This window comes from Stegodyphus dumicola, chromosome 6 (assembly GCF_044657685.1).
Source record: "Stegodyphus dumicola isolate Sdum_Otavi_A_Nest chromosome 6, ASM4465768v1".
Taxonomy (NCBI): Eukaryota; Metazoa; Arthropoda; class Arachnida; order Araneae; family Eresidae; genus Stegodyphus; species Stegodyphus dumicola.
In genome coordinates this window covers 147614439-147851572 of record NC_140773.1, presented here as the reverse complement: position 1 = coordinate 147851572, position 237134 = coordinate 147614439, and the positions used below count along the sequence as shown (strand labels likewise).

At 32.5% G+C, this 237134-nt stretch overlaps 1 protein-coding gene across 4 annotated transcripts; it reads right to left on the bottom strand.

Annotated features, from left to right (window-relative positions):
- Positions 1-21666: 21666 nt before the first annotated feature.
- On the bottom strand, positions 21667-221421 carry LOC118198860 (cell adhesion molecule Dscam1-like). Of its 4 annotated transcripts, none has more exons than XM_085818988.1 (15): positions 221104-221421; positions 219804-220085; positions 207119-207238; positions 200095-200268; positions 86213-86360; positions 74849-74997; positions 70010-70141; positions 69763-69927; positions 68888-68958; positions 66800-67037; positions 63532-63663; positions 52300-52491; positions 42967-43143; positions 36393-36649; positions 21667-35325 (listed from the first exon to the last, which is right to left on the bottom strand). In XM_085818988.1, the coding sequence occupies exons 1-15, from the start codon at positions 221255-221257 to the stop codon at positions 35245-35247; spliced, it is 2472 nt and encodes an 823-aa protein (XP_085675114.1). In that variant the 5' UTR covers positions 221258-221421; the 3' UTR covers positions 21667-35244. The 4 variants fall into 4 exon arrangements, with proteins under 4 accessions (XP_085675114.1, XP_085675115.1, XP_085675116.1 ...); XM_085818989.1 differs by having other exon boundaries at positions 52300-52488; XM_085818990.1 differs by lacking the exons at positions 200095-200268; positions 207119-207238; positions 219804-220085; positions 221104-221421 and adding exons at positions 107326-107490; positions 114210-114329; positions 170139-170417; positions 195044-195443.
- Positions 221422-237134: the final 15713 nt, after the last annotated feature.

Genomic DNA, 237134 nt, shown 5'->3' with positions numbered 1-237134 from the left:
TGGATTCTTATATTATTTTCCTTGGTGTTCGTAAGTTAGCAGTATAAAAAGTAAACAGAATGAGAAAAGTGTAATTTTATACTTAAAAAAAAAAAACTGATATTGCTAGTACATTTATTCAAACATTGCAAAATAGATTTCTAGAATGTAAAATCATCTGAACTAGCAAATGTTTACATAGGAAAAATTTTATATTCGATTTTTATTACTAATTTGAAATATTTATTTAAGACTAGTGATTTTTATAAAGATTTTTAATGATCTGTTTAGAACAGTACTTTTGTAGAAATTTTTCGAGGTTTGTAGGTTTTTCAAGAGTTCAGGTTTTAATTTAAGCGTTATATTTTGTGAATGAAAAATTTCGAGAGAGGTCATTAAAATTCGAGAATAATTTTTGATAAGAAAGGGTATTTAATATTCCAGTTTTTCTCGCATTATCTTGTTACCAAAAGTAAAACAACTTACATTTTCAGCATGTAGATGGCAGCACAGTATTTTTTAATTCCAGTCTGGAAATACTGACGGCAGCATAAAGAAATTAGGTTAATGGGAAGTAGTTTAATAAAAAATAATGAGGGCAATCTTGCATGCAATGTTTAGGTTATATTTTGCATACTATATTTTACAAACTACTACACTAGATTTCCCTACCCCCCTCTGTAATGTATCATAATCATTACGGGAATTATCATAGGTTTAAAAAAAATATTAGAATTTGCAGTCACAGGTTCCCAAAGAAACATGCTTTTAATTAATTAATCGTAATTACAAGAATACTACTTTTATTTTGAAATGACTTTATTGATATTGTAAATAACTTATGTTAAAAAAATGCTTGTGAAGTTAGATATCGAAACAAGTGTTCCAAATTCTGATCGGCTGAGAAAGAAGAGGCAATGTATATTTTGCTTTCAAATTACTTCAAAACATCTTTCAAAATATAACTTACCACTATGGATGCACACTTTTAAAATAATTCTACTTTAATTAAACTTAGGAGATAATATAATCAATTAATTAATACTGTTTAGGATATAAATTATTATATATATATATATATATATATATATATATAATATAGAAGACAATGTTTGTTCATTAAATTGAATGATGATGAATATGTATGCATATTTAAAAAATATTTTACAATGGTAAAGTACTGCCGACTTTAGCAATAAGTGATTTCCTCCTTTTAGCAAAACCTAAATTTCGCCTCAGTGCGTGTGTTGTTGGTCCCTCTATCAGAACATCTGCGCACATGGAGGGGATTTAAATGGCCCGGTTTGCTCCCTGCCCAGCCGGCAAGTAGAACATCTGCTCTTGTGATCAACTCGTTTTCTTCTAAACAAGCATAGAACAGCTGTCTAAGTAACTTCACCTGTCTACGGATAATGCATATCTGGCTGCTTACTTTGATACTTTGATACAGAAGTATTTATACAGGGGGTCTACTGCATTTGCAGTACTTCCCTGTAAACCTGATGTAAATCCACGATGGGCATGGTGATGAGAAACCTGAATAAATCCCATGGAGGGAGCTGTGAGTGAGAGGAAAATAAAAAGTAATATCAGTCAAGTGTGTCGCCACGCCTGTGAATTTGTTTTCTCCTGCGCCTCCTTTTGACACCATATAAATAAACTCGGGTAATAATATTTTTCTTGCCTTGATTTTTTTTCTGCTGCTTAGGTCAATATAACTGATAATTTTTTAGCTCCGAAATAAATTCAAAATAAATGAGTGTTACGTTCTAAGTTTCCTTTTCTTAAAAAACCATTTAATCAGTAATAATAATCAGTAATAAATATCTATAATAAGTTTATATGAACAAATGTATGCGTAAATTTCAATAAAGGATAAAAGCAATAAAATTTAATTGTTATTAGGATACCTTTTTATGTAGTTTGATACAGGTCATTTCAAAATGAGTGAACGATTAAATATTTCTTAAACTATACACCAGAATTCCGTGGCTCTAGTTAAGAAGTAAAATTAAATAAGATAACACTATAGAACCTTTTAGGTTATAAAATCTTCCACGGTATCTTTTAATAAAAATGCACAATACGTACTTTTCACTAGAAATATACCAAAATTACCATTTAATAACATGAGAAGTACATGATACCGTTCGTTAAATATATATGAAACTTAAAATTTTATATGGGACTCGTGGGGAAAAATATGAATGGCAGAAATGCTTTTCATAGCTGAATTTGTTTTAAAAGTAATTAAATTTCAATTCGAAAACTTCAGATGGCGTTCTAACTCTGAAAAAAGTTTTACCATTAAAGTTTCAAAATGTTTTTAAAGAAATTTTAAAACTAAAAAATTATAAGGTTTACAAAATCTGATCTTGGCATGCAGACTTCATTTTAACGCCTGAAAGAATTTTATGGTAATCAGTTGCGATAAATTTAATGGTTTAAGAATTAGTCCAGCAGAAAATAAAGACATGAAACATAAAATCTTATTTAAAAGGAGCCGCTCAGAATATCCGAGATACCTGGTAGAAGATTAATGCTATTATTTCACAGTAAATTTACGATTTTCGGAGCCTTATGCATTTATTTAATAAATAAATAAATAAATAAATAAATAAAAAAAGACGTAATTACTTAAGATAGAGCTGCGCACATAATTTTCATTGGATTGTTTGCGCATGAGACTTGAAAAAAATTCCTGTGTTCGTTCGTTCTTTCGTCAATAAAAAATAAGCTTAATAACATAATAATACATAACTTAATACATAACATTATTAAAATTTCTAGAAATTTGCACAAAAAATGTTTAAATGAATGATAAATTCTAAGTTTTTTGGAATTGATTAGAAAAGTCTAATGTGATGGATTGATTATATTGTGATAATTTATTAGTGTGAATACTACCGTAGTTCAACAATAAGATTCACTCTGATCTTAAGACTAAAAAGAACGCTGCTAGAAAATTAAAATTTTAATTATTATTAAGGGAAGTTTTTGAGATTGGCAGTTATTTAAAATAAATATAGAATGAATTTCATTTAAGCCTTACTACAAGCACTGTGGGAAATAAATATTGATTTATAGTAAACCACAATACTATAGAAAATTTTAATTCAAATTTAGTTGAACTTCGCGAAATCGTGAAAACATTAGTAAGTGTGATGGAATAATTTGAATTCTCGGTTTAAATGAATACATTTTTAGTTATTCTAAAGTAAGGATATTAAAGAAAAGGAGAGGAATGGTAGAGATATTTGGAAACAGCAGATGTAGCTATTATGGCAACCCTTGTTTAGTAACATTTTTCTAAAAGGAAGGCACGTGCCAGATGCTAAGGCGACACTTGTTCTCGTCTAACAGGTATATAAGAAGAAAATCTTCGTCTGCTAGCTGTCGAAATACTGAATGTTTTTGACATTATCTCCTTTTTTGTTTTAGTATTTTGCTGATGATCTGCTTTCATAATTAAGAGCAAAGCTGGTTTTGACCCTTGAGGAAGTCATGATGAATACAGAAGCAAAAAAAAAAAAAAAAAAAAAAAGGATGGGAGGAATTTAATGGCAATAATATATAGATTCCTGTTATACTTACGTTTAACTTACTGATTTAGGTACTGACTGCTGGTTGTAAAATAAAATAAAGGTTTGCATATGAGTACTTCTGAAATATCAATGTTCTGAGTAATGTTAAAAATAGGAATTCGAATTTTTTGGTTAAATAAAGTACATGCAGATAAATATTACGTGACTTTGATTTAACGTGCTGTAGGGAATTCAAAATTATTTTTACACAGTTTTTTTCATTTAAACATGTCTCACATAACATTATTTAAAAAATCTCATTTTGAATTTGATGCTGAAGAGTATTTATTTAAATACAGCAAAATGGCATCATTTACTGTCAAAATTTTCGAAGTTAATTTTCATTTTGTTCAGATTTTGTACACTTGAATTTTATTAAGAGCGTACCTATATAACAAGATTTTTATATTCAGTCTAAATGAAAGTCGTATATTAAGCTATTAACTTAATCGCATTTAGAAAATAACATTTTAAGTTGCTGATGAATTTGGAAATCTAGAAAAGTGGTTCGTTAGGACGATGACATATAAATGAAATATTGCTGCCATATATACTTACCTTTCAAGAGAAAATTGAGTTTTAGTTCGTATCAGATTGTTTGCTTATTATTATTAAAATAAAGCCTCATAATTAGACTGTGCGTAAAAAGTTACTTCTATCAGAACCGGTTTTCCATTAGGCGATTGTTGGGCGCAATAAAATACGGAAGTTGCTTGTCTTACTTATAAAAGAATAGAATATCGAACTTTCAATTCGAGCAGAATATTGTTTAATATTAGAACTCGCGTATTCCCCCACCCCCTCTTTTTTTAAAATTCATTTTGTTATTCGAAAATCGAGAGAAGGGGAAATTATGCGAATAATTTATTTTCAAAGAACGCAGTAAACATACGAGTAAGAACATAACAAATGAGAAGCGGTTATGGACAAACTGCAAATAACTATCACAATATTATTTTTTAAAAAGAAATCTATATTCCAACAAGATTACATAACAATATTAACATTACAATATCTAATAAGATATCTTCCTTTCTACTTCCCTTGAATTTCGGTCGTTCTTATTGTGGTTTTTGATACTGATTAGGCCTCAGGTCATCAATAAATGATTAGAGAAAATAAATTTGCAGCCGACTCAGCGAAATCATAGATTGAGTGTCAGATTGTGTTTGCTTTGATGTGATTGGTCGGTTCTTGTATTAGGCTGTCATAAAATTCAACAGTTGGGAGGGAGAAGTTTGCCGAAAACTACGAGGGCGAAATCATTTTAAAATTTAGGGGGGCTCGTTCTCTCAACGCATGGAGAAAAGTAAAAATGACGCGAATATTTTCAAAATTTTCAGAGCCAGGCGCTAAGCTAGGGGAAAAGTACGCGAGGAAATATGGTAAGCTACGGGAAAAAAAAAAAAAAAAAAAAAAAAAAAAAAATATGATTTTTAGTTAGAAATAATATAATTAATTAAATGCGCTTTTAATTCTATGAAATAGATGAAATATTAAGTAAGTTACAAATTTAAACTATTGGAAATTGCATTTATTGTTTCCAAATTGCTCAGGTTGTTAAGCAAACACAAACATATCTGAGTTAAAAGAACAGGCTGAATAACAATTATTAGAGGTGTTAAGGAAACAAGAATTATCGTAATATTCATAAATTTGCAGAACTAGTTTCAAAGGTTTGAATATAGAACAACTTCAACTGCAGACGTGTCATTTTTTACGTATGAAGAAAAAGGTTCTATATTTAAATATCTATTTTCTATTTTTAAACTATTCTATTTTTAAACACACGTATATTATATATATATATGTTGTTTTGCTGAAGAAGGTTCTATATTTTAACCTTCGTAACTAGTCCTGCGAAAATTGATCTCAACCTGCATAAGAAGCAAGCTCAACAAAAATTTCTAACAACAGAATCTAAAACAATAGCTTGCTTTAAGTACAACAAAAAACTAAGTAATTACAATACCAACCACCATGAAGAAGATTTTTCTGCAGTACTTGATATTGCAGTGAAGAGAAATTTCTATAATATGTCGATGAACAACATAAACATATAATTACAGGAAATATAGGTACAGAACAGGACCAAGAATTAAAGCAGCTCATAAAAAACGGTACAAAATTTAAACCAGCAAAATACATTTCTAAATTCAGTTGTTTCGAAAGTATTTCAGCAGATATTGATAACTTCATATTGAAAGTTCTCTTCTAAGCTTACCAGCTCGTCTTTTTAAGGAATGGAAAAAGGAAATACTGAATGAATGAATATGAAAAAGAATGTAAATAAAGTTCAAAGATTTAAAAGAATTAAAAATTGGAAAGATTTATTTCAGAAAATTACGTTGTTGAAATAACAGTTTACTATTACCAAAATTGATAACCAATGTTTTATTATTTCAAAGTTCTATGATTTTCTTATTGAAAAGAAAGTCTATAATTCTGGAACCATTTGTATTTCAAAAAAAGAAAAAAGTTGACTATCAACAAAATTAATACTAATCACCAAAGGGGGAAAATTTCTCTTTTTACTGCAAACAATAGATTATTTGCCAGTTTATATTCAATTCCAAAATTTCATAAAAATCCTATCAAATTTAGATTTATTGCAAATATTACTACAAACTTCATTGGTAATATATTTATTAATCTGCTTAAATCAATATGTAATATAATTTTTGGAAAAGCTAATGCTGAAAAGCACTACTGTTGAATTATTAACAACTTGCAAATAATTGAAAAAAATTAAAAATATAAAGGTTTACAGTGTCAACTACTATGAAAATCTCAATACATCTCTTCCACGTAAATAAAACTATGAAAGTCTCCTAGAACTTTCAGTTTTTTTCCTAAAATGCTTATTATACTAGATTTATAAAAATGAAAGATTATCTCGATTTCTTGCTTTTTCATAACTTTATCAAACATGCAAACATTCTTTTCCTGCAAACTAATGGTATTCCAATGGGAAGTTCTTACTCGACGCACTTATGTAACCTCTATTTATTTTCTAAAGAGTACAAGTTTCTTAAAAACCTTTCAGAAGATGATTTGAGTACAAGTTTCTTAAAAACCTTTCAGAACATGATTTTCATAAATTTGCTCATACATTCAGGTATACAGATGATACAATATCATTTAACAATAATAATCTTATTGAAATTAGAAACATATGCCCCAATTGCTCAAACCTAAACAAGACCAGTAAGAATCAATTAATTATAGATTACTTGGATTTAAGCATTTGTAATCTAAAAGAAGTAAAACTTTTTGATAAAAGAAGATAATTAAATTTTTCTTTCTTATAAATTGGAATACCAACATCTTTGAAAATACAATTTTTAATTAAATCGCCCGATTTAAAAAAAAAAGTATGCACCGAAATGAACAACAACAGAAAGAAATTTTCTTACTAAAAGTTTTCTAGAATATGAAATTCCAATTAACTTCATTCACAGTCAACTTAAAAACAAGAGTGGTCTACAGTATAATTTTTTTTTAAGGTGATGATTTTTTTTTATCTGAAAGCTCAGATAAGAGAAGAACAAAGAAGGTTGAATTAAAAGAGTTTATAGTGCAATTTGTTAATATGTATTTACTGTACAATTTTTCTTGACTATACTTTTATTAACTGATGGCCTACTCTATTCTAAGTCATCAGGATGAGCCCATGGCTTGAAAGTTTTATTCTTTTCTAACTGTCATGACGTGATGACCACGCATGCGCAGTTTAGCCGAACGGCCTGCAACGCCTCTCTCTCATGAGACTTACTAGAGAAGAGTAGTTAGTAGGTAGTAGCGAAGTAACGAAGGAAATGTGTTGTATGTCAGCTTAGATGCAAGATACGAAGTGATACTTGTGTGTTCATCGTTTGTACTTATTATTTTTATTTGTGTGTTAATAAAGTTTTGTGCCGTTAAAATCGCTGTTTTATGCAACGCACACAATACAATACGTCTACGGTAGGAAGTAAATACATATCCAGCAGCTACACGCCCAAGAAAAAGAAGGATATGACAGTGGTGTCAGAACAGGAGGATATGTTATTCTGCAAAGTTCACGGATAAATGCGTAAGTGAGTCTTCAGAAAGGTAAGAAATTTGTTCAATTTATTTTGTGGTAAAGTGGAATTCAAGGTTACAAAAATAGTTGAAGAGCTAACGAAATCTAAGAAATAACGGAAAATTATTCGTTCAGCCATTACTAAAGTAACAAATGCTATTGAATCATTAATTGCAGCCGGTAACCTTGAAGACCTTGAAGAATCACTGGAAAGTTTAAAAGTAAAAGCTATTTCTTTGAGAGCGTTAGACGAAAAAATTAAAACTTTGACTGATGTTAATGACATTGAAACCGAAATCGAAAGTGCCTTGGAATACGAAGAAAAAATTTCGAAATGGAGCTTTAGAGGCACAAAATTATTGAAAGAAAAAAGAAATAGCAATAATTCGCTAGTTTCTAATGGTTCTTCTAATGATAGTAACAATTTATCTATTTCTGGTGTCGATAAAATTTCTGATGATAATGTTAAATTGCCGAAGATTATGATTGATAAATTTTATGGGAATGCTGAAATGTGGCAGACATTTTACAATTCTTTTGATACGGCAATAAATCAAAACGTAAAACTATCTAAAGTAGATAAGTTTAATTACTTGCTTAGCCTGTTAGGCGGTGCAGCTTTAAAAACAATAGAAGGCTTTTCTTTATCTCCAGAAAACTTCGACGAAGCTTTTAAAATTCTCAAAGAGAGGCATGGTCGAAAAGATCTCCTTATTAATTCTTACATGCATAAACTTTTAAATTTACGGCCTGTCCGAAGTTCTAATGACATTAATTCTTTGAGGGAATTATATGATACCTGCAACGTACAAGTAAGGTCACTAAATTCGATAGGGGTCAAGACCGAATCGTATGGAAAGTTACTATACCCTTTGTTAATGAAATGCATACCTCAGGATATAACGCTTGATTTTGCTCGTCAAAACGCAGATGAGGAAACTTTTAATGTCGACAACCTCATGAAATTTCTAAAACTGGAAATTGAAAGTCGCGAACGAACTTCATTAAATTTATTTTATTCTAAGAGTCACGCTAATTCTCTTGGAAGGCACTCACAACCAAATGAAAAGCGAAACAACTTCCACACTCGGAATTCATTCAACGCCAACAAATTTGGCGCCAGCTATTTCCCTAATGTAAGCAAAATTGCAGTTGTTCGAACTTTCCCTTGCTTATTTTGCGAAAGCGAAAATCATGCTTCGGAAAAATGCGTTATGTCTCCGGACGAAAGGAAAAAGAGTTTAAGGGCTTCTAATCGGTGCTTTCTTTGTTTCGAAAGGAATTGTAGAATAAAAAATTGCCCTTCTCATTCAAAATGTTCAAAATGTAATTCTAAGTATCATAATATATTGTTGCATGAAGATAAGGAAAGGGTTGCTAAAGTAGAAATTAAGAATAATTCTAACGCCGTAACTGCGAAGATTTCTTCTAAATATTTTACTGCGAATCAAGAGGTTAAAGAATTAATAGATGACTTGCCAACCGTTAAACTTATATGTGATGGTAAATTAATTAGTGCAGTAGCAGATACAGGCACGCAATTAACCGTTGTTAAGACCGACATTGTACCAGAAAAATACCGTACGCCACATGGAAGTGTTATCCTCACGTCAGCTTTCGGACAAGCTTTAAAAGCTCCTCTCATTAACCTACCTTTAGTAATATATTCTGAAAATGATAAATTTATGTCACCTATTTTTATAACATGTGCAATGGTGGATAAGTTATGTAATGATTTACTCTTGTCGTTAAGTGCTTTTAATGAGTTAAGGGGAGATGATAAAAGAAAGTTTAATTTTGAATGTAAAAATGTAAACATTGCTACTGATAGTTTCGGTGAAATGCCTTTTCATGAAACTGAAAATTTTGACGAAATACTTAACCATGATAGGGAAAACCTAATTAATGAAAAATGTAATGAAACTGTTAAGAAGATAATAGAATGTTGTGCGCTTGTATATGAAGATACAGGTAAGGATGATTCCAAAGGTAGCACGGGACACGATCAATGTGTTTCGGATTCAGAAATGTTTCAAGTGCAACAAATGAATGACCCATCATTAAAAACATGCTGGCAAAATGTTAAGAACGGAAGTAATAACTTTATTGTTATTGACAACTTTTTGTATCATAAAGGTAAAGTTCTAGGAGAAAGAGTTTACCAGTTAGTCGTTCCTAAAGAAAGAAGAAAACAAATTTTGGACTTAGCTCATTCTAGCTTATGGGGAAGCCACCTGCGAACCAAGAAGACAGCCGAACGTTTGAGATATTCGTTCTATTGGCCGGAAATCAAGAAAGATGTAAATGAATACTGCAGTGCTTGTACTTCTTGTCAACTTCAAGCGAAAAAGCGTCTCTTTGATGAAGTTCCGATTACGCCAGTAACACGTCCTAAAGAACCATTCCAGGTAATTAATGTGGATATCCTAGGACCTGTAGAGCCAAGCTGTAGAGGTTACAAATATGTTCTGTGTGCTGTTGATCAATGTACAAGGTGGCCCGAAGCGGTGCCATTGAAGAATTTGAATGTCAAAGCAACATGCGATGCATTGTTGCAAATCTTTTCACGCACAGGAATTCCTCAAATTGTTGCTTCAGATCAAGGAACTAATTTTACTGCTTCGTTGACCCAAGAGTTTTTGAAAAGGATCGGATCGTCCCCAAGGTTCTCGACTCCTTATCATCCAAGTTCAAATGGCCTGGTAGAAAGATTTAATGCTGTTTTAAAGGGAATGATACATCATACCGTTAGAGAACATTCGAAAGATTGGGAGAAACATCTACCGTATTTACTTTGGGCTTACCGTGAAGTTCCTAATGCTACGACTGGTGTTAGTCCGTTCCAAATGCTTTATGGAAGACGTCCTAATGGCCCGTTGTCTATTTTGAAATCGTCATGGACTAATGAAACTCCTGTTCCTCATGGACAGTTAAGTTCAGTTACCGATTATCTGAATGATTTGAAGACGAAATTAGAAAAAGCTGCTGAATACGCAGGACTTACAGATGTTGGAAAGCAACAAGCTTATGCATTCTACCGTAACCGAAAGACTCGTCATAAAGAATTCAAGGAAGGTGAGAGGGTTATAGTTTTAATCCCTGATAGCCAAAACAAAGTTTATGCCAGATGGACGGGACCTGCTACGATCATCAAAAAGCATACTGATTATAGTTACATAGTACAAATGCCTGACAATTCATCGAAGCACGTTCACGCAAACAAGATACGAGAGTTCAATACCGCTGTGAATAATGTCGGTGTGATATATGATACAGATATTGATTTCGGCGAAGTTGAAAATGTTCCAAGAATTGTTCCACGGAAAGCAAAAGAACACTATTCTAATGAGGAATGTGATTTTACACACCTTGAACCGCATAAGAAGAAAGAACTTATGGAAATTTTAAGAAGGCATAAGAACCTAAGAACTGGTATTCCGAAAATCGCCAATGTGGGAGAACACAGCATCAAACTGAAACCTGGAAGTATGCCAAGGAAGCAGAAACGGTATCGAATACCTGAAGTTCTAAGAAATGAAGCTGATCGTCAAATAGATAAGCTTTTACAGCTAAAGCTAATCGTTGAATCAGAAAGTGAATATGTGCATCCAGTAATTTATGCGTTAACAAAATGGAACAGTAACATTATGTGTAGACTAAAAGACTATGCTGAATTTATTGATGACGTGACTTAAAATGACATGATTATATTTCCCAGTGAGTGAAGCATGACTGACGTTATGAACTATGAACTATAAGACATTTTGACTGTTTGGTTTGATTTTTTTTTAGCTAAAATGCTAATTTTTTTTTTCTAACGTTAGGTAATGTGTTTAAAGATTTAGCTAGGGTTTGCTAAAGTATTATGTTTAATGTTACTGATTGATTTGTATTGTCTCGTTTATATGATAACTGCTTATATGATTATGCTTATGTGAAGGATTTAAGTTTGAAAAGTTAATTGAATGTTACATCTGTTGGCGCATTTTACGCCAACAAATCTCGCCAAATTATCGCCTCCTACGATTGAGGCAACAGACTTGAAGAAGAAATCTAACCGGTCTGACGTGAGCAATTACTTGTAACCGAAGCTCACAATTAAATTGTATTTTGCTTCACTGTAAATATTTGTATATGATGTTTTTCTAAATAAAATAATTAAAAACGAAGCAGTGAAGCTGGTCCGTCGATAAAAAATAACCTTTAAGAAAAATAAGTGTATTCATCTGGCTCCGTCGACCCTGGAGCCTACTTCAGCGGTATGGATATATTAATGAAAAGCAAAGCATCCCTAAAGGGGAAAATAACTAGATTCGAAACTTTTGTGCAAACTGCAAATAGTGATGTGGACTTAGTTGAACTTAAAGTTAAACTAAAAAACATTCAAGTTCTTCAAAAAAAAGTTGATGAACTACGAAGTGCGTGCTACGCACAAAGTGAAATGAAAGATGATGATCTGACCAAAATTGATGACGACTTAAACCAATGTGATGATCGTCTGGAAAAATTGGAGGTAAGAATTGAAATTCTCATTAATTCTTACAATAAGTTAAATTCTGCAAAAGCAGTAAATGTTACTGAAAGTAATGTAGATGAAAATTTTCAAATCAAAACTAAAATCCCAGCGTTAGTTTTGCCTGAATTTTCAGGAAAATATGAAGAATTTAGTTCATTTAAAACTCAATTTGATGATTTAATTACAAATAATGTTCAGCTGAGTCATTCACAGAAATTGTATTATCTAAGATCTTGTCTTACTAATGATGCTAAGCATTTAAGTAGTAACTTTGATAATTTTGAATCTTTGTACAATGCTTTAGAATCTCGCTATGATAATGAACGTCTGATTGTTGACATTCATGTGCAGAATATTTTAAATTTTCAAAAGATTCAATCCGAAAATGCGAAAGATATCAGAAGTATGATTGATTGTATACAAAAGAATTTACGCGCTTTGAAAGTATTAAAATATGAACAGAACAAGTTATGTGATGTTTTTCTAATAAATATTCTTCTTCAAAAACTAGATAAAGAATCTAGAAAAAATTTTGAATTATCTCACAAATCGAAAGTAGTTCCAACATTTGACGAGTTTATTAGATTTTTGGAACAGCGTGAATCAGTTTTGTTATCTATAAATAGAAATATTACACCCGGAAGTAGGGTTAATATAAATAAGAATTCCACTCCTTCCCATAAATCGAAGGTTCTTTTGACAAATGAAAATAAAAATAAAAACTGTGTAGTGTGTAGGAGCTTTCATCCTATTTTCCTTTGCGATACATTCTTAAAGTTAAGTGTTCATGAAAGATTAAAATTAATTCGTTCACATAAACTCTGCGAATTATGTCTAAAGCAAAATCATAAGAAAAGTCAGTGCCTCTCGAAATTTAAATGCACTTGCGGAAAAAAACACAATAAATTAATATGCATGGATAATGAGGGTCATTCGAAGACTCCTTGTCGCTCGGTGACGCCACTTAGACAAAACAAAATTGAGCTCGATGCCGCCGCTGGAAAAGGTGACTCAGAATTGAAAGCGTTGAGTGTTTTAAGTAACAAGAATAAACAAAAAAGAAAAAGTGTACTTTTTTCTACTGCAGAGATTTATGTCCGGGACGCTAATAATCGAAGAATAAAAATCCGTGCGATTTTAGACAGCGCATCTAATATATGTGTTCTTACAGATAAAATAAGTGAATGCTTAGGAATAAAAAGGAAGAAAATTAAAATGCCTGTTACAGGTCTTAATGGATCAATTCAAAATATTAAATGGAAAGTGAATACATTTATTTCAAATGAAGAATGTACCTTTAATGAACCAGTTGAATTCTTGATTGTAAATAAGATAACAGGACTAACTCCGTGTACTACGTTAGATATTTCGAAAGTAGAAATTCCACAATTTTTAAATTTAGCTGATAAATCATTTTATGAAGCTTCAGAGGTACATGCCCTTATAAGTGCTGATTTATTTTTTAAGGTTTTGAAAAATAATACGTATAAAATAAATGATGATTTATTGTTTAAAGAGTCTGAATTCGGATGGATCGCATGCGGGAAGCTTAACGAAATACAACCTTCTTATCAGGGACATTGTTTTCTTGTGCAAAATGACTCTCTTCAAAATACTTTAAAACTTTTCTTTGATTTAGAGGGACTTGGTATTCGTGATGATCCAGTTTTGCATGAAAAGGATCAGGCAATGGAAATTTTTAATGACACCGTTGAATTTAAAAATGGACGTTATGTAGTACAACTACCTTTTAGGAAACATTATGAAGAATTATCTGATAATTATTCCTTGGCGCGGCAGCGTTTTCAGAATTTGTGGAGAAGATTTGGTCATGATCCTGAGTTACATCAACAATACCGTGAAATTATTTGTGATTATTTAAAAGAAGGCATAATCAGCATCGTAAATCCTGATACAAAAGAAAATGCTTTAAATAAGCCTCTATATTATTTGCCTCATCAGGCTGTGCGGAAAGAAAGTAGTTTAACGTCGAAAACTAGGATCGTCTTTGATGCGGGTAGTCATCAAAATAATGAACTTTCTTTAAATGACTGCTTGTGGTCAGGGGTTAACTTAAATCCAAATCTTTTGGATTTACTGATTAATTTCAGATTGAACAAAATTGCATTTTGTTCAGATATTAAACAAGCTTTTCTGCAGATATGCCTCTCTGATGAACATAAGGATGCAGTTCGTTTTCTTTGGAGTAGTGATGATCCAAGTGTTGATAAAAGGCCCAATTTACAGATTTACCGTTTCAATCGAGTAAATTTTGGGGTCAGTTCGAGCCCATTCCTGTTAGCAGCTACTATTAGACATCATATTAAAAAATACAAGGAAGATTTTCCCGAAACAGTTGAAATTTTAGACCAGTGTTTTTATGTAGATGATCTCATTTCTGGAAGTGAGGATTTTGAAGAAGCACTTGAAGTATCTAAAAATGCCAAGAAAATTATGGAAGAGGCTGGAATGGTCCTCAGGAAGTGGATTAGCAATAATGCTGAATTAATGGAGCAATGGAAAAATGAAGAATTCGATACCTATCCTGCAGACGCTACTCTCAGCTTGGGCGCACACCAAACTAAAATCTTGGGACTTTCTTGGAAGACGCACGAAGATTATTTAACTATGGATACTAAAAATATTTTGGAATTTCTTTCTATGGACAAAAATACGAAACGCTTCTTACTTCAAGCAATAGGGAAGATATTTGATCCTTTAGGATTAATTTCGCCTTTCACCATTCGAGTTAAATGCCTCATCCAAGATCTCTGGAATGAAAAAATTCAGTGGGATGAACCTTTACCAAAAGAAATTGAAAAGGAATGGAAGAAGTGGTGTGCTGAACTTCATCACTTAGAAAATTTGAAAATACCTAGGTTGGTTAATCATTCTGCATCAAAGGAAGATATTGTTGAAATACACAGTTTTTGCGACGCAAGTAAAAAGGCATATGGCGCTGCCATATATTTGAAGGTGAAGACACTCAGTGGAATATCGGTGAAACTCCTAACTTCAAAAAGTCGTGTGGCTCCATTAAACGGTGTAACCTTACCAAGATTAGAACTATTGGGTGCTTTAGTTGCAGCTCGTCTTAGTTCTAAGGTAAAGAGAATCGTGAATCTGAAAAGATCTTCTGTTGAATACCATTGGACAGATTCCAAGATTGCACTTTTTTGGATAAAGGGTGCAAAACCCGATGGAAGCAATTTGTGGCAAACCGAGTGAACGAAATCACCAGCTTGACAGATCCCAACTCTTGGCATCACTGTGCAGGTAAAGAAAATCCTGCCGATCTTCTCTCACGTGGAATGAAGGCTGATTCCTTGGTGACAGATTCTAGATGGTGGACAGGTCCAGAATTCTTGATGCAGTCTGACAGTTTCAAGAACTTGCAACCATTTATTCCTGAGATTGAAACCATCGAACAAGTCGAAAAAGAAACTTTGTGGCGAGAAAGGAAAATTCCTTTTGAAGATGAGACTTGTAAAGAGACAGCCCTGCTAAATGACAGCTCTCAACATTTTATTGTGGACGACCTCTTAGAACTTTCAAACAATTATTATAAAATTAACCATGTTTTGTCTTATATTTTCAGGTTTATTTTCAATTGCAGGAATAAGGTAAAAAACACAGGACCACTGTCAGTGGAGGAGGTAAGAGAAGCCGAAGAAGTGTTGATTAAGCATGAACAACGAGTTCTCCTTGAAGGAAAGAAACTGCCAAGTAATATTTCGAATTTATTTCCGTTTTTTGATGACAAAGGAATAGTACGTGTAGGAGGAAGGCTGAAGAATGCTTCAGTGCCATATTCTCAAAGACAACCTCCTATTTTACCTAAGGGTTCAAGATTAAGTAAAATTTATTTTGAAAGTTTACACAGAAAATTATTTCATGTTGGACCACAAGGTCTGCTAAATGCAGTGCGCTTGAAGTTTTGGCCTTTAGGTGGCCGCAGTCTCGCACGCAAAACAGTACATCAATGTGTAACGTGCTTTAAATGTAAGCCCACTCTTTCTTCACAAATTATGGGTAATTTGCCTAGTGAAAGAGTTAATGTTTCAGCTCCATTTTCTATTACAGGTATTGATTTATGTGGCCCTTATTTAGTGAAATTTAAAAATCAACGTAAAGGTATTCTGAATAAATTGTATATTTGTATTTTTATATGTTTCGCAACAAAAGCCATCCATCTTGAGACATTAACAGATTTGACTTCTGATGCTTTAATTGCAACACTTAAACGTTTTACAAGTAGACGTGGCAAATGTTTCAAAATTTATACTGACAATGCTACTAACTTTGTTGGAGCGAATTCAAAATTGAAAAAATTTTATAAGTTCATTAATTTCCCAGACAAAGAATTAGCTAATCATTTTTCGCAAGAAAATATAGATTGGAATTTTATTCCACCCAAATCGCCTCACTTCGGTGGACTTTGGGAAGCTGGGATAAAATCGGTGAAGTACCATCTTAAACGTACGATTGGCAATTTTCATTTCACTTACGAAGAATTCGAAACGATTGTCATTCAGATAGAAGGAATATTAAATTCGCGACCGCTTACTCCTCTTTCTAGTGATTCAGAAAGTTTCGAAGTTCTGACGCCAGGTCATTTCTTGATAGGGCGACCTATAACAGCAATTTCTGAGCCGTTTTTAACGGATTTAAAGGAAAACCGCTTAAGTCGTTGGCAAAAAACTACAAAAACTATACAACTTATTTGGAAAAGATGGAAGTCTGATTACTTGAATACTTTACAATCTAGATCAAAATGGATGGTTGAAAAAAATGATCTGATGATCGGCCAAATGGTTTTGATTAAAGAAGATTTTCTGCCAATTAACAATTGGCTTTTAGGGCGAATAACATCATTGTACCACGGTTCTGATGGAAAAGTCCGTGTTGTAAAGGTTCGTACCAAAACAGGGGACTTTAAAAGGACAATTAATAAAATAGCTGTATTGCCTATTGAAGTTTAGCAAGTTGTGAATTATGTTACTCAGTTGTTAGTAATTATATTGAAAATTATTTTTCTCAATAATTTTGTATTCATGTTTTGTTCACTTATTTTATATTTTTCTATACATATTTTATTGTTTACATGAATAACTGAAACTTTAATACTGGTATTTCATAATTAAATGTTAAGTTCTTGCATGTGAACATAGCAAGGCCGGGCGGGATGTTGGCGCATTTTACGCCAACAAATCTCGCCAAATTATCGCCTCCTACGATTGAGGCAACAGACTTGAAGAAGAAATCTAACCGGTCTGACGTGAGCAATTACTTGTAACCGAAGCTCACAATTAAATTGTATTTTGCTTCACTGTAAATATTTGTATATGATGTTTTTCTAAATAAAATAATTAAAAACGAAGCAGTGAAGCTGGTCCGTCGATAAAAAATAACCTTTAAGAAAAATAAGTTTATTCAACATCTTTTTAAATGAATAGGATTACTGAATTTATGTTGAAGTAATTTTAATTTAAAATGGTAAGAATTGGTTAATTAAGTTCGAAAATTTCATGAATGTTATTTTATTTTGTTTCAAGAAATGTTTATATATGTGGATTTGACAGGTCATTGAAAGACGCAATCAAATCTTTTTGAGGGGAGGTGTCATGACGTGATGACCACGCATGCGCAGTTTAGCCGAACGGCCTGCAACGCCTCTCTCTCATGAGACTTACTAGAGAAGAGTAGTTAGTAGGTAGTAGCGAAGTAACGAAGGAAATATGTTGTATGTCAGCTTAGATGCAAGATACGAAGTGATACTTGTGTGTTCATCGTTTGTACTTATTATTTTTATTTGTGTGTTAATAAAGTTTTGTGCCGTTAAAATGGCTGTTTTATGCAACGCACACAATACGATACGTCTACGGTGGGAAGTAAATACATATCCAGAAGCTACACGCCCAAGAAAAGAAGATTATGACACTAACATTTGCCCTTTATTTCCTTTTCTTTCTTGCATTACTTTAATGCTTTCCAATATTTTTTTTTTTTTTTTACTTTTTCTAAATCTTACTATAAATTTACCTTTTGGAAGATTTAAAATTTTCCGTTGTCAGTAGTGCCAAACATGTAACCCTAGGTGTCACTTTTCCCATTTGAATCAGCTTCCTTTGTTCTTCAATCAGGTAAGTTCAAAACTTTTTGCTATCAGTTAAGTGTATAAATATTACTTAAATTCCATATCTTTTGTAAATTATTTCGTTTTCATTTTAATATTAGAAATTGTATATATTACTTTTTACTTTATTAGACAAACTGAATTTATTTCATCCAAATTTGTTTTTTTACAGATTACTGAAAGAAAAGCCGCTGTGTAGAAGAGGCATTCGAAATTTTCGGATGAACTACAATGATTAAATAATTTAAAATGGTTCATCAACCAATTTTGGGTTAACAGAAACACAATCGTTTTCCTAGGACTTCTGATCGACCTCCTCTTGAAAACATTGAATCAGATTTTGATTGTATTACTCTTCCTCTGCTTTTTTATGTATTGCTATTGTTTCCGGGGATACTTGTGGTTAAAACAGACTGAATTTATAGAGTCTTTCTATAGTTGGAAGATTAGGGATTGTACTGGTTTTATATTTCATTTCTTTCCTGTCTTAGTTGTTTTGATACTAGATTGATTACTTTTTGTCGCTAACTAATTAATATTTCAACAGCATATTGCGCGGAAATGATTTGAGATATTTATGTTGTAAAAAGTTTCTGTAATACTATATATATATATGTAAAATATAAAAATTACGGTGGCTTTGCTCTGCGCGAAGAGGCAACCTTTAATTAACTTTCCGCAATTTCGGGATCTTCCCCCTAGACCAGTACTTTCGAGAACATTCTGGCATGTTACGTAACCGCTGCTATAAATGAAGTGTTCGCGCCATTTTCCATGAGACTGCTCCCTGCCATCGCTGCAATAAGACCTTGTGCGGCTCTATCGCTTCTTCTTTCCTTTGTTAGAATAGTTATGACGTCAAAAGCTTAACCTTATTTTAATTTAAATCATTATTGGATATGTAGTTTTTGGAGAATTTGAAAGAATAATGTCCTTTAATTTTTAAGTGAATAAAGCTATGGGGTATTAAAATTTAAATTCTTTTGTGTTTTCAATTCGGATGCCTTCCCATTCCTCAACGACCACACCCGGACTCTGATGTGACCAGATAGCTAAACTTCATCATTTCCAATGCCGATCTACTGCAAATATTACACACACACACACATATATATATATATACTAGAAAGCCCGGCTGTCGTACGAAATGATCGCTGTTCTAGATATTATAAATTGTAATTAAAATGATTTGTGCAAAGTTGTCTGCTAATTTAAACTGAATTACACAGGGCAGGCAGCGAAGACGCCCCTTTGCTTACTGCCCCACGGGGTTTCCCCCTTCTACTTGCTTAATTACTTAAAGTAGAGTACAATGAAGAAAACTACTGGCGGTACATTTCTTAAGAGCCTACCGCTAACTCAATCAATAAAGGTGATTTAAATAATGAAATGTTAATTCACATGTCAAAGATCTCTTTGTACAGAACATTTCTTGTGTAGATCTTTCCATCATTTTTAAGCTCGCCTTGCAGAGGACCATCCAATATTTTTAATTTTACGTCCGTTCTTTCACGAACTCTTGAACAGGTAACGTAAAGTTGACCGTGTCCAAATGCAGGCTGAGGTAAAAAAATGCCAACACGCTTAAGCGTTTAGCCCTGAGACTTATCGATGGTCATAGCAAAGGCAAGTATTACAGGAAATTGTCTGCGTCTCATTTGAAACGACAACCCTGTGCCGTGGCAACTTCACCCATTGGTTAATACAGTTACGCAAGCAACCAATAAACTATCGGCAACAAACAGATACTTAAGCCGCATATATATACATATATGGGGTGAAGTAACATCATCTCCTCCGAAACGGCTGGCTCCGGGGCTTAGCGAAACACACCGTTGGATTCCGGAAGTGCGTGGCACGCCATTTTGACCATTCGTGTCTTCTTGGGACTTTAATTAACCGAGATTTTAATTAAAAACTAATTTTCCCTTACGTTTTCCACTTTCTTTCTTGGGTTTTCCCTATTAGAGGGATTTGGCTACGTGCCAAATTATTTTTTCTCGAATATCTACGGAACGGCGCCGAGTTGAAATCCGAGACACTTATCCTCGGATTCCCAGAAATTCTCCGAATCCATCGATACCGTTCTCATCTTACTACGACTTTAATCGGTTGAGATATTAATTAAAAACTGCGGAAACGTTAATTTCTGCGCTCATTTTTCGGAGGGCGACAATAAACTATCGGCGACACACACTTTAACCACTTATATAATATAAAGATATATGAAGTACTTAATAGAAGACAGACAAATTAATACATTCTTGTAATTCATTCTTCAATTCTTGACTAATTTAATCAACACCATGGATTTATTCAATTTTTTAAAAATATTTTATCGTTTCCTTTTAAAGAATTATAGAGAGTTGTTCTGCGTAATTATTTTTCAGTCTTTTAACCAATTTGCAAAATTAATTAATTAATATTTTTAATGTGTGTTTTATTTTCTTAAGCTGCTTAGTATATTTTAGATTTTGTGCATTTTTAGTAGACAAGATTTACATGCAAGGTATAATTATAAAAATTGTTTTAAATTATATGTATCAAAATGCTTAATTGCTAAGTATTATATTGTTATAGTTCATATGTAAAGTATGTAGTTTTTATTTGTTACAGTATTATTTGTTATTAGTATTGTGTATTCTAATTTTAGAATAATATTGTTTTTCTAAATAAATGATTAAATTAAACTGTTATTAAATTACTTTGCTCGAACTTAATTTACAGGAAACACTAAAATTGTTTCGGTAATTTGGAAGTATATAAATTTAAATTTTTATTAAAAATATTGTTGCTTACAAAATTTAAGAAAAATGCACACATATATGTGCATATTATTGTTTTACAAAAGAGTAACTAGCAAATTTTCTTATCTCTAAATATTTGAAATTTTATTAATATTTCATTTAAATATCTTTTACTTTCGTATTAATTTAAAGGGAATTTTAAAATGATTTAATAATGAATAAACGTTACGCAGGTAGAAAGGAGCGTCGAAATTTTTTCAGAAGCAATTGAGTATAAAAAAACGTAAAACTCTACGAGAATAACAAATCTGTACTTTAAGTATGTAACATTACGGTAATATTGCTCTCTGTATAATATATTGGAAGCATCTACTTCAATGTGTCAAATGAGTATTGTTTGTCTGTTTACCATGGTTTGCGATTATTATTAGCTTTGTGAATAGCTTATGAATCTTTTCAGAAGCATCGGAATCACATCGCTGAAGACGTTTGTAATGTCAAAACCACAGAACTTTTAAATGTAGGAATATAATTTAGCATTTTAAATTTTAAAATGCTTTAGAAAATAAATAACAAAACACATTGAATGGAATAACTTTATTAATACTGTTGGACTTCTTCTTTAATAATATAATACATTCTTTTTTTTTTTTTTTTTTTTTTTTTTTTACACTATCATTCACACAAAATTTTATTTTATTTTATTTTTTTACAAGAAAAACTTCGAAGGTTTCCTGAAAACAGTTTTTTCTACAAAGGTCATAGAAATCGACATTCAGTATGCAATCCGAAGACTGGGCGAGTATCCATGAATACCGTTTTTGGTTTATATCATTTACAAAAGACAGAATGTGCTTATAGACGGAAAATTTGAGCAAGGAAATACAGGTTCAGTTCAGAAAGCACCTACATACAGAACGCATAGCGTTGATTTAAAAACGCATATATCCCGTAGCATCATTAGAAGAAAGAAGAAAACTTCAAGGCATTTAGTGTTCTTAAATGTAAGTAAAGCACAATTACGGAATGCAAAATTTATGAATTTTAATGAATTGTAATTTGAAGCTCTGTGAACGGTCCTTCTTGCATTAAATCTTATCTTAATTTTCGCGAAAAAAAGGGAGTTTTAGATGGAAAGAGGAGCAAGTCTACATAATTTTCTCGGTAAAATCTTATAAGAAGAGACAAGAAGATTTGTTTAATGTAGGGAAGTGTTTAAAGTGAAATACAGTTAACTTTTATATTAAGTTACAAGTTACTTATCTAAAGTAAAATTGTAAGTCGCGTTTAAACTGTTTTTTTTTGGGGGGGAAGGGGCAGGGGGGAATAAACTAATACTAACTGCAGTACCTTTTCTGAAAATTTAATAAAGGATGTTTTTCAATTGTTTTGAAAAACAGACTTGAATTATTTGAAATTTGAACTATATTCTTAAAAATGTAGTACTTTAGTGAAATGTGCCTACTTTGCAAACCGTATTACCGCAACTTTAATTAGCAAATAATATATTTCATAGAATTTACTTTCAGTTAGTTTCTCCATTAAGAACTTTATTTCTTTGAGAAATATATATCCAAAATAAAAGTCTTGAAAATATTTAAAAAAAGGTGGATGGAGTGAAGAGGAAAAGAAAGTGACTAGAAATGCATTTTTGGTGGATTTTATTTTATTCGATTTTTTAGGTATCATGTTTAATGTGAATTATTTCAGTATCAACTATTTAAATCCTTACAAGAAATTGTTTCAGATAAGCCTTGATACGGTTTAATGATAATTACATATTTTAGAAACAGTTCAAAATGTTTATAAATCTTTTTGTTAAAATTAAGAAACGTGACAAAAATTCTTGCTTGGATTTTTATGATAAATATAAATATTAATACTTTCAGCTTCATTTTTTATGCTATATAAGTATATTTTTTACATCGTAAAACATTTATGTATTTATTCATCTGATTTATATTGAAGTTAATGAAAAAGGACCGCTCACACAAAGAAGCTGTAATAGAGGATACCTTTTTGTCTTACTTTAGATGACAAACTGGTAGTTTTAAAACTTTAAATTAGTATTTTATTCACTTATATTTTGAAGTGAATGCGTATAAAATAAAATATATTGCTTTAGACTGAAACGAATTTCCAAACATATGGCTCAATAATTTTTTGGACCAGTGTCGTAATCGCAGTATTAACGTGGTGAATAAAAGAATTTATTAATTTTTCTCGTAAACATTAGTTTTTTATAATGTATTACAAAATATTTTGCTCCAGAAATAACATAATTTTTACGTATTTAATTCTCAAATTCTCAAAGAAAAATATACAAAGTTCTCAAAGAAAAAATTACCAACAGTTGACTGCAAAATGACCAGTTTAAAAACAAGCTTGAAAATGTTAATCATAATATACTAAATTTGAATTTTGAATAATTTCTCAAAAACGTTATAGTGGCAAGATGATTAATCTAGCCACAATTACAAATGTCGCAGGAAGAAAAATACTTCACAGAATTAAATGCAGATTTACTGGAGTAATTTTATATAAAACACTAATCTATTTATAAATTGCACAACGTTTTTTGGAAACAGCTCGGTCGTTTTATATTAGAATCCGATTTTAAAAGAAATTAAAAAATTAAAATAAATATAATTTAGTAGCTAATGTTGTTAATAATAACTATTTAAAGACCACTCTATAAAATTAACGAAAGCAGAATATTCTAAAGATGACCCTCATTGTATTTTCTCTATAATTCTTCGAAAATCTATTCAACAGAAAATGATCTGTTTCTATTAAATATTAACAAAGCATATAAATTGTTACTTTATGTTGGATCTAGAAGTTAAAAAGACTTTCACCTAATTTCCGTTAAAAGTATGACAAAACACTCAACATTTAGGAAAAATTAAACTGGAAACAAACTTAAATGTATATAAGGTTCTGAAAAATGTATATAAGCGAATTCTTAATATTTTAAAACAAACTATAAAACGTATAAACAGTATAAATTATAAAAATTATATTTCACATTTATGATTGATTTACTTTAATGAAATTATATTGCTTCAACTTCCTTAAATTCTTGTATTGCTGATTATGACACTGATCACTGTAAGGCAATATCATTAGTGATGTAATTTCACTTCACGATGTTATGCATTCAAAATATCGAGAGCCAATCATAAAAGGACAAGTTAGCAGTCGTTTCATAATGACCAAATGTTGTCTTTTAATGTCTAGAGTTGTAAAATTCACAAGAATGCTGCAAACTCAATACGTTATTTTAGTTTAATAATTTGCAGATCGCTGTCATAACTGCTTTTTTCGCTTTATTCTTTTCATTAAAATGAAAAGCATAGTCCTTTTAATATTCTGCTTTCGATATTTGAATAGAAGATAACTTGTAATTTATAGGCACCAGTGTTTTTATTTTATACAGCACCAAGAGCTTATCCCACAATTAATTTGAATAAAAAAATTAAGAACACATTTCACATTACGCTTAACTATATACTTATTAACAAAAAGAGTAAAAAAGTTTGAAAACAGCTGTGGGATTTTTGAATGCAATGCAAATAAAAACAAAGCATAATAAAATATTCCCAATTTATTTTATTTATACAATCCTGGGGGAAGTTATTGAACATAAAAAGGTAAAACATATCATACTAGTCACTTGTTTTACATTATTTTTTCCATATTTAGCCTAAATTTTCCAAAGGATATCGCCCTCCAGCGCCGCCATACAAACTGCCTAAGAGCATTCTAATCGTCTGATACAATTAAGTGTAGAAGCACTTTTTTTAAAAAAGAATAAATAATTCCTTTGCCAAATTATGAATGTTCACTATTAAGCTAAACGAGATAGTTAAGTAACCGTGTTCGTTTCATAAGTGCCTTTCATTTATTATAATTAATAAGGCATTTAAAGTGATTAACTTTTCAGAGAACTATGTAGTGCAGTAATAAGCACATTTCTTTTTACAAAGATAGTAACTACTTCGCATTCAGTATTTCTGCAAAATGAAAATTTGAATGGATCTAAAATAATATTTATTGCCAATTCAGAATAATCAAAGAAATTGCAGCTATTAGTATTGCATTATAACTGTTAATAATCTATGTATAAAAGGCAGGCATACGAAAATTATTGTTTATCATACATTTTTTAACGATTATAAAAATTATTTTATTTTAGAGCTGCTATGCAAGTTCTTGAAATAGTTGCTACAGAATATCTTTTCAAAAGCAATTTTAAGTCAATCATTCTAATTATTTTATCTGCGTGAGTAAACGAATTTATTTATTTTTGATCTAAAATCTAGGAGAATTATAAATTAATTTTGATATCGGAAGATTAATTTTGTTTCTCTATTTCACTTCATATATTAACCATTTAATAATGAATTTCTTAAAAAAAAGAAACTAAGGCTTCGAGTAATCTTTTTCTAAAGGAAATAAATATTCTCATTTTAGAAATTCATTAGTACTTTTAGAAACATTTTAGAAACTTACATGATACCTGTAGTATGTATTATACTTTAATATCGTGCATGCTATCAATTTTAAAGCAGTAATACCTTTGATATTGAAATAATTAATATTAATTTACGTTTTAATGAAAATTTAAAATGCAATTTAAAAGCTTTTTCTTTAAAAAAGATTGCTTTAGTTACATTGAAACCAAATGAGAAATTATCAGTTGTATTTGTATGGGATGGTAATGGAAGAGCATCTTCTAAATTCTATGTATTTTTTAATATTTATAACACCGAACTTTGGGATTCTAATTATTTTTTAAACTTTAAATAGCAAATAGAATCAGATTTAGAAATAGAACAAACAGAATTTACATATCAGTAGAATTATCTGTAAATTTTAATGTATTTTATGAGGCACAAAGTTTCGAAACGTTTACAGTAGGCACATGTTAATATTAACTTATGAATTTTAAATGCTATCTTTTATAATTAATCACTGCTAGCTCGGCATTATAAAATAATTTCAATAATTATACTCTTACTTTACTCCCCCCTTTTTTTTTGCTAGCTTAACATTAGAAAATAATTTCAATAATTATAGTCCTTCTTTCCTTTTTTGGCTAGCTCAACATTAGAAAATAATTTCAATAATTATACTCCTTGTTTCCTTTTTTTAACAGACTGAGATCCGATAACTGCGCATTAGTTTTCGATACAGTTCTTTCCTTCATTTTATCATTTCTGATGAAAATAAATAAAATACTGATTTATATAAATTATTATTTCCATTGATATTGAATCACTCCCTTGCATAGCAACTGCTTATTAACATTTTCGACGAATTAGTTATAGTATGCGCGTATGAATGCATTATTAAAAATAGGTAGCATAAGGAGTTAAGTAAGTACTGCCATTACAAACTGCCAACTTCATTACTTACGTATAATATTACATATTCCGGTAATATTTTCCTCACGATATGATTTAATGCGTATAATATTAATATCCCCGTAATTGACGCATGAATTATTGTAGCACAGTAATATGTAATATAATTTGTGTTTATTCTATTGAGTCTACGGAGATAGCGTCTAATGAGAAAAGAATGAAATAAGAAACTAGCGCAAGACCAGTTCCTTCAGTTCATCTGAAAAGCTAAGAAATTTAGCTGCACGTTTATTTGGACGCAAATTTTACTTTGGTTTATCTGTCCTGCAAGCTAAATGTGTTCTAGAAAGATTCAACAGACAGAAGCTACCCTATAAATAAAATACAAATGGGAAAAGTCTATCTTGTGGATGAGCTGCATTGGGTAAATTAAATGCGTTCAAAATATGAAATAAAATAATCAATTACTCTGCAAATCATTTAATAAGAAAAAAATTAATATATTTTGAATTCTTTAAAAATACATACCGCATATGAGTAAGAGTTCCAAGGAAGCAAAGCATTTTGAATGCAACTGCGAATATAGATAATCAATTTCTAGAAGGTATAGTAGAGAATTTCCTTTCCTGTTCATCATTATTGAACTTCGGAAACACATTAAGAAACGGTCTGTAATATACGTATGAATAGAAACATACTGTAAAAACATTTATTTAAACTTTTTCTCTTAAAATTTGCCCTCATTTAAAACTTGCGTGATTCTTAAGACTCGTTAAATTTTGCTTATGCTGAAATCTTTCTAAACGTATATTAGAACTATATTTTAGGTATGCATCAATACCTCAAAATGTATTTAATTACAAACGTATAATTTTATTTGTTAAGCATATATGCAAACTAATGTTCAATTTACAATGAACACATTAATTCGTGTTATCTATTACATCTTATCAAGAGGACATACACATTCTATACAAAACAGCATCTTCTAAAGTAATATCATTTTGTAGAATTTATAACTGATTGTGCTGCAATCGATGGCTTCTAAGATTACTTTGCATGAGTGTTCTTTTTTTATTCCGTTTATTTTTATTTTGATGCTCTTGTATGCGGCCGTTTGATCTTTTACAGTCACTAATTTTTGTTATTGTTTGTCAAGTTTTTTTTAATTTACAAAAGTTTTTATTTACGATGAATTTTCTACAGATATTTCAAATTTACTCTCTTTTGATATAACATCCTAATGTAGCTTTCAGTTTGCTACGACAAACTTCTACTCTAGTTTCCACTTTCCTTCCTATTGAACTTATCATTCCAAAGTGATATATATATATATATATAACAACATAACATTCAAAAGTGGAACATATTATTCAAAAGTGGTATATAATGCTAACAGTACTTGCTTTTGACAGCTTTCTAATTCTAGCTTTTTTTCTAGTTTCTAGTCTAATTCTATAGTAAAAAATATTTGTTTTCGACAAAATATAGCAGTTCAGAAAAATTACCTAATTAAACACGAGAAGGTTTTTTTTATAAATTACAATTATTTCAATTTACAGTTTACAGTTATTTAAATCTTGGCTGCCAAAAATCCCCCCCGAAAAAAAAGAATAGACGAATAGACATTTCTATTTATTAATGTTAGCAACAGTAGTTCAATTTAAAAAAAGGAGACATTTTCAGATCACCTGTAATTCTTTTTGTATCGACGTTTGTTTTCGTGTTCGACACCGAAAAATTATGAGAAATAAAAGTATTTTCTACAAAAAATAGGTTTCAAGTACTTTTTTGATGATTTTCTACCTTTCAAGCTCGTGCCGGATTTTTGTCCCTTTGGAAGAAAAAAGGGTAAGTGGACATTTTTTTTCTAAATTTAGAATTTTGAACTGAAATCTCTGGTATAGATTCCCAAAATTGGCTGGGTATCAGTATTTTCCTTCTCAGTTACGTTTTTAGTTTTAGTTACTTAGTCTTCGCCTCTTTACTTGAAAGTTTACTGGTATAATTTTTTCTTTTGCTATTGATTCTTTTTTATACATCTAAGGTTATTTACATATGCATTAGATTTTTTGATTTCCTATTCATTTCTATACAGTCAATATCAGTTCTTTGACTACTACCTCTTTAGCAGATCTGTAGCTGTAACGTTGATTTCTTATATAAAATTCTAATCTGTAACGTTGATTTCTTATATAAAATCTTATTTTGAATTTAATTATTAATTCTCTCCTTTGCTAGCAATTTCCTATTATGTTGAATCTTTGACAAATATTTAAACTTTATTTTATTTACCATTTTCTCTTTGTAATTTCTCAAAACTCCAAACTTGCTACATTATTCCTTTAGACATTACATTATTTGTTGTGCATTATTTTACTTTCTGTTCTGTTTAACAGTTTCTTTCATTGTATATAAAGATAAATTTTCTTAAACACTTTTTTTAGTTTAGGTTTTATTTATTTCGAAATTAATATTCCAGAGATATTTACATTCCGATTTACTTCACTAAGTCTTTAATTTTATTCTCATAAAATGAGTTACGCATTTGTGATATTAAATTTTGAGAGATAATTAATGCTAATTTATTGGTACCATGTTCCGAAATTGAATTTTTTTTTAATACATGGTACCATTTTAACAGAAATTGTATTTTATTAACACATGGTGTCATTTTCAGGTCTATTATTTTCAAAAGTTCTTCTTTGTCAATTGATAAATCAAGTTCGTAACGTTCGGTTCCGAATAAAACATGAAGAAGCCGATTAAATTGAGCTTTTAAAGTTGCTTTTACCTTAATCCCTAGTTCTGTATTTTATCATTTCTAATATGGAAATATTTTTTAAATGCGAACAATAATGATATGACGCAATTTAAAAGAAGTTCATTCGCAGTTGCATCCGCAAGAAACGAAAAATAACTGAAACACATTTGTTACAAACATTTAACATCTTTAGAATGTAGAAAATCTTAAATTTATGTCTGAAGAAGCTCCAAGAAGGAAAAAGCTCTAAGAAACAACATCTTTTAGCGTTTCTTTAGAAACGCGACTCTGGGTGGGAAATTAAGTTCCTTAATTATAAATGAATAAAGGAATAATTTGTTGGTTGGGAAGGTTGTCACAAGAGTGAAAGTAGAACATATAAGGAACTTCAATCCACATAAGTAATCCTCAGCACTTTTATATGATGATGTTAATTTCAGAGCTGCCAACCTTCCAGATAAAGATCAGAAATTATTACAGAAACAACGCATTGTTACCTACGATAAGCTTTGTAACACTCTGTTAGGAAATGGAACTATTAAGTTCCCAAAAAACTTAGCTAAAAGAAAAATAAATTAATTTCTTATTTCGAAATAGCCTGTAAGCACGTTTGATTGTTTTCATTAAACGATTATGCTAACACTGTAAGAACTAACTCTTTAAAGAGCGAATAGCAACAAAATAGGTATCATCATCGAAGTTAAGTCTACAAAATATGCATCATCATTGAAATTTAGTCAACATTTAAGAACTTAGAATATGTCATGTATTACTATTTTTGAAGTTCCTATTTTTTGTGTTTAAGAAAATATAAATTACACGTGTATATAATTATAAAATCTTGCTACGCGTAACAGAAATAATGAAAAAAATATTTACTCGAGGACCTTTCAAAAGCTTTATTATACAATGCACTTTCTTTATTCGCATCTTTTATATAAAATGTTCACTCTAACGATTTCTAAATTTCTGATCTAGAAATCGATGCCGAAGCTAATCTCTACTTAAAATAGTAATTGCAATTGCAATGTTTAAGTGTCGACTTTTAACGTTTTGCTAATGTTTATAAAAAAGAAAAAGTATGTATTTAAAAAGTGTGGTGTATGAAATATTAGCAAAAACATTACAAAAAATATGAATGTTGAACATGCTAGTACAAAAACATTTAAACTTTAAAGTTATACTTCAAACTATAAAAACTGCGTGGTTATCATATATCCGAAGTGCATAGAAATAATTCCAGACTTTGCTTAATATTATAATTATAAATTTAAGATCATGATTAAATGTTCAGTAAACAAGTTTTAATTTAAGATACCAAAATTCCTAATTGCTTAAACAACTTTTGGCTTAGAAGACACACTTGAAAACCTAAAATGGCAAGTCAGATTGCGAAAAAGTTAATCACATAATTAAAAAAGGGGGAAGGTTATTGCTTTAAAAAAGATTTGAAAAAGATGCTAAGGTTCCGAAGAGGAAAATGGAATACTTTGGAAGAATATGAATACAAACGATCAATTAGGATGCAGTGAAAAAGTATATTCTGTTTATCATTTCCTTTTCTTTAGAACTTTATTTCGATTTAAGGAAATCAGTCAGTTACATATGTAATAAATAATATGTAATTATAATTCATATGTAATAAAATAAAATTATTTAATTAACAAATAAAATAGTTTCTAATAAACGTGAAGAAACAAAATGGATGAACTTATAAAGACCATATATATATATTGAAAAAAAAGAAGAAATTTTTAAAGGGAAGAAAACGTATGATTCCTTATCAGACACACTTTCAAACAAGAATAGAAATTAATACTGAAAGGTTGGCAAGTTCTGCTAAGAACTTCTGTGAACGTATTGCAACGCGAGAGTATTTCATTAAACAGTCCTAAAATTTTTAAATGCAGAAAAGCGAAAAGTTCAGAGATTTATATAGATACACGTATTGCTATATTTTGCATACTAAATTTGTGCGTGTGTCACTGCGCTTTACAAATCAGAATGAAGATATTCTAAAACTTCTCGTCTTCAAAAATAAAGAAAAAATTCTCTTGATCTAATAGCAGACTTCACTTTTAAAAGCTCTTATTCAAGATATTTTTTTTTTTTCAATCTGTGAACTACAATATTGTAGCAAAATTGTTGTCCATAAATGAAGATGAAAATCTATCACACACTCTTTTATATCCTTCGAATTCCCCTTTAATGTTAATCACCGTTATTTGAAATAGAAAGTGATTGATTTGTTTAGTGCTGAAGGCAACTATTTTTATACTAAAATTAATTAAAATTACCTAATGAATGGATTTTAAATAACTTCGAGATTCTGAAAAATTGTGTAATTAATTCTTTTCCTATTGAAATCATGCCTAATTTTTTTATTATTTAAGCAGAATTTATTAAGTATAACAGCATGTTCTAAATTTTAAAATTTAATTAATCGAAATTAAGCTAAAATTTTTTAAATATAACTGTGCATTTATTAATAGTAATTTAATATCATAATTTTAAAATAAGCTTAAATCATTTGCAGGATCTCAAAAAGAATTCATTAGAATTAATAATAAGAATAAAAGAAATTCTGTTGCAATACTGGAAAATAACTGCTTCTGAAGAAAAAAAAAAAAAAAAAAAAAAAAAAAAAAAGTTAAACTTTCCATAAATGCTAAAAGAAATAAGAAAGAAACGTACGTATAAGAAGCGCAAGATTATAGGACTGTAAGAATTGTATAATTAAAATATCATATATCTTTGGCACTAAATCGTTTCTTCTGTTCCGTTCACAGTCGAGATAATCAGGGTTTGCATAGACCCGCCTGTTTCTCAACGTTGCGAATACATTCACGTTTGCATATTTAAAATGTCATCCGATAACAACTGAAATTTTTATTTGTTTACAGTCTGATGAGCATATTTAAGCATTGATTATTATAGTATGTACAAAGTCAACACATATGTATATTGGCTGAATATACACTATAACATAACACACTCATACATTTATAGCAAACATAACTTTAAGCATTCATTGACTCATTCGGAAGTTCTCCATGACACATCCGATTTTCAAAATCGCTATTCAAAGCAACATGTGAAATGCTGCGCAAATTCTAAACATACTGCATACTTGTCAAAAAGTGTTCTAATATTTTGTGGCAACATTTTCGCCGTCAAGAGACGCTCTACATCGCACTGAAAGTAACCTGGACTTTATTTATTGCACTTTTTATTTTACCTTTTCTACTTCAATTCCCAGGCCAGCTGTGAATTGAATTGCAGTGTTATGGGCGTACCACACAAACATACACACAACACTAAGAGTTCTTTAAAGTGAGTAATTTTTGTGCAATAAACAGTTTATTTGAAATAGTTGTTCGAGAACATGAAAAATAACGCATTGTTTAAAGCCTAAAAAACAAAGCTTGTGAGCAGATACGCATAAATTTTAAGTGATGAAACTATCTTGCAATAAATGAAACTCAAGAGAGTATTTCTTTCTCTTGCTTTTAGCAGACAAAAATAAAAGTATGATGTTAATATCTGTAGTAAGCTTAATGGCGTCTGGCAATGCCAGATACATAGAAGCTAAGTTAAATAAATAGAAGCGTAACGATATTTGATCCCTAGTAAATGTTTCCTCGACATCCATCCGAGGCTATTTTATTCCTCCAAATTATTTAGCTGTGCGTGAATTCTATAGTTGCTTGACATTTTCTTGAATTTCATCAAAGTATTCCACGTGCATTTCTACGATTATCACAAAAATTCATTCGTGGAATAAGGACGCTAATTTGTATTCAGCACCTAAAAATTTGGGGCTAAGCACGGATGCCCCTAAGTTGAAATGTCTCTGACATTTTGCATTACCTCCTGAGCTTGATTTTTTAAGGTTTTAATTCAGTTTTAGGTAGACTAGTATTATTTGGCGGCAGATGTTTTTCTGATCTTCTTCCGAGCAACTACTCGCAACAGTTTCGAAACTTATAGTGACACAATGGCAGCAACCAAGTTTGCAGCGCAATCAACTGCATTACTCTGAGTAAAAGATGCAAAACAAATATTTTTTAATTTACAGATTTAGAAGCGGTAGTGTCAACAATGGGAGTACTATTTGGTTATATGAGTGAAAATGTTCGTGAAATGAAGAAGCGAATAATGAAAATTCGAAGTTAAATTTTAATAATTATTTAGAGAAGGTATTATTAAAAAGTATTCAGATATTACTCGATAAAGGGATTCTGGACACTACCTTAGTATATTAAGCAGATTAAATTTTATCCATTTAATTTTAATAAGTATTAATTAAACAGATTTTACAGAAATTGTCGTTATAAGACTTAAATATAAGAGAAATGAATTACAGATTATATCTGGGTTTAGTATCGGGTTAAATAGTTATAACAGAAAAGTATTTAATATAAGTTCTTTCCAGAAATAATGTTATGCGTTTACTTCCAAAATTTTAAAGCCTTTGTTCAACTTCTTAAACCAAAACTTTAAACAATTTGCTAAAGTTGTCCTTCATTTACTATGCATGGCAAAAATGCATTTAATTTTAAAACACGCATTTATACTCAAGAATGATATGCAACATAGAATATTATTTAGTTTTCGACTTAGAAGTCTTCCTCATAAACTAGTACTATGATTATAACATTCCAAAATAAACTAGCTTTAGTTAATATGATTTATTGTTTTCGTTAGCATCTTTATATTTAAGCTAAATGTTCTTATATAAACTCAAGTGTTAAATTCATCATTTTTAGTTATAAAATGAGAAATACATTTCTCTCATGATTTTATACGAAACGTTATTTTCTCTTTTACCCAGAGTATATGCAAGAATATATCATGCCTTCAGATTTCGTAAAAGTTTTTAGTGCTTGATTTTTAATGAGAACAGTTGCATACGTTTTCTTCATCCAAGCCATCAAGCGAGGCAAATCATTGTAACAACTTCCACCATCACAAGAAAGTTTTGAATTATGCGCTTTTCAAACTGCAAACTGGCAAAGTTAATGAATGCCCTTTGTAGACACTGGCACAAAAACGTCCTTTTGTTATGTATTGCAGGAAGTTGCCTCAGTAATATAGTTATTCACATCATCCAAAGATATGTTTAGTATGACACAGGCGAGACGACTAGATCGGTGAAGATCACAGCCTTCCCAAGAAACATGGCGAGAATGATTATGAGCAGGATGAAAATGGCGATAACGAAGTATAGAATATTGTAAACAATATTTCATTTTTATTCCATTAGTTTTATATTTTTAAGACTTATCCATTTGTTCTAATTTATTTCAATCACACTCAGCCAGTATTTCTATAATATAATTTTTTAAGGTAGAGATGTGCATATAATATATATAAATGAAAATTTGAAATGCTTAAAAGTATTCTATATGTTAAATTCAGATCCAAATGCCAGGGTTAAAGTATTCTAATTATCAATCAAGATTTTACTCCTCTGCTGTTTAAATTCTTTTCTCCGTTTTTATGCTGGTAATTGTCCAAATTTGTTCTTAAATAGATTGCAGTCAAAATCTTATGTACATTTTGTATATCTTCATTAATAGCAATATTTAATCAGCCATATATATTTATAAAATTTAAATTTTGATTGATTATAATTTATTATAGTGCTTTTAATATCATCAACAGATGATCTGAGAATTGACCACGTTCTATGAAGAAAGTAATTAAAATGAATTATAGTATAACGCATGCGCTTCTAGTAACTTCCTCCGCACTACCAGAATTTGCGGAACTGAAAGACATTTTCCAGAAGTACTTTCTGCTCAGTATGAATAGGAAATAATACAGTAACATAAAATTAGAAAAGGGTTTTTTATGGACACATAATCCTGCAGTTGACATCTTCTTTGTACTTTCAAGGGTGAGAATCATCGATGACAGCAGCAGCACAACACCTAAACTCGCGGGTGAAATCTACGTCATTTTTTATGTGTTGATTCCCCTTTCTAAAGCAAGAGCAATCGATTGAGGAACCGAATAAATTAATCGATACGAAGAGCTGCCTGTTTTTGATTCGCTGGATGTGCGTAGTCGCCACTCCTTCAGGCTGCCATGTCGTAATGGTGAACCTCGGCTGTTTCTTGTATAGTGAGACCCGCCATTCTTTTGCGATCCATGGTAGCCTAAAAAAAAAAAAGTAACTTGAGTACAAATTATAATCAAACTCACGTTTCTAACTTTTGCATTAGATTCCTGCCTCTCCACATAATATTAAAAACTAAAGTATGAGAATGCATCGAAAGTTATTAAAGACCGGCATTTAAACTTAGAGAATTAACTAATGAGCCTTTTGCATTCGAGTTTGCCAATAACTGAGACTTGGTGACAATGGGAAATTTTGCCACTGACCTTAACCGAAAATATGAGCTATCTTACTTGCTATAGCCTACACTAAAATCACCCATTTCTTAAGCAGAACAAGCATGTGGAGATGTTTTAAATAATAATCTAAGTCAATTGCATCTAATAAATGCAGATGATAGTTATGTTATTGAAAATTAATTCCTGTAATTGAAGTTTTTCCTCATGATATAGATCAGGGTTTCTCAACCTGAGGGCAATTCCCCTTAGTAGGTAGTTTCATAATTTAGGGGAACGGGAATGCGGTCAGCCTTTTATTTTCCCGTTAAATATTCAGTTTCAGTTTATGAATGTAAAGAACTACTTTTATTCGAGTTTCAGTCTTTATCAAAATTTTCTATACTTTTTTCTTATTTAATTTATATAAGACATTAAAAATAACCTAGATTTAACTAAATATATGTGTTTTCCTGAGAGTTTAAGTGGAAGGAGAGGAAGAGATGGTCTAGCAATGGCGAAAGGGGTGCATGGGGCAAGAAAAAGGTTGAGAATAACTGGTATAGATGTTGAAATCACAAAATATTTCGATGGCGTTAATTAATTTAAAATAAATTATGCGTTGTGTTGATTATTATGTGTTGATTCTTACGAAGTTATTCAACAAGTTAAACCAAGGAGGCTATTGCAACACTCTTCCTGAGTAAAAGTGAATAATCTTTTTTAAATATTAATGAATCGTGAAGGAAGATTAGAGCATTTCAACCTTTCATGGGTATCTTTCTTTATATTAGAACTTTGTCCTAGTATCTTCTCCAAACGAATGGCGTTAAAGTTCTAACAATGCCTTCTTTAATGTCATAGATTAGAGAAAATGATAGAGATAACTTACGTGATGAAGCATTCCGTTCCGACCGACAACGATAGCCCTACATTCATCAGTGGGCCTACGTCTCTCGGTGGTGATGGCGCTTCCGCAACGTATGGGCATGGTGGCGTAAGGTGCCGGGTAGCCTTCTGGAGGTGGATGTGGAGGCATGGGCACACCAGGAATCCGAAGCAGAGGCCGGTTCTTCTCCACGTCTACATAGCGCTGAGGGTGAGGCAAAGTAGAACTGCCACTATAGGAATAACGACGGTCCGGGCCGCCTATTAAAAAAAATCGAAAGATGAATAACTGCTATACATCTGAAGAAGCAACCAGTTTGTTTAAGTAATTTCAAGTAAAAAAAGGGAATGAAGTCACCAAAATATGTCACAAAAACGGACCTACAATTTCTTAAAGGGATTCATCACTGCCAAGTAAATACGCATATTGGTACGATGTTCATCCAAATTAGGTTCCCAGCCAACTGGCTGACTGCACTAGATTTTTCATGGTTTTCCCTCGTGTAAATGTACAGGAGCCAATTCAAATTCTGATTTTACTTTTTAATGCTGATCGGATGAAAAACGTCGAGAACTACCAATAAATTAATATTTAATTGTAGCAAGCTGAAATAATATTATACCTCTAAGAACAGAATCTACTACAAAAAGGTTTTTGTAGCAATTTATGTTTTGCATTCGCGTTTTAGAGATTTAATTGTATTTGCAATTCACTGCAGTCGTACTTTCAGAAAGCCACATTTCTTTAGTTATAATTTGTTTCCGAATTCTTTATATCAGCAACTTCGATTAAGGCCAGAAAAGCTGAACTGTATTGTCACTGGCTTACACAAATTATATGCAATAATTATAAATGCCTTATTTTCGTGCGATGGATTATCACTCTTTCGCCTTATTTAATGAAAATAAATAGAACTTTTTTAGAAACAGTGCGCACTTTTATTTTGCTCTATTTTCAACTATTTTAATGGTAATAATGTGCGTATAATTCACCTATATATAAAAAAATTTTTTGCTCCCAAAGTTCTTCAAAAAAACTATTAAATTTCAATACGTAAAAGCTTGAAATACGATTTAAGTCAATAAAATCATTCTTGAATTTTACACCCTTGAATTTTACACGAAGTATGATATAGTATTAAAGTATAATGGATATGTTAGAAACCGGAATTTTGCCTTGAAGGAATTATATAAAGATTTGGTTTTTATATTCACGGAGCCCTTCCATCTGCAATGTTTTCATAAAATTCTCTTCCTTATTTTGAAGATATGTATAATTGAAGGTATTCAATCTAAGATCAATAATTAAAGAAATAAAGCCTGAAGCCATTTTTTGAGCAACTAATGTATCACTTATCAATGACGTTTTATTTTTTTGTACTGATGATTCATGCTTTTAAAAAGGTCAAAAGACGCAATAAAGCATAGTTACATTCATATGTTCTTAGAATGACATAAAACGCGGGAGCTGAATTGCTAGACTTTAAAAATTATATCATTCAATTTTGTAAATAATCCAAAGAATTTCCAACAAATTTCATATAGAATATACATTATGTTCTTTTTCTAGCTGAATTTTGAACGTGCTGAACTGCATGTTGCACTGTCACTATGAATTTTACGGTATTTTTACATCAAAGAAGACATATTTACTAGGTCAAAACTTGAAAGTCATCGCTTGGATCACCCACACATTGGCCTTCAGAATTTTACTTTCTTCATTCACACAAAAATTTTTTCGAAGAAAACCGACATTGCAAAACAGAAAAACAAAACGAAACGAAAAATACACATAAAGGTTTCCGTCCTCTTTTGTTTATTGTATAGAATAAGACGTTTGAAACAATCGTAAAGTGATGAAGACGAGTATTTCTCTTGCACATGACTTTAATGACAGCACTTATGTATGTCATCCGCTGCGGTCAGGCGATCACGCGAGACCAAGGTCGCTTGACCCTAAGCCCCATAATCACAGGAAAAACGGGATTTTTATTTTTCTGGTTGAATGAGCTTTCTCACTACGCGGTTGAATAAATATGATAGAAGGAAAGTGAATGACAAAGCACAACAACGACGGGAGGTAACTAAAAAATAAAACTGGTGGTTTTATTATTACACATAAAATTAACACGATGCAACTTCTTTTAACGTTCAAGAACAGTTAAACCTGGTATAGCGAACATGGTTCATAACGAACGAATAGTTTGGTCTCGTCAAATTTCCTATGTACTTAATGTTATTTTACACAGCTATAACGAATCTTCAAAGGTATGAGAATCGTAAATAATGAATTTTACGGATATTATCTGCCAACAAATTTTTTGTATTTTTCGTATTTTTTCCATATATTTAGTGCAATATTTATTAAACTCAAAATCAGCCGTGTTTAAGATCTATCCATGCGAAGACAAAGAGAAACAATTTTACCTTATTTGTTCTTTAATTTTCACACCAATTTCTCTGTGTTCTGAAAAATGGCTATACGAGACAGGTGTAACACCCAGTTCTTGGAGAATAAGGATACACAATAAACGTATCTCAGGATATTATAATGGTGTATGTGACCATCGAATCTGAACAGGTTTTCTGTTTCTGTTCAAGCTCTTTCGGTGAGATGTCAGAGTTCTGTTGAAGCTGATGCTATGATGACAATTTTGAGATTTTCGCTATTCAGTGATTCTCCTTTTAGGGTACGAATATTTTTTACTTATCGGTTCGTTTTGTATGAGGGCAAACCTTCTCCATAAGTTCTAAATGGGGGGGGGAAGTCCATTTTTTAGGTATTTTGGAAAATTTTAAATATTCTGTTGTTGTGACTAATGTCGCTTGCCTAACATCAGAACAGGCCCAAAAAATTCATCGTAGCAAGGAGGCAAGATTGCTCTTTTCGTTGGGAAAAGCCTTGGGCACCACAGAAGTGACAATACAACTTTGCTCAGTTTCGCTCCCAGTTTTGCAGGAAAGCATCTCAGGGGATCGGCTCCAAAGATCTCCCAGTCCTCCTCCATACCATTAAACTCTCTAGAGGACTTTCGGCACGCTGTCTGCGCGGCTTTTGAGTGCCAACATGCCACACAGACACTATACATTTACACACATCCATGCCTTCTCCGGGATTCGGAGACGGGCCCTTCGGTAGGGCAGTCAGAGTCACTACTGTCCCGGTCAGGCGGCATTAAGTGTTTTATAATGGATATTGAATATTTGCTTTTGTGCGAAATGAATGCATTCTTACTGCAGACAAGATAAGATAGAGTAGTGCAAAACGTTTTAATGTTTTTACAGAAGGGTAAAACTTCATATATTCTTTGATCTAACTGTCTGAACCTTGTATTGGAGAAACTTTTAAGTGCCAAAAATTAATCCGTATGGCGAAAAGTAAATGCCAAGCATTCAGCATTGAAAATAAGATGATCATGTTCGAAAAATACAGAAATGTATATAGCCAAATACAGAAATGTATATATCGATATCTTCCAGGAATACAGCTTATGCAAATCTACAGTTTGTACCATGTGGAAAAATTCAGACTCGATAATTTCTACTATTGGAAAAAAAATCTCGATATGAGGAAAAGTTGAGAAAAGCCAATAATAAGAATGTTGAATGAGCACTGCTTAAAATGGTTCACTATTCAAAGAATGCGTAATCTGCCCATATCTGACCAAATGTTTCAAAAAACTGCCGATAAATTTGCCATGCAGTTTGGAAAGATAACCATTTTGTATTCAATTTACTGGCTGGATAAAGTTAAGAAGCCTGAAAACATTTCTTCAAGCAAAATGGAAGAATCAGACAATGTTTCAAAATTTTATTTCGAAGGAAAAAATGCTTGGAATGATGAATGTTGCTAGTACTAAAAAAAATGACATTTCCAGCGTCGATGAAAATGGTCCACTAGATTATGTCAAACCAAACGTAAAAATATGAAAATCAAAGATATTCCAGCGAAAAACTCTCAAAGGTGCGAATCTTGTAAGAATTATAAGAATTGGAACCTCCCTTCAGCCCACCTGGACACGAGTGTCCCCATAGCTCAAAAGAAGGGTGCTAATATGAAAGAACTTCTTGTGTACGCTAATACGAACCGTCGACGCTTGGTAAAGAAATCCTAGAAACCAAAAGACAAACGATGTGAAAATAATTCTTGATTCTTCTAAAATTAATTGTAAGGCGTGGATAACGTCGAAATCATTTGAAGAAAAGCTATGGAAGTGGAATGAAGAGCTTTCGTTCAAACTGTTGATTGAAAATTGTAATCACAGAGAGATGTCGAAAGCTTAGAATGAATTAAGATTGTTTTCTTGCCGCCGAATGCAACATCGATGCTGATATCTATGGGATCAACGCTCACCAGCGGCCGAGCGGTAAAGTCGCTGAACACTGGTAGTTCGGTCCGAGGTTCGAATCCCGCGAACGGGCTGGCTGCATGGGTGTCTACGTGGTTTTCCCCATGTGTAACGTGTATACGAGCCAGTTTCCCTTAGAAAGTCCTCCACGAAGGCTTCCCTCCCCTTAGGCAAATAGCCCTGGTGTGCTTTGCCATAATTAAATACACCACATACACTACACCACATCTATGGGATCAAGACGTGATCAGGAGCTTCAAGTACCCTTATAAAAAGCAGCTGATCTTAAGTATTTGGGAGAAGTACAACACGTAGATTATAACGTTTAATACAGAAAGAAATATTTTGGCGATCTGCTGCAGAATCAACCATCCGAAATTACTTTTGGTATGCTGGTATAGCATTGGGTGTTGAAGAGGAAAATAATGAAAACAAGGATGCCAGTCGGATAGACGAAATAGCGTTTCCGTATTTGAGAATATGATATGGAGCTTTTTCAATGCAGCGATGATGATATTTGATGCTTTTAAGTACGCTCTTCTGATTGGTGAAAACATTGCAACACAAATTAAAATGAGAAACATTTGCATCGAAGACTCTTAAAATAAAACTCCGTACCACAGCCGAGGCAAAACTGCGATACGTTTCATTACTTAAGTTTTTATTTACACAAATTGTACAACGGAAAGTGATGGAGTCTTTTCAATTTTGATACAAAATTGTTAACAGAAACTTACTGCAATCTGCATCACGTTATCAGAGTTGTTATTTGTTCTCGGAAGTTAAGTTAGATTCGTCAATAATTTTTGATATTCAGTCTTAGTGCCTTTATATTTTTATGGATAAAATAATAAGTCTTAATTATATATGTGCATTTTAAGATTCGAAAGAAGGATCAGAACCATGACATTTATATTAGTGTTCTATCGTACAAAAATATTAACATATGGTCACCCTAGAAAAGAACGAAGAGCGAATTTAATATTTGCGCCGGATAAGAATTGTAAGCCGTAATATGATTTTTTAAAATTAGATTTGTTATTTACTTCTGGTAAATGTGACATTTTTAATCAGCTTTATTGAGAATCTTCAGTCAGTTTTTGTATATTTTGTGAGATAATCTTTCTCATCAGATTGGAAATGACGAATCAAATTTTTGATCCTTTATACGCGGTTTGACTATGTTATAACGACAATTGTTTAATGCAAGTTTTATTCAAAAGTAGAGCATTGAAGCTTTTCGAAGTAGGAAATAGTTCAGATCCAAAAATAACGTACCAGATTTTACCAAATAATACACTAAAGAAAAATACTATGAACATATAAAGAATCAGGAATTAAGCTATAAATTAGGACCTTATAAAACAGAATAGAATATGTACGATGTAGCTTCATTTAAACAGAATCGCGAAAACAATAATAAATTCATGCTTGAAAAATGAGATCTTGTTTTGTTGATTGTGTAATAAGCTACAGTGTCAGTGGCGGAGATAGTGTTCTTCAGAAATACTGAAAAGTAGAATACAGAAAAAAAGGAAGATGTCTATCTATTGCTAGATGTACTGTAAAGTAATATTGTTTCCATGCGTTTTTATGTTTAAAAGTGCTGAGGCCTGATCAGACATTAGTGAAATAATTACACATATAGATGCATGAAGTATCCTATTGTAAACTTTGTAGAATCATTAGTTTTTTTTGAAAAATGTGCATCGCCCTCGCCGGGATTCGAACTGCAGTCTTCTCGATTACATGTCGGATGTGCTTCCAGTTACACCACGAAGACACACGGAAAGGAGGGAGAAAATACCTTATAGCTTTCACATTCGTTTCTCCTTTCCAAGTGATTCGATTACAAGTAACCGAAAAAACATCTTTGTCATTCATAGCCTACGAATTTCGCAAGGGTAATAAAGCAAAAATAGTAGCGAGAAATACTCGTCCTTTATGTATCCAAATGCCTGAAAAGCAAGATTCAAGAGCAGCACTTTCTCAGATCAAAATATATTTAAATGATCATATTTGACTAAATCAGCATAAAGCATTTTCTATCTTTAGAATTTAGCAAACTCTTCCTCTCCTCTAATAATCGAAACAGATAATGTGACAATTAGAAATAACTATTATTCGGTTCTAAAGTCGTCATGCTAAAAATAGGTAAGTATTCGTATCTCGCATTGCACTAACGAGCGCTTTCTTCAGCACATTGGAGATGTCACAGGAGACGCATACCTGGCACAGCTGCTTTGTAGCGTTTCTCCTCCCTTCTGACGTAGAAACAGGCCCCAATTAGCACCAGGAAGATGATCCCCACTGAGGAACCCAGAGGAGCGATGACTGAAAGCCTCAGATAAATAGGCGTGTCTTCTCCTTTCTCCACGATGGGATGAGACGACATGTCCGACAGCGCTGTGAATATAATAACTGTTCATATGCAAGAAAACCAAATATAATTAATACAATGTTTTTCAGATATAAACAAATATGTATAAATTAACGTTAATAAGAAAATTAGAAGCTTTTCTTAATCACAATGTGAACAGCAAGAAAATAAACACATTTAAGTATTCTGAGTGATGAAAATTTCTGAAATCTATAAATACATATATTTTACACGGAGATAAATGCAGTAAACTTTCTCAAAGACGACAAGCCACTTTTCTAGAGATGATTTTTGATCTTCTGTGGAAGTGATCGTCTTAGAGAAGTAGGTTCAATAGCAATGCTTATTTATCTTTCCAGAAATACTGGTCACTTTTAGAGGTGGTTACCTGAGCGCGATTGTCGCCCTGATAGGATTCACTGCATTTCTAGAATTGTTCGAATAGTCGGCACTAGTAAATGTTTATGGAAGGGTTAGTAACTGAGTAATTCCAATTTATGAAATGAACGAAACAAGGTTGTCAGTCTTTCACGTTAAGACAAGTTTGATGTATAGACTCTTTGTAGTAAAAATATACAAAACTTTTTATCTGCTGGTCTCCGAAGAGAAATATGCTAGCAACAGAAGTGTCTTTTATAACCATATTAGTCATAAAAAATGCTTCTCTCAATTTTTTTAGTGCAATTCTTTGGCTAACGTCGTCGCTGCTCGTTTCTCTTCATTCATCTATTATCTGAAAACGTAAGCTTCCAAAAATTGTGGGGTGCATACTGTAAACATAATGATGTGTGAATTAGATATTGCGTCTAACGAAGTGTGTTATCCAGCAACTAAAATTACTTTGAATGGACGATTACGTCTGTCTGCAAGTGCTATCTTTTCATGTAGGCAATTCATTACAGTCAAATGAGAAATAAAACTTAAAATTAACCAATCACAGCTTAGCTTTACTTATGAACCTACTTAGTACAAATACTGCTTCGCGAGCAACTACGTCACTCCTTTTCTTAACTTCTGCCCTGCCAACATCTCAGCTCTGCTTATGGTTTCCTGTCTAAAATGCTTACGTAGTACTTTTCAAGCCAGTGTACATAAAAATTATCGTATTTAACTAATGGATAAATGTCTATCAATATAATTTGATACGTGTGAAAATAAAGATTAGTGTTCCATTTTTTGTTTCGTCAAAATCCATTTTTTGTTTGTTTCGTCTGTATCCTTTCACCCTCAGCCATGATGACTATCGAAAGTTAAAGTACCGATGCTTTCTACGCGGTTAAAATATTACATACATATATATACGCATATATAATTTAAAAACTGATGTCGCGACGAAGCGGCGAAAACGATTTACGGAGAGATGGAGCTTGGTGCATTAAAGGCGACAGTTGTAGTGGCCGATTTAAGTTTTCTTTATCCTTGAGAAGTACATTCTCAATATGAAATATACATCGTAACGGACAACTTGCTCGCCCGTTCTTGATCATATTTATCTCTTTCCTGCTTCTTTATAACAATTAATTTCAATTGAGGAATGAGCAGAAAGCGGCAAGCGAGTTGACAGTACAGAAGTGAGAGAGATAATACGCCACGTCTAAGATAAAAGCTTGGGTAAGCATGAGTTAGTTTCGGTTTAGCTTCACTTTGATGGGTTAATATTTAGTTTTGGTTCCCAGATTAGAAGCCTTATATATGTATCTCATCACTAGTGTTATCTAAAAATTATATATGGGCGTTACACTTTAAAATGACACAATTTAGTGATTTATTACAAGCAGTTACGATTTTTAAGATAGAAAAGAGAACTATTTAAATAAAAAATGGAAGGGCAAGGAACTATTACAAATGTTGCGTATATCAAGTTGTTGGATGCATATTTCACAAAGATACTTTTAGGCTTTATTTTAAACTAGCCGCTACGCGGCCAGCCTTTGTCTGGCTTTTAAATGCACCGGAAAATGCCTAAAGGAAACACCAAACATTAAATTTAAAAACTGCACAGAATTTTACTCTGAAGAACAACTTAATACATATATATATATAATAAAATGAAATAAAATAAAATAAAAATTTCAATAAAATGTATTACATATAAAAAATTACAACAAAATAAGCAATATCCCTTAATACAAATATTAATTCTCCTAATAAATAAATTAATCAACTTCTCGTTGCGTTCTCTCGACAAACCTCCAGTGTATAAGAGAAACATTAAATTTGAAAACTGCACAGAATTATCGCCCTCATTTTTCCGAGTGGCAACAGTATTGATATTAGCAACAATGACACTTAGCCATTGTTGCTGATATAATGAGAGAGAATTATCGAGTTGATGCGATTTCATCAAATAACATAAAATAAAAAAAAAAAAAAAAATAATAAAAAAAAAAACATTCGAATTTTGAAAAAATCGCTTCGAGGTGCATTGGCTCTTGTCTAGATGCACAAATTCGTAGACCTGGGTCTATTAGCTTACGCACAGCACGAACAAAAGACACACACAGAGACAGACTCTTCCTTATATATATAAATATTTATGCAGAAAATCCTGTTTCAAGTTCGCAGTCTAAAAGATACAAAATTTAAAATTTTCCAGTTTATAAAAATAAACTGTTTAAATAAAAATTAGAATTTAAGCAATGTGCATGATTTAAGATGTGTATGATTTATCTACATCATCAATCAACACTTATGCCCTAAACTGTTTCAACTGGACATTCGCTTGCCAGTGAAAACAAAAGTGCAGTTAATGATATTTCTAGCATAATTTTGCAAAGATTAGAAAAAGTATTATAAATAAGCATTCAAGTAACATCTCATCACATAAGAATTCGTATTGTTGTAACATAGATAATGAGCAATGACTGCTTTTATATCATGCAGCGTATCTTGTTGGTGAACTACCGATATCACTGTTAGCAGTCTACGCCAGCTGTGCAAAGAACATAAAATAACCTCGGGTTCTTTGGACTTCAGCTTTGTTTTCAAAATTGCACCAAAGTGTCTTGTTTGTTAAATGATTGTTATTGGGCGCTGAGTCAAACTAGTGAGATCCTTGCTGATGAGATGGTATTAGCATCGAGGAGAAAGAAACAAAAGAACATCGTCTGTTCCACTTCGAGTTAATGATCCTAACAGTACGGAGCTTAATTACTTCCAAACTTGAAACATTTGTGAGGAAGTTTCTTGAGTCAGCAGATCATTTTTCTCTTTTTCATGGGCTTGCGCTAGTTGATGCAATCTACAAGACGGTTGTAGCTTTTATTTTTTTAATACTTAACCGCAACGAATATAAAAGGTCATATTCCCAGAATATGGCGATTTCATAAATAAAACTGCAAAACTATATTTTATTGGACTGAATTGACCGGTTAATTCCACTGCGCATTTTGTAATTATGACTTAAAATTCAGATCACATTATTCTTGATGAATTTTTGCTTGATTTTTCTTGAATTTCGTTTAGATTGCCGTGAATTTTTCTTTAGACGTCTTAATTCTGTCTCTGAATTTACAACTGTTTACTTTAGATTGTGTTTGAGATTATACCGTATAAGGTTTTTCCAAACTTCTTTATTTCGTGACCTGGTTGCTTTAATATTTTCCCTTTGTTACTCAGTAAAATTACTTATGACTTATTGGCAAATTAAATTTTAATATTAAAATACTTTTTCTTTATTGCGAAAACACATTCAAAAATGTAAAACAATGAAAAAGTTTTTTATAATGGGAAGTGTGATGATGTTTCTCGTTAACACTATTTACAGGTCTATAGGAAAAGGTAACAACTTTATTCATAAATCTAGTTCGACATCTAATCGATTTCTGTATTTATTTTTTTAGAAAAAACAAGTGTCGAGGAGGCTGTTTCGGATCTGTAAGTTGTTACAAAAGGTATTAGAAACTTAAGTGTCTTTTACTGTCGACGACAGGATAGCCAAAAATCTATCCATGGTATTTTGTTGAGCTCTCTCTCATAAAGGGCTATAATACTGGACGGATTATTCATAGATTAAATATCTGAATCAATAATTCCGTACCTGATTCTGTATTAATTGTGAAAGGGTTTCTTATCCATGCTTTGTTGCAATGAATTGGAGGAACATATTCTGTCACATTTGTCTGCAATCCTTTCATTTTCTTCCTCGATAGCAGTTCACATTTCACGAGTCATAGAACTAATATTGTATTCTTTTTGCACTTCAGTTAGTTTCATTAAAGCATTATAATTTCCTGCTTCGGCACAAAGGGTCCACAAACTGATCTTCTATCTTTCTTTGCACTTTAAATACAATTACGTTGTTGCCTTTTAACATTGTAATACCTTGTAACGAAAGATTTAATTTAGTAAAAAAAATAAAAAATGTCATAAAGTAGATAAAACAGCATCAACCAATGAACAATTCTCAAAACAATCTTTAAATTAATACCACATTGTCCATTTAGCCATTTAGGGGATGTTGGTTTGAAAGCATAAAAACTGTCATTTCCAAAAGTCTCTTTAAAACACTCCCTCTGGATTACGATTATACGTAGCAAACTAAAAGAAGATTTCCATGTTTCAAGACGCACCTCTTTACATAATGCACTGAATAATCTGGCATTGAAGGATGTTCTGGACGATGTTCCATAAAATTTATAAATTTTACACACTTTTGCATAGCAGTTTGCAAAAACAATGACATTTTTTTTTATGGCCAAAGCTTCTGTGGTATGCTGCAATGCAACAATACATATTCTGGTGCCATGACCTTTATTTTTGCAAACATCTCAACATGGATGCCTGCCATTAGGAGATTACCATCGCTGCTCAGTCCCATGCAGTTTTTCCAGTCAATGTCCTTTCGAATCCTGTAAGTATTGATTAAATTAAAAGTTTCTTCTGCTGTTGTTCTTGTTCAATGGTTCGCAGAATAGAAATTCTTCATTAGTTGCTCGGTCCGAGTTTCGAATCCCGTGAACGGGTTGGCTGCATGGGTGTTTTCGTGGTAACGTGTATACGAGCCAGTTCCCCTTAGAAAGTCCTCCACGAAGGCATCCCTTCCCTTAGGCAGATAGCCCTCGATGCTTTGCCATAATTAAATAACCTAACCTAACCTTCATTAGATGCATTCTCAAAATCATATCTCACGAAACACAATAAATGGCAGTGTCCGATATGTCTGAACTTTTATAGATTTTAAGAGAAAATACTGTTTCAAACGAACAACAGGTTTCTTCAATATTATCTATTTCCACGATTCTAAGCTTTATTGTATTATTGGAGAGCGACAACATATTTGTCTAATTTGGCTGTTTCTTATGAAATATACGAGATGCCAAAATTTTCATTGCAGGAATTATTACCTTTTTTTACAACTACATATCCAGTTTCGGCAATTAATTGGGATATTTCATAAGAAGCCATAACTAGATTTTCAGAATATGCCTCCTGAGAAAATTCGAAGGCATAGTATCTTTGCTAGCCATTGACTCTTTTTTCTTATTTATAAATAAATATATCGGCTTATTATAAAGTGCCTCTTCACCTATGAAGGTCTTAAGAATTCATTTGATAAGGTCATGTAAGAAATAATACACAGTGGTTTTTAATCAGCACTTTTCAAGAAAACAAATTTCCTAAAATGTAATTTTTGAAAATCTGAAACTATTTTTTTGAAAAATTCATACTGAAAAACTGCTATATATGCACAAAAGCAACCTTTCACTATCTAGTAAAAATAAAACAGCATAATAAATTATTATCGATTTGGATCTCGAGTAATTATGAATAGATAAATGAAAGTTGATGAACGTCTTTCGCCCATAGTTATATATTAAGTATATTCTTAAATATCTTTTAAGAGATAGCGGAAAGATTTCAGTGGAAACGCTGCGCCATTTTATTTCAACACATAACTGAAAGACCTCTTGAAATTTCTAGCATCGCCTCGCCGTAAGGCATATTTAAATAAATGCACATTCAGCTTTCTTGGTGTATAAAGTTATTCGTCAAAAAGATTAAAGTCAGTTAAGTCTTATGTTCTTAAAATAATAAGATATTAGTACATTATGAAGATAATGTTACTACAACAAAGCTAATGAATACGAACAAGAAATTTACGAACCCAAATGATTTTATTAATTAGAGACTGGCTATATATAATTTTTAAAAAATTTCCTGCAGCAATTTAGAATTAAACTAGTTTGCCATTATTATGAAAAAATAAATTAGCACCAAAGCTGGTAAAAAGTAAAATGGCATGACTGTGGACTGAGACAGTAAGTCAAAATATTCATTTTCAAGAATTCAGATTGCCCTTAATTCACTGTGTTACCGAAACCGGTATGTTGCTTCATATAACTTTTAATAAATAGTCTGAAAAGATTCGACCTTGATGACACGGCCTGACTGACTGAAGAACTTTAGATTATCAGATTCGGCCAGTTTCGCATAATTTTGTACTCTTCTTTAAGCTGCTTGTACTATAGTGTTCCTCAAACCTGGCGCAGAGACTGAACAACTCCCACATTTACATAAATAGACAAAATTAAGTGAATATAAAAACTGACATTGAAAGAGAGCAAACAGAACTTGAATAACATTCAGTAAAGATTATACAACTCATAAGAAATTGTAGAGACATTAGGATTAATTGGAAAAACCGGAGAGATGAAAAGTTAGCAAATGCCTTCGCCGGGAATCGAACCACGGACCTCTGGAATACCGGCCCAGCGTGCAGAACCACTACACCACGAAGTACATCGTAGTTTTAGATTTGGAAAACTGATTAAGCTAAATGCAGTAAATTTAATTCAAAAGTTGTAATAATTAGAATACTGGGACTTCATCAGGTTACATTAATTTTAGTGTTATTTTAAAAACGAGTTAAGATAGTTATCCTAAAAGATATTCGTTTGTTTGCGAGTGAACTGGGAAGGAAAAAAAATAATTAAAGCTACAAAAAATCTTTGAATTTTGAGAACTCCGAGAAAATTATACTAAATAACATAAGACGCAAAGATAAATAAATATATAATTAAATATTAACTAATGTAATTTGATACTTCAAAATAAATCCGACTTTTAAAAACACGCTAATTCCTCACTATCAAAAATGTGCGTGTAAATTTTGACTTCACACAAAATCTTATTAAGTGCAAATTGTTTATAGTGCTTTGCTGGTAATAATGTGTTAGAGGTTATTTTGTATGCTAATATAACAGATACTGTGTTCTTACAATAAAGTAATCTAGAAAAGAACAAACATTTGCTATCTGAAAATTCCATATTAGTCTAACGTTCGGAAGATAAGTACCATTAATATGTCAAAAAGTTGGAAAAGTAATTAAGAAAATTAAAACATCTAAAAACCGTAAAAATTAAAAAAATACTGCAAACTGATTTTTGTATGCATATTTCAATTTAACATCTGAAACAATTTTTCGAAGCAAATCTTTGCGCACATATAGCATTTAATAAAGAAAAGAGTTATTAAAGATGTATTTCCAGGTTTATTTCATTGAATCGCTTGCTCACGAGGCTGTCAATAAATATTTCTCTCATGTTGTATACTTTTTCTTTTGTCAGGATACAAAATCCACTTAATGAAATTTTTCTTAAACTACCATTCAGCTATCCCCTTTTTTTAATGCTTCTAAATTACTTCATCAGGTTTTGATTCCATTTTCCAGCATTTTATTAAAAAAAAAAAAAAAAAAAAAAAAAAAAAAAAAAAAAAAAAACGCGTTTATAAACGGAATCATGCAATTTAAATCTACACTGTTCAAAGGTATTCATGTTTTATGACGAAAAAGACAAAATATAAAATTTTCAAATCTTTTCTTGAGATGCAGTATAAAACAAAAGATCTACTTGCTAATGACGTAAGCATTTTTTAATCGAATGGAGCTTCAAATATTCGGACTAATGGCCACCACAGACAATTCGAACAGTTGAGAAAATTCAGATAATAATGTTGCTTTATTTACTCATTATGTTTTATTTACTTACTTATTTAAATTCAGATAATAATGTTGTTTTATTTTTTATTTTTTATTTTACTTTTATGCATGCCAAAACAATGCAATAAAGGATTATATAATGGGAAACACAATTGCTTTTCCATTAAAGTTTATAGACCACCGATTTGCCAAACATTGTAAAACAGTCTACAAGCTACATACTCAGTACGCAGTCATCTAATTTTATTTTATAACTAATTTAAAATATAATACTGCATAGTAGTTTTGCAAAATGATAATTACTGTTTAGGCAAACAAAATATTTAACTTAAAGAGATCGACAAGAGATAAAGAGATAAAAGGATACAATTTCTCTAATGTCTGCTTAATAAAAAAAGCTGTCAACTGAAAATGATCTCCAAAAGTGATGATATAAAGAAGATGCACGATGAAGTAAATTATTGGTAATATTTCACAAAATTAATTATCGTATATGCTTGGCAAAATACCGTTATAAGAGTTATCAAAAGCATTAGTAACAACTGTTTAAAGCCTTCCGTAGATTTTGAGGCCTCAGGATAGATCCTACTTTATGAGGCCAAAGGGGAAAAATATCACGCGGACTCAAGTCAGTGGAGTATAGATGCCAGTGCATGCTGTCAGGAAGACAGTGGTGTATGGAGGTCTGTGCATATAATATGAACAGTCTAAGGCTTCGACTTTCTGAATGTTAAACAGGTCTTTTCAGAAACAATCACACTCTATGAGGTCTTATTCAGTCTTGTTGGCACCAGTAATCTCTACCAATAACCAAGTTCTTGCAATAATTCCTTTCCAAGAAGACCCTCATATCAAGATGCAGTTACAGTTCCTTCGACCAAAAAATGAACCAGGAATCATTTGTCTTATAAGAGTCTTATAACGCAATCCAAACTGTGACTTTCTGAGAGTATTTTAGACACAACTTTTACCTTTATTATGTTTTCTCTATGAAGACAGTCGCTTTAGAACTTTAACCTTTAGTAGACACTTGACTAGTTATATTTTTCTAACTGTTATAGTCTTCTTTAAATAAGACTTATTGTTTATTTTAAACAGTAAATATCATCTTCTGTATCATAAAAAATAATATAACTAAAATGAATTATTAACAAGCTTACTTTACGTAGAGAAAAAAAGATCTTAGATTAAAAAAATAATATTACAATTTGGCATGTGAAAAGCTCAAATGTAACTTACCTCCTCCTTCGGTTCTGACAGTTAAAATATCACTGGGGTCACTATCTCCTGACTCGGAGGTCACTCTCATATATAGCTGGTATCTGGTTCCTTCCCGCAGGCCGCTCAAGGTGTATTCTTTCTCAGCAGATCTTGGAATTGTGATTTCGCTCCAAGGACCGTATTCGTCCTTGTAATAGAGAGTGTAATCTGCTGAAGAAAGGTATTAAACATTAAACAGTAATATTATTGCCAAGAGTAAGTTATTTAAATGGAGAAATTTAATTTACAACCGGCTAGAAACTTGATTCCATTTTTTTCACAGAGTAGGTATCCAAAATTTTAAAGGCAACAAAACACAGATATGCAAAATTTGATTAATAAAATAAGCAAGAGAACATAAATTTAACACAACTAATAAAATTATATAGCATCTCTTTTGAATTAGAAAATAGGTCAGGTTCATTAACCAAGGCACAAGACACTAAAATTGTTTGTCCTTTTGATGCCTTCGTAAAGAACGTTCTAAAGAAAATTGATTTATACAGGGTGTCTCATCAAAACCGCCCTGACTCTGCACAGCCAGATTCCTCGCTTGGAATACATAAAAAGGCCCAAAGAACTGTGTCTGTACGATTCATAGTTTTCGAGGAAAATGCAAAAGAAAAGTATGACGTCATATACAGTACAAGGAAAAGAAAAACTTCATTGAAAATATGATCATTCGTTTTTGCATACACTTCTACATACATATGTCTTACTTAGGAAGACGTTCAAAACATCCAACGTGCATGTCGAAGTACGCATGTGCATGCAGTGGAATGGCTGACTTCATACGTTGCAGCAGCGAGGTGCCATCAAAGCAGCATGAAGTCGAGAGACTAAGTCCTTTTCTGTAGTAATTAGATCTCGATAGATGAATTTCTTCAGATAAACCCACAGGAAAAAATACAAAGATGTCAGATCTGACGATCATGGTGGTTATAAAGCCGGACCCCCACGGCCAGCGGCCTGGGCATTTCATATCCGCCAATCATGTTTAGAAGCGTTGAAATGCGACGGAGCTCCTCATGCTGTAACCATACGCGATGTGACGGACATGACGTCATACTTTTCTTTCGCGTTTATCTCGAAAATTATAGGCCGTGCAGGTATAGTTCTTTGGCCACTTCTTATGGCATTCGAAGCGGAGAATCTGGCTGTGGGTGGTTTTGATAATACATCCTATATTTATGTTATACACCATGGAACCTATATTTATGTTATACACCATGGATACCTATATTTATGTTATACACCATGGATACCTATATTTATGTTATACACCATGGATACCTATATTTATGTTATACACTATGGAAACGCCCATACAACCACCCCGTTTGCCGAGATTTGAATTTGGAATCACAGAACTAGAGGACTATTTACAAAAATAAACGATTATATCGTGATCGAGGTACATAATAAATGGTATTAGAAAATTATTTATTTATTTTTCTAAAGAAATAAATAACTGCAAATATCATTAATTAGGTATAATGTTGCGTATACTTCTAATTCATAATTAGATATGCATATATTTTGATACTATATCTAATTATGATCAGATATATTACGTATAATATTTATAAATACTTAACTATTGATATCTGCGTAGTTTACTACGAACTATTGAACTCGATGATTTTGCAAAGTCATCTTTTACACTATTAAACTCTCATAATTGTAAAGTATTATATATATTTGTATTGTACATAATTATAAGTAAAAATTTACATAACTGAAAAGATAAAAAATGAGATTAAAAATTAAAATGATTTACATATATGGAATTTAAATCCTCTGTTTGTTTTATTCCTAAGCTATGTAGTTTATACCCGGGGATGGCAACAGTACGCAGTATGGTTTTACATTTCTATAATAATATAGCTTACTATAACAGAAAGCGGAGGGGGAGGAAATGCTAAGACTAAAGACACATCTAATACCAAAATATACGTTGATCGCGTGCAAAACAGAAAATTACACCAATACTACTTGTATATAGCAGTCTGTAGAAGTATATATGTATTTCTCCGGGTAAGTCAAGATCTGTGAAATATATGTATTCTGATACAAATAAAACTTCTAATAATGAACAGGGGAGAAAATGACTTTTGGTAGAACCACAAAGAAAAAGCTTTCACTTCTCTAATAGTAGAAAGCATGCGCATTCAGGATGTGAAAAGCAAAGAAAAGAAAAACTGTGAATTTAAAAATCATTGATGAGATGGTATGAAAAGGAAGCGAAAAATTAAAGGTTTTGTAACATATAAATAAACCCTTAACGTATTTTATTTTGATAGATTAGTAATCTTTTTAAAATTTTCAAATATACTTAATAAATGATATTAACAAAAACCAAGTAAATGATCTACATAAAAATAATACTTCAGGATTTGATCGAAAATTCAACATAAGCTAAATTACTTTTACAACTTCAAATTTAATACAGCACACTGCTACATAAAGCATACTTTTTGTTTATTTAGTTCAGTCTTTTTGTCTTTTATACACTCTTAAGTTAGTCCATTCTAACCGATAATAAAAATGTGCGGAGATACATTTTTAATGCTTTGTATAAAGGAAAACGATCATCAAATATTTCAATTACATTTCAACGAATAAACGCAACATGGGTTGAAGCCATGTAAAGTCATGGAGGGTACGCAGCTAATACACGTAACATTTTAAAACGTTTCACTTCCTTTGGGACTTTTACATCCATTTCCTGTTTTTTTCTATTAATTATATTATGATTGTTCTATTAGTAATTATTAGTATTTCTATTAGTAATTATTAGCACGAAACAGCTCCTATAAAATGAATAACTGCATTGTCTTACAGCAGAAAATTATGACAATAAAAAGATGTTAATATTTACAATTAAAAAAAGTTTATAAAAATCAGCTTACGTCGCGTACGGAGGCAATTCCAGAGAATGCTGTTCATAGCATTTATTTTATCTCAATTCGAAACAAATAATGCGATCATTATGTTAGAAATAACCTTAATGAAAAAATAATAATAATAAAAAAAAATTATAAAAAATTAAAATCTGAAAGCTTTCAGATTTTACATTATGCCCAAAGGGATGTTTTGTGTGTTACCTTTATTTATGAAATATCAAGTTCTTCGCACTTAAAACATAAAATTCAGTTTAATAGCAATACACAGTCTCGTGCACTGGAGATAATTTTTTTTCCCGTACAGTGTTGCCATTGCTGCTTTTAAATCGTTGAGTTTGTTAATCAAACATTCGTTAAAGTTTTACAAAAAATGCAATAGATAATAAAACAAATTCCAAATTTTGCTTCCAGATGTTCATATTCGGGTGCAAACGTACGTTATTCAAAATTTGATAACTGTAGGTACCGTTGTTTTATTACAATGCGAGAAACATACATACATTCACGTAGATTCTCCATTATTTAATTTCTTTAAATATAATACAGGGCGATAATATTTAGTGGCAACAATTTGAAAAGTGAACAGAGATTTATAGTGAACCAGCGCAAAATACCAAAACGAAATTAATAGTTCTTCTGGGCAAATTGCCCCTTTAGACTAAAAATGAATGAAATGAAAATTAATGAAAAGTAATAAATGCTGCTGTCTGAGATCTAAATAAGTAATTTCGTACAATTTAAAAAACGTACAATTTAAGAATAACGTACAATTTAAATTTTTAGAATACTTTTTCATTAAACATACTTCAGATTCTATTGCTGTAAGCTTTTCATTTTCCTTGTCACAATCGATTACTTTTATGACCTTGACGAATATTCGAACTTGCTCTTATATCACTTGCTCTATGCCTTCGAATTTTAAACCGGTTCTGTTGCATAAATAAACAATTTTCCTTGAATGTCGTAAGCTTATTCTACGTATTGTGTCTCGAAAATCTTTACAGTAATAGTTTATCAATAGTAAGGAACAGGGGCAAATAATCTAGGCAGTACAATCTAGGTTCAAAAACAAAAGTATTAAATAATTTTTACGTTGTTACAATAGCGCAAAAATAAGAATTTTGATGTTTTATTTTTCCTGTTAAAAATAATATTTTTCGAACATATTCAGAAGATAGATTATATAATCGCATATAAAATTGAATTCTTAAAAATATTAGAGTATAGAAAACTATATAAAATAGTGTTTTAAAATCCAATAGTGTTTTTAAATGCAATGTTGATTTAATATCGCTTCGAAGGAGTAAAATACTCATTTCCAATTTTATATATATTTTTTAATTTAAGGCTTCAGATAGCGCTTTCTAAAGATGATGGTCAATTTATTTTTGAATAAACATCCTTAAAAATTTACTCTTATTACAAAGATTACCTTACAACCAGTTTTTTAAAATAGTTTTTACTTTGAAAATTTGCTAAATACATATATAATGCGTTAAAATTCATAAAACTGATATAATTAATTATTTATGTAACAAAATTTCTCTATGTTATTCCACTAAATCAATAAAAATTCTTTCTTTTTAAGTTCGTCAAATTCTTACATTAGATAGATTAAGAAAATTTTAAATGTGCGCTTAAATAAAGGATCATGCGAAATGCAAAATAGTTTAATAATTTCCAGAGTATGTTTATCAGATCTACATAATTCATAATAAAATTATTTACGACACTGATTTACAAGACTATATTATTTAACGGTATTTTCAGTTATTTTTCGACTCTTATTTGTGTTTTATCTCAGAAACTTTTAAATATTTTAATATATGAATTGAGAAGCAATAACATCACATATAAAGATAAAATTAAAATTTTGTTTTTATTTATTTGAAAACATCCTATTATTTGTAAACTATTTTGATATATGTAATTAACCTTCTGTTTCTTCTTTTGTACTATACTTTGTAAAGTAATTAAGATTTTTGACGCGGTTTGCAGGAGACGTGAAAAATGTTCCAAAATTCTCACTCGAAACCTGGATCTCTCGAATGCGCGTCGAGTATGTTTCCAATTACACCAGAAATACATGCAAAAAGGAGGGAGAAAATACCTTATAACTTCTTAAAAACAATTTCACTCCGTAGGGTTTCTTAGAAACCGTCTACCGTGTAAAAAAAGGATTGGGTGAAATACGAAAAATAATTAATCGACCATATACATATTTTCAGAAGAAAACAAACATACACAATGTCACTTATATCATCAAAATAATATTTACAAAAAATCTGTGCTTAAAATGAAGTAGATTTACAACTTTGTTTTAAAATTACAAAAGTTCATTTTCAGAATTTGAATTGTTAAAAGCAATGAATTGAGGTTCTCAATGATATTGGTTGATTCTTTCTTTTTAATTATGACAGTAGAATATTTAACACTGTAATGCATACACCATATTTAAAGACGAATCACAGCATTTCTTGGCAAATTGTATAGTAATGGAAGTTTTTTAATGCATTGCTTAAAACGACATTATAATCAATGTTTGTGGAAGGGATACCAAATAGCAGTTGATTAATAGTTTTAAGAATTTTTCTTTCAAACTGTAATTTACTTTTATAAAAGTTTCGTTCCTACTTTCATTAATCGGATAAAATTAAAAAAGGCGTTTAGATTAAATACTAAATTTCTTTTTTCAGTCACAAAAAATTCCAGTTAAATTGTTTCCTCCATTTTTTTTTAAAAATTTATTCTGACTACCTGACATTTTCTTATATTTCTAAAAAAATTCGTTTCAGAAATTGTTTACAAATGAGAGCTTTCTTCTCTTCAAATATGTGTATATTAGATCAGGATAAAGATTTAAAAAATATAGCTACCAGCACTTTTTTATACTACCGCGCTTTTCGCAGGCAAAACAAACTTTATTTTTTTTTCGCCATCGATAGAACAGCTGGCACACTGGGTTAGGTGCTCTTAGGCCTGTTGGATCCCGTAGATGGAATTAAAAAAAAGCTTAGTACTGTATGCCACAGGAATTGATTATATTTACAGCTTTGTTCTGTGTCCTTCGGAAATTGACTATGTTAAGTGAGGAATACTGAAAAAAGAACCAGAAAATGGAAAGAAAGTGGATGGTGTAGACTATTGAGACTAAGGAGAAAACTTTTCACTATTAAGGTACATGTTAGGCATACAAACATAATAAGGACAGGATATAGACACAAGTACAGATATAGAGAAGAAATCTGAAATACATTGCAAATCATGTAATACATTAAATGAGTGCTGGATTAATCATAATAATAAACATTATTAAAAACAAAAAACAAAAAAATAATAAACAGATTAATATATGTACAGAGAGAGCTGCTGACGGTGCGGTGTCGAAGGAAAGAAGTCACTCCAAGCTCTTAGCAATATTAGTGCAGTCTCTAATGCGGCTTAAGGGCATATTTATTCTTAATTGTGTTATTGATCCATGCCGGCATATTTATTACAGCTGGTCTTTTTAAATGTGAATTCGCTGTGTGCAAGCAACCATACAGATAGTGATCTTGGGCACTAGTACTGCCAAAAATACTTTGGTCGTTGTCTCTTAGGCCAAATCTGAGGAGACAGGACATATATGTTCCATGGCCTGTCAGATATTGTGTAAAGTGGGAACAGCCGCTATTTAAATTTTGATTCACTTTTGGATAAAAATTGTATAGTCTTCTTTCTGTGGTGCTCGACTATCGGTAGTTTTACCATTGTTTCATTAATCAACATTTTAGAGTATTTTTCAGATGTGAGTACGGAAGCGGCACATTAATGCTACTCACATGGGGCTCGCTAGCTGCACTTTTCGCAATCACATCTGCTGCTTAGTTTCCTTTAATCCCCGTATGGGCCAAAACCCTTGAAGCTTGGGCCTCAGACTTACAGAAATCGAAATTAATAGTTTTTGTATGACTTTGACTATGGAATGTCTACTGCGGCCGTCCTGGATAGCTTGCAAGCTTAACATTCAGTCTGTGTATATTCAATTTTGTAGCTTCCATTGCTAATAGTAAGCTTTGAGTTATTGAGATGCAGCTTCTTAACCTAGGAATGCATTATGAGGTCACCGTCCATTGCACACTAGGCACTAACGGTCCCAAGCTCTCCTTTGGATCGACCAATGTAGATGTCTGTGGATTGTAATGCAACTGGAGGATTACAGTTCGCTTCTATGCTGAAGTCTGCAGGGTGGCAAAGAGAGCGGGCAATATGATTCTTGTAGTCTGAGGATATATATGTCTTATTCCAAACAGTAATGTCTTGTTTCAGTCTGATCATTCTCACCACAGCACTCTCGCTCTGTACTATCAAATGGAAGGATGGGAGACCTACCAATAGATTTAATGCAGTTGCTGGAGCGGTTCGGAATCTCCTGCAGATGCCCAGAAGAAATGGTCTTTGCGTCGAGTTCAGTGCTTGTTGCATGTTAGTCGTGACATTGACACCCCATATGGAGATGCCATGAAGTGCTATGTGCTCAGCGACGGTTGCATACCATGACTTGACCATCTGCGAGAAGACGCCCCATCTAGGATCTTCTTTCTAAGCTTGAAAATTCGCGACTGCAGCTCGTCAAAAAATTAAGACCGTATATTGTCACTATGGGGGTTATTCAATTATGGCAAAGCACACGAGGGCTATCTGCCTAAAGGGAGAGATGCCTTAGTGGAGGACTTTCTAAGGGAAACTGGCTCGTATACACGTTACACATGGGGTAAACCACGAAAACGCCCATGCAGCCAGCTCGTTCGCGGGATTCGAACCTCGAACCGAACTACCAGTGTTAAGCGTCTTTACTGCTCGGCTGCTGGTGGGGCATATTATCACTATGTGACGGTAAAGAAAATGAAATAACCATAGCAGTTACCTGTACTCTCTGTAAATTAAACACTACACTTCCCCCAAAAATAATGCTGAAATTTGGAAAATGTATTTTGATAAGCTATTCAGGCGTATCTGTACCAAAGATATAAAAATAATTCATACAAAGAAACTTTTTATTCGGAATATATGAATTATCTAAACTTCTGTATTGAGTATTCATGAATAAATCCAAATGAAAAATTTAGATTCAAAATTTTGTTTCAAATGAATGAAAATTTTTTTATGAATTGCTCTTAAATCAGAAATTCTAATTTTGAGATGCATTTTTTTCAAAGCAGTAATTTTTTGAAACAAACAAGAAAAATTGCTTCCCTATTTCTTACGCCCACCAGCGGCCGAGTGCTAAAGTCGCTAAACACTGGTAGTTCGGTCAGAGGTTCAGATTCCGCGAATGGTCTGGCTGCATGGGCGTTTTTGTGGTTTCCCCTATGTGTAACATTTACACGAGCTAGTTTCCCTTAAAGTACTCCACGAAGGCATCCCTCGCGTTAGGCACATAACCCTCAAGGATTTGCCGTAATCACATAAACCAAAACAAAATCTCAACTCTTAAATTGGGAAAAACCTTCGAATACACAGATTTAGTTTAAAATGCCAAACGCATTTGTTTAAAAGAATTCTACGATTTTAATGCTTGATATCATTATTTAATTTAGGAATACTGCAAAATATTTTGATTACACCCAGTACTCGAATGGTCTGCATAATGAAGCAAACGTCAAGGGAAAATTTGCGCTCCAAAATTTGCTCAGGTTACATCGAAATTGTATTACGTGCAATCAGAAAAGGTATATACTCACAAAAGTCTAGAATAACATATAATATTTTGAAGACATTAAATTAAGAGTGAGGAAAGGCAATAAACACATTAAGGCTTAAATGAATAAAGGAGATCACAGTTGTTGTGAGAGTAATACAAAACGAGAAGAATAATATATAACGTGACTGAAAAAAATGTTATAAAATAAAGCATATTATTTATATTTTATTATAAACTATATTTTAAATTAAGCATACAATAAAGGTATACTTACTTTGCATATATTACAGAAAATCAAAACAAATATAGCTTTAACCGCCGCAAACGCAACATTGGTTGGCATTCTGCCAAAACACTTAGAATCGTCCAGAAAGAGTGTTAATTACGTGCTGCACTACAACAAAATAATCGACGCACCAAGAATGAATCATCCGATTGCTTTGAAATTTCGTATGCATAAATGTTTTGACCAAATATGTAAATGGTTAAAATTTGGTGTCCAGTGAATGAATAGTGTGATCTCCATCGTATCGCAATTGCGCATCTAGCAGATGTATATAAGGAGCTGTTCTTGAACTGTTGTTAAAAATTTCTGTTGCATTGCGAATTAAGATACCTTTCAACGACTGAAAAAAATGGCTTCCCACAGGATTCGAGCTCATTACGAGCAATTGTCAGAGTTTGAAGGAGGTCGTCATTGGATTGAAAGAGGCAGGTCGGGCAAATCGGAGAATCGCTCGTCATATGAATCGAAGCGATGCGGCGATTAGAAGATACTGGCAAGAATGGGTGGACAATAGCAGATTTTAGCGTAATGATGGCAGCGGTTGACCTAGGGCCACAACATATCGAGAGGACAGAGTGATTGTCACATCAGCTGTCACAACGCCTAATTCATCGCGATCAAACATCAGACGGGCGACCCGCACAGGAGTGTCCAAATAAATGGGGAAAAAATAAGAAGGTAAAAAATCACTACTACATGATTTATATCCATCCTCCCTATTTCATGAATAAATCGGTTCGAATGGCGCACAGCAAAGGGAAACATTCGCTACGAAAATACACGTATATATTGATACATACACATTTGAACTCCGTTATAACATATTTCAATTGACAGTAAATCTGATTCGCTATATCCATTCGATAAGAAAAATGGACCTGCATTTTCATACAATCCTCTTTACTCATGGCAACACACATTTCAGTTAACCAATACAAAATAAATTGGCCTCAGCAAGCGGACCTACTGCAGAACAGTTTGCATTTTTCAAGACAGCAAGCGGTAATCTAGCTAAGACGAGGAGAAGAAAGCAAGTGCGTCATCCAGTTTGGAGACCCAGTTGTAAAGGATTTAAATATTCGTTTACAGTTTCGAATTTCATTTCAGAATAAGTTGCATCATCCAGCATTTTAAAAGCCAAACTAAATGACTGTTGCAAATTAAAGTTATTATTTGCCTCATATAAATTTTCAAGTTACCTATTCATATGTAACAAAAAAATTTAACCCAATTTTACAACTTAAATTTGGAATAGCCTTTTAACTCTTCACTTTAATTTGGGCATTTCGTCTTTCTGTTCTAAAAACAGTAATTGCTTAATTTAGTAAATCTCTCTGAACTGCATGGTTTCCAGATTAATCTACGTCATATCACTTTTACACATCTCTGGTGATGTTTTATGAATTGAAACTCAGCCAGCCAATAATAGTTTTAGAAATCTATTAATTAACCAATCAAATGATATCGAAATCGAAACGAATTCAGTCTGAACTAAGATTTAACTCGTCGCACTTGTTTTCTGCTCCTCGGCTTAGCTAGACTGCTGCTTGCTACCCTCCAAATTGTAAAAAGTTCTTAAACAGGCTTGCCTATTGCAGCCAATTTATTTATGTTGGCTTACTAAAATGTTTGGTCAGCTAAAATAAAAGGGAAAATTTAACCCAGCTTTGAATTCATTCTGCATCTACAACGCATCATTATGATTTTAAGTATTTCTTGTGTGCCCCTGCCCCAACATGTGCGCTATCAACGACTTTCCCTCTTATTATGGATTGACAATAATAAGAGAATTAGAAAATGTACTTTAGAGAAAGAGTGACCTTTTAACTATGATGCTTCGTTTTGACATATTTCTATATACTAAAACATCAATATGAATTATTTCAATACAAGATAATTACAAATTTAATCCCAATGGGAGTATATTGTGAAACTACACAATGATAATTTATTAGAAGTAAAAATAAGAATCTCATGCAATTAAAAGCAAAAGGACCATTTAATCAGGAAATGGATCATGAAGTAATAAGCTGAAAAAAAATTTTAATATCACATATTTTTATCATGAAAAATAAGTTAAAAATAGGGCAGCACGCAGTGTTACTTTAAAAATTAGGAAAACAAATATGTGTAGCTCTCATTCAGAGGCATAATATTAATTTCAGAAATATTTTCTATTGAACTTATATCTATTTCGATAACATTACTAAATTCATGCATTCCTTTCGCTGCTTCAAATTCAACAAAGATAGTTCAATTTCGGTTTTCGCATTTTGATGCATGAAACGTCTCAGAAAAGAGGCAATGCATCTTTTATGGAAGGAAATACGACTTACGTGCTGGAGCTGCTGTAGAAGTCTCTTTATCGTCTTCTGTCTTGGTGGCCGGTGGGATTTTATGTTTCCATTTGAGACCGATGCTAGAGCGAGACTGGAAATCAACCCACAGGAAAGGAGGAGAAGGCGGATCTGAAGCGAAACAATTGCTACACATTCTATTTTATTGAAAATATAACATTAAGCACGAAATATATTTTCAAGTACAACGAAAGACATAAAGTCAGAAATAATGCTTTAATCTAAAAGCATTACAAACTGAAGAACATTTATACTTTGGAATATCATATATAAATTAGATATAAACATTTGTAAATGCATTAATATTAGTAATATTCATGAACAGTAACAAAGTATTCTTTCACGGCAGTAATTCTTTCACGGCACTTAGACTATGAAAATACACTACTCTAGCATAAATCACATATGCACAATGACAAAGTAACTGTAGCATAAATGATGAAAGAATTAAAACATTAACATGTTGACATTATATCGGTTCAGCTGACTCATTTCGAATTTCAATGAATCAATAAAGTTTTTGTCCTTTCATAGCCAGAATTAGTTAAGTAAATTCCGAGTAATAGCTCTTTAGTAACCACTAAAACGGAAACATATCGATGAATTGTAACAATTTTGTTAAATATTCCGTTTAGATAAAGATTTTTAATAGCGATTAGCAAGCAAACCAATCAAACGCGCAGAATAGATTTTATATCAATGGAAAGCAATTCCAAATTACAAAAAAGTAAACATAGAAATAAAATGCATAGTCATTTTTATCTGCACTATGTCTTACGCGAAGAAAGGCCTGTTTTAAAATTAAAACAATGTCACATGTGGCATGAAATTAGTTTACTAATAATATAATAAAAATGTGATAATTTTGTTATTGTCCCTAGCCGCTCATAAATTTGCAGAACAGCTTTGTTCTATTTTCAGAAAGAAGTTGCCGCTGATCTGCCAAGAGCAGTTTTATGTTTTAATTTATATCTGTAACTACAAGTCATAATTTCAGAAATTATAATTATTTTTATATGATTTTATTAGTGACTTTTTGTAAATTAGTTGACAAGTAACTGGCCGATAGCTTATCAAGCATTACCATTAGTATTTTAACTAATTACTATCGAAGCCTTTCAGTAATTGACAGATTGAATCAAGTCAAAAATTGTATGCATGCTATAAATTTACTTAATAGCCGTGCCTTTATTCGTAAAAATCATTTCAAGGAAAAAAGTTGTAGAGTATTTATTTATTTTGATTACAGTTACTTTATGTTATTTAGCTTTCTTATCTTTCTTGCCTTCCATTTTGCTACCAGAATGCTAATTTCTAGTTCGCGCGTTTTCAGATGATGTAGGAAAGAGATCGTATTTAAAGGAATGTTTTAAACGGTAGAATTATAACATTTTGCGTCCTCTAAAGGCCACGTTTGCCACTCCATTCTATTGAGAATAGTTTATCTGCGGCGTTCAGTTATTCTCGCCATTAGGATTGACACACCGATAGTAGATCTGAGACAACGTGCGCGATTCCTGTCTTTGTAGCCTATTGGGCTAACTTACGATTAATTTAGTTTTAATTTAAGTTTTCTTACGTTTTTGGTTTACGCCATAAATGCCGGCTCTGTAAGCATAAGACGTTCCTTCTTTTAAACTTTTATACGAGTTAAATAAAAGAGTCCTTTATATCCTTCACAGTTTCTTTGGTAATTTTTCAAGACATAGCAATAAGTCGCTTCTCGTAGTTTATGTTACCGAAAAGAAAGTGACTCTGTAAAGTGATGAAATGTATTCTATAACCATATTTTATTTTAGTGAAAAGAAAATAGTAAAATAAAAAAGTATAATTCCAAGTGTTCTGCAATTCACCCAAAATTTTATATAGACCACGAAGAAAAGTATTCACGCTCCAAATCAGGTCAATGTTTGAGCAAAAAGCAGTGCTAAATCCATCAGTGAAAAGGATTTCCATAAATAAAATGCATCGTTTCAAAATTAAAATTAAAAACTCAGAAATTTTATTAGTTTATTAATTCAGTAGCTTGAATAATAATCATACATTTCCTTTCATGTTATTAGTTTGTTATCAGATCCGAAATTTTGATTTTCTGTATATTTTAAAAGGTTTTTAGTAAAAAAAAAAAAAATGCATCCAGGTCACAGAATTAACTTTATTACTAAAGTTATCTGCATTTGTAATCTAGATGTAAATTTTTTTTAAGCTTTCAAATTAAGTTTGATTTTTGATAGGAATCATAGCACTGGAGCAATGCATTACTATAACAATATACAGATGTTCTCGATTTACCATGGTACGACTTATGAATTTTCAAGGCTACAATGGGAAGACAGCATTACGCATTCAGTAGAAACCATGTTTCGAACTTTATGTATTAATTATTTTGTACGCTTAAAAAATATCCTCCAGTTATTTCAAGCCTAACAAAACATACTGATCATCTTGTTTACTGTAATATTCCAGAAATTAGGTTTAGGTCTCAAATATTCTTTTGGTTCAGTGAGCTTTCGGCTGTGTATGTTAACAATGAGTACCTAAATACATCCATTTTAATTTGACGTTCAGGATGGCATTTAATAAATTCTAGGAGATATTTAGCACTTTACTATCAAAATAGCTTGATGATTAAATAACTAATTAGCTAATTAATATGATAATAAATAAATGATTAGCTAATTAATGTGATTAAAATAGCTTTAATGATTTTGCGATAATTACTAATGCAAATTTTTTGTTGGCTAATGTATGCCTTCTGAAAATATTTAATCTAATATAAATTTCAATATTCGATAGGTTAAATGTATTTTCGGCTTAACAGTATTTTCAGTTTGTGATGAGATTAGTCAGGACTTACGGTGTTCACCATAAGTAAAAGGACGCCGTGTATAGTCGAGAGCTTTTTGATTACATAGCTGTATAAACAGCCGAAAATGCATTTTTGTTTCGAAGTTAAAAATAGCTTACATATAAAAAATATGTAAGCTATTTTTAACTTCGAAAGAAAAACTTTTTTGACCTTTGAAAATGTTGTTTCCGGATTAATAAATATTCTCTCATAATGAAACAATGATAAAATTTTCTTTCACGGCACGTAGACTATGAAAATAAACTACTCTAGCATAAATACGCCGTTATGGGAAGGATTTTTTATTTAATACTAACTTTACTTACCCTCTATGTTATCGTTTATATTCTAAGAAACTCAACTGTAGTAAAAATTATAATACTAATGGTGCCACGTTACCCGTGTCTGATGTCTTGGCGACGACGTCTTGAGAAGCAGGTCCACTTCCCGCACTGTTGAAAGCTTGCACAATGACTCGATATTCTGTTGCCCTTTGCAAATTCGTCAAACGGTATTCCTCTTCGCCTTGTTTGCTGAATTCTACGGTTTTGAAGGAATATGGTTCGCTACTAGATGCAATTTGATAGCCTATGTAGTAGCCTTTCAACTGACCGTTCCACTGGTCTCGCGGAGGGGTCTAGCAACACATCAAAAAATGATATGAATACTTTTCAAAAATCATCTACAATATTAAACTGATAAATTTCAGAAATATGAATAAATTTGTAACTATAATAACGTAATAAATAAGTAAAATGATTTGAAGGTATGGTAACATTTAACCCTTTGCGGCACAGTGTGTCCGGTCTGGACACTAAAAATTTCCTTCTGTACGCATAGAAAAATTGAGTGAAAGAGGATTTATAGGTTACTATAGGTTACTCTGAACCTTCTTTATTTATAGTAGATGGCAGATTAACACAAAACAGTCCATATATTTTAGGCATGTTTAGTTTTTTAAAACACTCATTTTTCAAAGAAATCTTCCAGATGTTTTTAGGGTATAAAAGGAATTGTTTGAAAAGAAATTTCTATGCTATTTTTTGGCTGTACGATAAAGCGATCCGGATAATCAGCGATTCAGATAATCGGAGTTCGGATAATTGGAGTTGTACTGTACTAGCTGTTACCCGACATACGTTGCACTGCTACTTAAAGTAAGGGAAGAGTTTGTGTTTTAATTATGTTTATTGAGGTGCTTTGGGATACACAATATTTTTTGTTTTTCCATCTGGTGCTTATACAGGCAAATCGAAAGGTTTTCGACGCATGAGCAGGCCACATAGAGCTGTTCATGTGGGAAAAGCACAGATTTTCCAAATTTAGTCCACAAACTTCTAGCGATTGTTCCAGTGCTTTGTTGTTGGTAACTGCAAATGCGAGTCGTACCAAAAACTGCAAAAGCTTAAATTCGAATGGAATATCTATCGGAATCATTGGGATACGTGGCTGTTATTCGGCATGCGTTACAGTGCTACTTAAATAAAAAGTCGTGTTTGTGTTTTAATTCTGCTTATAGAAGTACTTTTGGATACACAATATTTTATGTTTTACTACCTTCTATGACGATTTTACTTTCCTACACACGCCACATATTTCTGGTGCTTCATTTACAGATTTGAGGACTCTGCAGAATTTAATACATGCATAATTTATCCATCTTTCCAACGAGCACACTTGGTTGAAGACTGTAATCATAATAAGCATCGTAATGGAACGCACCAAGCTTTACATCAGCGTGCAGTGTTGGTCTCGATCGAGCAGTGCATACTCGAATGATTTCCTGTCTTGCTTTCCGTTACTCATTTGTTTCAGCTCGTGATGCCTTTTTCTTTCGAGCTCGAGCAATCGATTTTCGTTTTGAAGGCATAATTGATTTCACAACGAAAGTAATGCTTGTGATGACTATTATGAATTCACTTTCAAAAAGCATTTATTTTTATAACTATCTTTTTCATGAAAGTTATTAATCACATTAATTTCCATATACTGCATATATTACATTTCAAAAGAAAGAGTTTAGTGTTTTTAAAGGGATAGTGATCTATGTCTAAATACTTTGTCTATGAATCGATTTACATCGCAAAGATTGTTAAGATATCATCATGAAGAGGAATTCTTTGAGAATACAAGGAACTAACTGTTACATTAAACATGACTAAACAAATGTTTTTTTTCGGACAAAATATGCAATTATATTTTGAATGCAAGAATAATGCAGGACTTGAGTCAAAAAGTTTTAAAGTGAAATTCATAAAATATATGCTTACACTATTAGAAAATATAATTTTGCTGAAACTTGATATAAAAGTTAAGGACATCAAAAGAAACACTTTAATTCAGCGATAAGATTACTTAATTGGGTTCCGTATAAAGCAAGGATTCATATCTTCTAAAGTTTTCGGAAGAATACTTTTAATATATGTGTATTTTTAATCGCTTTTAGATAATCACAGAGTCAAACAACATTTTCCTTTTTACTCTTACCTTCCATTTGACTCGCAAAGTTCCAGCTCCACGGGCTTCGACTGTGACATCAGTTGGTGGTGCAGAAGGTTCTAATCAAATAATATCAATATAAGAACGATTAAAAATTTGCTGATGAAAATAGAAATTCATTATTAAATATTATTTTTTAATATGTATCACGAAATTATTCTAAAAATATATATTGATTGCATAAATTCTCTAAAACATGAATATTTAATTTTTGTATCTTAATTTTGAAAAATAATTGAAATTTTAAATCGTCGCTGTTAGCACAAGGATGAGATATGACAGCCCATGCTCTTTTTGACTTTTCATTATTGCTACATACTCGTATAAGTTTCATAGAAGTTTAGACATTTTTATTTCTCTTGAAAGGCAACTTAATATAAAAGTAAGAATTGCTAAGTACACGAACTTCTGCAATTGAAGCGGCTAAATATTTCAGTAAATAAAAACATTGTTCTACTTTGACTCAGGCAGCATGCTTTAGCTAAATTACTCCTTACTCTTCATTCTTTTAAAATCTCAATCAATATCATTTAAAATTTTTTAAAAATTTCTGTAAAAATCATCAATATGTTAAACATTTAATTTATATTTCCGGTAATAACACTGACGACATGAGACAATTATCACTACTGCACGATACATAACATGCATTAGTACGATCCTTATAAAGGAAAAACAATGAATTAAGCGTGCAATTTTTGTTTCTTTTCACAATTTGGAAATAATTTTATAAGATGGTAGTGTCACTTAAATATTAGATAGATTATTTTTCTCACGGTTTTAAATATGTAAACGTGATGCATTTTTGTATTATTTGATGCGCACTGATATTGAACTTGCATGTCTGAAAATTTGTCCCTTACCCGCTTCTTTTGTTAGGAACTGTTGAGATTCAGACGGATTACCCCGTCCCACATCATTTTCGGCCAGCACTCGCACTACATATGAAGTACCTGGTTGTAGATCTTTCAGCATGGTAAAAGTCTGAGAAGCGGAAACTTTTTCTTCTTCCAGTCGATGAGGGGCACCTATACAAAAAAGACGTGGAATGAAATCTAGTCGTAAATATTCTGCTTCAGTCATGAAGAAATTTGTATGTATGACTTTTACCTGCATCTCTCCAGTACTGTACGACGAAAGACGTTATTGGACTATTTCCACCGTATGGAACGTTCCATCGAACAGTGGCACTTTGACTCCAGGTCTGCTCCACGCGGACGTCGCTTGGGGGACCCGGAACCTCTGCAAGAGACGAAAGATTTTACATATTTATTCCGAAAGAAACTTTTATTGAAAAAAATGAACATGATTATTTCGATTCATGAAACATGATTATTTCGATTCAGGTGACAGACCGGCTGTTATTTTAAAGTCGCATAAATACCGAAAATACTTCAAAATGTAGTTCTTGGATTTCATTTTAGTGCCTGAAAGCTAATATAGCATGGTATAACTTAATAAAACATGGAATTTTACAGTTGCAGTGTAAAATGCAAGAGGCGATAAGAAACGAAAACTGAATTTTTTAGTATTTAGAATATTTACTCGCATATACGTATAAAGTAAACAAAACGTTTAAATTAATATTCTGTAAAATGACAAATATTTATGTAGGCCTGGTTACCATTTAAGCCTACAAGGTCCGACCTAAGACTATTTACCTATAATTCTTCATAGTCTGCTTTTTTTCTTTTTCGCTCATCAGAGTTGGAGCCCCTGAAATAATGATGTGTCTAAATCCTCCAGCATGTCTTGACAGGCCTGGCGTACACCAATGCTGAGTACACTAAATAGGAATTAAAACAATTTCGAATTTTGCGAACTTTGCAGCAGGAATTCGGGCACAATCTAGCAAGAAATCAAATGAATGTTCTTCTTCTAATTTTTCAATAAAAATCATATTTATTATTCCCGTGTAATAAAAATTTAATAATATCTTTTCTCGATGCATTTATATTGCATGCTTTTGGTGATCCTGTTTCCAGCAAATTGAGCAAGTTTTCTCAAGCATGTTAATACTAACTTCAACAAAGCCATTGACACCTTCTCTTATAAAGAAGGATTTTCGACTATAGTTGCTGAGACCTTCTCGTGTAACAGCTTTGTGTATTTAATTCTAAAGTATAAGTAATTATTTATATAAATATATTTACACAGCCATTGAAATCAGTATAGTTCAACCACTTCTCACATAACATCAGGACCAGCTTCAAGCATACGCAACATAAGCAGCCGCCTAAAGCGCCAGCTATATTGTTCTTATAAACGATAATAAACGTGTATTTCGCTTTGAATTAGTTCTAAATTACCCCTAAGTGTGCAGGAAAATGCTGAAGCTGGGGCTGGTTATTATGATCTTAAGCATGATGACTCCGACTGCCAACCTTTGCTTTCTTTGCTGGTAGAGGAATGAGTTATGATACTTTTTCTTTTTATTCTAGCTTCCATGGATTTTATGTAGTGCGGAATGGCATAAGCATTCTCTTTTGACAGGGTGTGTATTTCCTCTGTTATTAAAAGCGGGAGATATTTCTTTGCGCGACATAAACAGTAATACTTTCTCTTCTGCCTTCTTCCGTAGTGTAACTGATCAGTAAGTGCGGTTAATGACAGGACGAACAGTGGTTCAATTCCGGTAAAGTCAGAATTAGCTTTGCGCATTTACTAAAGTGGAATATCTAATGTTTTCTACAGTGGTGGCAGATATAAAACGTGATAGACAATGACTCATCATCACCTGTATTTAATCGACTGGGTCTGGGACTAGATCTAATCGATTAAATCCAGGTGTCCCTCATTTAAAAGGTGACATCTCCGTAGTCTCCCTTTCAAGTAGTAAAGAATGTAAAGGAATTATCGCATTCCCTTGTGCATGATTACATAATGTGTTAAGATAGTCTCTGTATGCTTTATTATATTCCTGCCCTTTTTAGCAATAAATTAGGAATAAATGAGTTTGGGCTCCATGATTAAATCTGTTGTAAGTGAAAATATTTGATAATTTTATAATTAAGTACAACAATAAAAAAGACCAATGCAATTCAATTGTTACCTTATGTTATTGGAGAATTTAATTCTTTTAATTGCAGGTTAGATTTTATGAAAGCTAATATGAAAAATATGAAAGGTCATAAATCCCCATTACTTGCTTGGAAAAAATGTCTTCCAAATTTCCTACTTTATTTAAATTGACGTGCAAGAAGTAATTGCTGAACATTGTTCCAGAGTTCATTGATTTAAATGGAAAATCTCTCATTCGCAGACCGTTTATTTTTAGGCGGCATTCTACCTTCTTGAAACAACATTGCATTGACATCAGCAAAAAGAATGTATCAATATAAAAAAAAATGACGAAGAAAATAATTTACAGTCTGTCTGAAGGTTCTTATTTTTATGTCCCTTTCAGCAGTCTATTATGCAAGTCGATATTCCAACAACCTTATTGCGCATGTGAGCTTTGACATGACGTCACGAGGTCATAAAGCATACGATAAGTCTTTGAATCAGAAGAGATTGAATTAAAAAAGAATGCATGGCATTTTGAAGCTGCGCCGAAAGTGAACTTGTTTAAGAAATCGATCTGTCTTTGAGTTATAATTGCAAATGATCATCAATTACCATTTGTACACATGCGGGTAGTCTGGCGTGCGCTTTGTTATTAATGAATTTACCAAGGGCGTCATTCGTAGTTCTTCCTCTGATCAAAAGATGGCGCTCATCAGAGTGAGTTTCATTCGGCGTAACTTTTCTTCTCCACGCCCATTTTATGGGTGCAAAAAATACAAAGTAAATGCTTTTTATTTTTCTTAAGATGGTTAGATGAAGAGATAAAAAATACCCATTCGATGTTAAATCCTCGGAATAGAATGAGGTCATAAAGTGATATATCTGTCACGGAAGGGAGAAAGAAATTTCTGTTTCATAGAGTGAAACTGGAAATTTATTTCTGTTTGTATTAAGAGCATCTTTAGTGGGTTATCTTACTTAAGTAATGAATAGAGTAGCAGCAGCTGTCTCCTTATTTTCGCGTATGCGATGGATTTAAATACCATTTATGGAGAAGAATACAAATTTTTGCAAAATTTCTACGAAACAAAAGAAAAATTTCAATGTTATTTAATTATAAAAATTTGTAAGGAGTATTAGGGATGAAAATGCTTTTTATTCCGATTATCAAATTTTATGGCAAAACAATGCGACGCATAAAAGGCGTCATACACCATACACAAAGTACGGAATATAATATTTTAGAATTTTGCTTTTAAATGTAACCCCGATAATTTTATAAACACTGGATTTATTTTTATAACATAAAAAATTCATACGAAATAGGTATTAAACTAGAAATAATTTGGTTTCATTCACATGTATATATGGCTTCACCTTCATTTCACAAATGATACAGAAAAAGTAACAAGCAGGCGAAGACTTGGAAAATGGCAATGTGGGAAAATGTGGCAATGTTTTGCTGCATGTCTAGTACTTTTATGCCGTTGAGTGATAAGCACTGTATTTACATAGACTCTTGGTTGTAGATGTTCTATCATACGCTAGTTTCCTGATCAGTGTAACAGGAGAGTTACAAGAGAATAAGAAATTGCTGTCATCAAAAACCCTCCATCGAAATACTTATAATCAAAAACCCTCGATCTGAACAAGCATGAATGACAGTTACCCATAGCAGTCCATTCTTAAATTTTACAGCCCTGTATAAGTAAAACATTTGCCAAGGTTCTTCATTACGCTTAATTAACATTGTCAGTCGATTATTCGAGGTGACTATAACAATAACTATTAGCCAAAAAATTCTGTCATTCATAAAAACGGCATGCGTCTTATAAACTGACGGCTAACTGTTTCTTTCTCAGAATCTTCTTACTACATTCGATATAATATGTTGTTTCCATTAAATCCATCACCGTCTGCAAAATTAATACTTTACTAAGAAATAAGACATTCGTTCTTAAAAATTATTTTTATAAACGTATCCGAATCATTGGAATTAAACCCGAATAACATATTTTATTTTCGTCATTTTATTCAAGAATAATTTTAAATAATTAGTAAATATTAATCAATAAGAAAAGGTATTTTTTAGAAGTTGAATCTCTTATTTAAATAAAAATATAAATAGCGCATTAAAAATTTGATAATACATTTTAAGTTTATGAAATTATCATTCTAATTAGAAAAGTTTCATTACTACCTTTGGCAGCATTAATGCCCGTCTACTACACTTAATCACAAATCTCAGCAGTATCGCAACTGATTTTAGTGCAGAAAATACAGAATAAAATTACTCACATTGTGCAGTTTAAAAGTCTGGCATTATAAAAAACGACATGTCTCAGAGTATTTTTTAATTCTGAAATACCCTAAAGACAATTTCTCTCATTAAATCTTACTAATTGCTTGGATACTTAATATTCAGTCTTAAAAATGTAGTTCAATGTTGTTTCAATCACAAAAATTGAAAGTCTTAATTATTTATTTTTTTATTCCTAATTTGATATGATTCAGTTTAATAACATCCTTAATTCCTAATTTAATCATATCGTTAATTCCTAATTTGATGTTCCATTTAAGTTTCTTGCGCTTAAACTTAATCATTAAATTTATATATAAAAAGTTACTTCCTGAATACATTTTATATTTTATTAGTTTTAATTGCATTTTTATTTTTTCTATTTACAAAGTCAGCAATTAAATATGTGTTTGCCTTGCAATTTTCAAAGTAGAAACGAGTTTCAGCACTTTAATCCTTACCAAAATATTTATTTGCAAATTAAGTATTAGAAGGAAAATAAAGTTTATTTTATTTATTCTCAAATAAGCAAGTGCAGTTATTTTACTCTAAAACCAAACAAGCTAGTACTTGCTTTTAAAGTAGTAAAACGGCATATAATTCATGGTTCTAAATATTTTATGAATAATAAGTAAAACATTTACCGAGTACAACTAGTTTGACAGTCCGTTCATCTTTCCCAAAAGCGTTCTTAGCGATGCAGACGTATAGCCCATTATCCTCACGGTCAGTCACTTGTACGTGCAGTTCTGAGGTAGTTCCTCGCTCTGACGTACTGTCATATACTTCATATCTGAGCATAATAATTTTTAAACTTCAAAATGAAAAGAACAAAAAGCAATATGACACTGGAAAATATTTCATCAATACACATAAAATCATTTTTACATTCTTTTTTGAAAGAAATTGAAATAAAATAACCCTGAGTTCAGTTTAGGAACAAGTATCTGCGAATGATATGTTTTGAAGAAATTTTAGAAAATGCGCCTCTACATGCGCGGGAAATCGCAAATTCTACTGTCTATAAAAACATTTCTCTCTATATGCGTTTGCAAAAACAAACAGAATGTGAATACTTTCTTAACGTTAAAAAATGATATGCAATACATAGCTAGAATATAATTAGGAAAAAATAGAAGTTTCCTGATTTCTAAGATCTTTCATAAATAATTTATATGCTTTAAAAATGGATTTGGATGGAGAAAAAATTTCAGAAATAAAAACATTTTCAGTTATATTAATATTGCGCGTTAAAAGTTTCAGTTTAGTACCAGAAATATTTCCTTAACGCGATAATAGATTAATGAAATAGTTAGTAATATCTTTTCATTTGTTGTCTTTTCAAAAAATATTAGTCGATGAAAAACTTATAATAAACTATTTAGAAAGCATTGCATTGTTAAATTTAATATTTTTAGCATTAAAAATGCTTCATAAAAACATTTGAATATTAACAATAGCTTTAAATCGGAATAAGATTGTCAGGCTTCAGCACTTTTAGTAGACTATTCTTTTAAAGTATTATCTGCTATGCAGTTTAAATAGTTATTTTATTTAATAGAAGTGAACAGTACATTTTGGTGTCATGAGAATTCAGAACCATGTTATAGATAACTGAATTTAATGAATACGCAAGGCTTCAGTTGGACTTTTCATTACGTTGACAAAAGCGTAACTGTCTTGTTTCTGCTATATGTATTGTAATATCTTGTTATTTAATAAATAAATATAATTATTGTTGAAGTGGCAACGCCATTTTTGTATTAAAACCGTTACTCAGCAACGTGAGATATTGTTTTAAAAAGATGAGATTCTGAAGATTTTACAGCTAAGAGTAGTATTAAAATTTTGCCACTTAAGAATTGTATAAAATTTGTCTATCACCGAGAACTAGAAATAAAATTTATGCTCTACTAAGAAGATTGTCTGTTTTGTAAATTACTGCAAAATACATTACAGTCTTAATAAATTGGAGGTTCCACCGAGATACTGGAAATTAGGAGTGCAATTATCAATTTCGATGGTGCTGGTCTCCTAATCCCAGAAATTTATTGAATTTTTCAGAACAAGTTTGCTAATACCAATTGCCAAGTTTGTTTATTTCAAGGAGAAATGGATGTAAGAAGTTTGCCATTTTAAAGCCAGATTGGAAGCGGATCATTCAAAGATTATCTTCTGTGCTTTTGTAACTTGAGTCCGAGCAAAAACTGTCAAAAATAGGATATTGCTGATCTCTGAAGATACGATTAACTTTTGGTTTTCTTAAAAAAGCTTTTATTGAATTTTAATACTTTGTTTCAGAATTATAGTTTATCGTGTAAGATTTTGTTTAGAATAACTGACGCTAAAAATATTCAGCTTAAATTTATAATTGGTATTTGTGGTAAAGAAGTATTTTGAAATTATTATTTATGCTTTACTTTTATTTGTATTGAATTTTTATGTTGATAAATGATATGTGTAAGCCATCCCGGCATTTATAAAAAAAAGAACTGCTAGCTGAGTTTTCGAATTTGTTGCTAAGCAGGCGCGTGAAAATAAGTAATAACGTCAAACTGACGTAGTGTGATTTGATTATACTGCTGAATTGGCAAAGATGTTTTCTTAGTTCTCGCCATCCAGGCGTGTGATAGATAGTAACGTCATCCCGACGTATTACAGATTGTATATTCTAAAAGTTGTATTGCCAAACTGGCAAAAATTGTTTTTTTTTATCGCCAACCAGGCGTGGAGATAGATAGTAAAATCGTCAAACTGACGTTGGTAAAATTCCATTGTATTGCCTAACTGGCAAAGGTGTTTATATATATAGCTAACGAGGCTTGTGAATAGTGAGTTAAAACGTCAACCCGACGTAGTATTAAATTATTTTGTGCCAACCTGGCAAAGTTGTTTAAATAATTCTCTCCAATTGGTTAGTGTGAATTTCGTATTCGAGAAATTAAATCTCGCCAGAAATTATATATTTTTAATACAAGTACGAGCTTTTAGATTGAATTTCAAAAGGAAGCCTATTAAAAGTAACTTGTGTCAACATGTCATTCTTAGCTAGGAGTAAAAAACAGGATTTAAAAGTACTAGCAGAAGAGTTAGGTTTAACCGTGAAACCTGAATTTAAGATTGGTCAATTGCATAAACTGATTACTGAAAGTCCCGATTATGATGAGGAGTTTACTCGAGAACTACTGGCTGCAATTAGAGAAGAAAGGGAACGAAAAGAAGAATGCGAAAGAGAAGAAAGAGAAAGAGAAAAGAAACGCGAAAGAGAAGAAAGAGAAAAAGAACGCGAAAGAGAAGAAAGAGAAAGAACGCGAAAGGGAAGAAAGAGAAAGAAGAGAAGAACGCGAAAGAGAAGAAAGAGAAAGAAGAGAAGAACGCGAAAGAGAAGAAAGAAAAGAAGAGCTTGAAAGAGAAGAGCGAATTAGAGCCTTTGAGCTACAGAAACTTCGACTGGAAACAATGGCTGCCACAGCACAGCCGGTAGAAACTACGCAGTTACCTGAGCAGCCTTTAAAAATCAGAATTCACGATGTCATGCCACGTTTCAACCCTAAAGAAGATGAAATAATTTTATTTCTGGTGTTATTTGAGCGTCAAGCCAAAATAATTAATATATCTGCTGCAAATCAAGTGACTCAACTTATTTCATTGCTGCCTCCCGACATTGTTCAGCTTATTGCTAGAGAACCAGAAGAGGACGCGAAACGTACGAATATGTAAAAACTTTACTGTTACAACGATTTAAATTAAGTGCGGAAAATGTTCGACAACTATTTAATAAACACCAAAAATCTACTGAAAGTACTTGGTATGATTTCTACTATGAATAAAAGAATTATTTAGAAGGATGGCTTAACGGATTAAACATTAAAACTTTTGAACAGCTAAAAGATCTCATGCTGGTTGATCAAATAAAAAAGCGTACCTCTCCTGATTTCAAAGAAAATTTTATGGATCAATGGACAACCATCATTTCACCTACTGAAATAGTTAAGAAAATTGAAGATTTTGAAGATGTGAGGAAAACAATAAAACCGAAATTTTCTGTCAATCAGACTGAGAAAATTAACAAAGGATCATTTAAACCGCGTTATGATAATTTTGTGAAAAAAATAGAGCATCCGCCTTATTTTAAGCATTCTGATAAATGGGACGATTCAAAATACCAGAAAGATCACCGACAAAGAAGTGAATTTCAAAACAAGAACCAAGAAAATTTATATGACAAAAGGTATCGACCACGTTGTTTCGAGTGTGGATCGTACGAACATTTTAAGCCTCAGTGTCTTCGCTTAAAACCAAATGAAAAGATAAATTGCGTATCTTCGAATGATGATTTGTTAGAGACATATACAATTAACGGTTTAGTTAATGGGCATGAAATGCCTATTCTTCGAGACACAGAAGCCACTGTTGATGTTATTTCTCGGAAATACATAGATAACGCAAAAATGACTGGAGAACATGTCTGGATACAATATCTTTTAAATGACCATTTAGTGTGTCTACCGTTAGCGGAATTTGAAATTAATTGCGAACTTGGTCATATAAAGACAAAGGCAGCTGTTGTTACAAATGATCCAGGCAGATATGTATTGGGTAACAAAACTGCCCAATTGTTCAAAAATAAATCAAATTTAGAAAAAATAAATGCAGTTTTGACACGATCTCAAGTAAAAAGATCTCGTGAAGAAGATCGAAATAGAGAAACCGAAATGGAGAAACTAGAAGAACTGACGTTTATTGACACTGACGAAGATATTTTACCGCAAGCTGATGAGGAAGACAAGGAAATTAAGAAAGTGATTAATGTTAATTCAAAGGAATTAATTGAATCTCAGCATCAAAGCAGAGATCTAGCGTCATTGCTTAACGAAGCTAAAATTGAAAATTCCAGCAAGACAAATGATATCAAAGTAAAAGAAAACGGATTGTTGGTGAATAGGAAAATAAATAAAAATGGAAATGAAAGGGAATTAATTGTTATTCCTGAAAAATACAGGGATCAAATAAAGTCATTATGTCATGATAGTACATCTGGACATTTAGGCGTCGTCAAAACTAAAGATAGATTAACAAGATACCTTTACTGGCCTAATTGCTATAAAGAAATAGAAGAGTATGTTAAAACTTGCGATCCATGTCAAAGAGTGGGAAAATCTAATGATAAAGCCAAAGCACCTTTGACTTTAGTACCAATTATTGCAGAAGTATTTTCAAAAATTAACTTTGACGCATGCGGTCCTTTACCAATAACACCGAATGGCAATAGATATTTAATTACCGCTATTTGTTTAGCTTCAAAATATCCGGATGCTGTACCTGTTCCTAATATTGGCACAACGTCAGTAATTGAAGCCATGTTACAAATATTTAGTAGAATGGGTTTCCCGAAAGAAATACAAACTGATCAAGGTACCTCCTTTATGAGCAATCTAGCCATAGAATTTGTAGAAAAATTTGGAATAAAAGTAACTAGAAGCTCAGTACACCATCCGCAGAGCAACCCTGTTAAAAGATTTCACCGAACAATCAAACGAATTTTAAAAGTTTTATGTATCGAAGCAGTCCCTGAGTGGGAGAAGCAAGTTCCCGCAGCTCTATTTGCTTTAAGAACAATAACGCACGAGAGTACGGGATTTACACCTGCAGAATTAGTATATGGTCGAAATCTTAGAACACCTGTAACATTATTATATGAACAATCGATGAATCCTGAAGACGAAGGAAATAATGTTGTTGAATACGTTTTTCAATTGATAAATCGGCTAAAAAGATGCAAAGAGCTGGCTACAGATAAAATGCTGGAAATGCAAACCAAAAGAAAGGTGTGGTACGATCGTAAAGATATAAAAAGAGAATTCTCTGAAGGGGATTTAGTATTAGTTGTATCAACGAATAAACCAAACAGACTAGCAGTTGAATGGAAAGGTCCTGGGAAGGTTGAGAAGAAATTATCCGAAACTAATTATGTTGTGAGTTACGAAGAAAAAAATGACTTTAACCAAGTCTACCATGTTAACATGCTAAATCCCTATCATAGACGAGCAGGATCGGTTAACCTTATGATTACAGAAGATCAGTCTGAAATTAATGATATGGAGGAAAATTTCCCAACAATTGACTCTGAACCAACATTGTTCGATTTTGAGGACATCAAAGAAAACAGCTCCTTAAGTGATAAGCTAAATGAACAACAGATTCAAGAATTGCATGCTGAAGGTTTCGAAAATCTTTTCTAATAAACCTGGAAAAACTCATTTAATAACGCATGATATTCAATTGACAGAAAACACCCCAATCCACTGTAAACCATACAGAATGTCTCCTAGACAAACGGATATATTAAAAACAGAAATCGATAAAATGCTTCAGCATAAAATAATTGAAATAGGAGATTCAGATTACACTTCTCCTATGATTTTAGTAGAAGTAGCAGGGAGGGATCCAAGACCTTGTATCGACTATAGAAAATCGAATAAATTGACTAAAACACAATTCTTCCCCTTGCCTAACATCGAACAACGAGTAGAAACGGTAGCAGGCGCAAAATATATAACTCTTTTGGATTTAACAAAGGGATACTGGCAAATACCTTTAACACTAATGCTCAAAGATTAGCCACTTTTGTTACAAGTTTTGGCACATTTAGACCTACCTCTACGGATGCCTTTCGGACTTAAAAATGCACCATTTTCATTTAGTAAAATGATGGCCGAAATCCTTCACGGTTGTGAAAACTTTGCTGTTCCATATTTAGATGACGTGGCAATCTTTTCAAACACCTGGGAAGAACATCTAAGTCACCTGAAAGCCGTTTTGTCCAAAATAAAGGACGCTGGTTTAACTATTAAACAATAAAATATAAATTTGCTCAAGATAGAGTAAAATATCTAGGAGATATTGTAGGTCGTGGTATAAGAAAGCCAAGTGAAGTGAAAGTAAAAGCTATTCTTGATTTTCCAGTGCCATCCACAAAAAGTCAAGTCAGAGCATTTTTAGGATTAGCGGGATATTATAATCATTACATTCCCATGTTATCATCTATCGCAGCACCTTTAACAGAAACTTTGAAAGGAAACTTAAAGAAAGGGAAAATAAATTGGACAGAAGAGTGCACGAAAGCATTTGAAGAGCTAAAGGAGAAACTGTCTCAAAGGCCTATACTATATGCACCTGATTTCAATAAGGAGTTTATTTTGCAAACTAATGCTTCAAACTCTGGTATGGGTGTCATTTTAGCTCAAAAAGATGAACGAGACAATGAACATCCAGTATTATACCTCAGTAAGAACTTTACAGAAACTGAAAAAAAGTACTCTACCACAGAAAAGGAATGCGCCGCCATAATATTTGCTGTAAAGAAACTTCAATGTTATTTAGACGGGCATACTAAATTCCTCATCATGACCGATCGTAATCCCTTAGTTTGGCTCAAAAATAATGTGAGTTTAAATCCACGACTTATGAGATGGGCACTAGTACTACAACCCTACAATTACACGATCGTTCATCGAAGTGGTAAAAATCATAAGAATGTAGACGCATTAAGTCGTACTCCCTGGCCTGATTAAATAATTTGTTTCTCTGTATAGATAAAAAAAATATTTTGTTCCTTCTTCTCTTCCTCAGTGTATCTTATTATGTTATATCTTGTATTTCAATTCTGTATTTTGCTGATATTGTTGTTTTGAAAAGAAAAGAAAAAAAAAAAAAAAAAAAAAAAAAAAAAACCTGAAATGTTTCAGATTTTAAATTACGTCCAAAGGAGCGTTTTTTAACATTTTGTGTGTTACCTTTCTTTATTAAATATCATGTTCCTCGCACTTAAACCATAAGATCCAGTGCAACAGCAATATCGCAAAATAGTTTTAAAACGAGCATATCTTTAGAATTTCCGATACAGAGACTCACGCGCTGGAGATAAAAATGTTTTTTCTGCACAACGTTGCCATTGCTCGCTTTGAAATCCTTGAGTTTGTTAATCAAAAATTCGTCAAAGTTTTAAAAAATAGGAAATCGATCATAAAACAAATTTCAAATTTCAAATTTGGTCTTCCACATGCTCATATTCGTTGGAGGATTACGTTATTCAAAATTCGATGACTCTATGTACCGTTGTTTTATCACAATACGAGAAATATACATACATTTATGCAGATTTTTCATTATTTAATTTCTTCAAATATAATGCAGGACTCTAACATTTTATGGCAACAGTTTGAAAAGTGAACCGACATTTATCCGTCCGACGCAAAATGCCAAAACGAAAGTAATAGTCCTTCGGGACTCAAGTCCCTTTGGACTAAAAAACCGTAAACTTTAATTTATAAAAATATAAATTAAAGTTTATCTGGAGGGGGGGAGGTTGTAATATCTTGTTATTTAGTAAATAAATATAATTATTGTTGAAGTGGCAACGCCATTTTTGTATTAAAACCGTTACTCAGCAACGTGAGATATTGTTTTAAAAGAGATGAGATTCTGAAGATTTTACAGCTAGGAGTAGTATTAAAATTTTGCCACTTAAGAATTGTATAAAATTTGTCTATCATCGAGAACTAGAAATAAAATTTATGTTCTACTAAGAAGATTGTCTGTTTTGTAAATTACTGTAAAATACATTACAGTATATTTCTCCATGCCTTCTCCTAAATAATTATATTCGCATTAGGTCTGAAACTGGATAAATCTGCATGGAAGTGCTCTTTCTGGTAATGGAAATTAGCGCCTGTAACGCTATGGTAAACAGATTGTAGAGACATTAGGTATTTTTGGAAGCAGGCAAGATGAAAAATATGCAACGCTTTCACCGGGAATCGAACCGCCGACCTCTCAATTATGCGCTGAGCATGCAGACCACTACACCACGAGGGTTCGCTAAGAAAACGGTAGAAATAACCTTATGTACTCCCCCTTTTAAAGGCCGATTGGGGTTTTTTAAGGGGACTCAATTGCCAAATCCTGGGTGAGGAGAATCATCATTCAACACCCTTTGGTTTCGGGCGCCACTATAGAGACATTAGGTATTTTTGGAAGCAGGCAAGATGAAAAATATGCAACGCCTTCGCCGAGAATCAAACCTCACCTCCGACCTCTCAATTACGCGCTGAGTGTGCAGACCACTACACCACGAAGGCTCGCTAAGAAGGCTGGAGAAATAACTTATAGGATATCTAATAAGCAAACTGACAAGCAACTACCGTAAATCGTAATTTAGTTTTTGGAAAAACAGTATATAATATTATTAGAGGAAGTTTTTGAGGTTATTTTCATAGACTTTTGCCTTCTAGGTATCTCGAGGCATAAAAATCCCAAGAAATAAAATCTGGGGAATGAGGTGGCCATAAATCTTTGTATTTTAATTGATTTCTTGCGATAAATTCTTAATTGATGCAGCGAAAATAGCACTAACACAGAAAGTTAGAAAAAATACACTCTTAGACAAAAAAAAAAAAAAAAAAAAAAAAAAAAGACGCACCAAGAAGGAGTTAATCGGTAGAAGTGATGCAAATATACAGAAAAACAAATGAATTACAGTTTGAGAAAAATTGGATGTTTTATTGAAGTGATAGAGCTTTACAAAGTGAAAAAGTCAGTAACGCGTTTGTCCACCTCTGGCCTTTATGCAAGCAGTTATTCGGCTTGGCATCGATTGATAGAGGTTGCGGATGTCCTCCTGAGGGATATCGTGCTAAATTCTGTCCGTTCTCGGCGCGTTAGATTGTCAACATCCCGAGCTGGTTGGAGGCCCTGCCCATAATGCTCCAAACGTGCTTAATAGGACAGAGATCCAGCGTCTTTGCTGGCCAAGGTAATGTTCGGGAAGCAATAGAAGCATGTGCAGTATGGGGGCGGGCATTATCTTGCTGAAATGTAAGCCCAGAATAGTATGATATGAAGAGCAACACAACGGGCCTTAGATCCGCTGTGTTGTAAGGTTGCAACGGATGACAACCAAAGGGATTCTACTATGAAATGAAATGGCACCCCAGACCATCACTCCTGGTTGTCGGCGTGTCTGCCGGAAGACAGTCAGTTTGGTATCACACCGCTGTCCGGGGCGTCTTCAGACTCGCCTTCGCTGGTCATCGGGGCTCAGTTCAAAGTGGGACTCATCACTGAAGACTATTCTACTCCATTTTGTGACATTCCAGTGCGAATGAGCCCAACACCACTGCAAACGGGCTTGACATTGTACAGAGTTTAATGGTAGTCGACGCAAGGGGCGCCGTGACCTCAGCCCCCTTTCTGTGAGCCGTCTATGAATGGTCCTTGCGGTCACTGGTTGCACTTGGTTGCACGTACAATCGATGATAATGATGCATCTAGGGCTGTGAGGGCCGCTCTGACGATTGCTCGGTCTTCACGTTCTGTCATTTCTCCAGGCCTACCGCTTCCTTCTTGACGCTGTGTGCGGGCATGGTTAACCCATTCCTGCCAACGTCGTCTAACAGTGGCATCGCTCCTGCTCAAATGTAGAGGTATTCGCCGATTAGACCAACCGGCTTCCTTGAGGCCAAGTACACGACCTCTCTCAAATTCTGACATTTGCGCATATCGTTCGCGCACCTGTATGAGAGGCATAGTTACTGTCTACCAGAGTACACGGAATGAAATTAGTGAAGAATTTATGACCTGGAATCGTAATTTCTCCTCTTAAATATCCTGCCAGTTGCGCAGATCAGATGCGCTGTAGCGACAACCGTTCATTCATTGGCAGCCAAAATGTAAAATTTTGCATTTCCATCGAAACCAGTATGCATATCAATTTGTGTCCAATTTACTTAATAACTTCTCGGTGCGTTGTGGTGCGTGCCTTTTTTTTTTTTTTTTTTTTTTTTTTTTTTTTTTGTCTAAGAGTGTATATACTGTTGAACAGGGCCGTTTTTATGGGAGACACGCTGAATATAGACTAACTTTTTAGTGTAGTCGTATCTTATTGGAGTGCTCTTCATTTATGGAAAATTCTGTCTATTTTCTATTCTGAAGTTGTTTCTTTAGTTCAAAATGTACAGAAGCCCGGATAACGGTAATTTTTCTCTTGCCTTTTCTTCCCATGAAGAGAAATTACTAGCTATCTTACGAAGTCATTTAAAGAGAAATCTTCATCAACAGAAAGTACACACACAGTGAAGTTTTAAGCACTTGGACGCATTAAAATATCAGAAAGTTTAAAATTAAAGGACTTACCTTTTTAAACATACTAATGTATGCAGTCATTACATACTGAAGATATTTCAATAATAAAGGTAAAAAAATTCGATGAGAGATAGACAACCAGAAAGTTAATACGTTATTTACTTATTATTTTTTTACAGTTGTTAAAACGTTAATATTGTCGACGATCATTATACCGACTGCTCGTTACAGCGATCCATTCCGTTACAACAGCTAATGCAAAAAGCGTCCAACCGAAGCAATTAAGTCAAATTAACTTTCAGTACGGCGACTACTCGTTATGATACTCCTTTTTGTTTTAGAACGTGAGGGTTCGTTTAGTACGCGTCTATTATACTATGTTTTTTAAACTTCGCCACTCAAATAAAAATAAATCACAATTTTCTCACAATAAGAATACAACATGATAGTAAGAATATATGTGATGTAATATTTTGTATCTTCAAGGAAATTTCGCTAAGATGTAATCTTATATATTATAAACATGTTCTGAACACTTTCCACATATGATACTAACCTAAGTTTTAATAGCATATATGGAGCAATCTCTCAATGATAAACAATTTAAGTAGAATTTCTAGCATTTTATGAATGTTTTAAAATTATTCTTCGTTTTGTTTGTTTAAACTGCTTTATGCGTTATGCTCATAATAAGATATTTTTTTCTTCTTAAAAATGATAATCATTTAAAAGAACTCGATTACATATTATAGTTTTCCCTAATTCCGATAAAAAATTCTGAATACAAATGAAATCTTACGTATTTTCATGTGTTTGAAATATAGTATTTTCTGAAAAGAATAATACCAAAACTAGTTGAACCTTACCTTGTGCTTTCCTTTTCCGATATCGGAATTTGATTTTTGGTCCACGTTAATGTGATAGGATTATCGCCAAAGGCTTCGCAGTGCAAAATTGCTGTTTCACCCCATCGAACTGTTTCCACTTTAAATTTGTTCTCGAATCGGGCTGGAACTGAAATTGAGGAAAAACAGCAAAAAGACGTAAGCGATAACACTTCTTGAATAATACTCATAACACAATTTGAAAGATAGATATACAGTGGTGGCCAAAATTGTGGACACTTTTGGAAATTTTTATGTTTTTGAACTTTGTATGCTTATAGAAAATGTTACGTTTCGCAAAATGCAAACTTGTATATATCATATTAAAGAGAATTTATTAAATTCAATACAAAACACAAAATTCAATTATTTGCAATACAGAAAAAGTTATATGTACTTTAATATAAATAAAAAACACAGTTATAAAGTGGTTTGTAATGTCTAGCTTTCCTGGCCAATCACTGTTCTTGTTTTGAGAACCAATCAAATGTTAGTAACTGCCAGTAGAAGCTAACATCATGTTTACACTTGAAACAATTCATTATTTTGCTTTGTTCTGTAGAAGGAGAACCTGTTTCTTATACACTGCAATTACAAGTAGGAAATTTTGTAAAAATTTTTAATATTTAGTCAAGAAGCAATAACATCAAATAAAAGAGTATATTGGACACCTAGAAAGAGATGTAATATTATTGTGTTACGAGAAAGTGGTCTTTCCTGTGCTGAAATTGCAAGACAGGTGGCTGGTTCAGTGATTACATCTGGAGTCCGAAAGTTTTGTTTACGATATCAGGAGACAAATTCAATAAAAAACAAAGAAGGAAAAGGCCGAAAAAGGTGCACCACATCTATTGATGACAGAAGAATAAAAAGACTATGTCTCCAAGATAGAAAAATGTCATCAGCGGCCATCAGAAATGATCTGAATGATGCTGGTGTTTCTGTCAGTTCAAGAACTATCAGGAGAAGATTAACAGATGTTGGACTGATAGGTAAATTCCACAAAAAAAGCCTTATCTTAATTTTCAGCAACGAAAAAAAGACTACAGTGGGCAAAGGAACACATCAATTGGACAGATGATCAGTGGTCACTTATATGGAGTGATGAAACTAAGATATCGTTTTTCGGTAGTGATGGGCGAAAATATGTAAGACGTAGAATAGGAGAAGAGCTACATCCTGACTGCATTCAAGCAACTGTGAATAACCCAGTTAGTGTTATGATTTGTTTATGCATGTCAGCAGATGGTATTGGTCGCCTTCATGTCATCGATGGGACACTGAATGTCAGAAAATACATTGACACTATTCTAGAACCATAACTTCTACCTTCCATCAGAGATCTCTTTCCCAACAATGCTTCTTCGTTTATTTTTCAGCAGGATTCTGCTCCTTGCCACACGGCCAAAATATCGAAAGAGTGGTTTCGTACAAAGAGCATTAAATTGTTGTCATGGCCAGGAAACAGTCCTGACCTCAATCCTCTCGAAAATTTGTGGCACCGTTTGAAATCTCTTGTCCGAATGACGCGCCCATCAAATAAAAGGGAACTAATTGAGGCTATAATTGTTTCCCGGCATCATGTAATAACGAAAGAAGAGCTTAAAACTCTTATCAGTTCAATGAAACGTCGATGTGAAGCTGTAATCAAAAATAAAGGGTACCCTACTAAGTACTGATAACTCACTGCAATCATCACTATCTAATGTATATCGATAACTATTATCGTTTAACTTTTTTTGTATTGCAAATAATTGAATTTTGTATTTTGTATTGAATTCAGTAATAAATTCACTTTAAAATGATATATACAAGTTTGCATTTTGTGAAACGTAACGTTTTCTATAAGCATACAAAGTTCAAAAACATAAAAATTTCCAAAAGTGTCCACACTGTAGTTAATTAGCATACAAGTTTTATAATAACATTCTTTTATTGTCATAAATAAAAAACAAAATTTAAGATGCATTTTAATAAATAAAGAAAACATAAATATATTTTAATTTTTCGTTTTTTTATATCATAGAACAAGGACAATAAGCGAAAAGTCTATTTCCTGTGCTCTAGAATTCATACTATATAATTATAGTGACGTATTAAAGTAAACGGATGTAAAATTTTGCGAAAAAATATACGAGACAAGAAGAAACCTTGAATAAAGACATATAACCTACAATAAAGTAGTAGGATTACAAAAAATCTGAAATATGTAATAAAATCACATACTAGGACACTTTACACTCAAGCATGACTAGAAGAAAGAATTTTAACATTTATAATTACAAAAATTTGTTGTTTTTCAGATACAAAATTATTATTATATTAAACAAATTTATCAGATACTTAGTTAAAGATATCCGTTCCAAAATATTTTTAACAATACTATATATTATCAGTTTAATGAAGTCTTAGAAATTTTCTTTGTTAACCGAATTGAGTGAAATCTGGGGTATAAAAGAAATTTAAAATTCTTTTTTGCACAATTTGAAATTTATTTATTTATCTATTTGAAGCGCTGAAAAGAAATACAACAGGTCATTAAACATAGCATTATCACATGTTATTAAACATTTGCATTGTATCATTATCATACATAGCACATCAAAGTCACAAAATTAAATATTTTGCAATAAACCTCACTGATTTGTCATTAGATAATTACATGTAATTACAATTCAGATCTATTAAACTGAAATTAAGATTGGAAACATTATAAAAGCGTTATAAATAAGAAGAAAATAGTTAATAAATACAAAAAATGAATATAAATATAATTCTTTGAAACGTTAGGAAATTTTATAACTAAACGATATTTAAATACTACGAAAATTCTTCATTGCTGATTTTGATAAATCAAAAAGTAGGTATCATTTATTTTTCGATCTCACTGTTATCATAATTATTAAGTGACAACATACAAATTCAATTTTCGTTTAGTTAACAAAAATAGCTTCTTAAATTTCATATCTTAACATTTACGATATACAATAATAAGTGAATTTAACCAAATAATGATTAATTTCAAAAATCAAGCTTCAAATCAATTGGGCAATAAAACTGCTTATGAGAAAAAAACAAAACTTTATATCATTATATCTGAAGCTGTAAATTAAAAGATTCCTTAAAAAGAAGGGTTCATATTTCAGAAAATTGGAAATATATTTTTCTGTTGATGATAATTTGTAGTTGAATTTCTTTTATTTGTTTGCTGTTAAAAACACGGCTTTCATAAAAGAGGAATAGTTTGGCTGTACAGCAAGAGAAAAAGAATTTCATTGGTTTTATGAACTATATATTAATAGTATTGCGTCTTTAGTAATAGTACTAATAGTTTTGGTCTTTAGTAATTTAATAGTACTACAAACTTTACAGTTCAGGTTCACAGTTAAGAATACTTTTCTGAAAAACAGCCAGATTCAAGGTATTAAATATTTACGAATTACTGTTCAGCAACGTTTGCTCAACAGAGTTTTCCGTGAGAAATAATGAGGAGTAGGGTAATAAATTATATATAAAGATATATAATGATTTTTATATCGGTTTTCCCTGATACATAGATATTTTTTCAAAGCCTTCATAAGGGTAGCTATGTTAAGAAATGCTATCGTGAAAGGAATTAAAATGAAGGGAGCTATATATGAGCGTTTCATTAATAAACACAGTTTTTTAATTTCCGACTATTCTAATGAAGAAAACATAATGTGTCCTGTAAGAACAAATTTACTATTTGTGGAATTATTTTCAGTTGAGTATTTTGTATCCTTAAAACAACAAGCAATCAAAACACTAATCTTCACATAATGCAGATACGAGAACTCGTATTTCAGAATAAAATTTAATTTAAGCATTTGCTAACAATTTTGGTATTTATTCTATAAAATATTTCATTCAATAAAAAAATTATACACTTGTATTTTGAAATGACACTTCAAAATATTTTACAAGACAAATATATTAACGGAGAGATTTATTATTGTTATTATTATTATAAATAAAAAATTTTATGCCACTTTTGTTGCTCCATAATTTGAAAAGTTTTAATTTCAGACAAAAAAAAAGTATTTTCGCAGGAATTTAAAATAACGTTCCAGCGAAAACACTCATTTTCTTTACTCAAACATTGACTTTAATCTGATATTTTATATTACGGTTTCAAAACGATCCTCGTCAGAAATTTGACAAGGAAGCCTTCCTTATCAGATGAATTCTAGTATTTAACGATTATTTGACGTTACATTAAGATTTCACCAGCCGTATTAAATTCAAGAGATCTCATCTCAGTATTAAGGTTTACATACTGCTTTAAATTTAATGTTATTGTGTACAATAGATATAATGCTTAACTGATGTCTAATAATATATTTGTATCAAAGAGAAATTTACAGATATGGACTTACACAAAAAATATTAATAGCTTAACGATTTTAATTTCAAACAGATAACCGGCAATTTTCTTCTAGAGCTGAAATTTTTGGGGTAACAAGAGGCGAAAGGTGTTGAGAAGCGGAGATGAATGCGACTTGATTCGCAATACAAACTTTTTAAGTAATGTTAAACAAAAGTGCTCAGTGATTTATAACGCAACTAAGTACATTCAAAATTGACACGCTTTTACTTATAACCTCGGCTAATACGTTTCGACGGGTTTATTTTCTTAAAAAAGAAGTTTTTGATAACTTAGAAATTCTTCAGCGCAGTTCTCCAGAGAAACGTTTCTGTTGTTATTATTTTGTCCATGTATTTCTTGAAAGAATAATTGTCAGAGCCTCAAAGAGATTGGATTTCTATTCCCGCTCCAATTTTGAGGGAGGACACCCTGGGGAGTTAGTCCAAGGGCTTCCACCTCTCTCCCCTACCAACAAACCACACGAGAGGACTTTCAGCTCGCCATATATTTAGATTGCCCACCTTAAGGAAAGAAGCTATACATTTACAAACACCCATGACTTCACCGTAATTCGAACCCAAGCCCTTCTATACCGCAGTACGCTCCCCAAACCAATATACAGTTTGGGAGGCTCCAAAGTTTCCATCGGATTTTGATAGCCTTCAGTCGGTTTACACAGTTCTCTTATGAAGGGTCATTTACAGAAGTACGTCTATGGTAGCGGATATAATATGGATGCTTTATCAAAGTAGCAATCATAAATAAAGAAGTGAAGGAAACATTGTATCATCGCGTTTTAAATTAAACAACGAAAGGTCTACTGAACTTTTTAAGTATCTACCATAGAAGGTTAAAAACAAAAATGTATCAAATTAATTAAGTTTGGATACGATTATATAGTAAACAGTGGAAATATATGTTGAAAGATCAAATTAGAAAACATAAAAGATCTTTCTTTCTTACTATACTACGAAATGATTACGCAAGAAATATAATAAAAATCTAATCAAGAATGTCTTGATTTTAACATCAAATAATTTATTCATTTTCTTTGCATGATGTTAAATACAAACTGTACCTTAGTTTCATTTCTATTAAAAAAGCCAAGCATTTAACCCAAAACAAAATAAAATAAAATAAAACAGATTCCTGTAGTTCACAACAGCGGCGATCTCTGCCACGTGCATAATTTTTTTTTACTTTTTACTAAAGGTTTAGTGATTTTAATAAACTAAGAAAACTTCGTCCAATTTTGCTTAAGAAAATGTTTTATTTAGTCTACAAGAAAAATAAATTTTGATCAAATTTCATAATAAATATCATGGACAAAATCATAATGATCCTTTACTTTTTTTCCTTTTGCGATATCTAACACGTGCGTTCGAATAGATAAAAGATGATGTTAGAAATGAATAAGACATTTAGCGAGAAACTACACTTCGGCCAAGCCAAATTTCAAAAATAAAACATTTTCATGATTCTTGTGTTTTATCTATATGTTAAAAGCACAATTTAAACACTCTGTTTTAAACACTAGATCTATTCTTTATTACTTGTTTTAGAAAACAATATCTTGGTGAGATCATCTATTTAGATTATATTGTAAGAGAAATATTATTATTTTTATACGAATAAAGAATTTTGTAATGAACCATGTTATTTTAAATAGGCACACTAAAAGACGACCCTGAAATTATTAAGTCTCTGGCAATTTAATATTTCCTGTCAAAAGTGCTTTTCACCAAACCACCCGAGGAAGCCTACGTTGAACGAGCATCTAAGGGGGAGTAAGAAGAACACGTGACGATGGATCGCTGCTCTCTTGAGAAGGATGTGCCGTGATTCGCGCTTCTAAGTTTCAGTGAGAATAAATTTTTTTAAAAAGTTTATGAAGAATTTAAAAAGCTTTTCAGTCTCAGTCAAAGAATTTTGTAGTAAAATGTTGGGAAGCTGTTTTTATTTAACATAAAAGCAGCAAACGTTCTAATTTTTTAGTAGAAGCAATATATTTGAGCATTCAAACACTAAAGTTATTTATTTAAAGTGAAAATCCATTTACGACAAATAATCTTTAACATTCTACGATACAAATTTATTCTTACGTATTCCTTCAAAGGATTATTATCTAAATGACAAATCATTTTGTCACACTACAGTTTCAATTGAAATAAAGACATGTATTTAATTTTATGCTTTAAAAATCTTAAAGAATGGATTAGTTTAATGGTGATATGAAGAAAAAGTCGATCCGTGTTAAAAAAAGCTCATAATTTACGTGTCACTTACGTTTAATGCTTTGAGTATTTTTTTAACTCGAAATGCTACCTACAGAAATCGTGGGTAAAGCAGTTGGAGAAATTTAATCACAGTGATATTTTTGGTTACTTAATTCTGCTTTTTTCCTGTAGTTTTAAATTGGTACTTATTTCTTAATGAGACGTCTTTTATTTTGTTAGGACAATAAATTAATTGTTGAATTAATATGAATCCACTAATAACATTATTTTCCTCCAAATATTTATTTCTTTTATTTACTGATTTGGAAGTTTTAAATAGATAAAAAAATATTTATTTTCTTCCATACTAATTAATTTTATAATTTAAATGCTACAAATTCTCTAATTTTTATGTTCAAAATCATAAAAATATTACATTTTATGATTTAATTTTAAGTTTCCATAATAAGTTGATTTTAAATTTCCATAAAAGCCATGACTAATGAAATAGTGATGCATAGCATGCAGGCATACTATGCATCACTATTTCATTAGTCATGGCTTTTATGGAAAAGAACGATTTTCATTGTCCTACTATATCTTGAAACTATACATGGTAATATATAGTGCAGGTATAAATGTAATTGTATTACTTTGTCTTCTCTTGCGAATTGGGTCATGTAAAACGTAACCCAATTCGCAAGAGATTAGGAATTCCCAATCCAAATCTCTCAAATTTACACGTAACTTCTCATATTTACGTGTAAATTTGAGAGACATTATGTTTGCTCTATTAGAAATGAGATTTCCAGTTAACTGTACTATATATTAAAAGAAGTTATACAGAAACTGTGCTGTCTTTCCTACAAATTAAATATCATGTGTTTTATAGAACGTAATAATAAATTTTCAATATTAAATCACAGATTGAAAAGCAAAAGCAAAAGTAAAGCATTTTTGAACACAAAATTTTAAAATCACTGTTGGGGGGAGTACCCGGTGTACTGAAAATTATCAAACAAGATCCTAATACACGGCATATGGAAGAGGTAAAAAATAATTACGCTTTAAAACGTTGATTGAAATAGCTTAAAAATTTCTGACGACTATGTTTAATATTCAAAGTGATTCAATTTTTAAGGATTACGTTTACGTTAACGAAATTTCAAGAACCTTCCAAAATTGCATCCGGGTGTCACGGACGCTGCAATGTGCAACATTGCATCTTTTCCGCAATAAAATGTTTCAACGCACGCGTAACAGTTCTCCCATCACGCTCTCCGTCGATATCGACAAAAGAAAGTCCGGGAGACCTGGATAATCTCATCCCTCCCCCTTCTTCCCTTCAGAAACGTCATCGATTGTAAAGTGACGTCATGATGCACGCATGGAAGGCCCAGATGTCCCGAAGTGCCGGGAGATGCCACTTACGTCCGGAAAGGGGTGGAAGCGTGAGTAGAAATATCGATCCCAGTACGTTAAGCCTCGGTTGTTACATCGGCCGATAAGGATGCACACCATTTCTCGGACACGATTCCATATAGCACACCGACGATGCCATCCTAACTACCCCGCTGCTCGACTTGTTGATGCAGGACGAAAATTGGACAAGAAGGAATACACTTTATTTATTTATTTTCCCTTTCTAGGAAACTAGGTAATACGGTGTTTTAAAATTCACATCTTTTTAATAGTGTGTTGGGAAAATAAGCTTAGATATAGTCTGGTTTTGATAAGAAACTTAAAGTTTTAAAAAAAAAAAAAGAGATGCACTAAAAGTAACGCAGCGTATATCACGCGACTAAGAATTAAGTCACAAAGCAAGAAATAAAAGTGTTTGAGTTTTTAGAGCGTTTAACAATTAAAACTTCGAGTAAGTTTTTCTTATTTCTTATTTTTTCGTTGGAGGAAGATATATAGTAACCTATACTTATTTTCTTGCAATTTTTTGCCTATTTTTGACGTTTCAAATCATTTTTATGATCAGTATAGTCTAGTTATGTTTAAAATTATAATCCAGTTTGCTGCCACAAAGCGGAAAACAATAACTACTCTGTACTTGGTTTTGAGCCTGATGGATGTGTGGCTGTATAGGCGTTTTGTGGTGTTCCCTATCTATAACATGAATACGAGTCAGTTTCCTTTAAGACACCTTCCATAAATGCATTCCTCTCCTTAGGCAGATAGCTATTTAGGCAGCTAGCTCTCGAGTGCTTCACCATAATCCATTCCGAAATCAGAATGTTCAAAATGAAGCTGGCCTCTAATAAAAAGATAAAAAAATATTTTTGTTCTAGTTTGGATTTTTTGCATATTATTAAAAAAAACAGAAAATAATCGGAATTTAAGATTTTACAAATTGAAAGCCAGAATATGGAAATGGGAAACCCAAAACGCAAATTTGAATTTGCTCTCAAATTCAAAAGCTTTTTTCTGAATATTTTAATTCGGAATTTATTATATTCTAAACATTTTAAATATATTTTTGGAATTACATTAGCTTATTTTGCAATTTCTAGAAATGTTCTCCTTCATCAGCACTCATTATACTGAAACAAAGCCATCTGAAGAAAAGGAGGAATCTCACTGCAGTTAGATATACCATACAGGAATCCTAAGTACTGTTCCTGATACGCTCTTTTCGAAAATCTCTAAACCTAGAATTGTAAATTAAATTAAAATTAATTATAAAAAAGAAAGCTGTTTTCGAGGTGATAAGACCTTTTTTTAGAAAAAGACAATTCCAGGTTGCTAGCTGGCTAACATTTAATGATTTTCTCCATTCGCCATTCGAAAAATTATGTCGTAAGCATTTAAAGCGGATATTTTTCTTTTCTCGTTCTTAAATACTAAATCCTCAATACCTCCACAATTATTCCTTTGAACAATTTAAAATGCCAAGCCAGTCACCACCTACCACTAAACAAATAAATATAAGCAATACAGGAGAAAAGATTCATTTCCTCGTAATACAAACATCCTGCGATTCTCAATCGCGACGATGCTCCGATTTGAAAAGGTAACACAGATCAGAATCGATTATTTCCCTCGCGCGTATTATTTCTAAATTATACCAAAAAAAGTTATAAAAAATGAGGGATGTGACATGGAAGAAGAATAAAATCTAGAACAAATCTGAAAAAAAGAGGAAGAAAATAAAGAAATGGGGCCTTCTTTCTTCGAAAGTGGGTTAAAATATTTTTAAACCATTAATAAAGAAGACATGATTATTTGAATAAGTTGAATAACTGCAAACAAAAGAGATAAACATCTCTTTCGTCCCAAAGGCATAGAGAATATATTACTGCTTGCAGTATATAGTTGTTGTTGAAGAGCATGAAATTTTCAGATAAACTAGCTTTTCCAATATACCTCCGGCTGTGTCACTGAAAGTTCAATCCTGATTTTGCAATATTCAAAACAAAAATATTTTTTCGAAACTATTTACCATAAAAAAACCGAAAATAATGCGACGTTCTCACTTTGAGGCAAAGAATATATATATATATTTATTAATTTTTTATTTTCGATTATCCTCTAAGAAATGAAGAGCAAACCTATTGTGTAATAGAACGTGTAAACTTTAATTCTTTAGTAGATTTAGATAAAACTATGGAAACTATGCTTATTAAAAGTTTTAAACTGTAACCGTATTCACATTAAAAAACTCAAAGCACCCATTAATACATATCAAAAGTAATTAATTATATATATAATTAATTAATATAACGTATTAATTAAAGCATATTTATGCATATGATGATGTGGTTTTTTAGGGGGGAAAAGAAACTCAAATCATGCTTGAGTCATGCGGAAAGTCTGTTGCTTAGTTGACAACTGATGTGAAAATCATAAGTGGCTTGATGGTTAAAACATCGTTATTTTTCACAGAAACAATTTTTCAGCAATATACATTTTTTTAAAACTGATTCAACACGAGGAAAGCACGGCCTACACTTTAATATTCGTAGTTTACATTTTAGACAAAGAAAAAGAAGTAGAAGCGAGAGACGTGGTTTACTCAGGCAACAGCACGCGAGAAAAAGGAATGCGTACTCACTTCGATCCAATTTATAGGCTGAAAGTTATTATGTTAATCCTCAACAGCGATTGGGCTACAGATGTCGCAGGGCAGAGCAATTGCAATGAAAGAATCACGTAACATGCGGCAGAGTTACGCAGCAAAACACATCCTTTGAAACAGAGATACATTTAATTAAAACTTATGAATTCCAAGATCTGTTGCCAATTGATTAAGTCTAATAATTTTGTTTCATATTTTACAATTTACATATCTATTTCAAGACAAGAAAGCTTGTATATCTTAGCTTATTATAAATACTCCATTTGTTTCGGAAATCATTCATCAAAAATTTCATTAAAATGAATCATGAATATAATATAATAATTATGAAGAGATTCAGTAAAAGAAAAATGATGAAAAAGGTTTGACATGCAAACGAGTGAAAGGACTTGAGAGTTTGATTACCGAAGACATCAGCTTTTTAACTTTGGTATCAGAAATTCGGTACGGAGAGACGTTAAGTTAATTGGAAAAGCCAGAGAAATGAAAAATGAGCAATCGCCTTCGCCGGGAATCGAACCACGGACCTCGGGAATACCGGCCCAGCGTGCAGAACCACTTCACCACGAAGACACGATAGGAAAGCGGGAGAAATACCTTACAATGTGATAAAGATATAATAGGATCAGTCACTTGTTTCTGGCACTTGTTTTAATAATATATAAACACCTTCGGAGCTTATAGATTATTCAAATGCTGATCTAAAGTTTTCTGAATTTAAATGAAAAGAAAACAAAAGCCTTGAGTGAAAAACACTAAATCTGGTATAAGTGTTAGGTTTTTAACAAATTTCCTTTAAAAATCACTTTAATATAACCCTTGACACAAATAATCCTTATACTATGAAAAAAATCTGCAAGCAAATATATATTTATTTGAAACGTTTTCCAGTATATCTATCTTATACTACTCTATTAAATAACATTTTCGTCGACATAAGTCTTAGTAATAACGCTCTTTTTCTAGAGAATAATTTAAATGTTAAATATCATGCTAACACCTGAGAGCTGTTTATAAAAGTATTACTATTTGCAAACTGAATCTGTTTTATTTGATAAAAGTAAACACTTCGGTTCTTTCTGATCTAACTTTAACACATTTTCAAGAAATTTAAATTCTTTCACACTAAAATTAACTCCCCCCTTATTACGTTTAACTCATTTAATGGCAAAAAATCAATTTAATTCTTCCGCTCCCTGTTATTCTACTTAACTTCAAAAGCTTTCGATGAGCACATAAATTTGATGAAAACTCCCTCATGTTATAGGGTTAGGAGAATCGATAACGTCACTACCATCAGCAGATCATTATTCAGGCAACATTATCGGAACTGCGGATATGAGCAGGTTATTTTTGTCTAATGAAGTCATGATACACCGAAATGACATCATTAGAACGGCCGCAACATTACCGAAGCGTTAATATCTCTTTGGTCTGTCTTTAAATTTAAGCGGATTATGTATCATATCAGCTGTATTGTGTTGTCCAGCTTCTAGTAAATACCATTAGCAAATGAGCAGGTTTGGAAAAAAAGAGTTACCAAAAGAAAAGCGATTTTAGGATGAGGAAGCCAACAGAAATTACATTTACAGGTTCAGTTTGCACTCGCTGGACTGCTAAGTATTTCAGCAAAAGCCACATAAAGTAAAACATGCCTTTTTAATCAACTTTGTTTCCAAATACTCTTTCTATCAGAGAGAAAAGAAATAAAGTATTCGTCAAATTTTTCCATGGTTGCTTTTATGAATTAATCCATTATACGTAATAAAGAGAACTTCTCTCTAAATTGTGGTTTTACTTTTGCTATGATTGCAGCAAAATATTACGCTGGTGTTAAAAAGTAATTGTTAGTAATCTTAGTAATTGTCTTAGTTGTGGTCTTATAATTGTTGTGAGGTAAAATAAAAGAGAAAGTTTTAAAGTTTGATATATTCTTAATGAATTAATTTTGTTCCACGCAAAATCAAGCGATACAAGCTATTATGGCAAAGCACTAAAGAAATACATACTTCAAGGATATGAGATTTTCGAAATTTTCCCTAGGAAAACTACCTTATGTTTGCATTACTAATACAGTACATGAAACACCCATACAATCACAAAATTCGGTCTAAAAAATTTGGTTCCGGGGCTAAATATTAAAGTTCTCTGTGTTATTGCCTCCTAATTAGTAGCATATGAAATAGTCATCACTAAAGCAGAGGTAGGGTTAGCTGAAATGAACTGTTTTAGAATTTCATACAGTATTAAGCGTATCACTAATTATGAGAGATCTTTCCAAATTTTTTACTGGATAATATATTTTGGCATTTGGATTAAGCGTAGTGTCTCGAATATAAAAGGATGCTATTTCCCTTCATTGCATTTTGAAAAACTGTACAAATTTTACATGCATTAAAATTATATTAAGATAATTTAATAAAAACAATAAACACATTCGTTTAGTTTTGCTTCAAGATATGGCATCTTTTATTTAATTTTCTTGGAAAAGATCTTTAATGCATCAAGATCAGAGTCGTCTTGTATTCGAATCAATGGTGTGTTAAAATATGTGGAGGAAAAACACAGTATGTTTAATTTTTAAAGAGAAAGCATTAAACAGATAATGTGTTTGTCAGAAAATTAAACCAAGTTACCATACATATAACGTCTGATGTTAAAACGGAACTTTCGTCTAGCCATAAAATAAAAAAAACCTTTTAGAAATTCATTCTTTATCTCAGCCTTTTATCAACGTAAAATAAAATTACTCAGTTGTTTTACGATTATCGTCCATTCATTCATGCGTGGAAGTTATCCTTTCCTTACTCAGAATGTTTTACGGTGAATATTCCGCTGAGATATGTGATGCTTGTCATAAAAGACAATGATGGAAGAGCAAATGCAGCGGAGATCAGAAGCTACTTTAAGTAGGTATTACTGAGATTTTTACATTTCACGGAAAATATATTTTTAAAAAACTGCCGACGAAGAGAAAGCAGGTGTTGATGCACGCGAATGGGATTATATTGATGAAACAGACTCAAAATTTTATAACTATGCTGGATTTATACGCCTTGTAACCTTGACTTTAAAATTTTGTATTTCATATGCTTGAAGATTTCGAGGCCCCAAAAGTGACCGACAAAATTATATCATATAGCGTATAAAATGAATCTTTGATGATAATATAAAATCAAATGTATTTTATTCATAACAACTTGATTATAGATGAGACTAAGGTAGGGAATAAAATATAATGACATATATACGTATGATACATTTAGCGAAATTAAAATAATACGTTTAACTGATTGTGAGGAATTTGTGCAGTTTTTATGCTTTTAACATATTCAAAAGTTAAAATATAAACAGTTAAAATATAAACAGTTAAAATAAACAATAATATTTCTTTATTTTTCATAAAATTGCAAACTTATTCTTTTGGCCCTGCAAAACTTTTATTGTATATATGAATGGAATCAAAATAGAAATACATAGCTCTCTCTACAAGCATTTCTTCGTATCTAACGTTACGTAAGATATAAATGCACGTATTTTAAACGTTGACGTCTAGTCATGTAATATTGGTATTTGATGATTTATAAATATAATATGAATACACTTTTGAAGAAGTGTCTGCTGATCTTTCTTTCCATAGGTCACAGCAATGGAAAAATATATTCACCAACGTACGCATCTGCTCTGAAGGCAGATATGCCATTACAATGTTTCTTCAATGAATTAAGCACATGCACGACAAATTTAAAAGACCTGTTTAATTTGATATTCACACATTTTTATTTAGATATTTAAACTTAAACCCATGCCACATATAATTTTATATCTAAATAAAACATTTACAGCAAGAAAAATGAATTTGCTAAAAATTGTAAAATATCTTTGATCATTCGTTTATAAAGTATAATTTTCCGGCTTTGCAAAAGTACAGGATTCCGCAACATTTATTTAAACTGAAAAGGGAATTGCAACTAATTTACAAAAGAATTTTTTTTTAATGTTCTTATGTCCGAACACTGATTAAATCATATCAAGTAACATACAAAATCTAATATATAGTAAAAGCATCCATGATACAACATATGTAAGAACAGAGGATACCTATAAGAAGCCTATTAGTCATTTTCCTCCCTTGTTCTAGCCTGCCTTTGTGGTGTAACTGGAAGCGCACTCAACACGTATTCGAGAGGCCCACGGTTCGAGTCCCGACGAAGGCATTGCACATTTTTCATGTTTCCTGACATCGAAAAATCTTAATGCCTGTACAGTGGCGCTCGAACTAAAAGATGGTGGATAATAATTCTTCACCGTCAGGATTTGGCCACTGGATCCCCTAATCCCCAGTCGCCGTATAAAAAGGGGAGTATATGAGATATTTTCTCTCTCTTTCCAGGATGCCTTTATGGTATAATTAGAAAGACACTTGACTCGTATTCGAGAAGTCGAGGGCTCGAGTCCCGGCGAGGGCAGTGCACGTTTTTCACATCTCCTGCTTAAAAAAAAAACCTAGTGACTCTACACGCCAAATTTTATTTTTCAGGATGGAGAGACAGTGGAGACAGTTGTAAAATGTTGACAAGTGGTGTTGGTGATGAATCGTTGGAGGACTGTTTGTACAATTTATTCTAGGACAAACTTCCTCGATGTCAAAGATCGAGGCCTGTTTTCTACTGAAACTATATCGAAAATGTGGATTATGAAAGCTCCTCCTAAATTTCCTCAATTTCATGCGTTTTTTCTGTTATGCATTCTTTTCAGAAATCTATAATATCATCCAAATTTGATATAAATTCATGTTCATATTCAAAATTAATATCTATTTTTGCAATAACTGTACAAATCAATTGTTGAACTTGTTTTCGGTTTCTTTAGTAATCCGTAAACTCTTTTCGTATTTTTGCGGTTTCCTTTCGAAAAAACAGAATTTATCAAGCTCATTTTCGCAATGCGAAGGAGATATTATTACAAATTATGTGCATCAGTTCCATTTGTTTACATTCTCTCATACATATGGAGCATTTGCAGTTCGCACGACATAACCTTCTTTTCACTTTCAACCTTGTAGTGCACCTTTTCAACCTTCTTATACTTCATATTAGGAAATGAGAATATTTTTATTTTATATTTTCACAACGATCTAGTTACAAATCTGTTATTCCAATGATTTTTATCTATCAAGATTATCATTGAATGGAAATAACAGTTAACATTCTCGGCAAAAGAAACTAACTAAAATTAAGTTAAAAGAAAGATTTACACATTAAATAAAAATTGTATACTTGCTTACGGAGTGAACAAAAAAGCGTTCATGTAGACGTTAATCATATAATCGCTCATGTAGAGGTGTGTACACATAAACATATACAAACACATATATATGTAATGAAGCAGACCTAGATGTAATGATGTAGGAGAGTTAATAATATGAATATTGAGGATGATGATCCGTAATGAACAGAAAATTTGCAGCTGAGGCAGATTAAAAATTCATTTTTATTTTAACTGACGTTTGAGGCCACAAATACTTAGCACATTAATCGTGCCTGTTCTAGAAAAGTTAATTTTTAATAGCCTTGCGATAATAAGAGAAGGAGGTGATAGGCCGATGACGGAACGCAAGTGCCTTGTGTTCAGGATGAAATCTCAGTTGAGAGTTCTTTGAGCTATTTTGAATTAATTATTAATTGAGAATGAGTTAGTTTCGGTTCCATTGCATTTGATTGGATAAATAATATTTCTGTAAAAAGATTATTTTCCGGTAGAGGTTTAGTTCTAATTACATCAGCAGTGTATGTTAAAATCATATGATATGATTAGACTAGAAATGGTGCATTTCAGAAAAAATTATTATTATTTTTAGGCAAGAAAGGGAAAATACCCAAATTAAAATAAGGCACTAAGGAGCTATTGTTGATTTGTATTTACAGACTTTTATTCTTACATATATCTATATGTGAACTTAATAGAGAAACCTAAAAAAATTAATCGTTTTAGAAATATTGTCTTTTGTCAAATTTTATTGAAAAAATGAGGCTTAAGCTACAAGTGTTCTCAATAAATATATATGTACCTTCATCATAAATACTGGAGTGTTTTTAGAAAAATATACGTATAATTTTTCCTTCAAATGTACATTTTAAATTTTACATTACTAACATAATTTTATTTTAATAATATATATATATATATATATATAAGTACAGAAGGGTCAGGATTATTTAATTAACGCAAATAAATATTAAACATAAAATGCTTAATTCTCTCCTGAAAATTACAAATATGACATTCAACGCCGATAAGAAACAATTCTAGCGATTCACTTCCATTGAAAATGCAATGATTGTGCTTTCTTTAACGAATGTTTCAGTAGGACTTATATAAGAACAATTTTCCAAATGGTTTGAATTAAAGGGGTTAAGGACTATTTAGGTTCACATTTGATACATTCGAATTCGCTTTCGAATCCAGAATTTTTTCAAGATTAGTTGGAAAAGAATATTCAAATGCCCCATCATTATTTAAAACCATATTTAAGTAACGCGATTTTGGAAAAACACACCTCAACAAGATACGTCAAATTGATGACAAAGAAATTTTATATTATAATAGTTATATGGTATTTCTCCCACTTAGGCGTGCTTTCGTTATGTGGTGGTCTGCACACTGGGCCGGTATTTCAGAGGTCCGTGGTTCGATTCCCGGCGAAGGCGTTGTATATTTTACATCTTTCCTGCTTCTAAAAATTCCTAATGTCTCTACAGTGGCGCCCTAACTATAAGGGTGGTGGATGATAATTCTCCTCACCCAGGATTTGGCGACTGGGTCCCCTAAAACCCCCTAAAACCTAAAACCCCTAAAACCTTTAAAAGGTATATAAGGGTATTTCACCCACCTTCTTGGCGTGCCTTCGTGGTGTGGTGGTCTGCACACTGGGCCGGTATTCCAGAGGTCCGTGGTTCGATTCCCGGCGAAATCGATTGCTCATTTTTCATCATCTGCTTCCAAAAAAAATCCTAATGTCTCTACATAGTATCAAAAGTGAATTGAATTGTTCAGATTTTGGAAAAGTACACGAGAACAATCTGCCTAAGGTAAAGGAACTCTTCACGGAGGTCTTTGTAAAGGAAAGTGTTTCACATTCAAGTTTCGTATACAGAAAATCCTTAAAATTATCCTGCAACCAACCCGTTTGCAGAAATTTTAAACTATGTTATTCTATCAATGTTCGACGATTCTACTACTCCTCTCTTGATGGGTATTAAAGGTTAATTTGGCGGACTCTTACTGCTAGTTTGAAGCCAGGAGTACGAGTCTGAATCCTTGTAATCATATATTGCAATTTTTGTAAAGCTTTGCTGCAATGTATATATTTTTTTTACCCTTCTCGCGAGTGAAATCTGAGACGCACCTCCAACACCGCTCGTGCTGATGAGATATCAAAATGACCGATGAATCTAGTCCTTGACGATGAAATACTTTCGAGAAAGAATCTGGCTATATTGGCAGAATATTACTTCAAATCAAAAGGCACTAGAAACTGTTGAAACGTCAAATAAAATAACATCACACTTTAAATATACATCTACTAAAAACCGACAACTTACTCTCAATCAGAATCTTAATTTTACAGGAAAACATTAAGACTAAATGACAGTTGAATATAAGACATATAAATAAAAACATAATAAAACAACGTTATTTTCTTTTTACGTACTATGCATTACATTTCGCAGTTTTCAAATTTTTTTAAAGTTAAGGCATAATTTATTAATTAAAATACGTAACATAATACTTGAAGTTCATTGTACATACGCACATCTATAGTTTCTTCGCTTTAAATAAATTTTCTGCTGGAATATTTTTCACTTTAATGAAGTTGGTTTTAATTTTCGTTCTCACTTCGGCATTACAACGAGAAAGATTTGTTTATATGCATGTGCGTGACAATAAGCCCAAATATTTGTTACAGAATATTCTTTACAAGAGAAAATTTCTTGATCGCAAACATAACAAAGTAAAATCTACGGAAACATTAGACCACAAACAACTGAATTGTAGCATGATTCACAACATGTAGCTTAGAGTTAAAATAACTCTCCTAATTAATCCCAATTTGTGTCTGGTCCCCTGTTTGTTTCGTTGCGGAATCTCTTCAATCAATAACCTAAGCTGTATTCCTCTCTCTTATCCTCGTCCATGGAGCAGCGGGCGAAATACGACTGGCTTTGCAGCCTATATATAGAAAATGGAGCACCATCTTCTGCCCCTCTTTTACCTCGGCCCACCCGGCCGAAAGAGACCAAATTGTATTACACTTTTGTCACTTTCTTCGCTGTCTTAGTTTTGCAGCCCCCCCAACTGAAATCCCTTTTTTCATTTTTTTACTTTTTTTTTAACCATCGGGTGGGAGGTAGGGCGATTTTGAATAGGTCACGATGCCGGATAATGTGTTCCACTTTGTAGATTCGGATATCACCGGATAGATTGTGAATCATAGCGTAAAACCAGCGCTATTCAGGACTAAATTAAAAAAGAGAGAATCACGTAGACAGAGCGATTGTGTTCGGAGATTACGGCACGCTATCTTTTCCCTTGCTCCCCAATGATAAATTGCTCTTGAATTAACTTTTCATTCTTTACCATAAAGATGTATTGTGAATTAGATATTTCATTCGTGACTATGCGCAATTGATATTGCGCTCTTGACTGGTGACTTTTCAATGCACATATTCGAAATTTTATCAGCTAAGTAAAAATGTGGCGAAACATTGCTGGAGTACGAAAATTAAGAAATATAAGAAACAAATTTCATATTATTACGAGTCGCAGAATCTAGTCGAAGGCATAAGAAGATCAGACGACAAGTAATTAAAAGGTAACTGAAAGCCTGTGTAACGTTCAACCTATACTATGTATTTAACAGCCATCGGTAGCGGCTGGCGTCCTAATCAGTGATATTTATTCTTTTATATAAATTCCTCTCTCACAAATAAAAGAATTCGTAAATTTTCATAATAATGATACATTGTTTATTTTTTATGAAATGTATTTTAATTAACGGCACTCAGAGGATATAATAAATATTTTTAATTTCGAAGTCCTCAAACATCACTAAAAATAAACTTATATATGTATTTCTATTAAGAGAACTAGAGACACTTAGAATCTTTTGAGCTTTAAGTTAGACAAACGCTAAGGCGATCCATAGAACATGAGCTAGTTGTTGCCATCCGTTTTTGTAAAATCAATACTCAAACGGTATAAATTTTTCATGGTCTATATTGTTAATTATTTAGTTCTTAAAAATTTAGAAAATAAAAAGAAATTTTAATTCAAAACTAAATTGCAGCTATGTGTAAGATATTAATATACCAATATCAGTTACGAAAGACGCATTCTAGAGAGACAACTAAATTCAGAATTTGTATAAAGTTTTTATTACGAACGCACTATTACTTGATTGCTTGACGAGCAAAGTTCATTTACATGTTCTATTTAGAACGTTAGTACACAAAATTATAATACTTCCGAGTTTTAATAAAGCAAAATATTATTCGTTAAAATTTCATTGACGATGTCATTATGTAAAGAACTAAATTCAGAGTACATAATTTGCACAAGAAATTTAGTACATAATACAGCAAATAAATAAATGTTAAATGTTATCTTAAACACAATGAAGCGTATGTTCTTCAAGAATAGAATTGTGTAAGAAACGTCTGAGTTTATATTTGATTTAAACTTAAGACCTTCTTGAGATATTTCTTCGTAATACCTATCTAAAAGTTTATATTTTTCATAATGCAGTCGTAAGTCAATTTTAAGCGTTTGCGAAAAGGCGTTATAAATACATTCAATAAAATAGGTTTAAGCAACGACACATATAAGATGTTAAAAGTATTATACCCTTATGTCAGTTAAGACGAAAAATCTTACCTGCTTAAAAAGTTACTTCGCAATTTGGGAAAGTATAAAAAATTATATGTCAAACCAAGCACCAATGCAAAACGAAGATTGATGTATACGATGATTATTCTTACAGTTCGAAATTATCAGTCTAAAAATGCCAGTTACAGCATCAAATGATACATACAAATCCAGTTAAATAAATTTCCCCTCCCCCAGCGTGCCAAAATCACAAAAATCGTAAAAAAAGAAAAAATAAGGAAAATTGAAAAGTTATTCAAAATGTAAAATTTTACACTTCTGTATCTATAAAGATTATGTGAAATTTTAGGCATAGAAAATAATAATAATTCTAAAGTATAGCAGTCCAAATATAACAAAGATAAATTGCTCGAAATATTTGAGACGAGCATAATATTCCGAGATATTTGAAAGCAAAGCATTTTCGAATCGCTGTTCGCTATTCTGTTTTATCTTCGTACGCTATTTTATTTCATCTTACCGTGGACGCTTAAGGACACTACTTTGCTCAGTCCGTTTCCGATATCATTAGATGCTTTGCATTCATATTTCCCCGCATCCTCTGGCTTCACATCACCAATGATGAGAGAACCATTGTCAGCTAATTGATATCTATCCGTTAGTTTTAGTAGATCACTTTCCTCGCCTGAAAAAAAAAACAGAAAGAGAGAGTTGAAATTAGTTCTATATTAAATCAAATACTGCCATTAATCTGAGTGTCGTTAAGAAATTATACATTCTTAAGTACAGTTTAAAAATTAAACAAAATTTAAGGTAATAACATTAAAGCGCTTTGAACGTACTAAATATAATCAATAGGACGAACCTTTATTATTTTGCTGTATTTTTTCTCTTATAAATATATTTTTTGACAATAACAAACATATTGTTTATTTTTAATCGCTTATATTACTACCAGCAACACTCAGCCACTGTATGTAATTAACACTTAAAAATATCATAATTCACAAACATCATAAAAAATGATTTCACAAATATAAATTTCAAATTCTACGAACGGAATTTGAGATTGTTTGAGAAATGACGGAACATAATAGCAAATAAATAAAAATTGTTATTTTCATCATTTCATCACCTAAAAACGAATTTTTAGCCCAAAAGAGCATTAGCCCGAATGAGCTCTTAGTCTCAAAACGGCATTTGACGCCGTATCACTTTAAATGTTTGAAACACTTTTTAAATTGTGGCCATCAACTATTATCGCCCTGTATTACTTAAGAAATTATTATTCACTTTAAGAAATTAAATAATGAAGAATCTACATGAGTTATTTATTTTTCTCTCACACGAAAAAAAAAAACGTCGGTATCTAAGGTCATCAAATTTGGAATAACGTAGTCCTCCACCCGAACATGTACACCTGAAAGACCGAATTTTGAATTTTATGTTTCATATTTTGCAAAACTTTTATGAATTTTTAACAAATTCAACGATTCGAAAGCAAGCAGTGGACACACTATACGTATTAAACATTATTATCTTCAGCTCGCGAGACTGTCTATCGGGAATTTTAAAGATATACTGTTTTAAAATATTTTGTGATTTTGGTATTCAACTAAAATTTATGTGCTATAACAGTTAACATAAAAAAGAAGAGCATGATAGTTAATTAATAATTTTAACCCACAAACCGTTAATTAAAGTCACAAAAAAAGAAAATAATAATAATAAGAAAGGTTTGCAAGACATCTTATTAAGAAAAGTGTACATTGCTATGATAAACTGAGAAAAGACTGAAAAAAAAATAGAAAAATGTATGCTAACACTTAACACTTCATCAGGAAGTCTGCGTTTTTTTTTTTTTTTTTTTTTTTTTTTTTTTTAATTTTTTAATTTTTCTGTTGAATTGTATATGGCGTAAGTGCGAAGAAAATGTTGCTTAATAATAAACCTAAAAAGACATGAAGAAATGAGTTAGCAGGAGTGAGTGCAAAAGCAGACTGGTAGATCTTTAAAAAACCCTTTTTTGGCGACCGTTAAAATCTGAACCCTTTCAGATTTTTATTAAATATTAGAACCACAAAGACAAAAGCCAATGCATCCTTCTCTTGTCTAAAAGCGGAGATACAATTACCGTGATTTTGATATCCACGAAACCAGAAAATAGCGTGGCCTTGTTCGCAATGCATCTACGTCAATATCTAAGTGCGTCCGCTATATATCACACTTCAGTCACGTCGCAGAGAGAAGAGAAAGGAGGAAAGAAAAACAGTAAAAATCTTGGCCTCGAAGAAGATGACAAAATGCTTTCAAGCACATATTTCTCTTCTTGCGGATTCTGAACACCCAATCAGAGTGCTAAAAAAACTCCCCTTTTGTTTGAGTAACGCAAGGATCAGACTCGAATCATTACACCTTGTGCCTAAAATACATTTATATAGTATATTAAGAAACAAAATAAGACCTTAAGACAACAAATTCGCTTCTTACATGTTCGCTTGCATTACCTAAGCATTAATCGATGCAATCGTATGGCTAAATTAGTTCATTATTTATGTATATTTACTTCTTTTACAATAGCTTTACCTAAAATGCAACAAAAATACTAAATTTCAGAAAATTACCAATATATCATTTTTAATAAATACTAGAGATAGAACGAATCCCAAATTCTCCAGTATTCGAATCCAAATCCCGAAAGGCCCTAAAATATTTCATATAAGAATGCGAATAAAGAGAAGAAAAAAACTCTTATTTAATACTAAAAGAACTTAATCGAAACAAAGTTTGAAACATGAGCGTAATGAAAGAAAAAAACAACATTAAAGAATAGAGTTTTTAGAAATATTCTCATGCTTTATACGAAGAAGATACAAATAAAATTTAGTGCATGTAGTAAGATTTTATTTCTTTTTTCAAATGTCACAAATGAATTCTTTTTTTTTTTTTTTTTTTTTTTTTTTTTTCATTTTCAGAATCGTTTAAACAAGCGTAATGCATGGGGATAGCGAATTTTTTCCGAGAGATATCTTTGATAAACACTAAACGTGCAGCAGTAAAAAGAATTTAAAAAAAAACTGAAAAGTTCATAGAGTACTAAAATTTAAATTTAACTTACGCGTGATGATATTAGTTATTCAGGTATCACTGAAATTGCGACAATGGCATTCTTGTTTTAATGAATGCTTCTTCTAGATCCCCCTTCCCGAGGGGAAAAAACTAATCTTTTATAAAATTTTGAGTTAAGCCGTTTAAAGGTTCTTTACACTGCGACTCGAAATATTCCTCTGACTTAAAGCACGATGTATCTAGTTCAAGAATTTCATATCTTTGCCAAGATTCAAAGGATTTGATTATCCGAATATGTAATCCCAAATAAACACAATGAGCTTTTGCAAGATACTTTCACACAAATATCTTAAAAACCTGTATTAAAGCGTCTTAGTTTCCTTTTTGAGATTTATGTATTTAAAATTAGGCCAAAAAAAAGCAATTTTAGTTTGGCGTAGATTTTGAATAAAACTTCCTAGGCGATCAGATACAAGTTTCATCGCTCAGTATTTCCGATATAAAATGTTTGTTAGAAGAAGAGAGAAGAAGAGAAACCTGTATCTGACAGCCCTGAAAATCGGTAGAGTTTTGTTCAAAATCGATGCCACATTAAGTTATCTTTTTGACGAATTCTAAATTTTACCGTATTCTCTTCCAATTTGACTTAGTATTTAATTTATGGAACATCTTATATGGAGTGGCGCATATTTACTTTAAAAATTTTAAGCAGTTAATAATAACATTTCTGCTCCCATTGTTTCATTTATTTCAAAATTAATTCAACCTTACAATTATTTTTTGCTCATATTATCATGAGCAAAGAATTTGCCCATAAAAAGAAATACAGGATTACTAACTCATTAACTGCCATGATCTCCATTTGGGGATTTGCTTTAGTAGTGAAATTTTGGTAACTTTAATTATGTTGGCAACAATGGTTACTTTTTTTACATTGTTGTTTAAACCTTTTTCAAGCTTTTGCATGAGTTGTTCAGTAGTAGTTGTATGAGTGAGCTGGAGAGTATTATTTGTGAGAAGAAGTAAAATTTTTGTGAGTTTCTAGATTTCAACATTTTCAAAACGTGGTATGTCATATTATTATGTACATCATTTCTAACTCCAGTGTATTACCGTGTTCTCTATAATGGTTTTAGAGTGTATTTGCTGTATATTTAGTGTCAATGTGAATTTTATTTTACGGTGAGGCTACTTGAACGTCGATCCTCATTTGGGCCATATGGCAAATTCCATCTATATTCCATTTATATTTCAATTTCCACTCTTTTTATCAATCTAGACACCTAGAAATAAATGTAAATTGAGGAAAAAAATTGACAGTTAATGGGTTAATTGAGTGAGTAATAAAAGTAACAGCTGTATAACTTAGATTACAATAAAATGGCTTTCGAGACTTTTCTATGTTACTTCAAATTACATGAAATTTTAATTTCAGTGATTCGGTCGGTTTAAAATTCATCTATTGCAAGTCTTTTGGAATTTATTAGAAATGACAATTTACTTATATTATGTTCTTTACTTATATTATTTGAGGTAAATTAATTTTTTTAATTTTGAACACACGTGATGTAGCTTTTAATATACGAACACTGAGAATGTACACCATATCACAAGCAATTTTCCAACTGCGTCGGATCTTCTTAAAATGAATGGCAGCCTTTATATACAAAAGCATTTACTCTACCAGTTGTTGAAGCTTTACCAGGGAAGCTGTAAGCCATTCCTGATAACATATTATTCGCAACTGCTTTGAGCATTTGTCGCTGATCCATAGTACTTTGCTCAACAGAATCATAGACTTTCATTTAGATAAAACTTTCGAAGACGCTGAAGCCACTAGAACAACATTTCTAAAACTTTTTCAAGTGGAGATTACCTTTATAAATTAGAATGTTCTGGGGAGCACCTTATTCTTGCACCTTCTACTTCGAAAACAATATTTTACCATATGCATACTTATACACTATTTCAGCATATATATCTTTTAGCATATGTATATTACAGTATATTTACATTTTTAAAATATAATTAATTAAAATTCATTAAATTTTATAGATATTAAGTTATTAGAAGAAAATTCGTATTCCTGTTTAATAATTCCAAGCTATTAAAGTTTAGATAATCTTTGTACTACTAACTAAAAATTCAAAAATTATTAGTACTCATTTTAATGAGATGCATGAGCGTGCCGATTTTTGCACAGCTGCTTTGTGTTTGGATGTATGCTAAGCTGAAGTCTGAGATAGCATATGCATTAAGTCGATTTCAATACTTTATAAGTTTGATGAAAACCTTTGCTCAGACAGGTACTTAGAAGCAAAGTGAATTACAATTTTTGAAGCATTATGGTCCAGTTCACTATATTCCGTTTTCACTGGTAATGAGCCCAGCTGCTCCAGATGTGCAGCGAAACGATGATGAGAAGAACCATAATCCTGTTGCTTGAAATCATCTTTTGTTGATAAGAATGGAGTGGAAAGTCGTAGATTGGATAACCAATCATAAATTTCACAAAATCTCAGTCTTAGAAGAAAAATATAATAGACGATTGAGATGTGTAATTTTCAAACACTGAGAGTTTCAACTATCGTGTGGAATGTTCAGTTGAATTTTATTTTTTATATTCTTTCAGAAATCTAATGCAGGCTTCGAGGACCACGTGTCCGCGGACTACAGTTTGAGACCCACTGCGCTAGATAATCTAGACCTCACATGACTGCTTCCAAGCCATTCCAGACAGGTAATTCTCGGTAAAAAAAGCATTCTTTTCCTGACATAAACTACCCCTTTCAATACATACTTAGACCACAAAAGAATGTTGGTGGTCAGTTAGATTTCGAAAGAAAGAAGCGTTTAAAAACCTTTTTAGATTCTCTGAAAACTTGATGCATCTCACACAAAGGTTACTCATACCGTCACAGAGCTTAAAAAACTCAGCGACAACTCATTTGTTACATTGAAGTTTATTATTATCATATTTTAACAATCATAATCTTTGTAACCGCTACAAACTGCATAGTTTCCAAACACTATGTTCTTGATTTGAGTGGCATGCTTGTTAGGAAGATAGAAATTAGGATTGATTATTAAGAATTAAGTAATTAGATAGACATTCTATTTAGATTAACTTTATCATATTTCTGCTTTCAAAGTATATCTAAAATTGATAGCAAGGGTCTAAACAGTGACTATAGATGGTTTCTGAAAGCGCTACGAAACTTTTAATCTCCCTGCAAAGCCTCGTAATAATAATGAAATGAATAACTTTATCCTTGTGCTTAAGAAGAGTTTAAAATCTCTTTTCCGTGTCAAATCTCCAATTAATCTTTGCCTTCAATTTTTTAGCCACCTCCCTCTTGTTACCTCCTCACAAAGAGAACGCTCTTCAGTTAAATACACTCCCGAAGAGCAGATGGAGTACCCTTCCTAAAAGATAAGATAAAAAGGTTTTCTTATCAATCTAAACTTATTCGGAAAGCCAGTCATCTTCGAAGTCTAAGAAAGGTATTTCATTTTTTAAGGGAATGAAAGAAGAACTCGGAAGTGTTAAACATTCAATAAATACTGTAATTTGAAACTGTGTCTGAAATCGTAAACTTTTTTATAACGTTTAAATTTTATGAATGCTCGCAATATACGGATATTGCAGACTGGTTACCCTGATTTTAGTTGACGTTAATTCAGTTCGTATTAATATGCATAACTTTGGAATAATGAAAGGAAATCTCCTGGAATTCTGAAAGTTTTATTACGTTATCAAAATGTCGATGCAAAATATGTTGATGAAGTATTTCCGCAGTACTGACCGACTGCTGTCTGCCTTGGTATTTCATTTGGCCTCTTATACGAATGGGTGTTACGTCATGTAAATTTTCCCTTTAAGGATATGATCTCAAAAAGCGCGTTGTTATTACTGTGAAGTCATTAACAAAGGATAAGTTGCACAGAATATATAACAGTTAAATATTATTTTTATTTTATTCTTACAGTGAAAAAAATCCACAAAATATTTTCTAAGTAAAACAATTTTGTTCCTATCGCACAGCTTGCTGGCCTTTTTGCGCTTGAAAATTTCAAACATAAAAGCATCTGAAACTGATCAGTCATAATGAATAACGTTGTACTCCTGTCTTAAACACTTGCAACTTATTATAAGTGAAAAGGAACAGCTGTAACCAAAAATCCATTACATGCTCTTTCATTAAGTTTGCTTGACATGAGACTGAAATAAGATGAGACCCAGCAACTTTAGAATATCCACGCATAATAAAGTAGCTAATGATTTCTGTTAATGTATTTTGAATACAATACTTAAGAAGAATTTGAAAGACTTACCGTTTATCTTGAACCAAGTTATCTTCGGCCTCGGATGCCCCCTGACTTCGCAATCTAAGCTAATGCGACCTTCCAGACCAACAGATGCATCCTGGGGTTCTTTGGTCCATTTTGGTGGAGCTACACAGAGAGACATACGAGTATGTTAATCCACAAATATTAGTCAGTCAACTACGTCATAAAAATTTTATTTTGTTTTTGATTTACAAGCAAAATTATTAATTTTCCTCCCAGAATTTCAGAAACTGTATAACATGATTAATCTTGCATGAATTCAGAATTTTAATGATACAATTTATTATAAAAGGAAATATATTAATTGACTAACAAAATTTATAGAATTCAAATATAAAATATGCTTCTTGAAAAAAGAGCAGTCCATCCTTTCTTCGAGAAACCAGATTAAAGTTAAAAATTCCAAAGACGTTTTAACTTGATAGACTAAAAAACTGACATCTGAATTAAAATTAGTTAAAATTATTCCTCTGTTACTTTCGCATTATAGTATACAGACCTGTAAATATAGTTATAGGAAGTATTATAATATAATATTTTTACATGTTATTTACACGTGAAAACGTTACTTAAAAAGGTTATTAGTTCATTTATTATATTATAAGCAATAATCGCATATCTCAGTGCCTACAATCGTAGTATAAATGATTTTCAGTTTACCAGCAAATGGATAGACCTTCATTACAATCTCATCGAGGACATAATCGACTTTTCACTATTCTTTTTACTAAACGATAATGCTTTCTATGGTATCTTTGGCATATTACTCCTGTAACAAAATTTCCCGTTCTCTTTTTTCCAAATTAATTTGAAAAAGGTTACACGCTAGACAGCTGGATTATTCTTAAAGTCAAGATTTAATGTAACGGTTTCGATACTGTACACTGCGGGAAAAAAATGGGACATTTCTCGTTCTACTGGGCCGATTGACGAAATTCAAATTGCGTTTTCCTGTCTCAAAAGCGCGACTTAGGATCCGATTTATATATAGCATTGTTGTAATATAGGTATTTTGACATGAAATCAAATATATATACATTTATTTATTTTTCCATATTTCGATTTTACGACTCAAACTATGTTTAAATATTAAATTTTAGTGCGAAATTTACGGAGAAATTCAAAAATGTTTCTTGGCGCAATTTTTTTTCAGTTTGCGCCAAGAATAATTCACTTGGCGAACTTCTTAATATATGGCAATCTATTTTTTTCCCATTTTACATTGTGGATGAACGGAAAAAAAGTCATTTCGTTCCTACTTTCAAATAATTTTAACAAAGTGCCTAAACCACATTTAATTATCGCTTTCAACAAATTTGCCAAATTTCAAAATGTGCCAACATATAAATTCACGTATATATTCGGACATTTTGAATGAAAAATTCTAATGTTTTGCAGATATGCTTAGAAATACATCTACTTAAGGTGATGGTAAAAGTTTCATAGATTATAATCCAAATATTTTTCGAAAAATTAATAAAAATTATTTAAAAATGCAAATTTTAAGGATAAATCATAAAAAATGGGCGAATTTTATTTGTAACGAACCTAAATTTTAAAATGTGAAAGAAGAATCAAAAACGTTTAACAAAAAAAAAAAAAAAAAAAAAGAAAGAAAGAAAGAAAGAAAGATTAATAAATATATACCAAATTCAATTAACATTGAGGAGCTACAATTTTAAGATCTATTTATTTTTAATTTTTTAATTTTTATTTATTTATTTATTTTGTAAATTACTCTTGCGACTTTTACAAAACTTGGCAGTTTGCCATAATTTGAGTCGTAGAATCGAAATATGGAAAAAAATTGGCATGTCATTTTAGAAAAAATACGATTTTATGTAAAAATACCTATATTAGAACAATGCTATATATAAATCTAATGCATATCCTAAGTCACACTTTCGAGATATTAAAAGCACAAGTTCAATTTCGTCAATCGGCCCAGTAGAACGGGAGATATAGAACTGTCACTTTTTTTTTACGCAGTATACCTTGCTGTCCTATAATGTTAAAACACGATATTTTCATATATTTTCAAATTATGAATGGTATAAAAGATCAAATATGAAACGGTAATAATTGTAGCGAATAACGGGATGCAACTCTGCTTGGATTTATCATTTCGCAGAATCAATATAGAATATTAAATATTATGGAACTCCCAAGGATTTCTATCCAAATTATTGTTGTCAAATAAATATATTAAAGAAAATTAACAAAAAGCTAATCTGGGTAGGAATGACCTCGATTCAAGTACTCGCAGTTCCACTGAGATAGACTATAAAGAATCACCTCTTTTAAAAAAAGTGAAAAATATTACAGTATTTGTATAAAGTTAGTTCTTGGCGCAAAACAAGCATTAAATAAAAATAAACACCACATGCGTTTTGATATTATCGCATTTTTTCGTGCATGTTGTTTAATGTAAGTAAGCTATAGCACATATAAGCGACAACAAAGTCATTATTTTAGACGATCCGCGATCTGAATCCTGTCAGGTTGTCAATTAATATTTCACTTTTCCTAGTAACAAAAAGGATAATGATCTCTATAATGGAGTCCGAACTAAGATGTGGTGGACTATAATTTGCCACAACTTGGATTTAATTGACTGGCTCTCACGGCTCTCTGCCTAGTCTCCTTTAAAACCTGAGGAAAATATACGAAATTAGGGCATTATCTCAGGTGTGCTCTCATAATATAAGGAATAGTACGTGTAACTAATAATTAACATTATTGTAACATTAGCAAATGCCTCATTATCAGTCATGTCATTTACGTGACTATGAAATGGCGTTCGTGTATTCATAACGTTCATTAGATGAATGATTATACGGAGTAAAAAGAGAGTTATGGTTCAGAAAAAGGAAAGGAATGTAAGATACTTTTAAAACGGAGATGGCAGAAATCCAAAATTTTTTCGATATCGAATACAAAAAGATTCTCGAATCTTTAAAAACTTCCGTATAAGAACAATAAAGGAAGGTAAAAATACTTTTCATTCATTTAAATTATTAATTAAAGCAAAGCAAATATCAGAATATTGTTTTAGGAGATTATAAAAATTCTGTTATCATTCCCTTCTTTCCATCAATTAGCTATAAAGTTGCACATATTTTGCAGAAATTTAACTTTCGGGTTGTTTATTCTCCCATCAGTAAAATTCCGAGTTCCATACTCAAGGACCCCATTCCGGATATGAATTCCTGGGGTATTTATAGTATTCCTTGCCAGTTTAATTTACATTGGTTTAATTTACATTGGCTAAACTAAGAGAGCCTTAAAATTTCGCGTCAAGGAACATGAGGCATATGTTAGAAAAAAGGAAACACAGAAGTCGTCTGTTGCTCAACATTGTTGGTCCGAAAACCACACTTTCAATTTTTCTGCTGCCAAAATTATTCAAAAGACATCTTCCATTGGAGAACTGGATTTTCTAGATGCATTTCACATTCATAAAAATCTTTCTGTTCTAGTTAACGATCCTAATTACAATCCAAATTTGCCTTCGGTTTTTAAAGAAATTATGTTTTAGTTCTGGTTTCACCAACAGATGGCGCCACTTGCTTATTCTTGTCCAGGCTTTCTTATCTTATATAATCATTATTTCCTATTTTGTTCATTTGCGGTTTTGCAGCTGAGGATGGTGGTTCGGTAAAACCATCGAAACTAGTCCTGTGAAAATTTTGTAAATATAACGCTTGTTTTTGTTGTTTGACTTCTGAATTAGTATTTATTCGGCGTGTTATTGTGTCTTAATTATCAGAATATTGGTTTACAAAAGTACATTTATATATATAATAAGAACATATAAATGCGATTTACAATAGTAAATGAAATTTGTAATAAAAATGTTATTCTTAAAGCTCACTTTCTGAAAATAATTTGATTAAAGTATTTATAAAAAAAAAATTTAAAGTTTTCAGATTTAATATTACGCCCAAAGGGGCGTTTATTTCATTTACACATGTTACAAACATGTTTCGAGAACATTTCGGCTAAAAATACTTGAAAACAGCGTATTTCCGATAGACAGTCTCGCGAGCTACAGATAAAACTGTTTTATTCCAGTTATTACAACAGATATTTATTACTACAGATAACTGTTTGTCAGTATTGCTACTTCTCTCTTTGAAATCGTTGAATTTTTTAATGAATCATTCGTTAAAGTTTTACAAAGTATGAAATAGAAACAAAAAATCTGATGTGTACACTACATGACTTTACGGATTGTACGGAATATTAAATTATACGCATTTTTTCTTGCATTTCATTTAAACTTATTGGATTGAATTAAATTTATTTCGTCATGAGCGCATAAAACACAATAGAATAAATGCACTTTTTAAAATTTACTATATTTGTTTACCATGGCGACACTTTGGCCATAGGTTCGCTTAACAGCGTTAAATCACCTCTTTTAAAAAAAGTGAAAAATATTACAGTATTTGTATAAAGTTAGTTCTTGGCGCAAAACAAGCATTAAATAAAAATAAACACCACATGCGTTTTGATATTATCGCATTTTTTCGTGCATGTTGTTTAATGTAAGTAAGCTATAGCACATATAAGCGACAACAAAGTCATTATTTTAGACGATCCGCGATCTGAATCCTGTCAGGTTGTCAATTAATATTTCACTTTTCCTAGTAACAAAAAGGATAATGATCTCTATAATGGAGTCCGAACTAAGATGTGGTGGACTATAATTTGCCACAACTTGGATTTAATTGACTGGCTCTCACGGCTCTCTGCCTAGTCTCCTTTAAAACCTGAGGAAAATATACGAAATTAGGGCATTATCTCAGGTGTGCTCTCATAATATAAGGAATAGTACGTGTAACTAATAATTAACATTATTGTAACATTAGCAAATGCCTCATTATCAGTCATGTCATTTACGTGACTATGAAATGGCGTTCGTGTATTCATAACGTTCATTAGATGAATGATTATACGGAGTAAAAAGAGAGTTATGGTTCAGAAAAAGGAAAGGAATGTAAGATACTTTTAAAACGGAGATGGCAGAAATCCAAAATTTTTTCGATATCGAATACAAAAAGATTCTCGAATCTTTAAAAACTTCCGTATAAGAACAATAAAGGAAGGTAAAAATACTTTTCATTCATTTAAATTATTAATTAAAGCAAAGCAAATATCAGAATATTGTTTTAGGAGATTATAAAAATTCTGTTATCATTCCCTTCTTTCCATCAATTAGCTATAAAGTTGCACATATTTTGCAGAAATTTAACTTTCGGGTTGTTTATTCTCCCATCAGTAAAATTCCGAGTTCCATACTCAAGGACCCCATTCCGGATATGAATTCCTGGGGTATTTATAGTATTCCTTGCCAGTTTAATTTACAATGGTTTAATTTACATTGGCTAAACTAAGAGAGCCTTAAAATTTCGCGTCAAGGAACATGAGGCATATGTTAGAAAAAAGGAAACACAGAAGTCGTCTGTTGCTCAACATTGTTGGTCCGAAAACCACACTTTCAATTTTTCTGCTGCCAAAATTATTCAAAAGACATCTTCCATTGGAGAACTGGATTTTCTAGATGCATTTCACATTCATAAAAATCTTTCTGTTCTAGTTAACGATCCTAATTACAATCCAAATTTGCCTTCGGTTTTTAAAGAAATTATGTTTTAGTTCTGGTTTCACCAACAGATGGCGCCACTTGCTTATTCTTGTCCAGGCTTTCTTATCTTATATAATCATTATTTCCTATTTTGTTCATTTGCGGTTTTGCAGCTGAGGATGGTGGTTCGGTAAAACCATCGAAACTAGTCCTGTGAAAATTTTGTAAATATAACGCTTGTTTTTGTTGTTTGACTTCTGAATTAGTATTTATTCGGCGTGTTATTGTGTCTTAATTATCAGAATATTGGTTTACAAAAGTACATTTATATATATAATAAGAACATATAAATGCGATTTACAATAGTAAATGAAATTTGTAATAAAAATGTTATTCTTAAAGCTCACTTTCTGAAAATAATTTGATTAAAGTATTTATAAAAAAAAAATTTAAAGTTTTCAGATTTAATATTACGCCCAAAGGGGCGTTTATTTCATTTACACATGTTACAAACATGTTTCGAGAACATTTCGGCTAAAAATACTTGAAAACAGCGTATTTCCGATAGACAGTCTCGCGAGCTACAGATAAAACTGTTTTATTCCAGTTATTACAACAGATATTTATTACTACAGATAACTGTTTGTCAGTATTGCTACTTCTCTCTTTGAAATCGTTGAATTTTTTAATGAATCATTCGTTAAAGTTTTACAAAGTATGAAATAGAAACAAAAAATCTGATGTGTACACTACATGACTTTACGGATTGTACGGAATATTAAATTATACGCATTTTTTCTTGCATTTCATTTAAACTTATTGGATTGAATTAAATTTATTTCGTCATGAGCGCATAAAACACAATAGAATAAATGCACTTTTTAAAATTTACTATATTTGTTTACCATGGCGACACTTTGGCCATAGGTTCGCTTAACAGCGTTAAATTTCATTCATTTTTTAACTCAGAATGCACAAAGTTTGTATCATCTTAAGAATTATCCAATCGTGGCCACATATTCTATTCAAATACTAAAATAAATCTAAAACGATATATAAAAGAAATTAAGCAAACAAAAAAAACAAAAAAAGTTTTTGCAGACAATTCAGTATTTCTCATTCAATTACTTCAGTTTTTATTTCGCGACAAGGCAAAAATACATAAAAACTCAAAATACCTGTATTGAAAGTTATGAAGTAAATCTTAAACACTTGTTTCCTCGAATAAATTCCAGAATATATTAAGCATGATTTAATTCACAATAATAAAAGAAAGCGTTATCTGTGTTTTTGAAGCTTACTTTCAAATGTAAACAAACATTGCAGATATTGCAAAAGGCTTAACGGCACTGTAAACAACTTTTTAAAATTGTAAATAATTCTAAAAGTATCGCATGCTGTTTTACTAAAGGCATAAAAACCTTAACCGGAAGATAAGAATAACATAATTTAATCATTTTCAAAGCAAAAAGTGTCCAATTTACAAACATATAAGATATACATATATACTCATATAAGATATACATATATACTCATATAATATATACATATAATTATATACTTTTGGTGCGGCCGATTACAACCAAAATACGAGGTGCACATCTACATGCTATAGCAATCCTATATACAAAATTCAATGTTCTGAGGCTACTCGTTTTTGAGTTATGCGAGATACGTACATATGTACGTACATGCGCACAGACGCGACAGAAATTCAGAATTCATTTTAAATCAGTTTTATAATTTTTGGAAAAGAGTTCTTTATTCTGTCCTTACGTACGGATGTCACGCAAAAATATTGTTAAATTGCATTCGATAGAGGTCAAAATTAATATTTTCGTTGAGATATGATGCCTGAAGTTTTTCGCGATTACAATACTTTCTTTTTACTTCGCACAAGGAAGTAAAAATAAGTAAAATCCTAAAGCTTTCAGATTTCATATTATGCTCAAAGAGGCGTTTTGTTTTTCCATTTACTGACACATACACGTTTCGAGAGCATTTGGGTTAACGCACCTTTAAGCTAAAAATATTTAAACATAGAATTATCATTAGAATTTCCGATAGACAGTCTCACATGATGGAGATAAAAATGTTTTATTCCTTCCTTACAGTGTTGCTATTCTTCGCTTTAAACTGTTGAGTTCTTTAACCAAAAATTCGTTAAAGTTTTACAAAATATGAAATATACAATAAAACAAATTCCAAATTCGGGGTTCCAGGCGCCCATGCTCGGAAGACTACTTTATTCAAAATTTGATGACTCTAGGTACCCTTGTTTTTTCACAATGCGAAAAACAAACATACATTCATGCAGATTCGTCATTATTTAGTTTCTTTAAATACAAGTATAATACAGGGCGATAATATTTGGTGGCAACAATTTGAAAAGTGATACATCGAAAAATGCCGTTTCGAGACTAGTAGCCCTTCTGAGCTAACGCCTCTTTGGACAAATAATAAAACAAATTCGAAAATCAAAATTCGGACATCCAGGTGTCTTATATTCGGGAGGAGGACTACCTTATTTAAAATTTGATGGCTCTAGATACCCTTTTTTTTCACAGTGCGAGAAACATACACACATTTACGCAGATTCTTCACTATTTAATTTCTTTAAATGTGAAATATAGGATGATACTATTTAATAGCAACAATTTGAAGAGTCATTCAGCGCTTTTAGTGTATCGATGCAAAATGCCGTTTCGCGAGCCTATTAGACTGCCTATTTAGAGTAAGGGCCCTTTGTGCTAATAAGAGTGTGTATCTTTTAAAATTTTCTAGCATCATTTTAAACCAAGGCACGAACAGAGAAAAGGGAATTTTTTCGATATTTAACACATTTAAACACGCTAAATTCTTTCCAGAAAATCAACAGTGTGGTACGCAGAGGTGAAATGAAATGGGTTAATCTAGGTCCACTGAAGTTGCAATAATAGCTCTGTCTTTATGATGAATGCTTCTATTGACAGTAATTACGGCTCATATTTTATTTATTTAAACAGTGTTAAGTTAAAAACTTGTAGCGGTTCTTAAATAAGGATTCAAAAGATTTGAATAGCGAAAAACGCGCATTTTTTGCATGTATTCACTGCATTTTTGCATGAATAAAAAATCTAATTACAGGAAAGGAAAAGGGGAAGAGCAAATGTCTACCCTTTTCAACGTACCGTATTTACTCACATCATTAGACATGGAAAAAATGCGCAATTTTATTCAAATATATATTAAATTACATATGTTTCTTCAAATAGTTTATGCAATATGCATTTTATATTAACCCACAATTGTTTCTTTGGAACTTAATCAATACGAGACTAATTTGACTGATTGAGGCAAAGATTATGCTCGATTTTCATCTAAACTTTGCCTTTTTATTTAACAGCAGAGTATTTTAATTTCAAAATTCAGCATTTTATTTAGAAAAATCTAATAAAAACCGGTTGGACATTTTTTGATAAGCAAGAATTAAGAGACGAATAATTAAAAAAAAAAAAAAAAAAAAAAAAAAAAAAAACATACATGCTAATGCTTAAAATGGATTTTATTAATTATTGTAAAAATTCTAGAAAATGCAAAGGAAAAGGGCTTTGTTGGACAAAAATCACATTCTGACATTCTTTTGCTCTGTACGAAATTCTGGTCTGATATGGGCAGCAGGAATTTTAACACCATGCAATATTGTATCTATCATTGTTATTAATATTAATTACAAATCGATAAGTAAGTTTTTAAGCAGAATTTAAATTTTAAGTGTGAAATCAGTAAGTGTTCAATGTACACAACATTTTTAGAATAGATCTAGTTATCGCCATTTGCTGTCTCAAGAACACATCCTCATTCCAGACGAGGATCATCTACGATTACTCAACCATTTGATTCTCCACAATTGTTCAGTTATGACAGCGAACCGCGAGCGAGACAGGAAGACGGACAAGACCGCCCTGGAGTTATGAGATAATTGGAAGTTCATCAGCCAGCAGCCTCGTGAACAATCACGCAGAGTTCGTTTAAAGTAACTCATTCTCCCAATCTCTACCGCTCGCCTCGCCGCCAGGAAATGAATAATTGAGAACTATTTTCTTTCTGCTCTGAACAAGCTTCGTAAGAATTCACCAACGACGGTATGGGGAGAACATCGGCAAAAGGATGACTAAATATACATTTTTCAAGAGCAGGAATCTTAACTTTGAGATAAAAAAGGACATATTATGGCAGGTATAGTCTGAACTCCTAATCAAATTACTTGAATAACAATAAATAATAGCACAGCTCCTTACATATGAAAGTAATACGATAATTTTCCGCGCTACTGAAAAATAAATTATTTTTGAGACCTTGCCTGTGTACTTTTTTACGTATTTGCATATAATCTGTTCCTATCAAATATAGCGTTCAAATTGCATAATAATGATCATCCAATATTTTTACACGCTACGAATTTAATAAAAACTATAGCTGCTACATTTTATTGCTTGTAAACAGTAAATGGTTGAAACAGTAAGCGTTGACAGACCTGAACACAGATATTTATTGATATTAATCAGTCTGGTTAAACAGTTTATAAGGTTTTTTTCTCCCTCGTTTCCGCATACCTTCGTGGTGTAATTGGAAACATACTCGACGCATATTCGGTAGGTCCAGGGTTCAAGTCTCGGAGAGGGCACGGCACATTTTTCCTCAATTAAAAAAAAATTAGAAAAGTCCTTTAAAAAGAGGGGGTATAAAAGTTATTTTTCCCTCCTTTTTGCATGTCTTCCTGCTGAAGCATACTCGACAGCTCCAGGATGGGATTCGAACATAGACCTCTCGAATACACGTCGATTCCCGGAGAAGGCATTGCAAACTTTTCACGTCTCCAGCATTTAAAAAAAAAAAAAAAAAAAAACCTAATGACTCTACAAGTGGTGCCCGAATTAAAAGGTGATGGACGATAATTCGATTGGCTCCCTATCCCCAGTCGTCCTTTAAAAGGGAGAGTGTATAAAGTATTATTTTTCCCTCCCTTTCGCATGCTTTTGTGAAGCAGTTGGAAGCATACTCGACACATATTCCAGAGGCCCAGGATTCGAGTCCCGGTGAGGACACTGCACATTTTTCGTCTCTCCAGTTTCAAAATAACCTAAGGACGCTAGAAGTTTAATATTTTTTAGCTCCACCAAATTATAAATATATTTCATATATATATATAGGGCAACTTCTTAACCTTTTTGGTTAATTTAACGAATATTAAATTAATAATTTGCAAAGAACTTGTTTGGTATAAGGCGTATGCATCCACTAACATACAAACACTCACATATATATGTATACTATACATAATTTCTGATTATGAGTCACTAAATAATACATTTTATTAAAAAAAAGGTATTTGAATTAATCATATTTGAAACGAATTAATGAAAGCATTTAGAAGTGCTGTATGCAAAACGGAAAAAGAATAATCGTAAACATTAATCTTACGATATAAAAGATTGTGAATAGAATTCTGAGCAGGTGTAAGAAAACTAGATCTCACAACTCTTACTTACTTTTTTCCGACGTTGAAAGGGAATACATAAAGTTCTAAGCTGATTTATTTAAAAAAATATTAGTAAAATTAAAATTAAATCCCAATAATTAAAAAAAACCAAAATTTTAAGCTTAAAATGTTTTGAAAACATATTGAATAAAAAATATATTGAGTATACATATAAAAAGCGTGTGTTAAGAAACTCGTTTGGAAACTCATTTTTAATTATTAATACTATAAACTCTATTGTTTACATTATTTATTTGTTATATTTAATAAAAATGGTTTAATGTTGGCATAGATCTTTAATTTTTCTTTATCTAATTAAAAAGAGTAGAAGAGAAAGAGAAATTATTAAGACGTACATTTATCACCATCAATAAAATCATCAATAAATATGAATTTGAAATATGTAGGTAAAAGTTTATCATGCACAGCTCTTGAAAAATGATGACGACATTAGTCAAATGAGCCAAGAGAAAATCTTTTTACTCCCATTAAAAAACTATTAAACAATATATGTTTCTAAAATGTGTGGCAATGTATATTATTAGAGTATTTCGCTGAATGTTTGTTCACTATAGAAAATATTTGTGTCACGCTTTCTCAAAAAGGATAAAAACTTTATAATTCTAAGCCTAAATTTTGCTTAACTTTAAAATTCACAACTAGCGGACTTCATTTTTCACATCTGTTTTATTTTATATTTTTCTTTTATAATTAGATACAAAACTACAGCTAAATCAAAATTATCATTTATCTAAAACTGAAACTGTTATAAGTGAATTCATATAATTTGAAAAAGGTTATTTCGCAATTTTATATTCTTACAATTCCTTGTCTTAAGTAAGTCAGGAAATATTTCCTTTCGTTACTTATGTTTTTTCGTAAAAACACATTTTTCCTTTACAGGACCTTCATTTGCAGGCGACATTAATATGAATCCTTTTCCTTCATAAAATAAAATTTGGTTAATAACTTACATGTTATTTTCTGTTGCAAATGAAAGAGATAATTTTGTTCTATACGACCATGATTTTCTAAGGGACAAACTTAACCTCTCAGACACGTATTTACTTTTTATGATAACAAATACGGTTCTTATCTTAACAGTTCAAAAATATTGACAAGAAAGTGCCTTCTTTGAGTGCAGCATTGTTTATATATATATATTCATGAAACATATGTCTACTTTGGTGGAGCTTAAAACTATTAAACTTTTAGAGTCATTAGTTTTTTTTTTTGTTTTTTTTTTTTTTTTTGTATGTGTGTGTGTGTGTGTGTGTGCTCATTCATACACCTTTATACCAAACAAGCTCTTTGCAAATTATTAATTTAATATTCGTTAAATTAATCAGAAGGGTTAAGAAGTTTTATCGATTCCTCTTCAGCTCTTAGATATTTAAATTTAAAATTGTATTTAGACCTTGTAGGGTAGAATATTTCTTTGATGCTGTTTTACTTCAATACACTGTCAGCACCTAACTTTAAAAGAAGTTCTGTATAGATATATTAATTTTAGAAAAATTACTACAGTATACTTAAATTAGTAAGCACCAGATTCTTTAATGAATCGAATGAGCACATGCGTGATATATATATATATATATATATATATATATAAGCGTACGCGTCTTTTTTTTTTCATTCATTCAAAACTGCATTCTTATAATTTCTAAGTTTATTGTTTGAGATTTTATAATTATGTTTTCCTTAAGTATCATTTTACGCTATGTTAAATATAAAAATACACTCATAATCGGCATTTAGACTTTACCATAACTTTTATTTGCCAGGTTACTTGACATGTTATTTGAACAGCTTATCGGGCAGAATAATTTTAAAAAAAATGATAGCACAAAACTTTAAACAGCTGCATGTCATTAAGACAGTCCGAGTAATTTAAACAGTTGTTCTAGAGTGTAAAGGAAGCGACACTTTAAACATGACAATCAAAAAAGTGTTCGCAGATCTGACAAAGTGCTATTTCCAGTTCATCAACACGACTGTCGGGCAACAAATGATTAGGACTTCATCAAACGCGACCGTTAGGACTACTTTGACACCGGAAGACGAAATTGAAAGGCCAGTTTTTCTTGATCTCTGTTCCTTTCAGCTGTCTGCACTTCCATGCTGGAGAAGATTGAAGACAGAGTCCAAAATTAGCATTCTGTAGCTATGGTACTTACTTTTTTCTGAGAATTACAAAAACGTGCTATGAGGTGAAATGTCTTATATTTAATTTCATCAGCTTATTTTCAGTGAAATCAGGTACATGTAAAACCGATATCAAGAAACTGCAAAGACAGCGAGAGTCAGTATTCTTAAATATTTAATGCGTGTTTAAGTAATTTCGTTATAGCTGCATAAGCGATTTCGGAGAAAATAGAAAAGCCATTTTTTTTTGGAATTATGGGTTAGGGATCGGTGTTACCAAACTGATCGATTTCTTCTTGACAGTACGTTATAATTTTTATTTGAAATAAAAATGCATGTTCGTTATTGCAACTTTCTAATCAAACAAAAATACCGCTGTTATTTATTTTAAGTTTATTTTTTTATGTGTTTTCAAGTTTTTGCTTCATATTTATGTTTTATTTATATATTATACTTTATTTTATGAACTAAAGAGGGTCATTTGAAATTATGAAATGGGTCACTCAAACTGTGCTCGGCCTGCCCTTAAAAAGAAGTAGATAAGTTATATGAATGAATAAACTGTCTTTCAAAATAATTTATCTCTGGAAGAATTATTTTTTAATTTGCTTTCTGTTATCACTAGGAAAAAGCAACAACATCGAAACTAAGACACGCGGTGATTCGAATATCTTAAAATATCTTTTGGTTTCGGAAACTTCTGCATGACTCGAAGCTAAATATTAGGTTACTGTCGTAAACACCATTATGTTTTCTAGAGCAGAGAATGGGATAAATCAAATCATCCTCTCACTGGCATTCGTAACACGGATGTTGAAGTTAGTATCTACCAGCGGAGGAAGGGTTAAGTCACTGAACCCTGGTAGTTCGGTCCGAAGTTCGAATTCTGGCATACGGGTTGGCTGCATGGACATTTTAGTGATTTTCCCCATGTGTAACGTTTATGCAAGTCAATTTCTCTCAGAAAGTCCACCTCGAAAGTATCCCTATCCTTAGGGAAATAATCCTTGCCTGCTTTGACGTAATCAAATAAAATAAACCAGACTCACAGATCTGAGACGAAGTTTAAAAAGGTTAAGTTAAATGGGATCAGTGCATGATAAGCAAACTAGCGAATATGCAAAAACTGCAATAAACTAATCAACAGATCTGCAGCTGCCGCTGGTTTCATGAAGAATTCTCATTACGCAAAGAGATATAATACTCGTAGGGTAATCTTGAAAGCAGTTAATCAGTCAAGTGAAATTATACGAGTACTGCAGACAAAGAAATATCATCGATATGAGGTTCAGTGTAAGTAAAAATTAACTGAAGATGATCCCCAACGGGCCATTCTAGTTCGCAATATAAGCTATAGGGCAAGTTCATGTTAACCCAAATTTCTCGTGATTAATTTCTTCGGTGACGAGGACAGTTAATTTGCAAAAGGAAAAGCTAACAAGCAAAACCATAGGTATCGGTGGTGATTTAAATTCATCAAGAGCCGATCTCATCAGTACCAAAGATGACGCTGAAATCATATTATGGAGCTTCTCCTACCACTCATTAGGACGTTTTCAATTTATTCCTTAGCAATTAGTATCATGCTGAGTCACTCGGAATGGAGGGAAAACATGCTCAAGATGCCTTTATATCAGTCTCATTTGGCACTTCCTTTTTAACAAATAATGTTCTTAAAGAGCTAATAGAAAGAATTTTGTTTAAAAAAAACTCTAGTTTACATTCATGTACTCCAGACATTGTTTCCCGTTTAAAAATTTTGAACTAAATAAATATGACCCTTAAATATGGCCAGCACAATGCTCCCTTTCCGCCTCAAAAGAGTTTTACTCATCCCATACGTCACACAATTTCTATTTATACAAATACTGACAAAATAAAAAGAGATTTCTAGACTACTGAATCACTTTGTGTAAAAGATATGAAATCCTGGAACGTACGAAATTTATTTATTACGTGCTCCGCTATTAGGCACTACACAGAAAGGGAGGAATGTCTCGTCGAGAACGTATGAAGGAAAACTGGCTCGTATATACGTGATATATGGAGAAAAGGTCTATGTGGCCACTCCATTCAAAGGGACTCAAACATCGGACCGAACTACCAGTGTTCAATGGCAACAAACCGAATGACAGGACGGGTAAGTCAAATTAAGCCGATTTTGCTCAAATTTAAGCAGTATCATGACACAAAAAACTCTTTTTCGTGATATTCTTTTTACTATACATTGGTCATATGTACTGCTAGAGAAGCAATAGCTTAGATAGCTATTTAAAATGATATAATATTTTCTCATTGAAATGTGTACGAACAAATATGATCTATGTTTAAATATGCACAATCCTTATAATTTATATAGAAACTGTTTTTCAGACACTGAGTGGATGCATTCATAAAGTGGTTTTAACGAGCAGACAAAACCCAAAGCAGCTAAAATTACTTCTTTGATTTCAATTTCGATTACAACTTGTAAACATTATGAAAGTACGTCTCATAGACTTGGGTAGCATAAACTAAAGAGACCTAAAAACTGTATGGGGAATTATTCTCAGGTCTTAGTTATGAGAAAAGTCAGAAGAAGGGTGTAAAGAACCCTATATTAACCCAATACCAGTTCACAGATCGCCTCACTTGGGCGTATATAAAAGCTAGACTTCTGGCATAACTCAAACAGGTAATGATAAACTTAAAATTAAATGCAGTAAGTTAATATGCAGGTGGCTCTGACTCGCAAAAGTCGGCGTAAACAAGTCTAATTGCTAGAAGCACTCAGTGCCACAGAAATCTAATCGCTAGTAATTCAACACAGCAACGTGGCCTTCAAGCAGGCATAACACTCTCTAAAATACACTAGATTCACAGATCTGTTCTTCAAGCAGGCATTAACATGCTCACTTTCCAAAACCTTCCCTTAATTACCTCTTCTTTCTAACGAATTTGAATAGACACGCGCTACCTTGTTAACATTCTGGCAAGAAAGCGTGGGTGATCAAAGGAATGTTGCTTTAAAATAAAAATTAACTCTTAGATAAATTAAATTAATCTCCACAAAGCATTACTACTTCAGCCTCTAAATTTATTTAAATTTCATCTCCATATTCACCAGGTTTTTGTTACATTCAGAAGATTTTGAGTGTCTTGAGTCTAGTGGGTTTTAGAAATCATACATAAATATTTTAGGCAATAAAATTATTAAATTCTATCAATAAGACTAGATTGAATGTATATGACATTTTGAATCTTTATGAGCATTTGAATAACTCACTGATGTGCTAGAAGAATTTTAAAAAAACAATGGAAATAGAAACTATTATCAATGTTCTCCAGCCGAAGGCGTGAAAACAATAAAAATTTTCGATTTCGAGTCAAGCCGTTTTTCAGAATAGGATTAACATTTAACTTTTGGAATCGATTAATGTTTTGGAGAATCAGACAGAAACTTCTCTTGTGCAACAAAATACAAAACATTGCAACATCTTCCAGAATTAAAACTTTGATTCAACTAAAAAATTTCATTTCCAAAGAAGAAAATATACTCCTGTGCAAAATTAAGAGCATTTGCAAATTATGTAAATTTTTACGAAAAGTATTGAACCAAAGGTACTAATTATGACTCCGAAAAATTATGCAAATAGTATGCAATTTAGGCGAATATGTAAGCGTACGTGGGCGTGTCTATGGAGGTGAGATTGTAAAGGGGATATAAGCGCACGAAGGTTTTTCCGTCATTTGTGTGCTCCTACTCCTTCACGATATTCACCGCGTTTCTCCCAAGAGTTGGGTAAATTTTATAAGATATCGGGTAAAATAAGTAACCACGAATGCATGGATTACAGAATAAAATGGAGTATTGTAGGCAGATTGGAGGCAGGCAAATTACAAGGGCAGGTGTCTACACAGCTCAGTGTAACTTTCAGTGTCGTCTGCAATTTGCGGAAACAGTTCCAGGATATTGGATCCATATCGAGAAGACCCAAACAAGGTCGACCAAGGCCCACAACGACGAATGGGAGTCGTCATTTGACACTTTCAGCGCGGCGACATAGGACTGTTACAGCTTCACAGCTCTCACATAAGCTGTATGTTGCCACTGGAATCCGAGTTTCACGTTCTACAGTTGTCCGAAGGCATAATGAGATAAGGCTATATGCCAGACGATCCTCTGTTTTCGCCCTGCTCACTCAGTACACAAGAGAACGCGTATATGCACTAATATTCTACCGACCAAGCCTCTCCTGATCACATTTTATCTTGTCTGGGGCTTACGAGACAGGACCTGGTTCAAGACCCCCTTTTTGTACTGGACTTCTTCAGGGTGAATGGGCTCATGAACCTGATCTAGCTCTGCTGGTCAAGGGGATGAGAAACAACAAAAAGAGAACGCGTTTAGCATGGTGCAGACAACATGCATCTTGAACCAGACTTTAGAGACGCACCATGCTTTTTATAGATGAGTCGAGATTCAGCCTGGACATTGATTCTAGGCGTACCTTTTATGGAGCGCCTGAAACACGATACCCTCCCTCCCTCATCAAAGAAAAGGATCATTACGGTAGTGGGGGTGAAATAGTTTGGGGAGGCATTATGTTGGACGGCCGCTCACACTTACACGTGCTTGACAAAGATTCCCTGACAGGTATGAGAAAGGAGGTATAGAAAGGAGATCTTAGATCTACGAGGTATAGAAAGGAGATCTTAGAGATGTTCGACTTTTCAGGGGCGCAATTTGTTCTGAATTTCTGTTAATGGGCGACAAAGCATGTCTATGTAGGTCTCAGCTGCTCGACTATTACATGGAAAGTGAGGATATTCGCCGCTTTGATTGGGCAGCCAGATAGATCTCCTAACCTTAATCCTATAGAGCATCTTTGGAGGACAATTTCGTTTCGCCACCCCCCTCCGAGAGCCATTCCCGAAAAATACCTGGCTGTAGTAGTGGAATCGACTGCCTCAGAGACTCTTTGACTCCCTTCTGTCCAGTATGCCGTCAAGCTGCGCGACCTGTTAGGTGGTGAGAGGAGACCTGTTAGACTCATTTTCAGTTCGATATCTTAGTGTGGATTTCGGACATTCAACTGTTTGATTCCAATATTTAACTGAAGTTTGATTTTATTATTACCAATTATATGCTTTTGTTAAATTGATAGGTTGTTTCTCCCACGCCGAGCATATGATCTAGTAGAAATTACAAAATCTCAAAAAGGTTCTTTAGTTTATTTAAAAATTAATTTTTGTGCATCGCTTTGGTTAATAATACATAAAAGTTAAAATGCACTGCTGGCCACCGTAAATGCAATACCTTGAAGGAAGCATGAAAATAACATGAAATTTACAACATGCATTAGCGGAGATGAGATATGCAAATTATTAGAATTTCAGCGCAGACGCACATCACGCGGGCATGTGGCGCCACTTCAATGCGCTATTTAAGGCTTGGAGTTAAAAAAAAAAAAAAAAAAAGATCAATTATGCCTTGTAGTAAACAGCGATCATCGTTTGATCAAGTATCCGAGTTCAATAGAGGAAGGATAATGGCCTACCAAGAGTGTGGATTATCTTTCAGGGAAATCGGTAGTCGTGTTGGACGGAACCAAAGAACTGTAATGCGGATATGTGACCGTTGGATGCAGGAGTGTACGACGGATCGACTTGTTCGAATGCATCCACCTCAGTGCACCACTTCACGTGATGACAGGAACATTGTGCGCATGGCAGTGACGGATCGCTCAGTCACATCACGAACCATAGCACAGCACATTCAGTCTGTAACGCATCATCTAGTGTCTGCGCGTACCATTCGACGCCGTTTACAGCAGAGTGGTCTGTCCGCAAGACGTCCATTGCTTCGTCTACCCTTGACGCAGAACCACAGACATCTCCGCCGCCAATCGTGCGATGAAAGAAGAATGTGGGCGGCAGAATGTAATGAAATTGTCTTTAATGGCGAGTCATGCTTCTGTCTGCAACACCACGATGGTTGGGTTCGAGTCTGGAGACACCGTGGAGAGAGGATGCTGAACAGCTGCGTTATGCGCCGTCACACTGGTCCTGCACCGGGAATTATGGTTATGGGGCGGTACTGGATATCACTTTCGCACTCCTCTAATACGCACTGCCAGTACTTTAAACAGGCAGCGCTACATCTCCGAGGTGTTGGAGCCAGTTGTCTTTTCTTACATTCAGGGCTTGCCCACAGCCATATTTCAACAGGATAATGCGCGACCACACGTGGAACGCATTATCAAATGGTTCTTTGTCAATCGTCAGATTGAATTGCATCCCTGGCCGGCTCGCTCTCCGGATCTTTCGCCGATAGAAAACATGTGGTCCATGGTTGCTGAATGATTGACCCAGATTACATCCCAAGCTGCCACACTAGATCAACTTTGGCAACGTGTGGAAGTTGCTTGGTGTGCTGTACCCCAAGAACACATCCAAAGTCTCTTTGAATCAGTGCCGAGGCGTGTGGCAGCGGTGATGTCCAACAATGGCGGCTACTCTGGCTACTGATTTTGGAAGGAACAACACTTTACAGAAGTCTATAAATTTAATCATTTGATACTTGGTCAGCATGTTATCTACTAAATAAATTTTGCTGTGATATCTCTTGTCTTTCTTGGTGTTGCAATTTGGGTGGCCAGCAGTGTATTTATGATGTGTAACCTAGATTTCCAAAAACTAAAATCAGAAACTTTCATCCTTGTTTCAGAAATGCTTTTCAATATATCGATTGCAAGTAGAAATGCTACAGCATGACTCGGAGTAGGATATCGTACTCAAATAATCGAAAAAGGTAATTTTTTAATCATTCAATTATCTTACTTGCCCACCGTAAACGTTTTCGTAACTTTGAAATAACACCTTTGAAATTTTCTGCCAAATTTTACATTACATATTATTTATTTATATTCTTCATATTTATTATTTATTCAGTTCAGATTCAATTTTCGTAATTTTCTGAAGCTATGCAGCCCATCAGCGGCCGTACGCTTAAGTCGCTGAATATATGTGATTCGGTCCGGAGTTCGATATCCTGATGAATGGGGCTTGGCTGCATGGACTTTTTTGTGGTTCCCCCATGTGTAACGTGAGTATAAGCCAGTTTTCCTTAGAAAATCCTTCACAAAAGAACCTTTTTCGTAGGCAGAGAGTCCTCGAATGCTTTGCGCAAAATAAATGAAACCGTAATACCAAGCTACGTTTTGAATGTATAATACAGGTGGAATACATGTATATACAGGTGAAACTTCATATAAATTCATCTTAACATTTCATACAAAATACTGAATACAAAACTCATTTTTGATTATTTTCAATCAAGTTCTTCGTAATTAAAGTCCTGGTAACTAAAATTTATAATTAAACAACGAAACTTCGTAATTGAGGCTTTGCCACTGCGCAGATACGTGTACAAACTAAAAAATCTGATGTGTGCACCACATGTCTTCCTGGTACGAAATATTAAATTATATCCATTTTTCTTTGCACTTCATTTAAACTTATTGCATTGAATTAAATCTACTTCGTCGATAGCGCATAAACTACAATAGAATAAATGCACTCTTTAAAATTCACTGTATTTGTTTGCCATAGCGATACTCTGGCCCTAGGTTCACTTAACAGCGGTACATTTCATTCATTTTTTTAACTCAGAATGAACAAAATTTATATCATCTTAAGAATTATCTAATCGTTGTCACATTTTCTATTCAAATACTATAATAAATCTATAACGATGTATAAAAGAAGTTAAGCAAAGAACAACAACAACAACAACAACAACAAAAAAAAAAAAAAAAAAAAGGAAACATTTTCTCACAGACGTTTGAGTATTCCTCATTCATTTAATTCTGTTCTCGCTTCGCGACAAGTCAAAAATACATTAAAACTCAAGATGTCTGTATTGAAAATTATGAAGTAAATCTTAAACACTTATTTCCTCAAATATATTCCAGAATGGATTAAGCATGATTTAATTCGCAATAACAAAAGATGGCGTTATCTTTGTTATTGCGAAGCTTACTTTCTCCAGAATGGCAACAAATCTACTATTCTGCTGTTTCAAATGTAAACAAGCAATGGCAGCAATGGAAAAATTATTAGGCTTGGCGGCACTTAAACAACTTTTAAATTTTTTATAATTCTAAAATTATTGCATACAAATATACTAAAGGCATAAAAGCCTTAACCGGAAGATAAGAACAACATAATTCAATCATTTATAAAGCAAAAAATGCACAATTTACAAACATATAAGAATAAAGAAACTGAGATCACTGAGGCGAGTAACAGAGTGGATATATATATATATACATATATTTATATACTTTTGGTGCGTCCGATTGCAACAAAAATACGAGATGCACATCTGCATGTTATAGCAGTCCTATACACAAAATTTGAAAGTTGTGATGCTAATCGTTTTTGAGTTATGCGAGATACATATGTACGTAAGTAGGCACAGACGCCACGAAAAATTCTCTTCAGAATTCATTTTAAATTACATTTAGAATTGTTTTGGGGGAAAAGAGTCCTGTCCTTTCGTACAGATATCACGCAAAAAATCGTTAAATTGCATTCGATAGTGGTGAAAATGGATATTTGCGTTGAAATATGATGCCTGAAACTTTTCGCGATTACAATATTTCCTTTTTATTTCGTACAAGGAAAGTAAAAAATCGTGTCGCAGGAATGTCAGCAGTATGTTGAAGTCTGTGCTATTGTTACAATCAAATAACCGTATCAGAAAGTTTAAGATACATTCCGGCTATATCTTTTTACATGATTAAGATCTACACTGTAAGGAAGAGTGTCATCCATCACCAGTAAGGCTTTGTGTTGCTACTTCGCAAAGCTTAAGATATTTATGTCTCAAATTTAATAAAAAAACTGAGCAATAGATAAGAAGTCTGTTGCAACTATGTGTTGTGTAAAATATTCTTATCTTCCATGCGGCAGTATTTTGATTAGTATTTATTAGTATTTATCTTCCACGCGGCAGTATTTGCTTCCACGCGACAGCAAAGCATAAGTTACTTAATTTTTCTTTCAAATTTATTCTGTAATTAATTAACAAACTAATCCATTTAAAAGCAATACACTTATATTCAGTTCAGTTAATACTAATTACTATCTGAACTAGTGAAACTACATTAGCTGGATTAATTAAAATCATCTATATTTATAAAGAAGAGCATCCGTTCGTTTGCTCATGTGAGTGTAATTCATAAAAATCGATAGTTTTATACGGATCTTGATGAAATTTTGTCCACCTGACATTCAAAACAAGAAGAAAGACACTGTATGCATCAGATTTCGGAAAACCATCCCATGAGGTATATATTCAGGGCGTTTATATTAGAACGTTGTGCTCTTAGGTTAACGTCGTTGTGGTTGCTTTGCATGCTAAGCAAGGAATTGATAACCTTTTTTTTAGTAAAATAAATGTTAATATTTCTACACAGTTTCAGTCTGGAAGCACGTCACCCACCTTAGGTTCACGTCGCCGTTGTTGCGATTCCGATTTTAGTTCTTACTCGAACCGTTAAATGTAGTTTCGTTGATTTTTCAGGATACAGTAAAACTTTCCAGAACACTGTAGGCACTTTGTAGCACTTTAAAGTAAACTTTAAAGCAGAATTTAAGAGCTCTCACTATCAGTTTTACCCAGATATTTCGAAAACGTGAAGCAATCTGCCAAGGCGGATGGTGATTTTCCGAAAACTCATTTCGTAAAATAACCTATAACAAATAAGTACAAGTTGTTACTCGAACAGTTACAGGGTGCCGTGTTAGTTCTACGTGTTCGATAGTTAAAAACTTTGTGCTAAAACTTTGCGAAATTCACCTTGAATTATAACAAAAGGAAAATTACTGTTTACCAGATAATTCAAAAAAAAACTATCTCCATCCAGGTACAATTAGGTTAGCATACTATAACACAATGCGGTAGGTGCAGTATGCAATCGTTTATCGATCATCAGTAGGGCGTTACAGGGATGTGGTAGTGAGAGAAAGAATGAGTATCAGATGTTGGAGAGAGCTCAAGGAGAAGCCAATAAATGTTCGCCACCTGGGAATAAGGATAAGCGCTCTCGGAGAAGCAGCTGGAAACGCCAGGGCGCTCTATCCCTTTCTGTGTTTAGGTTTTTTTGTATTGATATTAAGCCTCTGCGTGTTTAAAAAAAATTCTCTCCAACCGGGCTTTGAACAGGTACTTCAGCTAGCCCCCTTCAGCTAGCCTTTCACACTGAATAAATCTCGCCATCAAAAGATGCTTTTGCTTAGTACATCGTAATGCAGTCTTGAACTTCTCTCTAAGCATCTCGAAATGCATTACTTTGTGATGGCAGCTAACAACTTGCACTAACTTAAGATAAAGACAGCAAGTACACGATCATATTTTTCTGTTAACAATATCATTCTACATTAAGCTTTGTTAGTTGAATTCACGATAAGTCATCGTAAATTGGCAAAGTTCAACCTCAGTACCTTAGTAGATTCACAGAACAATAGTACTGTAGAATAATAGTTTTGTAGTTCATGATGATGAAACTGAATAAGGTGGATTTCAACTGCGTGACTGCATTTTCACGAGCGAATTTTTCAGCGCAGAGAAATTTTCATGAAATGATTACTGAGAAATACAGATGATTTTGGTATTCTGTAGAGGTTGTTACTTTATAGAATATGATTATCAGTATTGTTCAGCATTACATATAGTCTCAGCAGTTCAGATAATTTTGAAAGGGCATTTCCGTGAAAAGCTTCGCAGTATATTGCAGGGGGAAAAATAAAATTACGACGTACTGAAAATTCGTAATGGAACATTATAACCTAAAAATATAGGAAAAAAAACTTTTTTAGCTGCCCAAATCTATTAGCTTATTCTGCCATTTACGACCATGAAAGTATATACATTTATTACAAAAACATTTCATATTTAACATCCAATGCTAGAAACGCATATAACAGTTCTCTGTATGTAGAATCATATTTGTATTTTATATACATATGTTTGTACACAGAATATATTAGACACGCATATAAGAATTCTTTGTAAGGTAGCACTAATATTAATTGCATTCGAATTTTCGGCAACGTACAGATGGGGTGGGGAGCCCATGCCCTGCCTCGTGTAGAGCTGAAATATACAAGTTATATAAAATTTAAAATAATTCAGAAAATTCTGGTCTTAATTAAATGGATAAAAATAATAGCAGTTTTAATATTTAAGTTAATAATATCTGGTTTAAAGGATAACGTTGTAAGGATTATGTTACTTCTATTAACAGTTAAATTTAAGTTCCTTTCCTGTCAAATTCTTAATTTCAACTTACTACTTCCGGCCAGAACGTAGTTTTGGAATCACTCTGAATACTTAATGAGGGGGAGCGGTGTTTAAACCGCGAAGTCTACTGAGTTAGAGATAATCAGAGTTTCTGATTTGCGCGCGTCTGCCTTTTGGCCACTCTCTCTCATAGCTGTTATTACGCTCGGCCGTACTCAAGCCCTTGATAAGCTTCGTAGTCAAATAGAGTTAAGGGGCCAACTCGATTAGAATCCTGATAGCTTCGGCTATATCTCTTTAGTTAATCTTAGTTTTAGTTTATTTCTTAGTCTCTTAAGTTCAAGCCCAAGTGTCGGCTTTTATTGTACACTCCAAGATGGAGTTTTGTTAAATCTTATTGGAATAATAAAGGGTTAGTTACCCTTCCATCTTGATGTTTCTTTTTACATGAACTTGAGCGATTATTCACTAACTAGTTCTTAAGATTCGTCATTTTCTACAGTAACTGAGAAATACACTAGTGAGAATCTTACACCGTGAAGAAATGTAATGTTAAGATACGTACAGGTTGCCCTAGACCGTTAGCAAAATCTGAGCACTAACCCTAAACTAAAGGTGTGCTTTCGATTCCCATGTAAAGCTTAGTTGTATTGTGTATTCTTCCCCTTTTCTTGCAGGTACAATATCGATCTGCATTTGTAGTGCACCCTGGGTAATTTTCTCAGTTATGAGATGGCCAAATGACCAATGAGTTCGGTCACTCCTAACAAACACCATCAAAAAAATGTTCGACCATTAGTCTGGAGGGAGAATCCTGAAAATTTTCCTTGATTTATTGCTGCGGATTTATTTCTTTCTAGTGAATAATATATTTTACAATTCGTTATTAATAATACAATATATAATTTGTTGTTACATAAAACAATGCTTTTGTGTTACATTATTTGAAGTTTATAGTGCTTGCTGAGAAAACCTAAGAAGGTTTTCTCAGCAAGCTCTATCATTTTCTTTTGACATGCGCAGTTGTCACAATTAAATACTTATAAATTTTTCAGACAGCAAAAAAGATACAAAACTTAAGTACTTAGATTTTAGAATACAGTAGTAACTACCGCATCTGAGGTGATTTATTGAAAGACTTACCACGGACACTTGAAACCGCAGATAATAGCGAACAAATGCATAAAGCAGAATATTCGTATAACATACATTATTATGGTTACGTTTAACTAATAAATTATGCACGTACAACACTATATAAACTTCAAATAATGTAACACAAAAGCATTGTTTTATGTAACAACAAATTATATATTGTATTATTAATAACGAATTGTAAAATATATTATTCACTAGAAAGAAATTCTTTATCGCAACTATGGAAGTAAGCAGTGTGATATTTTGTATTAATTTGCAAATGAAAAACTTAAGGTGAGTGGGAAATGAAGAAATTTAGTTCTTATATTATACGGCAATAATACACTATTTTAATTTAAATGTTGTAGGAATGCTAACTTTAGGCCTATGATCTATTATATTTGATTTCAAACTTAGATTTCAGCCTTTCAGTTAAAAATTAATAAGTTTAGTTTAAAAATGTTGTTTTGGAATGAATTTAATTTTATCAAAGTTAATTTTATCAGAAAAATATTGTCTCATTATGTGAAATCTCGAAAGAATCCAACAAAATATGAGAAACTGATTATTCGACAAAATATTGTTATTTGAAAATTACTTTTTTCCTCCTTTCTTAAGGTACATAATTTCAGTTTTACCTAGAAACAAGACTGATTAGACGTGCAAGACTTATTGCTTTGAAAGGCACAATTTCCTGATTATTCATTTTACGTTATAAGATATTTTCTCCCACCTTACCGTGTGATTCCGTAGTTTGACTGGAAACACGTCCAGCTAGCAGTCGTAATTTCCGGAATTTGAATTTCGGACGGTAGAGCAATTCCGCCGACGGTAGAGCAAATTCTTCATTATTCTGGCTCTATAAGGTCAGAAGGACTCTATAATGGCGCCTGAACTAAAATATAGTCGACAGTAGTTTCCCAGCCTAGTATTTGCTATTGGAACCTGCCTCTCTGGTCACCTTTCATGTCCGGGAGAAAGCAAAGTATTTTCCCCTTCTTATCGCATGTCTTCGTGGAGTAGTTCGGAGTCCGTCCGGAGGCGAATCCGGGTGAGAAAATTTTTTATATTTCTTGATCTAAAGACCTCGTGGCTCTACAGTATTATTGGCTTAGCCAAAAAAAAGGAGGGGAGAGGAGCGGAAAAGGAAAAAAACATGAAAACTTTCAGATTTTATATTACGCCCACAAGGGCGTTTTTTTAATGTTTCGTGTTACCTTTGTGTATTAAATATCATGTCTCGCGGGCTAGAGATAATTTTTTTTTTTTTTTTTTTTTGTATAGTGTTGCCACTGCTTGTTTTGAAATCGTTGAGTTTGTTAATCAAAAATTCGTTAAAGTTTTATAACATTTGAAACAGATCCCATGTTCGGGTGGAAGACTACATTATTCAAAATTGGATGGCTCTAGGCACAATTTTCTTTTCACAGGCGAGAAACATTCATGCAGATTCTTCATTATTCAGTTTCTTTAAATATAAGATATGACGATAATATTTGGTGGCAACCGTTTGAAAAGTGAACCAACACAGAAAATGAAACGACGCAAAATGCCGTTTTGAGGCTAAATAACCCTTTAGGGCTACTTTAGATATTATTTATTTTATAAACACTTAGTGCGGATAATTTCTACAGTAAAATATATATTTATTATTCAACATTTAGCTAACAACTTTTGTTATTGTAGTTACAATTCGATACATCTTCCTTCATAAAAGAAAATGCTATTGTATACAAATGAGGAAAATATAAAACCTCTTAAAAATGTAATGCTATACAATTTTTCATTAAAGCACTTAATAGAAGAAGAAGAGCTTATTGCAAGCTAACAACGTTACTTAAAATTGATTAATATTAATTAATATTCTCCTATATTATTCTGAACTAATCATTTAGCTTTTAAAACGTGCCCTAAAAAATGATGTGAGCAGCAGCATTGAAAATGTTAACGAAGTCAAAGAAGTCTGTAAGTCAAAGGAAATAGAAGACTAGCATAGTAATGCTTTAACGTTTGTTCATTATAATATTTCACGTTTGTTTATTTGAATAAGCGAATCGCGTGACGAGTTTCTGCCAAAGAGACTGGATACCTTCGCAAAGGACCTTTAAAGAGAAAGTGGCTCGTATTCGGGTTACACATAGGACGAAAATTAAAAACAGCTATGCAACCAAACTATTCGCCAAATCGAACTAGCACTGTTGAATGGTCTTCCGGAATGCTTCATGTAAAAATATTTAGAAAAGTGAAAATGAATTTTGAAGCAAAAACTCCATAAAAGGGGAATTGAATATCCATATAGGAAAGGGTGTGAATCGGAATTCAAGATTGTTGTTACGAAGTTGGTCATTTTTATCCCCAGTGCGTGAGACTGTTGCCACTCGGAAAAATGAGTGCGAAAATTAGCGTATTTAAAATTTTTGATTAATATCTCCACTGATTAAAAGTTATTTGAAAATGAGAATGGTCTAAATGACTTCCCACGAATTTTTATCTCTCTCGAAAGTCACCTCCCCGTCGTTCCGGAGAAGTTACAAATAAACAAACAGACAGACATGGACAGATTTTAATAGTATAGATAGATATAAGTCGAGATTCTTTCAAGTAAAAAAAAAATAAGCTTGAGCAGCTCATACATGAAAACCACATAAAGAAAAGTTCATTCAAACATCAAAGGCAAACATATCTGAAATGAATCTGGAAACTTGGTTTAATGTTTTGATTCAGTATTTCCATCTGTAAAATTTCGCTTTTTCTAGTAAGTGAAGGATTTGAGTACCACAGATCAAAACAAAGAAATGTTAGCATGCTAAAATTTTCATACGCGAAACAATTCTCAATGAATTAATGCTCATATTATCAATATTCCCAAAGTGATAAAAAGTCTTGTTGTTTGACAATGAACATTAGAAGAGAGATAATATGCCTTTAATTCAAAGAAAGAAAAAAAAAGTTTTAAAGTATTTTGAATTATAACAGAAAGCCGGACAAGTTTTGGCCACAATCGGTTTTCAGATTCATAATAGAAAAGGACGTATGCCTTAAAATTGTTTAATATTTTTTTCATTTGTTAAATTATAGCGTTTCAATTCTTCGCATAAAACTTATAGGCATTTATTGCAGACTTTATATGCCAATCTATTTACTGGTTGAAATTTACCATTTTTATTCGAAGACACAGAATGGCGGGAAGGGAAAAAATATTTATTATCTGGATACATCGATTATTCTTATTACGGCTGACAGTGATGTAAAAAGAAATATCCCATCTCATTCTTATAATTTTAAAGAAATATAATGCAGCTATACGAACTACAAAACACGCGATACTATTCGATAAACAAGAGTATAAAGAAACTTCAAAGCTTATAAAAATGTTTCTTCAAATTTAAAACGTGTTATTATGTATAATTCCATTAAAAGAACGAAATCAAAATCAAGATTTCGGAGCCATAATTAAGATATATTCCTGAATCAAGAAGGAAAAGAAAAACGGCTGATAAAAGTTTTTTTGGGGAAAAAATTCAAAATAAGCGAGCAGAATCTTTGCGGTAACAACTTCGCAACGAACCGAATTTCGGATGCGGCTCTTGAAAAAATGCGACAGCGTAATCTCTTTCGCTTCGATGACATCATCGAACGGAGTCATGTGATCTCAATTTGGCAGAGTGCCAGAATCCTTCTACGGATGAAGTGGAAAGGGATCAGCGCAAAGTGTTTCAGTGTTTCAACATGTTTCCTTTTATCCTCAGTTTGGCAAGATTAGAATAGTTTTTCTTGAAAACATTAAGTCTTTTTCAATAGGAATTGTTTGCGCTTTGTCTAGCGAGTATTTGCAATTATGGAAATGCACAATGGAATATGATTCTGGGTGAATAATATGCGATTAGGCGGAATCTCTGGAATAACTATGACTAATAAAAACGCTATCTTTACTTTCGAAAATACTTAAATGTAAAATTATTTCTTTGTAGCGCCGAGTTCATGGCTATTCTCAAGAGCCTGTGGGTGCTATTTTAGTTCTTTTTATTGTAGGCATCGAAAAGGCCAGGGAAAACTGTGTCTTTAAGAATGACGTCTCATCGTAAGTGACGGAAAAGAGAAGGAATGAGTTCAACCTTGTCGAGGAAGAGGACAAATCACACGCAACTTCATATTGTTTTCAAGATATAGTATTAGAAATAAAATTGGTTAAATATTAAGGTTAATAATAATGATAATAGTAACAATAATTTTAATGCAGACATTTAATTTCCATTTTAATTACATGATATTATTTTATGCAATTATTAAGAATCTATTAAATAAATTATCAATTAAAAATAAGATTCATCTGCGTACCATATTTTAAAAGCATAAGACGTGTTATAATTTATTACGACAAAATTTATGACGAATTTATTACTACTTAAAAGATAATACATATTTCTTACAAGACATGTGTTATTAAACATTAAACTGGTTCACTTGGTTTTAACATATTCTTTACACGAAACAATCTGTGCATTAAATAATAAAATAATTTGCTTAAAAATAGTAAAAATAATTTTTTCTTAAATACCAGCTTCACGGCTGATAGGTATTTTCTTGGATGCGAAATGCGAAAATTCATTAAGAAATCCAAACTGCTTTTTTTTTTTTTTTTTTTTTTTTACTATAAAAAGAACTTATTCATAACTGTGTATAGACTCCAAATTTTATTAATCTGGCTTTGCTTTATTATAACCAGCGTGAAATCGTACAAATAAGTTAGGTAGCACATTTGGGACCATAACATGAAAATGAAAGGGTCAGTTAATAAAGATTTACTTTTCTGTCGTTTTTGTTTAAAGGGGCTTTAAAAATAACAGGAATTAAACAAAGGAAATTACACTAGTGAAAGGATTTCCACTGGCGTTTCTAGAAGTTTAGCTCTCTGTACTACTACTATATTTGGATGTCTCTCAATATACGTTTGTAAATTTCTGTAAAGTGTATCTGTAATAAAGTAATCTAAGTACCTAAAATAATGTAATAATTATGTAAATTATATAATTCTATCCTGAGCCGCAACGGCTACAATATCTTACAACGTTCTTTGATGTATCTTCTAATGCTAGATATGCGGGGACGCAAAACAATACTACCTGATCTCTTGGTAGAATGATGATGTATCCTTCTCCCATACACTGTCAACTGGTGAAACAAGTTGTCGGGAAAAAACATGGAAAAAATGTGTCGGGAAAAAATTTAATGTTGGCAGGACACAATTCGGCATATTTCATTCACTGTCTCCCATGTTTTAACCTAAGAAAAACAGCTATTTTTTACCAACATGACTTCAGTTTTGGATATTTGAATTTTATTTATTTATTTTCGTGTTTCCTCATTTTATTATAAGTTTTACAATATCAATAATTTCCTACTTAGCCAATACGCGATTTTTTCGTGTAGTGAAAGAGGATGCGATTTTATTTGCATAAAGAAAACAAATGCACCAGCTGTCATATGTTAAAAAATTATGATTGTCTTCTTCATTTTGAATGAATACTAATTCTCAGACAAGAATATTCAAGGAAGAACATTCGAAAAATTAGATTCCATAGTAAAGCTATCCACTAAATTTTCGGAATCCCACCGAATGGGCTTGCTGCATGAGAATTATCGCGGTTTTCCCCATGCGTGATGTAGATACGAGCCAGTTTCCCTTACAGATTCCTCCACGAAGGCATTCCTTTCCATAGGCGAATAGCCCTCGAGTTGCTGGCCTTAATTAAAACTAACCTAACATTATTACTAAATTTTTTCCAGACTTTTGGGTATCTAGACGCCAATTCCTAGCTTATTGCAACTCTTGCATCTTATTGATGAGTGATTCAGTTTTCTGCATTTATCATCGCTTGTCACTGATCTGATTCAACAGTAATTGACGAGAGGCAATTGAAAAAAATGGAATAAATTACAATATTTACAGTTTAGAAAACTGCCAATAATATTAATATTTTTCTCGGCAATGAAATAAAATCATGAACTTGTAAGGTATTTCTCCCGCGTTCTTAACTTACCTTCGTGGTGTAGTGGTCTGCACGCTGGGCGTGTATTCCAGAAGTCCGCGGTTCGATTCCCGACGAAGGCGGTGCTCATTTTTCCTCTTGCCTGCTTCCAAAAATACATAATCTCTCTACAGTGGCGTGGTAGATTATGATCCTCCACACCCAGGATTTGGCGATTGGGTCGACTAAAAATCCCAATTGCCTTTTAAAAGGGGGAGTACATAAGGTATTTCTCGCACCTTCTTAGCGTGCTTTCGTGGTGTAGTGGTCTGCACGCCGGTTGCGTATTCCAGAAGTCCTTGGTTCGATTCCCGGAGAAGGCATTGCTCATTTTTCATCTTGCCTGCTTCCAAAAATATTTAATATCTCTGCAAACTAATAACTCAATTCACTCTCTACTGCAAGAAACATACTATGAGATTCCACTCGCTGTGATTAAATATTTAAAGATGCAGGTCTAATATTGAGAAAGAGAAAGAGGTTTTCAATCATCTTTGCAATAATTTCAGTCAGCCCTCGTATTAAAAGGCAATAGTGTGAAAAAACGTTTGCGCAATGTTTTATTTATTTATTTATGAATTACATTTGCAGGAAAGTTATTAAACGGTCGATAGATTGCTGTTCTTAGAGAATGTTTTAAGACTTCTGTGATGCGTAATAAACTGCAAAACACTGGAGATAAATGAAAATTCTTTAAACAGCACTATTTCTTAACAGCAGAGTGTATTTTTAGAATACAGACCAATACATTCTGAACTGCATTTGAAATAATTCTGATTTGATCAAAATAGTGGGAAAATTAACATGGGACATATGAACCCCAAAACCAGTTACTCGCAATTTTTTCCAAAATCAAATTTTTTCATTTTTTTCATAATCTGAAACAGAAACATGTTTTAAAATAAAACCAATGCGATTATTTAAGCTAAAAATAGTAGACTGCAAAATAACCGATAAGGAGATGGTTTTTAAATACAAAAGAACTTTAGCTATTCGGAAATTAGTTAGTCCTCGACAATCCAGTTACCCGGATGAGTTGTTTTTCCTTCTAGGTAAGTATTAATGTCTGGTGTCTGGTAATTTATTTACACGTTTATGATTTTTTAACATAAATATAGTATAATAAGTTATTAAAGTATTATTTAAAATTAAAGTTATCTCCTCAATTTACATTTTTATTTTTTATAGTTAAAAATATTAGCTTATTTTTAATTGAATATAAAGAAATCATACATTTTATCTAACTGAAATGTTTTTAAAAAAATTTCTCTTCTTTTAATTTATTATAGAAAAAATTAAAAAAAATTAACGCTTAATTTATGTCCACGAAAATTTTAAGAAAATCAACTTAATTTTTGATTGTACACCAGTTGAGTGTTTAAAGTGCAAAAAAGGAATAATTTCATTGCTTAAATTTGTTCTAAAAAGAGTGCTTTTTGTATTTTGTTCTATGAAAATAAAAATGTTTTTTAACTGAATCCATAAGTTTTGTTGAAATAAAATACCTTACCGATATAATACGAAAAAAAAACTAAAATTCTCTAACCTATATTACAGGAAATATATATCTGGTTTACAAAGAGTCGGGGGGAAGGAAACCAATATCCGGATTTTCCGGTTATGTGGATTAGCTGTTACCCTTGTTGGTCTCGATAACTCGAGTTCAGTTCTTAGTTTCATTAACGGATTAGAACAATTAATATTTATTTGCCTTTTACTAACACAGTTAATTGAAAGTGAATAATTTGGAAAAAGTACATAACTTTTTGTAATGATATGGTTTCTTCGTTTAGATCACACTGCTGAAATTGCTGTTACTGACAATTTACCATATGTATTGCTCTCTCTATATATATATTAATAAAATAAAACTTTAAATTAGAGTGATATCAGATTTTTCATTCACAGCTAATCGATTCAACCCTTTCTTAACCAGAGGTTCAATTGATGCAAGATCGCTTAAAGGCCAAATCAGGACAAAGACTGATTTCCCCCTTACCCCTAGTTTTGGACTTGTAAGTCTCTAATATGAAATGTTGTCAAACTTACGAGCATTATTAAGGTTCTTTATAAAGTAAATCATCATTAGTATTTTCGATTGAATTCTTGAAATTAACGATAGCTTCACTGATTTTTCTGAATAAAAGAATTCATAGTTATTTTTAAACTTCCGTATGAAATGGAAAACTTCATATCTATTTTCGACACAATTTAAATAACAGCAACATTTAAAAATTTATTAATTATTTTTAATGACTTGTATCACGGCATTTTAAGTTCATAACATGAAAATTCAGCTCAATTTCATCAGAATACCCTGACTCATCCGCAACGACTCAGTAGTCCAGGTCACCGAGATTAGCAAAAATATAAATGCAGTATAACCTCTTTTAATCTAACCAAAAATATATAACATCAGCATATTTTTAGTGTGTTAAGATTTCTGAAACCAGAAATTTCTAGATATATTTAAGAAGTTACTAGATATTATGAGTAGCGTTTTCTGTTATTGTTTTGCATTCTTTTATAATAACATACTATTCTGTACACATTTACGTATTTAAAATACAGTAATACTACCAATTTTTAACCTTTTTTTTCTAAGTTTCATCTTACTATCAGAACAAATTACCTCTTTTTTAAATTGCATATGGCAAATTTAAAAAGAATTGAAAAGTAAGATAAAAAAAACGAGTTTGAAAGCTTGTTTTAAGCAAAATATCTTTTAAAATGACATCATTTCAAAAATGGCGCATATAATAATGAATTTTTTTTAATCCGATTTGCCTATCGGTTTTCCGAAAATGTCATTAGATTCTATTTAGGAGCAGAAAACATGAAAAACGAACCATGCCCTCGCGAAGATTCAAGCTCCGGCACTCCGAAATAATAGCCGGACGTGCTTCCAATTATAGAATGGAGGGTTGAGGTGAAAAAGGAGAAAATTTCTTACATTCCTCCTACTTAAAGGAGGGCCTGGTTTGCGGGATACAGGTGCTGAAGAATTATTACCCACCACACATTAATCCTGGCGTCACTTATAGAATGATTTATAATTTTTTTTTAAATAGGAAATATGAAAAAAATCAGCTATGTTTTTGTCAGACATCGCGGTTTAGCATACTTTATAAATGGTCAGATTCCTTAAGCAGAATTTAAAAAGTTCTGTTCTTATGACCGATTTCTTCTTCCAGTTAATACCAAGATTTCCTCATTGATTTATATTTTACTTTGTCTAGAGAAGTTATGTGCAAATTTCAAACATTGATAAAAAGAAATATATATGTTTTATTATCATTTATTCTGAATACTCTTAAGAAGTTTATTTCACGTTAAATTTGCAATTAATTAAATTCCTTTATTTCTCGAAACGAAGCTAATAATTCATAAAATAATCGATTGCTTTTTTAATATGAGTCCAGTCTCCAAACATTGTTATCACTCATTGCTTTTATTTTACTCTTCATTCGTAAAACATTTTAGGAATAGTTTCTTGATGTTCTTGATGCTAGGCAGTTCTTTAATTTCCGATTACGTGCCTGGCAATACTTGGCGCATTTGGCGCTCAAGTACAGTGGCATCACGTTGGAAAGATGTGGCGGCAACCCTGCGTTCTTCTCGGCCGCATCTTCTCCTCGGTTCGTGGCTACGCCTCCTTACGATGACATTTTACTACGAGCCTCTCTCTCTCTCTTTCTCGGTCCATGTGCGAGCCAGGAAATACAACGAGACGGATCATTACCGAAGAGAAAGCTCCAGAGGAGACTTTAGATGGAAATTAGTAGAGCACTTACGTTCACAGAATTTTCTGGAATACGTTCACAGAATCTGGGCTTAAAACTGAGTAGTTGAAAATTTCCAAAATGTTCACTTTCTCCAATAGAATAAACAAACCTATTAAGGAAGTCACATTTTATAGCTGAAAAATATCTCTTCAAAACAGCAAATACTTTTACAAATACCTTTCATAAATTTCAGCAAGAGTAAATAGGAAAAGAATTCGCCAAACGCAAGGAAAGAAAATATTTCCTTTTGCTCTGTTTTTCTTGCATGTATGGAAACCGAGGAGCTCTTATTCCCCTGTAACTAAAATAACTCTACGAAAAAAATTAAAATCAGTCGTTCGCGTAGAACGCAGTTATATGATTTAAATCTCCGGAAAGAAGAATTATTCACTTTTCCCTTTACTTCCTGCTATAAAATAAAAGAAGTATTCTGATCGAAAATTCGGGTGTTATTGTACAACGAAAATATCCATTTCAATGACCTTTTGCGTGACACTTATTTTCCAAAACGATTGTAAAATGGATTTAAAATGGATTCAGAAGAAATTTTTTGTGAGCTTTGTACGTAAGTATGTATGTATCTTGCATAAGTCAAAAACGAGTAGCCGCAGAACGTTGAAATTTTGTATATGGGACTGCTATAACATGTAGTTGTGGATGCGTACAACTACATGTTATTCACCTTTTTCGTTAAAATATGTATCTATATTGTCACTCTGTTACCGGCTCTATGAACTCAGATTTTTATTCTTATACATTGGTTAACTGTACATTTTTCGCTTTAAAAGAGAAAGAATTATATTGTTCTTATGTTCCGGTTAAGGTTTTTATGCCTTTAGTTAATCCGCATATAATAGTTGCAGAACTATCAACTATTTCAATGCTTAAGTGGCGCGAAACTTAACGAGGCCGGCATTTGTTTACATTTGAAACTCTTGATCGAATAGTGAATTACATCAGTTAGTGCACCAATTCAAGTGAGTTTTTGCCCAGTGGAACCAAAAGTTAACTTTCAGTTTTGTGCACTAAAATTTCGTCCTCCTGCCCGTTGACCGAGTTGCTTGTTTTGTGTAGAAAGTCTAATTTTAATTGTAAAAATTGTTTCTTTAAATGTGTTTAACTGTATCTAGTGTTTTAGGTTTTCTGTGTTTTACAAATTTTAATGAAGATGTTTTGAAGTTTTATGCATTTTTGCCTTGTTTCGAAGTGACAAGTGAATTGACTGAATGATAAATATATTTCTAATGAAACTAAAGGAAATAGGTTTAAATGAAGTGCAGCAAAAAATATGTACAATTTAACAGGCCGTACAAGAAAGTCATGTGTTTTCCACATCAAATTTTTTACTTTAGAATTTACAAGTAATATTCGAAAGTATGTCATTCAACAGAAAGTAAATTTATGTGTTAAACGAGGTGGCCAAGGATAATATTACAACAAATAGCGATATAATATATATGTTTTATTATCATTTATTCTGAATACTCTTAATATTAGATTTTTTTAATAGTGAACATGTGCAAGGCATGATGACAGGAAAGTTTAAACGCAGGGAATCCTTACAGACAGAAGTGTATAGGTCTGGATTAGATAACGATGAGTAAACCAGCTAAGAGATAAAAAGACTACTGATTGCTGATATTTCATCTTATTGATGGAACACAATATAGCTGCATAGGATTTTGTGATTTTTTTTCCGTTTCTAATGTGAATGTCAATAAAAATCCGTCGATATAAAAACACTTTTCTTAAGCAAACAACAGTTTAGTCGCCTCTTGCTAATAAGAAGTATTCCGCATAAAATAGTTATTTGAATTCAGAAATACAAATTTATTTATTTCTTCTATATTTTGAACTGTTGAAGTATTCATTAAAAGTCTTTTATGTTCATTCTGTGAGCGCACATTTTTCTTCATATGAGACGAAAGCCTGTATGACAAATTTGATGGTTTTGATTGGTCAATGGTGATAACATTTTTCTAAAGAGGTTCTATTCTATACGTAATCAAGGCAATAGGTTACGGTGATGCCGGCATAAGTACTAGCCAGTTGTCCCATAAATATTGAATATGGGCATAACACTTCGAGTTTCAAGTTTGAAAGAGAAATTGCAAAAGCTCTTGGTATTCCACAGAAAAAAACGATGTTAAAAAGGAAAGAACGATTATCTTGATATTACAGCAGTCATGTCATTCACATGCAGATGGAATAATTTTATGTTTCGTACAGTTTTTAATTTCTTTTGACAATTTTTACCAAAAAAAATCTGAATTTTTTTCTTTAATCAAATAAAAGGTGAAGCCTTTTGCTTCATCTCATTGTTTTAACATAGCCGATAATTCATAGTCATGTACATCAAATTTAACACAAAGTAAATAATGATTTAATAAAATTGATAATTTAATTAATCTAATGTAGTAAAAACACGAATTCTCTTAAAAAATAAATTGCTTGATAATTAATTAGGTTTTTCGTAAAACATTATTTTTACCGTGCTAAATTGTTTATTGAATAGCTCAGAATTATAGCTATTTGCTGCATTTCTCATGTAACCAGGCCCTGACGAGATATTGCGAGAGATATAACACTTTGTTTCGTTTTTATTTTACTTGCTTCTGCTTTTATTTTTACTCTGCCGTGCTATTGATTTACTTTGTGATTTTTATACTTTTCAGTATATTAATTTTTTGCCATTCGAGAAGGAATATGAATTTATTTATTGAATTTTTACAATTATTTTTGCATTCTTATACATTATTCTTGTAACATTTTGAATTTTTCATATATATATATATATGTTAAAACGATCAGCTGAATGATTTCAAAATTCATTTCATATTTAAGCTATTTACTGTAAAAAATATATAAAAATATTCGCTCATGTTAACAGACTATGGATTAATCACTGAATATTTCTCTGCGACTTGCATACTACAAAAAAAAAAAAAAAAAAAAAAACTACTGTCATTACATTCATACATTAGGTCAGAGATTCTCAACGTCTATATTTTTAAATATTATTACTAATACATTAATTTCAAGTCTGTGGTTAGTATTTTTTACACAGTAATTTTAAATTTAATCTTATGCCAACATACAATCTTAATGAGGCAGCATGTACTCCCCCTTTCAGCATGTGCTGATGAGCATGTACTGTCCATGCCAGCATGAGGCAGCATGTACTCTCCCTTTCAAAGTCTGTTTAAATTTCATTATCATCAATGTAAAAAAAAAGAAAAGCGATCATAGAAGCATGATGCTGAAATATTAAAAACGGCAGAAGAATTTTAAAACAATATTTAAAACACAAAATTCCGCAATGCAATCGGATTCCATGACACACCGTGATACTGTGGCATACAAGTTGGTAAACTCTGTATTACGCTAATGGAAAGATTTTGCAATCTGATATAGTATGCGTGCATAAAAACTTGAAAAAACATATGCATAAACTTGTAGAGTCATTAGGATTATCGATGCAGGAGATAAGATAAATAAGCAATGGCCTCGCCGTGATTCGAACTCCGGACGTCTCGAATACGCGTCGAGTGTGCTTCCAGTTATACCACGAAGGAATGCAGAGAGAAAAGCGAAAATACCTTATGTACTTAATGTGAAAATACCTTATCAAAGGGCGATTGGAAATGAGAATACCCAATCCTTGGGGTGACTAATTATTGTCCACCACATTTTAGTTTGGGACGCACTGTACAGTCATTAGATTATTTTGAAGAAGAAGAAGTGAAAAATTTGCAATGCCCTCGTCGGGGCTAGAGCCCTGGATTTCTCAAATACGCTTGGAGTATGCTTCCAATTACATCACAAAGGCATGCGAAAATGATGGAGGAAATACCTTATAAACTGTTTAACTGTAAATTTCATAAGCTGAAATTTTATTTTCACTCTTAGATTTAAAATAATAAGCATATTTGTTTAGGTTTATGAAATATGGCCAACAAACTAGATAAATGTTTGGAAAAGATTTGGTTAGCATCAGATGCCGATAAGAAAAAATAAACAGTAATGTGGTTTTTGTTATACTCAAAGATGAAATTTTGCATGGTGATTTCTTCTCAATAACTGGATTTCTAAATGATATGTGTGTCGTACAAGGAAAAATATGATTCTCGTATTGGTAGGTTTTTAAAAGTATGTCATTCGAGAAATCATCTTCTCTCAGGAAGCTGATTGTGAACAATTACATTTTCCTTTGCTATAAGCCGCTTGACTATAATAAGGTTATGCCAAGACGCAATATTTTACGACAAGACATTATTGCATTAAAGGAAGAAGAAAGTTTATTGTATGCCTTTCAGGTATAAACTTCTTTGTAAAATGCTTTCGGACAATAAGAAAAGATCACCAGCACAATACCCTCGATATTTATATAACCGATTTTCGCAAAGGCAAGTATTTTATTATTCATGGAGATTACTGTAGTTTCATTTGTGGATCGCCAACAAAATACCACTAGCTACTTTTTTTTTTACTTTTACACTGCTAAGGAGGACTACTGACCGGGAACAAGCCCTTGCAGTATGATGTCCGCCCTGCAGACATTTATTAAGTCTAACTTTAAAAAAAAAAAAAAAAAAAAAAAAAAAGAGTACAGAGTTACATCTAGATAGGGAATACAAAGGACTACCTTGAATATATATGCCATTCCTGATAGTATAAGTTACAAAAAAAAAAAAAAATTAATTAATTAAAAAAAAAAAAACTTAGAAGTACAAAGCTGCATTAATACAAAACTGGTAATGGTAAAACAAAAACAGTAAAATTTAAGACTAACATTGGAATTTCAAGCCTGCAGTTATACATCACACTGACTTACTATTATACACTTACTATAATTCCGCACATTACAACATATTATGCAATATTACTATAAGACTGAAAAACACACTAACATAGTAAAACTGATACTACAAATAAAACACACTATATACACTGTTCGTATCAGAAAAGTACACACTGACATAGTAAAGCTGATATTACAAATAAAACACAACATATACACTGCTCGTATCAGAAAAGTAGACAATTCTGTACATGATGCTGTACTGTAACGCTAAAACTAAAGAACACTAGACAATAACCTTTGGAAACAGTCACAGTGAAATTAGGAATATAATATATTCTAGCAGAGTTAGAATACGAGTCATTTCAAAACATTAAATCCAGCAAAATATTTCAATACATATTTACAAAGTTCTACAACCAAGAAAGTCTGATTCAATACTACTATTATACATCACACTTACTTATCATTATACGACCCTAAACTATTATACTCCACATTAATAGAAAAAATTATTCAAGATACTTAATGGAATACTGTACATACATTGAAATAAAATGGCGAATACTACAAAATAACAATCAATATACAATGTGCTTATCAGAAAGTTGGTTCTGCGGCCACGAATATTTGTTATAAACTGTTGCATTTTGCACAGTACTAGAAACTGTTACAAAACATTTGCACACAATATTTCATGGTACTAGCCGAGAGCTCTATATATGTATTTACTATTATACCGCAAACTTAATTGAAAACATAACACAACGCACTTACTACTTAACAGGTCAATACACTAAGACAATATGTAAATTGAAATACACAGAATACAATACAAAAATTAAGTAAACACAATAAAATTTAAAGATTAATAATGGATAGAAGCGACACTGAGGTACAAATAGACAGACATTGATTGTGGTAATCTGCATCTAGGAGGTAACATGTTCCAGCAAAGTTATTCATGTACTGCACTAAACATGGCTGTCATGCATGTACGTAACATAGGTACAATGGCATGCCATTAGTCTCTGAAATTGTCCTAATTTCAGTAGTTGAATATTATCGTATATAAGAAGATACCAAATTTGTAAGGTAACAATTATGAAAGTTGTTGGTATAGAATTGCCTGCTGTAGCTGCTGTTGACACCGCTGCTGTTCAACAGAATTCACGAGCACAAATGTCCATTACTCGATGAATCTGTTTAAATGCGAGCTTACTTCTCTTGAGGGTGTCTGACCACCCGGACCAGTGTGCTTCAGAGGGTTTTTTTAAATGAAATGGTATCGTGAGAGAGCATTCGAAAGCAAAGTGATCCGGATCACCTAGTGTTCCACATCTACAACTGTCTGAAGTAGCTAATCTGAAGCGGCGTAAATAGCTTGGAAATGGTCCGTGTCCAGTAAAGAAATGTGTAAGATGAGCACTACTAGTGACCAGATTCAGACCAACTTTGGGGAAGAAACGAAAGGTTCTGCGGCCTGTGGTGGAGTTGTTCCATCTCTGTTGCCAAATTTCTAACATTTTAAGTTCGGTAATCTTTTCTAAATAGGAAACTGGTGCTTTTAGGGGTGTTACAGGCATATTCAAGTCGTTAGCTGCTAGCTTAGCAAGCCTATCGGCCTCTTCGTTTCCAGCAATGCCTACATGCGCTGGAACCCAGCTCAAGTACGGTCGTTGGGACTCGGGAATCTGAAGTAGAGCATCCCTAATAATGTGGACAGAATCCGCTTTGCTGTTGAGTTCTTTAATGGCCAGTAGGCTCGATGCTGAATCACTCAGTATTCTGACTGGTCCTGTTAGATTTTGCTTAATATAATCTAATGCTGCCTTTATTGCTACAAGTTCCGCCTGATATACACTATTGTAATCTGACAGCCTCTGTGACCAAGTGTAGCAGATAGTATTGCCTCGCATGACGCAGAAGCCGCTACCTGTGCCAAGCTCCGTTTTGGAACCATCCGTATAAAGACAAATTTCGTGCCTAGCCGGAATTAAGGGCTCTATGGTGACTTTGTCATCATAATTTATGTCCGCCGGATGTCCTAGAGAACGAGGGGAATGATCTTCGTAATCAAGAGCGCGGTAATTGGTACCCCACAAGATAAAATCTTCCTTTATGCGTAGGATCCGTGCTTGTCCAGCCTCCCTCTCCACGACAAGATCCAATGGTGGTAACCCAGCGAGCACCTGCAATGAATCTGTAGAAGTGGTCCTATAAGCTTTAGTAATCATGAGGAGTTGGAGACGCTGAATAGAATTGAGTTTCCTTCTCAGGTTTCCATTGAGATGAATACCCCATGCTGAAGACCCGTACAAAATCACCCTCGCTGTTATTGTACGATACCAGATCTTCAACATGTCTGGTCTAATGCCCCAATACATGCCAGTAGTTCGTCTCATGTTATTGGTAAGAGATACTACTTTCTGGTGTATATGATGCAAATGTGGAATCCAGTTGAGGCGGTTGTCTATGATGACACCTATATATTTCAACTGGGAAACAGTCCTAACTGGATGACCTAATAATCTTATAGTTGGATTCCGCCTCAGTGGACCTTTACGCCCTATGAGTAAAATGTTAGTTTTGGACGCTGAAATTTCCAGTTTGTGATCGGCTGCCCATTGTGCAAAGACGTTCAGTGCTCGCTGTACATTCTCCTGCAGTCTGTGTCTTCCAGTGACCAAAAGCAGAAAGTCGTCGGCAAATGCCTGGACTTTGACAGTCTCATCACCATTGTAATAGTCAAATATCATGTTGGCAACCAGGTTCCATAAGACTGGGCCCAGGCATGAACCCTGGGGACAGCCACGCACCAGTCGTCGTTGAAGTTGGCCATTTGGCATTGTTATCTGTATTTGCCGATCAGACAAATAGCTGCGAATAATCCTGAGAATTTCAATCGGGCACTGAATTCGGTCTAGACATTCGATCACATCTGGCCACCAGAGTGAATCGAATGCCCCTTGGATGTCGACTGACACGACTGCTGTGTGCAGATCGTTATTTCGGTTATCCTTGATTGTGTCCAAAAGACTGGTCAGAGCATGCTCTGTTGAAGTACCCTGTTTAAAACCAAACTGAGCTTGGTGTATTATATTTCTTTTGCTTAAGAAATGATTGAGTCTGCTCAGTATTACTCGTTCAACTACTTTACTAATGGCTGGTAGCAGACTGACAGGCCTGTAGGATCTTGGATCATCGGGGCCCCTCCCGACCTTCAGAAAGAGAACTATCTCGGCTATTTTCATAGTTGTTGGGAAATGACCCAGTCTCCAACATGTGCCGCATAATTTAACCAAGAGCTTTGGGCATGCTTGATGCACAACCTTGATTAAGATGTTGTCAAGGCCGTCTGGGCCCGGTGCCTTGTTATTGACTAGGGCCTTGACTATTCTGTGCAATTCTTTTGGCGCTGGCAGCTTCGAGTCACTTTCAGTGGTAGTCCAATTACAGTTATCATAGTGTTTTCTGATGTCCGCCTGTTGTGCTGAGTCTGTATCCTGTGTGTCATTGCGAAAGATAGCTTCAAGTATGTTGCCCAAAATTTCTTCGCTAGTAGTGCCAAGTTGCGAAGCTGCTAACTGTAGTGGACGAAATACTTTCGCACAGGCTACTTTCTGTACCTTGCCATAATGCTCTATGACTCTGCTGCAATGGTTTTGCCACGCTTCCAGTTTGCTATTAATGATTAGTTTTTTGTAACTGGCGTGTTCCATTCTGTAAAGTTGCATTCTACTTTGCCTGGCGGCAGGGTCTATTTCCGCCTGCGCTCTTCTGCGTAAAGCCCTAACTCTACTCCTCTGCTCCGTAAGTTTGCCGTTCCACCAGGATAAAGAGTCAGATATTTTCAATCTCTTCCTTTTGTATGACATCCGAGCAACTGCCATTAGATCATGTATTAATTTATCGTAGATCCTGTCCAAATCGATACCAGATGTACAGTTGTCTAGTCCTTTGAGGTACTGGGGCAAAATCAGCCTGCACTGTTGCATGAACTTGGAATGTCCGCCATATTTCGTCTTTAAGCGATACTGTGTGTAATATATGCTCGGCAATTTCAGTTCAAAGAGAATCAGCCTGTGATCACTGAACGTCGGCGTATCACTGACTCTCCAATTGCTGATAAGATGTGCTAGTGGGGATGAAGCTAAAGTCAGATCAGGCCAACCCTCCGCCCTAGTGGTAAAGAAAGTGGGAGGGGACTCCTCAGAGTTGATCACAACTAGCCGACTTTCCGAGATAAAGTCTAGAACCTTCCGGCCTCTCTCATTTTCTCCCCGTGCTCCCCAAAGAGAACTCGAGGCATTAAAATCCCCTGCTATAATGTGAAACGGATATCTGGCAAGAAAATCAGGATTCAGTTCCTGCAGAAGATCATCCATAGAACCACTGGGAGGCATATAGACGCTCGTGAGGGCTAGCGAGGAAGTGTGTAGTTCTAAAAGGATTGTAACTGTATGTCCGGTTTGTCGGATTAGAACTGGTGACAATGGACCATGATAAATCAAACCTGCGAGTTTTAAAGTTGACAAGTAGATTTTAGCTGTGCTTGGCAGACCAGGTATGTATTCCCCACTAGTATAAAACTCCTGTATAAATGAGACTGTGGCCTTAAATCTTACCAATAGATCAGCAATCACCACTAGCTACTATTTAAATATCAAGATTACCATCAGCGATTTCAATTAAACCTATATCTTGCTCTCCAGTTCCTGAAAACTAAACAACAGATAAAGGTTGCCCAAAATAATAAAAAAATAATTTATTTAAGTTTTTTCCATAAGTAGACGACGTTTTAAAGAAATCAAGTTGAGGTATGCTGGCTGTGGTTGCTCTTAAACTGTCGTTTAGTAGCTTGCCCGGAATATGTTGAAAAATTCCGTTCTGTGCTGCGTTGTGACTCACCTCACTTGGCTGACAGTAACATCGAACAAGCTTACGAAATTCATCGTGGCAAGGAGTCAGGATTGCGCCTGTCGTTGACAAGAGCCTTGAGCGCCATACAAATGATAGTAAGACTTCGCTCAGTTCCGCCCTTAATTTTGATGGAGAACACCCCGGGAGGGATAAGTCCGAGGGTCTCCCACCTCTCTTTCCCTACCACTAGCCTCTCGAGAGAACTTTGGGCTCGCCGCCTATTTGGAGAGTCCCCATATCGCACGTACGCTACAAACATCCATGCTGTTATGTCTAGGAGCAAAAAAAATTTACTTTACACCGGACTGCCACTGGCTCCGACATAGAAATCTGAATACTCTACATCTAAAATTTTAAACACCATTCCAGAATTTTAAATGTTTATTTAATAGAATTCTATTCATATATTTGCAAGTTATACACTATAAACACAATAACAAAATTTGAACTTATCTGCACCAGCGTGAATAAGCCTGGCATAATATTCTGAACTCGACGCAACTTTAGGAGGAAAAATACCGCAAATTCAAATACAAGGTTTCATCCTTTCCAACGCAGCTAATTTTCTAAATATATTTTACTAATATCCGCAGCGGGACAGCGGATTCATTTCATTCACCCAAAACTCAAATGTTTTAACGTAATAGTATCGCAAAGGAAACATCGACTCAAAATCAAAATATTAAAATCCATAGAATATCATCCGCTGTTGCCATTCCAGCACTGCCAAGTTTTTCTTCCCGCAGCTGTTGCCAGACTTATCCTCGCTGTATGATGAGAGGTACAACATCCTCCCACCCTGATTTTTTCAAAATCAGACATTGGACAAAATTTTCTAACATTACGAATAAAACAAAACAGTACTACGTATTAATTTAGAAAACACATAAAAGAAACTCGGTTAACATACAATATATATGACAGATCATACTAAAATGAGATCAATAAAGAATAAAGTTCTAATTAAAGTCATTGCTAAAGAAAAGAGGATATAAGTCCAAAACGTCTATATTGTACGTTATTTCTATGAGCATGTCCTTGGTTTTAAGAGTCTACCGTATCTAGATCTGTTTTCAGTTGCCAGAGTTAGCACAGGATCACTGGTAGTTGAAACTTCTAGTGGATACAGTTTTTTGATTGGTCTTACCAAATATCCACTGCTTGTTTTTACCTGTACCACTCTGGTAGCCCCATCTCTGCTACTGAATATTTTTAAAATTTTGCCCTTTGGCCACATTACACGCTTTTATTGTCTAGTTCTATGAGGACTACGTCCCCGACCTTTAGGTTTTGACACGAAGCGCTTGCCTTCTGCACCAGTTGAGCCAGATATTCCTTGCGGAAGCGACTTCTCAGTTCTTGTCTCAACGTATTGCAGTAATTTACACGCACATTCAGTTTCTGGGAATCGATGTAATCCAGATCTGGTACCCCCACTTGTTTTATGTCTTGCAAAAACAGGGAAGGTGTCAGAGGTACGAGCTCTTCCGAATCATCATAGATGTATGTTAAAGGACGGTTGTTTAATGTGGATTCAACATCACACAGGACGGTCAATAACTCCTCGAAATTCACCGACGATCTCCCTAGAATTCGCACGAGAAGAGTCTTGGTGGAACGAACTAAGCGCTCCCACCATCCCCCCACCACCACGCAGCCGTAGGGGGGTGAATTTCCATTTTGTTGGAAAACACTCGTTTTCTGTGATTTTTCTCCAATCCAGGCATCTCAGAGCATTTTCTGCTCCGGTAAAATTGGTTCCGTTATCTGAATACATTGTCGCAGGACGGCCTCGTCTGGCAATGAACCGTCTCAGAGCCTGTAGAAACTCAGAGAGGTGACAGGCTCCAGGTGAATTTCCCGGTATACGGCGCAGGTGAACAAGACGATCCAAGCTTTACTCTTTGGTCTCAGAAGTAAAGGTCCATAAAGATCGACTCCAGTTGTTTCAAAGACTGCCGAATCTCTTATTCTGTCAAGGGGTAACTGGATCGGAGGGGTAGATAAAGCCTTAGCGGTAAATCTCCTACATACTACACATCGACTTACGCAAGATCTTATATTACGTTTCGACGGAATGATCCAGTATCGCTCTCTTAACTTAGCAGCTAATATCTGCACTCCCGCATGACAGTTCTTTTCATGATACTCTCTTATGAGGCATTCAGTTACGTAATGCTTGGACGGAAGCAACAGGGGATAAAGGAAGCAGAAATCATCATCACGTTCAATGATTTTAATTTTAACTCTGAGGACTCCGTCGTTGTCTCTCACTACCAATAATCCATGGACGGAATCTCCTTTCTCTTGAAAGTGCTTGCTTTGCTCTAAACTCCACAAAAATGTTTCGGCGTTAGTTTTTTCTTCTACTGTTAAGGTATCCGAAGAATACGAGGGCTTCTTTAGGAGTTTATTAGTAAAGCATAGAACCCAGCAGAATACTCGAACTATTTGAGAAAAACTCGAAAAACGTTTGTACCGCTCAGAATCTTCTAATTTTATACTCAAATTGACAATTACTCCCTTCTTAATTTCTGCTGCAACAGAATTTTCGTCTGGAGTAAACTCAAAGTCTAGCCATTCTTTCGGAGAGCTTTTCAGAAATTCGGGGCACTCTCACCAATTGCATTGCCGCAAATGTTCAGGCATGCAGCCACGAGATGCCACATCTGCCGGATTCAATTTCCCAGGGATATGTCTCCAACATTCCTGCTTCGAGAGTTTCCGAATCTCCTTTACTTTATTATTCACAAATACTCCCCAGTTTTCCTCTCGTTGTATCCAGCTAAGAGCCACAGTAGCGTCTGTCCAGTAATATATCGGGACATCGACTAAGCACAGGGTTTCAACAGTATACCTTGCCAAGCGTGCACCTAGAACACAGGCTAGCAACTCCAAACGCGGAATAGTTATTTTCTTTAAGGGCGATACCCGTGATTTTGCTATGACGAATTTCACGAAAACTTTGTCTTCTTCCTTACTTCGTAAGTAAATGACAGTTGCATAAGCAGCTTGACTGGCATCGCAGAGGACATGTAGAGTCCATGAATCCTTAATTCCATGACCATGCGACGAGGTAATTTAAGGCTGGAAAGACTAGGCAACCTTTCGTACCATCTCTCAAATCTTGTTTGAAGTTCATCCGGTAATGGCTTATCCCAGGTCGATTTTGTTGCCCAAGCCTCTTGAAGAATTAATTTCGCAGGTAATATGACGGGCACAAAGAAACCTAGCAGGTCAAAAACAGCATGGATTAGAGACAATAGTTTCCTTTTTGATAAGTATCTTTTAACGATTTCTCTTTGGACGGATATTGTAAGGCTGTCATCTTCTCGGTCCCACTGCAAGCCTAGAACTGCGGAGACTGGATCACTATCTTCAGCTGTTAGCTCTTGATCACCATATTGATTAAAAGTCCACATTCGAAGATCTATTTTGGCTTCTGCCATAATAGTAATTGACTGGCGCATAAAAATCTTTAGCTCTTTGTTATCATCGACTGACGTGACACAATTGTCAACATAAAATGATTTGGCAAGTTTATTTGCAAGAGCTTTGAATTCAGGTGAAACGTGGGACAAATGAAATGAAATCACAGCTGCCAATAAATAGGGGCTACTAGTTAACCCAAAAACAACCCTCTTGTGACGAAACACTTCAATTCTATTATTTACCCACCACAAAAACTTTAAGTAATTTTGATCCTCACGCTCTACCTCAATCTGTAAAGAGGCCCGCCTAATATCGGATGTTACACCAATTGCCTTTTCCCTAAACCGCATTAGAATGGCTGAGATTTCTTCTACAAGGTTTGGACCTTTTATCAAGCAATCATTTAGCGAAAGCGAACCAACGACTTTGCTCGACGCATCGAATACAGGCCTAATCTTGGTAGTGAGGATACCTAATTTTATTACTGGATGGTGTGGTAAATAATGCCCTTCGTCATTCTTTACTGATTTTGGGACAATTTCTATGACATCTTCCGCTAGCCATTCGTTAAATACTGTACTATACTCATCAAATTTATTTAATTTTCTCAATTTTCTCGTAGTAGCAAAGAGCCTCTTTTCTGCAATATGCCAGTTAGAGGGAATATCAGGAGGGAATTTTAGAGCCCTAGGTAAACTCACGCAATATCTACCATCTCCGGTTCTGCGAAGGCCCCTAAGAAACTGCTCTTTCGCTGCTTGATCTTCTGCGACCCTGGAAATGCTTTGCGCATCATCTGCAATGCCGATAGTTTCTAACTTCCACATAAAGGAAGGTTCCATGTCTTGAATAAGAAGATTAGTTACTAACATAGATGGGGTACCCTCAAAACTTTGGATAATCGTTCTTTTCGATTCACCGCACAGCGTCCATCCCAGTTTAGTATTTATGGCTGTCAAACCACCCTCAAGCTGAATTACTTCACCAGTAAGTATTTGCCCATAAATATCACTCTCTATGAGGATTTCTATTTCCAGGTGACCCTCACCGACATCTGAAATCCAAATTCTGTGTCTTTTTAATTCCTTCAATAACGATCCTTTAGGTATGCGTGGTATGCCTCCACAAATGGTATTTTGATCCAGAAAACTAAATTGGTACACCTTGTTTTTCCCAACCGGGCTTAGACCTACAGAATATATCTTGTGAATTTTTGACTCAGTCCTTGTTCCGCCAAATAACGCGTGAGTTAAAGTTTCAGAGGAAGTGCTTTTCAGATTTAAAGCTTCAGCTGTGGATGATAAAACGTAAGATCGTTGGGATCCACAATCCAAGAGGCACCTGACCACCTTATTTACAGTGCCTGCAACTATTTCAACCATTATCGTCATAAAAGTGACTTCATTCATACATAAGGGAGAGGACATCGTACTTTGTACCATTACAGACTCCTTATTGTCAGCATTGTTTTCTGATACCTCCGGGCATAAAATTATAGGGTGAGATCGCCTACACAAATAGCATTGAATAAACTGTGGACACGTCTTCGCAAAATGCCCTGGTTTAAGACAGCGGAGGCAGCATTTTAATTCTCTTAATTTGTCTAATCTTTCCTTTAAGCTCATCAATCAAGCTGTAAAACATTCTTTGCTTTCGTGAGATTTTCCGCAAAAAACACATTTTTATTCTTTGGCAGCAACTAGACTTCCTGCGCTAGCGATTGGGTTTTGGGTCTTAACTTTTACATCTTTAGAATGTTCATTGCGCGAAGTAGAAGAAATTTCGAATCCAGACCTGGCCAGTTGAACTCTCTGCTCTCCTTCGACCTCTTTACGCAAAAATTCCAGGAGACTTGTGAGACGTGACCCTTCTTTACTGAACAAAACGCTTCTCTGCCATATTCGAAGCATCTCAGCAGACAGACAAGACTCGACCATGGGATATAACCAGGAAACATTAGTATCCAGGGCTAAGCCTAAAGACTCTAGAGATCTGAGATGGGATTCGATTTTGTCAAACAGTGACACTAGTGGCAACCGATCCTTCCCTTGTGGGCGTACATTTTGGATAATTAATTTTAACAATTCCCTCACATATATCTCAGTTAAAATTTCCTTGTTTCCAAAACGCTCCTCAAACGCAGAAATGGCTTTCGGGTAATTTTCAGCCGTTAAAGGATAACTATCTATCAAGTCACTAGCCCGAGTTCCGGGTAACATTGATTAAGCTAAATAATGGAATTTGTCAACGTCATTGAGCTCCTTATCCTCATGGATCTTTTTAAATTGACCCCAAAATGTAAAGTAACTTAATAATTGTCCATCGAATTTTTTAATTTGAATTTTCGGCAACTTGTACCGTTTTTCATTAGAAGCACTTATGCTACAATCCGTGTTAGAACTCGTATTGACACTACGGTCAACCGCATTATCTATATTCTCTTTCACCCGACGATTAAGCGTGATAAACTCATCTGAATATTCTTCGCAGCCTATGACCTCTGTTTCCAGATCAACCTCAGCGGCTTTTCCCTTAATCATTGAATCTAGCATTTCTGAATCGCAAGATCTCAACTCAGCAATTATCATCTGCAACTTCAAAATTATGTCTTTCAATATATCTCTATCCGCTTGAACATCTTTACAAAGTTCGGTTTTTAGAATCTTAGCCGTCCTAGTAAAGGCACTGCGTGCCGTTGCACGCCTTTTCTTCAACATATCAACATCCATTTTTATCTTTAAATGCAGACCCAATTAAAACTCAAAATCTGTAATGTTATCATCAATCCGACAAATCCTCAAAAACGTCTTTACTCAGCAATTTCAAAAATATAACTCAATATAATAAAAATGAATAGCAATATGTAATAACATTCATAATACAGCAAAACAAAATTATTTTGAATATCACAGTAGAAGATTTAACGCATAACCTTTTCTACGTTTAGACGATTTAGCGCATAGCATTTCAATTGAAAATTGAAACTAATTCGAATACAAATACGAAATTCAACATTGCAGACAATAAAACGCATTACGTTTCCAAATAACACTTAAATTAATATTTACTTCTACAATAATATAATATAGCAAACACAATACTTTCTCAACTATATTAATATAATAATCAAAACACATTCGAATCAGGATCGCAATCCTGGCTGGCTCGCCATTTTGTTTATGTCTAGGAGCAAAAACAATTTTACTTTACACCTGACTGCCACTGGCTCCGACACAGCAATGTGAATACTCTACATCTAAAATTTTAAACAACATTCCAGAATTTTAAATGTTTATTTAATAGAATTCTATTCATATATTTGCAAGTTATACACAATAACAAAATTTGAACTTATCTGCACCAGCGTGAATAAGCCTGGCATAATATTCTGAACTCGACGCAACTTTAGGAGGAAAAATACCGCAAATTCTAACACAAGGTTTCATCCTTTCCAACGCAGCTAATTTTCTAAATATATTTTACTAATATCCGCAGCGGGACAGCGGATTCATTTCATTTATCCAAAACTCAAATGTTTTAACGCAATAGTATCGCAAAGGAAACATCGACTCAAAATCAAAATATTAAAATCCATAGAATATCATCCGCTTTTGCCATTCCAGCATTGCGAAGTTTTTCTTCCTGCAGCTGTTGCCAGACTTATCCTCGCTGTATGATGAGAGGTACAACACATGCCTTCTCTGGGATTCGAACCCGGGGCCTTCGGTACCGCAGTAGGCTCAGTGACCACTATACTGTCTGGGTGGATTAATTCCCTTCTAACACTTTGTAGAAGAACTGATTATATAGCTATAAAATTTATTACACAAATTTTAATATTTAGTAATTAAACTTTAAATTAGTAAAAAACGTAAGGTACATCATCAATTTTCATGGAATAATATGCTGACAATATGATAATTTCATTCAAATATCATTGAACGTCCATATTTTTAAGATGAAAAAATGTTTTACAGTTAGAACTCGATTGGAACTAATTTTGGAAATGAAAATTGTAGTTATATGCTTGTAGGATGAGATACAGCTACCGATCATGGGAACTTTCCAAGGGAAGACAAATCTCTTACACGATACATGTGAAGAAAACAACAAAAGTTCCATACAGCCAACCAGTTCATACATCATCGAAGAAAAGGAAGGCAAATGATCCGTATACTTCAGTTTTGCTTCTCTGTTGCTTGTCGCTAACAGTTAATAATAAAGTACTCCAATAGTCATATTCTTTCTGAAGAATTTTTTTAAAAACAAATTGTGAACTTTTCGAAATCTTTTAAATTTATAGAAGAAGCTACAATGTGCAAAGAAATGTCAACAATTTTTTTTACTCTGAAACTAAATAAAAATTAAGCAGTTGATCAAGCAGTCGGTTAATAAAAACATGTTTAGATATTAATACATATTTTTTTCATCTGTCAACACAGAGGATTTGTAAAAGTTGCACAGAAGTACTTGCCGCATCGTAAGTCTTGGCTTATATGTTATTTATGGTGAAAGAAGCTGACAAAGTTTGAAAATTTTTTTTTTTTTTTTTTTTTTTTTGTTGTTGTTGTTGTTGTTGTTGTTGACTGAGTCTTATAAAACAGATCCGATGTTACTGATTCCTCAGCTAGATTCAGAACTGCCCATTCTTAAGTAAGATCACAATGCCAAAAAGTGCAGCAGTTTGTATGAGATAATTTTACACTTTATAATTTCACTACTAATTTATGTTATATTATTTGTGATAATCTTTCCAATTGTTTTCCTTTCCAAATAAGTTTAAGAAAATACAAGCTACAAAAATAGATGAGCTGTGTGAATAATTCATATTAAAGTAGTTACAGGAAATATTATTAAATTTCCTATATATAATGAAATTCACATAAATCATATTATAATTTAACAAATATTCTCTAGTATAAAACTAATATAAATTAATATTTAATTAAGAACAATTATTATTATTATTATTATTATTATATTTTGATAGATTGTATATAGTTTATTTTAGGTTTACATACATAATTCGTGTAGGAGATATTTTCTGTAGGCAAGAGTTTCTAAATTACTTTGGTTTTCTGCTCTTAACTGACATTTAATTAATTTTAATTTGGTCATTTACTTACTACTTTCTCAAAATTCCACTAATTTATATTTCTTTTTAGTAATTCACAGCATTTGGTTTTACTTTCGGTTTTGAATTTTACTTTTACCCTAGCTTATATGGATGATGAAACACGAATTGAGTAACTGAAGAGTTAGGGTTTGAAGGCAACTTCTCCCTGATAAGTCTGGCTCCTACCTGCTCAACAATTATTCACTTATGCAATTTAAGTTTTTAGAATAATATATTTTTTCATGGTTTTAGATACGTGCACTTAATTTACATAGGCTCTTAGAATTTAAATGATATTGTAAATTAGTTCGCAGCAATAATAATTTTTATTTTTATTTTTTATTGTTGCAATTAAAATTTTCTTAATTAAATTTTATTTTATATTAGCTTTATACGAATAGAGAATATTTGTTAAATTCAAATTTCATTTCTTGCAGCAATGGCGCACGAGAATTATTTGAATTTAATTGAATTTTACTGTATTCTTGTAAATCATATTATAAGATATTTTCTCCCTCTTTTCCGCAGGTAACTGGAAGCACACTCGACGCGTATTCGAGAGGTCCACAATTCGACGTGGTTTTCATCTCTCCTGTTTCTGAAAAACTAAGGACTCTACAAGTAGCTCCGAACTAAAAGGTGGTGGACGACAATTCGTAACCACCAAGATTTGGCGATTGGGTCCCCTAACTAACAGTCGCCCTTTCAAAGTAGGAGTATATAAGGTATTCTCTCCATCCTTTCCGCATGCCTACGTGGTGAAATGGGATGCACACTCGACGCGTATTCGAGAGGTCCAGGTTCAAGTCCCGGCGGGAGCACTACAATATTTTCACGTTTCCAGCTTTAAAAACCCTAATGATTCTATAATAAAATTGTAATTTGTATTTACTTACATTTAGAGTGAAAATAATTATTTACTCGTTGTTTGTTAACCATTGAATTAGTATAAGTTGCAGAAATTCATTTGAATTTTGTCAGAAAACATTTTTACTGAAAGACTCATGTTTTCAATCCGTGCAATGCCCATTCTTTATATTTTGAGCGTTTTTATGTTTAAATACCATCTAAGGTCTAATATCTAATATCTAAGGTCTCTAATTGAGAGTTAAAAGTATTATAAGAGCGTTTTAAAAATATGCTGGCTGTAGTTGGAGCTGAAATTTCTCATCTGTAGTAGCACCTGATATTTAGTGCTTCCTGGGAAGATATAAATTTAAATATATATGTTATGTCGAATTTCTCATTTTTTTTCAAAGATGAGGGTATTTACACATGTATTAACTTTAAGATACTCTGCAATTATACAGAATTTGGGCAATGCGGATACGGATTTATTATAGATGCGGAAGCGTCACTCGCTCAATAAAAAATTCCCTAAAAAGCTATGACCTTGAAATTTAATGAGGTGAATGCTCCAAAGAATAAGACATGGAAGAAGACTGGAGACCTTTGTCCTGACACAGTGATGACTTTGAGAGATGGTTGAAAGGATAATATCTCAATCATGCAAACATCAAACTAATGAAACAATAGGATGCCAGAAGTGTAAGCTACCACACTAGTGGCGGCCGGAATCAAGAAGTGAAATCAAACTATGTACAACACAACGTTTGGACGAAGTCGATGAGACTAAGGTCATGCGATCCTATTGTTAGTCTGGCTACAAATCACCAGGCTACATTCTTAAGGATTAATATCACGGAATTCAAAGTAAATTTTCCTTTTCAACATCCAAAAACTTCTAAAAAAGTATTATATTATATTTGAATATTCTTTTATTAGAAAGTTGCGTTTTGTAACAACTTATGGTTGGAATACAAAGTTTTTTTTATGTTACTTCTATAGCAACACATAGGAAAGATTTTCCTCTAAATAGTTTAAAAACAGTTAAGGTTAGTGTTTTTAGAAATTATTTGCAATAAATATGGAAAAAATTACTATTGAAATTGAAATAAGAAGCCGTAAAATGAGAGAAATATTAAACAAAAAATTCACCGAATAGCAAACTGAGCATGTATATAATATTAAATAAATACAAATCAAAATAGCAAACATTTAAAAAATTCTTAACATTACAAAGAAAGCAGAACTAGAAAAAAAAAAAAAAAAAAAAAAAAAAATGGCAGAAACAACGCTTACCTTGAATCGCTAGCTCAGAACTGTAACTGGAACTTCCGTCAGTATTCTTGACAATACATGTATAATTCCCAGGACTATTATAATCAGCTGAGTTAATGGTAAGCACACTAAAATCATCATGGTTCTGAATTTTAGTTTGTTGAGAATTATAAATAGGTAATCCATCTTTGTGCCATTGGAAAGTTAATGGTTCTCTGCCAGTTGCTGCACAGAACACTTTTATCATTTGACCAAATGTCACGTTTTTTGAGAAAAAAAGTGGTTGAATCTTGGGAGCTCCTGAAAAAGCAGAAAATTAAAAAATAAAATACATATTAATCTTAAACACAAAACTAATTTTAAAAATACAAATTTAAACTGAAGTCATATAAATTATTGCATCCTCACTTTTATTATACACATAAACTGAATCTAAACAATTTTGCTTTTAATTTTAATCAAATTATTTAAGTTTAATTAGAAACCTAATTACGTGATTTTACCGATATACAAGTCTTAGAAAGTCCTCTATGAATGCATCCTTCCCCTTAGGCACACAGCCTTTGAGAGCTTTGCCATAATCAAATGAACCGAACGAAACCAACTAATATATAAGTTATATTTGAAATTTGATTTAATTAATGACTGATTATTTAGCTAAATGCATATATATTCACCTTATATCTCTAATTTTAATTAATACATTATATTTTATGATGATTAAAAATGCTACACAGTTTTTTTACTTTGAAAATTACTACAGTTCACTACAGGTTTTTATTTAAGAAATAAAAAAAAAAAAAAAAAAGAAAAAGAAAAAGAAAAAGAAAAATACAGATGGCAGATAAGTTTTTCCCTCAATGTATTCTTCATATTACCAGAAAAGACACGCTCTGCCTTAGTAAAACATAAATCTTTTTCTGAGATTTGAGCAATAATAATAGTTACTTGCCACTACGCTTATGTATCAAATTTAATTTTATCGAACTCATGTCTGATTTGTCACATTGGCTATGCATAAGTATGTATATTACGTTACCACGAAAATAAATACATGAAAAAACAAGCACGATTGATTAATGTAAAACATGCTAATTCATGTACCGCAGAAAATAAATACTAGAATCAGTCCCTTTTTACAATATTTCACTTTATTTAAACAGCTCGTATAATCAAGCTAAATGTCAAAAATACAGCGAAACATGTCTTGTCTGCACTATGACTGACATTAACATCAGGAATAAAAAATTTCCATAAATCTCTGCGTATTGACGTAATCTCTTTACACTTTATTCACACACAAAAAAAAAAAAAAAAAAAAAAAAAAAAAAAAAAAAAAAGAGTGTTGCAATTCCAAAAAAAAAAAAGACCCGCATGGAAAATAAACCTGTTTTGCAATCACAGTACAGATGCTTCGCAAAAAATGCAGCCGAACCTTCGCGACAAACAATGAATCAACAAAAATAAGTTGCTCTGCTGGTAGAACATTTTATAATTTGATGTCATTTTGAAGAAAATGCAATTAAAATTATGTAATGGTAAAGTGTATTTTAACTACAGCTTTATTTAAATTATAATTTATCGTTGTTTCTTTCAGTGAAACATAGAACTGTTTAACTATCCAGTTTTTTAATATAATTGTTTTTTGTTGCACTATTTCACTATCTTTCAGCTATTTATTTAAACTTTGTTATTACATTGAAGAAATATGACTATATGCTTCAGTACACTTAAAGAAAAGAGAAAACTTTACGTCATAATCTTTCATTCATTCTTGCTATGCAGCAGTTACTACAATCAGATTAGTACAGTATTACATCAGTATGTTCACAATTCTACAGCTCTTACTGTAACTGACTAATAGACGAAATTCAACTCTATTTTCTTATATTTCGAAAGCGCGGTTTAAGATAAACGTAGGCTGTCTGGAAAGTTTCCGATTTAACAAAGAAAAAAGATAATTTTTCTCCAAAATTACCTTTATTTTTAGAAATATTCTCCTTGTAAGTATATACATTTCTTCCATCGATGCCTTGATCCTTTTATAGCGCCTAAATAATATGTGGAATCTTTCTCTCTCCTCATATGACGGAAATCTTTGTTTTCCAAATGCTTCTTTTAGCTTAGGAAACAAACAAAATACACTTGGAGCCAGGTTTGGCGAACAGAACGGATGGTTAAGTAGTTCGAATAGTAATTCATGGATTTTCGCTATAGCAACTCCTGAAGTGTGAGATGGAGCACTGTCTTGGTGAAACAAATTTTTTTCCATTTACAAATGTAGTTGTTTTTTCGTAATTTCTGCCTTCAGCTTGTCAAGTAATGTTGCACAGCATGGTGTTCCCTTTTCAAGATAATCTATTGAGACAATCTCATAGCTGTCCAAGAAAACTGTTGCTATCACTTTCCTAGCAGAAGGAACATTTTTTGCCATTTTTGAACACGATTCTCCCGTTGCATCCACTGTGTTGACTGTGTTTTTGTTTCTGGGTTGTAATGATTAATCCAAGTTTCATCTACAGTGATTAATAGTTGAAAATACTTAAGTTAATTGGGACGCGTTTTGGGTCCAAAGTGAGCAAACGCAGCATCCAACATGCAGCCAGCTTGCGCATATATAAATCTTGGTTAAATGTGTGGCAAATACGTTCTGTGGAAATGCTAATTGCCTCTAACTTTGATTCGATGGTCGTCAGCACCATTTGGTGGCTTTTAGCGATGTTTTCTTCAGTGGCTGCAGTTTTGGCCGTCCTGAACGTTCATTGTCATCCAAGCTGGTACGCCCACGTTTAAATTTAGCCGCTCAAAATTCCACAGTAGTAAATGACGATGCAGAGTCCCCTACACTATGTCCAACTCCTCTTTAATATGAGTAGGCGGATTACCTTTGAAAAACAATGTTAGATTTTCACATACTAGTATTGTTCTAACATGCGCTTTTAACGAAAGTCAAGATTTCTCTGAAATGGCTTGCTAATTTTTCCCATAATTTCAATCTACACAAAGAAAAAGTTTTTTTTTTTTTTTCTTTTTTTCATTTAGTTTTCGCACTTTCTTTTTTCTCATTAGATTTTGAAACTAGACTCGTTTACTGTTTTCAGAATGGTATATTGTTCATGCAAAATAATTTAATTTTTCCAACTCTTTATTCCAAATTGAATATTTAATTTCTTTGTATATGTATTATGTGAGTTTGCAATGCTTAAGTGGATTTTGGTTTAGGACTTTAGCATTGCTTTTAATTGTATTATATATCTAATCATTCATTTACACAGAAAAGAAAAATAAATTGATTACTCAATATTTGGCATCAAATATAATATACATTACTGTTAATTATATTTGTAATAAAACGTACTTTTTATGTTCAGGAAAAAAAGAAAAGAAAGTTTATCACTTTACAAATAACGTAAAAATCTACTAATTATACTGATATAGAAAATAATTATTATGTAAATGTATTATGTAATAAAAAAATAATTATTAAGTACATAATCAATTAATATAAAAATTATTACATTTTTTGTATAATAAATAACGTAACACGTTACATGTAAAAATTCAATCATTTTTATAGTAATCTAATTCTGTTAATTACAGAAACGACTGCCTCCCCAAGCGAACAAGTAAGCACCATGTCAGTCACCGGTGGCTGATAGTAGACTTTCCGCTCGGACAGTGCCACAGACCGGTGCCTAGGGTTGTCAACTCTGTTGAATCGCAATAAAGGGCATTAGAAAATGTTAATTGCTTAGTATTAATTACAAAGAATTAATTCTTTTTTATTATTACTATATTTATTGGAATATAGCTGTAGAATCAATTATTAATGCTCATGTGAACAAACAATTGCTTAAAACACTAATTCAGAAGTCAAACAACAAAAATCAGCGTTAATTTACAAAATTTGTAAATCTGTGAAACAATCTGTGTGTAATAATCTGTGAAAATTTTGTAAATTAACGCTGATTTTTGTTGTTTGACTTCTGAATTAGTATTTATTCGGCGTGTTATTGTGTCTTAATTGCTTAAAACTTCAAAATAAATAAATAAATAAATAAAAATAAAAAATGTTTTAGTTTACTAATTTAGTAAATAACATATTGAATCATTAAACATAAAGAATGCTTTATAAAAAGACTGATTAGAATTTTTTAAAAATGTTAATTCAAACATACAGGGCATATCAGTACAGCGTGGACAAACTTTTAGGAGAGATACGAGTGCACCTAGACGATGGGAAATCACATAGGAATTGCATGGTCGGAAACGCTTTCCTGACGTGGTAGTGACGACACAAAAGTCAAGAAAGAAAGGACACAAACGGGGTGAGAAAAAATTTTTATTATTCGGAGTACAACAAAAAGAAAGAAAAACAACATAAACAGACAGCGATCTTCAAAGAAGGTGTTCGAAATTACGACCCGGACTGATGCAAGAACCGTGCGTCATGCATTATCCATTCGTGATGCAGATCTTCCATGCGCCAGACAAATGAGGCCTGCATTACGGTTCAATTTCGAATACCTTCTTTAATGACGATCGGTGTTTGTTTTTGTTCTTATTTGTAGGTTTCTACCATACTAAACGTAATAAAACATGTTTTTTCTCACTCTTTGTGTTTTCCTTTCTAGCATTTTGTGTCGTCAACACGGCGGCAGGAAAGCGTTTCCGACCATGCATTGCTATGTGATTTCCATTCCTCCTGAAAGTTTGTCACTGCTGTACTGATACACCCTGAATAGGAAAACTTTAGAAGGAAAAAAAAAACTGTTTTTAGTTTTATGGATATCTGATTGTTTATGCCATCTTATTGCTAAAAAAGTCATATACCCAATTTTAAAAACACTTTGACGAATAGTACACGTTGCTTCTTTTATGGATTAATAATTGCCGTTCACCATTTATAATTTTTTTCCCAGTTGCTGTTACACAAACGTATTCGCTTGGTCATTTTTAAAGCTAAACTTTAAATTAAAAAAATTACACTGCTTTACACCGACAGCCGAGCGGTAAATCGTTGAACAGTGGCAGCTCTGTCGGAGTTTTGACCATAGCGAAAGGGCTCGCTGAATGGATCCTTTCATGGTTTTCTAAAGGAAACTCAGTTAATTCACAAGTCAGAAAGTTTCCTTTAGAATGTCCTTCACAAAGGCATTCCCCTGTTTAGGTAAATAGTCCTTGTGCACTTTGCCATAATAAGCTAAACCAGTCCAAAACCAGAAAATATGCATCACTTTTTTTTTCGGCAGATTCTGAACAACTTTCTTTCAAATTAAAATATATAAATTTTTATGTAATGTACATATTTTTATATGTTTAGCCAAATATTTGTTTCTTTCAGTTCTCCATTTAATTGCATTGCACTAAAATTCTCTCACCGTATGTTGATGTTGCAGGAATTGAAAACAAATGCGAAACTCTTTTTAAAATATTCATATATTTATAATCAGCACTTCTTAAAATCATGTCTCATTTGCTACTTTATGTTTTGGGTCTTCTCAGAGTTTTATTTCTTTATTTTTATTGTTTCCCACAGTATATTTTCCTGTATTATGTACAACATGAGCATTATAATTAGTTTAAATAATATTTTTATTTAATGTAAGAAAGTTACTAATGTAAGGAGTGCCTTATTCCAAAACTACAGTTTGTATTTTATCTGTACTAAAAAAAATAATCCTCGTTCATTCTAGATGCAAATTGTTCATAGTATTTTTCAACCACTGGAACATTCCTTCTGCACTTTAATCTGGATCCATAAAAATGTCAATTACATAATTTACTGCGCCAAATTCCGTATTAAAATACTGAACTTATATAGGGAATATTTTCATGTCCTTTTTAATTTGAAGTATCAGTTTGAAAACGAAAATATAAAGGTGGATTATATTCTTTAGTTCATTCAACATTACTCCTAACGCCTTTTTTACCAAGCAAATTTGTAGCCATTGCTTCAGATTTTGTTTTACCAGCAGATGCTTTTGCAGCTAGTGTGGATTTTTTTAAATATTTAATTTAATTTCAAACTGCAATCAAATGAGTTACAGAAATGATTATACTTAACTGCATGGTATATTTGAGCCTTATAATCAAATTTTAAAACACTCTGTTTCTCTGTTTTTAAGAATGCATTTTACTTCAACGTATTTCACAGTAATATTAATTCGACTCAATTTAGTATTGAATACAGCATTTTTGTATAATAAAACGATATGATATGTCACAACGAAGATAAATAATTTCTTGAATTATTTATTTCTAATTTATTTTCTTTTTTCCAGTTTTTAATGACTTTTACTTAGTGTTTTCCTTATTCCTTGAAACCTTTTTTCATTATTTTAAATTCGGTCAATAAGTTATTGTTCTTATTAATTTTCCCTCAAGTTTAAAGGATCTTAATAGCTTGTTTCGCACCTAGGTCAAGCATTTCAAGTATAAACGAAATTCCTGAGGAAAATTCAAAGACGCCCATTTTGATATATTTTAAATTCATAATATAGTGAAACCTCATTCTAATCAACTTTCATTGGCTCGTTGCATCCGATTTAATAAGAAAAATACAGTTTGCCGCACGAAAGGATGTAATCAGTAATTAATCAGTACAGTACGTAATTAGATTAATATGTGATGTTTCGCCTCTCTGGAAAGAATTATAAAAGAAGATAAAAGTTTTAGGCTTATATAAAGAATAGCCATCACTTTTTTAAATCTTAAGAGAATTTTAAAGTACTGTTCAAGATCCAAGATAACTGTTTGAGATATATAATGGGATGATTTCTCACTTAAGGTCAAACATTGGAGTATTATCTGCTTATGAAAAAGGAATAGACTTAATCTACTATCTGCTTAGAAAAGTGCAGTCTATCTACTGCAGAAAAAGATTTGTGATTGACTGAGTCGAAATTATATTACATGTAAGGAAAACTTATTACGTGTAAGGAAAACTTGTAGTTTATACACTAACCGACTTTGAAAATTTCCCACCAAACAGGCGTACAAATTTCAGAATAGATGCACGTCACCGAGTTATGTGAATTATATGAAATGCGCAGCTCTCCAGTGCGCGTTGAAAAAGATATAAGGGAAGGTGCCTGCAGAATGTTCAGTTTTCGTGCCGTTATTTCTGATAGGAAAATCAAGGAAATTTGTTCTTTCTCAGAGGACACGTGTAATAGCAGAGAATGCCAGGCCGTCGTCAACGGAGGCAATTCCAGCAGACAAACGATTTTATGAGGAGCATGGTGATCGGACTGAGAAGGGCAGTTTGGCCCATACAGCAAATTTCAGCTGAAACACACCTGGACGCGACCACAGTGCAGCTACTGTGGCGACGATGATTGTAACATTGAAATGTGGTAAATCCTAGAGATTTAAATGCATCCAGAGGGATGTCAGCAAACGTGGATCGACGCATCCGCTAACAAGCGGTGGCCGCACCCGCAAGCCTATTCTACCTCCACTCTGCAGCATGTTAAAGACCCCTGGATATTCGCATATCGACCAGAATCATTTGCCGTCAATTGGTGGCTGGTGGCCAGCACTCGTGGCGTCTGTTAAGAAGACTGCCATTGACCCCCACATCATAGATGCCAATGTCTGCAATGGTGCCGGGCTCGAGCGATGTGGAAGACTGAATGGCACAGAGTCGTATTCTCAGACGAGTCACGCTTTTATTTCTCCAATGATAGTTGCAGCGTACGTGTGTGGCGTTGATGTGGACAGGTCCAATCCGGCAGTTGGGGAACGCTCCCCGCGCGGCAGCCCGGCATCATGGTTTGGGGCGCAATTGCGTATGATTCCAGGTCACCTCTAGTTTGTATTCAGAGCAAAACGATACATGGACGATGCGTTGCGGCCGGTGACACTCTCCTACCAGCGGAGAGTTCCCAATACTCTTTATCAGCAAGATACCGCCCGACCACACACTGCTCATATCAGACAACGTGCTCTGCAAGGTGCCCAGATGCTTCCCTGTTCACTGTTCTCTCCTGATCTGTCACAAATCGAGCACATTTGGGATGTGAATGGACACCATTGCCGCGTTCAGAAGACGAACTGTGGCAAATGGTTGACAGGGAATGGGAACCCATTCCTCAGGACACCATCCGTAGTCTCACTGACTCTATACGTAGACGTGTTGCTTCTGTAATGCCGTCCAAGGTGGTCATACAACCTACGCTGTTTCTCGCTTGTATTATGCATATCATTTTGAAATAAAGATCACCTATTGTTCGTTGCTGTCTCTCTCTGTTTGCCGAGTTTCATCATTTTCTAGCCACTCCTTCTTGGTGTTGCATTTTCAGTGTCGAGTAGTGTAATTTGTTTTAACAACCAAAAATGCAATCAGGTGAGTTTCCTAAAGTATTCGTAATCATTTTCTGAAATGAGTACATAAGGTAAATTTTGTTATTATAATTACTGATAGCTTTATCTCTGCTTTCATCGATCCTTAAAAGTTCTGTTATAAATAATTATTAACTGTTACTTTTTAAGAATTTTTTAAAAATCTTTATAGTTCTTTATAAGATACTTTAACATGTGCTTGAGTAAAGTAAACGGGATAATTAGAATGATTGAATGATTTTACATTCTAATCCTTCTGAGTAATTATTGGTCATAATTATTGGTCTTAACTGAGTAATTATTGGTCATAACATAAACGTTAACAGTACAATAAGCAAAACCTTCAGAAATCGAAATCTGTCTGTATAAATAAAGAGTGTTTGTTTTTCATGTGTATCTTTCATGTTAGTCTTTCACGGCGTTCACGTGTTTGTCTTTCTTACGAATCTACAGTTTTATTCCAATCTTGATGAATGACACATTTGATTTACAAAACAAGAGGAGAGTCACTGTCTACATAAGATTTCTCAGAAACTACCGGAAGGTTTCTCACTTTTTATACACATATATTTCCCTCTGATTTAACAAAATTTCGCGAAAACGTAGTGAATGAAAAGACTGGTGTTGCCCCGATGCAATAAAATTCTTTCAAATTTAATCTAAAAACTCGGCAATATAAAAGAAGTATGTTGTCAAGCAAAGCGCAACGTATATGTTCTTCGACTTAATAAACAAACAGCGAATTTAAAGGAATGTGTTGCCACTGTCCAAATTATTTTTATCTTCCACAAAACATTATTAAGTCGTTCAGGAAAGAGTAAGGTCTTTAATTTTTCCTTCAAATTTATTCTGTTATTAATTAACAAACTAAATGATTTAAAAGCTATAAGAGCAGATTCATTTCAATTAATAATAATTAATATCTGGGCTTGTGAAGTTACATTAGCTGGATTCATTAAAATCAAGTTTATATACAAAGAAGAGTGTCCGTTTATTTGTTTATATGTAATTCATGCAAATCTACAGTTTTATTCCGATCTGATGTGATTTTGCCCACATTTAAAACAAGTGGTTAGCTAACTGTATACATAAGATTTCGAATACCATCTCACTGAAGTCGTTTACATTAGAATGTTGAGCTCATAACACCCACCTTGCGCACACGTCAACCATCTTAGGTTCACGTCGCTGTTGTTGCGTTCCAGCTATTAGCGGAAGTAATACATGCTGAGTAAGGAATTTATATAATTGCTTTTTTGTTACGAAAAAATAAATATTAATGTATCTACACAGTTTTCAATTTTAAAATCACTTTACTCGTTTTAGGTTTACCTCGCCTTTGTTGGGTGACCGGTATCGCACAAGCGTGTTCGTTTACACGCTGGAACAGTGAAGAATTTTCCTGAAAAGCTTAGAATGCTAAAAGAAGAATTAAAGTGCGCTATATATCAGTTTCTCACGAATATTATGGAAACAGTGAAGAAAGCGGAAAGTGAGGATGGAGAGTTTCCGAAAGCTCATATCCGAAAAAAGACATGACCGATAATAAAGCAAGTGCCAGCTCTTACTAAAACTGCTACGTGGAGCCGTGCTAACTACACACAGTTCTTTAGTTTTGTATTCCAGCTTGGTAAAATTTTCGACAATTCATCTTGGTCCAAAGTAAGAAGAAAATCACTGTCTGCCTAAGGTTCCAAAAAATCTACTCTCATGTCCTTGAATGAAGCCTCACCCCTCTTCAGAAAGTCCGCACAACGTCGGGTGCTTCAGCTAGTAATGTGTAAAATATATAACGCACATTTGAATTGCATGACCAACACACATAAGGTAAATACTTTTTCTAAAGACGAGGATTCTAACCGAATGATGAAGAAATCTTTATTGAACTATCAGTGTTACAAGATATTTTAATCAACTAGTTTTACTTATTCTTAAGTCTGTTATGAGATTGCTTTGCCTGTTTAGTAGGTTGGAGGGGGAAGGGTAATAATTATTGCTAAAAAAGGTATACATGCAGAAAGTATCAGTTCGAATTTTGAATAGAAGTAATGAATTTATATATCGCGTACCCAAAATTTTCAAATCAAGCGTTTATACATAAATATTATGAAATCAGAAGAAAATCCATCTTGAGATAGTAAAAATAAATCAGGTCTAAAATTGTAACGAATAACATTTCCTTAACTCCTCTAGCTGACTCAGTCATTTGTTTCGTGTTATCTTCTCTCAATAACCTCAAGGCCATTGAGACCAGACTTAAAAATTTCTTCAGTGTAACTGGCAGTTACTTTTTGATTATAAAAGAAACAAATATTTTCAGCGTATAATTACTTTAATAAGCTTTTTCTGTTCGCAGAAGTGTAATATTAAAAGAGTTAATAAACTTCTTTCGAGAAACGCTAAAATTACATTATAAATACAAGTAGTTGCTTTCTAAAAGTTCATTCGACACAAATTCTCAAACAGTGAGCGTAATCTGGAATTTGTTGACATCAAGAGGGGTATTTAGATAATAAATGATGCCGGCATAAGCGGTTATCTCCTCGGAAAATATGCAAATTAAGCTCGAGATGAAAACATCTCTTTGCACCTAAAATGTTACGTGCTCAAAAATTTTTGAAGAATATTTACATTGATTTTGGAGTAGGTTAATTTTTTTATGGTGTAAAAATATGTTTGGAAGATTCTCTTAGCAAAGGAGAATATATTAAGGAAATCGCCAAATTCCTCTCTGTATTTGCTTTACAACTTCTCGTTTATGGAGGCAATTACGAACAAGTGATACCCACCATTGGCTAAACAGAAATAGAACAACAGAACATCGGTAATTTGATCCGTCTTCAAATTTCTGCAATTAGACTAACTGCATGGCGATTTTATGCTTTTCCACTGAGTGATTTGAATGCAATCCAATTTCCTTTGGAAAGTTGTCCACGAAGTCAATCCTCCCCTTAGTAGGCAAGTAGCCTTAGTGTGCTATACCATAATCTAAACAAAAGGCAATAATAAATCACGAAAACCAAGCAGAAGGTACAATTAACCACAGATTCATTTCAGATAGTTCTGATAACGAGATGTGTATCTTCTGATGTTCACTGAAGGCAATTGCTTTCATTATCAGCGAAGGTTACCATTGTAATAAGGAATTCGGTATCTGCCAGTACTGTGAAATAAAGGTTAAAGACTAGAGATCTTTTCCCCAGCGTAATGAACCTGTGTTTCTGCTTTAAAATCAGTGAAGTACGATTAAAGCGATATCCGTCACGCAACTTTTGCACTCCCTATCTAGATCGCATGCTAGTAACACCGGTGTTAATCATGCTACATTGGCCTTAACGTTTAAAAGGATGCCATTTGATTGAAGTGTTACTTTTTTTTTTTTTTTTTTTTTTTTTTTTACGGATATTAGCTAAAGAGACCAGACTTAAAAATTAAAAGTTGCCAAGAATACTAAGAATGAATTTTAAGAATGGATAGTTGCCAAGAATATGTTAGAAATATATAACCAATAACATTTCCTTATTCATGGCAGATAGATACATGAGCAAAAGTATTGTTCGGTATCTCATTTCTAGAAACTACAATAAAAGTAGTAATGAAAATCGTTCGTGAAACGCCACGCTTTAGCAGAGGATCCAGATTTTCGTTTGCTGGACGATAACACTGGTCTACCCAGCAGACAAATGATGTAAAGAACTTTCAGAATGAAGGGTTTTTTTCGTTGCAGTAGCCAGTATATTTTCCAGACATTAATTGCATCGAAAACCTATAAGAATTACTTTAAAAGAATTGTCTTTCCCTCTAACCAATTTCGACTGCTCTTCAAGAACTGCAAACTGTACAGGAATACCAGTTACTGCTAAGGTAGTAATTTAATCCCAGCAAGACTTTTAGATGATTCCATGAGATTTCCCAAACATAAACGTTTTTTGGCGATTCTCAAAAAAAGTCACGAATTTAAAATATTTTTCGTATATGTTTTTAATTACCATCATAACTGTTGAATTATTTTTATAGAAATAATTTTAATACATAGTAATTAAATTAACTGCTAATATGCCATTATAAATGAACACAAAAAAAAATATGCTTCGAAGTACGCTTCAAAGTATTAAAGTTCAAAATTTAATAGCATAAATTTAGCTTGAATTGCTAAATAAGCTCTGTCTTGGAAGAACTAATAATTTTTTTTCCGAAAATTAAGAACTCTTATAAGTCTGAGGACTTTTTGACAGCGATGACTGATTTATTTTCAGTCACATTTCTGTTTTAAGACGATGATCAACCAATATCTGAACTTCATTTGTATAAGCGTAAAAATTACAAATTAGGGAAAGATTGCTATTCTGCTAAAAACAGAAAACGGTCGTTTATCTAAGCTACACGGGATCCTCCGACAGCACCGAAAAATAGCTCAGATGTCAAGATTTTCCACAATTTAGAAATCAATTACTAGGCGATAATATGTTAAAGTAGAATATTTGTACGTATATAATATGGCGGATCAAAACGCCCTCCTTTTAAATGGAAATTTTGATCTCAGATACTGACGAGGACAATACTGCCAGAATCTGGTTGCCTAATAAAGGTAAGTATCAGTTTTAGAAATATGAAATATAACACTTACTACGTACTAAAGTTACTTATATTTGTGTCAATACTTCATATATGTAATTATTTTTAAAGTGTTAGCATAGTTTCTCGGCCACGAAATTTTCTTGATATTGCTATTATAAATCCAGGACCACTGAAATTTCGCAAATTTTTACGATTTATTCTCTTTGACCACTCACTTCGCCTTATTTTCCTGCGATAAAATTACTGAGTTATTGCCTTTTCTGCGCTGAAGGGATGAAATTTGGATGTGAAGCTCTTATCAAAATCTGGGAAAGTTATGTATAGTGCTAAGATTTAGTATGTTTATTTTACTAGGATACCATACAAATGTTTTCTAAATGAATACGGTTACGCAATTAAAATTAAATTTCAAATCACTTCGGAGTAACTATAGAGAATGTCAAAGACATTTCTCCTTGTTTGTCGATTTGACAGTTACACAAATTCAGAGAAAAAAGAAAGAGAAAGAGAGTTCCTCTAACTTGAGAGTAATTAGTAAACACGTTAAAATCAAATAAAATACTAAGTACAAAACTAACACTTCTAACTCTATACTTAACCTCGCTACTAAATATGCAGTCGCGAAGAAATCGCGGCTGGCAAGAGCTTAAGTTGACAAGTCAAATTGCAACAACAAGGAAACTGAAATAGCGTAAAAATCAGCTTATGCTGTCAACCTCTTTCTGAAAAACTTAAAATTTAAAACCTTATTTACACCATATCTAATTTGTTTTCTAGTAGATATTGATGAAATCAGAAATTATAGTCAAGCCAAAATAATAAGATGCTTACACTAGGTAAAATAAAGCCTAATAAATGTACTAACCTTGCATTTGAAGTGTTAAAAATTTACTTATACATTAAGGCACAATAACACGCCGAATAAATACTAATTCAGAAGTCAAACAACAAAAATCAGCGTTATATTTACAAAATTTTCACAGTGAAAATTTTATTATACATGTTACCATTATTCGTAAACAAATGTAGAAATAAGCTTCTACTGCATTCACTAAAAGGACAATGGTTTGGTAAAGAAGACTAAGCTTCAATGAAATTGCAATCAACTCTTTTCTTAATTTATTTTCTTATTTTGATTATTTGAGCTAATTTAAAAAAAAGTTGCAACTCTTTATTTGTTTATTAGTAAAACTGCACAAGTTATTTTTTCCGAAGCATGGTGTCTTTAATCTTATTATATTCTTGAATTGACCACACTCCTCTCGTATCTGGAGTCGATCAAAGCTCAACGTTTAGTGAATACCGAATTTATTGCCACGTGTTAATTTTTTGGTAGACAGTGTATGAAGATATTGACATGTATGAAGATATTGAGTTGCCGAGTCATAATTAACATCGATACCTTTCAGCTTACAGAATCATACACAGTCTTAAATAATTTTAGATAGATATAAATACAACAGTGTATAATATTTTCTGAGAAATAACACTCATTGTACTTTAACCGACGTTAAACTGAGTGCAGTAAAGAATTACAGGAGATTATGTTCTTTTTTAATATTAACAAGCGAAATACACTGAAGTGACAAAAGTCATGGGATAGCAATATGCAAATATACAGATGGCAGTAGTATCGCGTAGAAAATGTATAAATGCGAAGTGCTTTGGCAAGCTTTCATTTGTGTTCAAGTTATTCATGTGAAGAGGCTTATTATTACGTGATTATGGCCGCACGACGAGAATTAAAAGACTTTGAACGCAGAATGGTAGTTGGAGCTAGACGCATGGGTCATTCCATTTCGGATAGCGTTAGGGAATTCAACATTCCGAGATCCACAGTGTCAAGAGTGTCAATCTAATTTCAGGCATAACATCCCACCATGGACAGCGCAGTGGCCGACCACCTGCACTTAACGACCGAGACCAGCGACGTCTGCGTAGAGTTTTCAATGTTCACAGACTAGCAACACTGCGTCAAATAACCGCAGATATCAATGTGGGACGTACGAGGGACGTGTCCGATAGGACAGTGCGGCGAAATTTGTCTTCCTTGGGCTATGCCAGCAGAAGACTGACCCGAGTGCCTTTACTGACAGCACGACATCGCCTGCAGCGACTCTCGTGGGCTCGTGAGCATATCGGTTGGTCCCTAAACGAATGAAAAACCGTGGCTTGGTCAGATGAGTCACGATTTCAGTTGGTAAGAGCTGATGGTAGGGTTCGAGTGTGGCGCAGACCCCAAGAAGCCATGGACCCAAGTTGTCAACAAGGCACTGTTCAAGCTGGTGGTGGTTCCATAATGGTCTGGGCTGTTTTTACATGGCATGGACTCGGTCCTCTGGTGCAACTGAACCGATCATTGACTGGAAATGGATACCTTCAGCTACTTGGAGATCACTTACAGCCATTAATGGACTTCACGTACTCAAACAACGATGGGATTTTTATGGATGACAATGCGCCATGTCACCGGGCCACAATTGTTTGCGATTGGTTAGAAGAACATTCTGGACAATTCCAGCAAATGATCTGGCCACCTAGATCGCCCGACATGAATCCCATCGAACCTTTATGGGACATCATCGAGAGGTCAGTTCGTGCCCAAAACCCTGCACCGTCAACACTTTCACAATTATGGACGCCTATAGAGGCAGCATGGCTCAATATTCCTGCAGGGGACTTCCAACGACTTGTTGAGTCCATGTCACGTCGAGTTGCTTCACTTCGCCGGGCAAAAGGAGGACCGACAAAATATTAGGAGGTATCCCATGACTTTTGTCACTTCAGTGTATTATGCTAATGTTTGTAGCAAAGAAAACGTGAAAATTTTCGTATTTAAAGATTAAAAAAATTGGCTCCTATTCTCGTTACATATGAAGGAAAACACGAAAGCAGCTCGTTCTTCTGGTTTGTAACCTAGGCCGAAACTAACAGTATTAAGCTATCTTAAGTACTCGGCCTCTGGTGTGTAAAGTATAAAAAGATTTATCCGTCGAGAGCCACTGCGGAGCTTTAACTGAATCTTTACGCGTTAATATTCTGTTATTAGTTACGGCATCAGAGTAACCCAATCAACTGTCAATTAACATAATAATTTTTAGATATACTCATGTTCTTATCAACAAGAACATATAATAAAATTAAATAAAGATATTTATTCATGCTACCATACTACACATTACAGTACTACCATACTATGGCGAAAAGACTTATAATGATTATAGCAATGGAAAGAAATAATTTCATGTAATTCAATCTCATAGTATATCCTTAATTAAAAGAGAGCTTTTTAAAATTCTTTTTAAACTTTTTGTTTTATCTACACGTTACTCTTACCAAAGTAAAAATCAATAACTAAGATTTAATTTTTTACTAGGTATTACGTCAAGGCCTATGGGCACACCTGTAACTGAAAGGATAACACAGTTGAATATTGGTAGTTTGCCCTGGATATGGTAGTGAAGAACCCGAATTTCCGAAATTTCAGTGATAACATGATTAAAGTCAATTTCCCTTAAAAAAGCATTCCTAATGCATGCCTTCCTTAAGGCAGGTAACCTTCAGGTTATACAGTCTCGTTCTTTTTGGTAGCGTAGACAAACGTGATCAATTATCCGCAGGTTTTGACAACAAAAGACAAAGTCAGAAGAAGGGTGTGAAGCACCCTTTATTCAGTCACATTTAGCTAAACAGACGGCCCCACTTGGGCTTATATAAAGCCAACACTTCCGGCTTAACTCAAGCAGGTAGTGTTGAAATTAAAATAAAATATAATTTAACTAGCCTAACAGCTAACGGCCTAAATTAACGCGCCGGAACTCTCTGACACTTAGAAACCGGCGAAAACAAGCTTAATGGCTAGAAGCACTCAAAGCCACAGAATGAAATCCCTAGCAAGTCAAAGTAACAATGTGGCTTTCAATCAAGCATAACACGCTCTAAAATCACCTTCCAAAAGCTTCGCTTTAATAGCACTTCTTTCTCTCTTAATTTGAATACAGGCGCGCTATCTGAATAACATTCTGGCAGGAAAGCGTGGGTGAAAACGAGAATGAAAGGAAAGCTGCTTAACTAAACATCATACTTATGTAATGTTAGTAAAAATAAATAAATCCTCACAAAGTGCTTGGCTATAGTCAACCGGTCCAAGTTCTACTAATTGGGTTTTAGGAAGCAAGCTGAATTGCAACTAAGATTACGATTTTAACACTTCACACCGATGAGTCGGCCATTTCTTGCGAATGCTTGAACTAGCAACTGCCAGCCCCCAGAAAAACTTTATAGGAATTAATTAATTTTTCTACCATAGGCGTTATGCATAACGCATTCCGCAGCATATGCAACTAACTATCACTTGATAAATGACAGACCGAGTATATTAATCCTTACCCACAAATGATTATTTATTATTATAACAGATGTTACACTAAAGAACAATTTATTAAAAATATGCTAAAAAACAGATACTTATGTAATGTTTTAAAAACTGGGAATTCATTATTATGCAATATAAGCTTGTATTTATGGGAAAAGAAACTATATTTAAAATTCAAACGTTTAATCATTTATTCGAATCCCATTTCAAAGTCAAGTTTAATTTTTCAGCACTTTATTTAAATTTATTTAGCAAAAAGAACGTATTAAATAATCTACTGTTCACTTTTCTTAAAAGGTTGTCTTTTAAATCATCGTAACCGATTCTCTTATAATTGTACAGGAGAGGTGAGAAAAAGAGTTGTACGTCACGAAAGTAGGACGTGGATTTCGTTCCGTTATATAGTGGCGAAAGTCTTATACACGACGATAGCTAATTCCCAATAAAATTATGTACATATCTTTTTATCATAAAATGCTTATAAGAAATTTGCGTAGTACTTAAGTGTTATTTTTTGACTTAGATTTTATTATATTAGTTGCTGTGAAATTGTGAAGAAATTTATTTTTTCCGTTTTTATGAAGAATTAATTCATTGCACATTTCGAGAGACAGATAAGTGAAATTTATTTATCGAGGTTATATTTCTTGAATACGACTTTAGAAGCCAAAACATATTAAATGCTAGAATAGCATCAATAGAAGTTTCTTTCAGATATTTCTTTTCGCGAATCTAATTTTCTTTCCATAACAAATATTCACCCTAAATTATTTTATTTACTTCCATAAAACCATAATAGCTATTTCAGTTTTTAGTTAAGTAAAATTATTGTTGTAACATAAAATTCTGGAAGGCAGCACTATAGTGACTTTTATTTATTTATTTATTTTGAAGAAACTAGAAAATATTCTTCCCCGACACATTAAACTCATTAATTCATGGCCATTAAAATTTCATGGCCATTTAAAATTTTTATATTGGTCTGAAATATATTTGTCTTTCCTCATCTTTGGAGCAAGATAAAGTCCAAGAAGCCTTTTTCCTTTTCATGTACCTTTTTCTGTCAACTTTCATCGAATCAAATTTGTTTCAGCATTGCTTAAATTTCAGACGATAGTAAATTACTTCATGCGAATATATCAACATAACAATAAATACAACATATTTGTAATCAATTCATGTTTTTAACTGATTGGCTTTTGTATTTGTATTACTTATTTACCATGATGTAATTCGTATTACCAATTTACCCCCCCCCCGAAAAAAAAAAAAAAAGAGAGAGAGAGAAGGGAAAAGAGAGGCTGGAAGATTCTACGTGTTGCCAAATGCTCATAAAATTCAGGAAACAAAACTACTTATTCAATATTATCGCATACCGCCCGAGAAACGAATATTCTTAGCACAGCTACTTCAGTTTAAATGTTATATTAAACATTCAATTAAAATATATGATAAAAGAAAATTGATTAGTGTCTAATACATCGTGCTCATTATTGAATAAAAAAAATAAGGTAAAAAATCTGGCATAGTTATGTTATATGATTTTTCGATTGGGATGTTTTGTTAACCATACATTTTACCCATTCATGTGAAAAAGTTTATTGAATCGAGTGTATAAAATGTTTGTTCGAAACGTTTTTTAACATAAGGTTTGCTATCAAAAGGGGAAATTTAAAATTTTAATTTTATATCCATACCTATTTCTTTTCCTGAATGAAAGAAATAAAAAAAAGAAAAAAAAAAAAAAAAAAAGCTCATTCAATACTGAGTTAACCTGCAAAATCCGGAAATTCTCACGATCTTAAATCCTCGTGATATTAAAAATCTTACGGCACAATTGCAGCTGTACAGTACTTTTCAAAGACCTTTCATTGATCAGCTGTTCAACTTAGAAGACCTATACAATCGTAGTGGAAGTGCTTTATTATGTTGCAAGCGTGACAACTGCTACCCTCCTGCACCCTGAGGCAACTACCACGTGCTTCGAACAGCTGTGTAGTGTTTGAAACAGGTATTTTCAGCTCCTTGGTGAATTGTGTAGTTTCCTGCAAACTTAAACAAGTTCAGAGATAAAATTCAAGTCACGACTTGTCCAGAATGTTTTGCTTTACGGAATTTTTCTTTTACGGGGTCGATGAAATTTTTTCGATTCGGTTTTATTTCTTATCACACCTTTAGTTATTTGTAAATTTATATGAGGTTTATATGCTCTACATTACTATTTGTAAATTTATATGAGGTTTAGGTGCTCTACATTACTATTTTTTAGTATTTATTTTAATAATATCGGTTAGATTGAGAAGTTAGATTGAGAGTAATGTATCTAACAACAGAGAGAAAGATACCGCTGTAATCTTTCTCTAATAACGATGAAAAAAATACGAATCCTAGTCATACATTTTTCAGTCTGATGCAATATGGAACGCACATAAGCAATTTCGATAGAAAAATAAACTAATTCTCTCTCATTATATCAGCAACAATAACACGCAGTTTTTAATGATTTTCGGCTAATCAAATGGTCGTAAAAGCTCAAGTTCCATCCAATATTTCATCTATATTGAATTTCAGTCGATTAAATGTGGCAAAAAACTGATCGTAATTGATTAGAAATTATTAACGCCAACAAACACACAAACAGGCATTCCTCTTTATATATATATATATTTTGTAAAACTTACAAATTTTCGATTAACATACTCTACTATTTGAAAGCAAGCAGTAGCAGCACTTTTCGAAATAAAGCATTATTATCTCCAACGCGCGAGATTGCCACTCGGAAAAATGAGTGCGAAAATTAGTGTTTTTAATTAATATCTCGGCTGATTAAAGTCATACAAAAATGGAAATAGTCGAAATGGCTTCCCACGAATTTTTGGAATCGGGAATAATGTATTTAATGTTTGGCAATGCTATTTTTGTTTCATTGTGAAAACTTAGAAATTTTTATTAACAAACTCTACGATTTGAAAGCGAGCACTTCTCAAAATAAAGCAGATTTCTATCTCCAGCGTGCAAGACTGTTTCCACTCAGAAAAGTGAGGGCGAAATTTAGCATTTTAAGCGTTTTTAATTAATATCTCTAATTTTAGCTTTTTTTTGGGGGGGGAAGTGGGTGTCGACCTTTTCCGGGACCCAGAAAAGAATTGTAGAAAGTTTGGTGACGATAGCTATAGTAGTGACTGAGTTTATTAGCGAACAAACAAACACACAGAATTTTTTCTTTATATATATAGATAGATAAATTAAACTCTTCTGATGAGAACAGAATTTTGAAGAAATTCAAAATTTTCAATTAATTCTTCAGTAAATCCTAAATTATTTTTAGTGCTTTTCATTTCGCAAAAATCGTAAAATATGGACGATGAATTATTTAAAAGTCATTTTTTTTTTAAGTTAAAACAAATTTGTTCGGTGTTTTGAATATAAGCTAATTTAAATTGCGAATTAGCTATTTTTAATCGATTACGATTAGAAAATAGACTGTAAACACATTTCTCCGAGATATGTACTTCCTGATCCATCAATATTTTCTCCCATCAGTCTTGACCTTTAAACTAAGTCTAGAGAACAATCGATCTTATTTTTATCTTATCCAAATAAAGTATATCGATAAAATCGTTTTGTCGAAATCCTTGAACAAGAAAAATAAATCTGACCCAGAATGGACTTGTTTCTTAACGGAATTTTCTTTCGAAATCTGTTGATGTCAAAAACCTGACTATCTGTTGATTGTTTTCCTATCTTTTACCTATAGTAATATGCAGTCACATTGGTTTCCCGAGCATTTAATTCGAAAGATTAAAAAATGTCAAAATTCCGCTAAAAGGAGGACTTGGAATATATATATATATATATATATATATATTTTTGTTTGTTTTTATTTTTCGTATATGTACTTTCTACAAAGAACAGTAATAAGCTTATAAGGTATTTCTCCCGCCTCCTTAGCATGCCTTCGTGGTGTAATGAGCACGCTCGGCGCGTATTCGAGAGACCTGTGGTTCGATTTCCGGCGAGGGCATTGCTCAGTTTTCATGTCTCCCGCTTCGAAATAGCCTACTGTCTCTACAAGCGCTTACGGGGAAATCCTGTAAGGAATTCTAAGGAATGAAACAAAAAGGAATTCTTTATTTTACAATATTTCATTAATTTATTAGAGGCTATTTTAATTAACTGATCCATTAGTTAATAGGGAAGAAAAATGACAAACTCAATACGCTAGATTTAAAACTATTGAAAATTACTTTTGAAGTAGCCTTGAGATATCCACAATGATAAGTTATTTCTTATAAATCGACTTAAAAAGTGACGTAATCAGTATAAAACCGAACTCCGACAAGCTGAGACCAAAAGAAGCAGTAAAAAAATTTCGAATAATTCAGAAATTCGAATTAATGCTGCTTTTAGCTCAAAAACTGCATCCGATTTTAAGTTGTAGATAGGGTGTACAAATATATTTAAAAAATGAAAATAAAAAATTCTGCATGTATTAATGGTAAAAATAATTTTTATACACAAGAGATGCTACAAAATAATTAAAATCAAGAAACGCAATTTTTGAGCCTATATTTTCATTAAAAAATGCCGCTTGTAGCAGCCTGGAATCATATGATTTGATGGAGAATTAAGTGGCATATACGAACTTGGAAATGCTAATGGGAGTTAATAAAATATAATTATACCAAACACAGTATTAGAAAAGATAATCTTTTAAATTTTTTAAAACTATATTTAATATTTCAAAAAGTGAACTAAAAGCGTAAAAATTCAGAGACATGAAATTTTGCTTAATTCTGGATAACTAATACCGATGGTATTTATAAAATTATGTTACGATTTCTTACAAAATGTATTTTTAGGAACAGGCAAAAATAAGGCTATATTCGGCGCCGTGGGAGTGAATACATGGAACCAGAATTATCCAAATATCTCTCCGTTAAAATTTTGCGCAAAGGAGATTTTGAAAAGGAGCGGCATGGTTTTAGGTTTACCGAAAATGAAATGTACAAATAATAATTTTGGTGTCCTTTGAGAATGTTTGATTTTTCAAAAAATCAGTATTAAGTTATGATATATTTCATTCGGAGTAATATACAGTTTGATTAATCCAAGTTAAACTGTATTTAAAACATGTCTTCGCGAACGATGGTGTAATTTATAATTAATTTAAGGGTAGGGAACCAGATAAAAATGCTACAGCTAACTGACATTATTTAACTTGCAAGTTTTTTTACCTTTTTAGAAGAATTAAGAAAAAACGGTTCATGTTCACGTAACAAATGAAAAAAAAAACATATAATCCCTCTGCAGAAAGTCTGTTCAGATGCCGGGAATGAAGCACACCGCACTCAGTCTGTAATGACCTTGGCTTAATAACTTATCTTAATATTCCTTGCTACAAATTGCAAAGAAAACTATTAAAACTGATTTTTGAGAATTATTATTTAATTATAATTTCTAACATATTATTCTTGGATGAAAATAAATATGAGAACAGATGCTGCGGGGATTTCCACCTCCGTCCATTTAATACTGTTTACTGCTTCGTATGTAATAGATTTGCTTCTATCTGGTAATCTGTAAGAAATATAGTATAGCATGCGCTTGTGAATTCCATCCATTTTCAATTCTTCAAATCCTGCAAATTCCACAACGAATATATAAAGAGTTTCTGTAACAGCATAAGATACCATTGCAACAGATGTCTGGAATTCAACTCATCATAATTCTCATCGCACTAGTTTTGAACCAGCTTTTTAAAATTATATTACTCATTATAGGAAAAACGAATGTTAGGAAAGAAATATTTAGAAGAGCGCTTATGTTAATCAACAAAAAACGAGCGATCCTGGAACTTCAAAAGCAGGTGCATGCAACGAACAACTTTGGCAGCCTGAAACAGCCTAAAACCAAAAGCTGATTGAAAGAATACCTGTTTGCAAGAATAAGGCTGGAGAATTTGTATGGATCCAAAAAAATGCAGATGCCATTGATTTACAAACGTGAAATTTTACTTTTAAAAGTGGCTTTGTTAATAGTTGCATTTAGCATATATACGAAACCTTTACATTACAATAAGTTTCAAAAATATTTCTTTGCTTCTATGATAAGAATAATAAAAAGAAACCATTGCAAAATAACTATTGGCAATTAAATTAAACCAAAACTCGGATAATAAATGATTTCATTTTATTTAAGTACACGTATGGTACGAAATATATAAAATATCTAAGAAAGTATTCTTTTTATTATTCACTTTGAATAATTAAACATATGGAGTAACATTATTTTAACGTAAATAAAATTATAATAATATAAAAATGTTTAAATATTGCTCCATCGATCAGTATTAAGGAATGCAAAATTTTAATTTTTTATATCAAATTCTAAATGTATCTGCATAAGATGGTTTTTGTTTCAAATTACTTGTGGTTCCGTATTTAAATTTATCAAATACAGATTAAATATAAGGTATAAGGCCGCGCTTCCAATAAAAGAAGTTCATATTTAAAACCATATCATTATTTTCAAGCATCCGTCGATTTAAGGAATGTATAATCAGGAAAATATCTACACACGCACACACGGATATAAAGACATTATAAAAACAACAAATCCAAAGAAAGGAAATAAACAAATTGGTTTTCCTTGTCTAAAATTTGGTATTTTTAATAGCGCATAAAAATTACTTTTTCATAAACGCATTATAAAGTAATACAGTACGTATTGTGACAATTTTAAGGAGCATAATGAAGCAAAATTATGCCACAATTGTAATTATATTCGTTTATTAAAAAAAATTACATTAAAATTTTAGGATGTAACTATTACATGCTAAATAATATGCTAACATAAATAATCTTGTAAGTAAGACAATGAACTGCAGAGACACTTTCAATATTTTGTATTCGTAATGCAAGTTTTTAGAAAAAAGAAAATGTAGGAGAAATTTTAAGAAATAAGATTAAAATTCTTCACTTATAAAGGCTCAAAAGCATGCTACAATTTAAATAAATTATTTAAGAGTAGTTATTAATAACGCTCTTTAAAATGACAGTTTAACCTGTGAACAGTAGAATTATAAAGTAAAATATTTTCCATGAAATTTTTTTCTTTCGATTGGTTATTAGTGTTAGTTACTAAAAATTAGTTACTAAAAAATGCCTATTTATATTGCAAGAAGCATTATACAGCAGATATAAAAATATTATTTATAATTTAGGAAATTTTTTAAAAAGTGATCTTTCACAATGCAATACTATTTTACCTGTGAATTACACGATTTCTATACTGTTGAACGTATTTCAGGAAAACATTCATTCACAAAAATCTGCGGCAAAATCACTCCTAAAATATATGAAATGCTTTCCTCCGTATGCTGCAGAAATTTTCTTCAAAATACCTATTAATTTATCATAGAAAGTACTAATTTACTACCTAATTTCCGTATGTGTGAACCGGCTTTCAAATAATAAGAACCTTAACTGAGTGAAATTTATTAACATTTTTAAGAACAACACATTAATAAAACAATTTAATCTAATATGAAGGATAATAGCTGTTAAAAATTAAAATCATGTATTCAACACACAAAGTAAAATGGTAGAAATATGATGATGCTTACCTTCAGCTGCAGCGATTCCATTCTTCGTCACTGTACTCCACAGAAAGCAGACGATTGGGACGAGCAACATGATACAATGTTGCCGGATAGAAATCCAGTTGTAGTAGCAACTATGTATATGAACACATCACCACACAAACAAAAGGTATGACAGACAAAAAACACTTAAAAATACTCAACTTCCAAAATCCAAGCATTCAAGGCATATCCGTGAAATTATCATCATAAAAGCCGCATATTTTTCCCGGCACTGCGGGTGAATTTTCCCCTCATGGCGTTAACTAAATAAAGATAAAAGATGAATATGAACGAATTACGTAAAATTCCAACTGTTACTGTGTGATACACTGATTACAGGGAGGAGCTGAACTTTCATGGCCGAACTCTACATGACGATTGCCGAAATTTGTAAGAAAGCAGTACGTTGAAACCCGGGTTCTGAAAATCCCTACAGCGGGTCGAGAATTTCCCTTACCGGCAGAGCGCGCGAATCTAGTTTTGAAGCATAATTTTTCCCACTTGCAATAGGGCAGTGTAAGAAATTGGTCTGTGACAATTAAAGCTCGGAAATATAGTTTTTTTCTTTCGGGAAAATAATTGATGCCAGAATATATTTTCTATTTAGCATAAGTCATGCAATGAATTTTGGGAAGGCATGAGGTAAATTACTTTATCATTTGTAACTGTAATAACATATATGTGACACGAAATCAGATGTGATACGAATAGTGTTAATGTAAAGATTTTAATTCTATATAAATCTACTTTTGAAAATAATTTTACAATGAGGTAATCTTAAAATCAAATATGCACTTAATGCCTCGTAATGTTAGTTTATTTTGATACACACAGACGAACAAATATAAGGTATATACTTACTTATATAAAATTGCATTTTATACTAAATAATAAACACAGATAACACTGATGTAATACCAGTGAATAAACAGATAAGTCTGGTTGATATCACATCCAATGGCAATAAAAGAAATCTGTTATTATTGCTAAAAATATATGCATTATGTACGGTAATTATTATTCCATAAATGAAATACATATAAAAAGGGTATAATACATATAAAGAAACATCTTTCATAATTATCCTAATATATATATAGAAATTAGCAATCAGATGCACTACCTAAACATTATGAATAACAAGTAATAATGATATTTATATAAATTATTAAGAAGAATTTTATTGTTACATAGGTTTATTTAACTAATTCATAATTTATTCCAAGTACATGAAAAAAGCAAAGACTATAAAACACTAAAAAGATAAAAAACTGCTAAGAATCATATGCACTTTTCTTGAAACACTTAATTCGTTGCAATGATAAGCAATGCACTTATAATTTGAAAGATAAGTTGAAGCGTAATGCGAAATAAAGTGTAATATGAATTAAATAAAGCGTACAGTGAGTTACAGCGTAATTTGAAATAATTAAGCATAAGATGAAAGCGTAATGAAAGATCAATTAAAGCGTAGGTGAAAAAATGCAAAAAATTGTAAGATAAGCATATAAAAACTTTAAACGGAAAATAAAAAAAGGAATAATAAACAGAAAGAACATTTGTTATATATACGTACTTAAAATGCTGAATGAAAGCTTAAATGAAACTTTTTGCTAAATTCTTAAATTTAATACATTTAAACAATGATTCACGGAATTCCTGTATTAAATAATAACAAATGTACATATTTTATTTCCATTTTATACAATACAACTAGGTAATTTTAAACTAAACGCGGTGTTCTAGTAGAATTTGTCAATATAATATTTTCTTGAGATTTTTTCAGAGAATATTTTCCCCCGAAATTCCCTTTAAGGAGAAAAATTCCCCGTTAGATGTCTCTCGAGCGGTTACATGAATGAAATTTCTTGTAGTCATGGGTTGTGGAAGATGAAGAGTAAATAATATAAGTATTATGAATGTGAGCATGAATAACGTCTTATTTTGGCAAATATGTCCTATATTTGAGGTTTAGGTAATTTTAAAGTAAATATTCAGTAATTAGCAGCCGTATTTATATAGTATGTTTCAGCATATTTTCCGCTTACCGTGTAAGAGTTAGTGAACAGCAAATCAGTATAATATTTATTCATAAAATTGTTAAAGACGAAAACAAAAACATCCATACAAGATCAATGCTCAGTTCCATTATAGAAAGGTAATGAACATTAATTATGATTTGAAAATTAATTTTAAAAGTGAATATTTTATTTTATTTATTTTGAAACTAGTTTACAAATTATAATTTGAATAAAAGTTCAAGACTGCTTATAATAAGCTAAGAATTCTAATTAAATATTCGGCATGTTATTTAATTCTTATTAAGATTGCAGCTATGTTTTATGCTAATTAGAGAATGATAGCACAAGAAAGAAAGCGTTTTAATAGACGAAATGCTGATTTTTCGATTTCGGCAGTTTTGCAAATGTTCTAATAATTTGTTTTTAAAATAAACTGAATTCTAATGTTAGTTACTAAGGAATTTATTGCTTTGAAGTTATTTAATTGTATTTTCCGAGAACTGTATAATGCTAGCGCCTACCATTATTTAGTAAAATTATATACCACGAAGAAGTTTAAGATCTCATTCATTAAATATTCGCAACATAAAAACGCAAGTTACTCCTTTTCTGTTTCGAAAACACCTAAAGCCATCATTGCCATTTTTTGAGTCATGTTACATTAGATAACCTAACGTTATTATATAAAAAATCGGCATGCACTCCGATCTTTTACGCAACCTGGAAAATTGCTAATATGAACAGTTACTGCCGTTTCGCAATGATCATACTATGTATAATACTATGTTAAAGTACGTATGATTTCAAAGATAACGATAATATGTATTGAAACGATAACAGTGCATTTCTTATAAAGCAACTATACTGTTTTAAAAATAATGTAAATTCTTTTTAATAATATTATCAACATATATATATAACAGCTAATTCTTGATTTTGCAAACTCTTACAGATAGCAAAAATAGTTTGTAAAATTAAATCATAAACTTCTGCTTTCAGAAATACCATAAAATTTATATAATCACTAGTTCGTTAACATCCAGTTTACGTTTTTAAAGATTGGAGTTTATAAGAAAATTAGAATTTCGTAAAGAAAAGAGTATGTAGTATTAGAATGAAAGACTTCTATCATGCTATATATTACATAATTTCCACATTTGCGATAGCTTAAATTAGTTAAATGTATCATTCAAAATATTTCAATATTTAAGATAATAGATAATTATACTGAAATAATTATATAAAAATTAACAATTATGTTAAAATTATTCTAAATCTAGTTTTAATAGGCAATTGCGTAATAACCAACTCGCAACAAATTAATATTTAAATAATAAGTAAGTATACTAAAACAATTATATTAATATTATTCTAATTTTAATAATCAACTAGAGGGCAAGCCTGCCAGATGAGCGGGCTGCGGCCAAAGACTGCGCTAAAGAAAAATTTATAAGTTCTACTCCAAAAGAAATTTTACGTACCTATGTTTAGAAAAGACGGATGGCAATTTTAAAATTCCGCTTCGTAAGCAGCACGCCGAACAGCAATGAAGTTCAGCGAACAGCAATGAAGTTTCTAGACTGCGAAAATTAGCGTTTTAGGAGTTTTTAATGAATATTTCGGCTTTACCGTACGATGGGTACTTCACTCGGAACTCAACTCCCCGCCGGATATGATGTTACAAACAAACAAACAGACGCATGCGCACAGATTTTAATAATATTAACTAGAGTGGCTGCAACCAAAGCAAAATTTAGAAGTTCTATTCCGTAAAAAATTTTATTCTACCTCTGTTTAGAAAAGACGGGTAGTAATTTTAAAATTCCACCTCGTACGCGCTTCGACGCAGCACGCCGAACAACAATGAAATTAGCGAAACAAGTTCACTTGCAGGGTGCAAAAATTAACGTTTTCAGAGTTTTTGATTAATATCTAGGCTGATTAAAGTAGTACGAAGTTAAGAATAGTTAAAACGGCTTCGCAAACAAACAGACAGACGCTCACAGATTTCAATAGTATTAATTGGCTAACAATCAATTATTAACAAATTAATATTTAAAATAATAGGTAATTATACTGAAATAATTATATTTAAATTATTCTAAATCTAATTTTAATAGACAATTGCCTAAAAATAAACTGGCGAGAAATTAATATAATGCCAAGCAGCGTAACTATTATCAAATTGGGATGCGATTAGTAAATTAACACAGCAATGAAATAAAATAAAAATGACAGCACTGAATTGGTTTATTTTAAGATCTGGTGAAAATGAATAAGTCATTTAAAGGAAGCCGCACTAATGTATTATGTTTAGTTATCTATTTTTTGATCTTCAAATTAGAGAGTTTAAGTTTACATATCACCCACACAAATCTGATTATTTCACTAATAATAGCAATGCTTGAGCGTCCTCATATGCTCTTAATTACTAAGCCGAATTATGTATTGTAGTTGACGGATTAAGGTTACAGTTACGGCGAAAGGAAGCACTTTGCTTGCGAAGAAAGTGTAAGTGATTATTAAACGAAAAAGTTCAGAAAAAAAAATATTCGTCTGCGACCCAGTTTAAACTGTTTACACATGGCAAAGGTCATGTAGGGCAAGGAAAGCAGATATCCCTGGAATTATTTTTCACACATATTCTTAGTCGGTTCGCAGCGCAGTGCAACAAAGTGCGATAAAAAATAGCGATGAATGAGTTAAAAAAATAAATAACACGGTTAAAAGCAAAGATGAGCCTCGACGTAAGATGGACATGTACTTCATTACTCAGCTGTAGTAATTCTTTTTTCTTTCAGGAATGAAACCAAATATTCCTCGTATGATGACACAGAAAAAGAAAAGAAAATGAATTTAAGTGTTATATTATATAACAAAAAACAATTCATTTTATAACAAACGATTTCTACTTTAAGATGCAGATATGTGCCATATCTGCAATATTTTGACAAATCAGTGAGGTTTTACAGGCCAAATAAAAAAAAAAAAAAGTACTCTGGAATGAAATACCTTTGATGCTAACCGCAACCGTTTTCTTAAGACCTTCTCCAATACCGTTGCTGACTTGGCATTGGTAAAGTCCAGAGTCGTCATTCTGCACGTTGAGGATAGTCAAGGAACCGTTGTTTTCCAGTCTTATATGTTGGCTGTTAGTGAGATGAATCCATTGGTCGGGAGCAGATTCTGTTGACAGATATAGAAAAATAAATATTTAAAACTGAATGAGTATAAATGTTGAATATTAATACAATTCTTCATTCAACCATTTTCCATTTATCTATATCGAAAGGAGTAAGCATTTCACTATATCCAGGAGACATTTAAAGGCCTAAATTTTTATGCGGAATTGTTTACAGATAACAAAAATCCTGATAGCTAATAAATTGCTCGGGAAATCCACAATTTTCACTCCTCCGCCCTTAATATGAAGGCAGCGGCAATTAACACAGAAATATATTATTGTAGAAAAATGTCTGTTTAATAAAAGCTTAGGCGAAAACTGTGATTTATTTTAAAGAAATTTCATATTTGTTTTACGACAAAGAAGAAGTCGCATTCCCCATACATTTTCTGAACAACTTTTAAATCTGGACAGGTTGTATCCATTGAATCAACTTAAAAGACCGTTTAAATAATAAAAATAATGCTTAATGTATTTTGTTTAATAACTTTTCTTTAAATTACATCGTTTATTTTCCTATCAGACTGCAAAAGAAATCCAGTTACAATAAGAACTCAGCGAGGATTTGCAGAATGTAATTTCATATATAGGCGTTATCTTAACTATTTATTTAAGTTATTTAAATAAGTAGCCTTTAAGTCACCTTCTAACCAACTTACCTCGGAACCACAAGTCAAACATTATATTATGCATGTAGAGTCATTACGACTTTTTGAAGCAGGAAACATAAAAAGTGGGCAGTGCCATGCCGGAATTCGAACTCCGGACCTCCCAACTGCTAGCCTAATTAATGCTTCCAATTACACCACGAAGGCACGTGATCAACAGACAGAAAATACCTTACATGCACAGCAAAAATTTAGGAATATATCTTCGGTTGATAAACAGCGATTATCTGAAGATTGTTGTGGTGTTAATTTCAAATAATAGTTTTAAATAATTTTGCAAAAAGAACAACACCAAGACCAAAAATAAGATAATACAAAGAAATGCCAATTGATGTTTGGAATATACTTTTAGATAAAATATTTATAGGCTTAAATTTTAAAACTTAAAGTGCAGCAAATTAATGACGTTCATGGACAGAAGTTCATCAAAGTCAGTTTCCAGTGATGCTGCTCATATTTACGTACCCAGCCGGAAATTTGAGATTAATAATAATAAATGTATATTAACCTAGATGCGGGAGCTTTCCATCCGGACCTCTAACACCAATTCGCCTTTATTTATTTAAATAACATGAAAAGATAATACAGCTGAATGTGCATGTTAGGAAACTGTTAAAGTAATTTAGAAGAATGTGTGAGATAAATGACGAAAGAAGGGGATATCTAATGTCTAATAAGGGATAAGCAGGTATGCATGCTGCATCTTTCACTATCTAGAGATACCAACACCTCCCATGCCGCTAAAAACACTCTGACGGGAACAAATTAATAATAGATTCAGTTTTAATATACATGAGTGTAGAGGTGGGACAGATTCTGCTCCATTTGCATTACATAGATTTTTACGTTTGCAGACTAATGTCCAATAGTATACGTATGACAATAAGATGTATACATACAATGTATACAGTATATAACATATATATATAGTGTTGCGAAATGTACAGGCGCGGTAAGATGGCTTCCCCGCAAAGCAGTTTTAGGGTTACCATAAAATTGCATAAAGGCAAGGTTGCCACATTTGGCGAGAAATCGCCCGTTTGGCGATATCTGGCCACAAATGCCATGGAAGGATGGAGAACCTTCTGGAACGAATTCTTACCGGTTAGCCCAGAATGTTTTCGAACACAAGCCGAAAACTATATAAACCCTGCTGGTCCGCAGTCAGTTAGAGTGTGTATGCCTCGTCGAGAGGGCGAGTGAGAGTGCCTCGTAAAGTGCGAGAGAGTTAGTATCGAGTGGGTGTCTCGTCTAGCGAGTCAATCCCTGCGGAGTCGATCCCTGTGGAGTCGATCGAGTTGAGAGCCGGTCAGCGAGTGCCGAGTGGGTCGTCGAGTGCACCGAAGAGTCTCTTAGTGTATCGCGGTTAGTGCATCGTCGAGAGAGACTTTTGAGCTCCGGGAACGACTGAACCGAAGAGTCGGGAGCCGTGATCTGTGTGTCGTCGAGTGCATCGCGAGTTGTAGCGTGGAGAGTCTCGAGAGTACGTGGAGTTCCGAGAACGACCGAGCAGAGTCGGGAGCTGTACTCTGGTGCTTTTCAGTAAAGCTATCTCCACCGTTATTGCCTGACAGTGTGGAGGCTTTGTCGCTGATTGTTCCAGCGCGTGTATAGTAGATCTTCTACAACTGTAAAACGTGATTTTGGAGCTGTCCTGACAATACTGGCTAATAAAGTATGTTTCGATACTTCACCAAGTGTCGTCGTTATTCACTCCAAATCCACACGAACCCCGTACGGACGTGAAGGAAGGAAACAACGTAACAACTGGTGTTAGGAAAAAAAAAAGTAACAATATATATGTAAATTATAAAAAATAGGATGGCTTTGCTCTATGCGAACAAGCAACCTTTAATTAACTTTCTGCAATTTCAGGATCCTCCCCCTAGACCAGTACTTTCGAGAACGTTCCAGTCTATTACGTAACCGTTTCTATAAATAGAGAATTCGCGCTATTTGGCGTCCAGAAACTCTTATCTCCCTCTGCTGCTAAGATTCTGTGCTCCGCTTCTCATCTTTTTTCCCTTTGTTAGAATAGTTATGACGTCAAAAGCCTAGATTTCATCGTATTTAGTTTAAAACACTATTTGATATGTAATTAGGAGAATTTCATCTAAAAGAAAAATTATCAACCATTTGAATTGAATAAAAATGTGCAATCAAAAGCAAAATCCTTCTGTGTCATCATTCTGCTGTATTCCACTCAGCCAAACAACGCCTGCACTCTGATGCCAAACTTCGTCACTCATGTGCCCGACTGCCAAAGTATTACATATATATATAAATCAAAATTATTAGTTAAATTAGCAATAATTCTTATTTTCCCCCTCTCTGTTCTAAAAATCGTAATAACTTTTCTGGACTGCATCCTTTCTAGATCATCCATCTTGCATGGTTTTCGTAACTTTGATGACATACCTAATTCGGAACCTGAACTCAGAATTTCGAGAACTGAAACCTCTCTAACCTAAACTAAAACCTTCTCTTGATGAGCCTCTATAATGGATAACTGCGCACTTTAGCTTCAGCTCTCCTGCACCCAAGATGCTACTTCGCTCCCTTTGCTTTGCCTTGCTGGTAACTACGCCGTTATCTAAAATGTGATACTCTACATAAAATTATGGGCTAAGTATTGCGCCCATGACCATATGTGATTGACATAGGCTTACTGTATTTTGTTTATTTCATAAGTCATTGCTTAATTCTAAGAAGCAATTCCTTACTAAAATCATTCTGAAAAATCATGATAATCAATTTGTTTTCCAAGCAAGATATTTTTTATTACATTACATAACATAGCTGCAAATATTTAATTAATATTAGCCTTTTAAAGTAATCAAATAAAAAAAAATTTTTGAATTGATTTTATTGCAAAAGCAATAAGCTGTATTTAGTTTCAAGGAAATAAAAAATATCTGCACTTTTAAGCTTTAAAGTCTCTATCGAATTAAAATACGTGAAATAAAAAATAAAATTCCTCTATTTGCATTACATATATTTGCCCAAAACCATATGAACACGTAAGTTATAATATAATAGTGGATAAACACATATGCATGTACAAGCATGTACATCGTTAATCAGACTTTTCCTACATATGGGGGATGGGCTATGCTTCCAGTTAATCCAGAAACACTGTACTATTTCACAATGTTCCACGGCAAAATTATTGATAACTGCGAACCATTATTATGTTAGCTTTATGAAAATATCAAAATCCTATTTTTATTTTGAACTTAATTCTCTTAAAGAATTATTATTTTGCATTCGTTTCTTAATTTCGATCAGTGCCTTACTTTATTTCATTTTACACTATTTTTTTCATTTATTATTTATATACAAAAATGCCCAAATGCAGACGCAAAGATAGGCGCACATTTCAGATACCCTAACTATATATCACTGTTTCGGAGTCCAGGCATAACTGGCACATAAAAAGTCTCACGTCGGTAAGAGTGTTGAAAATATAGCAGTAAGTTATATAGTTGACATTATCCAATACAAGTGATTCCAAGCTTATAGTGCAATATAATTTATCCATAATAAGCACACCTTTTTGCTATGCTGTTACAATCCAAACTTTTTAGGTTTTGAATAATGAACGACTTAGCCTTTGTCTAAGCAGCCACATAGTGACTTCTATATGACTTTGCAAGTGAAGGAGTTGACCTGATTGTCTTTCAGGTATTCATATCTAGCATTATTAAAGAAGATACTACAGATTCATCCGAATTCGACATAATTATGGATGACTTTAGATGGAATATGCATTTGAAAACAGACGGAAGCATATTGTTGTTTGCGTACAGATTCGTAACAGATTAAAAGCACACAGAATTGATGACAGCTTGATTTAATTTACCCAAAAGAAACACTTCACAGTTCTGGAACTTCCCACAAAAATACTTCTACAATTTTACAACTCTCTACAGTAACATACAGTACAATCAGTAGTTACACTTCAAACTGTTAAACACAAAGCAATGCAAACAGCATCTAAAAAGCGAAGCTAACCAGGAGATATTTCAGTACTTTCGAACTCACCCTCAACTAACAACTGACAGCAGATGCTGTCTCCGATCTTATATAGTTTTCACCTGGCCGCCGAGATATTTCCAATACTTTCTGCTTCTCGAAATTACTGGAAGGCATGTGACGGCCGAATATGGTTACACTTGCACGGAGCATCAATTACAGTTATTCATTTACAATATCCATTGCAGTTATACAGAGATCGGACCAAAATATCGCCAAATGATCATCAGCTCTAGGGATTTCTGACAATTTCTCGCCAAATTATTAATTAAAAAATTAGTCGCCAAAACCCTTGCAATCTTGGCGATATCTAGTCAGATTAGCGAAAAAGCCATTTATTTACTCAGTGTTAAATAGACTTGCCCCTGTATTCTTATTTTTCCAGAAAAGCATCGTTTCTCAAGTGTTTCATGTTACATAATACTGCAAAAAACAACAATTTCACTGTACAAAACATGCAATAATGTACAAAATTCGTAACAAAATCGTACAAATTAACAAGATGACGGAGCTGTCTATCTTCTAGTTAATATGTTATCTAGTTATCTTGGTTCCTGGAAGATTTCATTGTGTGTAGTAGTGTTATAGACAAATAGTCTTGAATTTAAATTGCCTAGATTTTTCATTTCTACTAATTATTATTTTATTGTTATTTTAATTGAAAGGGAATTTATTCAGGAAAATATTTTAAAGGGAAAATGAAAATAACTTTTTAGTTTCCCATGATATTTTAACCAAAAAATTCATTTGCGATTTTTTTATAGCTGAAAACCGTTAAATTTTCGTATTAGATATTCAATAAAAATTCATTCTTTGACATATTGTTAAATGAGTGCTTCACTTTCTGAAATAAGTTGAAATCTGCGTGCCTCTAAAACTGTTTAAAGATAAAGAAGTTTTAATGAATGTTGGTGAATTTATTCTTGAAGTTTCCAAGAAAACATTTTTAGTGTGGTAAGTCCTCATTTATTCAATGTATTCGATGCCAAAATATTTTGTTCTTTGAATGTTTTAACGCTGTACCTGATCCTGTCAAATGTAAGAAAACTCACCAGCGGGTGAGCGGTAAAGTTACTGTACGCTGGTAGTTTGGTTCTAGGCTCGGCGAACGGGCTGGCTTCATAAACTTTTTGCGCGTTATTTTCCAGGCGTATACGAGCAAGTTTCGCTTAGGAAGTCCTCCACGAAGGCATCCCTCTCGTTCGGCAGATAACCCTCCAGTGCTTTTCAGAATGCTAATCAGAATAAACTAATAAACCAATTGTAAGAAAATTTACGAAATGTACATTAAATTGGAAAAAAAAAATAAGCAAAAAATTGCTTCATAATGAAAATTTTGCATTACAACATATTTTTATATTTAAATTTCATTAAAAATAAAATCGCGGTATAAAGACTAATAGAAGTTGTTTAATTAGACAAAACCACCATTAATAATTAGTTAAAGAAAAAAAATTACTTGTGAGAGAAATATTTGAAAACAAAACTCTGTGAATGTGGCACTGTTACGTTAACCACTGTAACATCGCAACTTTCAATAAATAGCGGAACTTAAATAGCATGTTGCGAGTCATGTTACAGTAGGAATGATGCATGTTACTCAGAAATTTAGTCTCTACATTTTTCTTCCTTACTTCTGAGAGATTCGCATTAAGCCTTCATGAAATATATTCAGTTTAAAGTATTAAAAATCGTCAATTAATCCTTTATTATCAATTATAATTACATGGCATAATTCCATTCACCCAAGACTGCTCCCATCCCTTTTATTACTCTAATTCTAGTATTACGCACATAGCTCGAGCTGCAGCAGAAGCTGCAGTAGAAAGTTTTTACTTTATTACAACAACAACAAAAAAAAAAAAAAAAAAAAAAAAAAAAAAAAAAACATAATAAGAGGAAACACTTGTGCAAACAATTCACCGCTTCGAACTTAAATATTTTCATTCAATGCATTATTAGAATCACCCAACTTTTGAAAAAAATTCAGCAACATCACTTGCTCAACAATGACAGCGCAACTGAGTAAACATTACGGGACTAATATTTCCTCCTTTTGAAAAGCACCTTACTGTTAAAAGAAAACTGACAATGTGTGTAATTCGCAAACAGCTCTTTTTTTTTTTTTTTTTTCCTTTGGGATACGCACCGTTGGCTTTCCTCCAAGTGACATCAGGAGTTGGATATCCGAACGTAGCACAGGTCAGTGTGACTGCCTCTCCCACTGATGTGGAGATGTCCGTCGGTTCCCTTACCCATTTCGGTGGACCTGTAATGAAAATCAACGCACGGTTAGTCATGGTTGAAAGGCCTATCCCATTAGCCGCGAGTTACCTCGCGTTGTTACTTACTACGCATACAACTAATGAACAAACACAAATGAATCAACAGCGTTATTATTCATGAACTGGTGTTGTCCCCCCCAAAAAAATGGCAATTCTGATATATTTAATTGTTTCATTAGCTTGAAAGCATAGCGGAGTCCAGGGACACTCATGTTAGTGGAGGCATCAGGATTTTTCCCATGCAGTAGTAGTAAATTGTTCAGATCGTAATTTTTTTTTAATTTTTTTTTTTATTTCTGAGAACATTAATGGCGCTTTATCGGTATACCATGCACTAGTAATTTGATAAGAATCGAAATGATGTAAAGCTGTTAGTGGATAAGTAAAAAGAGTTTGCTCATTAATATTATTTAGCTAAAAATTATAAGTGGTCGATCCGAGGTATTTAATAGTTTCATTATGCTGAAAGGTGCAGCACTTTTGTTGTAAGCATGTAAGAGAGAACTACTGTTGCAAAAGGGGAGATTAAACAAATCATATTGGTTACTAACATCTAACAAACATAAAATAAACATTTGGCATCTACACAAATCATAGCGTGGCAAAATGCAGTACGTGTTTTATACAAGCAGATAACTCTCACATTATTCAGGAAACATATTTGGAATGCTTTACATTTTGCTACATCATTTCCTTTCCTACCAGCAAGGAAACAGAAATACATAAAGAAAAATATCTCGAAATATTTTTTAAGTAAACAAAAGATGAAAACATTTCACCGCAATTACTAACCTTTTTTCTCGTACCACTTTTAACCCATGATTTAGAAATTTTTTTTTGTTCGCATAGTTTTCTTCTTACAGAAATAACCGGTTTCAGGAATTTATGATAAGAATTCTCGTGTGCATTTCAAGGCCTTTTATTTATGTTCTAAGACAATTCCTTCTAAGACATTCACATTCATTCTCTTCCTCTGCCATGACTAACTAATGTTAGTCTATAAATACGAAGCTTCAAACTGCGTAAATTGGGCACTTACGCAAAAATTAGTCCTAAGTTGTTATAGAGTGTTAGATGTTAATAAACAATGGAATAATAACGTATTCTATATTAAAGTAGCTGAAGAAAATCTTCGGTGAACGAGAAAGAAACGGAGAGGAGAGAAAAAATAAAAACGCTGTAGAGATTTGGCCTTCATGCTGTGTTCAGGAAAACGAAAGTATAAAATGCTGTTACTAAAATTAAAAATCTAACTAAAATTGATAAATTTTGGTGAACAAAAAAGGTTACTGAAAAAATATCTTATTATTCATTTTATTTTGTTTATTTGAATAGCATGCTCTGTTTACATATTTTAGCAAATACAGCATTTTTTCTTCTGGAAAAGAGAATTTGTATTAGTTTCAGCTTCGAAATACAGTGTTTTTTATGCATCTCAAATTCACCTAATATTTAATTTTGAATAATTTTAAAATTCTGATTTTCGTACTTCTCTTCAAGACATTCCCTTATTAATTCTACCTTATTTTTTCTCTCATCCGTTATTGAAATTCTTCAGACGAAAACTACCTGTATTTTTTATTAAGATCAAATGGTCTTACGATCATTTACTGAATCTTTAAATTCTTTTCGTTTTAATTTGGCGTGCGAAAAGGAATCACTTGCAAGAAATCAATTAAATGAAGTGAGTTGTACAAAACATTTGTACGGAAAAACTTTATTATATATATATATATATATATAAAAAAAAAAAAAAATCTGAAATGTTTCAGATTTTAAATTACGTCCAAAGGGGCGTTTTTTTAACGTTACCTTTATTTATTAAATATCATGTTCTTTGCACTTAAACCATAAAATTCAGTTCAAGAGCAATATCGCAAAATAATGTTAAATTAAGCATATCTTTAGAATTTCCGATATACACAGTCTCGCGAGCTGGAGATAAAAGTATTTTTTTTCTATATAACGTTGCCATTTCTCGCTTTTAAAGCATTGAGTTTGTAAATCAAAAATTCGTTAAAGTTTTACAAAATATAAAATCTATAATAAAACAAATTCCAAATTTGGGATTTCAGATGCCCATATTCGCAGTAGGATTTCGTCATTCAAAACTCGATGGCTCTATGTACCATTGTTTTATTACAATGCGAGAAATAGACAATCATTTATGCAGATTTTTCATTATTTAATTTCTTCAAATATAATGCAGGACTCTAACATTTTGTGGCAACAGTTTGAAAAGTGAACCGACATTTATAAGTCCGACGCAAAATCGCAAAACGAAAACAATAGTCCTTCAGGGACAAAGCCCCTTTGGACTAATAAAAAACCGATAAAAAAGTTTTGTTATTATAATTTGAATTATTTTCTTAAAAGAATTAGTGACATTTTATTTTATTTTACATTGTAATCATTTGGCATCTACACAATGACTGTGACAGCCTTGAACATCATTCAGGTGACAGATCGATTTTGCTCAGTTTCGCCCTGATGTTGAAGGACAGGAGCGCTGGTATAGGTCTGACAGCCCCACCCTTTTTTCTCTACCAACAACCTCTCGACAGGACTTTCTGCTTGCCGCATATTTTAAGTGTTCCCTGCTGCACAGACTTTGTATGTTTACAAACATTCATGCCTTCTTCGGGATTTGAAAGCAGGCCCTTCGACGCGGGAGACAACATCACTAACCGCTTTCCCGTATAGGTTCAAAAATCATGATATTTAACAAATAACTGCATTTTCTCGCGTCAGATATTTTTTTCTATAATATTTTACGCATCAAGGGTAGCCCCACTAACAAATCCTTTGTAGAGCTGAAAAATATGGATGTAAGATAAACTATATTTTTTAATAATTTCCTAAATGTTTAAAACACTTAAGTATTAAAGGTTTTTTTTTAACTTATTCGCTTTAAGATATTTTTTTTTAAATGTGGCAAAATAGTTGATGTAATCCATTAACGATAACAGATAACTAATATTGTATTCTTAATAATATTGTATACCTGGGCAAAGATTTCAAAATGGGGAGTTTCAAACAATGCACTGAAATAATTTTTTGACACTAAAATTTAAATTTACTTTTTTGTAACAAGGCAATGGAAAAGCAAAATGTTAAACAAATTGGATAAACTTTTTTTTTCGAAATTATTTATGTAAGATTATTTTTTTCGCCGTTTCGGTTAAACTGGATTTCAGTTAAGCGAGTTTTTATCGTAGTTGGAAACAAACAAACACAATTCAGTTAGTGTGAAATCTTGAATGTAAGGCTTCTCATTTTTGTTGCCGAGTGCTCTCTTCTAATTAATTTACTGAAACCTTGTGATCTCCATTTCTTCTTGTTCAAACTGCAGCTACAGCTTGTGTATGCTAAAGCAAAGTAGACCATGATTGAACCTTTTTAGTACGCATATAGAATTATAATTCGCTTGTATAATAGCAATACTATAAATTACACATGTACTGAAACAGAATATGACATGAGACGAGAATTATCTTTTTAATAATTTTATACGTCTGGGTTTTTGGAAATCTGTTGTAACGAATACTTAAAAAAAAGTACGTATCTTTGAAACAAACAGCTGACGAGTTGGAAAATGAAATGCATATCTCTGAAACTTCTAACATTTTATGAAACAATCCGTAGCCAAAAAAGGAAATGAATCATAATTAGAAGAATGGAGTGTCTAACTAAAGTAAAATGTCGACAAGGAAAAAAAACCATAGAAATGAAAAACATTGATAATTAAGTTTATATAAATATCAGGGTTTTTGAAATCAAAATGCACATATAGACTCAATTTTTAGTTAAATTCAAAAATGCCTCTCTAAATTGAGATGAATAAACTTGTTAAAAAACATTCGAAAATATTAGAGTAAAACGGAAACTTCCACGACCCAGGATCGAATCCTGTTTAATGCGCTCAAATTTAAGTGGCTTTTTTATGGCTTTTGCTGATGATAACGTGAATACGAGCCGATTTTCCTTAAACAATTCTCCATGAATATAATTTTTCACTAAGCCAGATAACATTCCCATACATTTTGACTTAATTGATAAGACAAACGAAAAACAACCTGTTAAAGATATGTATATTTTATATTATTGCTCTTGGAAGAGTTTCATATTACTGCACTTCGAACAATATTTTTGCATCTTTAAAAAAGGAGTACACATGTCAGAATACTAGAAATGCATAAAGCGTTTTTGGACAGCTTAGGTTAATTTAAAATCCAGTTTTATTAAATTTTAAGCCTAAATTATTCTGCTGCCTGGAAAAGTCATGTCACATCCATGAAATCATTGAGTTTGGAGGTTAAAGGGCATTAGCGCATTACAGCACTTTTCGGCCTTCGACACGACGTTGCGTTTTGAACTAAGTGCATTTGAATGTAGAAGCTTCCATTTCTTCGATCTTTACGTGCGACAGCCACGTTATTTATCAGATTTCTTATCCTATCATCCTGTTGTTCTTCTTTCTTCAAGATCAACAGACAATTCAAGCTGTCGAAAACGACAGATACCTAAATATGTACCCGCCCAAAACTTCCAGGAATGTCAGAAGCTCTGAAGCAAGTGTGTGTGCTTCATTAGATGTCTATTCAAAAAGTGATTAGGTAATAATTTTTTTGCATTTCAAAAAGAAATGCGTTATAAACTCTTTTTGGGAACTTTTTGAACATAAGAATATTTTGTTAGTTCACTTTGCCTAACATAAAAATAACGTAATCTTTAAATTCAAACCATGTCGAACTTAAGTGTTTAGGAAACATATCGTAGCAGAGACAATGAAAGATAATAAAAGATTTATCATCGAATTTCAAAAAATATTTATATGAATTTTTTGCACCCATTTGTCAAGTTTAATATCGCTACTATTAACAATAAATGAGGAAGTGCATTTATTATTAAAACTTATGTTCCACAAAGGAACCTTTCAGGAACCTACTCACAAATACTTTTTTTAAGCGAAAAAAATTTGTAAGCAACTCATGAATCTTTTAGAAATATGTATATGCATATAAAAGAACAAAATCCATTTACGTATATCTAATTTTAATCAAAAGAAAATAAAAGTCGTTAATTAGAGGCCAAAAGGGGGCATTACAAATATTTTTATTAATTATTCTAATGGCATAATGTTACAATATTTTAACAGCTTGCCCATTCCTGATAATATTTAAAAATCTGCATAATAATTGCTAGTTAAATAAAATTCTTTGGTAACTAATTTTCAACTCCGAAAATACCGAAACCAGGATCGCAGGTGGTCTAGCTGCTTAGCTTTTATAGCATAGATTGAAGAAACGGTCATAGATTCATGGTCTGGCTGTATGTTAACACATGAGTATTAAACTTTAACTTTCTCTAGTGCGTAATTTAGTTGTTACCCTCTTTTAAATGTATTTAAATGTATGATGAAGAACACTATTTGCAGTCTTTGTTTTATTTTTTACACAAATAATAAAGTAATTCATTTTATCTGAAACATGCAAAACCAAAGATGTTTATAAATAAAATAAATTTCTACATTACATGCATGTTTTTTTTTTTTTTTTTTTTTTTTTTTTTTTTCGGATACAAAAATTTTAGATCTCAAAAGCGAGTAAATGATTTTTCATACTCAGTTTCGAGATACGAACCACAGCCAGGACACGAATTAAAGTCGTAAGTCGAGACACCATTATACTTAATTAGAAACATAGAACATTGTACACTTGGTTTACTACATAGAAAAACATCATTTAAAAAATAAAAATTACCATTCATTTAGCAGAGTATATTAACATTACTATTTCAGATTTTTTATATCTACCTTTTTCTATGAAAGATCAGTAAGATAGAAACTAAAACAAACTTAAAGATTGCAATTTAGTCAAAGTGAACTGAGCGAGTTGTATTTTTGTTTCTAACTTGTTCCGAAGACTGGTCCTCTGTAACTACTGTTATTATCGCAAAAAATTAAAGGTATACGAAATTATCCTTAAATTAACACTTATAAAGTCAGAGATGCAGATACATTACTAGCGCAAAATGCACCTTTTAGAGAGTTAGTGTTTATCAATTCTTCTTGAATAAGTACTCTTGATATTTGAAGTCTAGTAACTAAACTCAGCCCTTCATTTCAATTGGATACGCTCAGAAATGTGAACCTTTTGTTTCTATTTTCTTTTAATGCAGGAAATGCCTGAATACTTCGTTATGTTTTTTATACAAGCGAAAGGATAAGGTATCACAATATACATACATAATTTAAGCATCTATCTTACATTCAAAAATACTTCGTGCTCATTTTTACTGTTGTTGCTGACAACGTTTATATCATTCGAACTGAAACAGAAATATATGATAGCGTAAGTAACGTGAGAAGGTAAATTTAATTTTTTTCCTTGTAATACTACCTTGCGGGTATATGTTTGAAATTATTTTGAGTAAAACTATGTAAGTGTTGAAAATGATTATTTACACGCTATTTAACAAGTGCCAGAGTAAGTAGGAAAATGGCAGTGCATAAAAATCCTTATAATGCCTTTTTACGCACAGCTAGTTCTATTTGTTGCGTAACATTAACGTACAGTTTTTGTTCAGTAGATATGTACAGATTTAAGTTATCAATGAAAACCATTTTCCAACTTAATTCATTTTAATTTAAGTTTTATGTAGTGTTTTCTCTGCTTAGTAAAGTAACTAACACTCTTTCTACTGATATACAATTATAATTATTTTTCAATTTAGGTCTTCACTATTTCTTTTTTTTAACCCAAATAGGCGTTAATCCAAAAGGGCTATTAGTCTCAAAACGGTATTTTGCGTTGAATCACTCAAAGCTCTGAATCACTTTTCAAATTGTTGCTACTAAATATTATCGCCCTGTATTATATTTAAAGAAACTAAATAATGAAGAATCTACATGAATGTATGCATGTTTCTCTCATTGTGAGAAAACAATGGTACCTAGAGTCATCAAATTATGAATAATATAGTCCTCCACCCGAGCACGTGCACCTGTAAGCCCGAATTCGGGAATCTGTTTTATTGTCTAATTTATATTTTGTAAAACTTTAATGAATTTTTTATTTAAAAAAACTCGACAATTTTAAAGCAAGCAGTGGCAACACTGTAGGGAATTCTATTTCTATCTCCAACGAGCGATTTTGATCTCCAATGCTGTTTTTAAATACTTTCAGCACAATGTGGTGTTAGCCCAAACGCTCTCGAAATGTGTATGTGTCGTAAATGAAAAAAAAAATCCTCTTTGGGAGTAATGTAAAATCTGAAGGCTTTCAGATTTTATTTAATTTTTTTACGTCTTTCGCAAATCTGCCAGTTTTTTGCTTGGTATTATCAAATATTTCACATTCTTAGATATTATATCAGATCTTTATAACCCAAACGATTCTGAGATTTGATATTATATATGAGGTCAATATTCCCAGCTGCACGTGATTTCTCTAAAATTCTTCAGCATTTTTAATTTTGTCACCAGATTATGTCGCTCTTATGCATTTTAAACCGATATGCCATTTAATTAAATGTTGAAGTAGTTTACATTTTACAGTGCTTAAATTTAACCGAGGTCCTTCTTTAGTACTTCGTAATTTTTTAGGGAAATCAAAATTTAAGTTAAAGCGTGCCCGAAGACTTAAAGGCAAGATTTTTGTCACTTAACTGAACAGGAAGACTAACAGGAAATTTCGATAATCATGCAACAATTGAACATTCACATCATCTGGGAAGCTTAAAATACGCTAAAAAAAACCTTAAGCAAACAGAGAACAAATACCTAACGCTGAAATATAATCCCTGTAGGCAGTGGAATACCTATGAATCAAGAGCGCTTAAAATGAGAAAATCAAAACAGAGAAGAAAATTGTATATAACAAGAAGGATTACTATTGAAATTGCTCACATTTCCGTTGCCTTTGAAACCATGTCTTACTATCATTAATTAAATCTCCATGCACTAATTTTATTACATTTTTTAATTTTAATGATGCATTTATTTTATAACCTGTGTAATTATTTTAATTTAATTTTTAGCCCAAAAAGGCATTACCCTAAATGGGCTATTTGTCTCGAAATGGAATTTTGCGTCGTCCACTATGAACAGCTGTATCACTTTTCAAATTGTTTAAAAATTGAAATTAAATAATGAAGAATCTGCATGAATGTATGCATGTTCTTTGCACTATGAAAAACGATGGTACCTAGAGCCATCAAATTTTGAATAACGTAGTTCTCCATCCGAATAAGGGCACCTGTAGCCCGAATTTTGAATTTCAAAAATTTTTATTACATATTTCATATTTTGTAAAACATATTTTGTAAAAATTTAATTAAAAAACTCAACAACTTCAAAGCCAGCAGTGGCAACACTGAACGGAATAAAACATTTCTATCTCCTGTGTGTGAGACTGTCTGTCGGAAATTCTAAAGATGCGCTGTTTATAATTATTTCGTGATTTTGATGTTAAAATAAATTTTATGTGGCGTAAGCGCCTTAAACGTGACATTTAATAAAGTTAATGCAGAAAAGTTAATAATAAAAAGATTAAAAAAATTGTTAGCCATCTTGCTCAGAAAATTGAATATTGATATGATTAACTGAGATAAGACAATCAAAAATAGAAAAATGTATGCCAACATTTAGCACCACATCGGGAATTCTAAACATATGCTGCTATGTTGCTTTTAAAAATTTTGTAATTTTACTGTTGAGTTTATACGGCGTAAGCACTAAGTAAACGATGGTCAATAATGAAGCTAAAAAGAGGAAAAATGTTTAGCAGGAGTGAATGCAATAGCAGGATGCGAGATCTTCGACAGCGTAGAAGCCTTAACAAATCCTTTTGGGTGGTCATTAAAATCTGAAACGCTTCAGATTTTTTTCCCAAGATTTCAGTTTTTTCTTCCAAACTATTATTCGTTTTAGTTAATTTTTAATAATCTTACTTAATATTTTATTTACAGTTTTTGACAGCTTTTGACAAGCTCCGGACTTTGAACTTTACAAATAGCGCCTTTCAAGTACATTTTGAAAAGTTTTGATAACGCCTGGCGTTTGCCTTCTAGCGTCTCAAGCTGGAAATATTTACAAAAAAAAATATTTAAACTAATTATTTTTAGTTTTGCCTAAAAACAAATTTACTTTGATTACTAAATGAGAGATACTAATTATTTCAATGAAGTAATAATGTATTATTATTTTTTATTTATAGCAACTATATGTTTTTAATGACTTCCCATTTCATTAATTTTTTTGACAGGGCAATTTCAAAAAATTAAAACAATTAAATCATAAAATCAAAATGATTATCCATTAAATGTTTAGTAACTCTCTAAACATTAGAGTTTGGGATCCACAGTAGAACGAATTTATTACAGGAGTATGTGTTAGCTCGGTTATGATGTCCCCAATGGGAATAGGCCATAATTGTTATGAAGAATATTATTTCCTTATAATAGACATATTCCCCCTATAAATAGTAAATCAATGTAAAATATAAATAATTAGTAAATTACTGACTGAAAATGAATTTGTCAGGTGAGAAGTTCAAGTATGAAAAGTTGAGGAATAGTCACTTATCAAAGTAACAACCTGAATTCTCGTCATGATAAAATGCATGAGAAATAAAACCCCAGAAAGAATTCTCTGAGAAGAAAATGGTATGTTACAAGAAGATGCAGAAGCTTCACTTTTTCTATTTCTTTCTTTTTCACCTTAATCCCAGGCACCGGCTTGTCTCTTTTCTCAGGGTGAAGGGATGACATCACGGGACTGAGTCAGGCGATAGCGTGCGGTCACGGCTAGCTCTACCGGCCATTTATTTTTCTGACCACTGCTCACAGTGAGGGTGTGGTTGATCATTTTTTCTCCTCCCCTCTTCCCCGCTACATGCCGTTAAGGGCTATCAATAAAAGAATGATTGCGGGTGTTTTAAGAGATATGACGAAAAAAGAGTGTCGCGTCATTTTCAATAAAAAGGCTACTCGACAACTCTCTTTGGGAAATCTACAGATGAATGACTCACTCTTGGATGATTTGGCGAGAAAGCAAGCTAATTAATTCGATACAAAAAATGAAATTTCACAAATAGCTATAATAAATTCCTTTTAGAATCATGGATGATTTGAAATTTTGCCATATTCACGTGCTACTATATCGTATCATGAAGATGCCTATAGCATTTTCAAATATTCCGGCAATTTGGCAAGTTTTCTATGTAAGTTTGAAATAAGCGAAAGTAGTTTAGCATAAATGTTATACTACTTGAATAAAATGAATTAATGCCGCCTTTCACTATTTTTTACAGTACCTAATGTACATGAAAGAAAGGCCCTGTAAACTTCTTCTTTGGTTTACTTATCATACTTTATTCAGCTCTGTTTCTTGCATAAAGTATTATGTAAAAATTACATTGCTATACCTCATTTCCGAAAGAGACCTGAAATCTCTCTATTTTCCTTTCATTGCAAGCGCTTTGTCAATTGAAAAAGGGAAAGAGAGGTTTTAAATTATAGCTATTTCTCTTATGTCGCGTTGTTGCTTAAAAGTGCTTTATAGTAGACGCCGCTTAATATGATAACGGTTTAATGTTAAAATTCGGAAATTGGTATCGAATGGCCGAAATCCCGTCTATTTTTATGCAAAAACTAGGAATACACACCGCTTTTTATCATTAAAAATTCGGTTCATTTTATCAAGATACCATCCGAAGTAAATTCTCCAAATAATGTCAAACTAAATATTAAAAACTATCAAATAACTAAAGAAAGAAATTAGAAACTACACTAACATTAGAAACAGTATATAAATGAACTTTTGTGTAACACTTGCCCACAATCCACTAACAGCATTTTTTTTTTCTTTAGTTAAAATGCTGCGAAAGTAAATATTTATACGCTTCTGCTTGTATTTATATTAAATTGATCACTATTCTTCAAATCAGCTAACGCAAATTTGCGATGAGAGAAAATATCCTTCATATTAGCTTTTCTCATCGTTTAATGTCATCAAAGTGGTCTCCCAGGCGGGAAAGTGGTTAGTGACTCTGATTACCGTATGGAAGGCCTCGAGTTCGAATTCCGTACGGAGAGGGTTTGGATGTAAATTTTCTGTCCCTTCATAGGAAGCAACGGTAGCAAAATCTCTTAGGTGCCCCTATACTAAAGCGACCATCGCTATGATGACTAATGGTCGAAATTGGGGGGGGTGAAATGTTATCAAAATAGTCCTGGACAAACGCGATTACATTTAGTGGCTCCTACTGTAGATTAATTCCAAATATCATATTTTTAGTATACGTAACAGCAAGTAAACTAAAGAGATACAGTGTGACAAATTTTCAACACAGATTTTTATTTTTATTCGTACTTTCCAATATTCTATGATAAAAATAAATCTTTCTATGGATTGTTTGCGTTTGGGTGGAGGAAGGAATTTCTGTTATACAGTCTGTTCTCTTATATGTCACGACTGTAGCCTTCAGAATGACAGGTAATCTATATTCTAATGCATTTAGATTTAATTCTTTAATATTTGCAAAATGAACGAAACTAATATTTCTCCTTACCTATTTAATTCCATATCTACAGAATTTTTTATCTTATTAACTTAATTTTAAGTTTATTTTTCGTTCATTGTGCTTTTGAAATCTTAAATAGTATGGTTTATAAGGTTCTAACATTTGAAACTTAAATAGAATGTTTATTAACATTTGAACTTTTTCAATAGTATTTAGTTTCTATGATTGTTATATAAAGATATATAAAAAATTATTAAAAATCTTTTAAAATCCTTGATACAAATTTTTATAAATAACGCAATCGGTCAGATTTTTATAGCAGGATTATAAAAAATATAATCTTAGCATTAGTTTCTTAAATAACGTATTCTGATACCGCATTTGATCATTTTTAGCTCCTTTTTTAATGTGTTATGAAAAGTGAGAATCCGTGAATTCTGGTATATTTTTTATGATGCCCAAACAGAAAATATTACTTGCCTTCCTAAAAAGTATTTTCTATGATCAAAAGGATAACAATATTATGTTACGTGTTACTTCAAAAGCATTTATTTTAAAGAATTTTTAATTTTGCCATGTGTAGCAAAAGTTTTTTTTTTTTTCTTTTTTTTTTCTTTTTTTTTTGCTTAATTTCATCGAAATTTAAAATTTAAAATAGAGTTACTTTAAGTTTTCATGTTTTCAAATTTTTAGTATTACAGAGTTGTCAAATTTCAGTGTTATTTCATATTTATGTCAATAACATGAAAAACATGCAATGCCCTGTCTGGGATTCGAGATATACTTTCGAAATACCAACTAGATAAAATACCTGCATGCAAAAACATTTGTGTTACGTGAATAGGAGCCAGTCTGCTTTAAACTCCTCTGTACAGGTAAGCCGTCGCGTCCTTTGCCTTAATCCAAATAATTCAGTTCAGTGCAACGTTCTTCACCAGTATGGAACAGAATCACGCCTTAGTTTATCTGATAATTACCAATCAGATTTAAACTAAGCAAAATTGAATAGCATAGATTTGCTTACCTCTCACAGCAAGATGAGCTGAATACGCGTCTTGACCTCGATTGTTTTTTGCTATACACGTATAATTTCCTGAGCTTTCAACATCTACTTTGTTTATTACTAGCCTTGAAAAATCCTGATGGGTCATAATATCCACATTATCATTAGCAGTTAGAGATTCTCCGTTTTTTTGCCACTGGAAATGCACAGGAGCTTCTCCTTCTAGCAGTCCACAATATATCTGAACTTTTAATCCTTCTTTTACATTAGCTGGCAAGTGGAATGGTTGAATACGGATTTTATCTGAAAAATAACCACAGTATAATATCTATAAAAGGTATTTAACGAAGTGAATTTACTGTTCTCATATAAATCTCCGATGAATATAGATTGTCATATAAAACTCCGATGCAGTTGTTTATGCTAATTATGAATGAAGTTTTAGATCGCAGATTTATTTTCTACACATTTTAGTCATGTTTACAAAGATGAAAACTAGATTAGATTTAATATTTGTAAAGCTAATCTGGAATTTTAAACGTAAAATTGTAGCTCTTAATGTTAATATTTTGTCCAAGGCTTGTATTTTATATACATTCAAAGTATTGGAATAAGATAACGGAATATATCGTTTTATATGCATTTAAAGTATGAAATATTTATTTCATTATTCTACTACTTATGCTTTATATAGCATAAGTAGTGGAATAATGAAACAAATGTTTCGGAAGGGCATTATGGCCTACATCTGTCATGACTTGCTTAAATTCAGCGATTTACATGGATATTGATTCATTTATCTATTTTTTCAATAAAGTAAACTTCCTAAAATAATTAGTTTTCTTTTAAATTCAAATCAATGATAATTATTTTTGTTATTAACTGTACTATGATATATTTGATTCTAAATGAAGATAAATCAGTGCAAAGGTTTATTACACGCAAAGCATTTTTTCACTTTGTCTAACAGTTTTTCTCTGGATGAATTTGTTACTAAAATTCATATCATGATTTGACTACTCTGATCTCTAAATATGTTAACGAAGGATATTTGGGATTTATTTTAGCCTTATTATCACTTGTTACATAGCAATTTTTGAATAAAACAAATTAAATTGCAATTATATAACACTGTAGATTTTAAGATGATACTTAACATCCTATTTTATTGATTTAGACTTAAAACAGAATTAATATAAACCATTTCCATAATTTCCAAAACATGATAAATTTAATTAGGGGAATTTTCGTTAAGACATTTTTAAATGCTACAACAATAATAACTCACAATTTACAACCAGTAAGGAAATTTACGACTTACCTTCTGCCAGAACACCTTTACAATATAAAACGAAGTACAAAACAAACCACTGCAACTGTCGTTTATCCAAAGAGAAGGATCCGTTTCCTAGTACCCCAGGCGGAGGCTTTCCAGTTCTGTACATTATCCATCTCACAAAGAGAAACATATCCATAGCTAAGACACATACATGGAGTTCAATTGCAACTGAGCAAGCACATAAGGAATCCACACAGATCCCGACTTGGTGGAACAGCAACTGGATCGGTGAGTATCCGTTCAGTCAGAAGAGCTGGTTTGAAACATCTTGTTATGGTCGAGACCGGGCTCATTCTGAAGCCTATGTCAGCGCCACACTCTGACAGTTTTATGAAACACTCTTTGCTACAAGGACGTAATGGAAAGTTCCAATATATTCCAGCAGGTTGGGAAGGTGGGATGTGACTTTTCTTTGGAAAAGTTAAACCCTTTTTGAAACTCTGTGTCTGAGGCTTTGCACTTCTGTATCTTTCGAGCTTTGATTCAGAAGCTGGAGCTGTACACAATTGTGTTCACGGTAAAATTTTGAGGCGATAACTGGAAAATAAATTTTAAATCTTCTATTTCTGAGTTTGATAAATAATACCTTTTCAGTCATTAATTATTATGGGCCAATTAAATTCAATCTCTGAAAAAATATCTTCAAATAATTAATCATTACAGCATTCGCAAAAGGATAGATTTATATGTGCAGTCCTATTTATAAGAAATGAACTTATAATCTTTACAATTTGTGTTAAATTTACAATTTATTTTAAATTAAATATTTTTGAGCAGTTAGTCTAAAAATAAAATGATATCTTTGTTTATACAAATATTATTTCTTTCTGAACTGATAATACTGAAAACATAATGATGCATACTGAAAACAGAATGATGCAGATTACGGTCATTGTGGTTAATATGCATTAATTATAGAGAGAATTCATGTTCAGTTACAATCTATTTTTGTAATAAAATAGATAAAGTTATTTCAACTGTATTTTCACTTGTATTTTCTTGATTAGTTAAATACCTGAATTCAAGAGAAGGCCAGCAATTGGCTTTTGGCTGCCCCAAGAAGTATATTTGATGAAATTCGAAAAATACATATTTTTAGAAAAACTAAATTATTATTTCAAATTGCTTATGACTAAAAAAGGAATAAAAGTTTGAAAATGACTATGCAAGGAGATAAAAGGTTTCAGTATTCAGGGCATGCTTAACAATTTTAATTTTCAGTGTCGGCAACCTGCATTTAACTGTAAACGTATTTTTAAGCAAAATGTTGAAGTATTACATATGAAAGAAATTTTATGCATAATTAGTCTACGCACCCCTCCAAACTCCTTTCCTTTCCTGTACTGTTGATGAGGAGAAATGCATACTTTACGTTATTTATCTACAGTGAAACAAATACAATGTTAATCATTAAACATCCGCTTCGATTTCGTTAGGAGTAGAGGATACGATAAACTCATTATTTTTTAATCTGCCTTCGCTATTTTTGTAATGAATGTAGATACACGCACACATATATTCATTTTTATAATATGCATACAAAACATCAAAACATCTAAAGATTTCACGAAATTTTGCGCAGAAGCATCTGCATAAACTTACACTAATTGAGAATGCAGTTTAAAAACCAACAATTTTTCAAACGACTTTCAGTAAATGCTAATGATTAATTCATTTCTAATAAAAATTTACCAGTAACAATAATAGTTTTTATGCTCAAATTTACATTTTCAAGCAGACATAGCTTCCTGCCTGTATTTAAACCTTTCCAGCGGCCCAGTTCTTTGGTTCTCCTCATGAAAAATCGGTATATAAATAACATTCATTTATTAATTTTTATTTATAAAATGATTATTTTTTCCTTTCGTTCCGTTACCTTCCATTCCGTACAGTGACATTTAGATTATCAAGGGTAATAAGAAAACAAAATATTTTAAGTAATAAGCCAATAAATTACCAGATCGTATGATCCGGTAAAAGCAATCACGCTTCTCAGAGTTAAATATCTTCATCCGTGGACATATATCATTTTGTTCAAATGAAATTAAAATCTTGACGTGCGTGCAGAACTTGATATGATATTTAAAAGAGGTAACTTTTACCATGATGACTTGAAACTAAAGATGTTAATAACTAGGACTTCGATTACTGAAAATGATATTCTGTGAACATTCTACTTTTCGGATCATACCGTTTGCCATTAAACTCTGATATAATTTTGCATATCTCATTTTCATAATCTAAAGAGCTCTCATATCTAAGCATAGGGCAATGGGCAAAATTTCTTGAAAATTTAAAGCTAAAATAACCTTTCTAACTTTGCTTGTTAGACAACTTACAGAGTTTCCCAAAAAGCTGGAACCAAACCAAAGTTCTCATTCCTGCATCCAAGCCTTTTGAAAATTTGTTGAACTTTACTGCAATATGAAGCTAAATTACTTTCATCGTTCTCACGCGCAATACTATTTAATCTAGTTTATAAATTTATTTCTCGTCTTTCAACTTTATACGCTCACTACAGACATGCATTTACTCTGAATTTGTCAGCATTAGGAATAAGATGTGTTATGATACATCTCAATACAATGGAATCTCTTATGGTGCTCGCTTTGAAAGTGGCAAATATTTCTTAGAACATAATAAAGCACCTGAATGGAACATCACTCTTTCAAGGGGACCACCTACTTCTAAAGAAAAACCAAAACTGTCTGGAACTGTGGGAAGTTGTCCTCGGAAGATTTCGCTGCAATATAAAATATCTAAAATATGAAAGTAGCAAATTTGCAGGTGTGCACAAGGTTTTTCCACTGTTCACTGTAATACATATCTCTTGATAAGGAAACAAGTACCTCTTCGTTTGGCTTATGAGAACATTAATCACTGAAAACTGAAATTGTTTTTAAAAATTTTGAATAGCATTTAGCACATTTCTGAGGTCAACTCACTTTTGCAATTATCCTATTTCTTGTTTTAATACTAGATTTGAATTTCGTTATCAACAAAGGTAAAATGTAACGTTATTGAAAAGAGTGTATATAAGTATATGTGTGTGTATATGTATATTTATATATATGCAAAAAAGAAACAGTAATAGGCCAAAATTAACAACAAAAACTAACCACTTCTGTGCTATAGGAGGATTGAAGTAAATTAAAGCATCTAAAATTAAAATTCAATAAAAGGAGATTAATTTTTATATTCTTATAATTTTGTATATTTTTTTCTTTTCGCATTTTTATTTGAGTTTATTCTACTGATGAATTCCTATTTTACTTTTGATATGCTTAAATACAGTGTTAAATCTCTTATCCACGGTTACAATTATTAATATTGAAGAGGAACTGCCTTGCTTTGATTCCAATTTAATTAACTTTACATGCTTTACGCCTATACCTATTTGTATAACACATCATCACAACTGAAAATAGAAAACCGCATTAGTATTTCAAGCTTTTATTATTGGTAATTTTTTAAGCAATGAAAGCTTTTATTATTAATATTAAAATTTATTTACACTAGCCTCTTGTTCGATCAGCCACCTGAAATAGTTACTTTAAAAGGGAAAAAATATATAATGATCTGACTGCATCTAGCCAGTATAATTTCACGGTTCAGCTAGAAATTAATTATAATAAGGATGAAGAGCTGAGTTTATTGATTTTTAAATCATTTACTTTTTTAATCAATAACAGGCAGGTGAAATATGAAGAAATATATCTTAGTTTTGCGGACGGCACAGCACATTGTTGCGTGGGAGATAAAATATTTCATTTCAGGCAGTGGCAATACATTTCATTTAAATCGTGGAGTTTTTTTTAGTTTAATTTGAACCATAAATATCTTACGTTTTGAAAAATGGCAACAGATTGCCTTAAATTGCAGAGTTTTTTTTCCGAAGCAGGAGACGTGAAAAAAGTGCAATGCCTTCGCCCGGATTCGAACACTGGTCCTCTCGAATACAACACACAGTTACAATACAAAAGCATGCATACGGAAAGAGAGGATAAAATACATTATCAGTTTTTTAAGCCGAAACTAATTAAATTCTCATGAAAGAGAAAACAAATCAAATAGGAATTCCAAATTCAAAAGTCTAGCTTCAGCGGGCACCTGTTCGGGGTGAAGGACTATGTGTGCTCAAAATCTGGTGGTTATGCATTTTTGCATAATACGAACGAAGCACATACATACATATTATTTATTATTTAATAATCCACCCATTATAGGTTAGGAGAGCGACTGCGATACCAAATCGCCCGGGTTCGAACTCGGAGATGGCATGGTTGTATTTGTCCGTCCCATCATAGGAGGCAAAAGTGGCCCACCTTTTAGGTACCTCCATAATAAAGTGACTACCGCCTCTAGCCTGAGTAGTGGCCAACGTCTGTGCGCGGTTTGGGCACGCCACTGGAAGTAAAAAGTAGTAATAGGGATAAAGCTTTTAATTGCTAGATGAATCTTTATTATTTATTTTGTTTTTAAACAAATTATTTTTTATTGGATATTTTTGTATGTCGACTTCATCCGTTGAATCCCCTTAAACGTCTTCTTTAATGAACAAAGCTCGGATTTCCAAAAGCATATTACTTCCTGAATAGTGTAGGGAGAGATATTCAAGAAACAGTTGAACATGGAATGCAATCTTTATAGCTAATTGGAAATTCCGAATTCCCGAGATTCTTCAGATGAATCATGGAGATTTCACAAACCGGTCAAACGTAAATGGGAGTTCCAGAAGATTTTATGATTTATTCGTGTTTATGACAGTCTTACTAACTACTTTTAATTTAGAAAATTCTTGGAGACGATAAATTCTACAATGGATAATAGCCGGAGAGAATTTCCAAAATTTCTATATTAACCGAGATATTTTAGATTGCTTCGCAGCAAAATTTTTACCTCCATTTACTTGTTAATATAAAAATTAAATGTTAGTCATTATTTATAAATTTATTAGTCCAAAGGGGCAATTTGCCCAAAAGGACTATTAATTTCGTTTTGGCAATTTGCTTCGATTCACGATAAGCATTGTTTCACTTTTCAAATTTTTTCCACCAAATATTATCGCCCTGTATTATATTTAAAGAAATTAAATAATGAAGAATCTGCATAAATGTATGTATGTTTCTCGCACTGTGACAAAACAACGATACCTAGAGCCACTGAAATTTAAATAACGTACTCTTCCACAGAATATGGGCATGTGGAAGCTCTAATTCGAATTTGAACTTTGTTTTATTATCGATTACATATTTTGTAATATGTCAATGAATTTTTGATTAACAAACTAAACGGTTTTAAAGCGAGCAATGGCAACACTGTACGAAAAAAAAACCAAACATTTTATCTTCAGCCCACGAGGCTCTGTATTGGAAATTATAAAAATATACTCAATTTAAAATTATTTTACGATATTGCTGTAGAACTGAATTTTATGGTTTAAGTGTGAAGAGCATGATATTTGATAAATAAAGGTAACACACAAAATGTTAAAAAAAGTTCCCTTTGGACGTAATTTAAAATCTGAAACCTTTCAGATTTTTTTTAATAATATATTCTGCAGATCTTCCTTCTTATTTAATTTTTCAAAACCTTGTTAATTTGAGAGATTAAGGGATTTATAATTCTACAGGCATTAAAAAGCAGACGATAAGTAGCGAATTCACGAATCAAAAAGAAGGGGGAAAAACTATACTTTATTAGAATAGGAAGAAATGATATTCTAGAAGCGTGAGTTTAAATACAACTTCTAATTTAGTTTTGAGATGGAATTTTTGTAAACATCTAATATTTTTATTCATATAAAAATTTACAATAAAAGTATGATAAATCTGTTAAAAATTGTAACTCCGTTTAAACATTCACTGCAAATATTTGGAAGAACTATTTCGGTCTGAAAGAAAGTCTTACTGCTGTGGTCTTGTAAGATTAGTAAGTTTAGTTTAAGATTGTTATAAATGCTCGCCTCTCATATATTAAACAAATATTATTACTTTACTCTGAAGAATATTTAATTAAGCTGTCTATCTAGTATTATCTTAAGGAGTTTTGAAGTTGCTGCTGTATACGAAAGTTTGATTTTGCATTAGTAGAATGCTAGGCGAAATTTGTTGAATTGAATTGGAAAATACCTGTAAACGCAACGCATTAATTTTATTTAAAATGTATTTTCACGATTGGCAACAACAGTTTTTTTTCAGAACGATAATATTTTTGAACTGTAAGTTTTTGAGCAGTAATGTTGACGGTAATGTTTCTGAATAAAGCAAGTATTTAACAATTAATGTTTTGACGGAATGTGTTTTTAATAAAGGAACTAATTAAATGCTAACATTTCAGAAGTGGCATAAACTAGAATTATTATCTAGATTTAACAACGTATTGCCTTAACGTACGCTAAGCCTAAACTGAATGTGGAAACTCGCCAAAACTGAAAGTAGAAAGGTACGTGAATTTATAAACTGTTTATGTTATGTCTAAGTATTAAACGGAAAGAACTTAAGTATAATTATTGTATTAGTATTTGAAAATTGAAGTCTAAGATGGCTTATTTGGCAAGAGGCAAAAAATGTGATTTAAAAGAACTTGCTTTGGAACTTGATGTAGATGTCTCTTCTGATATTAAAATTGTAGGCTTAAGAGATATGATTTTGAATAGTAAGAATTATAACGAAGACTTTACTAAACAAATGCTAGATAGAATTATAAATGATCGTTTAGACAGGGAAAAGTTAGAAATTTTAGAAAAAGATAAGCAAAGAGCATTTGAAATGGAAATTATAGAAAAAGATAAGCAAAGAGCATTTGAAATGGAAATTATAGAAAGAGATAAGCAAAGAACTTTTGAACTTGAAAAATTGAAAATAGAAGCGGAAATCAGAAGTAGTAATGTAAATGATTCTGTTTCTTCTAATGTTAGTAGAAGTAATATTTGTGATATGAGTAAATTAATGCATAAGTATGATTTGAATGAAGGTGATATAAGTTTTTATTTAGTTTTATTTGAGAGACAGGCACGACGTATTGGGTTAGAAGAACAAAACTGGGTTTCTCAGCTGTTGGGTCTATTGCCTTATGAAATAACTCAATTAATTGCCCGTGAATCAGAAGAGAAAGCTAACGACTATAAGCACGTTAAACAACTGCTACTGAAAAAATTTAAGTTAAGCCCTGAACAGTTTCGGCAAAAGTTCGTTATAAATATATTAAAACGTTGCGTAATACGTGGAAGGACTTCACGTTTGAATTAAAAAATTATTTTGAAGAGTGGCTTGCTGGATTAAATGTAACAGATTTTGACTCTTTAAAACAACTTATTATTACTGATCAATTAAAGAAGAGGGTCCCCGCTGCTATCCGAGACCATTTCATTGATGATTGGTCTAAATTCATTAATCCTGAAGAGTTGGCTGAAAAACTAGATGAATATGAAAATATTCGGGCAGGGATAAAAGTACTTCAAGAAGAAAATAAAAGTTTTAGGCATAATTCTAAGCCCAAATCTGGTTCTAAATTTTATGAAGGATCCTATAATCAGTATTCAAGACAAAGAAATGTTAACGATTCCATGCAGACAGATGGTAATTTCAAAGTGGATTTTAAAAACAGTTTTGATAATAAATACAATCTGAGAGATAAATTTTATAAAACAGACGAAAGGAAAAGGGAATATAATCCTGGCATCCGCAATGAAAAGGGTGAGCCGAAATGCTTCAATTCTAATGATTATGGACATATAGCGACGGATTGTCCTCAGCCTAAAAAAGAAATTATTTGCAGGAAATGTAATGAAAAGGGTCATACTTTAAAAAAGTGTACGTCTAAGAATCCAGACTTGACAAATGTTAAAAATAATTTATCCGTGAACCAGAATTCAGGTGTTTCACCAGCTGTATATTTAAAGTATGCTCGCATCAATAATGGAGAAGAAATTACTGCAATCATAGATACGGGTTCTAGTTCGTGTTTATTGAAACAGTCTGCGGCTAAGAGACTGAATCTTATTGTAAAACCTGATGTGGAGGAATTGTTTGGCTTTGGGAACCAGAATAAACCAGCCGCTAGAACATTGGGAAAAGTAACTGTTAACTTAGAGATTGATAATGTGGAAGGAAAGGACATTACAGTTCTAATTGTAGGAGATGAAACGCAACCATGCGACTTATCAGTTGGTCGAACATGGATTGATTTACCACATATTGCATACGCCAAGATAGGTAATACCTTGCACATACGCTATGCTAATGACTGCCCATTTTCACAGTTGCAAAATGATAGCAACACTCCGCGAATTAAACTGAAGGCTTCCCAAGAAACTCAAATCGAAAGTAATACGGTTAATTTCGTGAAAGTTAAAACTGATGAAATAAATAACGGTTATGTTTTAATAAGTGGATCGGAAGATGAGTTAGGCTCATTATTGGAAGTAATACAGGGAGAAACAGTGATACCAGTCACTAACTACAGCGATCGAAAACTAATTTTGAAAGAGAATCAATGTATCGGTAGAGCGGAAGTAGCAGAATTAGTTGAACCAAGTTCAGATCAGAAAACTGAAAATTCAAGTCAAAAGGAAATACTGATAATAAATGAAATTAAGAAGTTTAGGAGACCGATTACTTTAGAAGAAATTAAAGTTAATAACAATATTACGCCAGAGAGAAAACAGGAAGTTTTACATTTGATAAATGAGTATCGAGATTGTTTTGCATTAAATATGGAGGAATTAGGGTGTACAAACTTAACAAAAATGGATATTAAAGAAATTGAAGGGAGTAAGCCTATTTGCATGAAGTCGTATAAAACCAATGCCGAAGAGCGTGCTTCTATAAAGAAGATAATAAGTGAATGGAAGAAATATGGAATTGTTACTGAAACAAGATCTCCGTATGCTAGTCCAGTTTTACTCGTAAAGAAAAAAACAGGTGAATTACGATTAGTGATAGATTATAGAAAGTTGAATTCGCAAACTGTTAAAGATAAATTTCCACTCCCTATGATAGATGATCTTCTTCAATGTCTTAGTGAGTGTAAAGTTTTCACGACATTGGACTTAGCTCATGGATATTTGCAGATTCCTTTAACTGAAGAAGCGAAACTGAAAACAGCTTTCATCACTCCAGATGATACTGGTCAATTATGTATGATCTTTGGGTTAGCTAATGCACCTGCAGAATTTAAGAGACTTATGAATCAAGTTTTAGGTCCGTTGCTTAATAAAGAAGTATTGTGCTATTTGGACGACATATTAATTCCGGCTAAATCTTGGGAAGAAATGATGGAAAAACTTAGGAAAGTGTTTGATAGATTGAGAGAAGCAATGCTGACATTGAAACTGACAAAATGCGAATTTGGAAAAGATGAAGTTGAGTATTTGGGATTTCTAATAAAATCAAATGGTATGCAACCCGAACCAAGAAAAGTACGAGCCATATTAAACTTTCCTAAACCAACCAATGAACATGAAGTTAAACAATTTTTAGGTCTTACAAGTTTCTTTAGAAGGTTTGTACCGAAATACGCAGAGAAAGCTGAGCCGCTAACGAGACTGACGAGAAAGGATGAAACATTTCGTTGGAACGAAGATCAGCAAGAAGCATTGAGTACTTTAAAGGTTCATTTAACTAATGAACCAATACTAGCATTATATAATTCCGAAGCAGAGACTGAAGTGCACACAGACGCGAGCAACAAAGGGCTGGCAGGAATGCTGTTGCAAAAAGGTGAAGATAGAAAGTGGCATTTAGTTTATTGTGTAAGTAAGTAAAGGAACAACAGAAACAGAAAAGAATTATCATTCAAGCAAATTAGAATTAATGGCTATAGTTTGGACTTTGACACGACTTCGACAATTTTTAATTGGAATCCGATTTACGGTAATTACAGACTGCCAAGCTTTAGTTTATTTAAACGCGAAGAAAACTTCAAATCCTCAGATAGCAAGGTGGAGTAATCTGATCCAGGAATACAATCTTGAAATAAAGCACAGGCAAGGCAAAAGAATGAATCACATAGATGCATTGAGCCGATCGCCAGTTAATCAGCCAGAAGAAACTTTAAACTCTATAATTGAAAACAACTTGGAAGTTTGTTTAACGCTTACGATAGATGAAGAAATTCTTATGATTCAGCATTCAGATCCAGAATTACGCAAATTAATAGACATTTTAAAGAAAAAGATAAATGATAGAACGAATGCAGAGAAATATGTAACTGAAAATTACGTCTTGAAGAATAATCGATTGTTTCGTAAAGTGAAAGATCAGGAAAAGGAGAAATTGTTATATGTCATACTAAATCGATGAGAAAAGATATTGTAGTAAAATTTCACGATCTTTTGGGACATTTTTCAGCAGACAGAACTGTTGCCAAAATCAAGGAATCATACTGGTTTAAAGGAATGAAACGATATGTTATGCGTCACATTTCGATGTGTTTCGAATGCCTAGTAAATAAACTGCCTAGTGGTAAGAAACAAGGAGTACTGCATCCAATTAGACCTGGTAGAAGACCTTTTGCAGTTATACATATAGATCATTTAGGACCATTCGTAAAAAGTTCAAGAGGAAATACAGAATTATTTGTAATAATTGATAATTTTACGAGATTTACACGCTTATATCCTATGAAAAGCACTGCAACCAAGTATGTGTTAGTTGCATTGAAGAGTTTTGTAGATGACTTTGGGTTACCAGAAAAAATTATCAGCGATAGAGGAACATGTTTCACAGTGAAGGAATTTCGAAAGTACTGTCAAAATAATGGAATCAGTCATACACTCAATTCAATTCAACATCCACGTGGTAATGGAATGGTGGAAAGAGCAAATCGAACAATTTTGGCTACGATTAAAACGAGTATGGAAAATCCGAATCAGAGAGACTGGGAAAAAAAGATTAAGGAATGCGAAAGAAATTTAAACAATATGATAAATAAGACTACAAATAAAACTCCTTTCGAAATGCTTCACGGTTATTCACCAAAATTTAACGACGGATTGATGAGGGTGATTACAGATGAAGACGCAAATGAATGGGAGAATCCAGTAATCTTACAAAATGAAGCTAGAAAGAGAATTGAAGATATGCAGATGAAAATGAAAGCAAATTATGACAAGAAGAAAATCAATTCTTTAACATTCGAACGAGGAGAAATAGTAGTTATGAGAAGAGTACCTAAATCAACTGGAGAATCAACCAAAACACAACAAAAGTATCGAGGACCTTTGGTAGTTACAGAAGTTTTACCAAGTGATACCTATAGAGTGACTCAATTAGAAGAGAAGGTGAAAGGACATTTCTTTAGTACGACAGCTCATGTGAGCCAATTAAAGTCATGGCAGTGTCAAGCTGAATCAAAAGAAGACGATGATGATGGTGATGACATTAGTGTTACTAAGGATAACGATAACAACACGCCGCATATTACTAAAACTAGGACACGGAAAAAGAATAGAAAACGACGCTGAATCTATATGACAGCTAAAGACTTTCGAACTATAAACATTAATATTACAGATTTAATTTTTTTAAATATAAGTTCTTAATGTTCCGAGGTCGTAACTAAGTCAGGATGCCCGAATGTAAACGCAACGTATTAATTTTATTTAAAATGTATTTTCACGATTGGCAACAACAGTTGTTTTTTTCAGAACGATAATATTTTTGAACTGTAAGTTTTTGAACAGTAATGTTGACGGTAATGTTTCAATAAAGCAAGTATTTAACAATTAATGTTTTGACGGAATGTGTTTTTAATAAAGGAACTAATTAAATGCTAACATACCTAAGTGTAAAATTATATGTATTGTTGCGCGTCGGTGCTTTAACAAACAGCTTGTGCATGAATGACCCTTTTCCTTTCTTAGTTTTTTAGAACACGTCAAATGTTAAACGAGTTTACGCATAGAATCTTTAAGCAAAATCTAAGTCTGCGAATATTTTAAGTGGTAACTCAGTATTTTGTTTTTTAAGAAAAGATATGCTAAACGATATTATACACACTTAAATTTTAAGCATAACCTGCATTTGAAAATTTGCAAATGTTACGCGTACAATTATTTATTTAAGGCAGTACGAATTTGAGAACAACAATTTTCAAATTAATGTATGTAATGTCACATCATCTGTATGACTGCGAAATGTAGTTTTCTTTGCAACTTATAAGTGTATCATTTAACACATATCATAGTGAATATGTATACTGAATGAAGCAAATACACAGTATAGTGAATTATTTAACTGATTTTATTTTAGAAAACGTCAGTGTTCAAATAATGCAACTGATATGGTAACTATTTCTAACATTTATTACAAGTTACGATTAATTTCTTTTTTAAGGAATGAACAGTTTTCAAGTACATACTACTTGCACTTCTGATTTACAAATTTTATGGTGTTAAAAAGACTTCGGTATAAGTAGACCATAACAAAGGAAAGACTTTTCCTTCTTTCATGAGTTTTTGAAAGGTCACAAATGGAATTATATAATTTTCGGTACCGATAGAAGTGTTTATATGGACAACTTTTACCCAATCATCTAAGTTTTGACAACCATCAGTAGATAAAGGCATCATTTATTGAACGTCAGAAAAACGATTAGACCTTGACATTAGCTTGGGTAGGGCTAGGAAGCACTAAAATTGTTAAGAAATAAAGTAAGGGGATAGGACCCTTTAGAGTACATACGTGGATAGATTATAGAGCAACTGGTGATTCCAATCCGTAAAAGGAGAGAAATTCTTAAAATGGCCCACGAGATCCCTACGGCTGGTCAGTTAGCCGAACGAACCACTAGGCAATGAACCAAGCACTTCTTCTGTCTCATTGTCAAACAAGACACGAAGAATTTTTGAGGCAATTGCTCTTTTCAGTTGATGTATCAAACGAGAAGAGGACTATCATACAGGAACCAAGTTTCTATTTGAAGTTTGTGAGGCAGGACATATCGTTCAAAATACAGAAAATATCGTACCTTTAAAAACCTAAATGTGAGCATCGTTATATGATATACTCGCATGTTGTGAATTTCTGACCTGGACGAGCAGGGGCTTTAACTGTCAAGGATATTAGCACCAAAACTACGTATCATAGTATTTCCTTATCATAATATTTATTTAAACAGTCTCAACTTAATACTATCGTATAAAGGAACTAATTTTACTGCAAAATTGACTGACAATTTTTAAGCATCATCCAAGTTTTCCTTCGATTTTATATTACTCTTATATTATGAAGTATAATGGGAATAATACTATTACAATTAGTTAACGAACTCGCACCTCGTCTAACTTAAATACTGAACTTATATACTTTTGAAAGAAATAAGGATTGTGAAAACGAAAGTATGAAAGTCCTACTATAGTTCCTCATTCAGCAGAAGATTAACATCAGAACTTTTCTAAAAAGCCCAAAAGGCCTCATGATAAAGAATTAGAAAATTCTAAAAAATCTCAACAGAAGAATCAATCAAAAATTCTTATATTGGTGGAATAAAATACTTACACTTCTTCTTCAATCCTATCATAAATTGTTGAATATATGAACTGGTTCGGCTACAATAAGTCACTTAGTCAGACATCATTCAGCCAGATTAGAACTAACAAATAGAAATATTAAAGAACTGCATGTAATAAACTAGACTTTAAATTGCTAGAAAACATGTTGGTTTGATATTCGAATAAGATGAGGATTTTAGAGAGAATTATGTTAAGTTCCTTCTGATGTTGTCAGATAATAAACTTCTGATTTTGTCAGTTAGTGATATCATACAGCATCTTTTCACAGAGGAAAATCATCTTTTCACAGTCAAAGGAACTCTAATCAGTTATCAACGTAGCATATTAGTTGAATTTCAGAGATGTATTAACAGTAATACACGTCGTACACAAGTATAGTATATTATGTACATGTTATTGTCGACTGTGCTACAGATTTACTTCACTTATTTCATATTCCAGTTAACCTCTAAGATGAAATCAATCGAAAAATTAAATTTTAATTTAGGATATAACTGAACCAAGTGACAGTTATTGGACACATAGTGGCCTGTACGCAATTTTAATTTCGTATTCACATCTGATTTCTAATCAGTTTTGCTATTCACGATCCGCTTTCTATAAATATTGCGCAAGATTTATTATTTGAAGACTGTGGAACTCATATCAAGGCTCCAAAATATGTATGACATTTTTATATCAAGTATGAGTATATTTATAAATATGCATTTTTTGTATAAAAATATGTATTTTTTATATCAGGTATGAATGTAAAAATTGTCGAATGAAAATTTTTTCATTCGTACCTGATATAAAAAAGGTTACTGAAATATTCCAATGAAACATGCTAAACACTACTCCACTTTGGTAGATCATTTTGGAAACTACTAATTATGAAAAATTTAACTTTTGAATGAACAAAAGTTTGCATCACATAACAAGTACTGCTGTTCTTATACTGAAATCATTTTTTTTCCATATAAAATTACCCTCTATCATATAAGTTTTCCAAACTTTGCGAAACTTATTGTGGGTTTAGACGAGTAACTGGGGAAGATAAAGTAAAATTCTTCTTTTATATCTAGAGTTTGATCACTATGTCCCATATTTCAAAAGCCTAAAGCTATTAGAAACTTAACAGTAATCTTCTTAGATGAAAATTCAGAGTCTTTTGAAATTGCTAATTACTGTTGAGCCTACACCCCAAATTCTTATTACATGGAATTGCTCTTGACGAACTTAAGCAGGAAGAAAGTGCCTAACAATATTCCTTAAGATTCAAAAGCAGAAGATGCAAAATGATGACTGTCGGAAAGTAACTCGTATTGTGTTTCTATCAAGAAACCCATCTGAAGTCAAATGAAATGGTTTACAAGCAGATGTGAGGGCTTTGTGTGCTCGAAATGCTGAAAAAGTTTGATAGTTGAGCGTTTGGAGCTTAGGTGCAAAAATTCTAGATCACAGTCTTCTGTCATATTTAACCAGTAGTGAGCTTCATGGAATCGAGCTATCTCGATAGATTTTGGCATTACCTCAAAATGATATAGTTACTCATATCGTAAAGATGCAAAGCAAGGAAATGCTGACGCGTTATCCAAATTAACTATTGAATCTCCAAGGTTGGAGGGAGGAATAAACCCCCTCCAAACAGCGGTTTTATTTGTGTTAGTATTATCATTGTGGAGAAGAAGAACGTGCTCTTTTCAGTTTCATTGTTTTCTTAGTATTTATTTAAATTTTCTTTGATATTTAATGTTCTGTTATTGCTTATGACTTTTTATCACGGAGGAATCGGCATGTTGTGTTTAAAATTGAAGACCTCAAATTGCGAGTACACGAGTAAAGAAAAACTGTGCATTGCCGAAATGGCAACAGAAGTTAATAGCATATAGATAAATAATTTTAATGCAACTAATTCAATTTTAAATTGAAACTTTAAAAGTGGTAAATATTTTTGTGCGCACAAAAATTTAAAATAAAATTGTGACAAAGTTATGAATGACGGTGGAAAGGAACCACTGAAAAGAGAGGAAGAAACATTGTCGGTAGGGATTAAATTTTACTATGCATCTTTACTTCTTTGACTGATTTTTAAATTCCCTTTTTATCTTTTGCGTCCTTAGATTTTTCTTTAGTGTATTTCGCAATGACTAATTTAATTTTTTATAACATTATTTAATTTAAGTTCTACATTGTAAATTATCAGTATGAAAGAATAAATTTGAAAACTTACTTAAAAATCTGTTGTTTACTTGTAGGCTACCTTAATGGCAATATAACAGTGGTATGCTGTGACAAAGATCTGAAATGACAATATGAGCTTAAAATGAGGTGTAAGGTAGGACAGGACAGGAATAAATATACGGGACACCACATATGATACAGATTCTATCCCGCGATGCTATTGATCCAGTGAAGCATAGAACTACAGAAGATCTATGCTGGCTTTCCAACTTATTTTCATACAGTAATTAATTAGAAGGATATGTACACTAATATAAAAATAAACTTTTTGGTA

What these genes read in the sequence shown, in the direction of transcription:
- LOC118198860 (XM_085818988.1), bottom strand. Translation starts at nt 221,257, where the DNA reads ATGGATATGTTTCTCTTTGTGAGATGGATAATGTACAGAACTGGAAAG. An exon ending in TGTCAAACTAGTTGTACTCG is followed by an intron (nt 70,142 to 74,848) that starts GTAAATGTTTTA and finishes CGTCTCTTGCAG; the next exon opens with AGGTTCCGGGTCCCCCAAGC. An exon ending in TGTCAGAACCGAAGGAGGAG is followed by an intron (nt 43,144 to 52,299) that starts GTAAGTTACATT and finishes TTATATTCACAG; the next exon opens with CGCTGTCGGACATGTCGTCT.